Source organism: Ctenopharyngodon idella, chromosome 17 (genome assembly GCF_019924925.1).
Source record: "Ctenopharyngodon idella isolate HZGC_01 chromosome 17, HZGC01, whole genome shotgun sequence".
NCBI lineage: Eukaryota > Metazoa > Chordata > Actinopteri > Cypriniformes > Xenocyprididae > Ctenopharyngodon > Ctenopharyngodon idella.
Genome location: NC_067236.1, coordinates 7903206 through 8191563, shown reverse-complemented (window position 1 = coordinate 8191563; position 288358 = coordinate 7903206). Strand labels below are relative to the sequence as shown.

Below are 288358 nucleotides of genomic sequence, written 5' to 3'. Positions count from 1 at the left end.
AAGTCCTGTAGTTTTTCTCTCTTTTGAGCTATAAAGAGCATTCCATTGTGGAAGTTCTTGAACTCAGCAAAAACAAATTTGACAAAATTTTGTGGGCAAAAAATGCCCATTGTCAATCTATTAACAATGTTAATATTAATGTTAATGTTATATATTGTCAATAGTGGAGCAATGTATGAAGCACAGCTCACACAGAAATCAAACCAAGCATCTTTCTGTTGGTCAACGCGCTGAATTTGCATGAACAACTGAACCCAATGCTAAATCTGCATTAGGGTTGGGCGATGTCTACCAAATTGCCATCAGACGATGTCTACAGTGAAACATCGTGATGAATGTTGACATCGGGGTGGGGTGTTCACGTTCGCGTTTGAGCGTTAAGCTCAACTTCCACTGGAGTGAATTAAAACACTCACTCTGCTCCACGCCAGGGGACACGCACCATTAATGTGGCGCGCGTCTGGACAAAGAGAATGCGCACAGAGCTAAAAGGGCTTGAATGAAGCGCGTTTGGCTTTAGATAAAACTACTAGAGGATATAGTGCTGGAATATCATTACTACAAAGAATCTTGAGTGCTTGTGGTGTGATCAGCACTGCTGTTGTGATGCGCTGCTCACTTCAACTAGAAGCAGTAAAATGGTGCTGCCGTTCTGTCTTGTGGTCCGGATGGAAACATGCCAGGGTCTGGATGCGGAATCTCAGTGGTTTAGTTTGTGCAAAAAATCTAGTAGCCTATAATTAGTTTGCCATTTTTTGCAAAATAAAATCTTCACCGTTTACGTTGTGTTCATTGAACTGTTTTGAATGTAATTTGTATTGTGATCGGGTGCTGGCTCAACATTGTGATGTCTGTCAGCCATCGGCGATGGATGATGGCATCGTCTAACGGCCCAACCCTAATCTGCATGGGGAAATTTTTTTGCCAGGTCGCATGGATTGCTATTGAAATGACTGGATTTCACCCTCAAAAATTCACAGAATAATGATAAATTAGACAGCACCTTTATTCAACAGTTTTTTTTTTTGTTGTTTTTTGTTTTTGCAAAATTCGGAGTATACAGAAAAATTAATTTTGCAACTTGGACGGAAACAGCTACTGACACAATGTGCTTTTGCTTACTGGTTAACAGCCCTAATCACACTCTCACATCCACATCTGGTTTCTCACAACACCGATTTGTACTCTCTTCCATCACTGCAAGGCCATTTCAAGGTCAATTTCCTTCATCCTGCAGAATGGAGTGTGTTCTCCATTAGGTCTACAACAGCAGCTCAAACTCTCTGACCATTAACTCTCCCAGCTGTTTCAAGAGAATGTCTGATAAATCACATGACTCAAGACCGCAAGCTTTACCTCCCTTTACCCAGACCACACCACTAGAGAGACAACTATAATCCTTTTAGCTTAATAACCATGCAATGCAAATCTGCTTAATGAAAGCATATCAGGATACTGTACTTGTTAAAAAGAGTGAGAGAGAGAGAGAGAGAGAGAGAGAAAGAGGAGGGGGACTGAGGCAGCTCTTTTCTCCAGGCAGCTAATTATCTGATGGTTGTTCTTTTTATTCATTGTAAGCGAGAGCAGTTCATGGCCAGTAACCTGGTCACTCGACAATGATAGGAGAGGCTCTAGGGCCCTGAGTGGATCTCACCAACCATTCTGTCTCTAGAGCTCGCTCTAATTAAACAAGGTTCTATCTATATTCGTCCTTTAATCAAGCATGCTGTTTACACAGAGCTCACGGTGCTGAACGCCACAAGAGGCCTGAGCTTTGTCCTCACGTGCACGTGGCCTATGTGAAAATCAGGTGATTAATACTCACTCCTTAGTGTACTCATGATGACCTCCTTAAATTATTCCCAGGGCATTCATAAACATTTAACACAGAGCATTCAGATGAAAATATTCACAGCGATGTAAGCCGAGACAATCTCAGAGACAGTAATATGATTGTAGGACAATTACATTGTTTTCATTTAATATTACATTGCATATGCATGCATTTGTACTGTACTGTTGCACTGCTGTTAGCTGTAACTGTGTAGTCTGAGACTGGTGACCACTAGAGGTCTGCAAGGGGATGCTTCAAAATTAGGTGAACCAAAAAAAAAAAAAAAAAAGCCCTGTTGTTTAGGGCTGTCAAAGTTAACTACAGGATATTTGTTAAATAAATTAAACAAAATGTTAAATTGCTATTACTGTCTCATTCTGTTTCCATATTCATTTTGGGAATATCAAACGGGCAATCTTTGGTCTTATTAATCTATTACTTGTTCCAGAGCAAATCGAATTGGCTAAGGGCAAAGTTAAGTTTCATAACTTAACTAGAGTGCTGCTTTTGTACTTTTGACTGAACTGTTTGCTTGTATTTATGTCCTATTGTACAAACCTCTTATAGTTTTATAATAGCTAATATTGTTTATTTAAATATTATTTTTCAATAAATTATATTTTACATAAATAACATGCTGTATTTGGTATTGAGAATGGTGAATGTCCAGTAGCACATACTGTAAGCTGCTTTCGATAAAAATATGCAAAATAAAAGGGTAGACCATTGAAGGTGGGTTGTTAACATCAGCTCTAAACAGAAGACTTGGGTGGCACTTGTGGAATCACAAGGTCACTACACTAAGAACAGGATAGACTTCATGTCATAGCATTTCCCTTCTGAGACTACAAACATTTAAGATCTGATACAAATGAGATGTCCAGTGATTTGAGGCTCAGACTACATTAAAAAAGAAACTGAGTTCCTGACAGTAGCCATTTTGGATCTCATTAATATGAGACACTGGCCGTAGCTGCACTGGGGACACGGAGTAGACAAGCTGCCATTTTGAAAGGGCACGTCAGAATGTGAATTGCCAACCAAGACCACCTCCTGACTCAGCTTTAGATAAGACGCAGTGAAAGCGCAAGAGTGTAAGAGAGAGAACTGGGATCCATGAACCGTTCTTGTACAGCCAACTGGGAAACTTATCTCTAATAGTTCAGGAACCAAGGAATCGAATGTGTCATTTGAATTTAACTGTGTGAATATGAAAGAAATAATGTGCGTGTGAGGACAGGTTTTTATGAAAGTCCGTTTACATCTAATTTCTTGAAATTGTGACTTTACTGTATATCTAACAATTCTTTATTCCACACACATTTACATTTACAATTGCACATTTACATCTAGAAATTGTGACTTTACTGCATATCTAGCAATTGTGACTATTTTTTTAAAGTCCCCCTGTGGTGAAAATCAATTTTTAATGTTGTTTATATGTATATGTGGTGTTTTTAATTTGCTTTAAAGGATTTGTTCACTTTCAAATTAATTGCCTGATAATTTACTCACCCTCATGTCATCCAAGATGTCCATGTCCTTCTTTCTTCAGTCAAAAAGAAATTAAGGTTTTTGATGAAAACATTTCAGGATTTTTCTCTATATAGTGGACTTTAATTGACTCCAAATGGTTGAAGGTCAAATTTACAGTTTCATTGCTGCCTCAAAGGGCTTTAAACGATACCGGACGAGGAATAAGGGTCTTATCTAGCTAAATGATTGGTCATTTTCAAATTACAGAACGAACGCGGAGCCAGTTTCGTTTTTTCCATAAGTTGAATAGGGAAGGTGTAGGACATACAGCGTAAGCTTTTTGAAGAATACGAAAGGCGGTCTGGTGGAAGTACTGGTGGCGATCATTTTGCATATACAAAGCATATACATTTTTTTTTTTGGGGGGAAAATGACCGATCGTTTCGCTAGATAAGACCCTTATTCCTCATCTGGTATGGTTTAAAGCCCTTTGAAGCTGCACTGAAACTGTAATTTTGACCTTCAATCGTTTGGGGTCTACTGAAGTCCACTATATAGAGAAAAATCCTGAAATGTTTTCATCAAAAACCTTAATTTCTTTTCGACTGAAGAAAGAAGGACATGGACATCTTGGACAACAAGGGGGTAAGTATATTATCAGGAAATTTTAATTTGAAATTGAACTAATCCTTTAAGACAAACCATGTGCAAATTCATAAGTCAGCACCATTGGTGAGCATTTTCTATTTAAAACTTCAGTGATCTAAAGACAGTTTCAAAAAATTGTTTAAATCGCTGGTGTTTGTGATGTCACAAACTACCTTGTAACCAATCATGTCAATGTGTGGTGGGCTTTAGCATATCATTAACCATGAGTGCTCTGAAGCAGAAGAGTCTCAAGAAGCCAGGTGTTCCTGGTATGTTTTTCTGTTGATATAAAAAAAATCAGGTAGATTTAGCAATATAGCGGGTGTATGATGTATATTACGATGTTATGATGAACTATATGCCTTTCTCCACTGACATTTTAAGGTGTTCAAAGCGTTTCTAAGGATAGGCCTACTGATTTTTAGAAGATAGCTGTCTGACTCGTGAAAAGGAACAGGGTTTGTGTAACATTAGCAACACATTATTAGCAGCTGTTTGGTAATGTAGTCAAGCAAAAGGCTAATCAAATGAATTACCGTCATGTGTCCGACGTTGTAAAAAGCGATACCATTGTGCAGGCGTTTACCTCAGTAATGTCTGAGCTCATGCTCAATGAAGGGAAAAAATGTTTAAATGTGTCTTTTTGGTGATCAAAGATGAGTTTTAAGGGATACAATTATTGACTACAGGGGGACTTTAACTTAATTCGCCACAATTTTATTTTTCAAAACTGTGACTATTTTTTAAAATTCTGAATTGTTTTCTCACAAATTCCACTTTATAACTTAAAAGAACAACTTCATAGCTCACATCTCATAATTTTGACAATATATCTTAATGTGTTTTTTTTTTATTATTATTATTATTATTTATTTAAAACTTTTTTAAATTAATTTTTTTTTTACACTCTATGATGGAAACAGTCCTCCATAGATTTTGCTTTTCACAAAATGTAATGGTTAGGTACAATCATACACATTTTCCCAGCTAGTCATTCATATAAAAAATAAAAGCAACTGTCATAACCGGAGACTGCACTAAAAGCCCACCTTGGTGAATGCTGCGTTTTACTAGAATGAGGCAATGTGACCAAATCTGGCCTGTGACATTTAGCCAACATGTATCAATTGTTACATTACTTACCCTCACACTCCCAATATGATATAACCATCATCAACCTATAATTAAGATGTTTATGGGAGTGTATATTTTTCGGACCTGTTCAATTTATAAGACCTCTCCATAAATAACTGATGTTTTAAAATAACAGGGTTGATAAGCAGCCTAAGAACCAGCCTAACAACCTGTCCAAAGGATGAAAAGAGACCTTATTGACTTACTTCTGAAAAAGGAAAGCAACACAGACAAGATGAAAGAGGTGGAGACAGAGCAAAGAATTAAGGAGAAATCTGTGATCTTTACAAGAAGGGTGTGTCAGAAAGATCTGACAGCATCCAAGATGACCATTTCTATTTCCTGTGGCCTAGAAGCCACAACTAGTTCAAATCAGGGCTTTAGAAAGGCTTAACAGGAGAGGAAGAAAGCAGAAGGGGTGAGAAATTGAAAGGGATGGGATAAAGAGAAGAGAGGAAATAAAAAGAGCTGTTCAGAGGACTCTCAATGTGACACTAAAAACTGTTTTCACACAAGACGTGACATTTCCCAAGTGATTTCCCCTTCAGGTGACTCTATTTCTCCAAGTCAGCACTTTCCCCCCAAAAAGCACAGCAGGACACAACAAGGCCATTTGCCTCTTGAATATTAGCTTGACTCGTATAACAGGAATTTGCTATCTTGCATTATTGTCTCTCACCAAAAACAAATAAATAAACTGGTTCATTGTTATGCAGTAGCACAGGAGTCTCTCTCACGCAGACACACCGGGGAAAAAAAACAATTCATCCTCAACAACACACTCACACATAATGTACCTCTGCACCCACACACACTGACCTACTGTGTGAGATGTCTGTGTGGGTGAATGATGTAGTCACACAGCTGTAATGAATTTATGAATGAATGAATAATTAGATGTAATGCCCATGGCGGCACAAATGCAGGTGAGATAAACACACAGCTGGGTCCCCACAATACACACTCTCACCTGAGCCATGAGCTCAAGCTGTGTGTCATCTCTCCACATACAGGATCTTAAGTCATTTTATTGACTGGTGGGTAAAAGGCTGGAACTATGTTATGCCAAAAGTGTATGTGTGTTGCTGATAGAGGAGATTAAGTGGCTGTATGTGACTGTGGGTGTGCACTTGTGTATATTTGACAGGTGAGTTTCTTCTCAGTAGGGTGAATGTGATCTAAAGAGCAAAGTGAAAGGTCATCACCACTCAACTGTCAATCAAAACCAGGGAGGCTAATCAATCCCAGAGCCCCTGGAAACCAGACAGAAGTGCAATACTCAGCGTCCTCAGGATGGGCAATCATTCCCACTGTCATCCCTAAACACTCTGGAGCCGGATACAACAAACATTCTTAAAGGGTTAGTTCACCCAAAAATTCTGCCGTTAATTATTCATCCTCATGTCGTTCCATTTCGTTCATCTTCAGAATACAAATGAAGATCTTTTTGATGGAATCTGAGAGCTTTCTGTCCCTCCATAGACAGCTATGCGACTACCACTTTGACGATTCAAAAAGTTCATAAAGAGATCGTAAAACTAATCCATAGGAATTGAGCGATTTAGTCCAAATTTTCTGAAGAGACACGATTGCACTATATGACCAAGAGTTTGACTTTAGGCTTTTATTCACATATAAACATTCACCAGCTCACACATCAGTTGTGGTAAATGGAAGCTCAAGCATGTTTGCTTGATGCGTGCGAGAACCAATGAGGTTTATTCTCGTGTGTTACGCAGCACGTTTGAGCTTCCGGAAGAGGTTTGCTCTCGCGCGTGAGGCAGGTTCGGTTGAGCTTTTGTTTATGTTCACTGATCAACGTTTATATGTGAGTAAAAGCATAAATTAAATCTGTTCATCATATAAAGCAATCAAGTCTCTTCAGAAAATTTGGACTAAACCACTCAATTCATATGGATTAGTTTTACGATCTCTTTATGAACCTTTTGAAGCATCAAAGTGTCAGTTGCGTAGCTGTCTATGGAGGAACAGAAAACTCTCAGAATTCATCAAAAAGATCTCAAAAAGAAGTCTTATGGGTTTGGGACGACGTGAGGGTGAATAATTAATGACAGACATTTCATTTTTGGATGAACTAACCCTTTAAGAACAGAATTCTGCTATTTTTTTCTTATTTTCTAACTTAAGTGTCCCAACTATGCTTTTTCTTATATCATTTTTTATGATGTATGTTATATAGCTGTTTGTAAATGTAAAATGTCTGCAAATTTCAAAAGATTAAAGTGCACGATAAATGGAGTTATTGTCTCCCAAAAGAAAGAATCGAACTACCTGAAACGAGTTGTCAGTAATTCCAGTCTAACTTCCTGCACAAGCCTACATAGGTTTGTAACACATTTGCATAATGCCAGCCTATGGACTTCACTGGCTGCCCGCGAGCAATGTCTACTTGACCTGCGCTCAAACACTGTAGTTGTAGCTGAGACCTAGAAGAGTTTGGTTTGTGTAGTCGACGTGTCAAGAAGATGCTGTTTTCTGCACTGCGAAAGAGAATACACTTTGCATGCACTTCCAAAAGATGAGGACTCAGGCTTTAATTCATAAAGTATAACTAACACCATCATTACTGTTCATATCACTGTGAATACAAGTGCTGAGGAAGCCTCCAGAGCTAAAATTCAGATATAGAAGTGGGAGTTTCGTTTCCAACACTTGCTGTAAGCGGTAGACTAATCACAACAGACTGGGTCATCTGACCAATCAGAGCAGTGTAGGCTCTTCGAAAGTGGTTTAACGTAGGGCTGGGCGATACAGCTAAAAAAATTATCACGATATAATGTTTCATATTGATCTGTATCGATAACTATTGAAAAAATTTTAGTAGAAAAATTTTTTTTGAATTTAACCAATGCATTTTTAATTAAGGCAAACAACAAATAATTTTTAAAAACAAAGCAAAATAAAATGTAAACAAATCTTTCTTATATTTTATATGAAGATTAAATAAATAAGTTTTAAAGAAACTTAAAGCTGCACAATTCTGGATAAATTGAGAAACTTTTTTCTTTGTTTCAAACCGAGATCACAATTCTGAATGACAACTAAAAGAAATAACATGTAATTTAGAGGTTCTGACAAAATATTAAGTGCTGCAGTCTATTTTAAAATTGTAAATATATTTGAATTAATTATTTTTTAAAAAATCTTCAATGACACGCTCATAAATACTCTTGTTTCATTACTGGATGAATCAGTGTATTTGAAAAAATCTGTTAAATGAAGATTGGGACAAGAGCCAAATGAATTATCCAATTACACTATTACAAACTATCCAATTATCCATTACAAAGATGGTTTCTGTCATTTTAGGTAGTGGTCTTCTTTTGACGATTAACTCAAAATTTTCATTAAAAGTTAATTTTGAAAACACCATGGATAATAAGTGTGCAACGATGTCCTTCTCACTAATGTTACTTGCGTTTTCCATAGTGAACAGCGCTAGCTATTTTATTAGCTTTTTTTTTTTGTTTTTCGATTGTGTTCCCCACAGCAGCCGGAACTTGTCATAAAGTTAGTGATATCAAACCCCACCCATTTAGAGGAACGATATGATTGGTCAATTTTACTGTCATTTGAAATTAGTCTCTCATTGACTTGCTTTTGTTTGGCCCTCTGACATTTCATAGCTGAACTACCAATTACAGAGCTGAAAGCGTTAGGCGGAAAAATTCTTATAGGGAGAAAACGGGTCTTTCATTTAACCCAAGTTTTTAAACTATTATTTAAAAGTTTTTAAATATTATTTTTACAATAGTTTAGGCCCTCTCTGAGGGTCCTGACAGTTGCCCTAGGAGGAGACCTTCAAAACAAAACTAGGAACCTTTAAAATAGCATAATAAAGGCACTTTAAAAATATTTCATATTCCTTAAAACATTTAAGAATCTTTGATTTTAACATGGTTCTAAAGACAAAACTGAGACAAATTTGAATTCCTGAAACGAATGTTCTTAAAAATCACTGTAAATAACTTCTTAAAGTTATTTAATGTTGTTAAGTTTAATGAACTGATTGGGTCGTTTCAAATATAAAGCATTACAACATAACAGCTACATATAAATGTCTTCAAGTACTCTTAAGTGACAATGCAAACAATGATCGTCATGATTATGCATGACATGACTTGCTGAATTTCAAATTCAAAAACGACTCAAATAGCAACCTCATTTTAAATTTTACAATTACGACATAATTTACCTTAATCTCATAGAAGTGACACACACACACACACACACACAGATACCGGACACATTCACTCTAGAGTAAGAACAAGAAAAATAGAGAGCAATTGAAAGCCAAAGATCGCTCTCTTTTAAGGCTCTTTAAAAGAAGTTTTTAAAATACATGTCACATTAAAAAATGCAATGTCAAGTGCTGAACTCCCACCAAGCCAGCTGCACCAAAAGTAGTGTGCGTAATTCTAATGATTATAACATAATTTTTGACGTTTTTTTCATTAAGTTCAACAGCGATTCTTCAAGAACTGCCATACAATCAAATAACACCAAAGCCTGTGATTTTCTTCTTCAGAAAATAAACTATGTTCTTAAAAAAAAAAATAATTGAGAACTATTCCAAGAACTGCAGAAACATTCTTACAAATCCATTTCATAAGAAATTTCTCAACTTCTCAATAAGATTTTCATGAAACCGGCCCCTGGACCCTTTCTGTAATATGAGAATATGTTAGTTGTGATAATAACTGTTTTTAAAATTAATCCAGGTAGCCATGATTAAACTGAGGATTTGCTTATATGAGGAAGGCAATGAAAATGTCTGAACTGGACAGATGATGACAGTTGGCCTTCATGCTTGATAACATAAATCAAGTCCTGCTACATTCATACATCACTGTCTGCTGATCCAGCTTGCCTGTGTGACACAAACACCCTCAGCATGTTACCACATATGTCCTCAGCACATTTCCACTGGATTCTGATTCCAAGAGGTGCTTATTTAGTTTGTTTGAAAGGTGAAGAACAAGATTTAAATAGAAATAAAGACAGAGAGGAGGAAATCAACACTTGAAAGCCCTGGAGACACATAAAAAGAATTGGAAATCCCACACTTGCAGCTATTCTACTGGTTGACGTCAGAGTCTCACGAGAAGGTCCATTGCTCAAGCAAACGGATTGGACAGAAAGATAAAGTAGAAGAGTGTGGTTAATCGATTACTGAGAGATCCCAGTCATTCACTCACCTTCCTGTACTGCCTGGAAGGGGTTGTTGGGCTCGATAAGTTTGATGGAATGGGTAATCCTCTCGCTCTGGAGGATGTCGTCATTCAAACTCAGGTCTGAAATGGCAAGCTGAAAAACCTCGTCGTCCCGTATGGCGTTCTGTTCAAAAATAGCTCCTGTTGAATGAAACAGAATGTATGTTATTATTAATATACCATTCACACTGAAAGCCATTTCATAGTTTCATACCAAACTTCCATATCAATCTTGTGGGCAAAGATAAAGGGAGCGCAAATTCATAATGTGGGTCAAGCTGTTGAAACTATATAGAGAACGCACCATATAACCATCAGACACGATTTACAGCAACTTCTTCACCTGTCAATAGCCAACGGCACTCTAGGAGCGAGTTCAGCACCATGGAGAGCGCAATCACTGGAAATGCTGTAAATATTCTATATGCATCCTTAATTTGTCAAGGGCATTTTGCAGTCTGTGGAAACACAGTGGGTTGTAAGCCTACGGAAAGATCTTTTATGTCAAGGAGATCTTATACGTGACCAGGTGCATCCGTGGTGAATTTGAGCTGTTTTTATATGTTGTTAGAGTTTGCAGAGTCCTTGAAAAGTCAAACAATTCAGAAAGTGGACAGGCCAAGCAAAAAAATGAAATGGAAAAATGAATAAAGTAAGGGAGTATGCTCTTATTGCACAGCTACTTACAAAATAAATTTAAAAAAAGGATATGAAGGATTGATTTGAGAAAAAATTTAATATCTTGCTGGTAGATTAGCTTAAAGCTTCCACAAATGAAAACAATCAGCCTAGCAACAAGACAAACACTGATGCAATATTAATTTAGATACCATTAATTTGCAATCTAAATGTTTTAAATTGCAAGATTCTGCCAAGTGGTGTGTTTATATGAAAAGAAAGAGACTGGAAATTATATAATAATAAACGTGGTTTAAGCACTAGTCTGTTGCCATGGCCAATGAAAATTGCCATAAAATATCCTGTTAGAGGTCATAAATATTCTGTTCAATGCCACGATTGACCTATCAGATTCAAGTATTTCAGAGGGCCATGTACTAAATAGGGGAATTTTGTATTCACCTGCTTTCGGATTAATCCTAGACATAATATTGCACAGAGCAATTTAAACATTGACTTCACACGACCGAGTAACCCATAAAGTTCTGTTTCACTAACAAGTCCATGACACTTGGAAATACAGCCCAGTATTAAATCAGAATGTGTCTGGATGCAATCAATAAGGCTGATTTGTGCAGGACTATAAACAGTGACCCATCGATGATATGACACATTGAGATCAAGGCGACAGTGATAAAATGCACAGAGCAGCCGGCATGAAGTGCCAAAGGTGTAGGAGAAGCAAATAGGGCTTTATTTATTTACATGCACGGTTAGCCATCAACAAACAGCCGCTGAGGCCTCATGCCGTGCAATGAGGCAACAAAAGCACGCTCATTTTAATCACTTCGCCAACACATGCAGGTCAAAGGCAAATAAGAATGTTTAAGATTATAAAGAGGAAAAACCTTTTAACTTGTTCTATTTGACATGAACAAAATGTCTTTTCAAAATCTCAAAATACTGAGGGTCTAAAGGGACCTCTCTATTTTGGTTTTCTTGTCACATGACCACAAAATTGCTTCCTGCATGTCAGCTACGCCAAAATAACTTTGGCAGACAAATATTAATTATATTTTAAATGAAAATATATTCACTTCTTAATTTTAAGGATAATGGATTAGGCCAAATTATGCCAATATTTCTTTTTTTTTATGTCTTTTAAATTTATTGTCTTTTTGAATAAGGGTTGAATTAGGGTTATCTCATTTGCCTGTACAGTACACAACTAGAAAATAATTATCCTATACCCAGGATAAAGTTATAATCTATACCAAGGATAAACAGGTATTCAAATCATTTAGACCAAATTAGATAAAAACCTGAGAAGACTACCAAGTGCTCAACTACCAAGTAGACTACCAAGTCATATCATGAGATAATTGCATTTTATGATGTTCAATAAATGTCAATAAATAAAAGTCAGTTAAATTGTCAGTATATCTTGTGACAGTGTCTATGCTTCAACATATGGGACTTAAAATCCACCCTTTTTTAAAACTAAGCTTCAAATCCAATTTTAAGTGATCTTGGTGGTGAGGAGAAGAGTCAAGCACACCGGATAGTGGAGAACATCCACTGCATACAAAGAAGAGCTTCCCTACCAAGAGCACCAGAAGCAACAGATAAAACATAAAACAGAATACAGCAAGAACCAGTTTTATGTATCCTAATACGCGCACATTTCTTCAAGTAACATATTTACGGGTGTTTTGAGCCAATATATTCAAGTCAGCAAGCAAACCAATTACGTTCCCAGCGTAAGATATCGTAGAGGACTGAATGCAGCATCTGACACAAGGCTGCTAAGCTTGCTAATACAAACGACCGATAAAACAAAAGCGTCTGAGAAAAAGGTTATACGTTCTACAATAAGTAGACAGCAGCACAAGCTGAAGTTCAGTTAAGAAACGCCGAACGAGCACGTGAAGAGACTTGTCGCGCGCTCAGTATCTTACTGAACATAATTAAAATTGCCGTCACGTTCAACACAAAGTTCAGGCTTCAGGCTGGGGAGGGGTGGACTGGAGTTAACCCTGAAAAAGACCGATAATAGACGTTTCGATTTGATTATACGTTTATCTAAAATCATTCATGGACCCTACGCGTTCGCCACCACCTGAAATGCACTTTGTGGACCTGTTTGCTAATGTTTCCTGTCAAGTTAAAGCCATTTATCTAATGCCAAACTGTTCAGGGGAGCGAATGTGTCTTCTATCAAGTAAAATCTGCACGCTTTAGACTTTAAAAAGCGATGTACTGAAAAAAGTCGTACGTGTATCAGCTCGTCTGTCCAAGAACGTGCTTACCGATGTGAATAATGGAGTCCGCGCGAGCTGAGCGGCACTGCAGGATCCATAAGGAGAGGCTGATCACGAGCAACTCCATCTCCAGTTCTCGCCCCGGTGTATCATCCACGCCTCCACGTCGTTTCAAAAAATCCAGTTCCAGAGAGAAAAAGAGCTTGCGCGAGAACGACCACTATGGAAGAGATCAAGGATGCGTCACTTCTATCTTTCTCCGAGATCTATTAAAATTGAAAGTGAGAAAGGATATTCGCGAGGAAAAAATAAGCTCTCAAGGGAAGGAAAGCAGAAAAGGAGGGGTAGGAGAGCAAGGGAAACGACGGGGGTACCACGGTCAGAGGCAAAGAAACGGGTCCGCGCGCTCCAGCTCTCACTGTGGATACTGCTAACTGCAGCGCAGAGAGAGACCCTCTCTCTCTTTCTCTCTCTCTCTCTTTCTCCCTCTCTCACCCTCTCTCTCTCTCTCTGAAAGCTCGGAGTTTTTTGCGTTTCTCTGCTCCACGTGACCAAAGAATCGAAAGATCGGAACGGTACGGTAAAAACCAAGGAGAAATGAAATCTGCGCGCGCCAGAGAGAGTCGCCACAGCGGAGTGGGCGGCGGGAGGTCCAGCACAGCCCTGAGCGCGTGAAGTTCAACCGACCACCAGGAAGAAGAATTTCCTCAAATATTTAATTCTAAACATTTTTTCTTCTCAGTGACACAAGCTCTCACTGATTTTGAATCAGGGCTTAAAGAAAAGTTGATAATACGGACGCTTAAAATTCTCTACAGAAGTTCGCCGCACTAACAGCGAGTCCAGAAGTGGGAGAGAAGAAAAAGGCGACCTCCGGCGCTCCGTTTATCGGTGGATATTTTGCCTGGTACTTTATATAGACCCCGCTAGTACACTGAAAAAGAAAAGAAACGGAGTCTGTAGCAACCACGGAACGAAGGAAAACAAGGGTGAATGAGACTGAAATGAATTGTGAACTGTGAATTGTGAATGGCTGACTAACGTCGAATCTATACTATGGCGTGTAAGCATTTTTACAAAAAAAAAACATTTCACAATTAAGGTGAGTCGTTTAAACGAGTCTGGCAGCTCATGGAACTAATTCTCCAACATATAAAAGCCACGAAAATGCGACTCAAGTCACGTTTCTTGCAGAAATTTGCTAGCATACTTTTCTGACATTTTCCTTTTTATCGGATGAAGAATGATAACCTTCACTTTACAATTAAAGGATATTTCTTGAGACGACACTAACAGAAATATCTCTTAATTGTTTGGTGAAGGCTATCAGGTCGTCAGCTTGGATCACTCGGACCTGGACAGCGCCACAGCGCCCCTATGGTGACTCGGATGAACTGCTGTCGCGAGGCTCTCTGAGAACCCTACAGATTAGAAATTAGTTGAAACGGCAAAATTCAAACTTTTTTATGCAGTGAATGTATTAAAAGGTCATTTACATGATTTTCAGGTAAATGTTTATATAGTTTTTCTTTTCAGCTTCGTTTCCTAAGGTAAATCTTAACTATCTTTTCATAAAATTAATTTTGAAATACTATAATACCATATGAAATACCATATTGGCTAAATGACAGAAAATGAATGATGATTAACAAAACAAATCTTAATATAGTAGATCTAGTTCTAGTAGAATATTTTTATCCCCACAGATTTATTCTTCAATGTGCTGAATCCATCATATAAAAATCCAAATATGTTGAATTACAGAAATGGGAATTAAACTGATAGCATAATACATTTCAATTCATCCCTCTTTTAAGGAACTTACAAGTAAACGAGGCAAATGCATGCCATACATGTTAAAATGAAACTAGTGTGAATAAAATCAATTAATTACCATATCCAATCTCTCAGCTTTATTGTCATGACAACGTAATGCCGGTAACTGTTTTTACGATGTTCTCACAGGCATACCAAGAAAGGAGGTGATGTAACTTATTTGCATGGAGCTGAGCAGGTAGTCTGTCAGACCGTTGTCTTGAATCAGTGAAGGACATCAACCTGTCTCCTTTTTGTTGTCTGCACATATTTGAAATATCTGATGACAAAAACAAGACATGCTACATCTTTACCTGACGGACTCTGTTTATGTACTGGAAACACCCATGGGAATTACATTCAGTGATGAATTTCTAGATGTTCATCTGGATACAACAGTAGTCTGTCTCACTGCAAAAAAAAGGAAAAAAGAGAAAGTAAGTTTAGACTTTACATGCGAAAAGCATACACTACAGTTCAAAGTTTGGGGTCAGTAAGTTTTTTTTTTTCTTTTAGAAATTAATACTTTAATTCAGCAAGGAGGCATTAAATTAATCAAAAGTGACAGTATAGACATAATCGGCACCTGATACTTTTGCAGATGGATATGTGGTTGTAATCTGTACTAACGATAATGAAAAGCTTCCCTGTGTTCGCTGAAGCATGTGGTGAGCACTGAATCTGATTCAGCACTGCTGATGGTTAATGTGACCCTCCATCCTTAAGCCTCAAGGTTGGATTAGTGTACTAATCTGTGTTTTGGCTCCACTGGCTACACACTCCAGTTAGACTCTGGGTGTTAACCTAACAAGATAGAACAGCGTGTGTCACAACTTATTTGATGAATACTAGACTCGTGCTACTGCAGGCACTTTGTAGAGGGGATGGAGAAAAGGGCAAAGAGCAGCCAGAGACCAGTCAACAATACACCAAAAATAGAATTTGTATTTGTCTAATTTAGAAGCACCTAATGTTCTAAAGGATTATGATCATTGTAACTGCTGAGAGAAAGAAGAGCTTAAGATTTCCTGTTGTTCAGTGAATTTTCGCATACAAACTCCAGTTATTTCAGTAGGAATCACGCAACTGGAATTTCGCTTGAGGAAGCTTTTGCAATAGTTTCAGGTTGGTCACGAAGCATTGACCAACAGAAAGCTGCTGAAATTAAAAGTGACTTTTGTTGGAGCTGTGCTTCATACATCACTACACTATTGACAACAGACAATGGCCCTTTTTTGTTGAAATTCTGAAAAATGCTGAAAAATGTAACCACACATATAGACTGAATATTTCTAGATTTATAACAAGGGAACACATAACTGGTGCGCATGTGTGGTAAAAAGAAAAAAAAAATATATATATATATATATGATGTGCACCAGAAAACGTGGAGTGAAGCGTTTTTGAGTAACAAAATTTTGGGGGACAGGGACACGTTTACTTACTGGAGTAGGATTTTTCTCCATCTCTGGCAGAAGTGGCTCCGGGCTATAAATTTAGGTAGGGCAGATTCTGGGTCTTAGTGCTAGTTTAAGATAACCATTTTTTAAGTTTTATATTCTAATCGCTGAACACATCAGACACTTTTTGCAGAATTCTAATGTCGTTATTCAGCCTAAGGGTGGCGCTCTAATGATGATTGACCATAGGTGATTGACAGTACACATGACAAATGCATATAAAATGCCATCTTAGAATTGCTTCGAAAAGTTGTTTTAGAATAAAGTTAGGTTGGAATTCCAGTGAGGAAAAAAGTCATGTCTATTCTCAGGACAAACATAAAACAAATACAAAAGAACTACTGTATATAAAAGCTATTCACGTGAGAACGTTTAAATAAAGGGTTTATACTCTCATTCATTTGATACGCTACTCCACACAGTAAAAACATGCCAACTAGTTACTGACCTGATGCAGACACATATCCGAAGCGGACTGATATCGTCTTGGTCTGGAGCGAGGTTTACGTAAAGCCGCGGTCACACTAGATTTTAAACTTGCGAAATTTCATCAGATGCTGCAACGGTCGTGATATGACGTCACGGTCTACAGCGTCTTTTTTATAAACGTGAATTCAACATCTGTAACACATATAGTAATACATTCAAAATTTAAAAATATACAACCTACTCGGCTTTACTGCAAAAATATAATTCTTTTAATTCATCCAAGAGGTCATGCCGTGACGAATCGATCTTCTGGTCGCACCAGAGCCAGCTCTGGGTCGCACGTTTTCCTGTGATGCGATTTCGCAGGTCAGAGTTCACCAAACTCGAACTCTGGAACGCACCGAAATGCCAAACTTTTCCCACGAGCTTGCGTTTCCGGTCTGACGCATTCGTATGCGTATGAACGGAAGTCAATGGGACGAAAAGTGCAGTGTGACCGCAGCTGTGTTTACCTAACGTGAAAACAGGCGGGACAGCGCGCTGCAGTTCCATTTTTCACCACTGATTTACATTGGAAAATTTGTGGGGCGCTGTAGAGCTAGGGAGGGCTCCGAGACTGGCTGCCCCACTTAGTATCATGAATACATGCCTGCCGAATCCATGCGCTACATTTTAATATATCCTGCTGACTTTACGACTTAAAATAGTCTAGAAAATCCGAATAATATTTTTTTGCAGAATGCTGAACACATCTATAATTTATTAATAATTCATTGTATATAGAGGTCTATGTTTGGATGAATATTTTGGTGGGGCTCTGTCCCACCTGCCCATACAGTCGAGCCGCGGCTGATCTCTGGTAAGATAGCATTAGCAATCATATTGATAAATGTGTTCATTAATTATTAGGGGTGCAACGGATCGCAGTTGATCCGTGATCCCTACGGAGCAGGTCCCACGGTTCGGCACGCATGTGATTCTTGGATTAAAGGGTTAGTTCACCCAAAAATAAAAATTATGTCAGTAATTACTCGCCCTCATGTCGTTCCACAACCGGAAAACAAATTAAGATATTTTTGATAAAATCCGATGGCTCAGTGAGGCCTGCATCGCCAGCAAAAACATTCCCTTTTTCAATGCCCAGAAAGCTACTAAAAACATATTTAAAACAGTTCATGTGACTACAGTGGTTCAACTTTAATATTATAAAGCGACGAGAATACTTCTTGTGTGCCAAAAATAATAGAATAGCAACTTTATTCCACAATATTTAGTGATGGGCGATTTCAAAACACTGCTTCATAAAGCTTCAAAGCTTTACGAATCATTTGTTTCGAATCCCATGATTTCAGTAAACGAGGCTTTTATAGTTCACATGACTCTGGCAGTGTGATACGTGCTCCAAACCACTGATTCGAAACAAATGATTCATTAAGCTTCGAAGCTTCATGAAGCAGTGTTTTGAAATCGCCCTTCACTAGATATTATTGAATAAAGTCGCTGTTTTGTTATCTTTGGCACACAAAAAGTATTCTAGTTGCTTTATAATATTAAGGTTAAACCACTGTAGTCACATGAACTGTTTTAAATATGTTTTTAGCTTTGTGGGCATTGAAAAAGGGAGTGTTATTGCTGGCGATGCAGGCCTCACTGAGCCATCGGATTTTATCAAAAATATCTTAATTTGTGTTCCAAAGATGAACAAAGGTCTTACGGGTGTGGACCGACATGAGGGTGAGTAATTAATGACATAATTTTCATTTTTGGGTGAACTAACCCTTTAACTGCTAAGTTTAACCATCATAGAAAGTTTATCATTTGGATGTGTTTTGTCTTGCCAATTTACACATTCAAATGATTTTAAATGCAGAAGAAGAGGCGAAAAATCAGGAATCTCTCACCCAAAGCGCGTGCAAGCAGAGAAAGAGAAGGGTGCATTTCAGACAGCGTTCGAACACCGAATTAATTCCTCTTTAGCGTTTACTTGCACTTGCACGGACACATACACACAAAATTATGACAAAATTCCCGTCAGCATGATATTCTCTCGGTTATGTCATAATTGAACAGTTAAGAAAGAAACCGGATGTGTGTCAGTATATTTGGTCTTAAAGTGACAGCAGTCTAATATTCCTGCTGTTGTCTATCATTAATGTTAATAAAATAAAAACATCATCATCATCTAGCATGTTCGAGAGAAAAGAAGACAGTGAGGAGAGCAGTCAGGAGGAAAGTGATGACAGCAACTTGGAGGATAAGTGTGCTGCATAAAGTGTGAGTACCAAGCAGCATCTTCGGTGCTCCCTTGAGAACCAGACCAAAAAGAGTTATGTGCACCCCTGTTTATAAATCACAAAACCACTATCTCAAACCACTCATAACCCACATCTGTTTCTATGTCAAACCAGACTTACTCGCTTTCATGCCATTCTAAATCATGTAAAAATCATTAAGATGATCAAACCATGACAATAAGAGAGCATCAAAAAGACAACAAGAGCATGAAAACAACAAGACTGGCTTTAGAGGATAAGATCAACACTTCAGATTCAAACCCAATAAAAGGGACGTGAGAAAACAAGCCATGAAGATGAAAGAAACAGAGAATATGGTAGAGATGAGGTGTGTGAAGCTGCTGTCTGACCACTAGTCAGAGATCTCACAAGCCGTGACATGTACATAATTAAAGCTGATCAAAGGGAAGCAGACATGTTTAGTGCCCCCCAGCTCCCCTCCATCTGTAGCCTCATTAGTACACTATACCATAATGAGCGAATGAAAAAATTAGTGCATATTATTACCATTACACAAATACACAAGAATCTCAAACAACATATTAAACAGTCACAAAATAGCTGGCTAATATTGAATTCAGGCCAGGCAGTGGCTAAATTTTTACATTTATTGTCTTATTTGGGGCGAGAACGTTACATGCAGTATGAGGGAACAAAAGATCACAACAGCGCAAATCACTGCAAATTACAAAGGAACACAACAACAAAAACAGTAGCATTGCTTAATATAACTTTCAGTAACAATGAGGACATACAAAACTCACCCCAATGAATTCACTGTCTGAACCACTGATTATGTGAATTATGTGCTTCATGACATTTGTTCAAATAATCCTATTATTTTTATATCTCATCATGCCATCTGTAAAATAACGGCACATTTTGTTTATCACACCATGGTTTCAGATAGGTAAAAATACGTCTTTAAGTAGAGAAACACGGTTTATGTCACGCTTCAACCCAATGCCTACTGTAAGCTCAGCTGAGATGCTAATTCACAGATAAGATGGCCATTATTTGATTTTAGTTAGACTGGGAAAGTGGGAATGGGAATGAACAGTAAGCTTAAGAATACTACAAGTCACACTGGATAAAAGCAACTGACAAATTAGTAATTAGTAACCAAACACACTTAAGTTCTCTGGAGTCTGTTTAACAGGAAGCTTGTCAGCTCTTGTTAGGGTACTAACCGCACCAGCACAGCAGTTCATCCAAGACGAGCCGATGGAATGCGTGAGCAGAGCGGAGATTGTTGTCACATGTGCTCCAGTCAACGACCATGCAGCACTCAAGCAGCTGTTTGAGAAAGAACGCAATAGTTCCTCTCCACCTCTTCTTCAGACAACAGTGTGAAGTCGTGATTTAGATGAAGAGAGACTCATTTCAAGCTCTCAAGATTTCCTGGAAAGAGCAAATAAGACCTGGCATTTGAATAGATCAAGCATTGCATGAACGCCCGCTGCCAGGTACCAGAGCCATTTTTCCAAATGATATGTCAAGAATTTATTTATTCCAGCAAATGCCTTGCGCATCCCAAAGTCTCGAAGCAAGAAGGCTGCAAACAACCATTAATTATCATAAAGGTGAACTTTTTAGAAACAATGGCAGATTCTTTTTTCATTCTTTGAACATCTGTCTGAAACTACCTTTCTCTCTCTATCTCATTCGAATATTATATATCATCTGTGTCTTGTTCTTGGCCTTTGAAATACATAGTGTAGGTGTAAATCAGAACTAGTAGCAATATTACCATCAAACCTAGTCTCGCGTAGCCAGACCTTCAGAATGACGGCAGAATGTCTGGACCCCATATCAGCTTTCATAGGCCAAGGACCACCCAGAGGCCATCTGACTGATATGTAAAGCAACCAATCACAGTTTGTTTTGTTCCGCTTCATGTTTAGGGGTGTGAAAACGTAACATCGATGTCCCTACAATAACAGACCGGTGTGTAAAACTCTTGGATGTATTTTAAAGAGTCTATGCCACAAACTTTACATACTTCACATACTTTTGAAAATCCAGCATTTAGTTGATCCTGATAAGCATTCATTGTCACAGTTGTAACGGCGTTCTTCTTCCATGAGGGGGTTTGGCTTCACGCCATTTTTGTTTTCAGGCAGACCATTAAAGAACGGGACACACAGACATCCTGTAGAATTCAACCAATCAGATAATGACTTCCTGAAATCCTGAAGTGTTTCCAGTTAAGGGCAAATTCCAAATGCCGTTTTTGCACCCTTGAAGGGCACTTTGGGAAGAGGACGCCATTTGTAAGGGCGTTCCAAACGAAAGTGAACAACTGAATCCCTTCACGAAGGGCCCTTCCACAAGTATGCAAAGGGAACATGCGATGGTCACTTCAAGGAAGTAATTTAAGCGCTTATGGTCATGTGACCCACGGTGACAAGTCCTCGCGATTCATTTTAAATCTAGATATGGCGGGAGAGTGTGAGTTAACATATACACAGAATCATTCAAGTTGATTTGTTTTGTTTTGATATATTACACACATAAGTTTAAAAGAGTTTCATAGGTAAAAAAAATATGTGTTTAATGCTTTATGTTTAATGCTTAACTTATAAAGTTAAGAGCAGATAGGGAACACATATGAAGCATATTTTAAAAACTTCATTATTAATGTACATTTATTTGTATATATCATATTAACAGCAATAATAAGATATTCCTATTGTCACTTCCTAGTGTTGTTGTGGTAACATTCCATGTGAACCTAATGAGGAAATTATGTGGTTTTTCATTGCTCCCTTTACCAAGTGTGTTCCAAACGGCTTCATTATGACACACAAGTGCATTTCTCTCTCCAAAGTCCCCACTTCAAGGGCTTTGCCCTTCGGAGTGAGTAGGGCATAGGGATGCTCACTTCACTAAGTGTGCCATTTGCATCAGACGTTCAGCCAGGGGTCTGTGGGTGTGACGTCTGAGGCTGAGAATACATCAACCCTAATTCTCAATTACTACTACTACGATGACAAAGAAAAAGAATGGATGCAAATGCACAACTTGGGTTTTTTAATTAATAAAAATGAACAAAATGGATTGTTTGCAAAATGGAACAAAATGTTCCGGTTGTTCAAAGCTGATTTGAGACACAACAAAAATGATTAAAGTGAACTGATTAAACAAGTTCTCAGAACAGAAACCACTTACTATTGTAACTCTTAAAAGCACAGCATATGTCTATACTTCAGACATTTGTGAGAGGTTCTTGAGAAAACGATGGAGTCTTGAATGAATGCCGTGAATTAAATGAATGCTGTGAAAGCACACAGACACACACAAATCAATGGCAAGCTCATTCTTTTGTATTTGTGGTGCAGTGATTTTGGTCCTCAATACCCTGTTTCCCTTAAACACTCATTATTACAAATAGGTTTGCAAAACAAAAGTCATAAATAAACAAACAGATGCGAGACAAATATCTTTCTTTCACTCTTTTTTTTTTTTTTTTGTCCATGCACTCGTGTTTTAACCCTTAGTTTGATTTCACTGCGGATACAAGTTCTTGTGACATTCCGAACACATCATTTGGAAGTAGCAGCAGCCAACCTTAAAATCCTCCTTGTCAGAAATGAAGTGTGTCCAGAGCACACACAGGCAGCTCACCTGTGCTGTCAGGTCCATAACAGAATCTGACAGAGATCAGATTCACGCACAGCCCAGCAGGGAAAGATTGACGCCCATTTGTCCTTATGAAACTAAAATACATACTCATAGCCAGTCATTTTTCTTCCTTAAAGGCACATATATAGTCTTCACAGACAGAGGAGGATGATCATTGGGCTAATTATCGTTTATTTTCCGCCAAAACAACATCTAATGAAATAAAATGAGCTCCTCTAATAGCTCAGTAAGGCTTAGAGAGTTTCTTTGACTAATTTCTTATGTCTAATGTAAGAGACTAATTAGTCATCTCAGTCTGGGAAGAAGCCAGGCCTGCAGCTAAACACAAGCACATCAGCAGGTCAAACCGAAATGGACCAGTGCTCTGACAGTAAGAGTTTTAAGCAGTATTAATTAATTTTTTTGGTCCTTAACTTTGCTTATTTGATTATTTTTCTTATTCTTATTTATTTAGTATTTGGTTAGCCAACTTAAAACAAATTACATAAAATATATATCAAGAACAGCTTGCACAACCATACGGTCAGTAAGATTGTTTTTTTAAATGTTTTTTAAAAGGGGTCTCTTATGCTCACAAGGCTGTATTTAAAATACACTAAAATAAGTATTATTGTGAAATATTATTACAAATTAAAATAACTGTTTTCTATTTTAATATACTTTAAGATGTCATTTATTCCTGTGATAGCAAATCTGCAGCAGTCCTTTTCAGCATCATTACTCCAGTCTTCAGTGTCACATGATCCTTCAGAAATCATTCTAATATTCTGATTTGCTGCTCAAGAAACATTTCTTATTATTATCAATGTTGAAAACAGTTGTGCTGCTTAATGTTTTTGTGGAAACTGGTACATTTATTACAGTGTTATTTGATGAATAAATTAGAAAATAGATTTTTACACGTATTACACACTGAAATGTATTAATGTAATTTTATACTGTACATTACTGTTTAAGTAAAATTTATTTTAAAATATATTTCATTTCATTTAACAAAACAACATGTATTTGTAAAATAAAATATTGCTAAAAGTGTTTTAATATTTTTTTTTAAAATTAATTTAAATTTAATTTATTTTTAAATAAGCAATAATTCCAACACATATGACATTCCCATTGAATAGCTCCCTTTTAACTCAGCTTACTTCCATTATCTGTCCTCCATCCCAATTCCCTCCTGTTTTCTTAATAGTTTATGTCCACATTGGCCCCATCAGGCGATGACTCATGTCCCCCCATTGTGGACAAGCCACACCTGTCAATCTTTTCCTCATTCTTCTTCAACATTAACACGGACGTGAGATGTTGCTATGAGATAAACCTTTCAGGCTCACACTCAAGGAATGATTTACAATCTGAGATGCCGAGGCACATCTGGTGGGAGATCTCAAAGGGAACCGTGACCTTGGTGTGGATGTCAGAGACTGCATGTTTGATGTGAAGTCATCTTTAGCGTTTCTCAGCAGCCCCTACTCCCCCTTTTTCCCTCTTGATGCCACTAAAACTCATCTCCTGCTGATCGCTCATATTTTGCCCACTAATTTCATTTCATGTTTATCTTTAAACACGCTTCCTTCTCTCCCTGTCCCTCTTTCTCTCTTTATGCAAACAGAACCCCGACAGCGAGAGGAAGAATGACAGTATTTCATCTGTATTGTTGCTCAGGCTCCCAGCATGCATCTAAATAAAATAACAGTAGAAGACACACACAAGAGGAGGGTTATGGCTACAGTTTTGCAGGCAGCGTGAGATGAGCTCCACCTGACGCTAATAGCACCTTGTCACTGGTGCTGCTGCTGTTCTATATTCAGTAAAAACAGGATACATTCCAATGAATTTCTACATTTCTACATTCAGTGAATGTCTAAGTGTGGCACCACAGCCAAGTGAACATGGCAGACAGAGTTTATGACATGCTCCAGGTTATGATTGTTTATGAGCTAATTTAGACTTTATGGCATGTCATTTCACACATATTGTAAGTAAACCGCTGCCTAAAGCAAGGCACACTCGACTTTAGCGGTAAGCCAGAATGAAGCCCCATTACCGAGCACTTCATTAATTCTCCATGGAAACTCGGGCAAGAAGAGAGAAAAGTGAAGAAAAAGAAGCCGAGTCTTTGTTTACAATGGCAAACTGCTGTTTTATCTCTGTTAAAACTGTTCTGAACTGAACACCGAGGCAAGACTCTTCTACATTATTAATGAGGTTTTTGCTATTTCCAAAGGAAGCACATGAAAAATAAGATCTGAACACCAGTTTCAGTGATCCCAAATTCACTTTAAAATTTCTGGGGATAAAATGTTCTCACAGTTTCTAAGCAAAATACACTTTGGATTCTGATGTTTAGGATTTAGTAAAATCATAAATTAAGCTTCTCGCTTCATGAGAGCTGAAGTCTACAGAGAGTACCTGTGCTACCTTCACAACCCGCTCATTTTCTCTGCTCATCTGAGGCCATGTCTCACTTCTCAAACAGGGGCTGCTGTTGCCAAAGAGTGCTAGACATGTTAATTGGATAAGGAGTTACCTTGAAATAATGAAAAAATATATTTCAAGGGTAATACGTGTAAATATACTGTACATTGCTGTAGAAAATTAGGCAAGTATTTCCACTTGCCTAATATTGTGTACTGTATGTCCCTCTCATTCTGCCAAAACAGCTCTGTTGTGTCGAGACACAGGAGACTTCACGAGACCTCTGAATGTGTCCTGTGGTATCTGGCACAGAAACATTAACAGCAGTCCTGCAAGTGCAAGGTGGGGCCTCCATGGATCAGATTTATTGTATCAGAACATCCCACGGATGCTCAAGCTGATTGAGATCTGGGGTATTTGGAGGCCAAGGAAACACTTTGAACTCTTTGGGCCCTATTTTAACGATATAAGCGCATTGGTCTAAAGCGCATGGCGCAAGTGCACTAAGGGTGTGTTTGATTCCACTTTTGCTAGTTTAATGACGGGAAAAATGGTCAGCGCGCCCGGCGCATGGTCCAAAAGGGTTGTCCCTATTCTCTTAATGAGTAATGGGTGTGTTTTGTTGAATAAAGTCGTTATTTTTGTTTTGTTTTTGTGCACATTTTGAAGCCTAAATAAAGTCGTCAGATATAAAAAGCTAACAGTAGGCTATAAACGGACTACAGCACACCATGGTCGCAGATCAACGTCACCACCACCAAGCTTCTTCAAACTTAATTTAGAAAACAGCTTTATTTAAAAACATGCTCGCTGATTATGATCTGTGCTGTGTATGTACTTATCCACTTTTTCATGAGAAATGCTGTCCAAATGTCCTGTTTGTCATGATGACGTCTAAAGTCCCCACCAAAGGAAGTAGTCCCTTTTAGCAATTTGTTAGCAACCGCCGTTTTTAAGACACAATAAAGGTTTTAAAAAAATCACAAGCAGGTTATAACTGGTGTGTTTTATGTCATAGATCAAAACGTGAAAATATTTAGAGGCGTTGTTAACCACAGACCTTATTTCAGGCAATTTAGCAAAAACCCATTAAAAAAACCCATTGACTTCGGGGCGATGGAACCGGAAGTCCTAAAAGGCTAACTCGCTTCCGGGTTTTGCCTACAAAAACACGTCATCCCTGAGGTACTCTATGGCGCAGTCTACTTCAGTTGCCTCAAAATAGTAACGCTCCAACAATGCACCTGAACACGCCTCGTTTTCAGACCAGCATGTCCATGGGCACACAAATGGGCGCAAATGCATTTGCTATTTAAACAACGTAGCGCAGGACGTGAAAATGATAACTGCGTCGAGCTGAAACTAGCAAAAAACACTTGCGTCGTGCCTGCCGCCACATTGTGCCGAGTGTATGATAGGGCCCCTAGTCATGTTCCTCAAACCATTGCTGAAAAATTTTTGCAGTGTGGCAGGGAGCATCATCCTGCTAAAAGAGGCCACTGCCATCAGGGAACACCATTGTCATGAAGGAGAACGTGGTCTGCAACAATCTTTAGGTAGGTGGTAAGTATCAAAGAAACATCCACATGAATGCAAGGATGCATGTTTTCCAAGCAGAACATTGCCCAGAGCATAACTCTGTCTCCACCAGCATGCCTTTTTCCTGTAGTGCATCTTGCTGCCATCTCTTCCCAGGTAAACGGCACACACACACCCGGCCACCCACCTGATCTAAAAGAAAATGTAATTCATCAGACCAGGCAACCTTCTTCCATTGCTCCATTGTCCAGTTCTGACGCTCACATGCCCATTATAGGCACTATCGGTGATGGACAGAGTCTACACAGCCCCATACGCAGCAAACTGTGATGCACTGTGTTTTCTGACATTTTTCTATCATGGGCAGAATTAAGTTTTTTTTTTTTTTTTTTTTTTTAGCAATTTGAGCTACAGTGTCTTATTCACTATATTAAGATTTTCACAGGTTGTGACTCTTATTAGCTACAGCATAACAGACTGCACGATATGAAGCCCTTATAATAACTATCATTACTACTTCCAGCTCAGTCAAATCTGTTGCATAGGAAAAAGTGTCAAAAATTCTCCTGTGGAGTGTGAAATTTTGTTGGATTTTCTTGATTCTATCATTTATTTGATAAAGATCATATTCAATATTCATTGGCTTAATTTTTGTCAGAAATCAAAGAGATCCTCGATTTAAAACTGAAGTTGAATCCTTTAGACAAATCAACACTGAGTACCTGGGGTTTATATAGTGAAAAATATTTAAAAAAATGTTTTTACTGTATATTACAATAAAAAAATTAAGATAAAAAGTATGAACTACTTTAATTTATGGTAAAAATAATATAATTATATTTAATTATATTTAACACATGTACACTACTAAAGTCTGGGGTTAGCTAGACACTTTTTTTTAAAGAAATTAATACTTTTGTTCAAAAAATATGTTAAATATCCTCACGTGCATCAATGAGCCTTGGGCATGGGTACACTAGTTGTCCTTCCTTGCACCACTTTAGGTACTAACCACTGCATACCAGGGACAAAAATTAAGATATTTTTGATGAAATCCAAGAGGTTTTTTTTTTAATCCCCCATAGAAATCAACGTAATTACCACAATCAAGGTCCAGAAAAGTAGTAAAGGCATTGTTAAAATAGTCAAAGTGACTACAATGGTTCATCTTTGTGCACAAAAACAAAACAAAAATAACGACTTTATTCAACAATTTAATCTCTTCCCTGCCATTCTCCTATGCTGTTTACATTGTATAGACAGTGCAGACTTCCAGGTTCTACATCAGAAAAAATCGGAGCCTTTGTAATGTCATAATCGCACTAAGCCAAATCGCGATTTCGATTCTGTTTCAATTAATCACACAGCCGTAGCGAGTATTCACGTAAACACAGTCAGTTATGTTTTAAGTGAACACAGTTAAGTGAACAGAGAAAGAAAACACATGTGCAACAGTATAATGGATCCACGCGTCAGGTCTTAAAGGGACAGCAGCCTAACATACCTGCTGCCAAATTATGAGAGTATATTAAAAAATATCTATATGGCAGTTTTTCCCCTGGTATTGATGTCAAAATTGTGGCCAGTGAAAATGCTGTGTGGCTAGTAAATTGGGAAAACCACTATAGCCACAGTAGCTGGTGAGCAAGAAAGTTAATGTTAAGTCCATCATACTTAGTTAGGTTAGTATATTAACATTTTATCAGTCATTGAAATATACACAGGAGTACACCAAAATGCCACCCTGTAATGCCTGCAACATTGTCACCATATTTTTATAGTGAATTTCTGGCAACCACAGTTACCCATTTATTTTTACAGCAAATTTCACAAGGTTTTTTACAGGGTTTATTCATGCTTTCCTTTGCTCTCTTGTCATATTTGACCCTCTCCCTATAAATGTGAGGCTGATGTTTGGACATTTCTTCTGCTCCGCTCTAATGAGTGTGAAATGAAAATTACACTCAGTGTGATTGATGTATGCGTGACATCAACACTGTGCTTAAAACTGTGAGGAAAGGAAATGTGCAATCAGATCACGCAGTGACAAAAATGAGAGAAATGTTTTTCTATAATGAATCATAACATTGACCTACATAAACTAAATAAATTTGTCAGAAACACACATACTCCGAGATGTATGTTGATATACAAGGCTATATATTAAATATATTAACCATATATGGTGTAGACCCCCGTGGTGTAACCAAGTAAAACATGTTCCTGGATAAACATCTTTGTTGATCCTGGAACAATATTCCAATCACCCAATTAGATCAAGTTAACAGTTAATGTCAAGTTTGTTAATGTCACACACTCACACACTCACACACACACACACACACACACACACACACACACAAAGGCACATGCTTGTACCATATGGCCATATTGCCTCCTAAACGTTTTAAAAAATGTATGACATTGAAGACTGCATGTGTTGTAAGATACTAAACACACACGAGCAGATTATAGGACATTTAATCTGCTTCTGTAGTTACACAATAAAGTAAATGCACTGAAATATACTGTATATTACTTTAAAAATAATAAAAGTTGATAAAAAAATGAACTACCTTATAATTTATGGTATAAATATATAATTATTTTTATCAATGTACACTACCATTCAAAAGTTTGGGGTTAGTAAGACATTTTTATGTAAGAAATGAATACTTTTGTTCAACAAGGATATGTTAAATTGATCAAAAGTTACACTAAAGACATTTATAATGTTACAGAAGATTCAAATAAATGTGTGTGAACTTTCTATTAATCAAAGAATCCGGGGAAAAAAATATCATGGTTTCCACAAAATTAAGCAGCACAACTGTTTCTAACATTGATAAGAAGAAATGAAATGTTTATTGAGCACCAAATGTAGCATATTTCTGTAAACAGTTATTTTAAATTGTAATAATATTTCATAATATTTTAGTGGTTTTGATCAAATAAATGCCTTTTTGAGCTGCCTTGCCAAATTTCTTTCAAAATCATAAAAAAAAATATATTTTTTATTATTCTATTTATTTTAATCCAATAATGAAAAATCCACATAATCAACAGCCAAGAAGCAAGTTCTTCATGAAATGCAGTATATACAAATAAATTTGTATGCTGCTGTGCTGCTAAATCTGACAACCAGGAAGTATCCAAATACCTTATCTCACCTTTGTACATTACATCTGATGTTTTATCACTTAAAATCCACACCATTGAAATGTTTCAAAGTGCTTTAAAAGTGTCTTTCTTTCCAATAAATGCCGCTTGCTTTGGTATTTTGTTTTTTAATGCATTGACATTCACACATTTTAAGTGTGATTGAAGTGTTCAAACTCTTTTTGGGACAACTGTGTCTGAATTTCACAGCTCAAAGGTGGGAAAAGATGACAGAAAATGGATTTCTACAGGCTTAGAAAATATCAACCCATCATTCACAACTTTCGCAGCAGATGAAAGCAGCCATCACAGGGTCTCTAATGTTGTTTTTAGGTTAGATTGTTTCCTTTCAGAGTCCAGCTGAGATAAATGCTATGTCTGTGCCCAGCATGCGACTGAATTCAGAGCCAAATTTTTTTATAATGAATGCATTAATATTAGGCTCTCATTTCAGACACAGGAAGCTGTTTGTCTATTTCTTTATAAAGAGATATAGCTGAAAGTGGCATGCTGTTAATGCTATTGAATTGCAAATACTTTCAACAGTCCTGGATTATAAAGTGATTATAAATCTTGAAAGTTTGAACAGATCTGCAATAGTTTATTCTTAACATTCTGTTGAACCCCAATCTGCACTTCCAAAAGTAACCACAGAATAACAAATGTACCTTTGAAGCTTTACTGTATTATGCATGTGAAAGCATTTTTTGTACACACACATGCAGGTTCCTGTCTCTGTAATGTTTTACCTGAGGGTTTCATTTTATTTATAGAACTGTGTTAAATCAGGTGATTTTGTATCTACATCACTGCTACCTCTTGTCTTTATTGTGTCTTCATATCTTTCTCTCTCATTCATTTGACCTTGGTGAAGTTGCCTCACTGAGCTGTTTGGCCTAAAGTCCCAATAAAAGCTTTTAAATGCTGATTATACCTCTCCTCCTCCCCTCAAGTTCTCTCAATCTCTCTGCCAGTATACACTCAGGACCTCTGTCATTAATTTCCTCTGATGGAATTCCTGAATCAGCTAAATGAGCAGAAATATTCCAATCACCATCTCCACGCTGTTATTTACATAATAGCAATTTGGTTTGTGCATAATGGCAAAATAGCTGTTTTGCATAAGTACAAAAGGAATAATCTTAATGATTTTGCCGTCAAACAATTTTAGGCTTAATAGTTTGGTGATATCCAAAAATTTCAGTGAAAAAAAAAAAACTGCTTGCAGGGAATATAAATGTCCTTTCCACATGAATGGTAATAGAAGCCCGGGCAATCACACTCACATACATATACACACACATAAACACACACACACACACACACACATATATATATATATATATATATTGTAGCAAATTAGCTCAAAGGGAAATATGAATAATTAATCATAATTCGTTATAATTAATTATAAATATTTGGATCAGAATTAACTTAATGTAGCTGAATTAATATTACAATCAACTGATCTGTTCAGGCCAGCAAACACTCAGTATTGATCGTCTATCAACTCTTCAGAAATTATATTTTCCATGGCCACAGTAAAATACCGCTTTCTTAGCATGTAGCTGTGATCATAATCGTTAAATTGACATTTGTTGATGAACAGATCAGAATCAACTTGCGAGAATGTGCACAAAAGTTTTATTTAACAAAATCACGAACACAACTAATCTAACACACACACATACAAATCACGCATACACGGGAAATGAGAAAGTGGAAGTGAATTAAACCGTAAACTAACGGGAACGGAGCTATGAAAAGAGTCATTTAACGAGCTGGAAGAACCATCCGTTTATCACCATAAATCACCTTTGTTATCAAACATACCTGCAAACTCCAAAGTGGTGAAAAAGGTGACATGTTTACAAGGTAAGTAGTAGTAGGAGTTCTGGGGGCATCCTCCTCCATGAGAACATTTTCATGATTTTAACATATAAACTAAGCATTCTGGTGCACTCCCACAAGAAAATAAATGGAAAAAATAACATTTGCTTCAAGTAAAAAAAATAATAATAATAATAATAATAAAAAAAAAAACATTTATAGACACTAGGGCCAGGCATTGACACAAATTTCACAATTGGATTCGATTTTGATTCAGAAGCTTGCGATTTGATTTGATTTTGATTTGATTGCCTTCAATTCAATATTGATTAATTTGGGGCCTATCAGGTACAGTACTTGGCAAATTTCCTCAAAGAAAAAAATCTCTCAACTAATGCTGTAAACTATACAGGGAACCACAGCTGGTAAATCATTATAATATTAAAGTTTAAAATTAATTGATTTGTAAGCTACTTACATATAAATTACACATAAAGAAGTTTTTATAATAACGTTATAATAAATTTTAATGACATAATTGTGTTTCTACTCGTTTTTAATATCGGCCTTAACATTTAAATGGTGGCCGTCATAAAACGGTTTTATACATTCAGTATTGAAGCACATGTTCATGAATATGCAATGGCCTATAGTCACAGTGGATATGTATCAAAATACTCCTCTCCAAGTTCATTTTTGTAGCTGACTAACAAGTTTTTTGACATTGAACGGCTTTTCTGCGGTAAATGTTACGGTAAATGTGACATTTTTACAAGCTATTTTATTGGCGCTTTTCCGCGGTTGAAATAATGATTGATTGATTAACGTTACATATGACATAATACGGATTTCAGTAAGTTGTTCTGGACCTTTCAACGTTCGGTATCCATTAATCCTTCATCCATTCATGTTTATTTCATGCTGTTAAGCGGAAGAGATGATCGGTTCACGTGCGCTCTGCATCTGTTTGAACTGAAGCGCTACAGCGATGTGTCAGTCACACCACAGAGCGCCAAAAAAGATCACGACAGCTCGAGAGACGTTTATGGTCTCACTCCAGTCTATGGGAAAGTAGCCCATTTTCGATTTATTGTGCCTGCAAACTCACCCTGACACCCCCCGCCCGCGAAAAAAAAAAAAAAAAAACTCTTTGGATCTACACGATTCACATAAATTACATATTTTGATTCAAAACGGCAAATTTCGCCGAAAAGCGACTAGTTTGCAGGTATGATCAAAGGGGTTCACAACTTAATATTAAATTGCCGTTTAGTGTTCAAATGTACGATACTTGCAAATGCCTTAGCTGTTAAAAGTGTCCGGATATGCAGTATCTGGAGAAATTCTTGATGGTTCGGTCCGATGGTGCTTAAGTTTTAATCAATATCTTCTGCGTTGAATGAAGAAATGATGACAAACTTGCATTGTTAATTTGACTCAGTGGCTGTGCTGGCTTGGGGGCTGGGTGAGGTCTCACACGAACAGCAATCAGTAGAAGCGGTAAGAGCTAGGAGGAAACTTTGTGTTGGCTTTTAAGTTCCACAGAGATCACACCTTTGTGTTTTGGCTTGACCAATGAGAAAGGTGCAATTCTCAAGCGGGAAAATTCATCTTTGTCATCACAGGAAGAAATGACATTTTACTTTTATATATATATATATATATATATATATATATATATATATATGGGGGATTAATACTGTTATTTAGCAAGAATGCATTAAATTGATCAAAAATGGAAGTAAAGACATTTGTAATATTACAAAAGATTTCTATTTCAGATAAATGCTGTTCTTTTAATCAACTTTAGCTTATTCATAAGATAAGGCCCAAAAGAGATGGAATCATCGATTAAAAATCCCAAATATTTATTTTTGAGAAACTATTCCAAATCGCCAAAACTTGAAGTCCCGGTTTCACAGACAGGGTTTAGACTAAGCCAGGATTAGGCCTTATTAGGACATTTAAGTAGCTTTTATATATGTATACTAGAAAAAAATCATTACTGGTCTGCATGTTAAGACAAAACAATGCCACTGACATATTTTAAGATGTGTCAGTACAGGTTTCTTTCAGTTGAAACAGCTCAAACATGCATTTTAGTCTAGGACTAGCTTAAGCCTTGTCTGTGAAACCGGGGGAATGAGTAGTAATTGAGTGTGAGTTTGAGAGTGCAGACTTTCTATTTGAAAACATAAGTTTAGATTTCTCCACACTCAAAACAAGTTTTAAATATCTCAGTGTACGCAGAACTGCATTAAAATCAATAACCTGATCCAGTGTTGACGCAGAGGAGTAAATCATCATATCAGCATATAAATGAAAATATGAATGTGTGATATTATTCCCAATATTATTAATAAATAAAAAATTATAGTGGCCCAAGGACCGATCCCTGTGGCACACTGTTAGTCACATTCAAAGTACTAGAAGTGATCCTCCCGATATTTATACATTGAGTTCTACCTGATAAATAATTAACAAACCATCCAACAGCGTTCACTGATAAACCTAAAGAAGCCGCTGTTTCAGAATTTCATGATCTACAGCAGGGGTGCCCAACCCTGTTGCTGGAGATCTACCTTCCTGCAGAGTTCAGCTCCAGCCCTGCTCAACACACCTGTCTGTAATTATCAAGTGCTCCTGAAGATCTTAATTAGCTGATTCAGGTGTGTTTTATCAGGGTTGGAGCTAAACATTGCAGGTAGGTAGATCTCCAGGAACAGGGTTGGTCACCCCTGATCTACAGTATCAAAAGCATTAGCCTAGATAAACTGATAAAAAGAGCAACACTATGTTTCTTATTATCTAATGAAACCATTAGATCATTTAGTACTTTTAAACTCGCTGTGGTTGTATTATATATTTTTTATATATATAGTTATTTAGTACAGTTGGATCACCCCCTTTAAATAATGGCAGAACTTAAGCATTTTTCCAAATAGAAGGAATTTCATTTAGATAAAAAAATAAATAAGTTAGTGGCGGCACAATGAAATCAGCTGCCAACTTTAAAAAATATGAATCCAACTTACCCAGACCAGCCAATGTATTACTATAATTGTATTAAAAGGGCAGCTATAAAAAAGCCAGTGTTGAGCAGCAAACAGGTATTTGAAGCTCTGGTGTCTCTGGAGTCTCAAGAAGCTCTCCATGCAGGCTGGCAGTTGTGCGTAAAGATGCATTTCAGCCATCACTAACCAAACCTCACAAAGAGAAACATTTACAGTGGGTGTAGAAATATATGAAGACTCATTTTTAAATAGTTTTATTCACTGACGAATGCCGTACTACAATGGATGGTCTAAATGGATGGATTTCTGGATAGTTGGTGAGTGGCCACCATGTTCCAACAAGACTGCGACGTCAGCAGAGAGCTGTTGGGTGATGATTTGGGATGGAATATTGGGAAGTGAGATGGAAGGTCCCTTTAGGGTCTCTGAGGGTGTCGAAATGACTTCTGCAAGATATGTGGAGCTCATAACTGGCCATTTTCAGCTTAAAAGAAGGATAGTGCCTTCTGAAATACAATGCACTATGCACTATCCCATGCTGCAAAAAAACACCACAGCAATAAAACTGTTTGAAAATGTATTTCTACACCCACTGTAAATGTTTATCTTTGTGAGGTTTGGTTAGTGGTGGCTAAAATGCAATTTTACACATAACTGCCAACCTGCATGGAGAGGTTCTCGAGACACCAACAGCTTCAAATACCTGTTTGTTGCTCAACACTGGCTTTTTTTTTATAGCTGCCCTTTTAATACAATTAACTTGTTTGTCAGAAACTTTCCTTAATAAGCCTTTATCTGACCGAGTTCTGCTGTGCTCTAAATCACTTACAAATCTTATGATAGTTCAATAATCTGCATTCAGTTTTCACACAATATTAGTTGTTTTCATGCCTTTTTCACAACATTGCACCATTTCATGCTTTTCATCTTCAGAAAGATCTTTCTTCCTCCCCATATTGCATGAGAACTATGACTTGCTTAATAATGTGTAACAACATCTTTAAGTAGGGTTTCCATTTACCTAAGTAGACCTGGCAAATTATTTTGTATGAGATTGATACCAGTCATCTAAAAAGACATGGATAAATAAACAAACAAACACTTTCTTAGAAAAACTAAAATCTGAATATTTATTGTACTGAAATCCTACTGATATGTCACTTGCATGATAATTTGGAACACAACATGAAATTGTTGTCCCCTATCGTATTTTGTATATAATTTGCCATAAATGCAACAAAAACTAAACCAAAACAAAAAACAAAACAAAACAAAAAAACATGCAGTGGAAGGTGGGTATTGTCCAGCAGCAGACCAAAGGTTTTGATGCATTGGCTTCTCAATGAGGTGTTGAAAACACAATATACCAACAACAGGAACAATCCGTGAAAAGCAAAATCAATTGCTTCAGAAGATTCATTGTGTTCTGGTGAGTCATGAACAAAATTTCAACCTTAACTTCTTTTCCAAATGTCAAATGAGCCTTTATTTAGAAATGAACAATTCAAGCTTTCACCTTGAATTGTTGGTTTTAAAGTTGAGTGTATTCACCCCACAAAAAATCTTTGTGAAAGTGCAGCATGCAGTGTCAAAAAATGGATTATCCTGGAACCTGAATGCCCAGGAAGCTGACAGCAGAGTTTGTGAGCGCATCCCCTGATAAATGTGACCTGATCTTAGAAATGCCATGGCTTTTTTCCCCCACAGCTTACAAATATCCCTCAAATAAACGTCACCGCTTCAGCTCATCCTCACAACCTCCACATTTTCATCTAATTGTCACATATTTTATTATCATATTCCTCTGAGTTCCTCTAGATGAATTGTGAAGTAATTGCAAGCTTGACATTTACCTTAATTAAAAAATCATTCTCTAAATGGACGGGTCACCATCTGCTGTCAGCTAGAGCCTGGACAGTATTCTTCCGAGGTGAACCCTGTCATCTAGAAGTGTTGGGGTTTTATGTTTGCAGTGTCTCCAGTCCTGCTCTTGCTCTTGGTCAGTATGCAGATCAATACAGGAAGGCTCAAGAGAGCCATTTAATGTCCGTGTGTCGATTATGTTTGGCTGTACTCCAGTGGCTGAAAGTTGTTTGTCACGATAATGAAATACATAATGCATGACAGGAAGGGGGAAATAAAGAAGCTACATCTGGTCCCTTACGAGAGAGGAAAGAGCTGGAAGGAGAGTGAAAGGATGATAGAGAATGGCATACTTTTAATCAGATGTTAATAACGTCTTGCGCGAGATGAGAAATGCCAACACGGACCAACCTGGTCTTAGCCATTTGTAAGGAACACAAAATAAAAATCGATACAGAAATTAATTTACTTAACACGTCACCTTACCTCCATCTGTTTGCATCTAATATTCTCGCGTTGTACATTAAAAACGAGCAAAATAATGCAAAACCTCATAACACATTGAGCTTCCTGTGCTTTAAAATGATTAAATATTCTTTTATTCTCCTTGGAAGACATCCGCCGAATCACTCTGTCCTCGAGTGACCTCATTTAGCCTCAGGGCTCTGAATCCTGTATGATTTGTTTGCTGTGCAAGGGATTTAATGTGTTATAAATTAGGCAAATGCTAATAAATATGAAGTTAAAGTGTGACAGATTGTGTTTTTACTGCATCTAAAAAAAATTGAAAGATCATAGATGCATCAGTTTCTGATTCCTTTGGTATTTAATGCTCTCTTCGGGCAGTTCTATTTATTCAATTGTATTGTTTGTTTATCTATTTATGTATTCAGGGTTGTTTCTCTTGTGAACAATAAGGGAATTAACTAATATGCTGTTTTACATGTCTGAGGTAAATGCAACTATATAAAACAAACCAGCACAAACACACAGACACATTATAAACTGGCTCAAGAGAGAGGGAAAGTGAGAGGAAACTAGAAGAGAGGATGAAAGAGAGAATTTAGATTCCCCCCTTTTGAAATCCCTATCAAAGCGTATTGGTTTAAGTGAAGCAGCTCTAAACTGCATGGCCTGAGCTGATCCCCCAAACTTCTACCAGGCCATGGAGAACAGGAGAGATGAGGGGATTTAATTGACACTGAAGGGTTAGGGTTTCCTTGTGGCACTGGTTCCCAATTTTTTTATGGTGATGACCCCTCTTTGAAAGAAGAAATATTTTTGTGGCCAACCCCCAGAATTTTAAATCTTTAAATTTTAAACACATCATTGACATTTAGTAATTCGGATATACTTCCCAAAAAAACAACAACAACGATCTTATGCCGATCATCACACTGCACGGTTTTAGGCACGATTTTCACTCACCGACAGAAATTGCAGGCAAATCGGAACCTTGCGTTATTTCCTTATCACTTCTCACATGTGTTTGGTTGTGAAACATAGTTTGCAGACCAGGCAGAGTTGTAGGTGATTCTTCCTATTGTAAAGTCATGCAATGTGTAACCCCCTTATTGCCGATCCATCGTTAAATGTGCACACAGCAGCGACTAAATGCTACCCCAGATAAGAACAGTGATCCGATGACTTCGTGTGTGAACTCGACTTAAGAAGCCTAAAATAGTAGCAGATAAGTTCTTATTGAAAAATCTGTGGGGGAAAAATACGTCAGCATGAAACGGTAGTTGCAATAGTCTTCGCTTCGCTTCCCTATTGCACAGTATATCCGTATAAACAGTATATCAGTACACAGTATATCAGTTGCACAGTATATCAGTATAAACAGCTTTTCAGGGAAAAAAATATAGGGCGGGACTTGATTTTGTCCAGTGGAAATTGATTGGATCATTGGATGGTTGTGGTCAAAGCCATGTAGAGAGAGAGTTGCGACAACTCCATTCACTCCAATGGAATGGTTTTTACAGCAATGGCGGCTCGTGGAGCCTCTCAGTAGTTCCCGGAAGTAACAGTCGTGCCGTAGAGTTACAGCAGAACAGACTGTTTGTGATGCACTTTTAAAAGATAAGATGTTTACAGAATGTGTACAGTACATCTGAATCAAATTAACTTGTGTATGCTAGTTGATATTGCTCACTAAATAAATAGTTTTAGGGGATGTTTTCAGATAATAGATTAGGCTACAATAGGTTATTGGATAAAGCTAGTACACATAACAAACCACAAACAGCCTATTAATTGTAAAAACCCGTTCTATTAATGCAGTTTTATCCATCGTTGTGTAATTAGAGAAAAAGGCTTCTAAACAGGGTTAAATAACATTGGGGCATGTGATAGCCTAGTGGTGGGTGGAAGTGGTAAAATCAGAATATCTTTTTTTACTCCTTATTAAATGTGCAGTAAAGAATAAAATTCTTATTTTAGAATATTTGAGTAAGCTAATATTATTCTTATTTTAGAATATTTGAGTAAGCTAATATAATTTCTCCCATTTTTGTCTCCTTTATCTTGCGTTCAACACAAGAAGCAGAGAGGGGATTCAGTGGATCCTGAAGACTCCCTGCTATGATGCTGTACCCTCAGTCTCTGCTCCTTGGATTTTGCAAGCCTTTCCATGCTCCTTATTTTCATTAAACCTTTAATAAACATTAAACGTCCCGGTGTTGGTCTTTGTGAAAAAAGGGCACGCTGTAAATGATTTCTGTTGTTTTCACAGTAGGCCTATTATACTGTGTTCTCAACAGTTCCCTACAGTACAGCATGTTACAGTAGATTTTGTCTTTTTCTCAGCAATATTACTGTATTCTTAACCGTTTCCAACTGTATAAGCTGTGTACAGTGTGTTACTGTAGATTTTCAATGTATTCTGGGAAAATATCAGCCTTCTGTTTATCTAAATACAGTAGTAAATGACCGCGAAAAACAACCACGCACCTCCTCACGCATGACAGTCATCATGAAGATGAAAGCTCACAAGAGTATGGTAGGTTAACTTCTCTTTTTTTTTACTTTATATGTTTTATTCTGATGTTATTTGCAAGATATAAAGATACGTTTTAGTTAATACGTTTCCATAAAAATATCGAAGCCGCTGTTAGTTGCCGCTAACTAGCAAGCATTCATTTTCTAGCCTTTTCCTCCTGCAGCGTCATGAAGATGAAAGTCCTAGGACGGAGTATACGTTAAATTGATGGGTGGGTATACTTTAAAACACATGTAGTCGCCTTATTTGTTTTATACAAATTTATTTGTAAGGTATAAAATAAATGAATAAAAACAAAAAATGATACTGCTTTGCAAACCAAGATTTGAAGTAGGGAAGTCTTCCACACTTTGAGGACCACTGCCCTAAGGGTTTCATATATACACTCCAAAATATTCCATCAATGTTACACTACAGATTTTATTGCCTTTTATTGTCAAGAAAGTTCAACATTTATCGTCCCGCTTGAAATATTTGAATACGGTACATAAAATAACATTAGGGGACAAATGCAATTTTCTGTTCATTTATTTTTAATGCCCACCTTTAACATTGCTCCTGCAACCAGATTAAAAGATTTTTGAATTTAAATTTTATGTTTTTCTAATGAAACACTGTGTCTGGGTGACATATTTTTATGGATAATGGAAGGATAATGTCACTCACTTATGTAGCATTTCTCATGTTCCATTAAGGGCCAAGTTCTAAAATTACATCCAGATGTTCCTGGGAATTAATGATCTCATTCAGTTTAATGTTCAAAAGACCTTTGTTTCTTAAGGACAGGTATAAATGATAAAGTAAGATCGATTAAGCTGTAAAGTGTGTGTGAGTAAACGAGTGTGTGTACTTATGTGAACTTTTAATGGTAAAATAGTAGAGTGTAAGATATTATCTTTTCATAAAAGAAAGAAAATAGATGGGGTGGGAGGAGAATAAATAAATGGATAGTTCCTGTTGAGAGGAAAATAAATTGTTGAGAATTTAAAGAGAATTAAAAAGACAGACTAAAAGCAAGTGGCAGAATATTACAGCTTGAGCTTTATGGCTAAAATACAATACATCATAGACAGCCCGTGATGAATGCACATACTCACATACAACGTGCCTGCAGATTACTTCCTTCCATTAGCTTGCTTTATTGTTATCCTGTGTGTGTATATATATAAATATATATATAGCAATAAGGTACTCGAGACTAGTGCTGTATCGGGAATAAGTCACGGCTGAAGGGCATTTTGTTTTGTTTTTGCGCATAAAAAGTATTCTCGTCGCTTCATAACATTAAGGTTGAACCACTGTAGTCATGTTGTTTATTTTAACCATGTTTTTTCTACTTTTCTGGACCTCAAAAGGTGCAATGACGTTGCCGCCTATGTGTGGTTCAGATACCCTCGGATTTCATCAAAAATATCTTAATTTGTGTTCCAAAGATGAACAAAGGTCTTATGGGTATGGAACGACATGAGGGTGAGTACTTAATGACAGAATTTTCATTTTTGGGTGAACTAACCCTTTAAATGAGATACATATTTTGAGATATGGTAGAAATTACATTTGCTAATTCAAAAAAATCCTGTAATGCACATGTGCTTATTGTTATATTGTTAAATTGTTAGTGGACATAGTGATATTGTAAAAAGTGTGGTTTATTTTCCAAGAGTTCACACGGCCAGAAGTGCCCATTGTTGAAGAAATAGCTGCACATGTGCAGTGCCAATCAAATCTGACACCTCCTCCTGCTTGTGCACCTGTTCAGTGTCAGTCAAGTTGTTACAATAGAGAATATTTTCTGCCACTGACACCTCACACATTCACATAGGCCTCCCTCTCTTCAGACAGTCTGTACTAATTTCTCATTCACACTTAAGTGAACACCAAATAGCTTGTGTGCAAAATATAAAGAGCATAATTAAAATTGCATAAATACACAATGCATTTTTATTGCATCTAAACCAAACCTCAACACAGCTGCTGGAAAAATAAGGTCATACTCTCTTCTTAAGCTGTTTTTGTAACATGCAAGCTGGTTTGTTGCTAGTCCAATATAGTCTACAAAGTCGACATCCGCTACACCATTTTGTAATCCAGCTTGGACCAACTAAAAACCATAAATGATCAGCTAGAAATATATAAAACCATCAGGTTAGTTAAAAAGTTATGCTAGCTAACAAATTTGAATGCAAGCAACATGAAAAATGACTAGGAAAAATAAGCAAATTCTCTTGCATTCTACCAAACACGTTGTTAGCTACAGAAAACAATGGGAGAACAAAATGGTATGAACTATAAAATGATCCCATCATTCACGTGTCAACAAGTCAATCACAGAAAGAGGATGCTAATCAAATGAATGTAGGTACTGACCAAGAGTGAGAAGGCAAAGTGTTGCGTTTGAATTACATCATGTCTTCAGACCTTCTCCCAAATGTCATTATCTACCTCTGAATCATGCTTTTATAGAAGAAAGGTGGATTTGAAAGCAGTTTACGGATGCAAATGGTTTATCCCCCTATATAATCTGCAAGTGAAAGTTGTCATGTTGTCATTATCACAGAAAGCTCTGCCTTCTCTTCCCACAGAACTAGAAGCATCTGCATTTGCTTGGAATAAACAGACTGGACAGATGAAAGTGATGTTTTAATCAGGACACCTGCAGCTGTCACATATGTGTGATTTAAAGAGCTGATATAAGGAGCTGGACGGAGAGGAAGGGACAGCTGAGGTAGATGTGTGTGTGGATGCCACTTCTGAAGACAACATCTCAGTGTTCATCTGAGGACTTCAGAGATAACTTCTTCCTCAGGTCATGTATTCACCCTCATGTCGTTCCAAACCTGTATGACTTTCATCTGCAGAACACAGAAAAAAGAAAAAAAAGTATATTCTGAAGCACTGTTTTTGTTCATAAAATGAAAGTCAATAGGGTCCAAATCAGCACAACCCCCCCACCCCCTTCACAGAGACATTTTCCAAAATATCTTCTTTTGTGTTCCACAGACGAAAGAAAGTCATATGGATTTGGAACAACTTGAGCAAGTGATTTCTAAATCTATAAAGAGCAGAAGCTGAAATCATGTCAATGAATGCTCTGCTGGTTCTGTCCTTTGTATTTTAAGTCTTTCCATTGTTCTTGAAAATCTCAACAGTATAATTTGTGCAACCTTGCACCCACAAAATTATAGCGTTCTGCCAAACTCCTGTGGTAAACATTTAACGAACACTGTCACACATATTCACATGCAAATGAGCTTTTATAGAAAACTTTTTGGCAGAAGTGGCAAACTGCCCATTCTTGCCAAAGGTTTGCAGCAGGTTCACTGCTAATGCTTCCTGAATGCTTCTGGCAATCAAATATAGTGGTGCAGGTATGACGTCAGAACTCGGGAGACTAATTCACCGCTGGTTCCTTCGAGATTTTCCTATGGGGTTTTATAATAGTTTTTTTCGATTTATGTGTAAAATAAAGCCTGTGGTGAACATAACTTGACTATACGTTGACATTTTGTTCTACAACGTAAATCACACACACTCATAACGAAAACATGAATTTTAAGTTATGTTCATTTTTGATAACTAGATAAAACAGTTTGGGGTATGAGTGTGTGCACTGTACATTGTAGAACAAACTGTCAAAATATCGTCAAGTTATGTTTACCACAGGATTTATTTTACTCAAAAAAACAAAAAACATTATAAAACCCTGTAGAAAAATCTCGAAGAAACCAGTGGCAAATAACATTTCCGGTTCTGATGTCACACCTGCACCACTCTATTTACCAGATATTCTCTACAAGTTTGTCTTTACCAGCTTTTATTTTCTGAAAAACCATGTTATTTGAATTATTGGTCAGATACACAGAACATGAGTTTGATTAACATGCTGTTTCTCTGTAGTCTAATCTAATCTAATGCATGTGTGAGAGAACCGTGCTTGGCTCAATTTCATGGTGAGCTAAAATAGCACACTGTTCACTAGAAAACCGCTGGAGGTTTGAATGCCTCTCTAATGAATTTATTATCTTCTTCCTGCTCCCTCACTTTTCATCCTTCTCTTTTTGGACTTGTTTTCAATAAAGCTGTCCAAACATCAATAAAACAAAATAAATTTACTTGAAAAGTAAATTTGCATTTTACAAACCTGTTTTCAGAGAATATATTTTCAATTCTGAATCTCCAACCCCACTGGCAAATTGTTTTTTTTATTATCATTAAGCATAATCCTTACTAAATTTTGTTCGATTTATGCCAAAACACAGGCTGTTTAGATATTTTTTACTGGTAAACAAGTTATTAAGAAAATGATTATTACCTTTTCCTTTTTTTTTTTTTCAGAATGTTCTTCTGGTTCTTTCAGTGCCGTTGTGTTCTCCTCTCATTTTCTAGATTGCATCATAAGCCTTATTTTAATTTATTTAATGGTTTGGTAACTTGCCATTTTGTGGGCCTGTTCAAGGTCTGCTAACATTTGAGTTTGTTGGAGGTAAGGGGAAGGTCTAATTCATTTTTCAATATTACATCATCATAGTTTATTAAGTTTTCATTAAATTTGTTTAATTACAATTTTTAGGTTGCGTGTGAGGTCAGCCTGATTGATTACATCATTAATTAAAACCTAAGACCACAAGAGACGTGACTCTTTTCTGAATTCTCATATTAAGATCCAGTTCTGTCCTGCAGACTTGCAGAATTTCTCCATGCGCTTAAATTTGTCAATTTGCAGTTAATGAGTTTTTATCTGTTCATCTTTAACCCCAATTTTGACCATGTGAATCTGACATTAGATTCCTTATTACTCATTTTTGAGTACTTTAATGACTGAATTAAATAACTGAAATCTATATTTGAATTGCGATTTTATAGCAAGGCTATAAAATTAAGCGCCCAGATGCTTATGGCCAGCTCAGTGCTATAGTACCTCTTAGAAAAACCTTTCCACATGGTCTCCGAATCATTGCCTCCCTTCGCTTTTCTCTCTCCAAACAGCCACCCCGATCCCTGCTGTTTGCTGTGTCTGAGTGCGGTCTTACTCCACAGCTCTGTGTGCGTGTGATACGCGAGGCCCCACCGGGCATGACTGCAGTGGAGGGTGCTGCTGCCTGTGGGAGGTCAGAGGCTGGAATCTGGTGTCATGGCATCAGAAGCTATTAAAACACGGAGTCCTGCGGCGAGAGAGTCAATGAGCCTGACACTCCACTGTCAGCCTCTGCACATCAGCCTGCATGGGAGGGACAGAGATACTGTTGGGATTAACACAAACACACCTGCAGCAGAATGTTTAACTCCTAAGCACACACACCTGTAACAAACCATTTAACACTTACACATACCTGCAGAACACCATTTAACACACGCACACATCACACAATTAATGTTTACTGAGGTATAGACTATTATTTTTATAAGAAATAATTACTACATTTTTTGTAGATTTGGCCTAAACTCCTAATCTGTCTTGTACAGCTTTGGGCTGTGAATCTAAGAATTACCCATGAGCCTTTATACATTTAAATGTACCAGCCATTCAGGACAATCTAACTATTTAATTACCCAGACCAAGCAAACAAACACAGAAACTATTTAGCCTTCATTAATCCATGCGATATACACACTAGAGCTGCACGATTAATCGTAAAAAGATCGCGATCTCGATTCAAGCACCCACACGATCCTACTTTATTAATGACAACGATTCTCCCGCGTCTATTAAACCTTTGACAAAATAATACCAGAACGTTCAAATCTGTGTTCGTGCTGCCAAAGCCAAGAGAGAGCCGTTAAAACAGCCGAGTGCCTGGAGGCGTGTCGTTGTGAGCGGAGATAAGAGTGACCAGTTTTCACAAGCACGCGCAGCTTTTGTGTAGATCTCGGCTACAAGCTATCAATGGTCTGCTAAACAAATATATTTAAACACACGCAATACACCATCGCGTTATCCATGGATAACTTTTGAATCACTATAATGAATACAGCGTATAGTGAATGATGAATAATGAATTTATAAATTCACTACGTTCGTATTGTCTACATTATATGCACTTAGGCACCTATTGCCAACAAAACAGACATTTGAAGCAGTTTTACTCACCACCTGCGGATCATTATTGCTGTGACCGCACCATCTTTCAGTTTCAAACGATCTGTAAATCCAACGTAGAACTGGGCTTTGTTTATGAAACCATAAGCGCCGATCCCGAGGGTTCGAACAGCCACGGAAAAACACGAGATATTCTCCATTCATTTTAACCAATAAAAACGCGATTGCAACTATCAGTTTCTATAGTTATTTTAATGACAAACATCGAGAGTACATCAATGTAATGTGTGAGAACAAAACTCTCAGCTCTACTTAACGCTGGGTTCTTTGGGAAGCAAGGTTATCTTTCCCTCACAACCGAAAAAACACACTTCTTTGGTGACATTGTTGATTTTGTGAAGTCCTGTGACCTGTGTAGCGCTTGCCGACAACTTCCGTAAAGCCGAACGAAGCGTGGCTGATGGGAGTGGTCTTGCTCTCTCTCTCTGGTCGACGTGTGCGCGCGCGCCCTTCCGGGACAAGTGCCCGTACAAGGAATTCCGCCCCCGTTTACGTCACTCAGGCCCATACTCGGAAAAAAACCCCCGAAGTTCGTGAGGATTTGGAAGACTATTTTTGGCACAGAAATACTCTGTCATACGTCCAACTCGTTGTTTGAAACTTTGGCCATGTTTAGCATGATAATCCAACTCTTTAACAGTGTAAATAAGTCACAATGCATGAAATAGCATTATACCCCCCCTTTAAGTTAGTATTTAAACACCGATGTATACGATAGCGATTAAAATAGAGCAAACTACCATTTGAAACGAACTTGGCACGTCAAAATAACGGTTGTATCAATTACATCTAATTCCACTAGGTGGCGACAACTGACTGTTAAAAAATTGATTTATCATTGAATCGTTCATTCAAAAGATTCGTTCAAAAACACTGATTCATCCAGCAAAGAAACAAGTATCTATTAATGAGTCATTGAATTCATTCAAAACCATTTTTTAAATAATTCATTCAAACATTTTCCAGCAATTAGAGTCAGCAAATTATATTTTGTCAGAACCTCTAGTAAATTACATGTTATTTTGTTTGGTTGTATATTCAGAATGGTGGGAGAATCGTGATCTCTATTTGAAACCAAAAAATTATGATTCTCATTTTATCCAGAATCGTGCAGCTCTAATACACACTATAACAGCACATTTACGTCAATCTACTTGCTTTTTCTCTGTGTAAACAACATGTGTGAGTAGCTAAAAGGATTTCATGTGTGAACCCTGTTGCACACAGCCAGGACATAGAGACGTGAAGATGAGAGCAGCAGAAGGATCTCAGAGCCCCAGAGGAGCATTTAAAAGATACCAGACTGAGTAAGACTTCAAGTAACTGCACTCATGCAGAAGAGGCTCATCCAAAGACAGACAGAGAAAGATCCTCAGCTGGGTGAAATGTGAGGCTCTAAGGAATGGAGAAAAGCAGGGAACATGCACAGCATAATTATGTAAATCATGAAACGTTTTGGAGTGTCATAAATCTTAAAAGGACATTATTGTAAGAACCTGCTGAGTCATACACTCCAAAAATGTTCTGCTTGATTAAAATGAGCTAATTCAACACAAACATTGAGGTAGTGGTGGGCAGTATACCAGTTCATTTCGGAATCCCAGTATCCTGTTACAAAAGGAACTTACTGTATAAAGTGTAATGTCACAGAATTTTTGCATGAATAAATCAAAATTAGGACTGTACAATAATTCAAATATAGACTAGTGTCCGTGCAGTCTGCATGTTCTGTGCGTTTGTGAACACAGTTTAAAGCAAGCTTGTGGTGTTTTCATCGTCTGCAGTCTCACTATGTGGATATGAACACACACAGAAACTTCATCTGCAGAGCTACTCTGAGAGAACACATCATAAACATTTTACCACTTCGTTCAAGAAAAACTGAATCTGAATACCTCCATTTTTAAAAGTAAATTTGTATTTGACTTTACAATGCTTTAATATTCTATGTACACCTGACAGTAAAATAAGCCACTATAAACTTACATAAAGGTCCAGTCATGAAAAGAAAAGAAAAGAAAAAAAAAAATACTGTGATATATCGTGAACCCACCAGAATCTTAAATACTGTGATACAGATTTTGGTCATACCACCCAGCAGGACTACATTGAACATTTTGTCACAACTTAATTTCACTGTGTACAATCCATTTTTTTACTTCATCAGTTTGTGTTAGGACTACATGAATAATTGTTGTTGGCCCTCACTGAAACTGAGCAGGGGACTTCTAGTTCACAGCATGTTTTGCAAGAAGCTGAATGAGGACAGTAAATGTTGAAAGTGTTTTTCTTGTTAGCGTTTAATGTTCTGTTATGTTGGGAATTACAAGAGTTTCTGTTGATTTATGCCTCTAATGCAGCAGTTGCCTGTTTGGTCATGTGGGACTGGAATTCAAGTCAACACGAAATCGAAATTGACAATTTGTATTTTTTATGGAACATCGCACTGTTTATTATAAATTATTTATCCATGCACATCTTTTTTTTTTTTTTTTTTAATTCAAGTGCCCTCATAATCTTTAATCAAAAACATTAACTTTCCCTTCCCTGTCAGCCACAATAGCCTCGTGGGCAGAATTCATATAGCACAACTGCGCTTCTGGCGACCTGAGTTCAATTCAAGGTTCAAGGTCCTTTGTCGATCTCATTCCCCTCTCTCTACCCCTTGCTTTCCTGTCTCCCCTGTATACTATCCTATTCGTCCAAGGCATGAAAAAGAAAAAGCTTTCCCTCCCCCTTGCAATGGCATCTGTTTTCTAGTGATGTGTGCAGGAGTAACTTCCATTAAGCTGTAAACAGTCAGTGAAAGGCTCGCTCTATGAACGCAATAATACGTTTTATTTTTAAACTGGGCACAATGAGATGACATTATTCTACTCACCCTTCAACCAACGAACATTAAAAGGACATTTAAAAGTGTAAAAGCATCAACAAGGTACTTTCAACAGGCCATGAAAAAGCATGATTCTTTCCAAAGCAATAACGGACGGGTTAAATATAAATGATGTTTTATTAACAAAAAGGTATAAATTCAGCAGACTGTTTATCAGCATCCCTCCTCCACCCCATCTCCTCACTAATAGTTCTATCTACTTTTACCACACCGGGGGGGAGTACTCTGGGTTCGGGCCAAAATTCCAAGCTCTGAGCCCTCTCCCCGGACAGCACGCCAAACACGCATAACTTTACTCTATTTAATTATATGGATATGTGAACTATAGTGATGTATCTGTATTATGTAATATACGTTGCCTTAATAAAAAATGTTTATGAACTTCAGCATTGCGTGATACTATTTCAAAGTGATTTCCATCATTTTTACAGATAATAAATTGTATTTACCTGTGAAAACAAACCTGGAAAGAGACGTGAGGCTTTGAGGAGAAAAACGAGAGATTCTTCGTGCATTCCAGTGAATTATTAATCGGATATATCGAAAATTATATTGGGAGAACAGACCACAAATGTGCAGTATATGTTGTCCTTTTTCATACTATTACAGCGGTATGCAAAGGGACAAAAGAAAATAATCACAAGGATAGAAAGCAGCGACTGAAAAGAGCTCTTGCCATAGATATTCTTGTTATAACATGTTTTGTTAAAATACCAAGCATTACGTTATTCTCATGATGTCTGAAAATAAAACATGAAAGAAAAATTGACAGCTCATTCAGTCAAACTGACGGATAAGCTTTATTTGTAGGGCAACCTTATGATTTGAAACGATTCGTTTCAGTCTTTTTAAATGGAAGTTCCCCAAACCGGAAGTGGAACCCATAATTCGAAACGCAGCAGGCTGGTCAGGAATAAGGTGGATAAGTTTCATGATTTCAATTAATTAGACATCATTACTAAAATGTAATTTAACCAGTAAAATTGAGTAAAAAAAAAAAAGAAAAAAAAAAGAAAAATCCAAAAAAATTAAACCGGAAAAAAACGGAATTTGGGAAAAAATAAAACAGAATTTGGGAAAAAATAAAACGGATTTCATAGGGCCCTAAAAGCTGTTCCAGGTGAGCTGTTAAGCAAGTTTACAAAATCAAAAAAGCCATGCTGGTTATGTGATGCAAACGTCAAAACGTATTACTTTACAGTAAGTTGTTAAGTGTTTTACAGTCATATAGTATTTTGCATGGAAACAAACAAAAATAAGTCTTTATTAATTGTTAAGCTGCCCCTTTAGTATTAAATTGTGTGAAAAGGAATAAAAGTTGTTAGGGTCCCTCTAGAGCTAATTTCAGCTGGAAACTGCAGTGAATTGTATGTATAGGTGTGTTTTTTGCAAAAATGTATGTAAATTATTCCACGTTATTCCAATTAGCCTAGGATTAAAATGCTTGGACAAGGTACAACTCATGCCTATATAGCCTACATGGGGATTGACCCATAATCCAGCCCAGATAAAATCTACCACCACCCCTAATGTCAAGTTTAGCTTATTATAAACGACCGTCATGTGAGTCTCAATCATCACACACCTCTACATTTGCATGGGAAACTGTCTGGAAAATTCACATGCGTGAGAATTAGTACACTGAACTTCCACTGAAACCTATTGTCGTAATCGTAAAGCCTGCAGGTGATGTTAAACTAGGACAGGAACTCTGCATGAACTTCCCAGCTTTTTATAAATTAGCTGATTCATTGCACAAGAAACAATTTCCAAAACTGTAATGAAAGTGCAGCCACCTGTCACAGCCCGAGTTGTGACAGCAGAATATCCAACATGAAAGCAAGCAATGAACCTATGCAGTTTATGAAATTGCATGACATTATTTGCATTTGTGTGTGGTGTTTGTTTAAGGGCATGTGGCAAATCTTTTTATTTGGGCAGTTCTGCTGAGACAGAGAGAAAGAAGCTGCAGTAAGATGGAGCACCTTTCTACCAGATTTATATTAATTCTTCTTGAATCATACACCTTAATATAAATATGAGACCCTTCAGTCCCCAACCACCGCTCTGTAGAAACCCCTCTATTAACATCACTCATGTCTTATTCACTCGCATTTATCATCATCATGCTCATGTTCACACACTCTCTCTCTCTTCCGCTCTACCCTCCTTTTTCGACCTGCAGTATGAGAGACAGGAGCCACTGCAGAACACTACAATTCTTCAGTAACATTTATTCAGAATTTATACCATTTTAAAGAATATTTTAAACAATCTATGGTATTTTGGTGGGTATTTTGATACATTTTAAAATAACTTTTTAAATAACAATTGTTTAATTACAGCTGTTTGCATGACATATTAAAACAAAAACAGCACATTTTCAAGAATAATATTCATAGTTAGAATTTTGACTTATCTTCAAAATACTATGCATGGGTATTATTATATTACTTTAAAATATGATGTTATGACTTTATTCTTGAAACTTTGTGATATAGCTTATGATAGTGTTTTCAAAACATCATTGCTTAATTCTCAAAAATCCTACATTTTTATGTTAATGTGGCACTAAGGCAGCATAATTTTATTATTAAACAACTGACAGGTATTCTGGAATCATGAACTGGTCAATATATTGTATGACAGTATACTTTATATAAAGACTAAACTAATAAACTGATCAAATTATAGCTGTCACTATTCCTTGATTAAATTCGATTACACAATTTTAAAAAATCCTCAATTGCAATTTACCCGTGACCGGTTTGTCGCGATTTCAAAATTCAAACCCTTGCTCTGAGTTTGTAGTTTTGATGTCCACATATTCTTGTTCAAGAAACTACAGTGGCTGTAGCAATTCTAACGTAAAGACGTGGCCAAATATTAAAGATTAAGTGAACATTTGAATTAAATGTCATTTGGCCAATATTGAACAAGGATCTGCTGTAAAGTGTAACAACACCTCTGCAGGCATTTGTTATAATAAATAAATGTACATAAGATGACTGTTTATATTATGTATATGTATTGTTCTATAAAACCATATGATTACTTGCTTTTGATACTTTATTTGATCCAAATAATATTGCCTCATTGTTATTATATATGTATTTTAAATAATTTTAAAGGCTTAGGTCTTTGCTTAGGTCTATTTTTATTATCACAAAAAAAATACCAGATTACTCAATTAATCGTCAAAATAATCGACCAATTACTCAATTACCAAAATAAACGTTAGTGACAGCCCTAAATCAAATAATCATGCGCCTACCAATTAGGATGTTTACACGACAACAATGTACGAAAAACAGAAGAGTTTTTCCTTTGCTTTTTTTCACATACAGACAGCAACACTGTCAAAACGATCCCCGTTCACAAGGATCCGCGAAAACAACTAAAAAAGCTGTATTATTCATGCCAGGCTAGTAGTTGGCAATGTCACTTTGTGAAGAAATTTACATGCCTATAGACTGAACATAAAGCTGAGAACACATTACAGACTGTCAGGCCGATTATGAATGTAATTTGGTTATGTAACAGTCAAAGACTAAAACAGTCGATGGAAGCAGTTTTTAAAGTGTGTTGAGTTTCAGCTAGTCGTTAAATGTGTCCCCAGCCTAATACATATGCGCATGATGTCACCGTTTTCAAATTTGATTTTGGTTTTTTTACAGAGGCGATAATGCTATCGTTTTCAAAAACCTGATTTCAAAAGCTTGCGTTTTACACAAGTTTAGTTTTTAGTTGAAAATGATGTAGTGCAAATGGCCCTTAAAGACTCAATGTAAGAGGAAGTAGTGACATATTTTTTCTTCCATGTTGTGATGCACATCTGAATGAAATGGATTATCAAGGGGAAAAAAAGTAGATTTAGCCCATATATGTATAAAACTGCTAACATTAGCGCCACATGAAGGAAAAAATAACTACAATAAAATTAAATATTAAAGTAGTAATAATATTCCTTTGAGGTGTATTCTTATCTGAGGTATAGTGAGATTATGCTACAATTGCCTCAAACCACCTAAACAAACTTATTAAATACTGTTTATTCATGGTACTATTACTTCTAGCACATGTTAAACCAAAAGATGCTATGTAGTCTGCCCGGCCTCCCCTACATAGTACACTTTGAGGATTATTTTCCTTATGAATGCTATATAACACAGCTGAAGGCTAGGCTTCAAACACCCCTCTACTTCAAAGACCCTCTAATACTGCCCCCTCACACACACACTCACACACACACACCTGACCACTCTCTCAGAGATCACACACTCTTTAGGAACTGAGGAGGAGATTCATCTCTTCCTATCCCCCCGCTGGTCTCTTCATTACTGCCTCTCCAGGGCCCTTGTTCTACAGTGTTCATTTTTTGTGCACTTGTCTACTGTGTTGCTCTCCTCCAGTGATAGCACTCTTTAAGTTGTGCACACAAAAACCCTGTTGTTCCTTCTGTCATATAGCTTGCTTTTTACTTCCTGTCCTCGCTCTCTTTTTTTCTATGCTCCAGGGTTGCCAGTAGTCTCCATCGGGAACGGGTGACTCACAGATGAAGAGGGGCTCATGGGTACAGGAAGTAATGAGGGAGCTGGCAAGGGCAGCTGATCAAATTAATAAAAGAAAGGAATGAGACTAAAAGCTGTGTGATGGAATGACTGCAAATGTACAAGCACAGGGGAGACCGGGGCTAGTTGTCACAAGGGCTATAACTCAGTCAGTAACAAGACTAGAGTACACTGAGGCAAAGTATAAATTGCTAAATATTTTGTGAAAATAGATTTTAACTGAAAGGTTGTTCTAAGCACACTTTTTTTTTCAAAATATATATTTCATATTATCATTTATATTTCATTAAATTATTATTATTTATGCTCTTTATTTTATTATTTATAAATAAATTATTAAATATTATAAATTGGAGCATGATGTCACTAAAGTCTACACAACCACTCAAAAGTTTGGGGTCAGTAAGATTTTTAAAAATGAGATCAAAAATACATCATAACTAATATTGTAAAAATTATTACAATTTAAAAGAACTGTTTTCTATTTGAGTATATTTTAAAATGTAATTTATTCCTGTGATGGCAAAGCTGCATTTTCAGCATCATTACGCCAGTCTTCAGTGTCACATGATCCTTCAGAAATCATTTTAATATGCTGATTTGCTGCTTAAGAAACATTTCTTATTATTATCAATGTTGAATAGATCTTGTGCTGCTTAATATTTTTGTGGAAGCTTTGATTTTTTTCAGTATTTTTAAATCAGTAAAATCTTTCTGATTGCTTCTGAAAGATAGCGTTTGAATGTTCAACAAACTGTTTTTTTTTTTCTTTGAAAAAGTGGAGGAAATATTAAATAACTTTTGTGTAGCAGCCTATATAACTTTCAAAAATAAACTCTGAGAAGTAAAAATTGTGAGCTATAGTATAGAAGAGATACAAAGAATAAGAGATAGTAACCACAGTTTGACTAGTGACTACCATATGAAAGAAAAAAAGTAAAAGTGTAAGATAATAAATATTCTTTTTCCAATTGAGTTTCCATCAATAACACAAACACTAAAGCAAGCCTGTCCCCAAGTTGCAAAGATCAATACAACCTATTATTCCCTCCCTCTCTGTCTGTCTTTCTTTCTTTCTTCTGGCACCCCCTTTATTTAAAGATAAAGACCCAAAGAATTTCATTTCTGCTATTTCTGGGGACCAAATGTTCCCACAAGGACAACGAAACCTGATATTACCATTGTGGGGAGCAGCCAACGGTGCCCACAAGGAAAGCAGCTTAATAAATGTAGTAAATAATGTCTTAATGAAAATCTAAAAATGCTGAAAGGTTTGTGTGAGGGTTAGGCAATAGAAAATATAATTAGCTTGATATTAAAACACCAGAAGTAAATGGAAAGTCCCCACCAATTTGTGCATTTGTGCGCATCCCTGTTCTGTTATGGTTTACTTCAATAGATCCCAGAGGATCTTCTGCTGCCAAGCAACAAAAGCTGAACAGAGGGTCATAATAAGGTTGAGTTATCAGTCACGTCTAACGCTATTAAATACCTGCATGCACTGAAACACATGCACATATCCATACAAACTTAGTTATTCACAAAGACACACACAATGGCTTTCAGTTCATGTAGAGCCATACACACACACACACACACACACACACACGGAATGAAAGGTATCGTGATGGACATCTCTGATAGAGAGCGGGATATTACAAGCAAAGCAAGTCTCTCCTTTATGATTAAGCCTGTGAGACATTGATATAAAGATATTTATCTGTTTCAGAGCTTCAAATGAAGCAGGTTTCTGTGAGGAAGCTGTGATTTCTGGATAGACAATACAAGCCATAGCATATCTGACTGGACAAGCTTATTTTTGACAACCTCTGCTTCATTCCACTCATCTACATTAATATTTCACTATATGATTATGTACTGAAACCTTAGATGTCTGTGATTTAAAATTCGGTAGCTTGAATGTAGTATTCCAGAAGTAAACTGTCAGACAAATAGTCATGCAGTGAGCCCTGTGGCCTAAAATGAATATTATATTATTAAAGGTATCTCTGTTTGAAACCTTAATGAGCTGCCTACCTAGACGGCATTTTAACGCCCAGCCCAGACACGAAGGTTGTGCCAATACATATGCATCAAAATTGCATGTATCCTTTAATAAAACATCAATCCAAGAAAGTTCTAACAAGCTGAGTGAAAATTATCCCACATATGGCAGACGGAGCAAAAATAATAAAACGTGGCCGATAAAAAAATGTTATCAATAATTCATTCCGTCAAATGTACCAATAAAATATAACCTTGACAATCAATAAAAATACGAACCCAAAATAATCCAACTAAAATCGGATCCACATGTGTTTATGCTGTGTATTTCTATACATACAACGAGCTGAATTCAACCAAGGGGTGGTTGGATGTAGACCTACTTATATTTTTACATGGTACACAAAAAACAAAAACAAAAAAAACAACGGGTAATGCCGCATACATTTTGGTGATTTCGTGTACTCTTAGTGTTTAGATGATATGTGATGAAAAATGTTGTTTACCTGCAATATTGAGTCGTTCACATGCTTCACGCGCAGGTTCATCTTTATAAAGATCTTCATCGCAGACAAATGATACGATGTTGTTGTTGTTGTTGTTGTTGTTTTTTAGGTTTGATTTCAGTTCGTTGTAAGTAAATATCCTTAATCCATCATTCGTCTTGTACTGTTGTTTTACTGACAGCGTTTACTGAGCTCTAAACGATTCAGTTTGTGAACGAGTTATGTGAATGATTGAGCGCGAGCGACAATTCATTGAAAAGAAACGACTCAAGGGTGATTCATTCGCGAATCGGGCATCGCTAGTTCTGATTCCAAACAGTTGACAGAAAATGCGGACACACGACATTTAATATTGTCAGGGAAAATGTTTCTCGGCTGTGTCCCTCGCCAGACATTTATTTGTGAGTAAAACCACAATAGGGCACAATTTGAAAGATATACTGAAATTGGATTAATAATTTTTCCTGATAATATTTCAACAGTCATATGATGCCTGTCTTCCACGAATCATTTATTCGGTCAAATGGGGTGCGTAGTCAGGGCACCGATCACGGAGTCGGCCGTTTTAAAGGGTTAGTTCACCCAAAAATGAAAATAATGTCATTACTCACCCTCATGCCGTTCCACACCCGTAAGACCTTCATTCATCTTCGGAACGCAAATTAAGATATTTTTGTTGAAATCCGATGGCTCAGTGAGGCCTGCATAGCCAGCAATGACATTTCCTCTCTCAAGATCCATTAATGTACTAAAAACATATTTAAATCAGTTCATGTGAGTACAGTGGTTCAATATTAATATTATAAAGCGACGAGAATATTTTGGTGCTCCAAAAAAACAAAATAACGACATATAGTGATGGCCGATTTCAAAACACTGCATCAGGAAGCTTCGGAGCGTTATGAATCAGCGTGTCGAATCATGATTCGGATCGCATGTCAAACCGCCAAACTGCTGAAATCACGTGACTTTGGTACTCCGAACCGCTGATTCATAACGCTCCGAAGCTTCAGGAAGCAGTGTTTTGAAATCGGCCATCACTATATAAGTCGTTATTTTGTGTTTTTTTGGCGCACCAAAAATATTCTCTTCGCTTTATAATATTAATATTGAACCACTGTACTCACATTAACTGATTTAAATATGTTTTTAGTACATTAATGGATCTTGAGAGAGGAAATGTCATTGCTGGCTATGCAGGCCTCACTGAGCCATCGGATTTCAACAAAAATATCTTAATTTGCGTTCCGAAGATTAACGAAGGTCTTACGGGTGTGGAACGGCATGAGGGTGAGTAATAAATGACATTATTTTCATTTTTGGGTGAACTAACCCTTTAAGGGCCGTCTCAATTGCAAAATCCTTCCAGTGCACTGAGAATGTTCGCTCCCTAAAAAGTCCCACAATGCATCATGAAAACCAGGGAGCATTGATGCTCACTAATGGAAGTTCTGAAGCACAAAACATAAATCACATGAGCCAACTCACTACACACAATGACACGTGATAGATGTTTTTTAAAATACAAACCATTATTTAATTATATTTCAGCATAAACATACATCGCTATACAGGTAATGAACATAACCTTGCTAACATTTATAGGCTCTTTAATGGCTGAAATGAAAACAAGCAAAGTATTTGTCATAATGTAGCTATTTTAAATAGCATAAACAAATACTGTCAGAAATTGCTGCTGTTGTTTATTAATACCAGCAATGATGTTGTACAATGAGGATGCCAGGGTGCTTATCGTCCTCACCAGTACTGAATTTGTATACACAATACGGATTCATGACCTAGGAAGCTAGGGAGCTGATTGAGACACACCCAGGGCTATCCTTTGGGCTGTGCAACTGGTGCAAGCGCACCGGCCCTGCGCACAATTTTTGATGGGGAGCCTGTGCCTGAGTAGGCCTACTTAGAAACGCTCCTGAAGTATCCATATACTCTGACAAAATAACAACATATAAATAAAAAAATAAAACAAATATTTCATTATATTATAGCAGATGTTTACCAATGACCTGTTTCTGGAGGGCTCTTAACTGCAATGAATAGCCTGGAAACCAGCTGCTGTTTCAAAACATGTTCCAGCCAGAATTTGAGCTGAATTTTCCAGTAGGGCAATATACTGAAACAAAGCATCTAGTTTTTGAGTAGGATTAGTCTCATATTTTAACATCTTTTACTCATGTCCAAAGAAAGACAGTAAAAAAGATGGTCAAAAGGACTGATTAAATCAGACTGAAAGAAAGATGGCTATGATAAGGCTGGACTGAGTGAGTCTGTTTCTGTTTCTTCATTAAAGTTTCATCGCCAGGCTGCTCTGATTTATTCCCTCCTTCAGGACAAACAGCAGACAGCTCCATCTCTCTCACACACACAAACACGCAAGCTTTACCTGTTAAGCAGCTGCAGTCATGTTTCATTCCCTCTGCCGTCCTTGGGGATGGTCTGTATAGTCTTCATTAGACACGCACAGAAAAGATGGACAATTAATATGACTGTGTGTTCCTGTTGCTAATACAAGATCTGCTTTCCTCATCTCAGTGCTCTAATAATTACACAAGAAATATCAGACCTGCCCACAGATCATGTTGCAATTTGCTTATTTCATTAGTTTACCTAGAAATTATGCAGATTCTTAAAAATATTTTTAACAGTATATCATAACGTTACAAAGTGTTCAAGAATTTTGTGTATATTCAGGTTTAGAATCAAGAAGAGTTCAGTATCTCAAACTCTGTAATTAATGAAAGTCCCATAGTGTTCCAAGAATGAACAACAAGGCACAACAAACTCACTAAATGAGAGATAAAATGTCTGACAGAAGACCTGTAGCCATACTGTGATTGACAACTGTTTAACAACTTGTGTCTCAATTGATCTGTCTGGAGTCTCCACTCACATAACGCTGTTACTTCTCATTTATTTCTAATTATCTCACATGTTCTTTATCAGATCCGCTCTGAAAACATCTGTGTGATTGATTCCCTTTTCTCTATGGAGATAAACACCTGTTTTACCAACTAAATCCTAAGAAGAAAATCTTTCACAAATATTTGTAGTTCATTAATGAATTACTGAAAACCTATAATCAATTTCTGTGAAGTGAGCTAGCTGTAAATTCTGCCTGGGACTGTATTTATTGAGAGAGACCAAATTCCCCTCATCGTGCCACCCGGACAATAATTTCAAAACTGTGACATTTTAGTCTGTGTTTATCTCTTAAGGATTTTAGAATCCGTAAATGTTACGTCAGATCAAACCAAGCCCAGTGAAGCTAAGATATGTTGATATTAATGTATTGATAAGATATTTAAGTTTCAGAAAATAAATCTCAAATATAAACATATTAAAAAACTGACTACATCAAATAGTTTTTTATCTGTTTATGCTGTTTATAGCAGCAGTGCCACTCTTCCAGTCATCACTGTTGTCGAATCCCTGAGAAAAACTTTTAAAAAATATTATATTATTCATTTAAATTGACAATTATTCATGTTATAATGTTTGTTACATGGTTTCCAGACTATATGCGACGGCCATTATTCAGAAACATTTCTCTGAGAGGTGAAACAATGATACATCATTTTAGGTTTCAGAAGGCCGCTCGTGAGCACCCCCTTTGCGGTCGATATTCGCTCTCAATGCGCACTTTTGCCGAGCCCGCACTGAGGCCCTTTCCCAAATGGCACCCTAAACACTCGTGGTCTTGCTACGTGTCCGCACTTTCGTGACGTAACGCCGCTTTGATTGTCAGGAAGAAGTCTGCGGAGCTCGCTTCAGTGTGCATCGGGGGCGCACATCGACCAAAAAAGAAACCTAAAATTGACAAATGGGATACTCTACGGTCTCGTGGACTTATCAGACATACGCACGCGGCAGCCATTGTAAGTCCGCAAGATCGAAAGTGCAATTGAAAACCATATAGTTTCTCATATACTGAAACAAATTAGGTTAAATATTTCAAGAGGGTGGTTCCCATTGGGTATGTTTAGGGTTTGGGGTTGGTTAGGACAATTTCATATCAATTAAATCTATACAATTAAACAACTAAATAATTCCTAAAAAATAATAAAAGGTCAGATAACAGGTCAGAGAACAGATTAAAGTCAGCATGAAAATAAAGTTATGATAGTCTGTTCTTCCCTATTGTAAATTAAAATGAATTAAAAAATAAAATTAATGATGTGAATGGATAAATCATTTATAATAAATACTGCAATATTCCATAAAAATAACAAGTGTCAGTTTTAATTTCATGGTGACTTTACTGCAATATTTTTGTGGTGTTCACCTTGTTGCAGTTTTTGTTTGTTATTTTCTAGTGTACATACTGTTTTTCTTTTTGGAATATAAAATACTATATAGGTATAATTTTATAGCACTTATAACTTCAAATCAATATCATGTCTACATGTTTATTTATTTATTTGGCAAGTAGTTCCACGTTAATGTGCTGATCACCCTGTTAGGGGTTATTTTGCGATAATGACTGGCTGACTGTACAAGAAATTAAAAAACTTAAACTGTTGAATGTCCAGTATAGGCCTATTTAAACAGTAAGCAGTGATTGAATATTGAATTGAATTTAAAAATGACAAAATTAAAATTTATCTGACCCCGTTTTACCTGACATCACTCTACATAAAACGATTTCACACAATAATATATTTCACAAGAATATACGCTTGACAAAGCTCTAAAAACCCATACACGTAATCGCTATGAAAACACTGCCCAGCCGCTACTCCCCGAAGACTTGTTTAAATTCACTGAGAGAACAAACAGCGCCTGGGAGAATTTCTACTGTTGAACCCGGGAGTAGGTGACCCTCCAGTGAGAACCAGGGCAGAACAAGCCTCTGGCCCTGCAGCACAATATCTGATCCAAACCAGTTCTGCTGCTGAGTGTCACACTGTAACCTCAACCTCTCCGTTCTGCACAGTGATGTGGAAGGTATTCCTGAAGGCAGGGGAAAGTCTCATCAGGACTATATATGCTTTCAGAAAATTAACATCAGTGTCCTCGCCAACAGCCCTGGACTCCACAGCACTGCCAGGTAGAGACAGCTCCTGATTTGTAAGATCGACAAATGTCTCAAATTGGATGGTGGGGTCTAAGCAAACTACTTTTATGGAGTTTGTTAATCGTAAAACTCATCTTAAAAGGAGGAATAGCATAAATCATCAGCACTATGTTGTCAGCAGGACAGACAGCATGGCACATTTCAGGACATGAACCTGAGCCGCAGTGCCCTCTTCTGGAAACCAGCTGTGGCAACTGTCTAAAACATAACTTAACAAACTGACAATGTCACAAGGTGAAACAGATTGTTTGTTAAACATGCATCATGACAGAATCAGCAGAAATCTATTTCTCGCAGATGTGCTTTAGGACATTTTTCAAGGCTGTCAATACAATTCTAACTATATATATATATATATATATATATATATATATATATAGACTATCTGTCTATCTATCTATCTATACATATAGACAGATAGATAGATACAACAGTAAATAAGTGTCTTTATAAAAACTGTATTATATATATTATCTTGATAAAAGATTAATAAAATTGTCTCTTCATTTTCAGTATATTAAGTCATGTCTGGCAACTTAAAAAAAAAAAAAAATGTTTTATTGGGGTCTATAAAAGTTAAATAAACATTTAATGATCCATAAGCATTTCACAGATTTCTATGTACACTAATTATATAAAAATGTACTGTTAGTATACAAATAAACTAGATCTTTTCATTTATTTCCATTCTAAGGTATGGAAACTGATGTAAAAGATTAGGCTTAAAAGATTTCTTATCCTTATCCCTCTAGTGGACAATACTAATATCACAGCCTTCATCTTTCAGCTGAAATTAATTAAATGTATATTGATTCTTTTTAAACCTACTTAAGTTTTTTCAGTCAGTTAAGAGCAGTGAGTAATTCTCTCTTACTCTCTCTCCCTCTTTTTTTGTTGTTGTTGTTGTTTGATTAACATTAAGGAGAACACAAACAGCAGCAGGTATATTAAGCTTCTGTAAGCTTCTTAAAAAAGTCTTCTTTCTCTTCTTAAAAAAAAGAGGAAGAAGAGATTCTGGAAGTGGCCCGCTCTCCACTTTTCTAGAACTGCAAAATATGACCTGGTTCAGGCTGAGAAAGACTGCCAGAATGAGGCGGGATTATACTATAAACTTTCCAATGGTAAAATCACATGATAGTATAATGGCTGATTGATGACTGAGAAATCATGTCAAAAGTGCCCCTAAATGAGAAACAACCCTAATTTGAGAATGCATTTTTTAAGTTCATATTATTTATTTGATTTTACACATAGCTCCAACCTCTGAAGTCCCCCCTGCCTGCTGGGGAACTGCTAAAGCAGGATCTTTTAATAGACCACATTTGCAGCCGTTATAAAGTTGGCCACAGGCTGGGCGAAGGAGGATTTGGCTCTGTGTATGCAGGGACTTGATGCAAGGATGGACTTGAGGTTTCAATTTTTTTTTTTTTTGCTAACAAAACTTATTATATCTGTTCATGACTGGTATGATATGACCTCTGTGCACATGCTTATTGTTAATACTCTGTTTTGTTGATCAGGTGGCTGTGAAGTTTCCACTGAAGACACCAGACATGCATATATCAAAGTGGTGTGTAACCTGCTTCGTCTATGTTAGTGCTTCTCAGTCAGTGTTTTCAATTTATACTGTAATGTCTTATATTCATGTTAATCACAGACTACTAATAATTTTTCAATTGTATGATTTGTGGACTAAGTCCTTATTTGGGAAACCACCTTTATCTAACTTTGGCCCTGTCCCAAATGGCACCCTAAACCCTCACGGTCTTCCTCTGAGTCCGCACTTTCACGACGTAATACCGCTTTGACTGCCGGGTAAAGACCTCTGTGTAGCTCACAGTCTTGCGCGCTCAGCAGAAGTGCGCATCGAGGGCGCCTCTCCGTTCAATGCTCAATGCTTCTAAAAATGTAATTTCTGTTTCTTCTGAACCCACTATGGCCCCAGAGCTCCCTGTCTTGAACTCGGGTCAAACATCTACTATCATCTGCTGTCTCACACACTTCAAAATAAATACAATTAATGAACAGAGCGGAGATATTTAAAAACTATATACAAGGCACTGTTAACGTGTTCACCTTGAGATCAACGCCCTGAAACTTGGCATGTTTTCTCAGACTGTTCTGTTGTTCATGTGTACTAAGTTTCGTGAAGTCTGGACATTGCATTCACAATATAGACCAATTAATAATTATGGACCACACCCAAAAATATATTGGCCTACATATCCACAACCATTAACCCTCTGGTATTTTTCAATAATATTTTTTTTTTTTTTTTTTTTTGCATTTTGAGAGAATTTTATGTTACTAATTAATATTTATGCAATAATTATGAATATAAATATACAATTTTTAATATTATTTTTCAATTAAAGCTGTATTTCATGTTAAAATAGAGACAAGCACTTAGTGTCAGCGGTGGGAGTAAAAACAGAAAAACATCTGTAATACCATTGTGTTATCACTAGATTCTTATATAGCTCTATATAAAGAGGCTTGTAAATTCTATAGTAGTTTTAAGACAAAAAAAAACTACTTTTGTCAGGTTGTGGATTTGGATATATATTTAGACATTCTCAAAGACTACTTTTTTTTGTCACGGTTTAGTTTTCTTTCTTTTTTTATGTTGATTTGAAGTGTCATTAATTTTACTACAGTCAAACCTGAACACAGAGAAAGACATTTTGTTTCATATTTATTCATTTCCTATGGCGGTCATTATTAGCTGCCACAAAAGTCACAGAGTTTTGTACCATTCCGATGAAGTATCGATTTTTAAAAATTCAAAAAAAAAAATTTCCAGTCTAAATTGACTGAACAACACCAGAGGGTTAAACCTTACGATTACATTTCAGTGAGTCTTTAAACGTTGTTGTATTTTCACACTAACATCTTTCAACCATGGGATCACACAGAGGATGTTATAAAACAGTCAACAAGTACTGAAAGTAGCAAGTATTTATTCAAGGTAAAATTATTTACATTGTAACCAAAGACAACATCCTGGAAAATGGTACAAATTGTTTTTTCCTTTAATATATATATTTATATATAATATTTATATACTTCTTGTAATTGTACTTTTACCTTTTATCTAAAATAATGCAATAGAGGGGAGGGGTATAAAATAAAGAAAATTCAGGTTTGGTGATTTGAAAGTATTCTAGCAGTCTAACATCAAATATGTACAGAAATATTTACAATTAAAAGAAAAAAACAAAACTTCAGATCTGAAATTAACTTATCGTAAAACTTGTTTCAGTTTTACAAAATAGAACAAGCTTTACTCCATATGGCTCTGCTTCAGTAAAGATCTGAAAGGAATAGAGGACACTTTTGCTTAGTTCAGTCTGAAAAAGAATTTTTTTTTTTTTTTTTGTCTAAGACCTTTCAGCAGCATCCAGACATTCTGCAGACACACGGGATGAAATAACAATTTAAAGAAACACTTTCCTGAATAACATCAAAAGGTAAAGAAAAACAATAATTATAAAACAATAAATCTCAATTGTTCTATTATATTAAAATCAGAGTATAATTAAATTAACAGAGGATGAGTCATTCATGAACCCACTAAAATATTAAAACAATTTTCAAGTGCTGTCTTTTGTTTTCATTTTTAACATTAAAATGGGGCTCACACCGCACAGACTACAAAACTAATCAAAACAGATTAAAAATGGAAGAAAAAAAAATATTTTTTTAATCATGGGTAATGTCAGCTGATGATTCTTCACAGAGAAAAACTAAAAATACAGAAGTCAGTGGATGATCAAAGAAGCCATGAAAAAAAAAAAAAAAAAAACCTCTGCAATCCTCCCCATCAAATCATCAACTTCTTGCTTACGGTTATCACTGTGTAGCTTTAAAAGAAATCTAGCATAATAGATTGTTTCAGTATACAGTCATGTGGAGAGGGAAAAAAAAAAAAAAAAAAAAAAAAAAAAAGTACACCCTTTAAAATTTTATGGTTTATATCAGGACATAATAATAATAAAAAAAAATCATCTGGTCCTTGGCAGGTCTTAAAATTAGTTAAATACAACCCAGATGAACAACACCACATGACATATCACACGGTGTCATTATTTATTTAACAAAAACTAGGCCAAAATGGGGAAAACGTGTGACAAGCTAAGTACACCCTTACTGCTTCCATAGGAATTAAGAGGATAAGTAGCAGTCAGGCGCTGCTAATCAAATGCCTTTGATTAATTAATCATCAGCAAGTGTGACCAACTCTATAAAAGCAGAAGTTTTGGCAGTTTGCTGATCTAGAGCCTTCAGGTGTGTGTTAACACAATGTCAAGGAGGAAAGACATCAGCAATGATCTTAGAGAAGCGATTGTTACTGCCCATCAATCTAGGAAAAGTTACAAGGCCATTTCCAAACAATTTAACGTCCATCATTCTACAGCGAGGAAGAACATTTACAAGTGGAAAACATTTAAGACAGTTGCCAAACGCCATTCTTCCCAGTAGTGGACATTCCAGCAAATTCACCCCAAGGTCAGACCGTGCACTGCTCAGAGAAACTGCAAAAAACCAAGAGCTACATCTCAGACTCTACAGGCCTCAGTTAACATGTTAAATGATAAAGTTCATGACAGTACAATTAGAAAAAGACTGTAGTATGGCATGTTTGGAAGGACTGGCAGGAGGAAGCCTCTTCTCTCTAAAAAGAACATGGCAACACGGTTTAGGTTTGCAAAGTTGCATCTGAACAAACCACAAGACTTCTGAAACAAAGTCCTTTGGACAGACAAGACCAAAGTGGAGATGTTTGGAGAAAAGCAAACCCAGCATATCAGCACAAACACCAACTGTCCATCACACTGGTGGAGGGGTGATGACTTGGGCTTGTTTTGCAGCCACATGACCTGGGCACCTTGCAGTCATTGAGTCGACCATAAACACCTCTGCATACAAAAGCATTCTAGAGTCAAATGTGAGGCCATCTGTCCGACAGCTAAAGCTTGGCCGAAATTGGGTCATGCAACAGGACAATGATCCCAAGCACACTAAAATGGCTGGAAAAGAAAAGAATCAAGTTGTTGCACTGGCCCATTCAAAATCCAGACCTTAACCCGATTAAAATTCTGTGGCGGGACCTGCATATAAACAGATGCCCACAAACCTCAATGAACTGAAGCAACGTTGTAAAGAAGTTGTAAATTCCTCCACAACGATGTGAGAGACTGATAAAGTCATAAAAAAAATGATTACTTCAAGTTATTGCTGCTAAAGGTGGTTCTACAAGCAATTAAATCATTACTTTGTCACACATGGCTTCTCCATTTTGGCTTTATTTTTGGTAAATAAATAATGACAGTGTAATATGTCATGTGTTGTTGTTCATCTGAGGTTGTATTTACCTAATTTTAAGACTTGCTAAAGACTAGATGATTTTTTATTACGTCCTGAAACAATAAAACAGAGAATTCAAAAGGGTGTACTTTCTTTTTCACATGACTGTATGTGAAAGAAACGATGACAGTGTCATAAAACAACATTCTAAGCAGGACAGGAAAATTCAACTTGATTTGATTAATGCATGCTTGTTTTCATGTTTGCAAGGTGTTTGTCTTTGGTTCATCAGGCATCTTGGGCTTTATTCAGATTTTTTTTTTTTCTCTTCCCGAGTTTGTAAGATTTTCCCCCAAAACAAATTAAAACTTTCATTCCTCAAGGATGCATTAAATTGATCAAAAATGTCAGTAAAGACATTTACAATTTTAAACAGATTTCTATTTTGAATAAATGTTCTTCAATGCTGATCAAAGAATCCAGAAAAAAAATAAAGCATAACAGTTTCCACAACAATATTAAGCAGCACAACGGTTTTCAACATTGATAATAATAAGAAATGTTTCTTGAGCACCAAATCAGCATATTAGAATGATTTCGGAAGGATCACGTCACAAAACATATATGATATTTTTCACATTAGTACTGTTTTACTGTATTTTTGATCAAATAAATGCAGCCTTGGTGAGCTTAACAGACCAGTTTTGGGCGCAGTATATTCGTGAATGCTTAAAATGCCTCTACTATAGACTATGTGAGATGTCATGAGTAGAGGCAAAGTTTCCAGTTTCTACAGCTATCAGTTATTACATGAGAAAGTCTTTTGGGATTGTGCTGATGCTTACATCATTACTGATGTAAATACAGCGGATACTGACCGCACTGTCTGAACAAACATCGTGCAAACACTCAATCCTAAAACTGAACAAAGCCTCAGATCTCAGTGTTTGAAATATCAATAAGTTACTAGGTTTAGTGTAAATCTTTACACTACAAACAAGGACAACTAGCTTATAATCATTCGTTTCAAAACACAGCTTAGTTTTTGTTTTACATGGGGATCAGTGCTTCAAAGACCAAATATTATGCAAACACACAGCTGAGTGAGTGTGTGTGAGAGAGAGAGAGCATGAGAGAGAAAGACAGCATTTGAAAAAGACAATGTAAAAAAAAAAAAAAGTAAAAAGAAAGAAGAAAAAAACCCACAAAAGTCTCTGCAGTGAGTCACTCAGGCGACGTGACCGTAGTGACGCTTAACCATCTTTACCACCGGAACTGCTGTCTCTTGTCCTGAAGGGCCTAAGGCACGTTGCCAGGTCCAGATTATCCCACGGAAGAGGGGGAACTGCGACACCTCTGCTAACAGTGCTCCAAATAATCAATCACCCGTGAGATAGATTTCTGTCCTGTGGTTCCAACAGAACACTGATAATAGGGAAGAAAAGTGAAGAGTAAAGTACTGATCTAAATTTCACTGGACAGATAGAGCACAGCAACACATTTTCTGTCATTAATGGCCCCCTACACCTGGCATTACATTGACCAGATTACAACTGGATAGCACATTACAAGCCAGGTGCAAATACAGACAAGACGCACTGTGATTGGACCACTGAAACCACATTTGGACGCTTTTTCATTATAGTTGCACTACAATTAATCATCTTTTACTTAATTTTTGTCATGCTGTCATTTTCATAAGTCAGTAAAATATTTTAACACTTGCGATTGTTAAATGTGGAATGCAAGGTGCAAAATTTTTGATATTGTTGCACTTACCGTCAGGTTCATGAAATTAAGGAATTTCCTCAGCATTTCAGTCATGATAGAGAAATCTCCCTTAGGAAGATTTTCCCGTACGGTTTTTACATTCATCTAAGAAAGAGACAGAAAATATAAAATATTTAAATGTAAATAAAAATGTAACAAAATAGTAAGTTGATTAGTAATACTTTTTAAAGTATTCATCAATTACTATTCGTTGCATTTTCATTCTTCATGTCATTATCATACACTACAATTTAAAAGTTCGAGGTTGGAACGTTTAAAAAAAAAAAAAAATGTTTTTGTTCACCAAGGATGCATTTATTTGTTTAAAAATACAGTAAAACATTAATAATGTGAAATATTACTACAATTTATATTTAAAATGTATTTAATCCTGTGATGGCAAAGCTGAATTTTCAGCATCATTACTCCAGTCTTCAGTGTCACATGATCCTTCACAAATCATTAATATGCTGATTTGGTGCTCAAGAAACATTTCTTATTATCAATACTGAAAACAGTTGTGCTACTTTATATTTTTGTGGATACTGTGATAATTTCAGGATTTGATGAATAGAAAAATGATTTTTTTTTTTTGTAACAATAAATGTCTTTACTGTTACTTTTGATCAATTAAACGCATTCTTGATGAATAAAACTATTAATTTAAATAAAAAAACCTTTACCCCAAACGGTAGTGTAGATTTATCACACTTTGGTCATCTTCCGTCTTTGGATTTTGTATTTTACAACACTGATTTTACTGACTTAATTTTGCTTTTTTTGTCACTGATCAACAGAAAAATACAATAATGTCAAACATATAAATAGCCTAAATTATCAGTGGTATGGTCATGTGTGTGTAAATCACATGGCTTCAACTGATTATAGTACAAATAAACCTCTATCTGCAAGGTCCAGCTTCTGGTGAGTCATTATTGTGGAAAATAGACCATGAAGATATAAAGAACACTCCAAGCATCTCCACGAAAAAGTAATTGAAAAGCACAAGGCAGGGGATAAATACCAGAAGATTTCGAAATCACTGAATATCCCTGGGAGTACTGTTAGATCAGGTAAGAAACGGATAGAGTATTGACACAGCTGTAAATCCACCCATGACGACCCTGAGGGAGCTACAAGCTTCAGTGAAAGAAATGAGAGAGTCTGTGCAGAACTGTTACCCAGGTGCTTCACCACTCACAGCTTTCAGGGAAAAAACGTCATATGACATCTTGGCTAGAGCTTTCCAGAAAGCATGTAGGAGACTCTGAATCCAGCTGGAGATAGTTCTGTAAACTGATGAGATCAAAACCAAGTTTTTGGCCATCAGAGTAAACATAATGTTGTGGGTAAGCTTCACACTGAGCATCATCAGAAACACACTGTGGATCATTGGTGGTGACAGCATTATGCTGAGACGCTTCTCTGCATCATGCCCATGAAGGCTTACCATGGTCAGATGAATACAGAGAGAGAGAGGAAAAAAAGCGGGAAATTCTGAAGGAAAACTTGCAAGACACCAGCAACCTAAGAGAAGATTTGTGTTCCAGCAAGACAGTGAAATCAAACAAAGCCAAAGCTAGTGGAATGGCTTAACAACAACTCAAATACTTGTAAACTTGTGTTAAATAACTGCAATAAATTGACCAATTTGTAGAAATTTGGTTTATTTTAAATATATATTTTTTGTTGATCAGTGTCAAAAAAAAGAAAGAAAAAGAAATCCTTTTTGGTTTAAAACCAACCAACTGTTCTCTAGAGCACCTAAAGAGTGACAGGAAGTGATGCTCACCGGACTCTCCTGACATAGGCACCCAAGTAGAAGAGCTGAGTATGACGCCACAATGCTGTCCTCCATGTGTTTCCCAGCATGCTGCAGGGCTGAAAAAGAAAGACAGGAAAATAACATAAAAGCTTGCCCTTTAAACTGGCTCTCAGCTGGTTTAGCCATGGGACCCACATTTTCCCCACTGTCATTAATCTGCAATTTAAGAGAATTTATATATAAAAAAATAAAATAAATAAAAATAAAAAAAAAAGGTTGATACAGCCACACACACAAGTACCGTCCCACTTTACATAACATACGTATAAATTATAAGAATATCACTAACTATGTTTCCATCCACCTATGTTTTGCGCAATGTGGGATATCGAATAAAAACTGCTGGACGGAAACAGCAAAATGCCCACAAACTCTAAAAATGCACATTATAAAAACCTATGCACTCGTTTGAGTCAAATCAATTTTTATCCAATAAGAAAATGTGTTTCTATGATGGAAACACATTGACAGTGACTTAAATCATGTGACTTTGCATGATGGGGCAGTATAACTGGACTAACCAGCAGACCAATCTTTTTGCACAGCATCCGAAATGCTGTTTTGGTTATTCTGAAATAACCGTCAAAGTGGTTCGGTATAATTACCTCCCAGAACAGTCTTACACAACTGCGCTCCCAAACAGCAGGCATCTGCCTCCGAAAGCAAGATAACGTGTTTATTACGTCTCGTCTGCGCACTCTGAGGCACAAATAATTTATTATATACAAAAATTATTATATACAATGGCTTTTCCTACTTTTCTTAGTGATATTTAGCACCAGTTTATCAGAAAGAAGCAGTGCTTTATTCGCAAATGTTTTATGCGATATTCCAAGTTAAATTTGCAACTTTGGATGGAAACACATCTTCTAACACTGATGAATAAACAGTATAAGCTAAGGCTATTAAATAGCAGTCACAAACTAGTTTTAGTTAATACAATCAAGTTAGTAAGCTGGCATGAGCCACCATAGTCATCAAAAATATAGAAAATAGCACAAAGTGAAAATAAAGTGGTATTTTGGGTTAAGACTATAGAAACTAGAGATACCATAGTAAATACACAATACCAACAAACTGTTAATATAGACACTGATCCTGATGAATAGAATGAACATCATACCTGCAAGCAAATTCTTACCAGACGTACCACGTAATTTATTGGTACTTTTTGGTAATTTTATGACTTACTAATTGACAATGTAACTACGACATTGCGTGCTCATAATTTAATTTGCTCTTTATAAACAGTATAGTGATATACAGCATACATACATAGCATAACATCTGGCAGGGCTGGAAAGTTCGTTTTTCTGAGGCAAGAGACATTTATTTTGTAACAAGCTAAGAAAATGTTAGAATAATGACACTGACATATAGCCTGACAACATCTCATCTGACAGCAGAGAATGAATCAGGACAACACTTGACTTAATGCTCAAGCACGCTTTACTTAAAACTGCGTTTGACAGAAGTAAACAGCTTTCACGCACGTCTTTCAAAATAAAAGTCTTGCATTCGAAAAACATTTAGAGTTACGTTTTTTGCAGTTGTTGTGATTGTTGTTTCTTTGACTACACACTCCGTCTCCCACTCAAAACGACCCACTTTTGGGTCGTGACCCACCAGTTGAGAAACACTGCATTAGAACACACAGCAGCGTACAACACACAAATTACAAAAGAATAGGAAAAAAGTATTGTTTATGGAGACTATGTTAATAGCATAATTTAATTGTCAGTTAAAGCTCAGTCACATTAGAGATGTTTCACTGAAATTATGGCATCAAAAAAGGCCGACTGTCAGTGATTGTGAAGAACCACTTATACAGAAATCACTTTCAAAACAAGCAGAATTCACACAACACACTTGAACCCATACGCAAAATTCTATATAACATGGAATTCTATTGAAATAACTAGATTTTGTCTGCAAAATTTCACCAAGCATCTGTAAATGTGACCATACCAAGTTGAATCCAAACAAGTGTTTGTTTTATATTATCAATACATCAGTGAATAATTGCTACCTTTATTGAGGTCAAGCTCCTCTTCCTCCTCCTCTTTCTTGTCATTTGTGTCATCGTCGTTGTTTTCTGAGGCGACCCACTGGATCTCTCCGGATGTTTCCTTCCACTCTCCGCTCTGGTCTGCCTGAGATTTGGGCGCCTCACTTATGAGATCATCAGTCTGCGCCTCAGCTACCACAGCTGCTTGCTCCCTTTCAAGGAAGAGCTGCACACACAGAAACACTTGCATTAAGTGTCTATTATCTATCAGATTTAAGGATAAACACCTGAAGTGCCATATGAAACCATCTCGTGGGTCAAACGTAGAGACTCCTGCTACAGTCACCTGAACCAGAGCAGCCAGGGCATTTGATGACTTTAGTGTCGTTGGTCCCTTCTCGCCCTCTGTTTTAGCATCCTCTGTCTTACTGTCCTCCACTCCTTCTGTCTTCATGTCGTTCTCCGTCTTCACGTGTATCTCCGTCTCCATCATGTAGCTCAAGTCCAGCTCCATTTCCACCAGATAGTGTCTGTTTCTGGCACTGTACTCCACCAGATTTATCAGCAGACCCAGACCCTGCGCACAGATAAAACACCGTCACAACCACTCACAAAGTCTCGGCACACGTCCTGACAACGGCACTTCAGTATTAAGCAGACACTACACTAACACCGTGTCTACACCGGACGCGAGCGGCGCGACGCAATGCGTCAAAAGACAATAGAACCCATTATAATCAGTGATATTGTGTACACTGGATGCGGCGTGGCGTGGTGCAATGCGATGCGACGTGACAATTTCCCGACAGTAAATGGATTCCCCGTTCTATTTCTGGTGTAGTCCAAGTGCTTTGCAACGGTCGGTTTGTCGCGTTCAGTGTAGACAGCTTTTAGCTGTTGTGCGATGCGAAAAAGTCACATCTGGTGTAGACACGGTGTAAATAACAATACCAGTCAGTAGTACAGAGTACAAACTCTGACAGTTGTCTTAAGCAGTGTTGAGGGTAACGCATTACAAGTAACTTGAGTTATGTAATCAGATTATGTTTTCAATTTACATCAAAATATCTAAGTTAGTTTTTCAAATAAGTAACGCAAGTTACTTTTTCACATTTATTGACTGACAGCTCTCTTGTCCCCCCCCAAAAAAAAAAAAAAAAAAAATCTCACTTGCACAAAAACATTTAGTATTCCTCAATTAATAAAAACAGTGAAATGCAATCTCAGAATTTTACGTAAACTTGTAATAATTAACTAAATTAAATGACACAAATATACAATATGGATTTAATCTCACTTTATTAACCAATGTCTTTGCTGCTGACCTTCAATGATCTAATTCAACCATACTAATAAGCAAAAATTACTTTAGATTATATTTAGAAATAAGAATGTTGAACTTCCTTCTCCTGTATCCTATTCTTCGTCAATCCAGAATTGCAGCACAGCTGAAAGGTTTGTTTGAGCTGCGCCCTCTACTGCACAGGCGTAAATATGCAGTTCCTTTAGCCTGAGGCTTATTCATTTCACTTTTGGTGTGAAAGGGCCTTAACATTTGCCAAAAATAGAACTTTTTTGTTGTTATTAAAAAACAAACAAGTAATCCCAGCCCAGGCGAGAAAAAGTAACGCAAAAGTAATGTAATGGATTACTTTTCATAAAAAGTAAATAACACAATTAGTTACTTTTTTCAGGGAGTAACGCAATATTGTAATGCATCACTTTTAAAAGTAACTTTCCCCAACACTAGTCTTAAGTTAACATAAATGATACATGAAGATATGAAGACATGTCAACTGAACAAAAGCTACATTAACAGATTTTTTTTTTCTTCCAATGTCTAGATGTTTCCTTAAAGGGGACCTATTATGCAAAATTCACTTTTGCATGGTGTTTACACAACCACCCTATAATGATAAAAATCCAACCACTCCTTTTTTTTTTTTATCCCCATAAATCACAAGCAGTGTCTCAGAACAAGCCGTTTCCATATCCCTGGCAATGTGACGTCACATTAGCCACAAGCCCCGCCCAGGAACGTTGACAGACACTGCTGTTTTAACATAGAACCGCCCTGAGCGAGCTCACAGCAAGTTGTACACAGTCTGCTATTGCTGCACTGACGAGAATGTCTCCCAAGCGTTTTAGGTGTTCTGTAGCTGGATAGATTAATCCACATAGCTCTCTCCATTTACTCCCTAAATCTGAGCCGCTGAAGACGAGGTGGATTCATTTTGTTTTCAAAGAAAATGCTCCCTCAACTTTACCGAAATTCGTTTATGCCTGCGCGAATCATTTCACACCAGACTGCTGTGTGAACGAACGTCAATACAAAAGGGACAATACAAAACTAAAAAATTGGTGCTAAAAATGTGTTACTCAACGATAGATCGGTACAAACTGTTCGTGATCCAGCTTACAGCCTCCAGAGTGATACTGGATATGGCAGTAATGAAGGTGAGAGCACTTTATTACAGCTCATCGGAGTTGATTTACAGATATAAAGTTTACCAGTTTATTAAGCACCACCCGAAATGACATAAGGTCTTTATAGATTTGTTTACTGTTAGTTGTAACAAGTGTTTCGGTGTAATTCGCTGTGTATGTTGATGATAATGCAAGGGAGAGAGAGTTTATGGATAATATTTTAATGCACACTTGCACTGTATTTTATTAAGTTCTTACAGAGATTTTCTAGAGTGAAAACGGACGCTTCATCTTTTGTGTGAAGTACAATAAACATCATAAAACTCATCTTTAAAGTTTTGGCCATCATTCGGACGGGGTCCGGTACAACTGGCTTGTACTAATATAGTGGAAGAAGACAATATAAGTTATAACCGTAATTGAACTAAACTATACCTGTTCTATCTCCATGCAGCATATATTCGCAGTTTATAGCATTATAGCATTATAGTTTATAGTTTATAGCATTATAGCATGTCCTGACAGACTCCTTGCACCGGAGCATGAGCTCTTGAAGCTCCGCCCTCTTAGGCTGAGCACAGCAGCTCATTTGCATTTAAAGGGCACACACTGAAACGGCACGTTTTTGCTCACCCCCAAAAAGTGGCAATTTTAACATGCTATAAAAATTATCTGTGGGGTATTTTGAGCTAAAACTTCACATACACACTCTGGGGATATCAGAGACTTATTTTACATCTTGTAAAATGGGGCATAATAGGTCTACTTTAACTTCATACTGCTGTTAGACATCTGAAAAACCTCAAGCACTGTTGAATTCATTTGCAATTTTGTTGTACTGTTTTTATTCATTGCTTGTCATTTGTTTTCCTTTTTATTAGATTTTAAATTTATGTACATTTTTATATATAAAGCCTACATGTTTAGTTTCAATATTTAAATGAATTGTGAACTTTTGAACTTTTTTTGAAACAATGACATTTCTGTGATTAATATTTGCGGTTTTAACGCATTAAAATAATTAATGCAGCATCCATTTTTATGTGACGCAAGAGCGGCAGACGAAGGATGGTCCGCATGTACCCAGCCATTAATAAATTAAACAAATACTTAATATTGATTAAAAACAGTATTTTAAATAATTTGATATTTTACATATTTGTATTGTTTCCACATTAATTAGGAGATTCAATATATTTATGATTACAAATTTTAAATGTCAGGTGTGATTAATTACAGAAATGTTCTATCTAACAGACCAACAGCTTTAACTTATTTGAATCTTTTTTTTAGAAAAAGAAAAGTGCCATCTCACCAGGACACGGATGTCGAATCTCTGCTCCTGAGGCAAATAACGTGGGACCTTAAGAACGCAGTCTAGAGCCGTCAGTATAAGGCCATCCTGCTCACCTGTTTTAGTGCTGCCCCACTCTGAAGGGGGTCACAGAGGGAGAGAAAAAGATTGTGAGGGTTAACCTACATTCTTTTTATTACATTTATTCAATTTCAGTAATTTTATATTGCTTCATTCTGTATTTATAAATGCAGTATGTGTTACGCATCTAACGGTGTCTCACCATTATCATGTGTGAGGTTGAGCAGAACTCCGATAACGGCTCTCATACAATCCTCCACAGCCTTGCCCACGTTGCTATGACTACTCTGCGGGAGGGCGGAGCTTGATGAAGAGACCTCTCGGCTGTAACGCTGTATCATCTGCTCACAATGATGCAGTGCCCTACACACACAAAGCAAAACCTCAGAATGCCTTTGCAAGCAAAGCAACACTGTGACTACACTTTTCATCCTATCACACACACCTTGCTGAGGACACTATGAGCTGGGACTCCTTGTAGGCAATCAGATACGCCTGATTTTCAGGGTTGTGGACAGTAACCTGGATGTGAAAAAGAAATGAGTTTTAAATAAATTACACACAGAAATATCACACATTTTCCTCAAGGGCTGTCAAAGGTAATTTGCAGTAAACATTTTTAAAGCTGTTAATTAGCTTATTTCTGCATTTATTAATTTTTATATAATTTAGACCTGTTTGGCGTGATTTCTAAAATCTGATCAGATGCACAGTTGTATCTCATTAACACCAGAAGACGACCGTAGGGCCTGCGACATCATTACACATAAAATTATGTCAATAAAGTCTATGCTATAATTTAATTACTGCAGGTCTTTCTTTTTTTTTTTTTTTTTTTTAAAGGAAATCAATTCAAATTATTATTTTATCATTAATCTGGTGTCCACTCACACTCTCCAGAACTCGTAAGCAGCGCTCTGCTCCCCAGAGTGATGCCACCAGACTCTCTTTATCTTCTTCTTTACTCAAGTTCTCCACACACTCTTTCACTGAAGGCAATAAAAACATATTTCTAGGCATTTCCTTCAACAAACGTACAAATCAAATACAGATATACTCAAGTAAGGTACCTTTATCTACGATGTGGTCCAGTCCCCCAAGTAAGCGCAGCTCCTCCTTAAACCAGTCTCCGGCTCGCTTCGACGTCAGAGACAGTAGCGTTTCCATCGCTAAGTGACCTGTCTGGGATGCAGAATTTTTTTTTGGAAAACTGCATTCAAGCAGATGTGCATGCAAAGTAAAAAGGCCAAAAAAGATCACGGGTATTTTTCTTTGAAATTAAAGTCTTTTCAAAAAGTTTCAATTCAGTTTTAAACTGAAGCACTTATGACATAAATAGAAACTTCTTTCTGAAAGGCCTGGAATAAACCCCCGTTTTTAAAAATTACACAATAAAATCATTTATAATTTTACAGAAGATTTCTATTTCAAATAAAAGGTGTATTTTCTGTTATTGTACATTTTTATATTACACAACAATATTACTGACTTTATTGTATTTTTCATCAAATAAATGTAGCCTTGGTGAGCACAAGAGACTTCTTTCAAAAACATAAAAAAAAAAAAAAATTGTTACAGACCAATGTTGTGTCTGTAAAATAGGCAATGTTTATAAAGGAAAAACTTGTCCGAAATAAAAAAAAAAGTTCCAAAGAATGCATTTGATTTCCTATGCTTTCTTTGCTGTTCAGACTACAAACAACTAAACACAAAAACTGATTTTTGCTGCCTCTGTGAACAAAGCCAAGGAGACTCGAAGTACATTTCTTCTAAAACATTCATGGGTTTTCTGGTTTGGTTCTGACACGTAAGGTGCAAGAAACAGTAGTCACTCACTGTGATGTTCTCCAGGTCCAGATGCTTGTTGTGGACTGTTTCGCAGAGTTTGCGGATCTTCTCTTTAACTCGGCTCATCTCTTTAGCTGTTAACTGGTCCGCTACAGAGTCGTCCTGCTCTAGTTCCAGCAGCCTGATCATCAGCTCCAGACAGGAACGATCCAGATCCATATTCAGCCGGTCTCGGCTCAGTATGTACATCAGAGACGCTGTGCAGAGAGCAAGATTCTACCAGATCCAGAGGAACGGGGAGAGAGAGAAGGAAGAACATCTTACAGTAACTTTTAGGAGTATGCCAGTATACAGATGGCTTCAAAACAGAAATGAACTAAAAGCCAGAAAACCTCAAAAATCAACTCGCTTTGCATTATAAAAAACATCCCTTAACTGTAAGGCAAGGCCTCTCGTGACTTATTGCTTTATTCTAAACATCTGTCTTAACTCATTAAGTAGATTTAGTTTATTTTTTTACTGACATCCTTCAATACACAAATAAATTCAAGTCAAGCCGAAAGAGTCAAAGGAAACATTCACGCACCATCTGTGTAAACTGAACTAACGAGATTTACAGAGTAACGGCTCAGCGTCTGTTTGCATTTCTCCCTTGTCTGCCGGCAGAGATGATTACATCTCCAATTAATGTATACTAATGAAGTAAACAAACTGTTTTTCCACACAGCATTGTAGCTGTGTTCATAATGATAGAGCTGTGATTGTTTAGAATGATGTTATACAGATTAGCTAGTTTTTTGGTAAATTAACGACAGTTTGAGTAATTGGATTGGGTTGATGTTTAGGTGATTGGTTTGTTGGCTAGTTACTAGATGTGAAACTCACCGGGTGCTGTTGAGCATCACTGAGCATCTTAAAGACCTGGGCCACCTTCCCTCTGGCTCTCAGGTGCATGCGGAAACTTGGCATGGCACAGCGCGTGGCCAGACTGATTATGCTGCAGTCAAAAATGGAGGGAAAAAAGAAAGATTAGTGGTTTTGTGTTATAAACGTGTTTTTGTGTGTGAAAATGCTTTTTAAATATATGGTGGTGCCAGCGTTCATCAGTGTTGTTATTGTTAACAATCTATTCAAAATCATTTTCATTAACTAAAACAAAGCTGAAATAAAATAATAAAATAAGTATTAGATGAAATTCAATAAAAATTGAAACAAGTTGAAGTAATAAAATTATTGAAACTGAAATAGGAAAAAAAAATAAAATGAATATAAAAACAAAAGCTAATTAATGAGATCAAAAATTACTAAAATAGTATATAAATTTTAGGGGTGTAATTATACATCGTTATATCGAGATATCGTAATATAAAAATTTGACTATATGTATCTGTGATGCAAACAATATGATTCGCGATATAGAGTTAGTTTTATCCAAGACTCAGCTTAATTTTTTAATAAATTATAATTCATCCAATGCAAATTCTGTCATCAAGTCTCTTTATGAACTTTTTGAAGCGTCAATGTGGAGGGACAAAAATCTCTCAGATTACATTAAAATATCTTCATTTGTGTTTCGAAGATTAGCAAAAGTCTTATAGGTACGGAACGATATGAGGGTGAGTAAATGATGACAATTTTCAGTTTTGGGTGAACTAACCCTTTAACAGCAAATCACAGCTGTGGCACATATAAATGAGGTTGTGAAATGCAAATGTCCCAGAATACTCATTCCAGCGTTTGTCTCACCTAAGGCAGCGTGTGTTGAGGGGTTGTGTGCTCTTCAGGCCTGTCTCCAGATACTCAAAGTCATCTGTGAACTCCTGATTCTCTCCAAACTCCACCACATCATTAAAGTGCTTCACATGTTGGACCACCGTGTACAACTACACACACAAGACAAGAAAGAATCAGTTACATTAAAATATAAGTATGTCCTTTGTTCAAGTCAGTGTTGTTATTGTTAACTAAAAATGATTTTGTTAATTGAAATAAAGCTAAAATAAAATACAAATTAGATGGAAAAACTTAAATGAAAATTAGAAATGCTTCTTTTGAAAACTGAAAATATAAAAATAAAAGCTAATTCAAAATAATAAATTCTATAATTGTATATTAGAGCTGCACAATTAATCATTATAAGAATGTAATCTCGACCGAAGCATGAATTAAAGCCTAAATTCAAATTGTTCATTATATAAAGTGATCGTGTCACTTCAGAAAACCCAAACTAAACCACTCAATTCATATGGATTAGTTTTACAATCTCTTTATGAACTTTTTAAGGGGTCAAAGTGTTGCGTAGCTGTCTCAGATTCCATCAAAAAGATCTTCATTTGTGTTCCAAAGATGAATGAAAGTCTTACGATTTTAGAACAACATGAGGGTGAGTAATTAATGACAGAATTTTCATTTTGGGGTGAACTATCCCTTTAAATCATTCATTCAAACCGATTTTTTTTAAAATAATTAATTCAAATTAATTAAATACTTTAAATTGTTTTGTTTAGTCGACTATTCAGAACTGTGAGAGAATCGTGGACTATTTTAAACAAAAATTTGTGATTTTTAATTTATCCAGAATTGTGCAGCTCTATAGTATACTGGTTTAAGTGGACACATATCAGAAGGAATAATTTATATTATTTCATATTCATTCTAGTGCTCACCTCTTTGTGCTCCTTCCTGCATTTTAGTGCAGTGACAATGTCTTGGTATGGCTCAGTGGGAATAGTGACAGATTTAATGACTTTAGGAGGAGGGGGCGGAGCTTTAAACACTCCATCATCTTTATGAGAATTTGTGTCTTTGCTGCTGCTGCTGCTGCTGCTGGACACACTGGCCTTCTGTAGAAATAAATAAATACAAACTACAACATTCTGGTGCACATAGGCAGAGGAAATTTCAGGGTACAAAGTTCAGAGGTCATGAATGGAGTACTTTACTTACAGGTACAGCCACAGTATGAGAGGAAGCAGGAGCAGGCACTTCCTCCGGCTCAGGTTGATTCCAGTGACGAGCATTATATACGGCTTTAGCAGGAGACTGCATTAAACACACATAGAAAACAAATAAAAAACAAATGTATCAAATTAAAACAGTAGCTTTTTGATAAAATAGCTTCTTCATAAAGTTAATCTGTTTCTGTTAAAGCTTTTTTAGCCATACTTTTTTTGGCCCGCTGAAGATCTTGCGTCCGATCTCCTTTGACTTGTCGGTTTGCTTTCCATGCCGTTCCTTCTGTGAGCCTGAAGATCCCGTCTCATCCAGCGACTCCTGAGAATCTGACAATAGGTAGAGAAAAACCCCCAGCATGAATCCAGAGATTGCTCTACAAATAATCGTTATCCATAATTGCCCTTTAAATTTCCCATCTCACTCTTGTGTGATAATGATTTTGTGCTTTTATGAGGAAGCGTGTTTGTGAATACCTGTACTTAGGCTGCTTTGACTCTGTTGACTCTCCTGCGAGTCGTTGATCTGAAGACTGCCCGCGCCGGTTGCCAAAGCTTCCGCCGCTGCTTTCTTATTCTTCTTCCTCTCTTTAGCTGCTGAGTCGTCCTCATCCTCGCTGTCACTCTCACTCAGCTCGTCAAAACCAAAGTATTTGATCTTGTAGCTGGTGCTGCCGGATGCAGTGGCGTCTCCATCTGTGCCCTGAGCCTCAAAGCCAAAAAACTCCAGTTTTGTCTCCTTTTTACTTTTACTCTGAGTGGGTCTGAACCTAAAAAAAATTATGAGAAGAGGATGAAAAAGAGAAATACAGATGACAGAATAAACAAGTTTTTTTTATGTTCTACAGTTTTCTGCACCATAAATCATATGAATCAATTTCTAATTGAGCTCAAAGTTATAAGCAGAATTGCGATATAAGACCATGCATCGCAAAATAACAGACAGCCTTTTTAAGGGTGTCAATGGAGTTAAATGAAAATAAATTTTAGCTATATTACAATTTTGATATTGTAACATTTAGTAATATTACAATCCAATAAATTATGTTTGAAAGTCAAAAGATTCTGACATCATTATATGGTAGGATTTTCAAATTGAAATTAAGCGAAAATGTTTAATGTACTTGCAGCTTTGTGATTTTTTTTCTCATTTAAAAGACAAAGATACATATTTGCAAGTATAGAACTATAAATCTTGAGTAAATTATAAATATATTATAAATTAGTATTATGTAAAAAGAAATTATCATATAAAACAATAGTGTTTAAATATAGCCTACACTATTGCACTATAAAATTATATTAAATAAACCAGTATTGTTTAAAGCTGCAGTCCATAACTTTTGGCGCTCTAGCGGTTAAACAAAACTGCATGCGTCTTGTGGAAGAACATTGTAGCCGGAGCTACTTCTCTCTATTTATGTATAATATGATGAGTCACACAGTGGTGGCGACCCGAACGGTCTAAAATAGTCCAAATATAAACACTTTTTAAAAGTGTACTGTAGTGACTTAAGATAAGAGAAAAATGGAAAAATGGATTCATCATGTACTCGCTCATTATATAAATTAAAAAATTTTGAACAAGAAAAGTTACGGACTGCAGCTTTAAATATATAATTATATTATAAAAAAAATATAACATTATATAAAATAGCACTGTTAAAGGGTCAATGACGTTTTTTTGTCCAAAGGCCTTAATAATAAAAAGATATGACATCCAAAGTACATAAGGTAGTACAACTAGATCTATTTTATTGAATCCAAAAGGTTTTAACTATATTTTGCTACATATAAAGGTATTTTAAAGATTTTGAAGTGTCAAAGGGTCATTCGGTTTAACTGTCCAAAGACCAATACAGCCACTTCATTTGTGAATAAAATATCTTAAAATGTAACAAATGTATTTATTTTTTTATTCTGGCATGATTTTATAACATCATATATCAACAAAGTGCAACATGGTATTAAAACTATGTGTAGAAGTCGTTGCTTTGTTATGAGAAACAATGTTCGGAAAAATGAATTTCATTGATGTCATTCGGAGTAACCAATATAAAGGGACCATTTTGTATTAAGTCATGCGGTCAGCATCATGTGACAGGATGTGCCATCATTCAGACACCTGCAAAGGACCATATGGTCATGAAGCAAATTAACTAACTCTCTTTTAACTATTTGAAAAAAATGTTTTCACTTGCTCATACACATGTCCCGAAACATCAGGTCATTCAGTACAACCGCTATAAAAAATGGAAAATGTTGTAATATTTTAAAAACTTGTACTGAATATAAAATATTTGACTGTCCTTTTGCTAGCTAGCTAGCAAGCAAGATAACTAGGTAGATATCAACATGTTAGCATTTTTTGAAAATATCATCATTCGGTATAACCAAAAGGGTCATTTGGTAAAACCGAAATTTTGGTTAAACTGAATTACTTTTTTGGTGACAAATTTTGTCCATCTTGTAAAACATGACAAAAGCAGAGTTAATTGATAATAAAAACCACATATTCTCATTGTTAACACTTAATAAAACCTTATTCGTCAATGACATTTAAATAAATAACCACTAATACTACCTGCTTCCAATACCAGCCTAATCAAACAATTAAAAACACAAAAAAAAAAGAAAATGCTCATTAAAAGGCTTGATTTGGTGAGAGTATGTTTGTACTGTACCTGCTAGGCTTGGCAGGTTGTGTGTCTGTTTTCCTCCTGAAGGTTCCCGCCTCTCCCATGTCAGCTTGCACTGGGGCGACAAAATCATCCACACTCCTTTCAATAGAGTCCTGTATGGTCACATTACACACAGACACACAGGACGGGTGAAGAACCGTGTAGTCCCTCACCCGGCCCCGACCGGCAGGCTTGACCTCAGAACTCCCAGCAACCCCTGCACTGGTGGTCTTCACCGGTGCAGCGGCTGGTGTTGAACTCACAGCAGGAACCGGCGCATCACCGGCTCCAGAACTATCCGTCCCTTTATTCCGTGGTCGTCGGTAGACTCTGTCGCTGGATGGTTTAAGAAGCGGAAGCTGTTCAAAGTCAACAGGTTCCACTGGAGGTTCAGGTTCAGCGGTGCACTGCTCTGAGCTCTTAAACCCATCAGAAGAGTTCCCAGCTTGGGTAGAACTCCCCTCGCCAGCCCCAGGAGGAGAGTCCTCCTCGAAAGAGTCCCAGGCATCGGAAATGTTTCTACTGTGGATTTTCAAGCTGGAGATCTGGGAGACTGGTTTGCTTGCTGTGACGTTGGATCTGCTCCAGGCTCCTACAGTGCCAGCAACATGTGGTGAGGCTGGATATGTTTGAGCTGAAATGGAGTTGAAAAGAGGTGGGTTATTGGTGAAACATCAAAACACAGCAACCAATATTATATATAACAGTACTGTTTAAAATCATACTATAGCATTATAAAAAATGTGCAATATTATATAAAAAAAAAGTTGTTTAAATATAAACTACAGCAATATATAAAATATTGAATATTAAATAAAACAGTATTGTTTATATGTACACACACACACACACACAACAGAAATATAAAAAATGTATATCTTATAAAATAGTACTGTTTAAATACATACACTATAAAAATATATAATATTGGCCCCAGTTTCACAGACAGGGCTTAGATTAAGCCAGGATTAGGCCTTAGTTCATTAGGGCATTAAAGTAACTTTTATAAACGTGCCTTAGGGAAAAAGAAAAAAAAAAAAACATTACTGCTGTGCATCTTGAGACAAAACAATGGCACTAACATATTTTAAGATCATTCCGCGGTTTTGTGAACTGAAAGACACAGGACTTAAGCCCAGAACACACCAAGCCGACGCCGACGAACTAGTGGCGACGAAAGCAGATTGGGTTGGCTCACGTCAGCAGCGTCTGGGTCCAAAGTTGCCCTGACACACCAAACCGACGCTCGTCATATGGACCATATTATGATTATATGTTGATTTTACATATATACATTGGGTACGGAAAGTATTCAGACCCCCTTAAATTTTTCACTCTTTGTTATATTGCAGCCATTTGCTAAAATCATTTAAGTTCATTTTTTTTCCTCATTAATGTACACACAGCACCCCATATTGACAGAAAAACACAGAATTGTTGACATTTTTGCAGATTTATTAAAAAAGAAAAACTGAAATATCATATGGTCCTAAGTATTCAGACCCTTTGCTGTGACACTCATATATTTAACTCAGGTGCTGTCCATTTCTTCTGATCATCCTTGAGATGGTTCTACACCTTCATTTGAGTCCAGCTGTGTTTGATTATACTGATTGGACTTGATTAGGAAAGCCACACACCTGTCTATATAAGACCTTACAGCTCACAGTGCATGTCAGAGCAAATGAGAATCATGAGGTCAAAGGAACTGCCCGAAGAGCTCAGAGACAGAATTGTGGCAAGGCACAGATCTGGCCAAGGTTACAAAAAAATTTCTGCTGCACTTAAGGTTCCTAAGAGCACAGTGGCCTCCATAATCCTTAAATGGAAGATGTTTGGGACGACCAGAACCCTTCCTAGAGCTGGCCGTCCGGCCAAACTGAGCTATCGGGGGAGAAGAGCCTTGGTGAGCGAGGTAAAGAAGAACCCAAAGATCACTGTGGCTGAGCTCCAGAGATGCAGTCGGGAGATGGGAGAAAGTTGTAGAAAGTCAACCATCATTGCAGCCCTCCACCAGTCGGGGCTTTATGGCAGAGTGGCCCGACGGAAGCCTCTCCTCAGTGCAAGACACATGAAAGCCCGCATGGAGTTTGCTAAAGATGTGAGAAATAAGATTCTGTGGTCTGATGAGACCAAGATAGAACTTTTTGGCCTTAATTCTAAGCTGTATGTGTGGAGAAAACCAGGCACTGCTCATCACCTGTCCAATACAGTCCCAACAGTGAAGCATGGTGGTGGCAGCATCATGCTGTGGGGGTGTTTTTCAGCTGCAGGGACAGGACGACTGGTTGCAATCGAGGGAAAGATGAATGCGGCCAAGTACAGGGATATCCTGGACGAAAACCTTCTCCAGAGTGCTCAGGACCTCAGACTGGGCCGAAGGTTTACCTACCAACAAGACAATGACCCTAAGCACACAGCTAAAATAATGAAGGAGTGGCTTCACAACAACTCCGTGACTGTTCTTGAATGGCCCAGCCAGAGCCCTGACTTAAACCTAATTGAGCATCTCTGGAGAGACCTAAAAATGGCTGTCCACCAACGTTTACCATCCAACCTGACAGAACTGGAGAGGATCTGCAAGGAGGAATGGCAGAGGATCCCCAAATCCAGGTGTGAAAAACTTGTTGCATCTTTCCCAAAAAGACTCATGGCTGTATTAGATCAAAAGGGTGCTTCTACTAAATACTGAGCAAAGGGTCTGAATACTTAGGACCATGTGATATTTCAGTTTTTCTTTTTTAATAAATCTGCAAAAATGTCAACAATTCTGTGTTTTTCTGTCAATATGGGGTGCTGTGTGTACATTAATGAGGAAAAAAAAATGAACAAATGATTTTAGCAAATGGCTGCAATATAACAAAGAGTGAAAAATGTAAGGGGGTCTGAATACTTTCCGTACCCACTGTATATATGTATATGTATATATGAATATAAAATTTAGAAGCTTGAAAACTTCAATTCCCATTCATTGCAACCAGCACAGTCTTCACTACATGTTTTTCACAGAAGAAATAATGTCAGGGCGAGTAAATTTATTTCAAACCCCATAATAAATGTTTCTACAGTCAGATGTAGATATAATTATTATTACCATTAGAAGTTTTATTATCCTTAGAGGGTCATCACAACCTGAGTCCTTGTTTCACTATCCTCTAATGGCCATAATTAGCCTTGCTAACGAGCCAAGGGAAAGTGTGGAACTGCATAGGGCTGAAAATATCCTGCTGAGCCCCAGAGTCCATGCCAGTGTGCTTACACGAGCACCTCGACTACAGACCGAAGACTTCAGCAGAGCTACTGCTATTCTCAGCACCGAATAAAACCAGTACAACCTGCTGCAGAGAGACAGTGACTTCATCACCCTACATAACACAATGGTGTGAGGTCATGGTAATGACTCAGACATCATAATATGGGTCTGGCTCAAGCCATATAGAAGGTCGTTTTCAGTAAACTGTAATAAGACCAACAAAGCATCCTAAATTACTCTAAAGCCAAGTGCTTGGACTCATTACAACAACTGCAGAAGCACAATAATGACAATTTCTTGTGTGATAATGACTGTCCGTGAGCTAAAAGAAACTGAAGCCATAATGTATTTACCCATGATATTATTACAGACACAATCAATGGCACCTATTTACTAGGGCTGGAATGACGCATTGACGTAATCGATTATGTCGATTACGTAAATTAGTCGATTTCCGTGGAATGCGTTGATTCGTTACGCTGTTTATCGTTAGCCGTTATTACAAAAATATCGAGCCCAATCTAAAGTGTGAACATTTTTTAAACAGAGATCGAATAAAATGGTGCTTTGCAAGCTCTGAAAAACTGAAATAACACACCTATTTCAGTTTTAACACAACAGCACAACTTTTATGAAGGAGCATCTGAAAAGAAAACATTCTGGGCTCTCCTGCCTCTGAATGATAAGACAGCAGCATAAGTATTTGGACTATTACTGTGAATTTTACACAGCACTAGAACACAGTTGTCAGTCCCATATTTTGTGGTTAATACGGATGTGTTCATACAGCATTCTGTTTTATACGAGCTGCCGTGGGTGCGAGGCTCTGAGACACGCGGCTCAAACCTACTCTCTTCAGCCAGTTTCAAAGCATTCAACACTGTTGTTGGTTATTTAAAATATCTAATGGATGAACTCGTGCCTCTATTGGATTCATTTATTTATTTATGCACTGTAAATTGTGGTAAAACTTCATGGTTTTATGGACACCGCCATGTTTGATACTGTCGCTATGGTTTACACTATGTTTACCACTATGGTTAGTTAGAATCAGAGCTGTTCAATGGCTCTGGTTAGAATGCGGTTGTGACTTCAGCTGTTTGATCATACAGCTGAATTAACATTCTAGCAGCTACTTTAATCTCCTGAATTAACTAAACATTTCAGGATTTACACTTGTAAGAAATAGCTGCTGTAAATCCAAAAAAGTGACTGTGAATGCAGCAACAGTAAATGCCTTTCCTAATTAGATCTACACTGCATAAACCTTATTTTTGTGATGAATAATATCATTAGGTAAAAGTTCATACATATATTAGTTACGGTTAGTATTTGTTGGTCAGTTATTGGTTATTATTTATTGGTAAATTAACCAAAGGATTAACCAACTATTCAGAAAATAAAAACAAAACAAGTATATTAATAAGATATTTAATATCCTCTTATTTTTGCCCAGCAATCACGTCTCTTCAGAAGACTTGGATTAAACTTTAAAACTTTGAACTTTATTCTCTGAATGAACTTAATTTTGGTTGCGTGGACTTTCAATTGATGGGCAAAAACCTTAATTTGTGTTTCGAAGATGAACAAAAGTGTTAAAGACAGTCATTTTTTGACTGATTCATTAGAGAAGTAGTCATGCCTGATGAATAAGTTGATCCAGTTCACAAAACTGCAGAATGAATTGTTCACAATCCAGTTCTCACTATGTTCAACAGAAGAAAAAGTCAGGTTTGGACCAACATGAGGGTGAATAAATGAGAGAATTTTCATTTTTGAGTGAATTATCCCTTTAAGAGCCATCTCCAGTAATGCACTCATAAGTATTTCTGCATGAGTTACAAACTTTAAGTGTTTAATTTCTTACCTGGGCTATTCATACCAACCACCCCGCTGCTGATGTTCAAGGTGCTCCCCAACGAGGAAGTACCCATTCCGGTCTCCGCTGTGCCCCCACTGGGGTTTTCTGTCTGAGTCTTTAACAGCTCATTCCCAGATTCCGCTGCATCTGAGCCTGTCTCAGATTGAGGAGTACCTCTGAAAGTGACTGTTTTGGACTCATCATCGCTGTCAAAGCCAAATGGGTCCTCTGAGCTGTCATCATCGTCAAAGCGGGGTCGTTTAGTCAGCTCAGAAACCTCTGGCTTGAACGAGGGCCGTTTGACCCCCAACTGTGCCTTATAGGTGGTCTCTCCCCATTTGGTGCTAAGCGTAGCCTTCCTGTTAGAAAACACCTCATCAAACTTCGAGCTGGCCTCTCCTCCCTTCCGGGTATATGTTTTACTAAATCTGGACGTCATGTTGACGTTTGTTACATATTATCTATAGAGAAACAGAAAACATGGAGAAGTTAAATGTCACATCAATATCTCAGCATGTAGGAAGAAATATAAGATCTGTGTATTGATACTTGTTTTAAATGCTACAATGGAACTAAAGCAGATAAATATGCAATAAAATGTTTATTTTAACCCTATAAACCTACTGAATCAATTGATACATGTTTTTATAAGACCAACATGATGAAACCTTTGCTGAAAAACCCTGTTGTACACAATCTTCTACATGCATTCTACCCTCCAACTGATAGTTCATACTAATTTTAGTAAGTTAAGTATAATTTAAATATTTCCACCACTGGGTTGTGGTACATGTGTATTTGTGCTGTGAAGTCTATAATGATTTTTAGTTACATTTCAAGATAACAATTTACTCCACTGAAGCAATGTTTACTTGATTATTCTATACTTTTTTTTTTTTTTTTTGAAAAATCTGGTTAAAATTTAAGGATCAAATTTGATACAACATGATTTTAAAGAAAGTTCATCTCTCAATCATCATTGAATTATACATTTTGCTCCCCACAATTAAAACAAAGCTTTGATCATAAAACTAAGGATTTAAATGTCATATTACTAAGACATATTATTGAGCTATGTAGAGTAGGCAGCTGATATTTGCATTTTTTGAATATTTTAATACACTGCTATAAAAAGTCTCAGTGATTTACATTACAAGCTATCAGAATTTCATCTTAAATTCTGGCCAAATAAATAACATCTGCACCAAATTGCACATTTTCACTCAGTTTGGACCTCTGAAAAAAACTGAGGTGTTTTTTTTCCTTTTCGAGTGTAAGCTCCATATTTCTATTTTTCATTATATCATACCATATATGGGCCATAAAAGTCTGATGTATCAGATATAAAATATAAAACACAAATGCACATTTTTTAAAATATTTTGTCTAAACATTCAATAAACTCTTCCCATTTATTTCTGACTAAGATTCCATATATTAGGCTTTACATGGCTAGCATATTAAAAAGACTTAAGATGGTTTAAAAGGTAAAAGAAAACAAAACCAACAGAGGGCATATTTCTAGCACACAACTTCTTCATTTCAGGAACGTTTTATGATGAGGCACCTTCCTTAAATGAAACGAATAGTTCACCTAATATTAAGATAATTTACTCACCTTTATGTTATTTCAAACCCGTTTGACTTTTTTCTTCATAGCAACACAAAAGAAGATGTCAGGAGGAATGTCAGTCGCAGTCACCATTCACTTTCAATACCTAACATTCTGCCTAACATCATCTTTTGTGTTCTGCGAAAGAAATTAAATCATGCAGGTTTGGAGCAACACAGGTGTGAGTAAATGATGACAATTATTTTATTTTTGGGTGAAGTATCCCTTTAATGAGTTACGTTTCGAGCAGAAACATTGTTCATTTAACAGATGGCTACATGTTTGCACACTCACCGATCCTCCGTCTTTCCTCTGGGCCTCTTGTGCTCCAAGCAGCCGCTAAAAAAAAGCCCAGCCGATCTGCTCAATGAGCAAAAGTGCAAAGCGCGCCTGCAGCGCGGTGGAACTGGAAAAAGTAGATATTAGGCCAGATAGTGAAGAACTGCTGTTGTTTATTTGTGGAGAGCTGGATCGGTCGGACTGCGATGCGCCATTAAAGTCGCCCCTCCCTCTACGCCCCCAACAACGTCGGCGTAAAGCCCAGCGTCACACCAGAACGCCGCTCGACCAATCAGATGTGTGCGCACTGAGCGTATGTGCAGCAAACGTAGTTCCGATTGGATGAAATGAAAAAGAAGGCGCGTTCTAATTGGAGATCAACGGAGACTGGTGGGAGGGGCTTCGTGGTGAGGTCGGACAGGTCTTGAATGTTAGAAATATTTTTTTTATATATACATTACAGCAGCAGGCTTCATAACTATGTTATTAAAATTCAACAAACGTACATATTCAATGATAATAATAGTTAAACTAAACAAATTAAGAACCGTTGCATTCTTTGTATTCTATTCTTATTGTTTTCAACTTGTCTTATGATTTCTGCCTGTGCTCACAAGAGCTTTTAGATCACTGTGGTGACTGGTGAGTTTAATGTATTGTGGGTAAACAGACGATGTCAAGGCCTGTTTGCCTCACAAACCTCCACAGACCTTGAAAAAAGTGACAATCTATGGCATGTTATTCTATGCTTTCTTTTATATATATATATAGAGAGAGAGAGAGAGAGAGAGAGAGTTTTAGACCCCTTTCAGAGGGGCAGACTGAAATTAAACAATTTCACTTCTCAAAAACTCTTTTGTAGAGGAATTACACATAAAGAGACCAATGTGCTCAATGAAGACCAGGAGTCCAAGCTGAAGTTCAGTCATTTGACAGAGAGTTTACTGAAGACAAAATTCTCCACACTACCATAGGCTGTAGAAAAAGAGTGCGAGGATCCAGCCATGAACTAACTCAGAATATAGAAACACTAGTACTTATAGTCAAATGGGTAATCAGTTTACATCATGCCTACAGTTTCTGATTAACAGTACAGAATAAGAACATTCTAGCAACGTAAGAAACTTTGGTAAGTGTCACAGGTGAGTCATACATTCAGGAAGAACTCTTCTTACTGTTGAATTCTCCTGGAGACTGTTCCTTTGGCATGGTCACATGCGTCTCACAATAACAATAATAAACAACCCCTGCCAGCACAATTAGATAAAACTTAGAAGATATCTTTCCCCTTCAAGGCTGAGTTTTTGTCAGTAATTCACTGGAACAGAATAAGAATAAAGTTCAAACTGACAATTCTCTTTCTACAAAATATAACTCTTGATTAAATTGGTTGTATGAGCAAATTAATTAATTACAAAACAAGTATATATTAAATTACCTGAAAGCAGGGCTAAATGAGTAAACACTGTTACTGCATTCTTGACATGGGTCAGACCCACAGATATTGCCTGTAAGTTACATAAATACCAGAATAGATACACTGGTTTTAAGAAAACTATGATTTTCAATCGATTAAATAATACAAGAAGAGAGACTGTAAATCTACCACCTTTAAGTAAATTTGGTTCACAAATGTTTTACATTCTGCCACCTGTATGTTGTCTTCTCTCTTTAACAAACATCACGTGTCTATTTTGACACCTGACCTGATGTTTGTGACTTATGTTTCATTATTTGGTCTCATATTTTACAGGAAGGACAACAAACAAACTGACTTAACTTTACACCTGCACTACCAATTACCTATGTACCAAGATTATGTCATTCTTTTAAGATTAAGTCTTCTTTTGTCGGTAGAAATAGGAATTCTCTAATTTCTGATATTTTCTGCAGAACTAATGTACTAATATACATTAGTACTAATGTATTTATGTAATAAATTTGATTTTTGCTCACTTCGCATTTAACTGATTTATTTGCAACGAGACACTCTGTACATTTCCTATCTCACCGGGAGATGGCGCTATTGTGAAGTCGCCGTTCTTGATCTGTGTGTGTGAATGTTTATTGACCAAGATTGTATATTCAATTGCGGGGGAAGTGCTATCAGAATGTAATCCGGTTAGTATTGAAGACATGGCAAAGCCGCTTTAAGGCAAGCGACTAAGGTTAGCAAGAAATAGCCTAACGCTGCGGTACGTAGGGAAGGAGACCAAAGGCCGTTTTTTAATGGATGTCAATGGAGTAGAGCAGTAAACGCTTCTCTACACTGAATGAACAGCTTTTGGTTTATTCAGCATGGTGTACCCTCCCTCGTATCTCCAATAATAAGACCATCCTATGTCTTGGCAAAAGTAGCAAAGTCAGATTTTTTCATCATAATCATCAAAATCATCATAATAAAATGTTACCGGATAACCTTAAACAGAAGCTTTAAGTAGTTGTCCGAGTCAAATGACTGGAAACATATTTTGCTGTCTGTGAGACAAGTGTAGGCCTACTTCAAGAAGGATTACTAGGGTTTACTATTTTATTTGATCTGTAAAAAGTCAAGAGTGAAGTTCTCCTCGAAGTGTCTTTAGATGTGCTTTTGCAAAGAGTTTTCATGTTGTTGTTATATTAGTGATTATTAGAGATGCACCGATATTAAATTTCTCCACCAATATGATAGTCGATTATTCAGAGTGATATCTGCCGATAACAATAGTTTGGGGGTTCTGCCTTTTATACCTTCTTTTAAATTAAAGATAATTTCATTATAATTAATAATTAATCATATTTTTAATTATTATATTTTGAAAGAAATGCAAATAAAAACTTTATTCTCTCGATTTCATCAACTTGTTTCAGAGTAACTGGTATCAGTTATAAACAAACACATTACTCAAATTAACATTAACACATTAACTAAATTCTGAAGATTAAATTAACATTTTTAAACTTTCTGAATGTTATTGATTCATATAATTACTATTAATATTGAACATCAAACTGGTTTCTTAGCATTTTCTTTATACAAAGCACAAATTAAGTGCATTTTCCTGCCCTCTTTTGACTGACAGGATATATTGGCCCTGACTATCGGCTGTTTTTAAACTATCGGCCGATAGCCGAGTGTGAAAATTTGCTTTTATCGGCTGATACCAATTATTGGCCGATATATTGGTGCATCTCTAGTGATTTTATATATATATATATATATATATATATATATATATATATAAAGTGCTTTATATTAGAAATGAATGAATAACACAGTCACAATATTTTTAAACATTTTTAATGTTCACAATAAAGATTTTTTATTCTAAGAAAATACACAGAATTAAATGGAAACATTTAGGCTTCCACTTATATGTAGAGCATGTATCATATAATGGCATTTTAGTGATACTGACTGAAAATTAATCAGTCATATCATGTTTATTTTGTCATAAACATTAGGAAATTAAGGCATAAAACCTCCAAAGTGGCTTATATGAGAGAGGTGAGATTTACCTGAGGACAAACTGATTGAGGACCTTAAAAATAAAATCATCTCTCAAGAACTAAATACTGATGTTCCACAGCAAATCTCAGGGAGGAAGAACACTGCAAAACGTCTCAGGACTAATGTTTAAAAAGATGTTTGTTCAAGTTAAACAAACCTTAACTGACATCTAGCAGTCTTACAGAGGGAATACCATCCAGTTTAGGTGGGATTCATGTGCATGTTTCACTACATATGAAAGCATTTAACCTGCAATTTATGCATTCTGTGTTGCTAACATTGTTGCTACTCTCACATTTACATGTGAATTACTTTCACAGATTCCTTGTCATCACAGTATCATATTCATAGTTCCTCAAACTAAATGTGGCAACATCCCAACAGTCTTTTTCTACTTTTTAGTTGCATCACTTTTGTGTTTTTGGGCCTCAATGATCTCTGAAACGACAGAGGGGTCATCCAGTGTGGAGACGTCTCCCAGACTGCTAGTGTCGTGCATGGCGACCTTTCGCAAGATTCTCCTCATGATTTTTCCAGAGCGTGTTTTAGGAAGACGCTTCACAACCTTAAAGAAGAGAGCAGAGATGCTTTCACAGCTGGCAAAACAAATAAATCTTCAAACCATTCATTTTGGTTGATTCTATGATCACTCATAATCTTTCTTTGTAAATGCTCCTTATATAAATGTTCTTAAATACATAAATACAGATCAACAATTAACACTGTACAATAAGGTTCAATAAAAAATATTAATGATTATACCAGGAAATGATCAGGGACGGCATATTTAGCTATTTTAGTAGCCACTAGAAGTCTCAGTTCTTCCACAACAGCCTGCTGGTTCTCAGTAGCAGTTTCTTTTAAAACTACAAATGCAAATGGAACTGGTGAAAGAGAAAGACAGGAAGAGAAAGTGAGAGAAATGTAAACAGGCAAGGTAAAATCTGATTTACTTTAAGCACTGAATATTTTGTGACAGTTAATTATGTCTCTATTATTTTGTTGTTTTCACAATGACCAAAGGTGTTGTAAAGCGCACAATGAATTGGGTCTAAAGGTCTCTGCTTGTCGGGAAGGGGAGGGCTGGCGTTCCAGATGGCTCATTAATGAAAATAGGAGGGATCGTTGGGGGCCTCACCTTCTCCTTTGATCTCATGAGGAATTCCGATCACTGCAGTCTCAGGAACATCTGGATGTTCATCCTGATGCCAGAGAAACACACAGTCATCCAAAACTTTGATTCTGCTCAACCATTCAAAAGTTTGGGGTTGGGGTATTTAAAATGTTTTTGAAAGAAGTATTTTATGCTCACCAAAACTACATTTATTTAATCAAAACCAATATTGTGAAATATTATATTAAAAGAACGGTTTTCTAATCGAATATATTTTAAAATGTAATTTATTCCTGTGATGGCAAAGCTCCATTATCATGAGCCATTACTTCAGTCTTCAGTGTCATATGATCCTTCAAAAATCATTCATTTATGCTGATTTGGTGCTCAAGAAACAATTCTTTCTATTATTATTATAAATATTGAAAACCCTTGTGCTGCATAATATCTTTATGGAAACAGTGATACATTTTTTCAGGATTTTTTCTGAATAGAAAGTTGAAAAAGTTTAAATAGAAAGTAGAAAAAAATAGAAAGTTTTTAAAATGTTTTGTATTAGGCCTGATAAATTTAACCAATTATTGTAGTGGTGTTTATGTACTGATTTATGCTTGTGATAAAGGACCGTCGGGTCTCACCAGTGCATCTTCTATCTCAGCGGTGCCCAGCCGATGCCCACTGATATTGATGACGTCATCCATTCGTCCTGTGATCTGGTAGTAACCGTCTTTGGTGCGGTACGCCCCATCACCCGTAAAATAATGACCTATGGCATGGCATCAATTAACACCTTAAGATCAACTTATTTCTCTGATCACTATGAGTTTGACCTTTTATGGAGTAAAAACCTAATTGGAGTTATTGTGAGCGCAATCCACAACAATAGCAAGCACATTTGAAAATCCAAAAAGATTATTTTGACATTTTCACAGCCAGGACTTGCTAACATTCCTGTCATAGTCTCACTTTGAAGTCAAAGTCAGAAAGAACATTTGAATAAGTATCCAAACTTTTCTTTTTCATAACTTTTATAACAAGAAGGAGCTTCAAGAGCCCCAGGGGTCTCACTCACCTTGGTACGGTTTAAAATATGCATCCACGAATCTCTGGTGGTCTCCATATATGGTTCTGGCCATTCCAGGCCATGGCTTGCTGATGCACAGAGCTCCACTGACATCATTTCCTGTTATTATCTGTCCCTGTTGAAGAACCAAAAGGTTGGTTATTATTTCACTTGACTAAAAGCATGTACACTGAGAGGTCTTGTCTCTCAGTTGATCTTCATGGGAGGGGGTAACAATCTCTGTGAACAGCCCCAGAGTGTAACAAAGGAGTGCCTCAGAGGAAGTTGGACCTGCTCCAGCTCGCATTATTGCTGTTTTTTTTTCTTTCCAGCTGCAGAAGAGAATTTGACATCCATCAAGGTCTGTAACACAATGCTTTCCTTAATAAGAGTGGGGGAAGCTGAGTGCATTGGATCCAGGCAGAACCAGGCAATATTACCCTTGTATAGGTCTGAATAGGTCAGTCTGCTAACAATTATCTACAACAACTACTCTAGAAAACACCTAAAAACATTGGGCTTGCCAGGAAGTAAAGAGCTAATAAAAACCCATTTTTATTTCAGATTATGAATATATCTTACATTTGAAGCTTTATATCTCACAATTATGACTTTTTATTTGACAAACAATATATTTTTTTTAAATTTCAGATTATATATATCTTACTTTTGGGGCTTTATATCTAGCAATTATTACTTTATTTCACAATTGTAATTTTTTTTTTAGAATATGACTATATCTTACAATTGGGGCTTTATATCACACAATCGCAACTTTATTGCTAGCTATTTACACTTTATATCTCACAATGTCAATTCATACTTTTTTATTGTGACTTACAATTACATTTTCTTTTTTTCCTTTGAGGTTGACATGCTTTTATAGCATTGTGTCGTTGAAGAATTGAACCTGCTATAAATGCACACTATGTTCCTAAACAACAAGTGACCAAGCAGTGAGTCAGGACACAAATAAACAAGTATAGATCACCTTCTCCCCAAGCAGTGCCAGCTGGATGCCAAAAAAGGGTCTCATAGCCATGGCAGGCCGGATCTCTGCTCCCGGCTCAGCTGGGAGAGGGGCGATACACACACCGCCAGTTTCTGAAGAGAGAGAGAGAGAAACCCTGGTGAACTATTTATTTCTGAATAACGTCACGCATGATAAATCATTTAATCAGTGCTGCCAAACTGAAGATCAAGTGTTTGATATACAGACGAGAACAGATGCAGCGATTCCATTTTACCTGTTTGCCACCATGTGTCCACCAGAGGGCATCGTCCATCCCCGACCACATTATGGAACCATTCCCACGCCTCGTGATTAATGGGCTCTCCAACTGCCAACAGATCACACATTCACATGGTCATTTACATAGACAAATTAATTGCCCAAAAATGCTGCACTTAAAAACATGCTCCCTATGTTGATATGATAGAATGACTTTGCAATTCAAGGAAATCTTAGCCCTGTTTTCTCAAGTGGAACTGACAGGCACTGAAGGGGCCAACAAAACCCAGATCAGCTGCGCACACAATCTAGTGTCCTTGATGTTTGGCGCAAAGTCAGATTTTCCATTGTTGAACTCAAAGGGTGTGTGACTAGACTCATTAAAAATAATCCAGAGTAAGCAGGCTAAACTTTAACTGTGGCTGAATGCTCTCCCACAAGGAGCCAACTATACCAGCATAGTGGAAATGCAATATCTAGGCTCGAAAGAATAGCCCATATATTGTACTTCTTCGGTTCAATTTCTGAAAATGGTGACCTTTGACCTGGAGAGCTGATGAGTTCCTCATCCCCATTGTGCTGGTGCAATGCACTTATTCTTCTTACTACAGGAGTAATCAACCTGAAGTAACCCAGGGTTAAGTCGTAATACGCTGCTAAAAAGTGTGTTAAATGACAAACAACACACTGACTTTCACACTGCTAAGACATCTTAAGTCTCAAGATGTATTTACAAAATTTTCAAAGCGATACGATTGAATTTTTTTAATTTTTTAATTATTTAATTAAAAATTAATTAAAATAATTTTCATTGAAATTTGAAATTGAATTTGTTTGAATGTGAAAATTAAGAATTAATACAATTCACATTGAAACAATAATTTTTTTGTTTTTTTCTCTAATGCTTACCAAGGCTGCATTCATTTGATCAAAATAAAGATATATTGTGAAATATTATTACATTTTAAAATAAACTGTTTTCTTTTTTATATTTTCTAAAATGCTATTTATTCCAGTGATGGCAAAGCTGTATTTTCAGCATCATTACTCCAGTCTTCAGTGTCACATGATACTTCAGAAATCATTCTAATATGCTGGTTTGCTGCTCAAGATATATTTCTTATTATTTTTCAGGATTTTTTAATGAATAGAACGTTCAAAAGAACAGCATTTATTTAAAATAGGTTTTTTTGCAACATAATAAATGTATTTACTATCACTTTTGATCAATTTAATGCATTCTTGCTGAAAAATCTTACTGACCCCAAACATTTGAATGGTAGTGTACTCTTCCAAACAAATATTATATATTTATAGCTCCAATAAAAATATATATATTTGCTATTAAACTTTTGATGTCTCACCAGATGCAAGTGTCTTCAGTGATGACCTGTCATAATTCTTCACCCAGTTTTCTTCATATTTCAGGAGTAATCTGATGGCAGTTGGAGCTCCATAAAACTGGTTTATTTGTAACCTCTGAACTGTCTCCCAGTAACGACCTAAAACAGTCACAAAACACATTCTAACAGTCAGGACAAAGACAATGAAGTGTCTGATTTACAACCAGACAGCATTTCAACAAAACACATAAGTTATGAACTTACAAAAAACAAATATGAACATCAGTAGTAATGATGACTAATTAAAACCCGATATTACACAAACACATTGCCTTATTGATACCAGCACAGAAACAGGTTTTGAAAAGCAGGTTTTTTTAGAAGTACATCAACGGAAATGTTTCCTGTAGAGGTCACATTGTAAAGAGCACACTGCTTTACGCCACTTATGAAGGCTCATTTCCATTAAAATACACTCATAAAGGCAGATAAGACACATTATACAGGTTAATGTGTCACAAGATTTTATCTGAGAACAGAACAAAAAGAAGTTCCTTCATTCTGAAGGGCTGGGAGAGACAGTGACACTATCTGACATGATCTAGAGGGGTCACCACCTCTATCAGAATGGGAACAGGAACACGACTGACACAATTACTAAACTTAAGGACTGAATAGATGTGTCTCCCACTTTCCATCTTGTTTAATTCTCTCTGTAGTGATGCATTTGAAAATTTAACTTTACTTATTGTCTGCAGATAAATGCAAATGCTTTGGCAATACAAATGCACATTATTTATCATGCCTATAAACCACATTAACTAAAACAGAAATTTAAACTAAAAAAGAAACAGACTGTATGTGCATTATATATACTGCATCACTGTCATGGCTCATAATTAGTATATACAATTTCTCCTGATATTTCACCTGGATTGGGGTACACGGGTGTACTCTCAAACAGAACAGAAGTGGCTCCGTTACACAGAGGTCCGTACACCACATAACTGTGACCCGTAATCCAACCGATGTCAGCAACACAGCCAAAAACATCTCCAGGTGTGTAGTCAAACACATACTACAACAACAGACAGGTACACAAGAGGTACACAAATGGACAAAAATGACATCATCTAAAGCTATTCAGAAAATTGACTGCTGAATGTATATTCATTGTGCATGCTTTTGTAAATGTGGTTATAATATAAAACATTAGATGACACACTTAAACTACAATGGAGTGTAAGGAAATAATTGTTAGAATATATTTCATTATTATAATACAACATATTACATTTGGTTAAAGTCACTTATTACACATACAATGGTATTTTTTCTGTTACCACCACCATCATTATTCTGTTCAGATATACAACAAAGAGCCAAAAGATGTTGTTGGTCCTCCACATGCTGCCAATATACAGTGCTCAGCGTAAATAAGTACACCCCCTTTGAAAAGTAACATTTTAAACAATATCTCAGTAAACACAAAAACAATTTCCAAACTGTTGACAAGACTAAGTTTTATATAACATCTTTTTAACTTATAACATGAAAGTAAGGTTAATAATATGACTTAGAGAACAAAATTTTCAGTTTTACTCAAAATAAGGGTGATGCAAAAATGAGTACACCCCACTGAAAGTCTCTGGAGCAAAGCGAAATTTTAGACTACAAATGTCTAATTTAACAAGAATTCAACCACAGGTGAGTCTAATTATTGATTACACAGGTGTCCAGCAGACAGCTGACTATAAAATGGTGTTAAAACCCCTTCCCATTTCATGCTGTCAGCAATGGCACCACATGGAAGAGAAATGTCAGAAGACCTGAGAAAGAAAATAATTTCTTTACAACAGAAAGGTGAAGGCTACAAGAAGATCAGCAAAGCTTTACTTATCAGTCAGAATACTGTAGCAAAAGTGGTACAAAAATTTAAAAAGATGGAACTGCAACCATCTCACAGAGACGTCCAGGTCGTCCACGAAAGTTAACACCTTGACAGGAGCGTCTTTTGATGAGAAGGGTTGAAGAAAATCGGCATGCAAGTTCACTGCAGTTATCTAAAGAAGTAGAAAGCCAAACTGGGGTGACTATTTCCTGTGACACAATACCACGTACACTGCAGAGGAATGGCATGCATGGGTGCCGTCCACAAAAGAAGCCTTTCCTAAAGCCCAGGCACAAAAAAGCCCGCCTTTGCCAGGGCCCATGCTGACAAAGATGAAGACTACTGGGACTCTATACTCTGGAGTGATGAGACCAAGATAAATGTTTTTGGAACTGATGGCTTCAAAACTGTATGGTGTCGCAAAGGTGAGGAACACAAAGAAAAATGCATGGTGCCTACAGTTAAACATGGTGGTGGCAGTGTCCTTATGTGGTCCTCATGAGTGCTGCTGGTGTCGGGGAGCTGCATTTCATTGATGGCATCATGAATTCACAGATGTACTGCTCTATACTGAAAGAGAAGATGCTACCATCACTCCATGCCCTTGGTCGTCGTGCACTTTTCCAACATGACAGTGATCCTAAATACACATCTAAGGCCACTGTTGGATTTCTGAAGAAGAACAGGGTGAAAGTGATTCAGTGGCTCCTGATCTGAACCCAATCGAACACCTATGGGGAATTCTGAAGAGACAAGTTGAGCATCACTCTCCGTCCAGCATCCAGTCTCTAAAAGAGGTCATTCTTGAAGAATGGAAAAATATAGATGTTGCAAAATGTTGCCAACTTGTTCATTCCGTGCCTAGAAGACTTGGTGATGTCATTAAAAATCATGGAGGCCATACAAAGTGCTAGATGTAGTCATTTTTGTTGTGGGGTGTACTCATTTTTGCATCACCCTATTTTGAGTAAAATGTGTAATCTAAGTTATAATATTAAACTTATAACATGAAAGTAAGGTTAAGTACAGATGTTACATTAAACTTAGTCTTGTCAACATTTTGGAAATTGTTTTTGTGTTCATTGAGATATTGTTTAAAATGTTACTTTTCAAAGGGGGTGTACTCATTTACACTGAGCACTGTGTGTGTATATATATAATATATATATATAATATAGTGTATATATGGTTTTTATATATAGTAGTCAACATTTGAAGTGGATCACAAAAGTTCATCAAAGTTGTCCTAAGAACTAAGCTGTCCTAAGAAGAAGGTTTTAGGACAACTTTGATGAAAGGTTTTGATCCACTTCAATTGTTGACTACTGTATATTAAACTTTTCTCAGTGTTATGATCTTTAGCCAGTGTGACAGCATCAGTGAGATCAGAGAAGCACATACCTGATGTGTAAGGGAAGTGTAGAGCAGGTAACCAGCCTGTGTGTGCACAATGCCCTTGGGTTTACCCGTACTGCCTGAGGTATACAGCATGAACAGCATCTCCTCGCTATCCATGGGCTCTGGAGCACAGACCGAAGACTGTCCTGCCATCACCTGACGCAGACAGGAAAAAGTACATTCATTTTATTTACATTATTAGACCATTTGACAAAATTTACTGCATATTTTATAATCAAATCTTTTTCTAATCTTGACAAAACACATATCGCTGGAAAGGTCTGAGATTCACTGTTTGATGAATGTTGTATATTTAGTGAATATTTGGTGAATGTTGTATGATAGAAGTGATATTCTGACAGAAATTAATTAATTTATAAAAGGAGAACACATCACACTAGGGTGTCTATTTTTGGTATAGCACCTAAACAGAAAATCTCATAGAAACCTCAATTTTTGTGATGTCAACATCAAATTTGGAACACAACTTGGTGAGACATATAGCTTTGATTTTATAGCAATTTTAGAGTCCATGTAGTTGCATGACATTAATTATCAGGTATTAATTGGTAACTGAATGGTTTATTATTAAATTAATCTGTATGCTGTTGTAACATTTCATTTAAAATAAAATCATAACATGTTAATCCTGTATAAATCCTTGTAAAGCTCAATAGGAGGAGGAGGAGGAGGTGTGAAGTTCTTCATTATCAAGGTGAGCTGTGACAATAGGATATCTTTGATATGGAAGTTACACACAGTAGGAAGGACAACTTTCCACACCTTCACATGCAGCTGTGAGCTTCAGGAAGTGTCTCTGGTGTTCTTCAGAACTGAATTAATAATCACTCAAATGCAAGTTAAATTTTAACAATCACCTAAATAACTTAACTGCATTTTCATGCAGTCATAAAAGTGTTAACTTTCAGTTATGTGCTTCGTTGTTATTGCCTTTTATCTGTTGTGTAATAAAATAATAATCTTTGTATAGTCTAAATGGATTTTCCGTTTGTTTTGCCACCATTAATGTTGAAAGCTAAAGCGTTTCCTGCAAATAATGAGATTACATGAGATATTCACCCTGCAACCAAAACATTGTTCTTAAAACGTAACTCTAAAGCCAATTTAAACTGCATGTGGAGAGTTTAGAGAGGCCCAGATCAGCCTTTCTTGTGTAATTCAGTATTTCCGTGAACTGTCCGTAAATATAAAATACTGGCAGAGCATGTGCCCACTATGTGACAAATTTTCCTGGTCTAGAATTGGTGCCCTTGTACAGAGTGGGGAAACATCACTATAGAGACAGACAGACAGACATATCTGGCAAGACAAAACAAGACAGACAGACATCCCCCAACTACTCAAATGAAGTAGAAACTTCAATATTTAGAAAGTCTTCTGTCCTAATTAGGTACACATTCCTTCCTCGCTTCACAAACCATTAAAAAGTTGTGCAAAGCCCAGTGGCTTGTAAATAGCAGAAAGTGACCTATACACTGCACAGATATTAAATAATTGGAAATCGATAGATTAATGAATTTGATGTTTTGGCAAATGTAAACCATTTTAATATCCTGCTTAAAGGATTAGTTCACTTTGAAATGAAAATTAGCCCAAGCTTTACTCACCCTCAAGCCATCCTAGGTGTATATGACTTTCTTCTTTCTGATGAACATAATCGCAGAAATATTAATAAATATCCTGACGTGTCCGAGCTTTATAATGGCAGTGATAGGGTTCAATGAGTATGAGCTGAAGAAAGTGCTTCCATCCATCATAAATATGTGCTCCACACAGCTCCGGGGGGTTAATAAAGGCCTTCTGAAGCGAAGCGATGCGTTTGTGTAAAAGAAATATCCACATTTAACAAGTTATGAAGTAGAATTTCTAGCTTCCGCACGAGCCGCCTTCCATATTCAACGTACGCAGAAAGTGTAAATCTCTTGCAGTTCACAAAGCTTACGCTACGCCCTACACCTTCCCTATTCAACTTACGTAAAAAGTGTAACTGACATGATGCCAGTTTACACTTTCTTCGTAACTTCAATACGGAAGGTGGTCTGGCGGAAGCTACATATTTTACTTCATAACTTGTTAAATATGGATATTTTTTTACACAAATGCATCGCTTCGCTTCAGAAGGCCTTTATTAACCCCCTGGAGCTGTGTGGAGCACATATTTATGATGGATAGAAGCACTTTCTTCAGCTCATACTCGTGGGTCCCGTTCACTTCCATTATAAAGCTTGGATGCGTCAGGATATTTATCAATATTTCTGCGATTATGTTCATCAAGGCATATACACCTAGGATGGCTTGAGGTTGAGTAAAGCTTGGGCTAATTTTCATTTCAAATTGAACTAATCCTTTAAGTTAAACAACTTCTCCCTTGTTGCAGTCATGTTACTTTTATTTTTTTTATGGCTGAACAAAGTATCTTTCAACGGCACATTTGTTTGTCTGGCAAATTGGTAAAAACAGCAGACAAGGCTCAAAACAAGTAAAGATTCATTTTCCTTGCATGATTGAGCCCATGGTTAAGATTTGACTTGGTTTGCCAACATTTTTACTCGCCCCAAAACAAATTTTTTTTTATTAATTTAAATTTATATTTTTATATTTATCTTTTTAAATTTCTGGTTTTAAGTGTGTATTTTTTTGTACATCGAATAATATTTATTATTTTTTAATGTTTAATATCATGTGTTGTATTTATTGTTGTTTAAAAAAATAGGATTTATTTTAATATATTTTCCACACATATAAATGTATATTTTTTTTAGTTAAGTTAAGGTATAGTGCTGGCCCAATTTTTTCAGTCAACTGCAGACCATCCTTATTGTTTAGCTCTGGCAAAGATGTAAAAAACAAAATGCAACAATTAAGAAAATAATGACAAAATGTTTCTAATTTGGCTTTCTAATCTCTGTACTCTGCAGGAGGTCATTGTTGTGTGGTTTACCTCATCTAATGAAATGTCTAGTTTTCCCATTGGCATGCTATTGTTAGTTCTCTTAGCCACAAACACACGCCGGACAGACGGACAGCTCTTCACTGCTTTGTCCACTGTGGACTTCAGATCGAAGACACGGCCGCCCCTAACGCCTTGGTTGCATGTGATGACAAACTTGCACTGGGCTGTGTGTATTGGAGAGAAAAGAAAAAATGAAAAAGACATCGGAACATGCACTATTTTGACAGCGTACAATTGCTGATACAGCAACTGAGCTGATGTGCTTGTTACCATTAAGTGGGAGCTAAATTTAGATATGATGGCACTGCATGTGTAAACATACTTCATTTTAGGTCATTTTTAAGAAAGCAATTTATACGTTTGCAATATTTTAAGAAACCTGTCTTAACTGCAGTGCTGTTGTTGGATTCATATTACATCAAATAAGATCAGAGAGAAACATCTGCTCAGTGTCTGTTTTATTAAATAAGATAAAGACAGGCCTGTCTGACAACAAACGCCCTCTGAAATTTATCTCTGTCCAGACCATCACGTACACATACATATCCCAAGATGCTCTACGTAGGGTTTACATTTTTACAATGCTCTAACGTAGCATGTATAAAACATTCAAAACATGGAAACACAACTGATTTTTCAGTATTTCCTGAAAAGCATGCAGGGCTTTTACTAGAATAACTAGGAGAGAACATTAATCCATGTTATGTTCAATTTCAAAAGCCAACAAGAAACTAAAATTGACTGTTTTCTTTTTTTAAAAACATGTTCTTGGTCTTATTGTGCACAATTCATCAGTGAATGCAAGGAAAAAAAAATCTTTGTAATCTTTCATCAAAATATAATAACTTGCTCTGCCTCTGAAGCAACTTGACTGACATCACAAAGCCAATTTTCTATTTATTTTATATTTCTATAGACCTACGCTGCCATTCAAAAGTTTGGGGTCGGTAAGATTTTTTTAAATGTTTTTAAAAGAAGTCTCTTATGCTCACCAAGGCTGCATTCATTTGATCAAAAATTATTACAATTTCAAAGAACCGTTTTCTATTTTAATATATTTTAAAATGTAATTTATTAATGTGATGGCAAAGCTGAATTTTCAGCAACCATTACTCCTGTTTCATATGATCCTTTAGAAATCTTTATATGTTGAATAAATGCCATTTCATGCTTTATTTATAGGTGCAGTAAGCAATTTCTGAGAAACATTGTTGAACACTGTTGATATTTGAAATCAACCCAGACACATCCCTCCCTTCATTACTCTGCTCACAAAATGCCCCAAAATTTACGAAAAATAAAATGAAGATGACGGACGAATGGAAGAACAAAAAAATGAGCATACAGTACACAAAAGTATATACAAGCAAGAGTTCATTGTTAGTTGCCAGCAGCACACCAGCTACAGACAAACAATGACAATCAAAACTCTCCTGTTAGCTAACATTACAACAACAGCATATATTGGTTTTGTGAAACACAGCAAAACCAATGATACTCACTCACGTATGGAGCAGAAACAACGCAACCTCTGCTTCCATTTTTCAGGCCTTCTCGCTTAGGTCTCTCCAGCGCTGGAAATCTTTTCTAATATTAAAATGGGTCCTAAAGATCTTGCCAGATCATAGCCCTTCTTTTTCCAGTGATATTCCTCTGGCATTTTCTCTTTTGTAATGTCTTTCAGCCATCTCTCTTTCTACAGTCTTTCTTCAAATCTCCCTCTTGCCCACTCTCTCTCCTCCCCCATCATGAATATAAATGCTTCACACTGCTGACTGGCTACAAGTGTGTTGTGGTGCTCGGTCCGATCCACTTTCAACAGTGTTTCTCAGAAATTGCTTACTGCACCTTTAAATAGGTCACAAATGTAAGCAACTGACCCTTTGCAAAAAACCCACCCTACGTTACGGAGCACCTCAGCACTGATGGTGTATCATTTTCTCAGACAAGCTTTTGCATCTCTCTAATATCTGTGTGTCCAAATAGTTTCAAACACAATTTCATAAAAATTATCCAAATATACAAAAACTTGATCTTGCCAGATCACTTTTAATTGTGACACATGGTACACAGAGAGGATATAAGCAGTATAATTGACCTTAAGTTAAAATAACATTAAATTTTTTTGGGTGCAAATGATGATAAAATTATAGTGTGGGGTATAAAAATACCCCAAATTATTTTACTCACCATCCTGAATTCTGCCAGCCAGAGCCTCTGAGCTGAACCCTGCAAACACCACAGTGTGTACAGCACCGATACGGGCACAGGCCAACATGGCTGCTACTGCCATGGGAGACACAGGCATGTAGATGGCCACCCTCTCTCCCCTCTGGACCCCATGACTTTTCAATGCATTGGCAAGGCGACAGGTCATCTCCAGAAGCTCCCTGAGATTTGATATAAACATACAGCTGAGTAACAGGAAATCATGCAGGTGGGAAAGTATTTAAGCAAATCTGTGATGGTTGAATTTCAAATGGTTCAAGTGCTGAACTGAAGAATGACCATATCATGGTCATTATTATGCACATTTGATATCAAACAGGCATTTATGGGTGTAGTTTAATGATGTATTTATACTGTACTATAATAAAGTACTGGCAAGCTTTTGTTGGCCTGCTGAACATATTATTATGCCAGATTGCCTCTGAGGAAACTTTGATTCAACAGATCATAAATGAGAAATAGACACGTGTGTGCTTAAGCAGAGAACTGTACATTACAGCCTGTCTACTGTACATACGTCAGGCCTCAAGCATTTCTTGATCTCCTCCATATGGTTGTGAGATCAGATACAAAAACACTTTCACTTTCATACTAATGCATATCAATGTCTTCTAACTTCCTGCTTACCCACGGACGCAGGAAAGTGACATGCGCTGTGCTAACGGTGTCATAATTTACACACATGACAGATTGTGAAATCTGACTGCTGCTTCACAAAAGACCCCGAAATGGTTCCTATCTGACCTAGAACAAGAGATACTGGAAAACTAATCTTCAAATCTCTGTAATAAAAGATAAGAAATAGTTACATTTCAAGGTTCAGTGAGCAGGCTGGATCAGAGGAAACTGCCTGCTGACCATCATGTTTTGGTAACAGTGAAGACAGTAGATTCTGTAAATATTTAGCCTACTGTTAACAGCAGTGATCAGAACCACAGCCAGGAACATTCAACCTTTATTTCAGGCACTAGAGAGCGGGGCAACTGACATTCCATCACAGGACCCTCAAAACATGCCTTTGTTCTCCATCATAAAGTGCATGTGAAGGAATTCCCCCCAAACTTTTCAGTAGTGTGCTCTTATACCACATTAACTATGTCTATCTCAGTACGGCCAGGATTTATAATCTGTCACAAAATTATAAAGAACAGTATGAAAAACGTATATTCATTTTGAGATTTGCTAGATTACATTTAACTGTTTTATTAAATTATTAGGCCTGGTTTCACAGACAGGGTTTAGCCTAAGCCAGGATTAGGCCTTAGTTCAATTAGGATATTTAAGTAGCTTTTATAAACGTACACTAGGAAAAAAACATCACTGGTGTGCATCTTGAGACAAAACAATGGCACTGACATGTCAGTACAAGATGCTTTCAGTTAAAACAGCTCAAACATGCATTTTAGTCTAGGACTAGCTTAAGCCTGTGAGACTAGGGGGTTAGTGTTTTAAAAATAACTTCAAGTGAGCATTAAATGATAGCAAAGGTAATCTAAAGGAAAAACTAGGGGAAATGAGCATACTACTTACAGTCCTAGTCTTACGTGAACAGAATTCAGTAACAAAATTCGTCATTTGTTTTAAATTCCAATGGAATAGTAATTTAAGTGTTCTCAGTAACTTGCATCCTTTTCAATTATCGAAATAAAGCTGGAATAAAATATAAATATTAGATGAAAAATTTTAACTAAATTAAAATAAGTTGAACTAAACTTACTAAAACTTAACTTAAAAATACATCGAAGCAAAATATATATATAAAACTAATAAAAATGACAAAAGAACATAATACAATTACTAAAACCTTAAAATTAAGATGAAAGCTTTTATTTTTATATTTTCAGTTAATTAAAAATTAATAATATTAATATTAATATTAATAAAAGCCAGAATAGTATATAAATAATATTAAATGAACACTGCAACTTATCACTACTGGGATATAGTAACTAAAAGCAAAGCAACCAGCATGTTATGAATAAGCAGTTACTAACCGACTAAATGCTAGTTACTACTTGAATATATACTATCCTAACAATTAAAAAAATAAGTAACAGCAACATAAAAGTATACACTGGTTAGTTAAAAAAAACAGACACACGTTAAAACTTCTTGCTGTAACCCCTGTGGGTAGAAAATGTAAAACTGTGGGTGGGGGTTGAGGTTGGGGGTGGGTGATGATAAGGCCACACGTGAATTTCTCAGGACCTTCATGTACCTGTATGTGATCCTTTCCTCTGTGCCAGGTTCATCTTTCTCCCAAATCAAGGCCACTCTGTTTGGATCCTTTGCCACGTGTACATCCAAACAATTCTCTGTCAATCATTGTAAGAGGAAATTACTACTTTTTACTGTTGACAAGAAAGTTGTTCTTTGTGCAGTTATAAAGCATGGGAAAATGTAAGTATTACCATCTCAGTTAAGATCAAATACACTCATAACTTTTATGTTCTGATAGACAGAAATGACGTTTGAGTCATATTGGGAAGTGGAGTAAAGAAAAGATGCAACACTCACCCGAGACATTAAGTTGCCCTCCAAGAAACCAGTTGATTTTCCCGCTGGAGAGATCACAGTGCGTCACTTGATCGAAAGGTTTGGTCCATGCCAGCCTTTCCTTGGCAATGGATCCCCAGAAAGTTTCTGGGTCTTTGATTGACATTTCATATAATTCTGCGTAGGTCTTTCCAGCGAGATGCGAGCTGAGGTCCGGTTGAGCCGCGCTGATGCTGCTGGTGGACTGAGAGTGAGACCTCGCATGACACCGTGAGATGAACGCAACACTTCTGCGCAAACATTTCTTGTTCCTAAAGACAACGTTTCCCCTGGCCAAAGAATTCAGCAAACTTGTGCCCACGCGTCCAGCCATTATTCCTCCCAGTCCGTGCTGGAGTGAAGTTTGCTCAAGTTTCCACAGCCCGTGACTGTTCCTCCGAAAAGAGGGAGGAGGAAACTTGTTGACAAAGTCTGAAGAATATCTCACTTCAAACCGCCCCCTAAATCAGCTTCACAATGAACCAAAACCTGCCATGAATCACTAGTGCTGTGCCTTTTACCATCGATTACAGCACTGCAATTTCCTTTAATGACTGGGAGTTTTGAATGTTACATAATATTGGGTTGTACGGTCGTTGTCGTAAACATATTTCGTTTACAGATTCTGAAATTGAATAGTTTCAAAGCAGCCACATATTTGCATAATATCACATAAAACGACTTTAAGTGACATAGTAAAGGGTTATATTTATAATGACGTCCGCTTGCGTTTCACTTTTCGGTTTCTAAAACGGTACCAAGTATGAGACACGTTATACTCAAATACCCCAAAGTCTTGCTGCCCCCTAGTGGAGTATTTACAGAGGGGCAGTTCAGACAGACAGGAAGGATGGATGAATGGATGGATGGATGGAGATAGTCTGGTTCTCGCTTTTCCTGCAGATAGAGCACAGTCCATGAATTGAGAATTGGTGTGTCTACTTTCTCTTTCTGTGTGGCAATAAGCTGCATTGCACCATTTACTTTAGTTACCCCACACACCTTCAGAGAGTCTCTATCCTTTTGAGCCTCTCAGCAAGCATAATGTGGTGCCCTGAGGTAGAGTATAGAGAGAGAGAGAGAGAGAGAGAGAGAGAGAGAGAGAGAAATAATTAAATAATTGTGGTATACGACCTTCCAGTGTAATAAGAAGTGAGGATATTTGTGATTAATTATAAAGTTACATCTTACCGTAATCTGCATTAAAATGACCTGGCCAAAATTAATTAAGGCACTCATGGGGTTAAAGCAAAGCCGCTTCCCTGTTTGAAGTACCGAGATATTACGTAGTAGTTAGATTAGCCAATCAGGATTCAGGAACGTGACAGATCTCGGAAGCATAGGGCGGGGCTTCACGGCAGCGTTTAGCAGGCACTGGAGAGTTTTTCTGTTGTTTATGTGAGTAACTGAAACATTTATGCAAATATTATAGTGCGGGAGTTGTTGCGAAACTTGTGATAAGATAATGTAGTGAGCTAGCATGTGTAAAGAAACCATTTTATCAGTTTAAAGTCGTGAATGACTGTTTGTGCAAATAAATCTTGATGCACTTAACATCCTATTTGAACTATTGAAAATGATTTTCATTGTAGCCGACCACAAACTGCTCTTATTTCAGAGTTCCTTGATATATAGTCGATGGTTTTGTATAATTCATTGTGTTATAGAGATAAAGTAGTTCATAAAATGCATTTCTTTTTTAAATTTTTTAGGGTGAATGACATCTTTTTATATTAATAATCCCTAAATTTGTCCATCCGGGCTTATATGAAACGCCTTATGTCATATATCCTTATAAAATACAGTTTAAGATCATTTTTAATACAGTTTGATTCACTTATGCTGCTTTATTTTGAAAATCATGATTGCAGGAAAAAAAAAAAAAAAAAAAAAAAACCTCCCAGTGTAGTGACAACTGTCCCATTGCAGGCTTGTTGACTTACCAATCACAGTGTATCTTCCTAACCTGTAGGTTCAATTTTCATGACACCAAAATGGGAGCTGGTATCTCTACCTCGATGGGAGATGATGGCCTACTGGATTCTCTCCTTTGCCTCTCATCTCTATTCTTTCTACCAGCTGCACAGGTTTTCTAAAGGTGAGCTGCCTTTCTGTCCCAGAACAAAACACAAACCTCCAGGTTACAAGAGAGGATCTCAGTAACACAAGGATTAATGTTCATTGGTACAATTTTAATTAACAAGTGAACACAGATTCAAATCCCAAACCTAACACACACACACACACACATATATATATATATATATATATATATCTCCATCCAAGAAAAATTGCAGCTAAACAAGATGCATATTACATGACCATTAGACAACCACCACTCCACGACTTTGTCAGACATAAACAAAACATGAATTATTACATGAGTATCATATGCCTGTTGAATTTATTTGGATGACATTATCAAGAATTAATATAAAATACATTTTTGTTGCATTTTTAGTGCACACATGGACTTTATTTTATGTTGTGTCAGTTTGAAAAGTGCTACTGTGGTGTGTGTGCGTGCGTGCGTGTGGAGAAGTGCTCGATCCTGTCGTGTTAACTGCTGACTCTAAGGGCTCTGAAAAGGTTGTGCTGTCATTTTGAGGGACGATGGGATCTCAGGTCAGCAAAAGGCATCCATTTGATCTCTTTCAACCAAAACATGCCAGTCAAAAAAGTGCAAAAATAAAGCTTTAAAATAGGGCCTCTCCTTATGCACAGCAAACCACTGCATAAATCACTGCATAAATAATAACAACAGGTGAATCTGATGATACATTTAAAGATAAGTGATTTAGCGATCAGAACACAAAGCACACCATCTAGATGACTTTAGGTTCAGTTCCATATAGTCTTCATAGTTGTAATAGTAATCATTTTAACTAAGGCTGAACTGAATATTTGAGAAAACATTCACTTTATAAAGGAAATTTGTTAGTCAGTGTTAAGTATTATTCACAGGCTTTACATCTCAAATATTGCATTTTGTGTCTTATTGCTTGGCCAGGTCTAATTTCTTCATCTTAAAGACCCTTTAGGCACTATTAATCACATTGTTTTTGATGTGGGTTTCTATACAAAATATAACTCCAGGTCAGTGTCATTTAAGATCTGTTTCAGAGCAAACATGCCCTTGAGACTCCTTTTTGCAGTCTTTGTGTCTCAACACAGTGCAACCACCAGATGGCACTGTGGTCTCATTTCTGTTTTCATGTACACTTTCTTTTCTGCAAAAAAAGTGTGTGTTTATGACAGTGTGGATAGATCCTTGCCTGCCAGTGCACCCTGCAGGAAAACCGTCTGTCGAGGTGACGAGAGGTCCATCCTGAGAAACTGGATGAAGAAAGAAATGTTGGGAGAGAGGGATGGAAAGAGAGGGGCGGGGTGGAGAAAACAATACCAAACTGACACTGCATTGCAGGGGAGAAAGACGAGAGTTAATGCATGTGTGCAGAGAATTTTCAAGAGATCTTAGCCTTCATCGAAACTTATCCATAGAGCTCCGTGAAATGAAAGTGGATATGCTTTTAAAGTTTACTTTCATTGTAGTAGTGAAAGTTCTGCTAAACTTTCAGAAAAAATGAAAACCATACAGGTTTAGAATGACATGAGGGTGAGTAAATGATGAGAGGATATTAATTTTTGGGTGAACAATCTAATTGACACAGAAGTTATGCATTTAAAAAGAAACCTAGACTTGGAAAAGTCAAGTTAATAAAAATGAATAAAATCAAATAACTGATTTTAAAAATGAACATATTTTTTTCTAGTTATACCAAGCTAAACTAATTAATGGAGTAGAAACTGTGAGTAAAGATTGTATTCCTTCACAATAATGTGTGAGAAATGTGTTTTCCTATGCTTGATTGACAGAGCATGAGGTCAGTCTGGACAGAGAGGTGCAGCTGGAGAGAGGATTCTTTATTTGGGGATTCAAGAAGGTGAGAGAACACATGGTGATTATATTAGTGACTTTAATCAGGATGGCACATTTGGCTGATGCACCCCACCAAGGTCAATTTCCTGTTTCCTGCTCAATCATCAAATTCCTTTTATACAGATGTACAAAACACACTCTCACTCTCTTTTTCTATCTGTGTGTGTTTTAGGACCCTACTGATTTTGAATGGAGTTTTTGGAATGAGTGGGCGTGGCGGTCTCTTCTGTGGTCTCTGATTGGACATGCTGTGGTGTCCAGACTGGCAGCCTATTATCTGCCTCAGGTAATTTTGATCCATAGAAGATAAATTTGAGCAAGTCATCAGATGTTTGCATGCTTCATCATCTTTCCTTGTGCACTTGTGTTACAGTTCCGACTGGCAGTCTTTGCAGTGTATGGCTTGCTCTCCGCTGGATGGCTTCTCGGCGTGTGGGGCGTGACTCTTTTGATGCTACATCTAAGCATCTCATTGGTGGTTGCTCAGCTACGTAGCCCCGCCCTATCATGGTTTTGCTCCCTCCTGCTGCTCTCCACACTCAATGTCAGTGCCCTCCAGGATTTACAGGTGTGTGATGTCTGTGCGCCTGTAATTGCTGTAATCCATGAATGTAAAACACCAAAGTTTCCTCTCCTCTGAGGAGAAGCTGCATAAAAGTGTCCAATTTAAAGGGTTGTTCACCCAAAAATGAAAATCTGTCCTCATTTACTCAATTTCATGTTGTTCCAAGTCCATATGGCTTTCTTTTTTCCCCCTCTTGGAACACAAAAGGAGTAATGTGAATGATGTTCTGGTTGCTTTTTCCATGCAATTACCATGAACGATAGCTAGATCTTTCAAGCTTCAAAAGGGATGCAAAACCACCATAAAAGTATCAAAAATGTATTATAAAAGTGTAAAATCATAAAATTGTTCTCCATACTCCACATTCATGAGGAAAGTAGCAATTCCCGACTTGAACAAATTGTTCTTTTCAAGTCAGATCTTTTTAGTTGGTTGATTCCAGTGTTATTTTAGTATTGTTTTTATATTGTTATAGAATTTATTAATATTTTGAATTAGTTTAGGTTTTAGTAGTTTTTTAAAAATGTGTTTTTGTCATTTATATTCTTTTTTTTCTTTTTTTTTCTTCAGTATTTCTAATTAGATTTAATTTTATTTTTATTTCAGGTTTAGTTTTTTTAGTATTTCTTAAACATATTTCAGTAAGTTTCAAAGCAACATTTAATTTTGTTGAATTTTTTCAAATGTAAGTTTTTCATCTAATATTTATATTTTATTTAATTTCAGCTTTATTTCAAATAACAAAATCAAAAAATAATTTTAATAGTTTTCATTTTAGTTAACAATAACAACATTAAAACCAATCTGGGGTGCATTTCCCAAAGCGAACTATGGTCGCAAGTTCTGTCTTTATCAATAGAGTTCAATGGGACTTACAACCGTAGTTGACTAACGATGCTTTCGGGAAACGCACCCCTGAATAGTTCGTGCACAAATCGAACTGATCTATTCAACTCACTTCTTAAAGGGCACCTATTATGCCCCTTTTCACAAGATGTAATATAAGTCTCTGGTGTCCCCAGAATGTCTGTTCAACTCAAAATACCCCACAGATATTTTATTATAGCTTGTCAAATTTTCCCCTATTTGGGTGTGAGCAAAAACATGACGTTTTTGTGTGTGTCCCTTTAAATGCAAATGAGCTGCTGCTCTTTTCTGAAGAGGGCGGTGCTTTAACAGCTCGCGCTTCAGTTGCTCAACAACAACAAAGCTGGAGAATCTCACGCAGCCAAAATGACGATTGTCAGTAACGGTGTTCAGCCTTACATTGTTCAAACCGGAGTCGGACACTGATGGAGAGACTCAGGAAGAAGTTACAACTCATAGAATGCATCTGGACATTTCTGAACGGTTAGTGGATAAATTTATGTAGTTGCTGTGGAGTTGATTCAACTCATCGACTAGCATGTGCCGTCATGTTAATCTTTTGCGCAAAGCCAGCTTTGAATTGACCCTCGTTTGTGAAGCAGTCTGGCGTAAAATGACGGCATGGCAACAACACTCTACTACAACAACTCTTCCTCTTCTCTAAAGCAGCCCAACATGGCCTCACTCCCTTTGTCGCGTGTTCCCGGGAGCAGGGTTTATGTAAATTTTGGTGTTTGTGATGTCACCAAACCAGGAAGAGGCTTGTTGTAGTCCCTACCAGCCGTTTGTTGTAGTCCTTAAAAAGCAATTTCTGTAAAAGAAAATATCTCCCTTTGCTTTGAACTTTGAGCATCGTAAATTTGCAGATGTTGTTTATTCTCAATCAGCAACATTACACACTAACCAAAGTTAAAAAAGTAAAATCATAATCAAGGACCCCTTCAAGTTAAAAGCTCCCAAGAGGTGAAGATTATCATTGAATAACTTAAATTTTGGTCGGTTTCACATGCAAATCTATCGCATGACTATCGCAGAAGACTTGGAATGTAGAGCAGTCATATGGAGTGCTTTTATGGTGCTTTTATGTCTGAACATTGAAAAAGTCCCCATTCATTGTAATTGAATGGAAAGGTGTGACCAGCACAGTCTTCAAAATTTCTCCTTTTCTGTTCCCTGATGATGATGACAGAATTATTAATTTTGGTTGAACTACCTGTATCCCTTTTAAAGCTTTCTGTATTGATGAGGTGGAAGTGCGATGGACAGAGTAAGGGATTTGTCCGGTTCAGGATCAGGTCCTGCAGAGTCTGTGCTGTCTCCTGGGCTCTCAGAGCACATCTGCAGAGCTCCGCAGAGAGAATGGAGATGAGACTGAAACAAGCCCGCATTAAATGTCACCATTCTCTTCACACAAACACAGTGATGCATACACTTTCAAACAGTCTTTCAAGCAAACATTCAAAGTCAAACATTTACATGCACAACAGTGCTTATGTATTTCCTTTTTTCCCTCACACAATAGATGTTACAACAGTACAACAAAAAGAGTCAGCTGGCTTCCAGAAGGTCTTGTTTTTGTTTTCTTTATCTGCTTAGTCACTTGACACAGTGAATGATTGATTGACAGCTGTCATTAGATAACTGACAGAATAGGAAAGCAACAAGATCAACAAGCTCGTGCAGATAGAGGGGAGAAAAGAGACGGAGTGAATATTGATCTGAGTGTCAAACGAGTTCCCTACTTTCCTTGAGTTTCTCCTTGATTAATTGTGATGCGAGCCCAAAGCTTCCCATCTTAATTAAACCTTCAACTAATTATTATTTATTACTCAGCAGCAGCCATTAACACTACACACCCATCCGAAGAACAAACAACTGTAATTTAATCTATTGTGATCTTCATTCTCTTTTGATGATCTTTTTGTTCAGTATATCTCTGTTTACCTCAGTTACTTATGAGCTGTGAAAACCCCTCAGGAAGACAGCAATACCCATGCAGCTACCACAGAGACTGCCATAATGACTTACAAAGAAAAGCAGCATCAGCCAGTGACTAATTCCAGAACGCCGCCCTGTCATTTACTGTAATTTAGAGGTGGTTATAGCTTTATTTTTGAGTGGCGATAATGAGTTTTTGAAAGTGGCTGCTGCTGTGTCTGTTGGCTGGATGCCAGCTGTCATCATCTGAGCATGCCCAGTAGATCATATTAGTTTAGTTTCACCACAGAGCTCAGTGGATGCTGGCCTGAGGTGGAGTAATCTAGAAAGATGGAGTTGTGGTTTACAGCGGTTTTTCATCACTTACAAAGAAACCTGCTTAAAGTATAGTCCATCCAAGAATGAAAATTCTATATTACAGCAACTGAGTATAGTGTTAAACTGATAGTCTGCCCAAAAATGAAAACTCTGTCATCATTTACTCACCCTCATGTCATTCCAAACTGACTTGACTTACTTACTTCTGTGGAACACAAAAGAAGATATATTGAAGAATGTTGGTAACAGCTTTGGTTTATTGGACAAACAATACAACTGGGAACCAAAACTGTTTGGTTACCAGCGTTCTTCAAAATATCTTCTTTTATTTTCCACAGAAAAAAAGTCATACAGATTTAGAAGACATGAGGGTGAGTAAATGATGCCAGAACTTTCATTTTTGGGTGGACTAACCCTTTAAATCATCTATGTACTACTGTAACATTGTTATAGAGCTGTATTTGCCCTCTTTATGACATACAAAACATTTTAGACAGGTTTGGACACTTAAGTAGCGCTTAAAAATGTCTGAATGACATTGCATTGGATACAACATATCAAACTAAGTTGTTACTGGTCCTAAGGTGATTTTATGTAAATCTTTGAAGTCAGTTATATCAGATCAACCATAGTTCATCACATTAACTTGGACGTGTTCCTCTAACATTGGATAACCAGAAAGAGTCTAACTAGACTACTTTTTGTCTTTATTTTGACAAATATATCTATCTTTTTATAATTTCAAACCTAACAAACTGTGTGCCTGTGCTATATTTCTTCAAAATAATAAATGCAGCAGTTTTACAAGTGAAGTGTGTCCTTTCTGACTCACCGGTGGAACTAAACAGAATTGGAAAAATAATAACTGTTTTCAAACATGCAGAAGCCCACAGAGGCCATAAAATAAGTTGTGATTCTGAATAAACTAGATTTTATTTTTATTTTGGGGGCTTTGGCAGAGTTAGTAGAGGGTGACTGGAAGTTATTGGGCAAATGGGATCTTTCTTTTTTCAGTTAGCCATGCTTTCTGTCTGCCATTTTATTTTGCTATGAATTTTGTATATTGTGGTCCTGCTTCACTAGTTCTGACAAGACTGTTGTGTCATCCTTGTGTAGTATAAATTAAATCCGGACATGCTACATCCCCCGTGTTGGCTTTGTCATGTGACCTACGGCGTCAGTTGTGTTGCTTCACTGTCATTCAGAACTCCTTTTCCCGTGGCTTAGTGGAATAGTAAAGTATCCATTGAATTTGCAATTCAGAATCTCTCTGGGTACTTTTCATGTACTTTTTATGAATACTATGAATTTGGACATACTACTTATTTCACAAACAGTTTTTCACTTGCTATGTAGAAGGGAAGGAGGCATATTTGGATGCAGGGATAGTCGTCCTACTGCTACCACAGAGCCACTTGCATCTAATAGCACCAACTTACTAATAATACTCTTGTTTCAGGGCCTGTTCACTGTCTTGTGTTGCAAATTTCATTCATTGTTCTTTATCCACTGATTTTAGCTTCATGTTGTTTAGTTCGGTTAATTCAAAATGTTTTTTCCCCCTCTAGCGTGGCTGGTGTACTTCTGAGGACCAGTACTACCTCTTGCTCTTCAGTACTGCTGTTTGTAGTTTGCGCTGCATTAGCTTTAGTCTGGAGCTGTGCTGGCACCCCCTGCAGGCCGGAGGACCAAACCACTGCTCCTCTCTGCAGGTTAAAAGACTAAAGACTCTAATTTCTCAGTTCTACAAGCTCACTGCTTACTGCTTCTATCATCCTCTGTTCTACAACGGACCAATCATGACCTACAGAGACTTCAGCGAACAGGTAGAAGAAAATGAGGTTCATAAAAGGGTGCAGGGTCTGTGCTTTTTCCAAATGTACTATAAATGTCTTTCTCTTTCTGTGCAGATGGAGAGACCGGTGTGTAAAGTGTCTGTGGTGTATGTGTTAAGTGGGATACTGCGCGTGTTTGTCTGGTGGTGTTTAGCCGAATTCATGATCCACTTCATGTACATGCACGCCATCCAGAGCAACGAAACGTACCTGGAGATGCTGCCGCACTGGGCGTTAGGTAAGTCTGTGGCTGCATATGAATTCTTGTACTTTCAAAGTATATACTGAATTCGATGATGAATGTCTTAAAAGTCTTTAGGGATGCAAGTGTGTCGTGTAATACACACTTCACTTCACAGATATGCTTCATCCGCAATATTGCCATTGTCCTTTTTGAAGTTTTTTGACCTGATGTGCAAACGGCAAACATAAACAGTCTTCTGTTAAAAAAGTACACTTCCATTCAAAAGTTTGGGGTTGGTAAGATCTTTTAATATTTTTTTAAGTCTTACCAATTTAGGTTCTATGTATTTGATCAAAAATACAGTAAAAACACTGTTTTTGTAAAATATTATTACAATTTAAAGTAACTGATTGTATTTTAGTATATTTTGAAATGTTATTTTTTACAATGATGGCAAAGCTGAATTTTTATCAGCTTTTACTCCAGTCCTAAGTGTCACATGATTCTAACACAAAATGTTTAAATGGTTGTGTATGCCTGAGGAACAAGTTTCTTGGTACCTGCAGCTCTTAAACTTGAAAATGGCAAACCTTTTTCAAATTTGATGGCTCTTTGACACCTATTGTCTTATAGCAGGGTGTCCAAACCTGCTCCTGGAGGGCCACTGTCCTGCAAAGTTTTTGACATACTGCTGTTTGCATAGTGTGTAGGGAAATATGCATATTTGAGTTTCTAAGCAAATTCTACAGTTTTTATCAAAATGATGTATTTTAGAATGGATGTAGTCTGTCATGGTGTAACTGGTGTTAATTTGGGTGTTAAAGTGTTTATTATATTATTATCGTGCACAGATGTTCACAATGAAACGCACACAGTTTCAGCCTTGTGCATGTGCTCTCCTGTGCAGTATCTTGATTCTGCACTTGCTGTCTATTGATCTATGGAAGTTGCTGATTTGTGCTGCCTGAACTTTGATTCAAAAACACAGACTCTGCAAGAGAGAGCGGCGCATAGGTCTGTGCAGCAGCACACTGGAACATCGAGTCATTATCGCCACTTTGTACCTGTGTTTTGTACAGAAAGTGTTTGCAGAAATTCTGTCCTATCTTTTTTTTTTTTTTTTTTTTTTTTACATCTCAAGATTTTAGCTCTGTACCAGTGGGAAATGGGAAGAGACAGATGCTGTTCTCCGTTTCCACTGACACACAAAGAGAGAGAAAAGCGAATAGGGAGAGATGACTAGAGAGGATGAGGATGATAGAACTAAATTATGAAACAGTTCAGAATAAAGCTGAAATCTGTGGTTCTTCTCAGCCAGAATGGGATGAAGGGCCGAAATTAGCTTCATGGCCAAAAGTATGTAGACCCCTGATTTGACTGAACAGCCCTGTGATTTCAGATGTTTAAAGGGCAAATGTCTGTGTGAGATCAAGCACATGGCCGCTTTACTGTTTCGTGTCATGTACCTGCTCTCTTTTTCACCTGCAGGTGGTTTGGCTCTGGCGTTAGTGCAGTTTTTTTACGTAAAGTATCTGGTCTTGTTTGGAGCGGTGTCTCTGCTTGTCAAGTTGGACGGACTGGAGCCGCCCACGTTACCACGGTGTGTCAGCATCATGTACAGCTTCACTGGGATGTGGAGGTAAATATACACATTTCTGTGTCCTGTAAAACTTCAAAAGCTCTAACCTTTGACTTCTAAGGCCCTGTGTCTTATAGCTGGAAAGATTTTGAGGTGGTTCAACTGTCACCTACAGTACATCTGTGAAACAGCAGGGGGCAGAGCTACGCTGCAGTTGCTTTAATTGATTTAAGCACTGACACAATTGGAAGAGGTTTAAGACTCACTTACACCATCTACAAGCACATTAGGAGAGTAACAAGGTTCATGCTTTCTGTTTAATGTCACAATCATCTTAACTCAAACGTATGGGATTGAGTGTTCGGCATCTCTGATGGAGTTGAGCTCTCTGACGTCTCGTGAGAGGATGTTGAACAGGCTCATACATGCAGGCTCCCTCCCAGACAATTGTATTTTACTCTAAAAGCTTGAATTCTTGATGAAGGTACACAGCATTTCAACTTGAATAGTCTGGAATAGTCTCCTAGGCAACACCAGTCTGGAAACGGCTGTCTTTTGTCTGACAGTCCGGTTTTTTATTCTTTAAACTTGGTAGAATGTGTGTATTACTGCTAATTTGTTGCCTTCTATTTGTTACTTTCATAAATCCATAGTACAAAAAGGACTATGGATGTACCATGGCCTTGTGGACATTGTACAATGAAAATAATATGTTTTAGACATAAGCATGATGGTAATACCATGGTATTCTTAGATGTACCTCAGAGTTCCATGTAAATACAATGGTATATGAATATAGTAATTACATAGTATATCAATATAATAGGATACCATGGTACTTAGTGATAATCATTAAAGGATCGTTCATATCTTACACAACAAAATAAATAAAATGATTGAATGATTATTATAAAATTATTATTGTATTTTTTTCTACAATAACTATTTGATAAAAAAATAAAGTAAACAATATTGTGAAATATTATTACAATTTAAATTAACTTTTTTATTTTAATATATTTTAAAATGTAATTTATTCCTGTGATGGCAAAGCTGAATTTTTAGCATCATTGTCTTCAGTGTCACGTGATCCTTCAGAAATCATTTTAACATGCTGATTTGAAACATTTCTCAATATTATTAGTGTGCTGCTTAATGTGATTATGATAATAATAATTATTATTAATAATAATAATAATAATAATGTTTTTACTGTTACTTTTGATCAATTGACCCTTCGTCGGGAGTTTGATTGACAGGCGATCTAACCAATCATAACACCGAATCCGCCATTTTGTCCGACAAAGCAGTCAGGGGAGATAGTAGATTTACTTCGGTGGACTTGAATTTGAAAAATGATGTGTACTGTCGTCTTTCCGCGGTTGAAACAACATTACTTCTTATGTTCATTCATGTTTATTTGATGCTATAAATGAATTAGTAGGAATAGATGATCGGTTCACGAGCCGCTTGAACTGAGGCGCTACAGCGATCTGTCACGACACATTAACGGTATTTATTGTTAAAATTTCTTTAAAAATGACAAAATTTGAAATTTGAGACTTTGTTTCATATAAAAAGTAACCTGTTCTGTCTTGTCTGTCGACGCGTTGTCAGTGTCCTCTTTGCTCCGCGATGTATTTTTCACTACGTGAGAACAGCCTGCCTTGTCGGACGTAGCAACTGTAACTAAAGGGGGCGGGTCTTTGCGAACGGCCCATGTTGAATAAAAGTATTAAATTCTTTACAAAACTTTTACTGACTTCAATCCTTTGAACAGTAGTGTATAAATAATATATGTAATGATAAAATGATAATGATAATAAATATATTAAACATCATGATAGTAAGGTTCTGAAAGCTTTATCATTACTTTACAGTAGTAAAAATAACTAACTAATAACTTTACAAACTATATCCACCATGGTATTTTTTTTTTTTGTATTTATCTGCTTCGCTTCATAATACACACAGGTTTACGTTATTTTTCTTAACGCAGCAGATCATTGTCACTCATCGCCACGTGGATTGAGTGACGCTGTCCTCTGTATCTTGTGTAATCGTGCATGTTTTTAGTGTATCAGCAGATCTGAAATGCAGACAGCTGCTGAAGCTCTGAGAGCCGGAAAGGTTAAGCACTAGTGTGTGTCTCAGAGTGGTGTTGAAGGTGATGGAGTTTAGAGTGTGATAAATGAGAGCTGTAAGGAAACAGATGTATGCTGGAGACTTTAGCAGGACCTGCTGTAAGACCCCTGTCTGGCTTCAATCCCACACGGAACTAAGAGCACAGCTCCTCTGAACCTGATAGAGCGCACACACACACACGCACGCTTTTTCTAACAGCTCAGCATAGCCTCAACACACTCACACACACTGATATACTTCAAAATCCTGCTCACATGCTCATCTCTGTTTAATGGCTCCGAACCGCCGGATGCAACATACTGTACCACATGGAGACAGCACCCCATACTGCAGGACAGCAAAGTCTCTGATTACAGTGCAAATGTCCTACAGGGAGTGAATGAGATTGAGAACAACAGAAAGCGAGAGAGAGAGAGAGAGAGAGAGAGAGAGCCTGAGATGTTGCTCTTGGCTGCAGTTAAATCTGGAGATTTTCTTAGTGTGTGTGCATGTATGTCTGCATACACGTGCATGGATGTGCGAGTATTGCTGTTTGTGCATGTGTGTGATTTAGTACAGTCGGTCCCTATCATGGGCTGGGTTTACGGCGGTTGAAAGCATCAACACACACACTTTACCATTTTGCTGACTCCTGCTGATAGCTATCTGATCACAATCAAATTGATCTATTGTTTTTATGAGTCAATGACACAAGGCTCTTTATTCTAGATCTATTGATTTATTTAAAATTGATGCTATTTGTTTTCTTAATGCATATTACTGGTCTTATTTCGAACAATTCATCCATGCATTTTTTTTTTCTCTTAAAAAATTTGTAAGGTTCTGTTAACCCTAAACAAAGATAAACAGTATATATACACTGCCCGACCCCCCCCCAAAAAAAGTCGCTGTTTGGATTTTAATAGGCAAATACTTAAGAATCTATGAATGGATCCTTATTACAGTGATTATTATGTTTCTAGCATGTTATATGTTTGGCAACGGTTCTTTTAACCCTTAAAGATGGAGGGTGTAGCTTTTCATTTCTTAAACAACCATCATGGCCATATTCCAGGATGACAATGTCAAGATTCACCAGGGTTAAAATTGTGAAAGAATGATTCAGAGAGCATGAAGAATAATTTTCACACATGAATTGGCACCTCTGAGTCCAGACCTTAAAGTGCTTACCTCTTGCATTGTCAATACAAGATTTTGACCAAAAATGTATGCACCTCTTGATGGAAATAACATCACAACATTTATTTCCATCGAGAGGTGCATCATTTTTTGGTCAAGAACTTGACAATGCAGGAGGTAAGAACTCTGTAAAGTCTACTCCAGCACATCCCAAAAACTTACACTGAGGTTAAGGTCAGTGCCAATTCATGTGTGAAAATGATTCTTCATGCTTCCTCCCAATAATTCTTTCACAATTTGAGCCTGATGAATCTTGACATTGTCATCCTGGAATATGGCTATGATACATCTTAATACATGGTTGTTTAAGAAATGAAAAGCTACACACTCCATCTTTTATGGTTAAAAGAACCGTTGCCAAACATATAACATGTGAACATTTTTTTTGGCCGGGCAGTGTATATATGAAGTCAATTGAAATGCAGCTACAGATCTGCCTTACTTTTTTTTCATGTTCGATAGCCGTTTCTTTAGAAAAATATCACAATATGGTAGTAAAGTTGGTTTCAGTTTCATGCTGACTTTAAAATGCAGTTTATACGTATAATGATGTTATGATGAGCATGTTTATAATTTATAAGGGGGGTAGGGGCGTGGATATATAACTTAAAACATGTCAATTATACAAATGTCCTGATAACATAATAAAGAAAAAAAAGCCTCATTAAAAGATAAAAAATAAAACATTCAGTTTGGAAAGGTAAATAAGCCTCTTAAATATATAAATAATTCATGGTCTGTGTAAAAATACAAACATATTCAAAACATTAATTAATATAATATAATATGAGCATACTTGCACGTGTGTGTGTGTGTGTGTGTATATAATATATAAAAGCAACATGTTTCTTGAAAATCATTTTTCAAAACGATTATGAATACTAAGATTTTTTTTTTTCTTCTTTATTGTGACCATTTTTTGTCATTAACCCCAATACTAAACTGATATTTTCTGCCCTTTCCTGTCTCTAAACAACCCTCACTCATGTTTATATTTTCATTGGGACATTATTTACTATGTTTAAGACATTTTCCTCAGGGGGCCTTTAGCTGGTGTTTTATTACCCTTTTTATGACCTTAGGTCTCCACAATGTAGGCACAACCTGGCTCTCTCTTTCTCACACGCACACGCACACACACACACACGCAGTGAGAACAACAAGGCCGGGTTTTATCTTGATCATCAGCTCACCTGTAGTTTAGTGTGGTCACAATGAAAACTCTGTGTCTGAGCTGTGGGAAGTGTTTATACACTGTTCCGTCAGGCCTGCTTTGTCAGATGATTTTTGAACTACAGAAGCCCAATCTGAAGGAAACTGCAGGATACTGAGTGAATCTGTTCCAATGTGTATCTCACTTTCAGCATCATGAATCACCATCTGACTCACAGAGCTCATGAATGACACCAGACATGAGATGCCAGATCAGTTTGTTCTCTGCATCTGTTTATATAGCTTCTTGTTTATGTGCCACACGCATCTAGTGGAGTCAAATTGGCATTTCAGAGGGATTGCTTTCTTGCAGAAGCTTTACTACTGTGGTGTTTTAGGCCTGAAATATATAAACAGACTATAGTGTAGTGATTCCTAAGCAAGGAATTTAGATTTCTAGCATTATTAAACCTATAAAAAAGAAAAAAAAACAATAGGTTAAACATAACCAATTGTCTTTTTTTAGTTCTTTTTTAAGAAAAAATGTGTGTATTTGTGTTGACTTGTAGCAGAAATTTTTCTACTTGTAGTTTTTATGCAATTTTAATAACGATTTAATGATGATAACAAAGGACATCATTCAGTTTAATATTTCTGGTTTAGTATTGGTAAAGGGCTTCTTGAGCCTTATCGATAGTAAGAAAATTATGATTAAAGTGTTATTGTTTTGGATGAATTATCCTTTTAAGTATGTACAACAGGACAACAAATGCATTGGCCAAGCATGTCTCCACATAATGGTTTATTCATATTGAGTGAAATTACTTCTGCTTTATCTGTTCTCCTGGCCTTCCCGGATGACTTTATTTCCTCAGAGCTGAAGCAGATTTCATCAATAGTTGCTAATGAATGCTGGGAAGTGCTGGAATGAATCAAATGGTCCTGGACAATCTGATTTAGGAGTCATTATGTATCGTAGACCCCAGACCCAATCCATTTACCTCCAGACACCCTCTCGCTTTTGTTTTGTCTCTTTCTCTCCAGATGGATGTTTTTTGTCACACTGAAGATTTTGATAGTTTCTGTAGGCTCATGAAAACAGTGCTTTCTGACATGTTAGCAACCATCTGCTTGCACGTGATGTTTCTCCTCATACAGGCCTGTTTTTAGAAGCAAACAGCGCCAACTCTTTACTGCTGTCTCTGGGGTCTGGGTGTATTTGGACTCAATAAGCGACAGACTGAACTACATATGAAAGCCTTATGGCCAGAAAACCGTCTGTTGGTGTCAGGTTCAGATCGTGTGTTTGCTCTAATTGGATGAGATGGTGGTTTCTCTAGAGATTTCCATATCATTGTCCACTTCCTCATCCATTTAAACCATAATCTTTTTTTTTTTTTTTTTTTTTTTTTTTTTTTTAACTGTGAATTTTAAAATGAAAAATGTGACCAGTCCATTCGTTCACCCGTCCTTACCAGTTGATCTATAGCATTATGTCAGTATGAGGGAAAGGGGTATGAAATGTGGATAGATGGATGACTAGAAGTAAAGTAAGTATAACAATAAGAGAATCTGTGGCTATAGTGATGACCTGAGGACGTCTGTTCACACCTGCTCAGAGGAACAGGAGGAAGAGAAAGCCCTGCAGAGAAACAAATTGAGAGTTACAAAGGGCCAAATCGATATTTTTGCTGTCATGATGGTTTGACACAAACTACATGTCAAAGAGCAAAAGAGAAACTCTGTGTGATCCATGAAACAAGAAAGACCTCAATGTGGATTTATGTTGTTTGTTAGAAACATACAGTATTAGATAAAGTCGAGATCCAATCCTGTTAGATGTGTAGTTTCTAAAAAACATGCTATTGTGAACTATATTTATTTAAAATAATTTCAGTCAACTTAAACATGATTTATTTATTTATTTATCTTTTATTCATGTAATTATATTTATTAATTTATATAATGATAATTTAAATTATGTATTCTAATTTATTTTTATTTTTATTTTATAATTTTTTTATTTATTTTGATATTAAATATTTAGAAGGACATTATTTAGTTTTACTACCCTTGTGAAATAAATGTATTTATATATATATATTTTTTATCATATATATATATATATAATATGTGTGTGTGTTTTTATATAATTTTGATATTAAATATTTAGAAAGACATTATTTAGTATGTTTATTAAAACATTTTCCTCATGGGGATTATTAGCTGGTGTTTTACTACCCTTTTTACTACGCTCGTAAAGTAAATGTGTGAATATATATATATATATTTTTTTTAACAATTATTTATATATATATATATATATATATATATATATATATATATATATATATATATATATATATATATAAAAATTGTTAAAAAATATAATTATATATATATATATATATATATATATATATATATATATATATATATAATTTTTTTAACAATTTTTTTTTTTATATGTATATATATATATATATTTTTTTTTTAAATTATTTATTTTTGGTATTTATTAATTTTTTAATATTTTAATTTATTTTTAAAGCTGCAGTCCGTAAGTTTTGCCTCTTTGTCGCCATCTCTGTTTGAAACCTGCAATTGCAGTTATTTGCGAAATTATCATCTTTACATGGGTTGTGTATCGGCACGGCTCCTCAGCGCAGATGAATCTAATGTTTGCTGTCAGTCACCACATCAATGTGGATACTGTGCTTTGGAATCACAGATTCTACGTCTTGGAAGTATGACCAAAATAAAAATGTTCGGAAAATGTCATCTGAACAAGTAGCTAAGTAACATGTCTGCCACTTTTGTTCTGACCAACAGAAAAAAAGCATTACAATAAATCACGCAGCTGCCAATGGTGATTAAATATAACGATCGCTTAGCTCGGATCATGTCAAACCATGCATATTATTATTATTATTGTTATACTTTGTTCTCAAATTGTTAATGTTAACAACATCAGCATTGCGTGACTATGTGTATTTAGTGTGTATTAGCGTTACCTGTAGATTTCAATTTCTGTAGCCACTCTGACCACAGTCCGAAGTCTTTTACTTTTGACTATGGGTGAATCCAGTTGTCACTGATTGTCATTTGGCCCTTTCTGGATTACAATCCACCATCAAAATGATAAGTTTAATTATTACAGCTGCTGTGAGAAAATGCTATACATGATCTGCCACCTGTAGCATCCTCAAATGCCATATACATGCCTACTAGCTGGGACTCCTTCTCTATGGAAACAGACGTGACGTAATGACGTAATGACGCAAAGACGAGGGGCTGCATGCTCGAATTTCGCGCGGAAACCCACCAGTACCAACCGAATTAGGAAACATTATTACAAGCTTACCGATGTGAATCGGGCTAAAGTAAGGAGATAGTTTTGAATACTGGCTGGTTATGTACTTACTCAAAAATTGATTTTGGATGATTTTTAACTAAAAAAAAAAAAATACGGACTGCAGCTTTAATTGAAAAGCCCATAAAATATCATACAGACTTGTGTCAGGCTACAGCTCAACTAGACAAACAGCAAAACTGTTCTGGGATCAGCCGCTTTGAGAACATGTCTCCCGGTAATATGACTGTTTCACCAAATGCCAGCATTTGCCCCTAGAGATTCATTAAAATGGTTTCCTCAAGCATCTCATTTATACAGATTCTTATCTCTTTTTGTCTGTTCTAGATGTTGACTGATTAAACAGATGTGTCATGTTCTACAGAAGTGTGTGTGTTACCTCAAACCATCTGTGTTTAACCCCTGAGCTCACTCATTACTGTCTTTTGCTTTTCAGACACTTTGACGTGGGGCTTTACAAATGGCTCATCAGGTACGTTTCCTCTTATTTATGTGGGTGTGCGAGAGAGAGGGTGATATTTTGTACTGCTATGGACACAGTTTTCTTTTGTTGCAGAATGAAATCACATGAATAATAATCATAATCAAAAAACAATCACAAAAACAATTACACATTTCTGATACATTACTGTGGCATAATAAACTGGCAGTCTTGCATCTTTTTCTTTTTGTTCTTGCTAGATTCATGTTTTTTCAGCTCTCACATTCTCATTTTAGTTTTTAGGAAATTTACTGATACAGAATACACAAATGAGACCTTTTATGAGGTTCATATTTAGCAGCAACATCACTTTTTTTAAACAGCAAAACCATTACATTAGCATACTTACTAGTTGAAGATAAATGCAAAAATCAGGCAATTATCCATCAAAAGAATTGTTGCTGTTGCTTTGAGCCATTAAGGTACAGTTCCTAATGCACTTATGATGATCTGCAGATTTGTCGCAGTGGGAAAGACTCACACATAAATATAATAGCCCTGTAAAGAATATAATTTCACCAAATTACTCATTTACATTTAAATATACATGCAAATAAGTATATATTTTGGCTCAAAATTATCCAATTTTATGCAGATGAGCTTCATAATAGGGTGTGTTCCACACACTCAAGCCATCGCTGTTACTGCAAACTGGCAGTCTGTAATGAACAGTTTTCATTTCAGCAAGACACAATGGATAAATTTGGCACTGGTCATGATTGGTCACCCAAGAATCCAGAAACACGGCTCAGCTCAGGCGCTCTCCGCTGAGAATGTTCTGCTGTTTGATTGCAGTTTTTTTAAAAGTAGTTCTCTTTTTATGCCAAAGACCATTTTTTGTTTTCTGTGATTTGGTTTACACTCTGATAGGTAGAATGTGATGAATATTATCATTTTGATGGTGCCTTTTTAATGCCTTGCAAAAAAGTTTTTAGAGATATTTGAATTGCAGTTGCTGAATGCTTCCAGAAATACCTGATTTCTCAGAATATCAAAGTCTCTGATAATTCATTAATGTTACATACATTCCATATAGCTAATAGTCTGGTACAGTAGAATGGTGTTTGACTTTACGTTATGGGCTGTTAGCGTGTTGGTGATGAAGCATAATATTTTATGTGTTTGTGTATCATTCTCCAGAGCAGCTAGACAGATGTTTTCAAACCACTGCTTTTGCTTTAATTATAATAATAATTTTACTTTGTGTATAAATACTCTCAGGGACTGGAATAGGTTAATTCAGTATGGAAAAAAAAAAAAAAAACCTCTTCAGGTCCTGGCATAACCTTGTATGCTCAGCTGTTGCATTTCCTGACACAGTTATTCATATTCTAATGTCCTCCAGCTGTATGGAGAGATCATTGTAGAGGTTTTGGAGAGAGAGCCCTGGTTGTGTTTTTTTTTTTGTGCTGGGTTTGGTATTGTCAGTCTTTGGCAGGGCTGCGATCTCCACAGACAAAAGATGTTTGATCAGGGTTGTATTAGCATGTATTTAGCATGAAGAGCATCTTATTCTATCCCATGCTGGAAATTCGCCAGTCTGTGTGAATATGTACATTGGAAATGAATATTACATGTGCTGCTGCTTGACACAGACCCAAAAGTCCATAAATTATTTCCTATTTTATTTGGGAACATCAGGGCAAGTGATAAGACACTAAGACTAATTGTCTTAACCACAAATTATTGGAAATTAGCCAAATGTAAGCGAAAGCACTACTTTAAAAGCTATTGCTGTCTCAGAAAATCATTAAAGACAGAACAAAGTTTTTATATGGGAAGTTGTGTGAGGAGTGATGAATGAGTGAAACATGAGTTGCATGGTGATGCTCCAGAGCGGTGTCTTTGAAAATCTGCTGAGAAATATAATAATGAATGAATCTTTACCACAGTGAAACAAGAGGTGTCTTTGTGTGGGAGCCTTTTTAGCTGCTGGTATTGCTGAGCTACTTCACAGTGAAAAGTCATTTAATGCTTTGGAGTGCTGGAGAATATTGCAGAATGGCTTGCTTCCCACAAATAAAAAGTTGTTATCTAAAGAGGAATGATCATATGTTATTTTTGAACAAGACAATGCTCCTGCCCAACTTGCAAAGACAACCAAGAAGTGGCTTGAGAAGTTGAGAACAAGTCCATCAGTTTTATGTTTTGGCCTGGTCAGAGTCCAGATTTGAACTCTATAGTGAATATTTGGTCTTACATTAAATTAAAACGAACTGGGAGACATTTTTCAAGTACTCATGAACTGTTTGAAGCGAAAACATTGAGTGGAACAGCACTGACTTCTTCCTGTAAACAGCTGTTCTCAAATTGGCGAAGGCTGTTCCGTGCTAAATTACTTTATCCTACAGTATTTGTGCAGTTCTTGCTAATTTCATTGATTTATGATTAAAGTGGTTTAGACCATTAAAAGACCAATTAGTATTTTGCTAGCTTTGGCTTAGCCTATTTTTTTTTTTTTTTTTTAATTTTTTGCTCAAGATCCTTTTAATTTTTTTTAAATTATTATTATTGGTTGCCATTGGTTATATTTAATTGTGGCTCATTTCCTCTATTTTACTTGTAAATTACATTTTCCATCATCTAACATTCACTTAAAGTTAATGTTTAATAAACGCAATGATAATTTAATAACACTGTTAATAGTAATCTTTAGCAAATCTCAAAATGAATATAAATTTTTCATGCTGTACATTGTTGTGATGCCCAAATTCACTTTTTAATTTATTTATTTAGACAAAATAGTATCAAATTTTAATATCTGCTAATTTTCAGTTATCAGCCATACCATTAAATAATTATTACCTTATATGTATCAATCAGAATTTTGGCAGTTTGATACACGCTCCGAACCACTGATTCGAAACAAATGATTTGTTAAGCTTCGAAGCTTCATGAAGCAGGGTTTTAAAAATCACCCATCACTAGATATTGTTGAATAAAGTTGTTTTGTTTTTTTGACGCACAGAAAGTATTCTCGTCACTTCATAACATTAAGGTTGAACCGCTGTAGTCACATGAACTGTTTTAAATACATCTTTAGTAGCTTTCTGGGCGTTTGAAAGTGTAAATTAACTTGCTGTCAATGCAGGCCTCACTGAGCCATCAGATTTTATCAAAAATATCTTAATTTGTGTTTCGAAGATGAACGAAGGTCTTAAGGGTGTGGAACGACATGAGGGTGAGTAATAAATGACAGAATTTTCATTTTTGGGTGAACTAACCCTTTAAATATGACATCCATCCACTTTGCCTTGTAACAGTTTAAGTTTATTTTCCTCAGCCTCCCAAATGGGAAGTGTCCCATTGCTCCCTGAATCCCACCTATCAGAAAGCTGAGTTTGAATTTGAGTATGTTTAGTATTTGAGTATGATTAATAACCCCTTCTTTGCAAAAACCAAAAACATCTCTGTCTCTCTGAGCGTATCTTCTCCATCTCTCTCTCTCTCTCTCTCTCTCTCTCTCTCTCTCTGTTAAAATGTGTAGTGATTGCATTGTGGCAGAGAGAGCTGATCTGCATAATTGGAGTGTGAATGTGGGCTGTGTGTGTATGTGTGTGTGAGCGAGTGTTGCAAAGTGCATTTGGAGAGATCTTAATGTGCTTTTAAATGTGCAGTAATTGTGAAGAGCTGAGTTTTGGAGTGTGGAGATGTGGGAGAGGATCTTGTGACTCACCGCTGATCTTAAAGCATCCACAGACACATGCCGCGCACCCCTCCTGTCGCGCTATTGTCTGCTTGAACGCCTCGCTTTCAGCCTGTTGAGTGTCATCTCCTGTCTATTGAAATGTGCTCACAACAATCAAATCACAGACGCAGTTCATATGAGCTTATGTAAGGGCGAGAGAGGGCTGAGATTATACTGCGGTGGCCAAAGAGGCAGAATGAGACCTTATTGTTTCGGTTCATAATGAAAATGCACCCATAAACACTTTTCTCAGCAGGGCAACGTCTACGCTTGGGCTTTACACAGCATCTTATCAAAAGAAATGGAAACAGAATGCAAGAACCACTAGGGTTGTGTGGTATACCTGGTCCTGTACTAAAAAAAGTACCATGATACCAAAAATTTACCATGTTACTATAGCATCATTTTGCAGATTTCATTACTTTACCTGGACAATAATGTGTTCAGTTCAGGAAGCGTGACATGAATTAAAAGGTAACGTGATTCATTAAGTGGGTGTTTTAAGTGCATTTTGACATTTTATAACTATTTCATTTTTATAATTTATTTGTAAATCAAGTCCAAATAGGATACTTAACAAAAGAAAGATTATTTTACACACTCTTTTTGTGGCAGAACATAATTATCATCAAAGCTCTGGAAGTATAAAAACTTATATTAATGTAGAACTATTAATGGGAAGCCTGTCAGACAACAATGGCAAAGCATGTTTGTTGCATATGTAAGTAAAGTTTGAGGAAAGTTGTTATATATTATTTATTATTATTACTAATATTTGGTGTAATTTCCAGTGTGAAACAGAATATCTATAAACAGTATATATTATGTATATATTATGTGTATATATAATCCAATTTTCATCAGTCACTCGAGGATGTTTAGGTGTTTTCCAAGGTATCTATTTAGTCAAGATACCGAGGACCAGAAGCTGTTTTTGGTATCAGTCCAACCCTACTGACCAGTCTAATCAGTTGTTAAGATGTCAAAACTTTCTTTCGAATATTATATTATTGTTATATAAATAACTGACAATTGAAGATTCTTAGCTTTAGACATGTCTCTTGAGAGTTTGAGCTTTTAGATAAAGAGAGTGATGGTATTCTCTGTGTAATCCTGTTCTGAGAGCAGAAGATTAGTGGAACTGTGGGAATTTCACAGTCAGATAAACAGAAGTTGAAAATGAAGTTGGGTGGTTGCATCTCATTGACTACCGCAATGCAGTTACTTCACTAAGTTGGTAAATTAAAAATGAAAGAAAGGGTAAATGAAAGCTGGCCTATACAGATAAGGCTACTTGAATATTTTTTGAGATATGTGCAAACTCAGAGAGGTGTTGTTTGCCTTCACACTCTAGTTTTTGGTTTTGTCAGTGAATATAAACACGAAAGTCTCAGTGGAGGTGAGTGCAGAGATTTCTCTCATATCTGTCACAACTAATATAATTTTTTCTCTTCGTGCCTAATTAATATTTCTAAGTGTGAAATAATTACCTTTAAGCTTCATGGTAGTCATATTAACACAGTGGAAAAATGACCCATGTTAGACTAACCTTAATTTTTCATTTAGCTGTTCTGAATAGGCTGTTTTTTTAATGTAAAATCTCTAAACATCTTCAAAACAAAAGATACATTTACTTAAAATATACATTTTAAGACTTTTAGTCCTAAATAGTTTGTTTTTCTTTGGCAAAAACTCATTTGCATATATCTTTCCGTTTATTTTTTTTTTTTTTTTTTTAATTGCTACATATTTACTACTTGTTTTAAGCATAAACCTCACTAAATGTCATTATGTACACTACTGTTCAAAAGTTTTGGGTTGGTAAGAATGTTTTTTTTTGAAAGAAACCACTTATGTTCACCACTACTGCATTTTTTTTATTAAAAAAACAAAACAAAAAAACAGGAATATTGTGAAATATATTACATTTTTTTTTTACACATTTCTATTTTAAAGGGACCTATTATGCCCCTTTTTACAAGATGTAATATAAGTGACAGGTGTCCCAAGAATGTGTTTGTGAAGTTTCAGCTCAAAATACACCACAGATAATTTATTATACCATGTTGTAAATGGCCATTTTTGAGTGGAAGCAAAAACATGCTGTTTTCATGTATATATCTTTAAAGTGATAGTTCACCCAAAAAGGAAAATTCTGTCATTAATTACTCACCCTCATTGTCATTCCAAACCCATAAGACATTCGTTCATCTTCGGAACACAAATGAAGACCTTTTTTGATGAAATCCGAGCGCTTTATTTCAGTTCATATGGATTAGTTTTACAATCTCTTTATGAACTTTTTGAAGTGTCACAGTGTCAGTTGCGTAGCTGCTGTCTGTGGAGGGACAGAAAGCTCTCAGATTTCATCAAAAAGATATACATTTCTGTTCAGAAGAGGAACAAAAGTCTTATGGGTTTGGATCGACATAAAGGTAAGTAATTAATGACAGAAATTTCATTTTTGGGTGAACTATCCCTTTAAATGCAGATGAGCTGCTGCTCCCCGCCCCCCTATCCAAAATAGTACTGTGCCTTTACAGCTCGTGCCTCGGATACTCTGCCAAAAAACGAACAAAACATCTGTTTGGTTTTGATTATCATCTCTATCATAGTAACGCACACATGACATTACAGTTCTTCGCCATCGTGAAAGTTTATTATTTGCATGCGTTTTAAAGCCATATCAGTTTAAGCTTCTGAGATATATGGTTTTCTGAGTGCACACATCCGAAGCATACGCAGAGAAAGCTGGCTGTCAGATGGTGCGCTGCCTCAGTATTAAACTAAGTTCTAACCCTTATTGTGCTTAAACTGTCAAATACACACAAGGCTATGTCAAGTTCTCATAAACACATTCGGTTATGTCGCAAACAGAAGGGAAAGAAATCACATGTGTATATTAGATCTGTATATTAAAGTGACATCAGCATAATATGCTATACTTACTGTTGTGTATATATATGTTAATATGAATCAAATAACAAAAGAAAAAACAGAAAATCACTCAATGTTCCTCACTGAATAACTTTAGTAGTGTTAATAAGAATACATTTCTTACTTGAATGCTGCTAGTAAATGGTCTGGCGGGGAGATAAACATGGTGGACTGTGTTCAGCTCACTTAGGGGATAAGCTAAGCTAATAGGGCGGATTCTGTCGCCAGTTGTGGGCGGGGCCTGTTACATTGTGACATCACATTGGATTACATTCTTGAATGGCTCATTTTGAGATTTCAGATTTATAGGGAAAATAACAAACGGAGTGAATGGATTTTTACCACAATAGGGTCATTGTTTACACACACTGCGGACACAATTATGTTCAAAACAATACAAAGTGAATTTTGCATAACAGGTCCCCTTTAAGTAAGGAATAATTGACGACGGACCTTTGAATTCTTAGAAAATAATGCACACCCGAGGTGGTAACGCGGCCACAACATGTATCTTAAGTTGCTAAACTATTTTACGGATTAATTCGTCAGAGCAGCGCTGACCAAACGTTTCTGTGCGAGTGTGTGTCCGTACGATACAGTACGTGTGTACATTTGAATGAGAGAGAGAGCGAGAGAGTCTGCACGAAAGAGTCTGCGCTTTCAGGACACAATAAAAAGTATTTTGTGGCAAAAACCATTAAAATAATTTGTCATTTTCATCCTATTGTTTACTATATTTATTTGCTTGGTCGGTGTCGTTGTGGGTTTTGGTTCTTTTGCATTTGTAGGCTGTAAGGACCTATTGAGATAACTGAAATCATTTCACGATTGGGAGTGATTTGGAGTGATATGGTACTGCAATGCAGTCAAGACCTGCTAGAACTACTTTAGCCGTGCGTTTCCCTGAAAATAATTGCACACCTTAGAACGTTGGTCAACCAATCAGATTTGTGCATTCAGCAGCCCCGTAGTATAATATATTTTATTTATTTTTTTATGTAAATTATTCCTGTGATGACAAAGCTGAATTTTCAGTAGCCATTACTCCAGTCTTCAGTGTCACATGATCCTTCAGAAATCATTCTAATATGCTGATTTGCTGCTCAAGAAACATTTCTTCTTATTATCAATGTTGAAAACAGTTGTGCTGCTTAATGTTTTTGTGGAAATTTTACATTTTTTCAGGTTTCTTTGATAAATAGGAAGCTCATGTAAATATCTTTACTGTAACCTTTGATCAACTTAATGTATCTTTGCTGAATAAAAGTATTAATTTTGTTAAAAAAATATTTATGGGAATATTTAAGCGAATATGCTTAAAAAAAAAACAATGATTTGCCAAAAGGAAAATAAAAATAAAAGAAATTCTCTGACAACACAATATTTTTTCAAGCATGCCAAGTCTTGTTTTTAAGGATGTTTAAATAATTTTACTGGAAAACCAGACTGATTCAGAGCATAATTTTGCTTCTCTTTGACTGTATTATTTGACTTTGGCAACAAGCCTTATCAGTAAACCATCAGTCCAGTCAACGTATCAGTGAATCCACAAAAACCCATCTGTCCTATTGGGGGTCCTATAGAGGAGAGACAGACACATGAATGTTGAAGAATAAAAATAGAGGAGCAGAGATTTTTTTTAAGTGAGATAAAATAAAGCACAGTTGATCTTCTTTCCTTGATCTCTACACACGCTGTCAGCTGGAGCCATGGTCAAGGGCTAATCTTATCCTTTTCACTATCTCTCTCTCACTTACACACGCACACACATGCACACACACACACACACACACACACACAGAGATGAGTCAAGTCCTCCACTATCCCAACAGCCTCATTAGAACAGATTGGTGCTCTCTCAGCCTTGAAATGGAAACTCTACTATACTGCTGTAGTCGAGAGATCGGGTTTAGTTCAGAATTCTCTGCTGCTGCTGCTGCTGTCATTACTATTAGGGGAGCGGTAGCAGTTTTACAGATAGTATATCATCTTTTTCTCTTTTTTTCACCCCATGATTAAAATGGCTTAATAAACATTAAATAATGTCTTAATGCAAAAGTTTTTTTGGAGGATTAAGGGGTTAAGAGATAGAAAACATCATTAACTCAATATTAAACTACTTAATTGTTAATTGTCAAAGTATGCTTAAAAGAAAACAATTTTTTTAGTAGTTCATATATGTGGTTTTGCTAAGCATATGTGTTTTTATGTGTTTTTAGATACATATATGTGCCGTTGGGCGGCTCACATCATGGTGTGTTCTGGAAGATTGTCTCCACGGCGCTGGCGTTTGGGTTTGTGTGTTTCTGGCATGGTTGCCATGACTATCTGCTGTACTGGGCCCTGCTGAACTGGATCGGGATCTTGGTGGAGAACGTTCTCGCACTCCTCTTCTCTTCTCATCCTCTTCATCACGCTATTGTGAGTTCACACAAACCCAATCTTAAGTATCAGCTTTAAATAAAGTTCAGTGTTTTAATGAAATAAGTTGTTATAAGGTTACTCAATAAATGCCATATGGCACAGCATTAATAATAACAAGCAATTATGGTCTCATCCTAGGTGTGCTATCTGTCACCTCGGATGCAGAGGCGTGGCCTAGCTCTAATCTCCGCCTTCTCCACTGCTCTTCTGATTCTGTCCAATCTGTTTTTTCTGGGCGGGATCCATGTGGGTAGAATCTTCTGGAAGAGGGTGTTTGTCCAAGGTGGGTAATTTATGCACTCTCTTACATACCATTTTGAAAAAGAAGTACACTTTAGCATACTTTTAATAAGATTACTACAGAATTAATATACTTTTAAAAAAATGTACTTAAGTGTGTACAGAATGTAATGTTTGGAACACCATGGCGACAGCTTTCTTACCTGTACGTGACGACGTTTTTCTTCAGGCTGAACTGAGGGAAAGGCATTTTCTTTCAGTTTTTCCCCCTCCGTTTGGCCTAAAACAGTGTCTTCATTGTCATCCAGTTTGAAATGTTGACTACAATTATGGAGGATTTTCAGATTTTCCCTTGCGGTGTTCTCTCCGTGTTTACGATTCTTTGCAGACTTTAGCCACTGCCTACAGTGTGCTGGATCCTTCACTAGAAACCGAAAGTAACTTACTCCTACTAAACATTTACTCTTTCGAATTCTTGCACCCAGGAACAATACAAGTCAACACCATTATAACTAAAAATTTGCTAAGAAGTACAGTATTTCCCACTAAATCAAGGTGATATTTGACTCTGGTAAGCGTATCCATAGCAGACTATGGCCTTGGACAGCAACATGCCCAGTGTGTTATGGATGTTGAAGTTTTCTCTAGTCAGGTAGCATCAATTTTTAAAAGAATTGACCTGTCTACTGCATAGCCAGCCAAGTTTTTTTATTGAAAGCCCATTTTACCAATGGTAAAGTACCCCTTTAAGTACGATTTAAGTACATTATATGTAATTTCATAATGACTTGATTGTCTAAAATATGTTATTGTCTTAAAAATATAAAATTTAAATGTAATATCAAATAACACCCTACAGTGTTATCATTAAATAATCAAAACATAATCATTATTAAAAAATTTGTGTTTTATTAAACACTTTTTTAAGTGTTTTAAGAAACTGTCATGAAGGTGTACACTCTTTAAGTACACTCAAGTGGCTTTTTATTTCATTAATTTTATATTATCTGCAAAGTGCAAGTAAAGTACACATTTAATACAATTTATAAAACGGTTAGTTCCTGTCCTTGATTCTGATTGGTCAATAGCTGTGTTTTATTCACGATAAAACATGGCTATGACCGCTTCACCCAACGGTTCTGTGTATCACTACACAACGCCATTAGCAGCCACTCTTAGCAACGAAAACTATGTTCTCAATTGATATTGTTCATTGAAGCTTACTGTATTATGTAGAAGAGTATTGTGAGAAAGAGATCGAGTGAGCTAGTTTATTACCTGCATTCAGATGCATTTAGCATTTTCCTTCAGGTCAGTCCTATGTTCATAATAAAAAATCTGTTTAAATGTCTGATGTATTATCTTGTCCTTTTAACAGTTAAGGGGTTTTCCCGTGACTGACAGCACTAGTCAAAGCATTTGTCAATTGCGTCTTGTTCCGTGTTCACAACAATTCAGTCTTTTCAATGTAAAAGTCTTCGCTACTGACTGACACACTCATAAAGACAGTCTTTGCCGCTGTCTAATGGCGTAATAATGTGACTTCTGTTGCTGTTCACGGTCAGGGGCTATTTTTTTTTTTCCGGGCGGAAGGAAGGCTTTTAGTGAAAGTTTACTTCATGAAAGTTGCATTGATACATATTTTTGGCTTTAATATTTGTATTGTGTGATAACCGTTTTATAAAAGCAATAAGGTACTCAAGGCTGGTGCTGTATCGTGAATAAGTCACAGCTGAAGGGGTTGCAGGCACTCCGCTTCGCGTTGTGCTTAACACTTCTTTTTTTTTTTTTTTTTTTTTTACAAGGGTAGAAAGACATTCACACACATTGTTGGGATTTCTTTCAGCCCCATCTGTAACAGCTGATAAGTCAACTAAGTTTTTTTTAAACTCTCTGAGAATGTGAAAGTTTTCAACCTTTTAATGTTTTGTGGGTCATGTCAAGTCAGTAATTCAGAAGAAAACCTGTGTGGGACTGCCTGTCATTTCATCCAAGATCAGACCCAAAAGAGAGGAAATGAATTCATGTGTCACTGTTTTGTTGTCGTGCATATGAGATGTTACAAATGATTTTATAAGATTGTTTCTAGGATCGGAGTGGTTTGTTATGAAATATTATTATTATTATTATTATTATTATTATTATTGCTTTTAATATTCAGTAGGGTATTAAAGTCTGACCACACTGAAAAATGTGTGATTCAAAATCAAATTTAATCCTCTAAATCAGGGGTTCTCAACTTTGGTCCTCGAGGTCCACTTTCCTGTTTTGCTCCTTCCCAAATCAAACACACCTGAACAAGCTAATCAAGCTCTTCAGGATTACTAGAAAGCTATACAGGCAGGTAATTTTGGTCCAGGTTAGAGCTAATCATCAGGTTTCAAGCTAGCTGTGAAGTTTATGCAGCTCCAATGCTGCTGCCGTTTATAATAAATTGTCTGAAATCAGCTAAATGTGGTCTCAAACTTTTGAACCCCAAAGTAAATCCATTTGAAAAAGTCAAGATCTTGCTGGTAGCTACTTGGGAGCATTTATTGGCAGTGGAAGCACCGGTGGGCATCTGGACATTTATCTTTAAAGAGTTATAAAAAGAGAGAGGTGTGAAAGTCTTTTAGAAAGAGAAAGGCAGGTGAATGTCTGTCTGGAAGTTTCTAGAAACTGCTATTCATCCATTTGCCACCGGGTACCATAAACACTACAGAGCCTTAACAACGGTCGCCATGGTATCATTCATTCTTGACATCTCTGAAAGGTAGCCATTGCGATACCACCCACCCCCTACAGCAACTGTCAGTCAGACTCTGATGGAAAGGTTTTGTGCCGCTCAGTTAGAGGCAGAAGGAGCTGCGGGGTACAGTAAAGCTCACAGAGAGACCTGCTGGGCACAGACACTCACAGAACCCTGAAGTTATTCATTACTTTATTCAGTTCAATTTGCCATTTATTATAAGAACCATATCCTGCTACATTAGTTACATTTAATTTGTTATATTAGTTAAACTCATTGCAACTTTTTTTGTTTGTTTTACATGACCATTTGAAGTAGTTCAGGTCTTGGATACAGTCCTGGTCAGAATTATTGGCACCCTTGGTAAATATGAACAAAGAAGTCTGTGAAAATAAATCTGAATTGTTAATCCTTTCAACCTTTTATTAAAAAAAAAATCACAAAAATATAACTTTTCATTGAAGTAAAACAATTGAAAATCTCATTATGAAACAAACGTTTTTCTCTAATACACGTTGGTCACAATTAATGACACTCTATTATTATTGCAACCTCCTTTTGCCAAATAACAGCTCTGAGTCTTCTCCTATAATGTTTGGAAAACTCCTGACAAGAGATCAGAGACCATTCCTCCATACAGAGTCTCTCCAGATCTTTCAGATTCCCAAGTCCATGTTGAAACACTCTTTACTTCAGTTTCCTATGGGTTTCAGGTCAGAGGATTGGAATGGCCATGGCAGAACCTTAATTTTGTGCTCAGTGACCCATTTTGATGTTTGTTTTGGATCATTGTCCTGATGGAAAATCCAACCACGGTCCATTATAAGGTTTCTAGCAAAGGCTGTCAAGTTTTAAGTTTTTGACTTTTTGTATTTGATAGATTCCATGATGCCATGTATTTGAACAAGATGTCCAGGACCTCCAGCAGAAAAATAGGCCCACAACATTAAAGATCCGGCAGTATATTTAATCGTACACATGGGGTACTTTTTATCCCTGTGTGCATCAAACCCTTCTCGGTGGTTTGCTGCCAAAAAGCTCTCTTTTTAGTTTCATCTGACCATAGAACCCTGTCCATTTTGAAGTTCCAGTAGTGTCTGACAACTGAATATGTTGGAGTTTGTTTTTGGATGAGAGCAGAGGATTTTATTTGAAACCCTCCCAAACAACATGTGGTGATGTAGGTGCTGTTTGAAATTTTTTTTTTTTTTTTTTTTGAGGCTTTCTGACCCCAAGACTGAGCTATTTTCTGCAATTCTCCAACTGTAATCCTTGTAGAGTCTTTGGCCACTCGAACTATCCTCCTCGCTGTGCATTAAGACAATATAGACACAAGTCCTCTTCCAGGCAGATTCGTAAAATTTCTTGTTTATTGTAACTTGTTAATTATTGCCCTGACTGTGGAATGGGAGTTTTCAATGCTTTAGCTATTTTCTTACAGCCACTTTTTGTGAATCTCAACAATCTCATGCTGCACATCAGAACTATTTTCTTTGCTTTTACTAATTGTGATGGATGATTAAGGGAATATGGCCTTTGTGTTTCCTCATATTTATACTCCTGTGAAATAGGAAGTCATGGCTGGAAAATTTAATGTTGCTGAATTGGAAATATGAAGGGAAAAATACTTCAGAGATATTTTACTCACACGAATTTCTAGGGGTAACAATAATTGGGGCCAAGGTGTATTGGAGAAAAACATTAAATTCATAATATAATGTTCTCCTACATTCATTAGTTCTACTTTTTTTTTTTTTTTTTTTTTAATGAAAGATCAAAAGGATTAACAATGCAGATTTATTTTCATAGCCTTCTTTGATCATATTTACCAAGGGTGCCAATAATTCTGACCACAACTGTAACTCAGGAAAATATTAAAGCATATCAAAGTATGCTTCATGAACTTGCAAAATAAAGATTTTTTGTTGCCTGTATGTTTGTTTTGTTTTTTTGTTTTTTTTCTCATTTACAGTAGGTCAGGTTAATGTTTATTTGATTTTTTTTTTTTTTTTTAAGCAAGTGTTTTTATAAGTATCCTATATAATACAACAATAACCTGTTCTTTTTCTTTCCTCTGTGAGTGTGTGTGTGTTGACATGTCTGTTCCTTATATACTTGGTGTGACGCAAGTCGAGTCATGTTGAGAGGATTTGTGTGTAGCTGGATGAGGACAAAGTTGAGAAAAAACACTTGCACAAATCTGTATTTTTACACAGACAAAATGAGACATAACACACACTGCCTCTGAGCTCCTTAATTTTCTATCCAACTTTTTGTAGCTCTTCTGCTACATTGTAGTGTTTTGTGTTTGTAGTTGTCATGACAAAATGCATTAAGTGGCCAAGCTGTGACTCCAGCACCTGAAGGACAATGTGGTGTAACTAAATGTAATCAACATCCCCCTTCTTTCATTTACTCTCATTTACTTTTTGTTCCATCCTTCTTTTCTCGTCCCTGATGCAACAAGGCAGGTCCTTTTAATGAACCCACCAGAGACAAACGCACACACCTGTCTGGTGTGTTTTAACTGCTTGGGGCTCTAGTGGACATGTTGAGGAGGAACCATGATTATAAGCATCTCCTCATATATATATATATATATATATATATATATATATATATATATATATATATAACATACTGTATGTAGGTTACTTGCACATTGTAGTCGGTTACTGATTCCAAATTACATGACAAAAATTGCAGTTAATAATGTAATGTAGATTACTCATTTTAGGTAATGTATTTTGACTACTTTTTGATTACTTTTAGATTACTTTTGACCTAGCTTGTTTTTCAGATTGACTTGAATAGGATAATCTTGTTCCGTATTGATATAAATTTCAGTGATCAAGTGCTGTGTGGGTCTCAGTTTTCAGTGATAGTCACATGACTAGTGACTGGTCTGTGTGTGCAATTCCACAAACCACAAACTCGTAAGAGCTTCTGAATGTATAAGCAGTAGGCTTTTTATTTAGGAAAATTTAAAATATAACAAAGAATTAGAATAAGTGAGAAATTTACTGCCATTGTGAGAATAACATGTAATCAATAGAAAAAAGTTTTTAAGTAACTAGTCTGATTATGAGTATTTTAACATGTAATATAATGTAATTACAAGTACTTAATTTTTGGTTAATTCAATTAATTTCTGATTACATGTAATTTCTGATTACATGTAATCAGTTACTACCCAGCACTGTGTGTATACATGTCTGTCACTGATAATAATTTGTAAATAAATATATATAATAAAATACATAACTACTACTGAACGAAAATTTATAATAATTTAAAGATTATTTAACATTTATTCATCTTGCAATACATTTATGCATCTGACTTTTTTTTACAGAGCGACAAATGAGAGTAACACAAGCAATTAATCCAAGGGAAGGAAAAAGTAATAAAAAGAACTACTACCATAACACATATCCAAAAGTACTTGAGAGGAGCAGACATATAAGTGCATTAAGTGAAGTGCTCCCGGAGAAGGTGTGTCTTCAGCCATTTTTGAAGATTATAATGGATTCTGTTGTTCAGGCGAAGGTTGGAAGGTTATTTCACCAGCAGGGGATAGTGAGTGTAAAGGTTTTAGAAAGTGACCCTGTGCCATGTTGTGATGGCACCACTAGACAGTTGTTCATTTACTGACTGCAGGGGGCAACAGAGAATGTAAATGGAAAAATGAGTGAATACACCCCTGTGGTCTAGTAAGATTTCACATTTTATACCTAATGTGTGTGAGGTTAAAAGCGGAGCTCAAATGATCCCTGTATACTGCAGTAACTGCTACATAAGCAATTCTGTACTAAGAAAGCACCAGACTTTTATGTTTTGTGTGTGTGAAAGCCTTCATGTAAACACTTCATTCGATCCAACTGAGCTCATTCCAAAATTGGAAGGGGTGGATCTGAAATAATCTGATAAATTAAACAGTTGAAATACCTTGCACATACACTATATTGCCAAAAGTATTGGGAAACCCCTCCAAATCATTGAATTCAGGTGTTCCAATCACTTCCATGGCCACAGGTGTATAAAATCAAGCACCTAGGCATGCAGACTGCTTCTACAAACATTTGTGAAAGAACGGGTCGCTCTCAGGAGCTCAGTGAATTCAAGCGTGGTACCGTGATAGGTTGCCACCTGTGCAATAAGTCCATTTGTGAAATTTCCTCACTACTAAATATTCCACGGTCAGCTGTTAGTGGTATCATAGCAAAGTGGAAGCAATTGGGAAGAACAGCAACTCAGCCACGATATGGTAGGCCACGTAAAATCACAGAGCGGGGTCAGCGCATGCTGAGGTCACAGTTTGCAGTTTGCAGAAGTCGCCAACTTTCTGCAGAGTCAATAGCTACAGACCTCCAAACTTCGTGTGTCCTTCAGATTAGCTCAAGAACAGTGTGTAGAGAGCTTCATGGAATGGGTTTCCATGGCCGAGCAGCTGCATCCAAGCCGCCACTGGACTCTAGAGCAGTGGAGACGTATTCTCTGGAGTGACGAATCACGCTTCTCTGTCTGGGAATCCAATGGACGAGTCTGGGTTTGGCGGTTGCCAGGAGAACGGTACTTGCCTGACTGCACTGTGCCAAGTGTAAAGTTTGGTGGAGGGGGGATTATGGTGTGGAGTTGTTTTTCAGGGGTTGGGCTTGGCCCCTTAGTTCCAGTGAAAGGAACTCTTAATGCTTCAGCATACCAGGACATTTTGGACAATTTCATGCTCCCAACTTTGTGGGAACAGTTTGGGGATGGCCCCTTCCTGTTCCAACATGACTGCGCATCAGTGCACAAAGCAAGGTCCATAAAGACATAGAGGAGCGAGTTTGGTGTGGAGGAACTTGACTGGCCTGCACAGAGTCCTGACCTCAACACCTTTGGGATGAATTAGAGCGGAGACTGTGAGCCAGGCCTTCTTGCCAACATCACTGCCTGACCTCACAAACGCGCTTCTAGAAGAATGGTCAAAAATTCCCATTAACACACTCCTAAACCTTGTGGAAAGCCTTCCCAGAAGAGTTGAAAAAGGGTTACAAAAGGGTGGGCCAACTCCATATTAAACCTTACGAATTAAGAATGGGATTAAAGTTCATGTGCACGTAAAGGCAGGCAATATAGTGTATGTGCAGTAACATGATGTACATGTTTAGGCCTACATACATTTTACCTCTTGCGAACTACTTGCGTCTTATGAACTGGTCAGCGCAGGAGATTTAATGTTTACTAAATATTTGACTAAAAAAAAAGCTCTTCAGACATATGTCTGCTTTCTTTTTATGTCATGAAGGCAAAAATGACAATTATGCTTGTATGCTCTGGCAACATTATAGCGGCGTCTGATTCTGAACATAGCGAATGGGTACTGCGTAGTTTTGTTCGAAATACATGTAATGCACATGTAAACAAATATGTGATTTGGATTGTAATGTTTAGGGTTAATATAAACAGATCCGAATCTGAAATCATATTGGATTAATTTTGGATTGACAAAAATTAGTGCATGTAAACATGCCAAGTTTCCTGCACAGAACAAAGAATGCAGCGTGATCCGTAATGTCAGATTTGTAAACAAATTACTCTTAACAGGTATAACAGTCGATTTTGTGACCTATCAAATTCTGTGACCGTAGTAGATGCTGTAGTGATGATAGGGTTAAAGGTGCTGGATGTTTTTTTTTTTTTTTTTTTTTTTTGTACTGTACTAAAGCATAAAAATGCCATATGTTTGCAGAGATTTAGGAAACATGCCAACAGCCTGTTATTCTACTTTGAAATGTGCGTTCCAGGTCGAAATGTCTGTTTGTTTTTTGTTTTGGTCTGTGTGATCCCGCCCACTGCCAATTTACCCAATAGTATTTCAACACCCTGGGTTGCTCAGTAACGGCATTCCAAATTCAAAATATTGGAGAGAATTGTTTTTCCCCACCCCTCCTCCTTGAGCCGTTGATTTATCCATGTTTTAATATGCCTCAGGTAATAGAGCTGGCGATAAAGCTTAGACAAAAAACACAGCGTATTGCAGACATGAAAGCCAGCAAACGAACTGGGTCAGAGATCGCAGAATCCACCCAACCTAAAAAAACTTTTAGGCATCCATCTAAAAAGCTCTATGACCAGAGGCATATAAAAATACAGATAAATCAACAGATCAAGGAGGAGGGGTAGGGGAAACAACGGTCTCCAGTATTTTGAATTTGGACTGCTCTTTGGACTGCTCTAGTACTCATTTCAACTGCTAGCTGTCAATATTACATACTGGAAAAAAGTAAATAAAGTTGAGGTTAGTGTAAGAGTGAGAACAGAACCTACAATGGTCACAGAATTCAGTAAGTCACAGAATTTGGTATAACACCATTTCTTTTTATTTAATAAGTCAAACGGTGTGGAATTTGCAAGTTAATTAGCCCTTGGAACAGTATTGCCAAGTCTGCGGTTTTCCCGCGGAATTGGGCTACTTAGTTTTGAGTAGCAATTGGGCGGGTTTTGTTGTGAAAACCTGGCAACCCTGCCTTGGAATCAGACTCGCACAATAAAATGAATCGTTCAGAGCCGTTTCGGAGTTTAACTTTACAGCAAACTCCCTTACAGAGTCATGAGTCATTTTCTAGGTATGTCCAACAGGGGCTGTGACATTAGGTTTGTGAAACTTACATTTGTCTACTTGCTAGCAGGTTGCATATATGACAACGCATAATTAAAGATATATATTCACAACATAGATTTGTTGTATAAATTAATAACAGTGTTCTATAATAAATTGATAATAGTATTCTAATTTTTGAGCTTAAAATATTATTGGATTTTGTTTAACACATTCCTAAATGTTTGATTCTTCTTTTTTCCTGGAGCCCTGTATCTGTCCAAGTACAGTTCAGGTACCCTCAGGGAATTGACAAATCCAGATACAGCCTTGCTTCCAGTTTGGTGTCTGCTTATTACCTTGTTTATAGGCTTTAAAATTCAAACTACAATATTCAGTCTGCTTACCTTTGTTTTGTACCATTCAAACTCTCTTTCTCCTCTATTTCTTCCACAGGCTGGTCTTCCGTGGCTGTTCCAATGGTTGCTTTTCTATATTGCTTTGCTCAAGTTGGTATTGAGTGGGACATGAGATGACAACACTGCTCAGGGTGGAATCATGGGAAGGCAGAAAATACAATGGTATTTAAAGTTTTATAAAAGTTTCGACCAGTCACAATGTGGACAACTCTAGCATTCCTTTCAACTCCTGCAATATCATGTGATTATGTTTGTATATAATACTGTAGCTATGCTGTATTTGAAGAGTGTGTGTGTGAAAATGAAATGGTGTGAATGCTCCAGGTGTGTGTTTGATGGTTAATCCTGGTTTATTTATGAGTTTGCCTGAACACTGATGGTGACACATGCCTCTGATCAGCGGCCAGGATACAGCCAGACCATTGCTCTCGCTCTCTCTTTTTCTGTCCCTCCATCTGTGTATATTTCCATCCTCAGGTTCATTTTGTCCCTCTGATCTTTCTTGTCCTGATCTATCTGTCTTATGTTTTTATCCATCATTCTCTCTTTCTCCTTGTGTATCTACTTCTATCTTCTTACTAACAGCTCAAGCTGCTCTGTGTGGTTAATTAGATCAGTGATCTGCTAGCCTGGAGTTTCTCCTTTATTAGAGAGAGGTAAGACGTGTGTGTGTGTTTCAGTGTTAGGAGGGATTACACTTTAAAGAGCTTTATCTCTGCAGCGTACCTTTATCAGCATCAGATTAATCTTTCATAATCCTTTCACAAAATCTCTCTCTCAGGTTCAATTTTAGTTTGCTTTATTAGCAGGATAAAACTGTATATTTGTATTACCATATGCTTATAAATGGCCATATTGCCATTGCAGCATAGAAGCAATGAAAAATTTTGCAATATAAAATAATACTGCAAGTTAACAAATAAGCAAAATATGATTTAATAAAAAAAAAAAAGTAAATATAAATTTAATTTAATTCAATTCAATTATTATTATAGTATGTATTATTAAAAGTAATTACAAGTGCACTGGCACGATTTTGCCATTATCGCAATCCCTGTCTCTTTCTCTGCGATATGATGTTATTTTAGATGTAGATGGTATGGCAGAGGTCATGTGACCTGCCCTTTTTGTGAGTCATGCTGAAATTGCTTACTGACATCACACGTTACACAGGTCCTTGATGTGCATATGTGTGTGTGTGTGTGTGTGTGTGTGTGTGTGTGTGTGTGTGTGTTTCTCAGCATAGTTCACTCTGCTATGCTAGCTATGCTAATGAATGTTGATTAATTATGTAAAATTACACACAAAAAAACAAAAAACAAACAAACTCTGTATTTCCTTCTGCTGAAGTCAGCATGAATTGCTGTTTACAAACCATTTTTTATAATATAAACAATATTTAATGAGATAAATGCAGTGCGGGATTTTTTTTTATTCATTGGGAGTAGGATTGGATGATGAAAAGTGGGCGTTACATACCTTTTAGTTCACCCAAAAATGAAAATAATGTCATTAATTACTCACCCTCATGTCGTTCCACACCCGTAAGACCTTCATTCATCTTCGGAACACAAATTAAGATATTTTTTCACGAATTGAATCAGTGACTCGGAGCGCCAAAGTCACGTGATTTCACCAGTTTAGCCATTTGATAGGAGATCCGAATCACTGATTCGATTCGTAAAGCTCCGAAGCAGTGTTTTGAAATCGGCCCATCACTATATTGTTGAAAAGTCGTTATTTTGTTTTCTTGTCGCTTTATAATATTAAGGTAGAACCACTTAACTCACATGAACTGTTTTAAATATGTTTTTATTACCTTTATGGATCTTGAGAGAGGAAATGTCATTGCTTTGAATGCAGGCCTCACTGAGCCATCGGATTTAATCAAAATATCTTAATTTGTGTCCCGAAGATGAATGAAGGCCTTACGGGTGTAGAATGACATGAGGTTGAGTAATAAATGACATTATTTTCATTTTTGGGTGATCTAACCCTTTAATGGAGCTAGACCTGAAAGCAGTTTCGTTAAAACAATGGCTAAATAGCTATTTGGTTATTGGTGAACATTATCAAATAACCTGTTTCAAATAGATATTATGGACAATTTTATTTCTTTTGAATAAGTAAATCATTCACATTGATTTCATGCTGACTTTAAAGCTGAAAGTAGCTTTCATGTTCTAAAAGAAAGAGAAATGCATCATTTGACTGCAATCAAGTAAAGAGAGTATGGGCGAAAATACATATATAAAATATTTTATTGTCATAAATAATATTTTACAGCAATTTTACAAATTTTGTCTTTGTGCTTTACAGTAGTAGTAATTTTCATGTGAAGAAATGATTTCAGTGAGGATGTTTCAGTCAGTGAATAATGACCATGCTGTCTGCTGAATACATCTGAAATAAGTTCTTAATTAGGGCTGTTTTTAAAAGAACGACCCTTAGAAGGACCTATGTGAGCGGACAGACATGTTTGTTCTTACAAACCCTGCAGTTTGATAGAACAGCACAGCTCCAGCTTCAGTGTTAAAAAATACTCATTGTTCCCCAAAATATTGTACCGTACATGTCAAGTTTCTGTTCAAACATATTTATGTACATGCAGCAACACACAAACTAATATACTGTGTGTACAATAGCATGTTTGGTTGATTCTCACAAAATCGGTCAAGAATGGTAAATGTTCAGTTCATATTTAACCCCAAATTCAAAAGGAAAAAATAAGAAATTATATTTTGCATGAATAAATACATGTTAAGATTTTAATTTTTATGTTTTTATAGTTTTACATTAATCATTTCATGTTCAATTCTCAATACTGTAATGCAAGAAAAATATTTTATGTAAATGATAAATTACTTATGGTAGTATTCTTTGTACTAAATTAATTACATTTAATATTAATATTTTAAATTAATTGTAAGATTTTATATTTAATCAATTATAGTTATTTTTAATTTAATATCATGATAAAATGGTCCTAAAAATTTACTTTATACAAAATATAATTTTTTTTTTTGATTTTGGGATAAAAATGACATTTACTCATTTAGGCTTCTGTGAAAGAAACCTGACCATAGAAAAAGTTTCTTTATCATGGACTGGTCTCTAAAGATGTAGTGGCCTGTTTTGTCGAGACAAGATATTTGGTTCCAGGGTATTCAAACTGCCTAATGCGAGATTCATTTCTTCTTACTAAATGCAAATTTGGACTCACTTGCCAAGAGTCAGACAGGTCTGCTACAAAGACTGAATCCATTAGCTCTATGGGGTAAGAGGCAAGAGATTAAATACTCCTGCAGTAGAGTTTTCCTTTGTATTTACCATGCATGTCTTAGCCTAATTTTAGGTGCAAATCAAGCCATGCTGTTGTTGTATTTGATCAAATCAGTCACGATCAGATGGTAACGAATCTCTGTAAGTAAAGTAAACCATGCATCTAAAGGCTGCGTGTCTCTGCCTAAACGAAATAACTCTGTACAATCCTCAATCTCATTCTCTTACAATGGAAAAAGTGCATTCTCTGAATATTAAAACTCTTATTGCTGTGCTACACAGGCATGCAGTGACATCAGGGCTGCAATTTGTTTCTTATATTACGTTGGTTACATCATGTGGTTCAGGTTAAATGTTATATCTGGGCTGGAGAAGCGTGACAGGAGTAATCTGTGTGAAATACAGCAGCAATGATTATTGCTTCAGAATCAGCTCAGGCTGATGTTTTACATTCCAGTTTACATGGATTTGCATGTCAGTATTGTTATTAATATTACTGTAACATTCATATGTCTTATTTAAAATCAGTTCTGGGCTGCCGGATACAAACGCTAAACCTTATCCAATTTCTACTCAGTATTTGGTGTCTAAGCAAATGACCCATAATATTAAAGCTAATTAAGATATCATTATTGTAAAACAAGCTCTGAAGCATAAAATAACCTTAATGGGAATTTTGCCATTTAATATTGTTCCTCTGGTGTCCTGCTGATAGAATGAGATAATCGTCTCTTAAGGGCAAAATATATATATATATATATATATATATATATATTTAAAGAAACTAGGATTTTTTGCCATACAACATTTTCAGACTGTACAAAATGTACCTTTTTTGTAACATAAATAAATCTTCATGTAGGATAAACATGACGTTTGAAGCTTCTTGTCTTTCTTTCTCCAACAAAATCTTTTTTTAATTTCTGATGTAATGTTTGATATGACCTTGGTAGCTTTTTGGTTTTGTGTCATTCTTCCGAGTCACATTTCTCTCTCTCTCTGCTCTCAGGTAGTGTAGAAGCAGGTGATACTGACCTCAGTACATCTCCCGTGGACCTGATAATGACCTCTCTAACCTGAGAACATCTCACAGCATGCTAACATGTCCCTTAACCGCTCATCTGACGCACACAGTATGTTCATTACCACGATTCTCAACACACACAACATGTTTATCAGAGTTTGTATGGTCAGGCACTCTCTTTCTGAGATACAAATGAGAAAACCTGAATGGTTAAGCATCATCTCAGAATAAATACAAGTTCATATGTTCTATGACAGATCAGGTTTGGTGGTGGTGTTCAGAAAAGAGGGGTAATGCATGAGACTCGATCTCTGTGTTCCCCCTGGACCTCATTATGGAAATCAAGGTAGCGTTGATATGAGGGGAGGGACGCTGAAACAGAGCGCAAAATAAACAGCTATTTATACCTTAGCCATGTGATTAATGGATTAACTCTTAATTTGCACTAGTAGCTTTATTTAATATAATAATAGGGGAGACTGGGACTAGCTGTCACAACTCCAGTGAATATTTCTCAAGGTTGTTTCATTTAATTTATTTTTTTTACAAGGCATTTTCTCTATAGACACATACCTTAAAGTCTTGGCTACAAAAAAACATTTGGACAGTTTCACCAATATTGTCTAGGAAAAAAAAAAAAAAGAAGATTCAGTTCATTGACCATGCTGTTCAGTTCTCACAGTGGGAACCTGCTATTAAAAAGCCTATTTTAGGCTTTTGACAAGCAGCCCCAGTCACCCCTGCTGACCAATGAAAAGTTAAACATTTGTTTAAAGAACATCAGACATAATAACAAGGCTGGTGAGAAGATAATGCCACATTTGCGGTAATGAGTATGTAAAAACATCCAGGAAGGGGGTCAGAATGAGCTCTCAGACCATCACCCCCCTTCGTTCCTGAGATTCTTTGTGTTTTAATGTTTGCTGTAATGCTGCAAGTTTCTCATAACTGTGTTATGATATACTGTGGTGTTGTGACTGAAATATTGTGTATTGATTACATCCATCATTTCATTTTGGAAAACAAAGCTACAGTGCACAACAGATCGGAATAATAATAGTGTGCTCGTGGTTTAATATGTTTGTGTGCTTTCTGGAAGACCCAATCATTGATAAAGAAACCACATACATTCTTTTGTTTCACTAGTTCTTTCAGTGTTATTTTATAAAACTTGGCCACTGCAATCCAGCAAGTCAATAATGAACCTATTGATATAATGCCTATTGTAGACCAGAGGACGTGAAGATCCTTTCACATGACTTCCATCAACATCTACAACTGCATTGAACATCATGCTACAGCATTACCTCTGACCGACACACTGTGCAGGCCACATAAAACACTCAAAGTTAAAATATTTCACTCACCGTCAAAGAAATATCCATTGACCGTATAAGGGGAAGGACAAGGACCACTTGTGGAATAAACCATTTATAAGCTGATAATTGTTCACCCTCATGTCGCTCCAAACCAGTAAGACTTTCGTTCATCTTCTGAACACAAATGAAGATCTTTTTAATGAAATCTGAGAGCTTTATGTCCTTTTATTGACAGCCTGCACAACCACTTTCAAGCCCCAAAAAGGTAAAGACATCATTAAAGTAATCCATGTGACTCCAGTGGTTTAACCATGATTTTATGAAGCAGTGCTAGTGCTTTGTGCAAAAAAAAACATAATTTTACCATTTTATTTACAAAATATTAACCTCCGATGTGCATTCACGCAACAACATCTGCTCTCGCATCAACAACACACATGCTCGTGCTCTCATGAACACGCGTTGGAGATTAATATTTTGTAAATAAAGTGATAAGTTATGTTTTTTTTTTTTTTTGCGCAAACAAAGCATTTGTATCGCTTAATAAAATTAAGGTTAAACCACTGGAGTCACATGGATTACTTTTATGATGTCTTTACTAAATTCCTGGGGCTTGAAAGTGGTAGTTGCGTAGCTGTCAATGGAGAAACAGAAATCTTTCTGATTTCGTTAAAAACATTTTCATTGGTCTTCCGAAGATGAATGAAAGTCTTCCAGGTTTGGAACGACAAGAGGGTGAGTAATTAATGACAGAATTTTCATTTTTGGGTGAACTAACCCTTTAATATTTATGTTATGAATGATAACTAAAAATGGCCGATATTACATTTCTATAGTTTTTTTTGTATACATTAAAAATAAAACATTAAAATCTAAAATAACTTTAATGCTAAAAGTGAATTTAGGCATCACAACATTATAATGTACACTATGAAATTGGATATTCATTTAAAAAATTTGCTACAGATTAAAATTAACAGTCTTGTTAAATTAAGTTAGTTAAAGACTAAATTCAAGTGAGCGTTAGATGATGGCAAATGTAATGCAAACAAAATATGGGAAGTGTATACAGTATGTACTGTACAATTTAAATATCCAATATTGCCTGATATTTAACAAATAAAGCTGTAAAAAAAAAAAAATCTGTAATATTAACCAGTGACCAATATGGTACCGATATATTGTGCATCCCTAAACATTATACCATTATACCACAGATTTATTTGATATTTTGTTGAGATGTGCATTGACGCAAGTCATGGAAAGGGCCTCAACAGCTGTTACACTTCAAAACCCCTGAAGAGCTCATTAGTTTCTCCAGTAACATATACAACTCATGGGATAGTAGTTGATTTGTCATTGTACAAACACATTTGGCTGGGGTTTCCATGGTTCCTGGGATGCTCTCTGCTTCTTCAATCTTTCGGCTAGCAGCTCATATCCACACCACCACATATTTGGGCAAGACGCTTAGTTCTGTGATTCCTGATAATGGCATGTGTTCGGTAGTGAGATAACCAACGGGATGATGCAGAATGCATCTCTATACCAGAAAGACTGCAGAGCATGAACAGCGGTGTGTATGTGAGAGCGTGAAAGAGAGAGGGGAAGACAGGCTACATGAGTCGTATCTTGAAGGGCCCGCACTTGCAGTTGGGGACTGTGCATTACCATGACAACCATCAGTCGGAGTGGGCCCTGCGGCAAGAGCTCTCGCTGTCTGTCAGCCTCACAAGACTAAAACAGGGAGCAGTTCGACACAAAGAGTGTCTGTGTGACAAATAACACACCATCGCTTTGGTATCGCAGATGCTCTGCCTTGGGATAGGACATCCTCTTCTCCTTTCCAGTGTCTCATTTCATCCTTTCCCTCACTCATTCTCTCTCTCTCACACACACACTCACTCTCAGAGTGTCTGTCATGCTTTTTGCTGGCACAGATGTCAGAAGTAGTTCCTTTTTTTAAATTCTTTTCTCAGAGAAAATCTCTGAATCATTTCCCTTTCAAGAAGTAAGATGCTTACCTCTCTCATTTTCCTCAAGGAAATATGTCCTCTTTGTCCATGTCTGGCGATGTCGGTCGTGAGATCTGGAAGAGTGACATGGGAGAGGTCGGAGACTTTCTGCTCCTTAGCAACCTTAACACCTCAGCGACCTGTGTCTCCAAGGCAACCATTCTGTTACCTAGCACCGACAGCTCCTCTTTAAGTTCAGTGCGGAGTTCCAGGAGTGAGGCGTGCAGCGTGTGTTCGGGAATAGGTGGGATAGGTGGGATTGGGGGAGTTTTTCCGTCGGGCTGGATTGGGCTTCGGTCTACAGGGGTGCGGGCGCCACCCTCGTCCAGCCGTAGGTCGCTTTTGGTGATGCCGCTGTCGCAGGAGTCGGTCTTCTTCAGTCCACTGGGCTCGGAAGTCTTTCCGGAACTGCTCCGCTCTGGGAGAGTCTCCATTGATTCTGCTTTAGGAACGTTTCCCCAGCTCTCTGGCTTCGCCATGCTCTCCCTAAACCTGGCCCACCCTCGTGCGCGTGGCTCTGATGTCCGAGGGATGTTTGGGGTAGGGGCGCTGAGCTTGGCCTGGTCGAATGGACCTAGGGTGCGGGTTTTGTTCGGGTGGGATGGGATAGGCGTGGCTGGGCTCTCCGTTACTGTGACGATGCTTGTGGTGGCGACCACATCTTGGCTGATGACTTCATTGTGGATTTGGCCCTTCTCGAGATCAGAGTCATCGGAATTGGGCCGCACAGCGGCAAGACGTGCTTCCTTCTGCTGGCGGAAACGCTGGAACAGACGGCGGACAGGATGATCGGGGGGAAGATTCAGTGGGGCCTCGTTCTTCCTCCTCTGCCTCTCCTCTTCCTCGCGTTTCACATCACTGATCTTTCTGAACACAAGCTGAAAAGACACAGTTAGTTAAAAATACACATAGGCAACCATTAAACAAGCACATCAAAACTCAAACATTATTATACTATAATATACTACAAAGCAGAGGTGTAAAGAGCACCTGAAAGCCATATTTGAGTAAAAGTACAGGTACCTTGCAGCAAAAATGACTCCATTACAAGTTACAAGTCACCAATTCCAATATGACTTGAGTAAAAGTTTTAGAGTATCTGATTTTAAGAGTACTTAAGTATTTTACTCATACTGAATGTAGACTCAAAGATGCACTAGTCCTCAACACCTGAGAGACATATCAGTGAAAAAAAGAAACAGTTGATTTGTGAGGAGAGCAATCACATATTCATTTTCTAAAATCAAAATAAAACTGATCACCTCAAAACTGCAATAAATCAAAGTCGACACAACAGCCTCTTAAACGTCTACAAACACTCAAGTCTCAGTTAAGCTCAAGTGCTCAAAAAGGCCATAAGTAAACCAATTTCCTTCAAAAAGGTATTGTCAATATAGCTAGGGTAACCGGACGTTCTGTTTTTCAGCTCCATTTTTATTGTCCCGACTTATTAAGAAAAAAATCATGTTTTGTCCCGCATTTCATCTTTCCTAAAATTTCTTTATTAAATTTCTCATAATCAGAGAACGAGTAGTAGACGTGTTCTGTCACGTGAGAACAGCCCAATCAATTTGTTGAAGAACAAAAGTACCATCCAATCACAATTCGTTATTGATTAACTTGCCGTTAGTGAAGGCGGGATAGGCGGAATCGCGCTGAATGACACACACCAGAAGCGCTCTCTCTCTCTTTCCTTGCGCGCAATCCCCAGTTCTCTCAGACAGCGCGCGATCAGTTCTCCTTGCGCCTGAATATGGACATACAGTTTTTCAAAATGTCCATCGTGTGGAGTATCTCATGTAAATACAGTTGGTTGTGGCTTAAGTGGACGTAAACAGGTGGGTGAAAATCAGATATGTGTCAGTACATCCATGAATTCGGTCTGAAAGGGACAGTAGTCTAATTAAATAATTGTCTGTCATTAATGTTAATCAAACAACAAAAGATGTTAAATAAATGTATACATGGTCATATTGTTTGTAAATTTCTGCTCACCCGTCCTGTATTCCACCATGAGAAATCTGGTCACCTTAAATATAGCGGATAAATAAAATAATGTTAAGTAAAATTAAATAGACAAAGTCTACTTGCACTGGATGTGCTGGTTTCAGCCTCCTCACCGGCTGCAGTCATGACCACATCTCCTAAATCAAAACCCCTGCGTTTGGAAGAGTAAATGCAAAACGCACAAGATATAGTAACTTCAATGCCCTTAGATGGCAATATTGCTTCCTTATAGCAGAAACAAACTGCTGCAGAAAAAGTTAGGCGCCTTGCAAAATGTAATGTGTCATTGCATTACTCATCACAACTGTATTGGAGTAAAAAATACATTTTAAAAGTACACAAGTAGAGAGTAAAAGTTGCTAATATCTTTGATACTCAGTAAAACTACAAAGCAGCCAAAAAGATACTTAAGGTCAGTAACTAATTACATTGATTTACTCAAATACTTTACACCACTGCTACAAAGCGATTTACCTTGCATTCAAGGTATACATTTTTCAGTTTGTGCATTCCCTTGGAATCAAACCCATGATCTTGGCATTACTAGTGCCATATTTTACTGTTTGAGCTTTAGGAATGCTTTAGCATAATATAGTTCTAAAATATTTTTAAAAAAATATGTAATATAATAGAATATGAATAAATTTTTCTATCAAACTGACCCCTTTTTCAACTGTTTTTGTCCATAAAAAAAGTAAAGGTGGACTATCCCTTTACTGTCACATTAAAACAAAATAAACTGTGGTCAGTCACTTTACATCAAGTGCAGATAGACTCTTTGAAATTTTGAAATAGGAAGTTCTTGGCCAGGATACGCTGCAACGTGAACTAGTCTTTGCGCTGATAGTCTTAAGTCTAGCACTGCAAGATTATGCAATATATAGACTTCAGCAGGAGAATTACAACCATTCTAGGTTTCTCCTATATAATGAGATTACACCCACTGTCTTGGAGACCCTGCGTTCAGTGTCGTGAATTTTGCAAGATGTTCTAAGTTCTAACTTATTTATTGGAGCTCATGTATATTTCAGAGTTGAAGGCTTTTATTGAGCAGATTCCCAAAGTCAAGCTTCTGCTATGTGAGTGTCTGTGGGTCTGGAGGAGCACTTTTATACTGCTCTTTTGGTCAAAGATTTTCAAGGCCTGTATTCAGTCTCTATTATGTATTATGGCCTAATGGTTAGAGAGTCCAGACTGGTAACCCGAAGGTTGCAGGTTCGATTCTCAATACCGGCAGGAAATTACTGAGGGTCCCTTGATCAAGCCTCCTAACCCCCAATCGCTCCCTGGGCGCCACAGTGAAATGGCTGCCCATTGCTCCGGCTGTGTGTGTCGACAGTATATTGTGTGTGTGTGTTCACAACTCACTGCTCCTAATGTGTACACTAACTTGGATGGGTTAAATGCAGAAGACAAATTCCGAGTATGGGTACCATACTTGGCCGTCTCTCTCTCTCTCTCTCTCTCTCTCATACATACACATATATACTGGCATTCAGTTTTGATTGGCCCGGACAGTTGGTGGGAGGTTTAATAATTATGATGGTGAAAAAGCTTGTTAAAAGAATTGTAAGTGTGTGTGTGTGTGTGTGTATACACCTCTGCATACTGAAACAGTTTGTTCCTGTCACTATTGCAAGCTGGACGATGCATTTGTATGACTCCATCTTCAATATGTTAATATTCATAATGATGTCCTGAATATTCATTAAGAGGGACAGAGCGCCCAAGCATCTGTACCGCCAATCTGTCTGTGAAATTACTGGGAACAGAACTACACACACATGCTCTCCTCTCGTGTAGTAGGCGAGGATGTGTTGTGGACACTTGCTTGTGGAGTGACAATTTCTCAATTTCTTTTCATTTGATTAACCATGTGTTTACAGTTGTTTCATTTTAATTCAGCTGATACATTTCAGCTAAAAAAAAAGAAGACTAGAATCTCACTGCAGAGCTACTGTGAAAATTTTGCAAAGGCCGTGTAAATGTTGTGTGTGAACAGGCCATCAAAAGGTGTTTGTGAAAAGTTCAGATGTAGCTTTGGGGGTTTGAAAGTCATCCTCTCCTGAGACAAGAGACAGACTCTTGCTTTCCAAACATATCAAACAAGCACACTCTTTCAAGAAATGACACAAAGGACCTGGTATCAACATGTGTCTAGGTGAGACACATGGCCGTTTACACCTGGTAAAAACGTGTCTTCTGTGATTTCCAACTTTGTATCTGCCAAAATTGATTTTTTTATCTCAGAATTTTGACTTTATATCCCATAGTTTTCACTTATTTCTTACTATTTGACTTCATGTCTCTCAATTTAACTTTATATATCAGTTTTGAATTTATATCTTCCAGTTTGACTTTATTTATCCAAATTCTGTCTTTATATATCACAATGACTTTATACAAATGATATCTTACAATTCAGTCTTTTATTTTAACCTTTATTTCACAATTACATCTATTGTATTGAACTCTGCAGTGAAAACAGGCTTTTGATTTCAGAATTTTGACTTTATATCTCATAGTGTGGCTTTATATAAATATGATATCTTAAAATTCAACCTTTCTTTTTTTAACCTTTATCTCAGTTACATTTATTTTAGTTTAATTTATTGAACTGAAGTGGAAACAGGCTTCCATATGATTCTAACCCTCCCTAATATAACTTACTGTACATACAGCTACAAATACAGCTGTACTGTACATCAGTGGATGTATAGCAGGTGTGGCAGCACATTTGTTTAATTTTGATTTGTGATTTCATAGCAAGACGGTGAGCGAGTGGTTGAGCGCATGTCTGAGAGCTGTGTGTGGGAGGGAACATTGCTGCTGTCACTTTCCAAAACGATAACTCAGTCAAACATTAAAAATGACAAATTCCAGCATCAGAAAACAGCAATTGGAGAGCGTTCCCCTTTATTAGATACTGTACATCTAGCCGCAAGCAATTTCATAAAGTGTTAGGAACAAAATCGACCATGGCGAAAAATGCTGGCTATGCACACAATCACAAAATCACATTCTTTCCCATTCTTGAGTTTAGACACCACAAAAATGATCCCTAAGCGATGTGTATTAGTGGGAGAAACAGAGCGTATTAGGCATTTCCCCATGATGCCTCACATAAAATTGTTTCATTTGGGCTTTAATGTGCTCAGATTTGTCATATTGCCACTTTTCAGCTGAATGTAATGTTTCTTTGTAATTGAACTCTAAATAACTCATTGTGTTTGGCAGCAGGTGGAGAAATTTACCGCTGCCGCTCCCTCTGAGAATCCAAGCTGAACGAGAGAACTGAAAAAAAAAAATCAGAAAGACAGACAGCCTCAGTAGATTGCGCTTCTGAATGACGTCAAGGGTCTTGCTTCTCTTTGCGTTACAGAGATGATGGACAGTAATGACCAGACTGCTGCCCTTCCATTCAGCCGTTTCCATCCTGGACACAGACACACACAGGCCATTCCACTATCCGGAAATAAATCCACCCTTATAGCCATCATCTATATTTCTGAGCCACAGTATTGGTATATACGTATGTGGACAGCTTTAGCACAGATATTCACAGCATATCGGTCACACTAGAAAGTGTTTTTTTATTTTGTCCATGCAATGAAAGTCAATGGAGTCCAGGTGCCAAGCTGTATAAACATAGTCACTATGTTAAGACTGTGTCTTAAAGGGTTAGTTCACCCAAAAATGAAAATAATGTCGTTTATTACTCACCCTCATGTCGACTTTCATAACGACTTTTCAACAATATCTAGTGATGGCCGATTTCAAAACACTGCTTAGAATCTTTTGTTTTGAATCATTGATTCGGAGCACCAAAGTCACGTGATTTCAGCAGTTGGGCACGTGATCCGAAACGCTGATTCGAAACAAAAGATTCGAAGCAGTGTTTTGAAATCGGACAATATCACTAGATATTGTTGAAAAGTCGTTATTTTGTTTTTTTGGTGCACAAAAAGTATTCTCGTCGCTTTATAATATTAAGGTTGAACCACTGTAGTCACATGAACTGTTTTAAATATGTTTTAAGTAACTTTCTGGGCACTGAAAGTGTAAAATAACTTGCTGGCTATAGAGGCCTCACTGAGCCATCGGATTTTATCCAAAATATCTTAATTTGTGTTCCGAAGATGAACGAAGGTCTTACGGGTGTGGAACGACATGAGGGTGAGTAATTAATTACATTATTTTCATTTTTGAGTGAACTAACCCTTTAAGAACTAGCCAACTAGCAGTTAGTCAAGAGGAAATCAGTCTAACTTTTCTAGTCTACATTTTTATGTAACTGACAATGTTATGTTAAAAAAATGTTATGACCAGTGTTAAAGAAAAAAAAAAATGGACCAACTTGTGTTGATTTGAATCACATTGACTTTCATTGTATAGACAAAAATAGTTCTTCAAAGTATTTTCTGTTTAGAAACAAAAAAAGTAATATGGCTCAAATAAACATAAAAATATACAAGTCTGCATATGTAGCAAACTCATCCTCACAAATTACATCAGTACACATAATTAGTCATATCTATCCACTTAGAAAATTGTCAATATGATGATTTAGACAAATAGTTTTGACCGAATTATTCATATTTATGCTTTAACATACAACTAATGTTCTAGACTTCCATTGTAAATGCATCCCTGGAAACACGATTTTTTCACTTATTTTTATAAACTGAAGGAAGAGTCCAAACGATTTTCTGAGATAATATTCCTTTAAATCATAAAATACTCCACCAAATTCTACACGAGTGGAGTCTTGAACCTGTCAGCATTCTGGCTGACAGATGTCATCGTTTCTGGTGTTTTGTAAACCCCTCGCCCTTGAAGGATATACGAGGCAGAGAAAGGACAGACATGCAGAGAGGGATTACATAACAGAAGCTCAAGCATTACACAAAGATGCGTGTGTCTGCGTGTACGAGGAGGATGGTATTATGTGCTCACACAGAGATTCCTAATGGTGTATTGTTAGAATCCTTCTGTTGCCATGCGTCCCTCGCACTCCCGCACCCGCACGGCCCTCTTGTGTATTCTGCGTTTGCTTTTCTCCTCCTAAATATATCATCATCAAACAGGGAAACTCATTCTGCAGCTCTAAAAGAGTTCAAAATGTGTGTGTGATGTTGGAGGTGTTAGTCTGGGGATAGAACGGCAAAAAAGAAGGAGGGGACAAAGAGAGACAGTAGGCGAGAGGGAGCACTCACATCTCCACTGTTTCATAATTCAAACTAAAAGCTGACTGTGTGCACATCAAAGCTGAAAAAAATTCCCATAACACACTAAAACTCTGAAATAAAAGTATACGTACACCCGATCTTACTTTCTCTACCTCAACTGCACACTATCCTTGTGTACTTTTAACTATCACTAAACCTCCGTTAGAACCGTCTATAGTAAAAGTTACAATTTAAATATGCACCTAAATTAAATATGCACTAAAGTCTGAGTCAGAGGAATTAACCAGAAAATCCGTACACATTTAAACAGAGTGACTTAAGAAGCACCGTGCTGAATAGATTATAACTAATATTAACCTCAAATGGATGTTTATTTTTATCAGCATGTTGGTGTACTTGGAAGATATTTCAGTTTACTGATATTTATATGCTTGTGTGTTTTGAAATTATGTTTGGAAAGGAGAAATTATTTTATTTGGAAAACAGAATAAAAAAACTGATGCTTATTTATGATATGGTTACTTAGTGAATAAACTGAATGTTTTTTGTGTAGAAATACTTCTGTTAAACAAGATAGTTCACCCAAAAATGAACATTTTGTCATCATTTCCTCACCCTCAAGTTGTTCTAAACCTGTATGAATTTCTTTGTTCTGCTGTACACAAAGGAAGATATTTGAAAGAATGTCAGTAACCAAACAGATCTCGCCCCCCATTGACTACCATAGTATTTTTTTTTTCCTACTACGGTAGTCAATGGGGGCCGAGATCTGCTTGGTTACAAACATTCTTCCAAATATCTTCCTTTGTGTTCAGCAAAACAAAAAAAATGTATACAGGTTTGGAACAACTTGAGGGTGAGTAAATGACAAAATTTTCATTTTTGGGTGAACTATCCCTTTAAATTCATCCCTTTGTATCTTGTGCTTTGACTGTGTGCTGACTGACTGGTTTTATGTCACTGATCTGATCAGATTTACCACACTCATCACGACCTCACAGAATCTGATCCCTCAGCGTCGGACCTGATTCACTCACGCCTGCCAAATACACACACACGGATCGCAGGGTCATGAAGGGACATATTGAGTAAATGGCAGTGTCAAACCAGTGATGGACATCTGACCTTATACCACTTGTGACTTTTGACAGCAGTTCAGTTGAAGCAGCAGCAAACACATATGTTAATGCTTGTTGAAGGTGTGAATGCCTTTTGTACAGTTGTGTGTGCATGAATGTGACCTTAATCAAAGCTAAAATAACTCTTGACACAGCAGCATTGAGATGAAGAAGAGGATTTTATGGTGTTACCTTGGCAACCACAAACATGCAGAATTAGAAACAAATTTGATGGACCATTTGAGCACTTGTTTATGCAGCTGTAACAGAAGACAGATGTACTGTATGTACTGTCTCAGCATCATGGGGAGTGTGTTTGCTCTGATTTTACATCGAAAGATGCCAAAAATTTGCTGCTATGTACCTGTTGTGTACAAACTCAGTTTCCAAAAATGTCTTTTCAGTTTACCCTTAGATAAAACCAGCAGATGTTCCTGATTTTAATTCAGTTTTAGTGATGATACTGATTTCTAATTTATATGTTTGTCAAAGTAAAAATTCAAAGGAATGTTCCGGATCAATACAAGTTAAGGTTAACTGCATTTGTGCATAATGTCAACAGTGGTGGATGGTAACTTTATTAAAGGGTTAGTTCACCCAAAAATAAAAATTCTGTCATTAATGACTCCCCTTCATGTTGTTCCACAACCGTAAGACCTTCTGAACACAAATTAAGATATTTTTTTTATGAAATCCGAGAAGTATGACTCGTCCATAGACAGCAAATTAACCAAAACTTTTAAGGTCCAGAAATATACTAAAGACATCGTTAAAGCAGTCGACTTGTCTGCAGTGGTTCAACCCTAATTTTATGAAGAGACGAGAGAACTTTTAGTGCGAAAAAACAAAACAAAAATAACGATTCTATTCATCTATATCTTCTCTTCTGTGTCATTCTCATACATTGTTTACATCCAGCGCTTCCAGGTTCTACGTCAGAACACAGACTCATTATTTTTGTTTTGTTTTTGCGCACAAAAAGTATTCTCATTGTTGAACCACTGCAGTCGCGTCGACAGTTTTAACGATGTCTTTAGTACCTTTCTGGACCTTGATAGTGTTGATTTTATTGCTGTCTATGGACGAGTCATATACCTCTCGGATTTCGTCAAAATGATCTTAATTGGTGTTCTGAAGATGAACGAAGGTCTTACAGGTGTGGAACGACATGAGGGTGAGTAATTAATGACAGAATTTTCAGTTTTGGGTGAACTAACCCTTTAAAGTACAATTTTCAAGAATTTGTACTCTGTAGAGTATTGTTATTTTAGGAAATAATTTAATATCTTACTTATTACTCTAGTACATTTCATAAAAATATATATTCATTCTGTTATTTTGAACTAAAGTAATGATTGTCAGGTTTGTGAACAAATACAAAGGTCTGTCATGAAACTCTAAATGCGCAGGCTAACAGGTCCGTAACTCAACTGCTCGTAATCACATCATTATCTACTGGACACAGATGATTGGTTCCTGCTGTATTAGTAGCCAATGAGCTTGCATGCTCTTCAAATACATGAGTAGCATTTGCCTTAGCAGTGCAGCGCGTTTTCAGTAACCCTCCATCTTCCCCAGCTCCACCTGTATAGATCTGCTACGGGTAATTCATGTACGCTATATTGTACAGCAGCAGCGTCTTACTTGCTCACAGCAGCGTGTTGTGTATGTATTGGCAGTAACAAGTCCTGTACTTGCTCTGCAGCAGATCTATTCCGGCAAGACCAAACATATCAACATTGTCATACCCATTACCATGCCAAACACTCCAAGAGTTGTCATGACAGAAATGATTCTTTTGAGTTGATTCTTTTTTAACGAACCTGTTCAATCGGTTTACAATTCGCACTGAATGATTCATTGCGGAATTTGGCAGATCTGATTGCAGCTGTTTATGTAAGTAGGTTATACTGTATATGACTGCACAAAAAATAATAAACAATGGTCTATTGATAAGTACTTTTACTTTTGATACTTATAATACTATTTTTAGTGTACCAGAACTTGTACTTTTACAATTTAAAAGGAATACTTTAGTTTTCCTGGAATAGTATTTAATTAGAACAGAATATAATCCATTGTGACAGAAACATTTTGATTTATTCCTTAGTTAAAACATAGCCTTCTGTGTTTGTACTGTTTTTTGACAGTTAGAAAAACAATGTTCATGTGGTAATCGACCTCAAACAAATGTTGTTGATAGAGCTTATTTTGAGTTTAAATTATCCTAAATATTTCTGTAGGGCTGTGAAAGAAGTGACTCGTCTGAACACTCTCGACACTGCATTTGGGAGTTGTTTACTTAGGAATGAGGACTTGTGCATACATTAAAAGTAAGAAAACAGTCCCATAATCACAAATAGACTGCAATGTGTATTGTGTGTTCACTGCTGCTGTTGTATCTAGGCCAAAACGACCTATTTGTCCACTGTATAAGTCTATTGGTGAATATGGAATTTGTCCAGAAATATAACATATGTAGTCTTCCTGTGACACATTTTTTTCCATGTATAACAAGTTTTTTTCTATCTGGGTCACAATCAAACAGTAAACATCATGACTAATTCATGGAGATATGAGCTAATTAAAGGCTCCCATTTGGCAATGGTGTCAGAGAGGCATTAATATAACCACATTTTGTGTTTTCATATTTCAGTGTATTGTTTAAGAGAACAAATAGTGTTAAAAAGCTAACAAAACCATAGTGTTGAGGTAAAGATCCAGCTATTTTTCGAACAAGTGACGCAAACATGACAAAAGTCCATTACAAACCAGTGTAGGCGTGAAGAGCTCGACAGAGAGACCATTCACTGAAGCTCTTACCTGTTTAAAAGATGCTTAACAGTATATATTTATGCAGCAGATGGATTATGTAAATGGATTTGGTTCTCCAGCTCCAGTATGAAAGTGTTTGCTGAAGTATATGATAGTTATATTTAACCTATATAGATAAATATAACTATATGGCATAAGCTGTTCCAATAAAAAGGTGGATGCTCACTGAGTTATTATTAGCCACCTCCTCAGACCCAGTTCCACTGAGAAACAGAATTCAGGCAGTGCTGAGATCCAAAATTTAGACACACTGAGGGCTATTTTATCATACTGTCTTTATTTTGAACTAGGGAAGGAATTTATGGGTAGGATAAATGCTACACTTCAAGAGTTTATGGAGTGTTACACTTATTTTAAACGTGATTTGGTGTGATAAAATGATAACGCAGTTCAATGTTTTTCTCCAAACAGTCAAAACAGTGGGAACATTCGGGGATGTGGCCAGGCATATCCACAATATTACTGTTTTTACTGTATTTTTCATCAAATAAATTCAGCCTTTGTGAGCATAAGAGACTTATTTCAAAAACATTTTAAAAAGTCATTACACTCACAACAGACTATTAATAACATACTTATATTCTTGCCTCACATCCGATTATTAATCACTGCCTAAATTAACTATGCACTAAAGTCTGAGTCAGAGGAATAAACCGGAACAATCTGCAGGCGACCCCCCAACTTGGGTAATTTCCCGGGTTACATACATATGCATACTGCTTAAATCAACTGGATTTACTCTGGTTTACTAAATAGAAAGTGTTTGTAGTATGTGATTATCTAGATAGCTTAAGAGAGCAGTATTTATATTTTCCCATGAGTTCAGCATGTTACAATCTACTTCCAGCTTTGCTCATGCTGTGCAGAGAAGTTTAAATGCAGTAACCTTTAATGTTGGTGCTGAAAAATTGTGCTTACATATGCAGGTCTGACATGGACCCGCGGAAACTGAAAGAGTGGTGATAGGGAAAGAGAGTGGCAGACAGCATTCACTCACCCGTTTGCGCAGGTTGTACGTAAGCAGGAGGTTTCGTGAGAAGTGGTTGGAAAAGGCGGTGTAGAACTCTAGGACTTTCTGAAGCGCATCCCGTTTGATCACGTGCAGGTCACAGTATGTTAGCGCTCTCACATTAGCGCACGCCTGAGCTAGCGTCACCTCCTTCCAGAACACGTCCCCAAACACATCACCTTTACCTGCGAAGATACACAGAGACTTTATTATACACACAAACAGACCTAAGCTGCATTTCTCAAAAGCATCGTGAGCTAAGTTGATCGTAGAGACCATTGGGAGATCAGTGGTTCAATGATCTACTGAGGCTTACAAAAATTCTGTTCCTTTGAACTGATGTATCAGTTCCACAAAAATATTAAGCAACTGTCAACATCGATAATAATAAGAAATGTTGCTTGAGCAACAAATCAGCATATTAGAATGATTTCTGAAGGTTCATGTGACACTGAAGACTGGATTAATGGTGCTGAATATATTTAGTTTTGCCATCACAGAAATAAAATACATGTTAAAATATATTAAAACAGAAAACAGTTATTTTAAATCGTAATAATATTTCACAACATTACTGTATTTTAATAAATGCAGCCTAAATGTTGCATAAGAAACTTCTTTCAAAAGCATTAAAAAAATCAAACACAAACTTTTGAACGGTAGTGTATTATGACTTGTTTTCAATAAATATCTTGAATATAAGTGTATGATGTCTTCCAATGGCAGATTTTTCGGGTGTTTCAATAAAAAATCCTGTTAAATTCATTTTTTTTTCCTCTATTTTGTCCTCCTCAGTTCAGATTACAGTAGACAGATGTGTATACTGATTTTATTGGTGTGAAATTCTGCTTATTTAAAACACCACTAACACATCAGATTTTCCAAAGTTACTAGCCACTCAGCATTTTCACTGTCCACAATTTTGACATCAATACCATGGGGAAAAACTGGCATATAGATATTTTTAATATCATCTCATAATTTGGCAGCAGGTATATTAGGCTGCTGTCGCTTTAAGACCTGACACACAGATCCATTACACAAGCGTTTTCTTTCTCAGCTGTTTACAATAACTTAAAACATAATTGACTGTGTTTACGTGAATACTCTGCAAGGCCAGCATTTTGACATTATTTTATGTGTATTTGACTGTTTAAGCACAAGAAAAAAAAGCAGTGAAAAAGAACTTAATTTAGTACTGAGAGGCGACTTTATGTCCGCGCACTTTGGGCATGAGCACAAAATCTGCATGGATGAGTAAAATTATGCACAATCCCATGCTGAAATTCAAGCCCTGTAACACCAACAGTATTCATCCAGAGCAAATGAAACAAGTGAGTGAGGGGAGGCGGGTTTGTGTGTCTACTCTCTGTCAGAGAGATGAGAGAGCGAGAAAGCGCAGCTGTATTTATTCTGAGGAAATTGGAAGTGTTTCATATATATTTTAGTATCGATATTTATCAAAAAATCAATATTTTTGACAACATTACATTTTTTTTTTATTCATTTGGCAGACGCTTTTATCCAAAGCGACTTACAAGTGAGGAATACCACAAGTGAGGTTTAAGATGAGGTTAAGTGCTCATGAAAGAGGTGAGTTTTCAGCTGTCTTTTGAACATTGCACTTAGTTTATTATTTCTTTTAAAAGACTGCAACTGAAAAATTTATATTATATAAAATTCAGCCCCCCAAAGTGGCTAGTAGGCGTGACTGCGTTACACGCCAGTGCTGAAATCAACCGCATTTGGCGGGTTGACGGGTGTTAATGTCAAGTCCTGTTCACAACAATTTCCTGGCAAGGCAACAATCTTTCGCACACACAAACACACTTTTATTATGATTGGTCCACCCACTTAGGGAATATTGCTACATATCATGAGCGTGTCTGACAGAGGAGAAATGATGATGACACATATTCCCTCATTCCAATACTGAAATGAACAAATGCACAAAATTCTTGTCTGTCCATCTCTGTCTGCTCACATCTAGGATAAGTTGGAGTTACAGAGCCAAAATGTCCACTCAGATAAATTATTTACGGTTGTCTCAGTAAATGTTCTAGAATACAGATTCCTTCCTACAGGCAGGGCGAGAGAGAGATATAGAGTGTCACATTTGGTTACGAGACATCAAGAATCGATCATGTTTGACATCGATGCAGATTGATGCACTAAATTTATATATTAAATATTCACTAATAAATGCTGTTCTTCTGAACTTTATATTTATCGAAGGTTCTAAAAAAGAAAAAATGTACCACGGTTAAAAATTATTAGGCAGCACAACTGTTTTCAACATTGATAATAAAAAGAAAGAAAAGGCTGGAGTAATGGCTGCTGAAAATTCTGCCTTGCTATCACAGGAATACATCACATTTTAAAATCTATTATAATAGAAAATGATTCTTTTTTATAATAATTGTAATAATATTTCCAAATACTAGTTTTCTGTAGTTTTGATCAAAAAAATTAAGCCTTGGTGAGCAAGAGACTTCTTTAAAAAACATTTTAAAAAATCTGACCCTAAACTTTTGAATGATAGTAGGAAGAGTTTGTGTATAATGACTTAAATTTTGCATGAACATTCTGCCAGACATCATCTTTTGTGCTCCACAGAATAAAGAAATACAGAAATACAGATTTGGAATGACATAAGGGTAAGTAAATAAATAAATAAGGCATGACAGAATTAAAATTTTTGGGTGAAATGTCACTTTAATATATTTATCTGTATGACATCAGGAAATTAATGACGTTTGATTAAAGAATCAAAGCATGGTGTTGCAGCATAGTTTTAATGAATGATTGTTTTGGACTTAAAAGGAAGTTTTGAGCTCACTGTGTTTTGTAGCTGCTTAAAGTGATGTTTAAGGAAGAATAAACACCCGCAATAAGGGTGCTGTCACTGCGCTCTCTTTCTTTGTACTTTTAAGTGAGAGTGGAAAGAGAGAGTTTCTAATGTGTAATAGAGCAGCAGTGTCATTACAGCTCCACGGGTCACACCATAACACACACCACCCTAATGAGCATGCAGACACACGGATACTGACCTCTGACTCACAGTTTCGCTCAATTTGCCCACTTGAGAGATACAAGTGGTCAGATCGATAATCCTTTTTATTTTGTCTTCATAGTCTGAGATGTGTGTGTGTGTGTGCGCAAATTTTAGAAGCAAAAGAGAACATTTGTGGCCTTTCAGACTGATCCTAAATCAGTTTAACAGCCGCGGCAGAGAGCCAAATTTAGCAAAGCATCGTTAGTTTGTCAACAGAGAAATATACAGCCATTAGATGCTCAGCTCTGTGGCTTCATGAGGCGAAGTAGCCTAATTTTGTGTTGTGAGATGGCAGACGTTGTTGGACGCAAATGTTGGAAATGGCAGACGTTACATCAGGACATCTAGGACACCATACATCTATGGGTCACATGTCTGGGGTCGATACTAAACTAAAGAAAATAATGAAATGATACCAGTATTTCTGTATCGGCCAGCATGATCAAAAAAAGTCTTCATTTGTATCAGAATTATCAAATCTATGCATTAGGCCTCACAGTATCAACACATTTTATCAGATGTATTAATTAATTAAACAATAATATTGACAAGGAAAAGAGAAAACCACTCACTACACTCAGTTTCTTTATTACTGACTGTTTACTTCACTAATTACTGGAATAATTACTTAGGAAAAATTGAGAAGTAATGGAATAATGAAACTGAAACACTGGCCAATATATAGTTGAAGGTTTCACGCCTATATATGCGCATCACTATAATTTTACATTCCATCAGTTAGCAGAACAATAGCACAGCTGTTCATTAAAATATTGCAATCCACTCAACATAATGGGGAGACGACAGCAAGTCTTTGTGGTGTATTGAGAGCTATAGTGTCTGGGGTAATGTCAGCATACCACCATGTAGGACGAACCACATCCAACAGGAGTAACTGTCGACGCAAGAGGAAGCTATCTAAAAAGGATGTCCAGGTACTAACCTGGATTGTAACCAAAAAAAAACATTAAACCACAGCTGCCCAACTCACTGCAGATTGAATGTGCACCTCGACTCTCCTGTTTCCACCAGAACTGTTCGTCAGGAGCTCCACAGAATCAATATTCATGGTCGGGCTGCTATAGCCAAACCTTTGGTCACTCATGCCAGTGCCAAATGTCAGTTTCATTGGGGCCAACAGTGCAAATCATGGGCTGTGGACAATGTATTGTTCTCTGATAAGTCTTTCCCATATCCATGGGAGTTACGGTGCGGAGAAGCCCCAAAGAGGCTTAACAACCGGACTGTTGCTGCCCAGAGTGAAGCACAGGTGGATCAGTGATGGTTTAGGCTGCAATATCATGGCATTCCCTACTGTGCTTGATGGGCGTCGCTGCCAAGTACTACTGAACCATTCAGGAGGACCATGTGTACCTAATGGTTCAAACATTGTACCCTGAAGGGGGTTCCGTCAGCATGATAATGCACCAATTCACACAGCAAGACTTGTGAATGTTTTGATGAACATAAAAAAGTGAAGTTGAATATCTCCCATGGCCTGTACAGTCACCAGATCTAAATATTTTTGAGCCACTTTGGGATATTTTGGAGGAGCAAGTCAGGATAAAATAGTTTGTTCATTAGCGCATTTACTATTTTTACTCTGATATCAAAGTTGGTATATTTTGGTATCATGACTACTCAATTTCTATTTGTTTTTTGTCATTTGATTGAGTGAATAAAATATTACAGAGCCAACATGAGAGAATGTTAGTGTTTATAGCATTATGACATTATCTGTTTCGCTAAGTATTTATTTAAAAACACAGGTGTTTATGATGCTATAAATCTTACAGTTCATTGTGCTGCAGAGAAAATGTTTTTGAACAAAAGACAAAAAAGTCTACAGCAAGCAAGCTGGAACACTTCCAACTCAATTATTGCCAGAAAAGGATGAACTGATACTTAGAGATGATCTTAAAAACATGCTTTTGAACTTGCTTTTAAAAAATTGTTTTATTGTTATTTTTTATCATCAGCTTAGGCCATATTTTGCATTATTTAACATGCATTATGCTCACAATTTCACAACTTTTTCCTGTTCATTTTTTTTATGTTCCCTGAATGTGGAAGAGAAGGAGATGAACACCTTGATCAAAGAGGATACGGGTTCATGATGTGGAAAGAAACAAAAGGGAGAAGGATAGCACAGTGTGGAGGAGTGGGTGTGACAGTCTGTGTCATATATATGATCACATAAAAGCTCTGTGGATGCAAATAATCCTTCCATAGGGAACTAAACCTAAGACAGATGGATTCTGTCTTCATCTCCATGAGTCTGTAGAAGAAATTAGTTTTGAACACTCTAACAGCATAATTCAGCCTTGCGAATGGTCGAAATTGAGTAGTCAAAAGTCATGATGTGCAAACTGCTAAAGATAATTATTGCACCTGTGCTAAAAATATATCAAAGAAAATTATATCCAAAATAAGTCCATATCCATACCTAGTACCTAATATTCTCTTACCCAGAATGGCGACAACCTCGTCGTCTTGGATGACCTCCAGTGACCCTGACACCACAAAACATAGGCTGTCCACACTCTCGCCCGCATGGTAGATTAGATCACCTGGAGCACAGTGGATGGTCTGGAACTCCATGGCCAGGGCCCGCAAACAGCCGTCACTGGCCAAACGGAAAGCAGGATGTTCCTTAAAAACCTTCCTGTTCAGGTGCACGCATATATCCGCACGCATGTCTTTGGGACAGATCTGCAAAACCTGCAATGAGATAGAGAGAGAAATGTCAGATTTAAGTGGTTATTCTGCTGCAACATCACTTGATTTACAGGGGCCATGTCATACTTTCATGCAGTACATACAAATGGCAACAAGCAAGAGACTAGATTATAAACACTAATCATTTGCGCCTCTCTTTATATCATCAATATCTTTGATGATATATATTCAACAAAAAGCTTTGTCCTTGTTGCATACATAAAAATAAATGAAATCTGTTAGAATGTCAAAATGAAATATCTAGTTCAGTCATGAAACTCTAGAAGGCGCAGGCTGAGGAGTCTTTCGGCAGTCACATAATTTACATGGCACATGCTGATTCTGTCGATTCTGCAGTCAACTAGATTGCTTGCTCAACAATGAAAAAGTCTGGTCCTCCCCCAGCTACACCTGTTTCAATCTGCTACGGAATTCAAGTATGCCTATTCATGCAGCAGCATATCTTACATGCTCACATCTTTAGGGCTTTTCACACTTGAAATAGGCTAGTTAAGGCCTTTGCACACTGAGTCCGAAAATTTCGTATGCGTTTTTTCGTATTCATGATCCTAAAAATTCGTCACGCACAGAGACCTCGCACATTGAGTCCGATGCCTATTAATGAATCTGTTGCGAAAAATTCGCAAAACAATACAAAATGGAGTCTTCAAGCAGTGAGCATGATTTAGTTGTCCTCTCTTCTTAAAAAGAGGAAATATTGGGTACATCCAATCCCGAGATTGTGTAGAGAGAGAGAGAGGAAGAAGAGTTCCACCTCATCAAGGAGCTGAGTGATTATAGATGAGTAAGATGTGCAATTATTTTCAGGGAAACGCACGGCTAAAGTAGTTCTAGCAGGTCTCGACTGCATTGCAGTTCCATATCACTTCGCCAAATGATTTCAGTTATCTCAATAGGTCCTTACAGCCGACAACTGCAAAAGAACCAAAACCCACAACGACACAGACCAAGCAAATAAATATAGTAAACAATAGGATGAAAATGACAAATTATTGTCATGGTTTTTGCCACAAAATACGTTTTATTGTGTCCTGAAAGCTCTCGCGCACTCTCTCTCTCTCTCTTTCAAACGTACACACGTACTGTATCGTACAGACACTCGCACTCAAATTAATCAGAGGAAAATAGTTTAGCAACTTAAGACACATGACTCACCAGCGAGGTAATAACTGCGGTTCTTGAGATAAACTTTAATAGTTTCGCTATTAGTAGAGACACTGCTGCTGTTAGAGACGCACAGATCAGGTAGGCTAATTCACATATGCTGCTTATTCTCTTTCTCTCTCTCTCTAACCGCATTAATAACTGTATCAACAGCATTATTCTGCTATCAAGGCTCAAGCCTTCGTTACTAGTTTTGAAATGACGTTTTGGAATTAGCAACGGAGGCTTGGGATGAGATGCGTAAGAAATTAGTCCCACACACAAGAGTGTTTTAAGGACAAAAACCTGACAAATGTCTTGAAATACAACATTGGAACAGTGTCTTGAGGTGTGGTAACCGTACTATAAGTGGAATAATTGACTCCAGGCCGTTGAATTCTTAGAAAATAATGCACATCCGCTTTGCGTCGTGGCCGCATTACCACCTCCGGTGTGCATTATTTTCTAAGAATTCATCGTCAATTATTCCTTATGTATTCATAAGCTGACGTTTCACATTGTACATTCCTAAACCCTGGGTTAACGCTCTTATTTGCATATTTGTGGTGTCACTGTGATTGATTGGATGAATGCAGCACGCAACCTGTTTACACAGCTCTACTGAATGGACAGACTATAAAGGTAAGAATGAAACGGTCTCTTTTTCATTCAGATTGTCGTGTTTTCTGTCAGCATTTGACATTTTTCGTGTCAAACACTGAATTTACTGTTTATATACAACGTGCAGTGTTTCTGCGACTGTCTAAAGCACGCAAATATGAGTACCCGATTGGTTGTCTGGTGCTAAGCCTTTGGCTGTAATGTAACACCACATTGTTTCACACAGTTTGGCACCACAATGCAGGGTTAACGCCTGGGTTTCATAACCCTAGGTAAAAAGTGGTGCTAACCCTGCTTCTGAATTACAAGTGTGAAATGTTCCTTTACCCGGGGTTAAAGGCGGTGTTTAGAATGACTATAACCAGGGATTAAGCACAGTGTGAATGGCCCTTATGTGTATCTAATGACAGTAGGAATTCCATACTTGCTCTGCAGCAGCAGAGTGTGTAGCAGATGTAGTCCGCCAAGACCAAGTACATTAGCATAGTCATATCCATTTACATGCTATTATGAGAGCTGTTGATTGGAATGGATATATCCCAAAATCTGATAACATGCAAATAGGCCAAAAAAACTAACAATTATTGTTATAATTTTTCTATTTTTTTATGAGCTGAGTTGTCAAGTAAAAAGTAGTTCAACTTCCAGCTGTTTTTGAATGCACTGCTTTCACTAGCCAGGGGCATGATTAAATGCATTAATTTTTTATTGCTTTTTATATAAAAATTATATTAATTGTACTAAATTAACACATTAAATTGACAGCCCTAATTATTTTTATAACCACAGTCTCATGGCCAACCAAATTTATGTTTACTGTCATGCCAATGAAGCATACTGGGAGGCTGACACAGAGAGACAGAGGTACAGGACACGTGTGCCGGTGTGTATGTGTGCATCTGAGCGCATTAGTGTGTGATATGTCCCTGAGCTGCCATTCTCAGCAGCCCCTCACTTTTCCAGAGCATCTCCCTTTCTGCATGTGGTTGTCACAGAGACATGGAGGCTGGCTCTGGGGAGGACCGTGTGAGTCTATGTGTGATGAGACGGCTAAATCACAAGAGAGAGAGAGAAGGAGACAGCTGGAGCATTCTGACAATGTCCGCCCAACGGGAACATCATATCCACAGAGTCATGCTGTTTCCCTCCTGTGGTTTGAGTATAAACGACAGGACGAGTCTAAACACACAGCGTGAGAAAGCATCTTGCTAAAGAATCACACTAATGTTTAAAAATACTTAGCCAGACACTCACACAAGACCGAGCAGAAGCGAATAACACACACACACGCACACACGATAGACAGGAGGGTGGCTGCTGCGAGGTGTGCAGAGTTGCATGCTGGCCAACTGAAGTTAGTCATACAGTGTGTTCACCTTTTCAGTGTCAATACCGTGGGACATGGACCAGGTGGAGGCGATGTAATCCATAACCCTCTCGCTCAGGCCTTTGGGAACCTGGTACAGCTTGAGGAAGTCCCGCACACTGTTAAGCATCTCGTGATAGCGGTTAGTGTTGGCATACATCTGCTGGAAGATAGTCGTCACATTACCGAAGATGGTGGCATAGAGGAGAGCTATAAGAAAGAGAGAGAAAGGGAGAAATAAACTTTTTGGATTAAGTGACAACATAGGAGGCACAGAATAATTGAAATAAATCCCAAATAAAATGTTAATTATATACATACTGTGGTCTTCAAAAGTCAAAGATAAGTATTAAAAATATTTAAAGTAATTTTTTAAATAATTTATAATAATTTATTAACGCAAATAAAAAAATAGATTGCAAGAAAGAAAATGAAAGAAGCCTCAAATAACATTTTTTTAAACAGATATAGATATACTAGCATTCAAACGTTTGGGTTTGTAAGATTTATTTATTTATTTTTAAAGTTAATATTTTTATTCAGCAAGGACACATTAAATTGATCAAATGTGACAGAGGCTGTTAAATAAGATTTCTGTTTCAAATGCTTTTTTTTTTTTTTTTTTTTAACTTTCAAACTTTCATCAAAGAATATTTTAAAAAATGTATAACAGTTTCCACAAAAATATTAAAGGGTTAGTTCACCCAAAAATGAAAATTCTGTCATTACTCACCCTCATGTTGTTCCACACCCATAAGACCTTCGTTCATCTTCAGAACACAAATTAAGATATTTTTGATAAAATCCGATGGCTCAGTGAGGCCTGCATCGCCAGCAATAACACTCCCTTTTTCAATGCCGATAAACAAAGCGTCGAGAATACTTTTTGTGCGCCAAAATAACAAAATAGCGACTTTATTCCACAATATCTAGTGATGGGCGATTTCAAAACACTTCGAAGCTTTACGAATCATTTGTTTCGAATCAGTGGTTCAGAGCGCCAAAATGATTTAAGTAAATGAGGCTTCGTTACGTCGTAAGTGTTTTGAAACTTCAATAGTTCACGTGACTCTGGCAGTTTGATACACGCTCCGAACCACTGATTTGAAACAAATGATTCGTTAAGCTTCGAAGCTTCATGAAGCAGTGTTTTGAAATCGCCCATCACTAGATATTGTTGAATAAAGTCGCTATTTTGTTATTTCTGGCGCACAAAAAGTATTCTCGTCGCTTTATAATATTAAGGTTGAACCACTGTAGTCGCATGAACTATTTTAAATATGTTTTTAGTAGCTTTCTGGGCATTGAAAAAGGGAGTGTTATTGCTGGCGATGCAGACCTCACTGAGCCATCGGATTTTATCAAAAATATCTTAATTTGCGTCTCAAAGATGATCGAAGGTCTTACGGGTGTGAAACAACATGAGGGTGAGTAATTAATGACAGAATTTTCATCTTTGGGTGAACTAACCCTTTAAGCAGCACAACTGTTTTCACTATTTAAAACAATAATAAATGTTTTGGAAACACCAAATCAGCATATTCGAAGGATATTGTGACACCAGAGACTGGAGTAATGGCTGCTGAAAATACAGCTTTAAAATATATTAAAACAGTTATTATAAATTGCAATTATATTTCACAATATTACTGTATTTTTGATCAAAGAAATGCAATCTTGGTGAGCATAGGAGACTCCTGACAATCATTAAAAAATCTTAATGACCCCAAACTTTTGAAAGGTTGTGTGTGTGTGTGTGTGTTCTGCATCTGACACACATTGTGTAGTTAGCAATTACAAAAGCTACGTAGAAAAAAATATTCCAGAAGTTACCAGCTTCAGAAGAGAGAGAGACAGTGATGATGATGATAAATGACAGAGTGAATTGTGAATGAGTGAAAGCACAGGACAGAAAGAAGAAAATTCAATAAAGGCGAGTGATTGTCTCTTTTAAACTGAATTAGTTGGCCTGTAATGGCTCTGCACACAGAAGGAAATCTAATTACGCATGTACGGACTCTAAGTGTATGTGTATGTGTGTGTGAATCTCCTCCTAAATACCTTCAGATAAGAATTATGAGCTGCCATTACTCTACACTCATGTCTGTCTCATAACCTCAGGAAACACTGCCATGATTTATTAAAGGTATAGTTCATATACAAATAAAGGTTCTGTCATCATTTACTCACCCTCATGTCATTCCAAACCTGTCTGCTGTTATTTATTTTTGTGGAACACAGAGAGAATATTTGCACAGCTCTTTCTGTACAATGACAGTTTGTAGTGATTCATGCTCTACTATTATTCCAAATCTCTTCTTAAAGTTTTGTGTGAGAAACAGAAAGAAATTGAAGTCATTATTTTTAGTCATAATCTTCCCCTCCAGTGAGCTATTAACTCAAAAGCCGAAGTCAGACTGATTTGTGAACTGGATCAACTGGCTCAAAAGAACTATTCATTCACATATCGGACCAATCTGGTTCTCGTGTTCAGCTCAATGATCCACATATACTGACCCCTTTTATAGCGTGTTTTTGTTGTTGTTGTTGTTGTTGTTGTTTATGACAGATGGTCACTATGTAATAAAAAGATCTTTGTGAAGATTCTTCAAAATACTTTTGTAGAGTGACCAGACGTCCTGTTTTCCCCGGGGCAGTCCCGTAATTTCAGCTCTATTTTAGTGTCCCGATTTATTAAAAAAAAAAAAAAAAAAAAAAAAAAATCATGTTTTGTCCCGTATTTTAACTTTCCTAAATTTCGTGAACGAGTAGTGGTAGCAAAGCCACTGGAAAGCAAGCCTGCAACCTTTAGCCAAAAAACCGTAACGGCTAATGCTAACTGGCGTAAGCATTGGCGGTACATAAGGAGGAGTTTTGAACGGCGACACGATAGGCTGAGAGGTGCCGCACGTGATTAAGTTAGCCGTTACGCTTTCTCCAATGGTAAGAGATACAGACCCTATTATCTCTCTATAATAATACGATCTCTGGTAGTAGCCTAGTAGTGTTCTGTCACGCGAGAACAACCCAATCAATTCGTCTAGAGCAAAATTACCATCCAATCATAAGGTTATCGATTAACTTGCCGTTAGTGAAGGCGGGATAGGCGGAATCGCGCTGACACACACCAGAAGCGCTCTCTCTCTTTCCTTACGCAATCCCAGTTCTCTCAGACAGCGCGCGATCAGTTCTCCTTTAGCCTGAATGGTCAAATGCATACATAGTTGTCAAAATGTCCATCCTGTGGAGTATCTCACGTAAATACAGTAGGATATGGCTTAAGTAGACGTAAACAGGTGGGTGAAAACTGGATGTGTGTCAGAATATTACGTCCATAAATTAAAGGGACAGTAGCCTAATTAAATATTTGTCTGTCATTAATGTTAATCAAACAACAAAAGATGTTAAATAAATGTATACATGGTAAATAAACCTACTGTATCTGAAAAACAAGTTTATTTCATTTGTATCTCTATCATATTTGTTGTATTGTTTGTAATTTGTAAAGTTCTTTTTTATATAACAATAATTATATATATATATATATATATATATATAGTGAAATAACATTTCTCATATCATGGTCATATTTCCCACCCCTTGCTCACCCGTCCCATATTCCACCATGAGAATTCTGGTCACCCTATTCTTTTGTGTTCCACAGAAGAAGAAATAAATAACAGGTTTTGAATGACATGACGGTGAGTAAATGATGAGGTGAACTTCTTTGAATTAAAAAAGCTAAAATTTGAGCAATCATTTCTGCTATTTATCTCTTTAAAGTCGGCACAAAATGGAAATTGCAATAGTCTTTTCTTCCCTATTATGGCGTATATATTAGTAAAACAGCTTCTTGAAACATTTTGTCAATCAGGAATTGATTGGATCATTGTCATTTGTTATTGATGTCAGGTCGTGACAGGTTGTCCCGTCCTTGCGCTGATAAACATGTCATCAGAGAAGAGATTTTGTTGCACAAGGGAGGGGAAGTTATTTTGATTAAAGATTATGAGGGCACATTAATAATAATAAAAAAGTGCACGGATAATTCATTTATAATAAACACTGCAATTTTAAACACTGTGACTTTAACTAGTCATTTATAATAATACTGTCATTTAAAGTTTGCACACTTCCAAACTACTGCAGATGTTGAAAAAAGTTCAAGGCTTTTTATTACTTGTCTACGGAAGCCCTAAACGGCCATGGATTATTATTTTTTTCTATCTTGTTTTGTCGTGATCACGACTTAATTTTCTCGTGATCTCGACATAAAAGTTCTTTTTACAGTGATTGATTCTGAAACACACTGTACCCGGATTCTACTGTTGCTATAGTAACGAACACAACTTTCACGCGCATCTGATCGACGGATAAATCATGCTCTCTTATATCTTGTGGATATTTCAGCAAAATGTTTACTTCACTTAATAATAAAGTTTACAATAAATAAATACATATAGGCTAATCAATCACTGTTCAATAAATGTACGCTAAACATTTTATTTGTGTAATTAACATTAATGATCAACAGAGCATTCAACATCTCAAGCGCAGCCAGAGTACCTTCAGAAAGATGCCAGATTATTCTATAAATTATTAGATTAAACCCACTTTATTTTCCTCTTTCGTTTGAAATAAAATTATATTACATAATGTGTTTGTTATTTTTATTCGTCATGTAGGATAGGCTGTGATATCATTAAACTGTCTTACTCCAGTTTCCATTAAAAAGAGGTGCACTACTCCAGATTTCCAAAAAACAAAACTTTAAACAATCTTGGGATGCTGTTTGAGAAGAGTGTTTATGTGTGTTGTTTCCACAATGTAGAAAATAGGTTACACACTATCACTGAATTAAATGACATAGGCTATAAATCATATTTCTTATCAATATACATTGAGTGAGTGAAACGAACACTGAAACTGCGATGATTAAAATGGCGTCTTAAAGATACACAATAAGGTGCAAACAGAATACTATAGTGAAATCAAAATTAGTTTTAATAAGCAATAAGTTTAGTATCACACCGAACTATTGCGGTCGTGAAACTGTGGTAAGTCATGCACTAGTCAGAACGATAACAGATACACTTTCAAGCAAAATAATCATATTCAAGCATTTAACAGTTAAGTTAATTACTTAACGCACACAATACTGCACAAAATAAAGCGATCACGAAGACTCTCTCTGTCCGAAACTCGTACAATCTGGGCCAATATGAACTAATACAGTAAAGTGGAAATTTACCGCTCATCATCAGTTATATTTGGTAATATACTGACAACTGTTGGCACATTTGTGTAATTTTTGTGTAAAGATTAAGTCGTGATCACGAGAAAACAACTTTTGTTATCTCGAGATCACGAGAAAATTAAGTCGTGATCACGACAAAACAACTTTTGTTATCTCAAGATCACGAGAAAATTAAGTCGTGATCACGACAAAACAAGATAGAAAAAAATAATAATCCATGGCCGTTTAGGGCTTCCGTACTTGTCAACTACCCAGCTGCCATTTTTCTGGGACCCCAGCCATTATTATTAGAGTGTACGAGTCTTGTATGTGTATGTGTGTGAAATCGGTGATGTACAGATATGCAGTGTGACAGTCTTTGCTGATCTGGGGACAGATTTGGCTTCAGGGTGACAAGAACGTGGAATGGAGCTGACAGCGACTTTCCTACTGAAAACTTGAGCACACACACAGACACACACTCTAGATGGTCTGACACGATACATAGGACACAGACACGTCCAGATGTATCAGTGTGTGAGGTCACAGGGTGGGTGTTTGTTCACCCTGCAATCTCAAAGTTCAACTTTAACTGATTTCACGGTTCAACATGAACTGTCCTGTCGAATCAAACGCACACACTCACTCACAACGGTTTTTCATTGCAGAGATAGATGAATATTCATTAACAAATGAACAAATAAGCCAGGCAGCTCATCACACACCCTCGCTTTACATTAACATAGCTGATGTACGCTCTTTAATGGTGTGATTGTGACTGAGAAAGTGTTGGTATTTCTTGAGTGTTTTGATCTTTGAAATTGCATGGATTGTCTAGGCAGCTCTTGACTGAATGATGTGATGGTTATATTTCATATCACATGTTTAAATTATTCTGACATTTTCAAATGTACTGTCAAGTTGATATTTATTAAATATTCAATTAACTTTATGGGCCCTATTACACACCCGGCGCAATGCGACGCCAAGCGTGACGCAAGTGTTTTTTGCTAGTTTCAGCCAGATTAAGTTATCATTTTCACATCCAGCTCCACGTTGTTCAATAGCGCCCATCTGTTCGCACATGGGCATGCTATTCTGAAAACGAGGTGTGTTAAGGTGCATTGTTAGCACATTGCTATTTTGAGGCAACTGAAATTGACTGCGCCATTGACCAACAAAAACCTGATCTAATGGCAATAGCACAGTATTTATTTATTTATTTGTTATTTTAAGGGCACGTTAGTAATATGAGACTCTGATTGGTTTATTGCACATTACGCCCAAAACACACCCATGACTCATTAAGGGCGTTTTCACACCTATGGACTGTTTGTTTTGTTCCGAAACAGGGACTAAATTTGTTACAATGTTGCATTTTCTTGTTGGTTCGGTTCGCTTTCACAAGGCAACATTTCAAATCATCATACCAAAATGTGTTTATGCAAGTCACATGTGAGTACAACTGTCGTCTTATTGGTTAGAGTTTTCTCAGCATCATCCATCAAAATGATTGACAAGTTAGCTTCATTAACTAATTGTGGCTTTATTAACTGTTGAGACACATGCAAACACTATCCAAATATATCCATCTTTCCCGCTGTTAAATTATATACTATCTATTATATACTATTAATACATTCGTATTAATACTGCAACAAATTCAAACGCACTCTCTCTGGATCTCCCAGCACTGTATAGAGTCGAGACACACGCAAACACTAGCCTATATGAATGCTATATTGCAAGAAGAGCTGGAAACAAGGCTTCGTCGGGACAGCATTCTTGCACGGAGAAGCGCAATTACACAACATTTTAGGATGAAGAGGCGCTCTTTGGTTTTCAAATACAGTAACTAATGTGCTCACTCACAGAATCAGACACTACAGCTTTTTATATAACACATTTCCCGTTGTGAATATTGATATCATTTGGTTTGTTTGTTAATTTCACATCTCAAGCGAACCGCTCCAGAGTTCGTTTGCAATTGGAGCGATTGTTTTGGTGTGGATCCGAGCGTGATTGCTGTGTTCACATATGCCTAAATGAACCGAACCAAGGGAGAAAATGCACCAGGTTCTGAAACAAACGCTCAGGTGTGAAAGCACTATAGGTAAAACCCTTTTGAACCATGCGCCTGGCACGCCGACCATTTTTCCATCGTTAAACTAGCAAAAGTGGATTCGGACACGCCCTAAGTGCACCTGCGCCATGCGCTTCAGACCATGCACTGAGATTATTAAAATAGGGCCCTATTTGTTAACTCTATCGTTAACAGAGAAATTTCACATCACTGAGATCAGTCTGAGTCAATGAGTTGAACTCAAGAACCAAATCAGTCCAATTCATCAATGTCTGAATCATTCAAACTTTTTTTTTTTTCTTCTGTAATAAACTCTCATCAATATGGAAATCAGATCTGCAGTGGATTTTTTTAGTGAACAATTAACTAAAATTTGGTAATTTCGTCAAAGACTTGCACAGATGTCATGTGGAGTTCTGTTTTGATGTTTCATTGTCATTTTAAAGCTTGATAGCCCCAGTCTTTATTCACATTCATTGTTTTAAGGTGCTCTATGTAAGTTTTTGACTGTACTAAAGCATAAAAATACCATAATATGCTTGCAGATATTTATTAAACATGCTGAGTTCACATATTCGTTTCTCTAAAAACCATTGCTACGGCCAGTTATTTTACTTTGAAATTTGCGTTCCGTGTCAGAGTTTCTCTTTTTGTTTTGGTCTGTGCAAGACCGCACGTTGCCATTGTACCCAATAGTATTTCTCCACCCCGGGTTGCCAGTTGGCGGAAAACACATGCAGCGAATTTGTAGCCATGGAAGCCAGCAAACAAACTGGGTCAGAGATCGCAGATTCTACCCGACATAAAAAGCCTCAGCTAAAAATCTCTATGAACAGGAGCATATTAAAACATGATATCAACTCCTCATAAATCAATAAATCAACTAATTATCTTACAGTGTGTAAGTCTCCTCGCCTTACAATGTCAATTGATCTCGCTCCTGTTGCGTGTCTTCAAACTGGAAACCCACGAGAGCGTCGAGTCTGAGGAGGAGGGGGTGGGGCAAACAATATTTTGAATTTGGACTGCAGTACCCATTTCAACCACTAGCTGTCATTCTTACATAGAGCACCTTTAACAAAAAGAATGTCCAGGATATTTTTCGCAAATTCACCTTTTGTGTTCCATTGGTTTGGAACAACAGGAGGTGTGAATAAATGATGACAGAATTTTCATTTTTGGGTGTACTGTCCCTTTAAGGTTTTCAGTGCAGAGAGAGAGAAAAAAAGAAATCTGTCTTTTTACTGTCTATTATCTTGTGCAGCTCTCATGACTGTAAGGTCATTTTTTAACATTACTCTTAAAAGTAGACATTTTCCATAATCTTTCACTATGACAGATCAAAATGTGATTGAATAGGTCACTGGTTTCCAACCCTGGTCCTGGAGTACCCCCAACAGTACACATTTTATATGTCTCTCTAATCTGACACAACCATTTCAGGTCTTGAAGCCTCTATTAACAAGCTGATGAGTTGAATCAGGTGTGTTTGATTAGGGAGACATGCAAAATGTGCAGAGTTGGACCACTAGAATAAGATACTGGTCACTAAAACTATATGACTGACACATTAAAATCCCTCAATCCACTTTCTGCCTCTTCTCTCCTTCACACTCTCATTTGCTGTTCCCCTTAGCACAGCTAAAGCTGAGGTTTCATGAATTTAACATCTTTTCTAAAAATAGTCACATTCGGGTTATTCTGTTCCTTCTGATGTACACAACAACTCAAACCAGGAAACAGCATAAAGAGCATGTGATTTAGAGTGGAAACAATGGCACAGAACCACATTAATCTTACTTGCCTTCATAAAGCAGTCTTAAATCCATCAAACAATCTGTGTTTGTACTCGTGGGCTTTCTGTGTGCTCTGTTTAAAACATGCAAGCACACAAGTGCAAGTCATTAGAAAAAGAGCAAAAATCAGCACTAAACCCCAGGGGGACTGTCCTGTGACTGTACTGTAAAGCAGGACTCGTTAGCAGAAACGTATATATTTTTCACAAAGTTTTGCAGCCCTGATGTTTTTCCACCTGCTCCGGTCATTAGAAAAGTGATGCGGCAATTGTCTTGGCATGACATATTCGTAACACTGTTTCGGTAAAAGACGAAACATCTTGCCGTCTGCTTAAGCTGGGCTGCTGCCAGAGATGGAGAGAGAGGGGGGTAGTGGTAGAGCGAAGAAAAACATGGGGTGGAGGAGATAAGCCTGTGTTAGTGTAATTTGATTAGAGCAGATGATTAATTGTACTGCCAGCATTATACTTATGCTCTTCCCTCCATCTCTCCCCCTCTATTTCTCTTTATCACTCATTTGCTTTGACTACACAATATACAGTATAGCTTTGTTTCAAATCAATTCAAATAGTGAATACTTAATACTCACTACTCACAGTAACAAACAATATCATGTATATTCAAGAAATCATATTCAAAATCTAAAATTTATGATCTCTCAAATAACTAGATGTGCATTTTCTGAAGAAAATACTAGTGCTTGAATCGCAGCAATAGAGTAGTGTTAAAGCTTTGGGTAAATTGAAGTTTTAGGCTTTTTCTGTAGAAAATTAATTGCTGTCAAAAGTACCGGTACGTTGGTGGCAAGTCGGCACCTGCATATTAAAAATGTTATGCCTTTCTGCAGTGCCGATAGTACCAAATACCAGGTCAATCCGGTGTCCTCTGATAGGCGGCTACTTTCATACTGGTGTGAGCGCTCTGGAAGAGTGTCAAATGCTTCTATTCATAACGTGTTTTTGCAGCGTTGAGCATTGTAGCCAATCACAGAAATGTTTGTTGAGTGCGTGAACGCAATGGCCAATCAGAGCCGTTTAAGTGAGTCAGAATCTTTCACTTTCAAATGAAATTTTCAAATGATTAGTTCACTTTCAAATGAAAATATCCCAAGCCTTACTCACCCTCAAGCCATCCTAGGTGTATATGACTTTCTTCTTTCTGATGAACACAATCGGAGAAATATTACTAAATATCCTGACACATCCGTGCTTTATAATGGCAGTGAACAGGGGTCACGAGTATGAGTTGAAGAAAGTGCTTCCATCCACATCCATCCATCATAAACATACTCCACAAGGCTCCGGGGGGTTAATAAAGGCCTTCTGAAGCGAAGCGATGCATTTGTGTACAAAAAAAATATCCATATTTAACAAGTTATGAAGTAAAATATTTAGCTTCCACCAGACCGCTTTCCATATTCAACGTACAAAGAAAGTTTAAACTGCCATTGCGTCAGTTACACTTTTTCCATAAGTTGAATGGGGAAGGCGTAGGACGTAGGAATTTTCACTCAGTTAGTGAGCTTGTGCCGTGGCTGACCTTAAATGATATCAGCTTCATTGATGATAAAGTTTTTATTGTCAAATATTAAAAACTATTAAATGAAAATAGTTACAATACTTTTTGCTATGGTACCGAAATTGGTACAAAGAACCAATTTTACTGGTATTGGTACCAACTTTTGGTACTGTGACAACACTAGATTAGGGCTGCATAAACTATTAGATAAAATCGATAATAATGAAAATCATCGACAACGATTCTCATTAACGATTAGTCGGGTCTGCCCACCGTGCATGGAAGACTTCCGCCAGTCGCGTCAAATTACAGCACTGAGTAATGCATTTCTATGGACAAAAATGCATCTAAAAATAGTGGAGGAAACAGAGTGAGCTGCTGCAGGAAAGGTACGTGATCCAAGCTGCCCAAAACATTAGAATTCTTTGTTTTAAGCTTCAAGCTAATGCATTAGCATAATGGCTTGCCCTGTCAGGCCGCTTTGACAGATGCATGTGCGTCCTCAGCGTAAAAAGTTCTACAGCTACAGTATATCCTTATCTGTAAACATTAAAAATTCACACGAGCATTTACATTTCACATAAATGTTCGTCCTGACAGTCTGCGTTAAACTTCAAACTTTACTGATTGAGCGCCGGCGCGTGCACCCGTGTCAGACAGACGAACTCGGTAGAGGGAGACAATTAATATTCAGCCCAAAAATATTCATTTAGCTGAAATATCTGTTGTTTAAAGTTAAATTTAGATTTAAAAGTCAACATGTCATTCAAATATTTTATGAGAGTAGTAACTGTACAGGGATAACAACATCTAATTGAATATAAATGCAAGACGTTTCTTATAGCATATTTACAGGATAAAGAAAGGTAATTGTGTCCAGAGTGAATGTGTGTGTTCCTGCAGAACATTTATCTTGCCTGTTGGTTAACAGTGAGTTTTTGTTTTTCTTTATTATCTTTATTACTACTTTATTTTTTAATGTAGAGATTTACACTATATTCACTATACAGTGCTTAACAAATGTATTAGACCTCTGCCACAAAATGTAAGGTTTCTGCCACAGCTCCCCTAAACTATCAGTATTGGTGATTACTAAAATCATTTTTCATGTTTCTGTAATGGTTAATCCACCAGTGTAAGTAAGCTATTTAGTCACACTAGTATTTCTAATGCTAAAATATAATTATTGTTGTTATCCATGAATTTTCCATTTTACTGTTTTACAAGAAAGGCACGAAAAAAGTAAAGGACTTTATAGTTGTTGTTTTTTTCAGATGCCCAATTACAGTCAATAACAACAGAGACTTTAAGGTTTTTTTGATATTATGTCTGAATAATGACTATTTAGTTGTTTTTGATATGCCTAATAAAAATATTTGTGTTCTCTCTTTATTATGACATGTAGTCTAATAAATTAAGCACTGTATGTTTTTATAGCATTCAGTTGGCACATTTGTTTGAGGTACATTGGGCAGGATGTGCAATAGTGTGTTTTTTTGTCAATAAAAAAATAAAATAAAATTAGGATTTTTATCCGATTAATCGAAAAAATAATCGTTAGTTCAAAATAATAGTTAGTTGCAATTCTGTATGCAAATGTTATGATCAAACACGTTCAGGTACATTTTGAGCGCTGAACATTCTGCAAGTCAAAGGGAGATTTTCAAACGTAGATCTAAAATTTATATAAAGTGAAAAATGCAAAAATAATGTAAAAATTATCCACAAAGGAAAGTTTGAACAGAGGCTGTATAAATTATTATTGGAAAACTGCAATTTATGTTACAAAACTATATTAAATCTCTAAAATTCGGATTTAATATTCATCTATTCCTCACTGATTCAAACATATTTATCATTCATCACTAATTCAATAGAAATCATCTCACAAATGAAACACAACAATTTAGCCCTAATACTGACCCCTAAAAAATTCAAATCTCTCTCGTATTCTAATCAGCCATAACTAATGCATCCATGCCATGACTGATAGCATCATTTAATCTGTTTGTTCAGAAGCACCAATTATCCTCATTAGGTACTGCACTCATTAATAAGAGTCTGTGTCTTTAATGGATTGCCTTGTGTCTTTAATGGATTGTTTAGGGTTATTTATATGTACACTGTCTTTGTTGTCAACATTATTGAGGTTTCTGTGTTAAGTATTAAGGATCTATAGGGCACACTTTTCACACTAGCAACCATGGGTCATTGTAAACCCCCAGAATCTTGCTTCACGTTTCACATTGCTCATAATTTACCCGGGGTCAACAATTAATCCTGGGTATTCATACACCATTTTTTCATACTGTACATTCCTAAACCCTGGGTTAACGTCCTTATTTGCATTTTGTGGTGTCAGTGTCACCGACTGGACGAACGCCGTACATGATATGTTTACATAACAGCTCCATTACTGACTATACTTTCAAGTTTTTTTTTTATCTGAATGGACTTTTTGAACTATAAAGGTAAGAAAGAAAATCTCTTCTTCCCTCCAATTGTCGCATTTTCAGTCACTATTTGACATTTTTCATTTTACATTCACACAGTACAAGTTTGGCACCACAATGTGGGGTTGACGAGTTCGCACTTACATATAATTAAGTAGAGTAAAGGTTATGCGTACTTGGCGTGCTGTCCGAGGGGAAGGCTCCAAGCTCGGAATTTGGCCAGTTTGGGATAGGAATAATTATATATATATATATATATATTATAATAGTGAGGAGATGGGGTGGTGGAGGGATGCTGGAAAACTGTCATAGTACGGAGGTAAGTCTGCTGTATATATACCTCCTGATGCTAATTGAGTTGATTAACTGAATAAGCTCCTCACGTGTAATTAGGTTAATTATCTGAACATGCTCCTCCTGACCTTTGTTAATAAACATCATTTAACACCGCAAAAGGGGTGCTAACCCTGCTCTAGGGTTTCGTAACACCGGGTAAAAAGCAGTGCTAACTCCACTTCTAAATTACAAGTGTGAAATGTTCCTTTACCCGGGGTTAAAAGCGGTGTTTGAAAGCTCAGCGTGAAAAGTCCTTACGTGTGTCTATTTGTTGTGTTTGTTCTTTGATTATGTCTGGGAATGAGCGAGGTGTAACAGAAAGAGAGAAAGAAAGAGGGGAAGAGGAAAAGAAAGTGTATTTGATCAGATGAAACGAGTCCTTGTCAAAAGATTCCCTGTGGTTGTGACTCCATTACAGGAACATGTGACAGAATATTTAATATCTTGACATCTCCGCTTTCCAATTGAACTTGCATCATTGCCTACAAAGGGCCATGTGACGGCAGGGTGAGTGAGAGCTCTTTCCATTTCACGTTTGCAAACACTGTAAATCCGTATTACTGTCAGTTGAAAGGTTAGGATTCCGGGGAATTTGGCCAAGTTAAATTGATTAAGCACCAAATCTACTGGAAAACAGGCTCACATTCACTTAGGCAATAAAGAACAGAACAGCCGTTCAGGTACATTTTAGCTTCCTATTTCTGGCTGACACGTTCTGTTCACTCTGATACTGATGGTGTCAGAGGATCAGGATCATCAAATATTCTTGCCAGTTTTATCAGCTCATAAATTTCAAAGTCACTGTTCTGGCTGAAGTTTGAAGGTTTTTTATTTCCATTTTGCTTTTTGTACTTTATTTGTTTTAGTTTTTTTTAAAGTGACTTGACTTTTTTAGTCTTTATTTCAGGATATAATTTTCATCCCTTAAAACATAACACCACAAATTGTTTCATCTGCCTGTGATGACACACATGCTGTACCATTGTTAAAATAACATCATCAAACTTTAAGTGAAAAGCTTTAATTGTCAAATTCATGACAATACAGCTGCAGTACTTTGTGTAAATGAAATACATTGCTTCTACATTTAATAGTAAATTGTAACTTTCATCATTCTTGTCACAGTCACCCTCATGTTCTGTTTGTTTCGGTTTTCTCTTGTCACATGTGCTCCCTTGTTCTAAGTTCCCGCCACTCATCAGTTACCATGGACACTAACCACCATCACAGCTGCACATCATTAGTTAATCTCCCTTGGTGTATATAAGTTCCTGTTTGTGTTCAGTTCTTTGTCCGTTCACCGTCTTACTACGTTGTATCTGCCCTTTGCATGTTTGGATTAAACTTGGATTACCTTGTATTTTAACCTGTTCTTCTTTGTCTTCCTTTGAGAACATAGCCTGACAGATGAACGGACCGCCCGAAATAGACGAGAGGGCAATAATGCTCGTCCGGGCTGAGGAGAACCCAGACCTTTTTTCTTTCGTTAAAGATTTTATTTGTTTGGCCGTCACCAGTTCCCTGGACGACGAGACCCTCAAGACCTTGTTCCGGATTGGGGCTATTTTCCACCAACGCCTCGACCTCCCAGACACCACCGGACTGAACTGGAGAGAAACTGTCATTCGGTGTCTGGAGAGCGTCGCGCCCCGATCTGGAGCACAGCCAGACCCAGAGCCCGTAGCAACACCCTTGACTGCGGAAAACTTGCGTGTGCCCCCCGCAGACGGTGAGCCAGCACCCGCCACGACGCGTCAGCCAGAACCCGAGGAAGAGAGGACAGAGCTGACCCTCGCCCTGGATGTGCAGCCCTACCGCAAGTCTGACCAGGGGTGTGGGCCAGCGACATCAGCAGACAAGGGAGTCACGACAACGGAGGATGAGGACTGGGTGATCGACTTCAGGGAGGAAGTTCCATCTCCCACCCTTTCCCACCCAGCATCATCTTCATCATTGTTTCTGAACGATACTAATGACTGTAAGGACTGTATATTACTCACCGTTACGCTGTCGATATCCTCACCTCCTCCATCACCCCAGAGCTCAGCCACTCCTCCAACCATGCAGCTGCCGGAGGTCCACAGCCCTGCGCCGTCTCCGTGGGAGCCCCGCTCTGACGTCGAGCCACAGGTCGTGTGTCCACCTGCAGCGCCAACACCTGAGGATCCTGTGGCTCCGCCTCTGGCCTCTGAGATCCTCGTTCCATCTCGGCTTGTCGACCTGTCGGCTCTGTCGGGGCTCCTCCCACCTACGGCTTCACCGGAGACCATCGGACTTCCGGTTCCTCCAGGTTCCCTCGTCCTGCCGGCTCCCCCTTGGTCCGTCGTCGCTCCTCTTCCGTCACGGACTTGCAGTCCGTCCGCTGCACTCCGTCCCTCCACCCCTACGACGTCAGCGGGCTCCTCCTTCCCCTCGGTGTCGCCTCTGTCCTCGGTCACACCGGATCCACCTCAGCCCTCGGGTACTCTGGCTACGCCTTCGACGGTCGTCGCCACGACATCGCCTGGGTCTCCAGTACCAGCGACTCCATCACCTCTCCGTCTGTGCCGGCGGATCCATTGGCCACGCCTCTGTCGGTCGCCCCCCAGCTGCTGTCAGCCACGTCACCACCTAGACTCCTCCCTCCCTCGTCTCCGCTGCGGGTTGTCGGTACTGGGGAGCTCTGGGTCTGTGCCATCGGCGGTCTACCACCAACGCCACCAGGGGATCATCGTCGTCCCTTCACCACTCCTCCTTCACCATCACTTTGCCCGCCTCCAGAACCCCCTCCGGCCCTCCCCGTGGATGTTCCTTTACGGCGCAAGGACGCGTCTCGCCGGAGGGGGATGTAATGTCACAGTCACCCTCATGTTCTGTTTGTTTTGGTTTTCTCTTGTCACATGTGCTCCCTTGTTCTAAGTTCCCGCCACTCATCAGTTACTATGGACACTAACCACCATCACAGCTGCACATCATTAGTTAATCTCCCTTGGTGTATATAAGTTCCTGTTTGTGTTCAGTTCTTTATCCGTTCACCGTCTTGCTACGTTGTGTTGTATCTGCCCTTTGCCTGTTTGGATTAAATTTGGATTACATTTTGTATTTGAACCTGTTCTTCTTCGTCTTCCTCTGAGAACACAGCCTGACAATTCTCGCACGTTTGCAGTATTTATGATTGGAGTATTTATGATGGCTTTGCATCAGCGAACAACTATTCACTGTATTTGCCAGCGTTTAGAACAGAATGTTTGAAATACAGTCAAACCAAAAATTATTCAGACATTTTTGATATATTTTTACTAGTGGGTGCAGGACACTATAGTTCATTTATGTAAGTGAGGATAGCAAAATAAAGTAAACTGTGACATGTTATACCCAAAAATTCTTCATACAGTGGGCTACCATTAAAATTGATAAAAATTTGGAACCAAAAATTATTCAGACACTTTGACCTGACCATGTTTTGCTTAAGTGTTATCTGACATAATTAAGATTTTTTTTTTTTTTTCTGACACAGTTTAACTCTGAGATCTTGTCATATTTTATTACCATTTTTTTAAACTACAGTGAATAAACTGTATTAATGAATGAAATGTTCAAGGTGTCTGAATAAATTTTGTTTTGACTGTATATTCTCAAGTTTTGTTTGAGGCTGTCTGTATCAACTAAATGAGATTTTAATTTCATTTCAGTTGTCTTTACAAAGTTTCATGGAGAACAGCTTTGGCAGTATTTGTCAGATGCTGGTTTATTGTTAGTGTGTCGCCTTTTTCAAATTGACCTGCTCCCAAATGTTGCATAAAAGCAAATTGAGGTTGGTTGTTTGGTTGTTTATGTTGTTAATTGGTCAGCTTTGAGAGAATACACTCATAGAAATCTTGTACAGCTTGTGAAATTGATTGAAAATACAAAGAAAAATTATTCATATTGTAGTGCACATTTATAGTGTGTGAATTTGACTCAACAACTCAACAATAATGATAGCTCCATTAGATCACTGTGCAGTGAGAACATAGGATCTCAGTGTGCTAGAAAATTATAGCTTATCGTATTTTTATGACTTTTGGTCATAATGTTTTAATTTACATTTCACTTTTGACTTGGAAATTATCAAACAATCTGAAAAAGACCTGATACTGTACATCACACAGACTATTTATCAAAACATTAAAACATCATGTTTGCACATAATCTAATCAATATTCATAAGCCTTCGCCCTTTTGTGACATCACAACCTGTGCACATGCAGTCTGAGAACACGTGAGGAACATTAATGCCTGGTGCGCTTGCGCAAATGAAATTGAAAACAAAGAGAGGAAGTTAAGCAATCAATCAAACACAGCAAAACACGAATACTTCACGGTGTTGAGATGAATTTGCGTATGCGTGCCTCGTGAATGCATATCTAATATGTATGAAGTCATTAGCTGACAAAAACTCCTGCAGGAGAAAGATGAAAGCTGCTTCATGGTTTTCACCGTCTCAAAGACCTCTGCACGTGTACATCAGCACATGCACAGGCGATCTTCAAAACGCTATATGTGAAGAAAACAAGCCAGGCATGTATGTCTCTACCTGTTAGTCTGCCTCAGTCAGATTTACATTTTCAATCGGTCGTTAAACTAGTGCCCCAAGCCAGCGGTTGCCATGGCAACAGACCAGGCATTCCAGCACCTGCTGCCAGCCCTGTTCCCCGAGCAACCAATGAAATCAGCATCTCCACTTCTGTTTTTGTTTCAAAAGAAGAGACTAATTTCTCTCACAACTTCTCTAGACTGTGGAATAAAGTCCTTGAGAATGATGCAAACGGTGCTCCAATCAAGTGTTTACACTCGCTGCTGATTTAAACTGTCACTATAAACATGATGAAACATCAGCAAGCTTCAGAAGTCTGAAATGCATTGTGAAACAAAAGCCTGTAATTTTACATCACCTTGAAGCTTTTGAGAACAGACTGCAATGTGATGGCAGATGAACATTTTCATTAACTGTTGTTAAATGAGCATAAAACATGATGTATAGGCTATTATGTAATGCAACGTGAGCTGCAAAAAGCACTTAAACTGATACCTAACAGCTCAAAAGAAATGCCTACAAGCTTTATTCCTTTATATATTTACATTCATATTATATATTTAGTTTTTATTTCCTTTGTGTGCAATTATGTGATATGAATTCATTTCGCATTATTGTACAGAAATGTCCAGTGTCCAATCTAAGTCATTAACATTTTACAATTATTTTCCCATGTTCCATGGAGGCACTGATACAGACATTTTGGCCAATACAAATGATTAAAATTACATACTTTTTTGCCTAAATAAATTAAAAAAATAAAACACTGAAAACTGAAATCAATTGTTTTAAATGCTAAAAGTCAACATATAAAATTATGTACAGTATGAAAAATGGTATTAATTTTTTTTATTTTTAGATTAACTAATTTTTATAAAATGGTTAGTTGCTGTCCTTGATTCTGATTGGTCAATATATGTGTATCACTACACAACACCCTTAGCAACCACTCTTAGCAACGTAAACTGTATGTTCTCAATTGATATTGTTCATTGAAGCTCACTGTATTATGTAGAAGAGTGTTGTGAGAAAGAGATCGAGTAAGCGAGTTTATTACCTGCATACAGATTTAGCATTTTCCTTCAGGTCAGTCCTATGTTCATACTAACAAGTCTGTTTAAATGTCTGATGTATTATCTTGTCCTTTTAACAGTTAAGGTGTTTTCCCGTGACTGACAGCGCTAGTCAAAGCATTTGTCAGTTGCGTATTGTTCCGTGTTCACAACAGTTCAGTCTTTTCAATGTAGGGCTACATCCACACAAAGCCAGAGCTTTCCCTATCCAATCTTTTTTTCCCCTCGTCTCAAGAAATATCTGCGTACACACAAAACCACTGAAACCGACTCAAAATGATGTAGTATACATGCCAGATCAGTATGTGGCACTGTAATTCTGCCACAGGGATACACTAAAAATGGAGAATAAGACTTGGAGCATAAACCTTGTGTGCTGTATACTATACAAACTTTAGTAAAGCTTAGAAATAAAGCTTTATTTTAGTAAAGCTAATATGCTCGGTAGCTTCTGCAGCACAAACGCAAGCATGTAGTCCGCTATTGTTGTTGCTGTTTTGTGCTGTTAGCGGTGTCTGACTAGGGTCGACACGTGGGGTGATGACATCATCGTTTCACAAAATATACAGATTAGCTGTACACACGAAAACGCAAGGGCGTCGTTTTCCCACTCTGGGACCCGGTTTAAAAAAATAGCAGTTTCACCTTCTGAAAATGCCGGATCCGTCTGGATGAAATGCCTATTCGATACAAAATTTTTACATATACAGCTAAACTCATCTCCATGTGGACGGGCCCTAAAAGTCTTTGCTTCTGACTGAAACAGTCATAAAGACAGTATTTGCCGCCATCTAAGGGCATAATAATGTAACTTCTGTTGCTGTTCACAGTCAGGGACTATTTTTTCCGGTGGAAAGAAGGCTTTTAGTAAGAGTTTAATTAATGAAAGTTGCATTGATACATATTTTTGGCTTTAATATTTGTATTGTGTGATAACCGTTTTATAAAAGCAATAAGGTATCGCTTACTTAGATTAGCTAAAGAATACATAGATATAGACTAAGTCTAAGTAAAAAAAAACAACTTTTTCTCAGATTTTTTTCCTTTCTTGTGACAAAACGACCTTGTTTTGTTTCGTTTATTGGTGTTGACTACTTAAATTTATAAACACATTCTAGATCCCACCTCCTTCCAATTAGTTACTGAACCTAGTTATGTTCTGTATGATTGTTTGCTCAGAAAGCAGCGATGTATGTTTACTCTGATAATCTCTCCTGAGGGAGTTTCACCATATAAATAACAGCGTACTGGCAGCTGGTCATGTTTAATAGCACATATAATGGAACTGACTCATTTATCTCTGAGTGGTGAATCACAGCTCAATGGCAGGATAATCTAAGAGAGCCCCACTGTGGATGACCCTGCAGGCATCGTCTCTCGATTCAATGCTCCATTATTTCTGTTATCTGTTGTTGTAACAAATCACTGTTCGCTAACAGAACCAAATAAAAGGTAGCTGTCTCAGTCAGCAAAAACGGTCACAAATGAATCAAAACAGATTTGAATTGGTAATGTGATCAGAAACGAATCTGTTCACATTGGAAAATATCATGGCAACGCGATTTTTGACCCACGTAACTAGTTAAAATAACATAAAGTAGCTAAAATATAAAACCAAAAATAGTGAAATCAATATGATGCATTGTTTAATTGTCCTACAAAGCTACTGTAACTTGCAAGTCTTTTTGTTTCAATAAAAAGGAAGTCTTGAAATAAAATTATGCTTAAAGACCATCACAGACCATCAACACTTAATATATAAACCTCAATAACTGAACATCACAACACGACAAATAACTACCAGTGATGGCAAAACAACAATGCCAGTGAAATAAAACCAGCCCAACAGTAAAACAAAAACCAGTAAATAAATAGTAAATAGCCCCAAAGTGTTTGTCCAGCTGACTCTCCATTAGGCTTGTATTCTAAGGGAATATTGTTGGTCTAATGCGTATTTATATGTACTTTTCACACACTTTTTACATTTTTCACAGTGACACAAAGAGTCACTCACGTTTCCTAATATATTTTCAAGAAATATGGATGTCTGTGCATGGTAGCCAAATATTTCTAAATGGTCTTAACATAGAAAGGTAGATTTAAGTATTTTTTACTATAATTGTTAGCTTAAACAGTTAAACATCAAGGCTAAACAGTATTAGGTTTTTTCTGCTGGCCCTGTAAACGTTTTTATTGTCCAATTTTTTTGTGAATTACAAATACATTTATTATTTATATTCAACAAAACTTCATCTATCCCTGACAGCAACATAGTGTCGGCCCAGATCCGGCCCACATCTGGTCCCTGTGTAATCCACATGTACCAGATGTGGGCCGGATCTTGGCCACACTATTTTGCTGTCTGGGATGTTAGCTAGCTAGATAATTTTACCCACAGTAGCTGACAAGAAAAAGTTTTTAAAAAGTTGACAAGAAGAATTTCCACCCAAATGTCACTGAAAACTAAACCACATTTGCAAGGCATATACATGCATGCAAATTATCAAAAAAATGTATGATATAACTAACATCCTTATTGCTGAGCCCTGAACTTGATGGTTGAACTAGAAGTTGTACATTTTAGTACCTTATTGCATGATATTGTTTTGAACTAAATCCAAAATACTTTCAATCACATCAATTACTTGTTCTCATATCATACTATGAATAGACTTATATGAACACTGTATTTTTCACTCAGGTGTTTATGGGGAGTATATAAAGCTTTTCAACTCACATCCAATCATCATCATGGCCACGGCAAAGATCTTCTCCCCATCTGTGGTTGGAGCGATATTTCCAAAGCCAATACTGGTCAGGCTGGTCATGGTGAAGTACAGAGATGTGATGTAGACAGAATCTTTTGTAGGTCCACCTTCCCATCTTCCTGTCCCACTGGCGTTGAAGCGGTAGGGTGTCCCAATGGTCTCACCCAGCATATAAAGCCAACTGTCCGTACGTACTGTGTTACGATCCTCGTCAATGACCTCATAGTCTCCAATGCTGTACCAGATGCAGGCCAGCCAATGGGCCGCCAACCCAAACACGCAAACCAGCAGAACCAAAACAGCAGCTCCATACTCAATGTAGTGATCTAGTTTACGAGCCACCCGGCCCAGACGCAACAGTCGAACCACCTTCAGAGAGCTAAACAAACTACTTATACCCTGAAGGAGAGAAAGAGAGATAGAGACAATTAAACGTACAGTATAATCGTTTAAATGTGTTTTGATGTGTTTTCACCCATCAATCCATCCATTTCTACAGATACTTTTTCTTTTCTTGAGTCTAAATAAAGTTCATTGCCTTTCTTAGCACAAATTCTCTGTATTTATAAATATGTACGGGCGTCTGCCAAGCCAGCCTTCTGAAATCAACAATAGAGAAAGCTGAAACAGCACCTGAGGAGACAGAACAAAGAGCTCCTCAGATCTGAACAAGCAAGCTGGAATATATTCAAAAATAACCGAAGTGTACAATTTTTTTTTTTTAAGTAATTTCTGTGCTGTCAAAGCATGTTTTTTTCCCCTCTTATTTCTATTTTTTCTGCAATCATTATTCTGAGGAACAGAATAGGATATGAACCACTAGTTGTAGTGATTACTACATTTTAATATTTGGGTGAACTATTCCTTTATACATTATATATTCCTTAACTGGGTGAACTATGAATGTGTGTTCATGAATAAAACAGCTTTCTTGAGAGCACTGCACGTCAATCAAATGAACTACTATATACATAAAGACATCACATACACACTATAGCTGAACAGTAGAGACATGCTGTGGGGGAATGGCCACAACTAATAAATATGCATAATGTCTGTCTTAAATATTCAATCCAAAATCACCCTGTAACCCTGGACTTTGTATATGTGTGTATTTTATCAAAGACTCTTTTAGATCAGGAATAAAATCTTTTTATCCAGGGATTTAGTTGATTAGATATTACAAATACAAATTACATCTCTTAAAATGATTTCATCAGTTCTCTTCGAAAAGACACTGAAAAAGAAATGAGGCACTTTCTTTTTTTAGCCAGTAAAAGTAAAATAAAAGTGACATTTTGGATAGAATTTGGACTGCTGCTTTGTGATACTACAGTAATTCAGGACAGTGTGTGTGAATTCTTTATTAAAGTGATAGTTCACCCAAAAATGAAAATTCTGTCATTATTTATTTACACTCATGTCATTCCAAACCTGTATGCTGTCATTTTCTTAGAAGATTTTGTGCAGTTTTTATGCTTACAGCAACAGTTCACAGTGATCAAAGAACCTGTATGTTAAGCTCAGAGAATTTTCCAAAAAATCACCATAAAAAGGCATTTTGTCCATATAATAGCTTTGCTTTAATTACAGACAGAAATGTAACATTTTATTCACGGATAATATTTCCTTCAGTGAATCTTTAACTTGAGAACCACTGCAAACTAATAACTGAATCAGTTAGTTGAACTCAAGAAACAGATCAGTGAATAAATGATTCTTTTGAGCCAAGATGTTTTGAACCATTCAGAATGATTCATTCATGAGTTCAATGATCCAGTTTAAATAACTACTTATAATTTGGTGTGTTCTTCACACCAATTTTTTTGTACAACTTTCGATGACTCGAAATATAGTGCATAAGAAGCATGGACTACTTCTATAGTGCTTTTTTGGGGCTTAACAGATGTGGTCACTATAAAGTATTGTGTGAAAAAGAGCGGTACAAATATGTTTATAAAATGTATAAAAATTCTACATTTGTGTTCCAGTGCAAATTATAACAGCAAATGGGTTTTGAACAATAATAATATCATTATTTTTATTTCTGGGTGAATTACTCCTTTAAATACCCTTACATACCGATCAACAGTTACAATCACTGACACATGCACACAGATAATACAGTTTAATACACATCAAACAAATGTTTAAATGACAAAAAATCATATGACAAATAAGATTCTCTTGACTGATTTGATTAGAATCATAAAATAATAATAGAGTAACTTCAGATACTGTTTTTGGTTTACATCAATGTCTGATTGATGCCCTGAGGCACAGCATATCAATCTAATGCTGAGTTTTGAGATGAAAGGCCTACTTGAGTGACAGCTCGATGATTCCAGTTCTTCATTCGCCCACAACAAACACAGGCAGTGCAAGGGACATGCAAAAAGAAAGAGGGATGAGGAGGGAATAAAAACAATAACAAAAGAGAGTGACAATGGTCAACAGAAGAATACAAGAACAGTCATTGCAAACAAAAGCATGGCGCTTTGAATCAAGAGTGAAAAAGCTGAGCCTTGACTGTTAGCAAAATCACAAGAAATTGACATTATTAATCAAGCTTCCACTGCTAAGGCAATGTGAAACAATGATAGATGTCTCTGTGAAATCAGATGAGGGTTATGCAACATAAGATAATTATGCAAACAAAAGTTTTGAAATGAAACACCTGAGGAGGATTTAGATTATGAAAAACCACACAGCTCTCCCTGTAGGCCATAACATTATGCACCTGTACCAGATGATGGAACAGAGAGATGTGTGTGCATGTATGCTTGGTCCTTGTGTTTGTCCTTGGAGAAAAAGAAATACTGTTTGCATTCCAATTTGCATTCTTTTATTCACTTAAAATATGTACTTTGTCATTTGCTGATGGGATTGTGCACAGTTTTGTGTATGTATAGTAAAACAATATGCCATAGAGTGTGTTAGTTTGTGGTAATGTTAACTAAAAAACATGAGTGCACACATCCCATCCAAGCAATTTCAGCATATGATGAAGCACTAATGCTGCCTTTAGGTTATGTCAGAATAATGATGTATTTATGAGATGAACGCTCATAAATGACACCACAATGTCATAATTACCAATAAGAAGCTGTGGATTTTCTTCAAGCGTTGACTTTCCAAGTTTGGGGGCATGTTAATTAAAGAATTATGGTGGAAAGCTCATTGACATTGTTCATAATAATGAAGAATAGTGATAAAGCTTGGAAGACAATGCGGCTCATTGAGGCATTTTAAGAGGTGACAGCCAGGCTTGTGTGACAAAACTAAGTATCCAATCATTCCCTGTAGCAGCACAAGAACACTAAAAAACACACATTACTGTTGCATTCCATCTGTACTCGGACGTTGGAAATTCTGAGTTCCCAGTTGGAACTTTTAACTGGAATGCACCTCAAGTCGGAGTTCCAACTCGGAGGAACCGCAACAACACACAATAGAATCCAAAATGGCTGCTCAGCATGTCAACAGTAGTGAAACAGTAGTAATATATTGTTTATTAGCACTTCTGTTTGTCTGTGTCTCAATAAAATAGGCATTATCTGTTCTAAATAACATTTGTATTCCAAAAGAGCAAGCACAACAAAGATTTGCCTGGACACGTCCATCATGGTTTTCCAGACTTTTGTCTTGGAACGTGGTCAACTCGGATGTGACGTCATTCCCAACACCGACATCTGACTTCCGAAGCAAATAGAACACAGCATAACATTCAAAAGTTTAGAGTTTTCTTTTTTGAAAGAAAGAAATTAATTATTTTATTCAGCAGGATGCATTATATCAGTGGCGTAACTTTGTTTTAAAAAGTGGGTGGGACAGGAATGTGTGTGGTGAGGGGGGGTGTATTGTAATTTTATTATTACAATAATAAATGCACAAAATTTATTGACATAGACCTCATGTTTAATATGATAGTTTTCGTCCTTACATCTACTATAATACAATATATTATTAGTCTTGAGAGTATTTACATTAAACAATAAATATATAAATTCGCACTTGATATTAGATTGTCCTGATGGACTAGGGGTAGAATTTTTGTTCAGCGTGCCAGAGGTTCTGGGTTCTAATCCGCCCTCGTGTAATGTATTGTATTTTTCTCTCATTAAAACCAAAGATGTTTATCAGTGATTGTATATCAAGAGCAGGGACCCGTTTATGTGCATTTTGTTTTGTGATTTTACCTGAACGAATAGAGTCTCCAGCCGCAATTTGATAAATTGAAGCGCTCATCCATGTAAAGACTGAGCAGTGTGCACAAGCGCCAAGAGAACACTGTTGCGCCACTGATAACAGCGACAATGAGCACTCAACATGATTTCAAAAACAACACATCCCAGCGCCAGATGCCACAAGATGTTTCAAAAAGTGGTGAGGACATTATCGACCCTGGCAAAAAGTGTTGGGGACATGTCCTATCCGTTCCACCCACAAATTACGCCTATGCATTATATTGATCTGCGGTGAAAGTAAAGAGTTATATTGTAACAAAAAAAATCTGTTTAATAAATTCTGTTCTTTTGAGCTTTCAGTTGATCAAAGAATTCTGAAAACTCAATTTTTCTTATCTTTGTCAAGTAATGAAAACTATTAAAAAACTGCAACTAAAAAAAAACTGTCCAATGTGCCTATTTTATCCTAATCCAAATCATTTGAACGCACATCATGTCATAATTACAATTTCTGAACTCATAAGTAGGAACTTCAGGAGGATGTGCATAACCCTAGCCTTGCACTGTAATATGGATAGTACAAATTGAAATCTAGCCATTTCTTCTCTTTGAACACTCTTTGCAAACAGCTTTCCACTAAAGAAAATATATTCAAAAGCTGTATTGGTCGTTTCTTCGAATGCTTTCTAAATGTAAATTAACTAAAGTGTCTGTTATGGTTCACCTCAGTGTGAACTTCAGTTTACCAGCTGTTTCCTACGCTGTTTCAATACAAATCAGTCAGAAAGCAAATACCAGACAGCGTGCATTATTTTCCATCAGAAAGTCGTCACCTTGGGATCTAATTCGCCTTGTGTTGCATAACTCTCTAAGGATGCCGTTATTTATGGTTGTGCTCTGTTCTTTGGGCTGGTTCTGCTGAGCTCAAAGCCCGGCAGCATGCGTAGACAGATCTGATGAGCTTGATGTAGCTGATCACGGTAAACTGGTGCTGACAGCCCCTCTGAAAAGCCATATGCCCAGGGGCAAGATGAAAGCTCGGATCCTGCGTATGTGTGTGTGTGTGCAACACAGTGGAAGTGGGAGGGAAGAGCGTCTGAGTGGGTGAATGTGCTGGTATCATATTCATTTGTAACTTGAGTTAGATTGTGTGTGTATGTGAGTTTTGTGTGTGTGTTCCTAGAGAATCACAGCAAATACATATGTATTTTACATTTTTTTTTTAAGTGATTGTTCACCCAAAAATGAAAATTCTCTTATCATTTATGTACCCTCATGTCATTCCAAACCTGAAATAATTTCTTTTCAAACTATTTTAACTGTTTTATCCTTAAAATTAAAGTCAGTGTGCTCCAAAGCAACACTGAAACACCACTGACTTTCACTGTTTTTTTTTTTTTTTCAAAATATCTTCTTTGTTCCAGAGTTGTTTGAAGATATACAAGTTTGGAACAAACTAAAGCCGAAATGACCGTTTGCAAAGACCCGCACCCTTTAGTTACTGTTGCTACGTCGCGGAGCAAAGAGGACACTGACAACGTGTCACAGAGAAGACAGAGCAGGTTACTTTTGATATGAAACAAAGTCTCACATTTCAAATTTTGTCATTTTTAAATAAATTTAAACAATAAATACCATTTTGTGGCTCTTTAATGTGTCGTGACAGATCGCTGTAGCGCCTCAGTTCAAGCGGCTCGTGAACCGATCATCTATTCCTACTAATTCATTTATAGCATCAAATGAACATCAGAAGTAATGTTGTTTCAACCGCGGAAACATGTCAGTACACACCATTTTTCAAGTTCAAGTCCACCGACGTAAATCTACTAACTCCCCTGACTGCTTTGTCGGACAAAATGGCAGATTCGGCGTTATGATTGGTTGTCAATCAAACTCCCGGGGAAGGGTGAATTGAATAGTGACGGATCTTCTGTATTGGATCTTCTGTATTGTGCCGTATATCCAAGTGTAACAGATGTTGGGCGGGGACTTAGTTCTGAGCATCAATTTTTGATTTGATATTGATATTTTAGATATGGACGTTGCTCTCAATTGCTCAGAATTAGATCTATAACATGCATTTAGAAAATAGATGGGGAGTTTTCATTTCATGCCGACTTACACAATTTTCAATTTGAACTATCCCTTTAAGTACAAATAATTGTTGAATGCTGTGGAATGCAGGTGTGGGGTGTGACGACAGTTAACATGATTCAGGCAGAGAGATTGCACTCATCCTCTTTGCAGTACCGGAAATTGATTGTGAGTTCAATTAAATGCAGTCAGACAGCTCTAAATCATTATACGGCCAGAGATTGATCCAGAGCAAAAGCTTCATCCCAGTACACCAACTCCAACCTCACCAGCACAGCGAATCACGAACCATCGATTCAGTCCTCAACTTTACCATACTATTACCCATATTCAGCAAGCGAGAGAATTAAAGTGAGAGAGGCACACCAATAAAGATCCACCTTCTACTCAAAAGCACTCAAATGTTTTTAAAAAAATTCAAACTGTAAATATGATAGCAGGAAAAAGAAATCTTAGTGCGAGATCAATGAAAGGGTTTGTGTGCTCCGCTCTCACGCGTCCCAATCAATATTAATTAGCACCAAAGATTTGCTCCATTACAAGCTCAAATACTATCCCTCACACAAAGTACTCAGACAAAATGATTAGTTTAATGTTGCAGGGCTGTTATACCACCAGTTGGCAAGATATACACAGGTTTAGTAGCTATTCTGAGCAGGTGTTTTGAGGTAAATATAGAAAAAAGCATGTTGCGAGTCTCATCTCAAAAGAGTACTTTTGGATAATGGATATACTGTAGTTTTGTTAATTTGTTTCCGTCATTCCCTTTTAATGCATTTCAAATAAAATCTAAACAAGGGGACTTATTAGCAACTTATTAAGATCTCCCCTAGATTATTGAGTTGTAACATCAATGCTGGCTATTTTCTCTGTAATAAGAGACTGCAAGATAGCCCAATGCTTTTCTTCAGTTTTTCCTGTCTTAGGGGCATTATTCATGCCTATTACCAGGCCCACACGGGACAATGTTCTCCATTTACTCGAAAAAGCATCAACACTGGCGCTATCAATGAATTGCTGTTTGTTTGTGTTCGAGCGTCCTGACCAGCCCAACACACCAATAGTGTGTCTGCACGAATGAGTCCTAAAACCCAGAAATTAGTTAGCATTTTTGCACTTCTGGTTCCACTGTCCTAAAGTCATTGGGTTTTGTGAAGTGGCTTTTGGTTAAATGCCTGAAATAAAGTCTGGTTAATACAAGCTAAGGATATTTTCACATTTTACTCTAATTAAAAGTTGCTAACAAGTGGCTAAATGAGACTACAGAGGTACAGAGGAAAACTCATTCAACTTGTAGATTTTAAATAAATATTGAAAGAGTTCTCAGGCGCTTAGTGATGGTAACATTTAACTCATGCGACCGTGTTGTAATTCTTCGCTTTTTACCTCTGGCTATTGTATTTAGGTTTCATAATTAATAAATGTTTTGTTCATTTGTGAAGATTACCTTCATGAACAAAATGATCATAAAGTTTTGTTGGTCACAGAGCTTATTTTCTGCAACATCCATTTTCCTTTTTGTTCAGGGAACCAGGGTAATGCTAACTTCCAGGTTGGCCTACAAAAAAAATAAGTCACCCTTGAAGTACTCTATAATCATTAGTTCTGTTTGTCTGACCAATGGCAGAAAGGGGGCAAAACCTGTTTGCAGACAGTCATTATTTTTTAAATTGCACTGTGATGCTGGGACACTAAGTGGCACTAACAGAGCAAAATTGATGCATTTCACCTTAACTATTTTTTTAATATTCAAAAACTATTTTACTTGCAAACTCCTTGACCTGACATATCTTACATAAAGTACATGTTTCTTCCTGTAAAATTATGTTGCTTTATTTAACCATTTCCTATATATATATATATATATCTTCTTGCTTTAAACATTGTGAGAAACAAGTACTTCAGCATACTGGAGAACCAGAGCAAAAACAATGCCATAACTCATCACACAGACATCAATCCAATCACCGATTAATCCTTTTCCACGTTTGTGTGTGTATATGTAAATAAATTTGTAGTACTGACCTCATCCACGTTCTCAAAGGCATTGATGACATCATAAGGCAGGCAGGACAACAAGTCAATCACAAACCAGGTTTTCAAGTAATTCATGCGAATTAGTTTTGGGTCTGATATCACTTCCCCGGCTGGGCCCACGAACGTTGTGTGGAAATTTAGTACAATATCCACCAGAAAGATCACATCCACAATGCTGTCCACAACTAGCCAGGTGACGTTGTTCTGCTTGGTTTTGAATGAGACATTGTAGGGGACCATGATTGCGGTGTAGAAGGTGAGAATGAGGATGACCCAGTCCCAGGTGGTCTTAAAGGCACAGTAGTGCAGGATGATGTGAGGGGGGGTCTTGGGCGTCTCTTGTTTGTACTGCGGGAGGATATCTGAGCCCAGCTGGAGAACCTGCATGAGAGAGAGAGAGGCAGTGGATGGTCATTTATCTGAGCAGAGAGGAAGCGAAATGACTCGTCTCGGCTGTAATGCCCCGTACAGGGGACTCACCTCTAAGAAAAATCACATCCTGTAAATCATCTCATCAGTTTAACAGAAGCCTTGTCACTGACTAAAATGGATTTTTAATGGAAATTTTGTATAAACCTTGTTAGAATAAATGTATGTTTACATAGAAATGGAAACATACATTATAAAAAATTGATACCTTAAAGGGTTAGTTCACCCAAAAATGAAAATAATGTCATTTATTACTCACCCTCATGTCATTCTACACCTGTAAGACCTTCCTTCATCTTCGGAACACAAATTAAGATATTTTTGATGAAATCCGATGGCTCAGTGAGCCCTCTATTGCCAGCAAATTAATTTACACTTTCAGTGCCCAGAAAGGTACTAAAAACATATTTAAAACAGTTCATGTGAGTTCAGTGGTTCTACCTTAATATTATAAAGTGACGAAAATACTTTTTGTGCGCCAAAAAAACAAAATAACGACTTTTCAACAATATCTAGTGATGGCCGATTTCAAAACACTGCTTCGAATCTTTTGTTTCGAATTAGCGGTTCGGATCGCGTGCCAAACTGCCAAACTGCTGAAATCACGTGACTTTGGTGCTCCGAATCACTGAAGATTCGAAGCAGTATTTTGAAATCGGCCATCACTAGATATTGTTGAAAAGTCGTTATTTTGTTTTTTTGGCACACAAAAGTATTCTCGTCGCTTTATAATATTAAGGTTGAACCACTGAATTAACTATTTTAAATATGTTTTAAGTACCTTTCTGGGCACTGAAAGTGTAAATTAACTTGCTGGCAATAGAAGCCTCACTGAGCCATCAGATTTAATCAAAAATATCTTAATTTGTATTCAGAAGATGAACGAAGGTCTTACGGGTGTGGAACGACATGAGGGTGAATAATTGATGACAGAATTTTCATTTTTGATTGAACTAGCCCTTTAAGGATTTATTTTTACTTCTCTAACCCTAAAATGACTTTCATTCAAAATGAACAATCATTTACATTTCTGCTATAATTTATTAGTACATGGCTCTCTGGAATACTTGATTCTGATTGGTCAATCATGGCATTCAGCTGTGAAATATTCCTGAATAATGACTGTTGTCAAAGGCAACACTATATTACTGACCAGTAACAGGAAACCAATATTATGTTACGTAGCTCATTTTCAGTCTCTCTGCAATCTCTACAGTTAACATAATAAAATAATTTACTTAAAATCAAATCAATATTTTTCATTCATATCCATTCATATTCATATTTCATTCATACATTTATTAATTCAAGCTGCCAATACACTAGACTGTTCTCCTTTTACTAGTTTACTGAAAATAATTGGCTGTAGCAGATTATATAGTCATTTTAAATTGCTCATTATATTGTTTATTTATTGTCTACTGTCACCATGGATTGCATAACTAAAACAGAACTAATCTGGCAGCTCCATTGCATGACAGCTTTTATGTGATACTGGTATAATAAGCTAAGCCTAGAATAGAATTAGGTCTAGAATTGAAACTTTTGGGTTTTTCATCACATTTGGTGGCATTTTGGCCGCAAGGTACTGTTAATTCCTGACCCTGGTTTGTAAACTATTCAAAAACACCCCACATATCTTATTAATCTCCCTGCAGGAGGAATTTGTGTACTGGAAACACACACTGTGAGAGGATAGCCATTCTAGTGTTAGTTTGATCTTTGACACGGATGGATGCAAACACATGCTGACACACACCAGAATCACTCACAGGCGTAAAATGAAATATATCGGTCTGGTGTGCACACAGATGTACCTCTGCAAGGCGCGAGTGCTTATGTACATTCTCTCCTTTATGTACGGTGGGCTGCAGTTGCTGCAGGACGCCCCTACTGCTGGTCAGAGCCCTGGTCAGACGAGCAAACTTCCCCCAGCCTGAACACAGATATTACACATAGTTAACATTCACTCGCAAATGCACTGATAAACACACAAAATACATATGAACAACACGTACCTTTCGAGGAGTCATCTTCGATTGGCTGTTTGAATGCTGTGATGTCACTAAACGTACACAGGAAGAGCACAACCTTCTCCTGTTCGTTTCGTATAGGTGCTATTTTCACAAAAAACCATACCGGCGTTCCTGGAAAAACACACCCATGTACATTTAAACATGCCGTAATTGTGTGACAGATAACATATCAGAAAAAAAAGTTATTTTTCTATTGAAGTAAAAACCGTCTTGGCTCTGTTTAACACCTTTATGCATATTCATGAAGATATTAGCATAACAAATTTATGCACCAGGATTGCTGTGTTCCTGCTCCCAGTTCTCACAGCTCAGTTGTGTGTGCATATGTTTGTGTGTGTATGAATCTGTATGTGCGCAATGCTCACGGTTTTTCTTGTACATCAAGATCTCAAATGAGTTCATCTCATAGTTCTCGAAAGTCAGCCGAACTTTTTCAGACGTGTCCTTATCTGTGAGCTCTCCATACATGAAGCTGAGAGAGAAAACAAATGTAAATCACAATCAAGAGTTTTCATACAGTTTTTGAGAATGCTGTGTGACTATTGTAAAAGTTCACCTAAAAATTAAAATACTGTAATCATTTACTCATGTCATTCCAAATCCATTTTTCTTTGTTTCTTTTGTGGAACACAAAAGGAGAACCAGGGGTCGTCAAACTTTTGAGTATTTTGAGTACTATTTGAGTATAGTAAACTCAAAAGTGACAAAAACGAGAGAATCATTGACAACATATGGTCAGATGGACTAAATTTCTCATTTTGTTGTCCACAGAAGAAAGAAAGTCACATGGGTTTGGAACAACCTGAGAGTAAATGGTCAAACATTCATTTTTACCTTCTTTTTAATTTTCAAATGGGTGGGTCTGTTCTGTTGCTTAAAGGGATAGTTCACCCAAAAACAAAAATTCTGTCATTTATTACTCACCCTCATGTCGTTCCACATCCATAAGACCTTCGTTCATCTTCGGAACATAAATTAAGATCTTTTTGATGAAGTCTGAGAGGTTTCTGTCCCTCTATAGAGATCCAACACAAATACCATTCCAAGGTCCATAAATGAAAGACATCATTAAAGTACTCCATGTGACTCCAGTGGCTTAAACTCAATTTTATGAAGCAACGTGAGTGCTTTGTTTGTACAAAAAAAAAACATAATTTACCACTTTATTTACAAAATAATATTATCCAAAGCGTGTTCACGCAACAATGTCGGCTCTCTCGTGAACACAAAAACGCATGCGTTGTGATGATCTCGTGAACGCGTGTTGCAGATCAATATTTTGTAAGTAAAGTGGTTAGTTATTTTTTTGCGCAAAAAAAAAAAGCAACCGCGTTGCTTCATAAAATTGAGGTTAAACCACTGGAGTCACATGGAGAACTTTAATGATGTCATTCCTATCTTTCTGGACCTTGAAAGTGGTAGTTGCGTTGGATCTCTATAGAGGGACAGAAAGCTCTCAGACTTCATCAAAAAGATCTTCATTTGTGTTTCGAAGATGAACCAAGGTCTTACGGATATGGAACAACACAAGCATGAGTATTAAATGACAGAATTTTCATTTTTGAGTGAACTAACCTTTTAATTGATCTGTTGGGTCATGATGGGCAGATAAAATCAAAAGTTTACTGAAAACAAGTTCAGCTTTGCTTTACTGTGATGGGAAAGGCAGAGAGAGAGAGGAATATATTCAAGATACTCTAGAAATGTATTTCTCTTTGAGGCATCTGGAACTGTGACTCTAATGAGCTTGTCTTGTGTTTGGCATATCAGGGAAAAGTCAGAGTTCAAAGCTTGCTGGCTCAATAACTAAACTACAACCCTCCAGAAGACAGCCAATTTCACAGATACAATTCTATTTCTGACATTTAGCACCTGCAACATAGCAAACTTGGTAAAATTGTATATGGCTTATGTAACAGAATACATACTTACAAGTTCATTTATATATTATTAGGCTGTCTTTTTCGGAGTCAGTAAGATTTTGTAATGTTTATGATAGTCTCTGATGCTCACCAAGCCACGGTTGCTTTTATTTGAGCAAAAAATAGAGTAAAAACAGTAATATTGTGAAATATTAGTACTGTTTTGTATTTGAATATATTTTAAAATGTAATGATGGCAAAGCTGAATTTTCAGCATCATTACTCCAGTCTTCAGTGTCACATGATCCTTCAGAAATCATTCTAATATGCTGGAAATCATTTGGTGCTCAAGAAATATTTCTTATTATTATCAGTTTTATTATTATGATTTTTGATTCTTGGTGGAAACTGTGATGTTTTTTCTGGATTGTTTCAAAAGAACAGCATTCATTTGAAATAGAAATCTTTTGTAACATTATAAATGTCTTTCCTATCACTTTTGATCAATTTAATGCATTCTTGCTGAAAAAAAGTATTAATTTCTTTCTTTTCTGCTGAAAAATATTTATTATTATTTAATTATTTTGTACTCTTACATCCCCATTTTCCACACAGGGTGTAGTGTTGTACTCTATACTGTACTGTATTGTATTGCATATTGTAATACAATATTGTACTGTACGTATACTGGTTGTATTGTAAGCATACTTCATTACAAACAGTATTCTACTATCTTGTACATTGTGTTATCCAATACTACTATAAATGGTAAATTGTATGTATACTGTAAATCTTCAAATTCAAGTGCAATCCCACAAGAACTGTCTCTACCTTCCTCTCTTTTATAGAGAAAATATAATCAATATGATGTAATATAAAAACTAGTACATAAAAACCAACATTAACCTCTACATGAAGTCTAATACCTGCAAGTGCTGCTTTTCTGCATGACCTCAGCACGGTGGTAGCCGGACAGCTTACAAAAGCCATCATTACTGTAAACGATGGGCCAGTCTACTATCTGGGCATTCCCCAGCACAAAGTTTGTGTCTGTGGAAAGAGCACAGGAGGATATGGGGAGAAAGCAGGTGAGAGGAACCAGGCACAAGGTCAACGGTAAGAAAGCAAGAGGTCAGTCGCTATGGTAATGTCACATGAGGCAGGATGGGTGGACACTGTCACGGCAGCCGAAAGCCACTGATCTGACATGTTTATGACAACACAGCATTTCAGCTTATTTTTTATTGGTCTATGCCTTATAAACAGCAGTGTTGCTTTAACACATAAACCACTGCCTCATAATACTAGTTCACATACAGTTCCCTGCCTTATAGGTTTTTTGCTTGTTAAGCTGAACAGAAAGCAACATATATGGTAGTCTCAGCCTCAAACAGCCCACAAACCACCAATAGACTTTTGTGATCAATAGTGCATAGAAAATTTCAAAGATCTGCCTAAAAACATTGTGTTTAAATATGATTGACTGACTTCCCTGTAATTTATGGAAGTCAAAGTGCATAGGCAGGTCAAGAAGTATCTAACTGCTGAATTTGTCAAAGTTTGCGGGGTTATAGCATCAAAACTTTTGTATGAGACACTTATAAGCAAGTACATGAGATGTATATTCCACCTAAACTTCCATTGTTACATCAGTTTTTAAACACTTGTCCTATATATCTCATCAAAATAAATAGATATGTTTTATCATACACAGTGCCCCCGTCCTGGGTGTCTTTTGGCCAGTACAGTTATGAACTAGCTTATGTTTTACACTATTGTTCAAAAGTTTTAGTAAGATTTTTTTTTTATTAAAGTGACAGCAAACATGTTACAAAATGTTACAAAAGTTTTCTATTTCAGATAAATGCTGTTTTTTAACTTTCTTTTCATCAAAGAATCCAGAAAAAGTATCATGGTTTGCACATTTTTAACATTGATAATAATAAGAAATGTTTCTTGAGCACTAAATCAGAATATTAGAATGATTTCTGAAGGATCATGTGACACTGAAGACTGAAAATTCAGCTTTGCCCATCATAGGAATAAATTTTAAAATATATTAAAATAGAAAACAATTATTTTATATTGTAATAATATTTACTGTATTTTGGATCAAATAAATGCAAGCTTGTTGAGTACTTCTTTTAAAGACATTTTTAAAATCTTACCCCAAACTTTTGAACGGTAGTGTAAATAGCACCAAAATTCTGTCTGAACAAACCTAAATTCTCTGATACCCATAACACTGTGAGAAAGTGGCTTAAAACACACAGTCTGATACCCTCTGTATCTTTACAAAACTTTCAAACACTCTGCTATGTCTCTTTTATGTCTTTTCATTGTCCAAATGCACAACGGGAGCCTTTGCAGAGCCAGTTTCTGCTAATCAGGGCTATTGCCGCCGTCATTCCCAATTAAACGCCAACTTTTAATTCTGAGTGTAGTTTCCAAAAGTCTGTGTAGAAAACTTTCTGTGCCAGGGTCCTCTGTAGTGGGCTCCATCTCTGTAACCTTGCTTTAACCTTTCCTGATGTCTGTCAATGGTAGTGTGTTAGTAGCTAGCGTGTTAAGCAGGCTATCAAGCTGATTAGCTGACAGTAGTGATTTAGCGGCTGCTGAGTAAGCCAGTAGCACTTTTAACAAATGTATCTCAAAGCTTGAGCAAGCTCACGGTAACACTATACAACTTGTAATCCGATATAAGGGAATTAAAAACATCTAGTCAGTCACAAATAAGAGCCAGTGAAGACCTTTACAGTATTTAAAAGCAAGAAATTGACTGTAAGCGTTGCCCTTCGTAATATGAAGACTATAAACAGTATCATGACTTTCATCAGTCTAGCAGACTTTATCGACATATTTACTTACAGTAGGGTTCAAAAAATGAAGGATTTTATGTGATCATTGTCACAAATTTGCTTGTTTGATTACCTACACTTTAAAATCTTTTTTGATTTTAGTAACCCAAACTTAATTTACTGTGTTTATCTAACTGATTTGTCTAATGTAAATTATAAAAGTTGCAAAAAAAAAAGTTTAGATGTTTTTACAGTATAGAAATAGTTCAGACTTTTAAATATTTCATATTAATTTTACCTCACAGCATTTATATTTTGTTCAAATGAGAAAAACAATCATAAAACTTTGTTTATTTTATGGTTTAAATTTGATTTTGAATTTCAGATTTTGACCCCCACTGTATATCAACACTAAAATGAACTCAGATATTTTGTGAAATAAAATAAAGTAAAACATGAAATCAGCTCTTTTTTTAATTATAAAATACGTCCTTCACCTCATTCAGACATAACATGATGGCAACATTTTTCACTTTGACTGCACACATTACAGAAACACAGACAAACATTTCATCTTTCTATGGCTAATGCTTGTGGAGGGTAAATGTGAGATGAGTAAAATGCCCTTACAAACAGAAAATGAAAGGGCAAGCATCGGAATTTGAAGTGAAGGATAAATCAGATCTATGATATCAATTCACTTAAGAGCATGGTGGTGGATTTGCCACAGAGCACAGTTCTTCTCTACTGAGCATAAACACGGGGAGTGCACTCCACACTGAAACAAACACGCACACGTGGACTCACACGCACCACTATGGAGAAAAAACACGTTCCATGCCAACATTTGTTATTTTACAGCAAGTGCTGTCAGCGCTGAATGAGGACCAGGGAGCAACATCTGCATGGTTATTTTCACCATAACTAAGCAGCTTTTAAATATCAACAGCACTGTTTACCACTTTAACAACAAAAGAGTTTAATCAAGCTTATCATTATATAATTCAGACTATCAGTTTGTAAATTAACAGAAATTGGTATAGAACAATATTTAATGTCGAATGGGAACTAGAAGGGGAGAGAGAGAGAGAGAGGGAGGGAGGGAAAAACAGAAAGCAAAAGAGAGAGGGAGAGAGATAATGTAGGGATGGAAGAGGTTAAAGCACAAGTATTCTGCTCAGCGAGGTTTATACCTGTGTGTCTATGTGATAATGTCCAAACTGGAAGTTAAAGAAAACAGAAAAAGAGTTAAAATAACACAAACACACCATAGAGGTAAAGGAATTTTTCCTCCTGTTCTTCTCCAAGACGACCATATAACCCCTATATGACCAAGCAGGTCATATACAGACATCAGTGTTTTTAGAAGTCCTATTTTAATGAGAAGTACATATTTTCAATCTTTTGAAAGCCGAATACAAGCTCAGAGATCTCTGGACTAAGGGTTAAGTGCTCAAGTGGATGGGGCAGAGAAGGTGTCTGCTGGGCATTTGTGGACAGCTGAGGTTCAGTCAGTTTTAAATGGACATGCATGTTTTTGCATATACTGAAACTTCATAAATAAGAAAAGCAGTCCTGATGGATAAACATCAATAAATAAGATTTTTGATTCTATTTTAAGGACCTTACAGTAGGGTGCAAAAACGTGATAGTGCTGGTGAAGATCCTCAGCCAGTTTTCAACCTTTCAGCACTCTTAAATATTAATTTCTATTAAATATTAATTTAACCTAAAGTTGTTTTTCCATCACAAAAAGCTTGCTGATGGAAGGATGCATGAAAAAACTCAAATGGGAAAAGGGCAGCACATGCTGTTACGCAGAGAATACAGAATAATATCTTCCTGCAGCCCATTAATTAGTCTTTTTAAATATTTTTATAATTGTTATAATAGCCTACAAATAAATTATGCATTATATATAAGTGAGATCTTTATATTTCTATAGCCTATATAAGATTTTTTTTTAAAAATAAATAGGACTCAAATAACTATTTGGTTGACGTTTGTTCGTAAATTTACAAAATAAACGAATAAATTATCTATTTAACGTTATTGTAAAACGTATTCGCTACATAATTAACCTGCATTATGTTTTTTTCCCCCGCGTGAACAGACACGTTTAACTTTTTAGTGTGTATTTATGAAAGTACATAGTCAAAAGTACATTGTCTTTATGTAAAGGTCTCTTCTAAGTCTCTTGTTTTTTGCCCAAAAGTTTTTGCTTGCTTTCTTTTATCTGCGACACTACCGCTGATTCTTTCGTGTATGTGCGCTGCTTTGGATGTGGTGGTGCGTCTTACCGTTAGACCGTCGGACAATATTTTCCAGAAAAGTGTTTTGTGGGGCCACTAGTCCTCTGCGTCCCCCGGCCATCACGGCGGGTCATGCGCTCCAGTGAGTGCCCGGACCGGTCAACATGAAGTACCCGCACACGTCTCCGGTGTGTCTGTCGTCCACATGCCGCTGCCGCATCCAGTTATGTGTGGACCCGGGGCTCTCCTAACGCTCTCCTCTCTCCTCCACCCCATTGATTCTCCACCATGGACTTGGGCTGGCGAAACAGCGCCATCTATTGATTTACATGTGAAGTAGCAGATGTTCTAATGTGAATCAATAGATGGCGCTGATTCGTTGAGTGAGTTTGCAATGCGTAATAACATTACTAATTCTAATCTCTTAACGCCATCTGGTGGTGGATAGGTTTGCAAACACATTTTTACTTCTTTCATCACTAACCTTTTTTTAGTCTTTATTTTTTGTAAATTAGGCAGAGTTAAACGAACGAAAAGTCGAGAAAGAGAGGAGAATGATTCGTTCTCTTAACCAATCTAACTACATTTAAGGTAGAGTGGGGGGAAACGCCCCCCTACTGTTATTCCCAAAATAACCACTAAATGAACAAATCAAGATATTTTGTTGCAACTATGGATTACATTGACAAAAGTGAGGTATTTACAGTGAAGCTTACACTGGTGACGTACCTAAAAGAAAACGGATTTCACTGTAAATTATCTAATTATCAGCAGTAAGAAAAAAAGTGTTTTAAAGCTTCTTGTTTTGTAGAACATCACAGTTATAGGCTATATTATATGAGAATAGTAAGGCCTGTAGATAAGGAGTATGCGTTATTTAAGGAAAATATAATTCTATTTTCAGAGTGACAAAAAATCCCCAGCCACGTGGGGTAAACACCCCTTTCCCACTATCATAATTACTGTAGTTACTCTGTTCTGAACATCAAATCCTTTGTTTTTCAATCAAATGTAATCTAACTAGGTGGTTGAATAAAAATATTTGGACTTTATATTTAAAAATTACCTCAAGTTAGCATCAGGTAGCTAGTTAGCTAGCCAGTTAGCATCAGCTAACAATATTTTTCAAATAAGATATTATAATTTTGTAAATCATAATTATTGATAATATTCTTTTTTAATTTTAAGCTAAAATTGCCTGTTCTCTGATTTTACTGTAAATGTATAAAGAAAGCTTTTTCAGACTGGGGGCATTTTACCCCACCCATGGGGGCATTTTACCCTACCTGTGGGGTAATTTAATTTAATTTTTGTTAAAAATCTAATAACATGAAAACTCTGGGCATTTTTCATACTTGGTTTATAATTTATGTCATTGTCACTAAAACTATGGTAGCTAGTCTGGACACATTTAACTTGTTTCACAGAAAAAAATGACAGTCCTTAAGGGGGGCGTTTTCTCCCACCCCACCCCATGTGTAAATGCAATTCATTTGAATTTAGGGATTTGTCAAAAAAATAAATAAAAAATAGGCTTATAGGCTCACAACATCATCATCATTATCATCATCCATCAATTAAGATTACAGTGAATGTGTATCAAAAACACACAGATCTCCACAGAGTTGACTCTGCAGTCATTTGCTGTTTGCAGATGTTAGTGTTGTCACCAACAACAGCAGCGTCTTGGCTTCCTGCACTACATGGGTTTGGTCATTAACCTCAAAAAGATAAATATAATGATATTCCAAAAACGACCTAGCCACCAAGACCACAAATATAGCTTCAAGCTAGATAACAAGTCCCTAGAACATACTCAAAACTACCTGTGTATAAATATCAGCAAAACAACAGAACATCAACAAGTCAACTGTAGATGTCTTCAGAGACACGGCATGGAGGGCGTTCTGTATCAAAACTGAGATACCAATCAGAATCTGGCTAAAAATAGTCTTCCTCATAGATCTCATTGTGCTCTATAGATGTGAAGTCTAGGGGCCTTCTCTCACCAACCAAAAATCCACCAAATGGGACAAACACCAGGTAGAAACTCTGCAGGCAGAATTCTGCTTTTATGGTTGTATCTTGATAGCAAGATGTGACAGCAAGAGTGTAGTTTATTGGTGGCTTAGCTGTGAAAGTTATGGTGAATGACCTCTAAGCCAAATTTCCTGAGAGTTTGTTATTGAAGACTGTCTTCTTGACTGATTCTTTGTTGTGCAATTATTTATAGCACCCACATGTGACAATTGGTTACTTCTGATCCATTTAATTTTAGTAAGCTTAAATCCCATGTTGAATGTATGTATTAAACATATACATAATAAAAACTGAGAAATATATGTCATTAAAAGCCATAAAATAAGTAAATTAGCCAATTTTGTTTAAATTAAGGATTGCAGAAATGAGTACACCCTAGATTTAATTCAACAAATGTATAATATTCTAGCACTTAGTATGCCCTTCATAATTTTGAATAATTCAATAACAAATAATTCAATAATTCAATAACAAATTCTGACCGTTCTTGGCACAGAGTGTACAAGTTCATGACAAATTGTCACATCTGTCCTGTTTAACTCCTGGATGATGAGCTCCAAATGCCCTGATCTTTAATGAGGAGTGTTGCTCAACTCGTCTCTACAGAATCCCCCACAGGCGCTCAAGAGTGTTAAGATTGAGTGCAATACATGTCCACAGAAGGTTTTTCACCTTGGGAGAATGCATATCCTCAATGTCATGTTGAAAAAATGCCCAACAATGCAGGGAATGAGGAAAGGGTAACATCTTCTGTTTCAAGTTTGTGTATTAAATTGCACAGTGGTGTGGGAACTCATGACAGCATTGATAAAGCACAACTCCCTCACACCTTCAGCACTTATACATCCCTATATAAGAGCTTTACTACCACTGGACTTTACTGTGGGAACCAGGCACTTCTCACTGTACTCCTCCTCTAGCAACACCATAACATTTTGGATGCTGTTAGATCCAAAATGATTGATTTGGTCTCATGAGACCAGAGTATTGATTCCCAGAATCTATATTTTGTAAATATGGGCTTTGGAAATGGCTAACTGACTTTATTGTGCTTTGGCTACAGTAGGTAGTTCCAGTGAGAACAACAACCATGCATGTCATTTCTGCAAGCTGCATCTTACTCTGTGAGATAAACAGTCACTCTTTTCATTGCTTTTTGCTGGCTCTGAGACACTCGTATTTCTCCTGCTCTTTGTCTAGCAAAAAAATCCCTTGTCACTAAATGAAAGCTTAAAAATGAAGGCCTGATCGTTTCAGGGGCCTTGTCACAAGTCCATTGTTTTTGAATTTCTGTGTTACTTTTGCTATATTTTCACACTTAAAACAATGATTTGGTAATCCTCTTGTACCACTGCCCTCTTTTGTGCTAAGAAATAAGTCTTCTGACAGTTCTCTCCCAAGTGGTTCCATTGTTGTCAGCATTAAGTCTGAGAATGATTCAGTGGGCTATATAACACTTTTAATTGTCAAGAAATTACTTCTCTTTAAATGTTCTGGTTCAACATTACCTGTTGATCAAACATTGCCTTAAACTTAGACCAGAAAATTTTTATTTTGTTTTATTTATTAACTTTTAGGAGGGTGTACTCATTTTTGCTTCACAACATTTTATCACTTTGATAAGAAAATCTTATTTTCCTGAATAATTTTGACATGCTTCTTTGGTAATTGATTAAGCAGACTTGCTGGAACATTATATCTCTAAAGAACCCTAACATGTCTTCTAAGTAATTGAGTAATTGCTGACTTTCAGAAGTTTCAGAGGGGGTGTACTCATTTATGCTGTGCACTGTATATATATATATATATATATACACTGATATATATAGCTATATATATAATTTTTTATTTATTTTTTTATCCAAAATCAAATCCACTCAGTCACTCGAGTATTTTTGCAGCCAGAAAGCCGGACTGTAGTTTTATATAATTTCATTTAAACATGGAAATACCTAAACCCTAGCAAGGTTCTAGGTACTTGATTAACCTCTCAGCTGTCAATCAGATGTCAGTCATTCCCTTTCAGTCGGTCACATTCGACGTATGTCAGTAGTGACCGACGAATTGGGATATCGCCAGAGAGCCCTATCAGCTTTGAGTGAAACTAAACAAGCCAATGGAATTGGTGTGCGATATTTGCATAATGCGCACCGCCCCCTCCAGGTGGGTATAAATATGGAAGCGGATGCAATCGCACTCTGTCTTTCGCTTCGGAGCCAACCTGTGTGTTCCTGCTATTAGACTGAGAGTGACTTCTCAAGCCTTTGAAGAGCCGTTGTTTGCAGTGCTGGTGTTAAGGCACCCTACAGCGAAGCCGCGAGCCTTCAGAGTGAGCCTCGAGCTATTATACAGCTCTCAACTGCTGTTTTCACAGCATTGTTTGCCCCGTTTGGTTTGCCGGTTTCTCTGTGTGTGTGACTCAGGGAGTGGTGTACCTGCAGTCACATCGCGGCTGTTCCCTGTGTGCTTTAGCACAAAGAACAAGAGCTGAATTTTCCCCCTTCTAAAAGAGCTTCAAAGACGAACCCTGTGTCTTTTTCAAGATGTCATTTCGTCTGTGCGTTACTGGATGCGGTCGTTCCCTGGTCCCCGCTGATGGTCACAATCGCTGTGTCACATGCCTGGGCATTCAGCATGCTGAGGCAGCTTTTATGGATAGCTCATGTTCTCACTGCGGGGACATGACTATCTCAGTGTTGAGGTCTATACCCTCGTTCCTTGGTTCTCAGGGAGCGGGAGTCCCCTTCCCTATGCCCTGTTCGGCTGTTTTCTCTGGCTCTGGTCAGGGGAGCGGCGCGTCGGCGTGTAGGAAGGGTGACTTGAGGATCACGGTTAGGGCTTCCCCGCCGAGCCCCTTTCCCCTCAACAACACTGCAGCCTGTAGTGTTGCCGGAGGAGCGTGCTGGTCCCTCCACGGAGCGACCTTCCGTTTCCTTCGGTGCACCTGTGGACGAACAGATGTCGATCGAAGCATCGGAAGGTGAGCTGGAGTCCTCAGGAGATGAAGTCTCGGCTGCGCTGCCTCCCTCCGGGACCGTAGCATTGCCTGAGCCTGATTCCGAGTTGACGGCTATGCTTTCCCAGGCCACCGAGAAGGTTGGGCTCGTCTGGAATCCTCCACCGCGTCCTGAACCTTCTCGGCTGGATGATTGGTTTCTCGGGGCGGGCCGCTCTGGTACCTTTCTTTCCGGAAGTGCATGAGGAGATGATCAAGTCGTGGAGAACGCCCTATAGCGTTCGTGCCAGGCCTGGTCCCTCTTCCACCTTCACCACTCTGGATGGTGGGGAGGCTAATGGGTGCGCTGGGATCCCCCCAGTCGAGGCCACCTCTGCCCTGCATGCCATGGCCCTGCTACAGGTCTACCAGGCCAAAGCGCTCATGGACATGCCCCAGGGTGGTCTTGACCAACACCTGCTGGGGGAGCTGCGTGCCGCCACCAACCTCACCCTCCGGGTGACTAAGGTGATGGCTCGCTCTGTTGGTTAGGCGATGGCTACACTTGTAGTCCGGCAGTGCCACCTGTGGCTGACCTTGGCGGACATGAGGGAGACCGATAAGTATCAGTTCCTGGACTCCCCGTGTCTCAGGTCGGCCTATTCGGCGACGCAGTCGAGAGCTTCGCCCAGCAGTTCTATGCCGCACAGAAGCAGACTGAGGCCATTAAGCACATCTTGCCCCAGTGGTCCGCTGCTGCCTCCACCCCACCGCCAGCTGCGCAACCTCAGTGTACTCATCACCGAGGGCACCCGCCTGCATTGTCCTCTGCCCCTGCCAAGTCTGCAAAGCAGCAGCCTCCACCCGCCAGACAGCAGGGAGCCGCTCGCGGACGCGGCGCCCAGCCCGCACAGACCCCAGCAAAGCCAGGTGGCAAAAGAACAAGGAAGCGGTCCTGAGATGGGCAACCTGGAGGAGAGGATGTCAGCTCTTCCGGAGGAGGGCCGGGGGGAATTTGTGTGTCCTATTCCCAATGTCCTGCCGCTGGCTCTCCGGAGTCTAGCGGTACCCACCTTTTTACAAAAAGAGCTGTTTCCCAATCCTCCAGGTCCCAAGAGTGCGCGGCTGGCAGTGTGCGGTGCTCCGCCTCGCCACTCTCAGCCCCCTCTCACCTCACCAGCAGGTCCCAGTGTGTATGTCGAGGCCGCCTCCCTTGCACCGTCTCCCATACACACTGTCACCTCACAGAGTCAGACCCCACTTCAGGCCGCTATGCTGTCCGAGTCGGGTCCCAGTACTCTGCCTCTCTGCCCCACGTCGGGTACGTCTGTGGTGCCTTTGGTCCCGCTGACTCGGAGTCTGGGAGCATGGTTAGCGCTTCCCAGCCCGTCCCGCTGGCTCATTTGTACCATCAGACTCGGCTATGCGATTCAGTTCGCCCGGCGTCCCCCGGTGTTCAGGGGTGTCCACTACACTCGCATGTCCCAGGACAATGCACCTGTTCTCCGGGCGGAGATTGCTGTCCTCCTGGCGAAGGATGCAATCGAGCCGGTCCCTCCAGCCGATATGAAGTCAGGGTTTTACAGCCCCTACTTCATTGTACCCAAGAAAGGCGGTGGGTTACGGCCAATCCTGGATCTGCGTGTCCTGAATCGGTCCCTTCACAGGCTGCCGTTCAAGATGCTTACACAGAAACGCATTTTCGAATGCATCCGTCCCCAGGATTGGTTCGCAGTGATTGACCTGAAGGACGCGTACTTTCATGTCTCGATTCTGCCACGACACAGACATTTCCTACAGTTTGCGTTCAAGGGTCAGGCATATCAGTACAAAGTCCTACCCTTCAGTGGTCGGACCCTTCGTTCCTGCGGGCAGGAGTTCGAACAAGTGTCCAGGCATGCTGTGGTCTCCACAGATGCCTCTGCCACCGGGTGGGGAGCCACGTACAACGGGCATGCAGTCTTGGATCTGTGGACGTCGCTTCGTGCCATTCACGTCCCAGGCGTGCTCAACCATGCAGCCGACGAGCCCTCTGGCACCCGACCTCTGGAAACTCCATGTCTGGTCCCTGGACGGGACGCGGAGGTTCTAAGTGATCTCCCCCAGTCAGTTGTAGACACTATCACTTCCGCTAGAGCTCCTTCTACTTCTACGCTCTATGCGTTGAAGTGGAACCTGTTCGTCGAATGGTGTTCCTCTCACCGAGAGGACCCCCGATCATGTTCGGTCAGGTCTGTGCTTTCCTTCCTGGAAGAAGGCTTGGAGCGAAGGATGTCTCCCTCCACCCTCAAGGTGTATGTTACCGCTATTGCCGCACATCACGATTCAGTCGATGGTAAGTCTTTGGGGAAGCACGACCTGATTGTCAGGTTCCTGAGGGGGGCAAGGAGACGGAATCCGCCTCGCCCTTTCTCTATACCCTCTTGGGATTTCTCCCTGGTACTTACATCTCTCCGGGGTCATCCCTTCGAGCCTTTGCAGTCAGTAGAGTTAAAAGTACTGTCCCTTAAGACCGTCCTCCTGGTTGCATTGGCCTCTGTGAAGAGGGTAGGGGACCTGCACGCATTTTCGGTCAACGAATCGTGCCTGGAATTCGGGCCCAGTGACTCTCACATTATCCTGAGACCTCGGCCTGGATATGTGCCCAAGGTTCCTACCACTGCCTTCAGAGATCAGGTAGTGAACCTGCAAGCGCTGCCTTCAGAGGAGGCAGACCCAGCCCTGGCTTTGCTCTGTCCCGTCCGTGCTCTGCACCTGTACGTGGATAGAACGCAAAGCTTTAGGACCTCAGATCAGTTCTTTGTCTGTTACGGAGGCCAGCAGAAGGGAAAGGCTGTTTCCAAGCAGAATATGGCCCACTGGATAGTGGACGCCATCGCCTTGGCTTATCAGTCCCAATGCGTGCCTTGCCCGCTCGGGTTAAGAGCCCACTCCACTAGAGGAGTTGCCTCTTTCTGGGCGCTGGTGCACGGCGCCTCGCTGACAGATATCTGTAGAGCTGTGGGCTGGATGACACCCAACACGTTTGCTAGATTCTATAGCCTTCGTGTGGAACCGGTATCTTCCCGTGTACTCGCTTCCAGTAGCCGGTAACGCGAAGAACCCATTCTATTGTCGGCTTGCTATGTCACTCCCGCCCCCTGGGCCGGATAAGCGCATCCATTGCTCCAGTGAGTTCCCCGCATGGTGAACCCTGTCGAGCTCCTCCGCCTCCCCTTGCGGCTCGGACATTGCGGAGTGTCTGATGCCAGGCCAAACGTCCGTTCCCGACGTTGATGTTTGGCTGGTGCCATATGTTGTGACCCCTCCACGTGAGTGGTCCCATATGTGTATTTTCCACAGTCAACTCCCCACGGTGAGCCTGTGTCTTTCCCTTAGCAGAGCCAGCTCTGCTGTCACCTGTCAGATGAGTCTCCCCCTATCTCTAGGCTGGAGCCATCCCAGGGACTCCATATGTGTACTGCCCATGGCCAGTCCTTATGTGTATTCCCACATAATTCCTCCCCTGCAGGCTAGGTTGTGTTCTCCGCAGCGTCCCCTACGGGTTTGCTTCCCCAGTGTTGTCTAAGTCTTACTGTAATGGGTCTTGCGGAACAGCAGTAGACTCTTTCAGTGTAAGCTCGCCCCCTTCTCCGCCCCCCAGGTTCGCCGGGTGGCTGGAGCTTCCGCTGGGCGCTGGAAGGGGTCAGTAACTGTGGCGCTTTATTTGGGATCCCAATTCGTCGGTCACTACTGACGTGTGTCGAATGTGACCGACTGAAAGGGAAAGTTCCCCCTGAAGGAGGGAACGGAGACGTACATCCTGTTGCCACAGTTCCTGTGCCTTCGCTGTAGTGCAGATTCAAGGTTGTCTCCTCAGCGAAAAACGGAGTGCGGTTGCATCCGCTTCCCTATTTATACCCACCTGGAGGGGGCGGTGCGCATTATGCAAATATCGCACGCCAATTCCATTGGCTTGTTTAGTTTCACTTGAAGCTGATAGGGCTCTCTGGCGATATCCCAATTCGTCTGTCACTACTGACGTACGTCTCTGTTCCCCCCTTCAGGGAACGAGGGTTACATACGTAACCGAGACATTTTGAGCTGTAGATTCATGTGCAACGTTTCATAAATTAATAAAATTTTTATCTTATCTGCCAATGTAAGCTCAGAATGGAATGTTTATCTTATCAATGAGAGAAGCTATAAATCTTCAGAAATCTTAATGGCTTACATCTTTCTTAGCATCTCTAATCATATCTAATCAGATTCAAGATCTGCACTCCTGATCCTCAAGCACGCATGGTGACAAACCCTGGTTAAATATTGGTTGCCTATAACTGTAGAAATGGGATAACTGCTGTTTTTTTGTCATTATTGTTAGTTAATAGTTGTGTTGTGACGTTAAGAGCTAATCCTTTTACATTTGTTGATTGTCACTGTTCTTGAGGTTTTTGTGTCAAGTGTTTAAAAATGTTTGCACCTTCAGACACAAAGATATAGCATAGTTCACTTAACATATCAAGTGTCCTATTAAGCTATATCATGTTAATAATTGAAAAATTGTTGAACAAGAAATCTGTAGTTGCCTTTTATGTATTTATATTGCCAAAACAAAGTATTGTAACTTAGAACAATTTGTAAGACAATAGTTAAGGGAACCTAAGAATTTAAATGCATCAAGTTGTGTTGAATTTAATTTCTTTTTACAGTGTATTCTAAAACAGATTTAGGAACAAAGAGTAGTACCTTTTAAAACCACTTTGCAAAGCCTTTTCAACATCCGCCTTTCAGACAGTCCTCTAAAGGACCAGCAGTTTTATGAACACCTTTCTTCTTTTCAGTGAAATTTCCTCTTAGTCCAAAACTTGTTATATCATCCTAAGACATAAAACCAGGACTATAGACTTAGCCAATGTTTTATCAATAAACACCTTGATAAGTGACAGGACAGATAAGTGACAGGACATTACTATAATAATAAATCCCATGCCATCTACCTTGAAACATGCAAACTAACAGGAGGCGTGTCTGAGAGATTGAGGAAAATCACAGTCATATATCAGAGCAGGTGCCTCTAAACGTTTGAACAGTTTAGTTTCAGAACTGCCCTTTACTCCAGACGGCTCCAAACAGGTGAACGAAGCAGAGAAGCGCATGATTCTTTCCATCATGGGAATAAAAGATAGAACTTTCTCTCTCTGTGCAGAGATTATGATCCTGGCCCTTCTAGGTTCAACAGGTATTTAATAACTCTTGATATTCTGCCACTCTGCTTCCAATTTAATGCATAAAGCTTCCTTAGATTATTTTTCTAAGACACTTCTATTGACTGGTTTGATGAGTGATTTCACTTTTTAGCTATTTGAAAGGTTAATAATTACTCTGTCATGGAGCAGATGTAAGACGGTTATACACTTTCTATCTATTTCTAGGTTGTTTAATTCCATATCATCCAATGCAATTCAGGAAATGCATTTAGATAAATGTATTTGTCACTCCAAAACTGTACTTCCATGTGAATGCAATAAGTCAAGTTTGTTCATGTGTGTCAGTGTTTTTTATGGGTTTGCTTTGTTTCTGCAGTTGAGTCTGGTGCCCTGTATTGTGCTAATTCATCCCCCTCTCCCAGCACTCCAGTTTCTGGTAAAGAATCTTGTATATAAGACAGAGAGAAAAGAAATAAACATCTAAGCTTGATTGCAGTGTATAAATTGTCTTATAATCCTTCTCACAGTCCATTCTCTGAGGCCAGCTGATGTGTCTGTGGTATCTGCGCTGGTTTTGTCTGATGTGGAGAGGTATGTCCATATTTATCACAAGTGCATTAAAATATCAGTTAAGCTTCATTGGAATTGAGGCAGATTTGTAAGCTTGAAAACAGACTAACGTAGATCAGCACTTTAGTTTAACTAAAGTTGACCCATTTAATACCTAAATTCAGGTCATTCTCTGAATTTAATAGAAAGTTAGCTGAAAATTAAGCACACTAACTATTGTTAGACTGTCTAGTGTTTTGTTATTTCATATTTAAAACTACACTCTTAGAAAAAAAGGTTCAGTGGGTTTTCTGGGGTTCTTAACTTTATTTTAAAGAACTTTTTATGCCCAAAAAGGTTCTATATAAATAGAATTTTTTTAATTACTGTTGTCTTAAATTAATCATATTTAACTTATTTAATTCTTTTTAGTGATAAAGTATGTTTACAGGCTGTTTAATTTCATGAAATTTAATCAAAATAAAAAATGGGGAACCTTTTGTTTATAAAACCTTTTTTTCTAAAAACATTTTATACAATAAACAGCATATTAGCGTTGCATAGAGAAAATTGACATTTTATACGAATTATTAGATTTCTTTAATTCATTTATTCATTCATTTCTTAAATGTAAGTGCTATTATAATGCCTCTTAAAATGATTCAGTTGGGTGATTTTTTTTTTATTGCAGATCTGATGAAATCAGAGCCATGAACATGCTATCTGGTAAGATTCTATAGAAATAAACAAATACATAATATCTGTACCGAACCTGCATTAAGTAATGTACTCAAATTGCATTAGAATGTCATTATTGAATTTGGTTACACTTTATTTCAGTGGTCCACTTTACACATTCTACTAACTATAAGTAACTTTACTTCTATATGTCAACTAACTCTAGTAGTAGACTAGATTAGTAGACTGTGAGGTTAGGGTTTGGGTTAGTAAAAGTTGATATGTAGTTGCAAAGTTACTTATAGTCATTAGAATGTCTGTTGGAGGAGCATCAAAATAGTAAAAAACAGTATACTAATACTCTATTAAGAATTAGTTGACATTGTAGTTGACATAGTAGAATGTCTAAAGTGGACTATCAAAATAAAGTGTTATCTTGAATTGTCTCTCTCCTCATCTGCACTGCTTTCGTTCATTTTAGCCTTTTTTTTTGTTGTCGTTACTGGGTAACGTATTGACTGAGCTCGCTTAGACTCATCAAACATTTATTTGTGATTGTCAGGCTTGATGAATCCAGGTCTTTGTATAAAGGTTTTGGACAGATTTAGCCTGAGTCCTTGAAATGAAAGTTAAAGCCAGGGGAGACATACACAACCATGTATCTGAACAATTACACTACTGATTTTCAGATGTAAGTTTTCTGAGATATGATAAATTATATATATTGTAAAAGGATCACTTTTAGCAGAGTATTTTTCTAAAAGTAAAACAAACAAACAAAAAATCTTTTAATCTTTTATTACAAGGAACCTAACAGGATGTCCTTCAAACATGTCCCTAATCTCAATCAAATGTGATAATATTGTCTTATCTTAGCATGCTCTTAAGTACTTTGTTTTGGGTTGATTCAGTTAGCCCGATACTATTGGTCTGTTCACTACTGTTTGTGATAGGGTTATCAACATATCTATGATGATGTCCTCTGAATGACCTCAGAAGATCTTTATTTCACCTCTTATAAGTGCTATATCCTTTAGTGTTTCTGTAAATTCTGGTAAAGTTTAGCTTGAGGAGATAATAAGGTTTAATTGTATAATTTGTCTAATAATTTTAATAATTTCTCAATGTTTGTCATGAAAATGGCTAACTGATCAAAGGTAGAATGAAAGAACGGGAAACAGAAACTGCACAGATAACTGATAGTCAAGTCGATAAAGTATGCACTGACCCATGCTAGGCACAGATGCGTGTATGTGAGGTGATGGTGATATAATCATAGGCTACTTTGCCGGTATCTCAGAGACAGAAGGCCTCAATAATTAACTTTCAAGACACAAAATAACATCTTTTCATTTTTTTTCTTAGAAATATTGTTCACCTTTAACCCTGATGTATCAACTGTTCTACCTGACCAAAGGTAATGGACTGTATGAAGGAGTTAATAGCCACTATTTAATTGCAGACACTAAAATTTAATGTATGTTTGCAATTGCTGTCTTTGCGTGACAGGAGTTTAATGGATAAAGCAGAGGACATTATGGAGTCTCTCAGCCCCACTCAGGTAAACATCCTCTACTAAACACACATCAGACCTTTACAATAGTTAGTTCCGGTCCTCCAATTCGATCAGCCGCTGATGTGTGTTACGTATTTCTATGTGTGGTTCTGTAACTTACGAGTTGCATGTTATCTGAAGGTTTTATTCCACAGGAGTTGTTCTGCACTTGGGTATAAGTAGCGTCAAATGTGATAAGACTTTCCAGTGATACGGACGTTGCCATCATTGATATTTACTTTAGTCACTGTCACGATAGTTATGTCATGGTGATGGCAGCAAGGATGAGTAGATGCAGGGTCTAGTTGCAGCAGCAAAACTTTAATAAACAATGAATTAAAATGACAAACACCCAGGCACACAAGAACAGAACAACCAAATATAGACGTAAGAATGGACAAGAGACTAAACTAAACAGGGACTAGCCTATATACAGTGAATTAACAAGGGGCAGGTGGACACAATAGGTTGCTAAGGTAGCAAATAACTAAGTCAACTAAGGAAGACAGGAAATAAATACTGGGAACACATTAAACTAAACCAAAACAAAACATAAACCAGAGAGGTTAAAGATATTCACAAAAATGTGGACTGACAGACATTGGTTATTTTGTTCATACAAAGAGAAGGCACACAGTGCCACAATGGTAACACAAGTGACACTAAAATAATGCAATAAATATTATTTAAACAACATAAAATGTAACCTAAAACCCTAACGTAATTAATAACAAAAACAGAAACAATTATTTAAACAAAATACCATTAAATGTAAAGTGTCCAGACAGAAGTGTCCAAAAAGTGTCCAGGAATGTCAGTTTCGCTACTGTTTTTCACTATTATGAGATTATTTACAAAATCTGTACATTTAAAAGCACTTGACAAATTATGTAAAAAAATGTTCTGTTAGATCTATTACAGCTTTTCATTGTAAAGGGTCTCGTCACTGGCTGCAGACATGCCCTCATCTAAATAAGAAATGCCTCATTCAGCAACTACCTGCTAATTCACTCGCATTCGCGTAAAGTAGACCTAATCCAAATAAATAGTTGACAAGTTTGGGTGAGTAAGGGCAAAATGCACAAGATATAGTACATTCAATCCTCTTTAGATGGCAATATCTCTTCTTTTGTTGCAGAAAAAGTTAGGTACAATTCAAAATGTAACAAGTAATTGCATTTCTCATCACAAATGTAATGGAGTAAAGAGTACATATAGGCCTACTTATTCAAAAATGTAGTGAAGTAGAGAGTAAAAGTTGCTAATATCTTTGATACCTGTTAAAACTACAAAGTAGCCAAAAAGATATTTAACTAATCATCAACTGTGCTGTCATTCTCTTTCAGTGGAAGTTGCTCCTTCTCTTTATACCAGTTGATGAGATCTCTGTGTGTACAGCCCAGGTCAGACATTTCACCACAAAACCTATCAACCTCTAACATATCATGTTGAACTTAGTAAACAATCAAACTCCAGCTAAAATTCTGTATTGTTTTGTATTTATCCTTAGGACTTTAGTGCAGCCATTGATGCAACAGTGAATAGAGTGGAGCAGACACTGGACTCTCTACATAAGAAGGTGAAGATAGTCAATATCATTCAAACAAAAGTTTGAATCAGTTTATAATTAATAGAGTTTGTTTACAACAACAGCTTTCTCTCTTCTTTAGTTGAAACATACACTGGTTCATGTTGTTGTTTGGAGTGGACTGTTAAGTGAATCACATGACCGGTCAGTATTAGAACACATTATACAAAACCCAATTCTGATGATATTCTGTGTTGAACAGTTTTATTTTATGAGGTGTTTATGTTTTTAGAGTGTGTAATTTCCACTGTGAGGAAGGATATGATGAAAACAGACGCAGGCTGGATACAATAGTCCTTATGGCTTCATTGCAGGTATGCATAACGTGTATACAAAAAAAAAAAAAACATGCACACACACTCATACATGTGTGACTTTTGCATATCTATACAAAAATAGTATGACATGATCAAATATTATATGTGTTCATTGAACAGGAATCTGTCAGTGCTCTTCTAGAGAGAAGAGGCTGGTTCAGCGATCGGGAGGATTTCAGCGTAATGCTTCAATCCAGTCCAGGGTACTTCGATCTGTCAGACCTAGTGAGTCCGTACCACTCAGAGATCATTTTGAACAGGCCACTAGATAGATAGATAGATAGATAGATAGATAGATAGATAGATAGCACATGTATTGCATCAAGAACATTTGTAAAGGTCAGAACCAGCAATAATTCAATTTATTAATTAATTTAAAGTGCACTTGATATGTTTTTTAGTTGCACTTGAGGAAACTGAATGACCAAAAATGACTAAATATAAATCTAACCTTTCTGGTGATTCACTGAGTCAGACTTGTATGGAGACTTGAAAGTATGCTATTTGTATTTGATTCGATTTGCCCTTTTAAAAACCACAGATATGACTCATGCAGGGCTAGAAACAATCTCACTGTAGCAGTTTTGTATGGATAATTTGGCCCATTATTAAGCATAGTTGTTCTTTTTTGTTGTACTTTCAGAAGAAAGCCTCTACGTCTGACTCCTCACATTACATAAGCATGTTGGTTTTACAACTCTGGACTAATTTGGTAAGTTAATATTAATGCAAGCAATCCATGTTTTCACTGTTCCTATAGTATGAGGTGAAATCCTGCATTTACTTTTAAGTTCTAAATGTTCAAAATGTTCATCCTGATGTGACTTATAACAAACTGATAATCAGCTCTCGATGATAAGATTTAATCTGAGACTTATTCAACCAAGAAGCCCATCTCGAGCCGCTTATCTAATCTTGCCTTTATATGAGGAGGAACTGGAGCCCTCTTTCTAACCAATCCTAATTATTCTCTTTCCAGCTGCAGCCAATGACAGACAAGACTGAGATAGATGGGCAGGGCATAGTCACCATTCCGTGCCCTACTGAGGTGAAAGAGATATTTGATTGATGATTTATGACCTCCGAGTCGGTTCATAAATGTGACTTTATCTGACAAAAATGTTCTCTGTACTTTCCGAAGTTTATGTTTTACGCAAGTTTTTGTCCTTCACCTGTGAAAAGATTAGTACACAACTGTGTATTTCAGTTCCATTTCATTTATTTATCACTTGTAGCACTGATATTGTCCTATATGTGTGTGTGAGTAAGTGAAGTTTGTATGTTTCAAGTCTGAATGTTTTTCTAAACAGCCAGAAACATGCACATATGCTTTACTAAACCTGTTGTTCTGTCCCAGGAAAAGCCGTTTTTGCGAACACAGCAAAACTCAAACTCGGCAGAGCACAGTATCTCACAAACAGCGGATACCTCCCCACTTCTCGACCCGGTGAGTACATTCTCACCATAAGCTGACCCTGTTGCTTTGACATGCGTCTCACTTGTGCTGCATCTGACCTTTCAGGTGATGGGGAGTGAGCTCATCTGTGAGGACAGGTCTCCATCTCCCAGCATCCCTACCTCAGGTAAACAGGCATCTAACACTTGTAGTACATTTGGCTGGGAATTATGGTAGTTTTTTTAACTCTTTTCTGTTGGTCTCTTCTGTAGTCCATGCCCTACGGCCAGCAGACATCAAAGTAGTGGCAGCGATTGGTGATTCTTTGACGGTGATTATACATATATACTCAAATATACACTGTAAAAGTTTGGGGGTTGGTAAGATTTATTAATCTTTTGGAAAAAAAGAGTCTACTATTCTCACAAAGGCTGCATTTATTTGTTTAAAAATGCAGTGAAAACAGTAATATTGTGAAATATTATTACATATAAAAAGAACTGTTTTCTATTTTTTAAATGTATTTTATTTCTGTGATGCCAAAGCTGAATTTTTAGCATTATTACACCAGTATGTATTGCCACACGATTCTTCAGAAATCATTCTAATATGCTGATTTGCTACTCAAGAAACATTTCTTATTATTGCCAATAGTGAAAACAGTTTTAGGATTATGTTTTGTTCTTTGTGTTTGTTTCTGTTCCTGTCTTGCCAACTTACCTAGCCTGCATCTCAATGTGCATACTATCCATCCTAAATAGTTTGTGACATTAGTAATATTCAATACTATTTAGGGCGGATAGGGTGGATAGTATGCACATTGGAATGCAGGGCTAGTTTTCAAGCCTGTGTCAGTTTGATTCAGTTCACCTGCTGTTCATTAATTAACTCATTAGTTCTTTCATTTAGTTGTGTATGTATACTCCCTGTTTTGTTCAGTTCTTTGTCTGGTCTCAACTGTGGTAATGTCAGTCAGTGTTTAACGTTTATGGAAAGTGGTTGTGGTTGTGTTTGCGTTCTCCTGTGTTTCTCCTGCGTTTCTTCTGTGTGGGTTTAATAAAAACTGTTTGTGTTTGGATACTCCTTCATTGTGCGCTTTTATCATAGCTACTCGTGACACATTTGTGCTGTTTAATATTTTTATGGAAAGCTGGAAACTTTAAGATGTTTTTAGGATTCTTTGACGAATAGAAAGGTCAAAATTAAAGCTTTTATTTGACATAGAAATCTTTTGTAACATGATAAGTGTCACTTAAACGCATCGTTGCTAAATAAAAGTATTAAAGTTATAGCATGAAAAGGAAGTTGTGATCATCTTTTCTTCCCTATAATGAGATATATATATTCGAGTTGAACAGCTTCTAGAATGGGAAAAAATGTAATGCTCGGCTTGATTTTGTCCATCAGGAATTCATTGGATCAGGAGGAAGTTATACTAATTAAAGATTATGAGGGCACATAAATTAAAAAAATATGTGCACAGATAAATAATATATAATAAATACTGCAATATTCCATAAAAAAGAATCCATTTTGATTTCATGGTGACTTCAATAAAAAAATCTTACTGACCCCAAACTTTTGAACAGTAGTGTATATGCTACTTTTGTACAATGTTTTGTGATATCCATTCATTTGCCCAAAAAACAGGCAGGTAATGGGGTGGGTGCTGCACAAAACAACCTCCTGGGTGTGCTCACCGAGTATCGTGGCCTGTCATGGTGGTGAGTGTCTATTCTGATCATAATGTAAGCCATCAGTTTGGTGCAGACAAATGATGCTGGTTTAGTTTTATTCATATGATTAACTGGGGGGTGGGGGATCAGAATGATCGCATGAAACAGAAGACAGTCATGTTTCATTTTGTTTCCCTTTCTTTTTTTCTCAGTGTCGGTGGAGATGAGAACTTAACAACTATAACCACCTTACCAAGTATGTGCAAGCTCTCATATTACTGTTGATTTATGATTAATCATTGATTTGGAAAGAAATCAACTTAGAAATGATTGTAGTCATGACATTTTTTGATTACTTGATAGCTGATCATGCAAGAGTTTATAAATAGCTGCTTTTTAATCTCTGCCTTATACTAAATAACTTGAAGTAGTCCAGGGGTGAAGGTAAAGCTTGTGTTGAGTGTCACGCTTGAGTCCCTCCTTAACAAACAGCAAGCCAAATCTGTTTACCCTTAGAATTCGCTTTACCTAGATAAACAGTTGAATCAGATTTTGAGTGATTATGTATGTATAAGATAATGTGTGTTTGTTATTTAGATATATTGAGAGAGTTTAACCCTTTACTGACTGGCTATGCCACGGGAAAAGGAGATGAAAATTCTGCACAGAGTTTTCTGAACCAAGCAGTACCAGGAGCCAAAGCTGAGTGAGTAGCTTCTCCTTTGGTAAACCAGTTACTGAATAAATGAATGAGTATGAAGCATTATTATACACACACACATATATATATATATATATATGTGTGTATAATAATGACCCCAAACATTTGAATGATGATGTGCATAAAGAAATGTAATAAAATCCAATTTTGTCATTTTGCAGTGATATGGTCAGTCAAGCTCGTGCTGTCATTAACAGAATGAAAGAAGACTCGGTTAGTCTCAAACATACACACACATTTGCTTTTCTATTGTGGTTGGAAACATTGTCATAATGAGCTAATGATATTTTGGACCCTCCAGTTTTCATTAAGGTATTATTTAGTTTGTTTGTATGTTCTTTGAACTATTTTCTTTCCTTAAAGGGATAGTTCAACCAAAAATGAAAATTCTGTCATCAATCATTTACTCACCCTCAAGTAGTTCCAAACCTGTATGAATTTCTTTCTTCTGCTGAACACAAAAGAAGATATTTGTGTTCTTCTCGCTCCCATTTACTAGCATAGTAGGAAAAATAAATACTATGGTAGTTAATGGGGGGCGAGATCTGTTTGGTTACTGACATTCTTCCAAATATCTTCCTTTGTGTTCAGCAGAACAAAGAAATTTAAACAGGTTTGGAACTACTTGAGGGTGACTAAATGATGACAGAATTTATATTTTTGGGTGAACTATAACTTTAAGAGATCAGGTTTTACTATTCTTGTGATGGATATTTAGTCCCCACAAAGTAGGCAAAACCTGACCTGTACACAAGCATGGTGCTAAATCTGTGCTAAATCATTCAGACTATCTGAATATTTCTGTCTCTTTTCAGCGAATTGATTTCCAGAATGATTGGAAGATTATCACGGTCTTCATTGGAGGAAATGACTTATGTGCCCACTGCTCTGATAGTGTACGCTGATATTAATAGAGCCGGTTTTATTTATTATAAGAGTTTTATTAATAGATCTACAATTAGTGTCTCTACCTCTCTTTATCATTCTCTTTCTCTATCTCTCCTCAGCAATACCATTCTCCTGATAACATTGTGAAGTATATTCGTGAGGCTCTGGACATATTACATAATGAGGTGAGATACATTTGGCTCTGATGCTCTATAGCAGGGGTCTCCAAACTCGGTCCTGGAGGGCCACTGTCCTGCAGAGTTTAGCTCAAACCAGCTGCCTATATGAGTTGTCATGTCTTCTCCAGGTCCCTCGTGCCCTGGTGAATCTAGTGGAGCTCCTGGATATAGTTCCACTGCGCCGCCTCCATCAGGTCACCAGTTTAGGCTGCCCTACCTGGCTGGTCAAGTGAGTTTTGCCCTATAAACAACTCGTTCTTCTGATTTCTGCTAGACTCAGTTAAAAGATGATTTCTGAAAGTTTTGGTACTGTACATGTTTGTCTTACATTATTTTGCTTTGTGTTGCATTTTTTAGTATGATGTGCAGCTGTGTTCTGAAACCTAAAGATGAATCTTATGAATTCCGCATGCTGCAGGAGTTTAACCAAGCCTATCAGGTACACAACTTATGAAAATGAATTTATTTTGTGTAAATGTCTGTATATTTATTATGAATGTGACGTTTTGATTATTTATAATATAAAGCAATTATACAGCTATAAATAATAGTCATATTATTTATGTTATTGTAACTGTGTTGAATTGCCTTTTAATATTGAATATATGCTGTGTTGTGTTTTATTCTCAGCGTGGCATGAGGGAGCTGGTGGAGTCTGGACGATATGACACACATGATAACTTCACCGTTGTCCTACAGCCATTCTTCAGAAATGTGTTTCTCCCCTTGCTGGAGGTGCTGAACAATCCAAAAATCTAACTAATCATTTACTACACTGGCTATCCTTTCTTGATCCACTTGTTCTCATTCTCCTTCTGTCATTATTTCAATGCTCTTTTAGGATGGGACACCTGACCGTTCCTATTTCTCTCCAGACTGTTTTCATCTCAGTCAGAAAGCTCACACGCTCATGGCTCGGGCTCTCTGGAACAACATGGTGAGTATATGAGATAAAAGGATTAGGCGCACAGAATAGTGTATTAACTTAATTATAATTTATTAATATCTTGCATGCACTTAGATAATATGCATAGATAATAAATATTTATTATTTTATTTATTGCATTTAGTGTAAATGACTGAATGCTATAGTACTTCAACAATAAAATAGCTTTTATACTTCTTTTTTATACTTCTTTGAATTGTGATTTAAGTAAGCAATAAGGTACGAGAGGCTGTGCTGTATGAATAAGTCACGGCTGGAGGGCGTTGCTAGGCACGACGCGAAGCTTTTATAAAACGGTTACCACACAATACAGATATTAAAGCCAAAAACATGTATCAATGCAACTTTGATGAAGTAAACTTTCACAAAAAGCCTTCCTTCCGCCGGAAAAAATAGTCCCTGACCGTGAACAGCAACAGAAGTTACATTATTACGCCATTAGATGGCAGCAAAGACTGTCTTTATGAGTGTGTCAGTGAGTAGCGAAGACTTTTACATTAAAAAGACTGAATTGTTGTGAACACGGAACAAGACGCAACTGACAAATGCTTTGACTAGCGCTGTCAGTCACGGGAAAACCCCTTAACTGTTAAAAGGACAAGATAATACATCGGACATTTAAACAGATTTTTTATTATGAACATAGGACTGTCCTGAAGGAAAATGCTAAATCTGAATGCAGGTAATAAACTCGCTCAATCGATCTCTTTCTCACAATACTCTTCTACATTATACAGTAAGCTTCAATGAACAATATCAATTGAGAACATACAGTTTATATTGCTAAGAGGGGTTGATAAGGGTGTTGTGTAGTGATAAACAGAACCGTTGGGTGAAGCGGTCATAGCCGTGTTTTATTGTGAATAAAACACAGCTATTGACCAATCAGAATCAAGGACAGGAACTAACCGTTTTATAAAATTCGATACAATTTAACAATAGAAAAAATCCAAAAAAAATTGCAAATTTATAGTCATTTTACAGCATGTTAATTCTCAAAATTAATTTCCTGTTTCATTCCCTCCCTCTTTGCCTATCTTTCTCAGATGGAGCCTTTAGGTAATAAGACAGATAAAGAAGATTTTACTGCAGGTGTCCCTCTTAAATGCCCAGAAAAGGTAAGTTTACTTCTATATAATATATAAGATTACAACATATAATAAACTATATAATTGTGTCAAATGGTAACACTGTTTCATATTCTTCTTTAGTCCTCTCCCTATTTGAAGACCTATCATAACAGCAATTACACATACGAAACCCCTCTTCCTACTCCTTCACCCACAACAGTAAGTCACACAAATGTATTACATATGATGTTAATAAAATATAATACAGCCTTAAAGTGATTAACATTTATTATGAAATGATTTCTCCCTATCACTTTAGAATTGGGGAAGTGATTTCTCATGTGTAGATACAACACCCTCTGACACTGCACCAACATCTGGTAAGAAAGAGAGAGTAAAAAAGAGAGAAACATTCATTTGCAGGATTTTTTTTTTTAACCATCGAATAACTAACTAAATAAGGGCAAAGTAGATTAAATGAATATTGTGAGAGATCTTCCACTGATGATGTATTTCTGTCAGTGTGTTGTCTATTGGTTTTTAATCTAAACTTAAATGTACGTATATGTAAGATGTTGTCTATAGAGATTAAACTGAAATATTTTGTTAATGAAAAGTAGCTTGAATTTACAAAATATCATGCTGTAATCTCAAAAAAAAAAAAAAAGTATTAAGGAGGATAAAATTAAAATTAGTTAGATTACATACAAGTAAAAGCAGAAACATTAATTATGCACATAGGTTTATGGATAGAGACAAGGAGGCAAGACAGGCTTTCAGTGTGTACAGATACACTTGATGTATTATCTTTTTAGCTGTTTTGTTTTGGTATCCAGGATAGTCACCTTATCAGATTTCTTTCTCAGTTCACAGACTGCGTCCAGGTGACATTAAAGTGGTGGCGTCTCTGGGAGATTCAATCACTGTAAGTGTGGGTGTATATTTGTATATGTTGTTGTGTTTTGTCATGCTGTAATTGCCTCTATCTCTCTTTGCATCTGTCAGGCTGGCTTTGGTGCAAAAGCTGAAAACATTCTGCAGTTGGCAGATGAGGAGCGAGGGGTTTCCTGGAGGTGAGTTTGTGTCAACCTATGCTTATGGAATAGTTTTGTTATATTCTCTGCATGTTTTCTAAGTGTCTGTGTTTAATTCTATTGACAGCATTGGTGGGGATGATACTTTGGAAACTGTCACCACATTGCCAAGTGAGTATTTTCTTATGTAACACTTTATGTAATTTTTATTGGTTGTTATTAGCAGTATTGGTTAGGAAAGAGACTCTATTTGCTCTAAACATTGTTATCAGATTCTTGTTTATTAACATAACGATCACCAGCACCCTGTGTCATTTATTTGTTATCAGACATACTTAAGAAGTTCAATCCAAGTGTCTTCGGCTTCTCAAAGGGAAAAAGTAAAAGGCCAAATGGCTTCAATATGGCAGTGAGCGGTGCCAAAGCCAGGTGAGGAACATACATACACATATACACACAAACACAATTTACAGTAGTGTCTTATCTAATGGATTCTTTCTCTCCATTCAGTGATATACCAGCACAAGTGAGGGATCTGATCACAGCTTTAAAGGATAGTACGGTCAGTATGCTTATTTAATCTATTAAGTTGTTTGAACCATTTTGTGGTGAATAAATAAAAAAAAATACATACAAATGACAATGTTTGTTGTCTTCTGTCATATATAAATATATTTTGTATGTGGCATCTACTTGCTGCACAAAGCAAATTCCACCAATCGTTGTGTGACAATAATCAAATAAATGTTTTTATGCCACACTACTCTCTTTTTTCAGGAAGTGGACTTTGAGAAGGATTGGAAGCTGGTGACACTGTTTATTGGGGGAAATGACCTTTGCCAGTACTGTCATGACCGGGTGAGTGGATGATTCTTAATAAAGGCTTTCATCTCGCCATCATAAATGGTTTCTTCTTGCATCAGAGAACCTCAGCAGTGACCTTTAAGCAGTTAAAATACATTCTGATACTAGCTAACAGAGATGTGCCATTGCGTCGTTGTAAATGTTGTTTTTTTAAGACCAGCAAACAACAATTCAATTTTGCTTTGTGTGCTGTGTTTTTTTCTACTCAGGCTTCTCTATCCTCTTCTATGTACATTGGTCACATCAGAGACAGTCTGGACATACTGTACAATGAGGTGAGAGAGATGCACATACCTGATCGCATTCATACAATGAGTGAATAATATGAAAACATGTCTAGCCACTATAGAAGCTTGTTTCCACCACGGAAAAAAAAAAATGTAAAAGGTAATTGTGGCTTTTTATCTCGCAATTCGGATTTTATACTCAATTACGTTTTTATCTCACAACTCTGACTTTTGTCTTGCAATTGCGAGTTTATATCTCACAATTTTGAGTTTATATCTAAACTAAGAATTGCAAGGGAAAAAAGTTATAATAGTGAGAAAAAAGTTGCATTCTTATTGAAAATATTTTTGCCTAAAGAAATACAAAGGCTTTTTTTTTTTTTTTTTTTTTTTTTTACAAATGCAGTGACATTATTTTCACACACATGTTCAATTACAGTTACAAAGTTTGTGTGTGTGTGTGTGTGTGTGTGTGTGTGTGTGTGTGTGTTTAGGTTCCCAGAGTGCTGGTAAATTTTGTGGAAATCTTAGAGCTCAACGATCTGCGTTTAATAAAGCGGGACACACTGGGCTGCAGCCTCCTGCAAAAGTAAATGAATTAATAAATTAATAAACAATTTCATTTTCATTCCATGTTCTTATGTACACCAACAGCATTTTCATGACTGTGTGTGTGACAGGAACTTGTGTCCATGTTTTCTGAATCCCCGTGAGTACTCTCCAGAAATGAATGAAATGAAGAAGGTCAACAGAGATCTGCAGGTCTGTAGCCAATCAAGTTGTCAGTTAATTTATAACTGATTACCTGAGTGGGCTTTGGATTATCTTGACCTTCAATGATAAAAGTGTTGTTTTCTGTGTCAGATGGAGACTGAAAGATTGGTATATGGGGGACGGTATGACGGAAGACAGGACTTTGCGGTGGTGCTACAGCCCTTCTTCAAGAACTCTGTTGTTCCAATGATCGAGGTTAGCTTCCTTAAAACATCTCTAACAGAGCTCAGGTTTCAATCACACATTAACACATTTAGAAATGTTTAAATATGTTAATAGCTATCAAACCTTGAGTCTCATTATCAGGGCTAACGTTAACAAATGAAATGTCTCTTTCTGCTTTAGGATGGCACACCCGACCTGACTTTCTTCTCTGTGGACTGTTTTCATTTCTCTGACCGTGGACATGCAGAGATGGCTATTGCGCTCTGGAACAACATGGTAAATACACTTACACACCCTTTATGACAATCTCACAGAAGCTTTCCTGCATTTAACAGCACTTCTCCTGTATTGTGGTTTTAAGCTGGAGCCTGTGGGGAATAAACAAAACTACAATAATTTCACATATGACCGCAGTAAGATTAACTGTCCCACAAAGGTGAGTAAATAATCAATGGAAACCACTGTTTTGAAGAGAACAATAACCCAGATATGATATTCAATTAATGCTTTCCCTTCCTATCTTCTTCAGGAACATCCCTTCATTTTTACACGAATAAACAGTGGCTCTGACGTCCCTACAACTTCCGTACCCACCACAGTTGCACCGGGCACCCCTCTCCCTGCAGATTGCCCCAACGATTCTGTGCCAGCCTGGGCAGCTGCTCTTCTGGCTGTAGGAGGCTTGATAATTGGTTGGGTTGTAACCTGGATGATCTTCTACTACAGAGAACGAAGGAACAGAAAGAGAAAAGAACATAGCAAGGAAATGAGCGGAACGAAGTTCTAATAACATTTTTTTTTAATTACATATATAAAGTTAATTAGTTTACTACAGGCTAAACCCACCCCTAAGCATTCCCCTAAAAGATTTTTTAAATTAAAAGCATTTATATTTCATAATTACATTGTTCTGGCATGAAACTCTAGATGGCGAAGGCTGATAGGTCTAACTCATTTTGGTAGCAATCACGTCATTATCTACATGGCACAGCTGATTGATTGTGTTGCATCAGCGGCCAAAGAGCTGCGGCTCAACATTCAAACAAATACCAGAGGTGTTTGCTGTTAGCAGTCTGTAGCGTGCTTTCAGAAACTCTCTACCTTCCCCAGCTCCACCTGTATAGATCTGCTATGGGCGTTGATTCATGTATGTTAAATGTGCAACAGCAGCATGTCTTACATGCTCACAGCAACGTCTGTGAATGTATTGGCAGTAGCAAGTCTCGGTACTTGCTCTAAAGCAGCGTAGCAGATCTATTCTGCCAAGACCAAATACATTAACATTGTCATATCCATGCCAATCCCTATTACCATACCAATTTCCCAAGAGTGGTCATGACAGAAATATATTTTATTTATGAAGTTTTTCCAATTGAGAACATTTTTTTTTTTTTTTTACCTCAAACACTCACAAATTCACATACGTTTGTTTTTTGAAACTGTTCAATAAATTAATTTATTGCTGTAAATTATTTATACAACAAACAATTATAATACTTAAATAGACAAAAGTACATACATTATATTTGTATTTTAATAAATGATGTATAATAAAAATGTGTTTAATATTATTTTATTATTTGATTGTTGTTTGATTGTGTTATATTATACATTGTTAACAGGATTTTGTTTTTGACCCTGCTTAAGTGTGCCTATGAGCAATAAATAAAAAACAAGCCCGTAACTGACTTGTTTAACAGTATATTTGTAATTCTGTTATTTTTTGCCAGTATTTGTTACAGAATAAGAGAATTGCAACTTCGAGTATATATATATATATATATATATATATATATATATATATATATATTATTACTGTTATTATTATTATTATTATTATGGTGTTTTGGTAAAAATGTATAATGCTTATGTTCTGTTAAATTCTTATTTTCTTCTCTGTTCAAGCTCATCCAGTATCATGACCAAATATAATATCAGAACTGAGTCAGTTCTCAATGTTAAGTTACGGATGTCTTTCAGTTTTTCACAAATAGATGGCAGCTTTGCCAGTAGTGCAACGGAGCCTCTTTCCATACTAAAGTAGCCTATAATTTAGCCTACAACCTACACTAACAGATATGATAAATATGGCTTAAATATAATAAAGCAAACAAAATTGATTAGGCTACATATAAAATATAAGTAAAATAATAAATGCCAAGTGTAACCCTACTCTGATTAAAAAATCCACATGGAAGGAAAACCAAACACACAAATAGCAAGACGTTAAACAATAGAAAATACCATTAACAATTAAGTTGCTTTCAACAGGTCAAAAGTTTGCCTTCAAAACAATTAAATATTCATGAAAAGGTCATTAATATTGACGTAACTGCTTGTAACTAAGTGAATGACGTCATTGTGACCGCCACCTAGCGGCCGTTGCTGGAAGCTCCGCATGCAGAACTCGGCTCTGAAGATGGCGGAGGGGGAATTAAACGTTGACAGTCTCATTTCTCGTCTTCTTGAAGGTAAGCCTTTTGAAAGTGAATACATTTTAACGTTTAAACAAACATACCTGGTAATTAGGTATTTGTCGTGATCTGTTTTTTCTGTTGGTGAATGGAAAATTGTGCTCGTAAAGAGGAGCTAAGCTTCGCCTCTCTGCGCCCTGTTTACAAACACGGCTGCCTGTGGCCCCGGGGTTTGGACAGCCTTCATACCAGCGCTAGGAGTTTCAGATTAGGTCTAACCTTGCATTTATCTAGCGAAGCAGGAACGAGACGTGAGGGCCTGCAGTTTATACATCAGTTGTTCAAAGAAACCGAGTAAATGAGAGAGAGGGCAGGACGATGCAGTGTCCGCTGCGTCGTTGACTTCAGGCGATTGTAACCGACGTAATTCTGATTCTCCATTCGACACTATATTTAGCATACAACGTTACCGTGTACTTCTCCTAAGCTTACTCTTAATTAATGTTACAAGTGTGTTTTCTAAATCCTCTTATTAACGTTACACTGTTTTATAGTAATATTGCATGGAATCGTATTTATAATGGTACAATGCATGCACTGTGTAACGTACATCGTCACGCTATTCTTTTAGCACTGTTTTTTCTCTTAATAACGTTAAATTGTATTCAGATCTTATATGTATATTGTATAGAGCACTACAATGAATCCTCTTCATAATCAAACAATAAATATTCTGATCCAAACGTTATACTATTCTTTTAGTAATGTTACACTGTATTCCCATTATGACTTTACTTTGTATTCTCCATAGTAACGTTACAGTGTTACAAGGAGAATACAATGCAGTGTGACGTTACTAAAAGAATACAGTGTAATGTTATGAAGAGAATATTTATTGTTTGATTATGAAAATGATTCATTGTAGTCCTCTGAGGAACATACTGAATCATCTTCATAATGAAACACTATATTCTTTTCATATGGTTACACATTATATTCTGTTAGTAATGTTACACTTCATTCCAGCCATGGTTCATCTGAATTGGCAGATGGGGCAGTGCCCCACCAAAATATATTGAATCAATAATAAATCATAAATGTGTTCAGTATTATGCAACAAATAGCCTATTTTTCAGATTTGCTAGACTATTTTAAGTCATAAAGTGAGCAGGATATATTAAAATTTAATGCATGGCTTTAGCAGACAGGTATCATGTATGATACTAAGCAGGGCAGAGAGTGCCCTGAGCCAGTGTTGCCAGATTGGAAATATCCAAGTATCGTACCAGAAGCTCAAAATTTTCGTATTTGGAAGAAAATTATTGTACATGAGTCAAACGTACAAAATACAGCTATTTATCTAGACCAACAACTTTTTGACACGACCTTCGCCTCTCCCCTGTCTTCACCTTCCTTTTCAGCACTCATTTTCTATACTTTATTGCTAAACTATCACCCTCAGCTTGGAAACAACTGACCTAAGCGCCGCGGCAGGAATGTTAACTTGTGCTTGTGAGAGAGAGTCATTCTCCACGATGATTGGCTAAGACATAACATGAGATAAGATTGAAGATATGCGTAACACCACATTGACATTCTCTACACAATCATGAAGGTAGATGTAGGATCCACAGCTAGATGAATGAGTATAGAAGCCCTATGATTACAACGTCCATCATTTGACGTGTCACACATTTCTGAAAATATCGTACATTATGGGATTTTTTTCATTATTGATCATACAGCGTATAGAGGTCAAAATTATCGTACAAATACGATAATTATCGTATGTCTGGCAACACTACCCTGAGCCCTGCCCTGCAGTGCCACAGTTTTCAAATGTAAATCTTTGGTGAAAAATGGAACTGGGCCATTCGGGCAGATTTGAGACTTCCCCTCTTATTTTCGCGTTACCTTACGTAAACCTCGCTCCAGACCAAGACAATATCAATCCGCTTCAGCTATGTGTATATTATGGCGCTTTTCCACTGCATGGTACGGTTCGGTGCGGCTCGGTACAGCTCACTTTTTGGTGCTTTTCCACTGCATGGGACGGCTTGGTACAGAACGGTACGGCTCGCTTAAATAGTACCACTTCGGTTGAGGTTCCAAGCATGCCGTACCAATACTAAATGTGACGTGTAAACACTGCAGATCACTGATTGGTCAGAGAGAATCGTCACTACCAGCGTCATTGCATTTGAAACATGAGACACCAAACCCGCTAGATTTAAATAGTCAGTAACAGCCACTGTAGTATCATTTGTTCGCAAAACGATTTGCTTTAAACGGCCGTCGCATGCAACTTGAAAAAAGCAATGGCTGTATCGTGGTCAGTAGACGAGGAGTGGATCCACAGCAGTAGAGGTGGCGCAACTGCACGATCAGTCTATAATCCCACCCACTTTGAAGCGCTACTAAACTGCAGTGGAAAAGCAAACTGAAAGTAATGCGAGCCGTGCCGTGCCGAGCCGAGTAGTACCACACAGTGGAAAAGCGGCATTAGTCTGCATCAGGTCAGTAATTAGTTGGCATATCTGTTCTTCCTTAACAAGGCATATGTGGAGTAGCTTATCAAATGAATAAAAGTATAAATCTATGTGTGTTGTGTGTACTTAGAGCCTGTCAATCAACATTAGAGCGCCATCCTCAGGCTGAATTACACAAGGACACTTAGCCTTTGCCAAAAGTGTCTGCATGTGTTCAGTGATTAGAATATAAAGCTTACAAACCGTTTATCCTAAACTAGCGCTAAGACCCAGAATCTGCCCTACCTAAATTTACAGTCAGGACAGGACTGCATTCTATTTATGACATTACTTTGTATTCTCCTTAGTTACAATGAATCCTCATCATAATGGTAATGAAATCTATATATTTTCTCCATAACATTACACTGTATTCTCTTACGAACGTTACACTGTATTTTCCCGTACTTTACTGTGTGACTTTTCTAAGGTTTAACTTGAATATAACTTTTTTCTCAGTATGAAGTGAATAAGTTATAAATTGAATGCTAATGAATTGTTCTCTGTTAAATTTTATCGTCTTCCCAAGATTAAAATACATTCATTTCATAGTGTTACACTGTATTATTTTCAGAACATTACATTGAACTTATCATTCATAATCTGAAATCTGGTTTATGGCTCCTTTGCTCAGTAATGGTTCCTCGTCTGTAGACTGGATTGTTGGCTTTAGTATGTGCCATGGCTTTTACTTTTCTGCCTTTATAGATGCTGGAACCATTTACTATCCTGTATGGCAGATATTTGTGAGTAGTAGTAGAAAGACCAATATTTCTGTCTCAGGAGACTTCCGTTAGGATAAACCATGGGTTATTTCTGTCCATCTCAGTGACTTTTGTTGCTACACAAACTTCTGCTGTTCACTTAAGTTTGATAAAGGAAAGCGCCATGGATTATTGCACCACCCTGATAACCGATATGGCCTCGTGCCTGTCCATCTGTCCCAACACCCTCCTGCTGACCCTCACTCAGCAATGCCATCTGTGACCCTAACGTCCCACTTCTCAGTTCCTCACACTTCGATTTTCATGGTCTCACAAACACATCTCTGTATGTTTCTCTCATGTTCCATCTGTGTGTCTCGATCACACTCCTCTATCTGTGAAGATCAAGCAGCCTGCTGTCGTACCCACGGTGGTCGGGGAGGGCCGTCTAATGGCTGCCTGTCAGGACTTGGATAATCTTGTGAATTGCTGTAAAATGCTGTAGTGGGAATCAGTTTAGCTTGTCTGTGTCATTTCGTTCTTATATATTATGTAATATGACGCTAACATGATGAACAAGGAATCAGAGCGAGGAATTAGTTTTAAAATTGTAGTCGATTGCTACTTTGAACAAGTTGTTTCTGGCCAGCTCATAATCTAGTTTAGACTGGTCTGGACTGTGGCTTGTCGAACACACACACACACACACACACACACATACACACATACAAAATCAAATTTTTCTTATGTTTAGTCATGCTGCAATAACAGGGATATTTCATCAGCTCATAGACTTATACACACTTCAATCTGTACAAATGGCACCATGCTTGCAATCTCATAAAGTGCTCTGCACTTTATATACACAGTAGTTGGGGTTACAGCATTCTTTTCAAAGTGTCTCCAACATTTCTGGTGTGTGTGGGTTATTGTGAGGGTGGACGGCCTGAAGACTAAAATGGTTAGTGCTATTATATAACCATAATCATGGCTGTAAGGAAAGAGCACAACTTTTCCTTCCCTGTGACATATATACTGTCTCTCAGCTATTCTACCTTTTCTCCCCACACACACAATTTTCTAATCTGTCATTGTCCCCATCTCAGAGTGAATTATAGCTACAGGTTTTCACTTATAGTTTCTCTCCATTGAATGAAGTTCTTAGACAAACTGCTCTGCAAAATGGTTGTTTAACAGTAAGACAGTCTCGACTGTCAAGGCGGGAACATTCCTGCAGAATTCCAGACACTCTCAAGATTCCCACTCACATAAACGGCAACATTCACTGACAGTACTATGTGAGCAGGATGTGACATATGAAAATTTTTATTTATTATGATATGTTTCGTACACTAGATTTGGCAAGATTTTTAAAATGTTTTTGAAAGTCTCTTTTGCTCACCAAGGCTGCATTTATTTAATCAAAAATACAGTAAAACAGTAATATAGCGAAACATAACTACAATTTTAAAATAACTGTTTTCTATTTTAATATATTTTAAAATGTAATTTATTCCTGTGATGGCAGCTTTTCAGCATCAGTCTTCTCCAGTGTCACATGATCCTTCAGAAATCATTCTATTTTTTATTATTATCAGTTTTTTAAAAAAAGAACAGCATTTATATGAAAAAGATTTTTTTGTAAAAATGTAAAAGTACTTTATATCAATTTAATGCATTCTTGCTGAATAAAATTATTCATTTCTTAATGACCCCAAACTTTTGTTTAAATCATAGTAGTGTAAATCATAAGTATTTTTAAAAATAAAACTATCAATTAAAGATTAGTTAAATCAATGGGTTTTTTTTGTTTGTTTGTTTTGTTTTTTATGTATTTGCCACCATTAAGCCCTTTTCACACGGCCAGCGATTTTGTCGCTGTATGTCGCTAGTCTCTTCTGTGAAGAAGCTTTTGGGCATTTCCAATGCTGTCACTCTAATGTTTTTGGTAGTCTGCACGTCTGGCCATATCTTTAGAAAATGCAATCACAAATGATATATAAAACCAAGATATTTTAATTTGACTAGGAATTAGACTTAAAAGAATTAAAAGTAGCATTCTGCTGTTGCAGAATGTTGTGATATAAACTACAGCAGTGCTCAGTGCATTAAATCATTAACCAGTTTAGCGATCAATAAATCAATGAATTAAACTCTCATACTGTCAAATTCTAAAGCGTCATTCAAATTTGATAAGTAATCAATTTTCTTGTCCCTAACAATCAACAATGCAGTGGAAACTGTAATATGAACTGCAGCAGTGCTAAACTGCTCACTGCATCATATAATTAACACGAACTATCAATGCATGAATCAAACTCACTAAGACTGCCAATAGTTTCTTTTCCAGGCATTGTTTTATTAAATCCATGTATGTGGTTACTGTCGAATCATATAAAACAGTGAAATTGCTCTGGAACTCTGTCTTGCCTGCAATCGAGACAGTAACGTGAGCTCCCCTGCACTCCAATTGTTTGTCGCTCACGAAATCCACTGCTCATTTGCATAAAGTTAAACATTTCTGAACCTTTGTCATGTGACTCGCATTGCTTGACACGTCTACATTCTGTTCGCCAACGCTCACTGTCGCCGGAAGTCACCAGCCCTCCATTGAAAATGAATGGGATCATGTCTCGTTGTCGCTGCATGTCGCTGGTGGTGTGAACGGGGCTTTAGACCTTGATTGGATAAAGGCGTCAGGTGTCATTGTCAGCCTGACATCTTGAACAGCAAGACTTTTGACTGTTGACAAAGTCCACTTTGCAGCCTGTTCTGGCCCACTTAGACAGGAAGAGACCTGTCTGGCCAACATATGAAGTTACCAACCATGGTTTTAAATGTTTATAGTGCTTATCTGAAATCCTACCGTAAACCGGTGTGAAAAAAGAAACTTATTTAATATAAATAAAATATATAAGGAAATATATAAAATAATAAGGACCGATTTTATCCCCCCCCAGTCATAACTCAGAAAACAAACCAAAAATATAGTTCTTCTCATAGATATCTAGTTACATCCCCTGTGCAAAACTCTGAATACCTTCCAAAGATTTGATGTTGCAATCCAAACTTTGCCAAATCCAGTTGCTAGTTCTTCCTCCGAAGCGCTCATGCAGCACCTTATAAACATGCCTTTGTTTCCAAGGAGTAAAAATTCAATAAATCAGATCAGAGCAAATAAGGTTAGTCTGTTTGCCAAATTCAGAGTGTCTATTTTTGTGTGCAATATGCTGTAGTGAATGACTGTATGGTATGTGTGCCAATTTGTGAATTGAGTGATTAAAAAATCACACATTTGTCCTAGTTATTGAGGCTGCAGTAAAGTTGTTACACTTATGGATTAGAAATCAGTGTTAACCAGATGTTAACTGATTTTGATGTCTACTGTTTCAGTGCGAGGATGTCGTCCAGGGAAGATCGTTCAGATGACGGAAGCAGAAGTTCGAGGACTCTGCATTAAATCTCGAGAGATCTTCCTCAGCCAGCCCATCCTGCTGGAGTTGGAGGCTCCACTTAAAATCTGTGGTAGGTTAGATACTCTCTTTCTCCAGAGCGGACAACATTTCTACCATTTTAATTACATTCCTTCCCCTCTATCTCTCAAGGTTTTGGAAATCTGAGTGTAAGTAGAGCAGGATATAAATATGAATGTAATGAGGATAGGTTTGAGGTCATTTCTCTTCTCTCTGTGGCACACCTGAGACCCCTGTGTGTGTGTGCCAGAGTCATTAACCTGAATTTTGGGTGTTAAGATCTTTTGGCCATTCTTTTCTTTTCTTTCTTTTCTTTTCTTTTCTTTTCTTGACTTGAAGCCTAATTTAACTAAATCCATGTAACTTTATTGATTTATGATGTCAATCATATAAACTCTCTCTCTCTCTGTCTCTAGGTGACATCCATGGGCAGTACACAGATCTGTTGAGGTTGTTTGAATATGGCGGTTTTCCACCAGAGGCAAACTATCTCTTTCTGGGTGATTATGTGGACCGAGGGAAACAGTCTTTGGAGACCATCTGCCTCCTACTGGCCTATAAGATTAAATACCCTGAGAATTTCTTCCTCCTGAGGGGAAATCACGAGTGCGCCTCCATCAACCGTATCTACGGCTTCTACGATGAGTGTGAGCATCTGAGCACAATATACATGCATATATAAATACATCAAATATTAACACACACCCACACCAGACAATCTGAAATCTATTGATTGATTTTCTCACCCACTGAACAAACTTTCAGGTCATGCATGATGCTGTATTGTTATGAATATGTCCATTTGTCTGACACAGGCAAGCGCAGGTTCAACATAAAACTCTGGAAGACATTCACAGACTGCTTCAACTGCCTCCCAATCGCTGCCATCATAGATGAGAAGATTTTCTGTTGCCATGGAGGTGAGAACGAGTGAACAAATGATGGATAGTTTTAAAGAAGTGACTCTTGGCCTGATAAAATAGGGCAGCTGAGTCTAAAAATATTAATGCATGCTCTTTGTGACACTTTTTCTGTCTGATATTTCTTGTCTTTTCTGTCCATCTTCTAGGTCTCTCTCCTGATCTGCAGTCAATGGAACAGATACGTCGGATTATGCGACCAACTGACGTCCCAGATACAGGTGTGTGTGTGTGTGTGTGTGTGTGTGTGTGTGTGTGTGCATGTGACAAAAAAATATAGTCTCAGTTCCATGTAAAATCTGACAGCCTTGACAATGAATAATCCTCATTTTTATAATTAAAAATATTCATATATATTTATTAAAAACATTTTAATTAATTTTTAGTAAATTTAGTGCAGCATTTCCTACAAATAAATTGTATTTTTTTTATATATATATATATATATATATATATATAAAATATTGAATTAGCTTTTATTTTTATATTTTCAAATTTAATTTGTTTAATTTTTAGTAATTTTATATGCTTTTGTCATTTTTTTTATATGGTAATTTGTTTAATTTATTTTTATTTTGGTTTTAGTTTTAATTCAGTTTTAGATTTAAAAAAAATCCAGTTTGTAATTTTAATGGTTCAACTTAAACTTATTTCAGTTAGGTGCCAAGGCAAGATTTTGTTTAGTTTAGGTTTTTCATGTAGTATTTACATTTTATTTTAATTGATATTTATTTTAATTAACAAAAATATTTTTAATAAAAGTTTTAGTTAATGATAATAACCCTGATCTACCATCAGCCACCCTGCTCTAGATGATGGTACTTGTATTCACCATTAAAAAACATTTTATTACATTGATATTTAATATTGGTTGAGCACTAATAAAAACATAATTTAAACAACCAACATACCTTTATTATAAACTCAAGATGATGGGATAAAATATGATCACAGACACATGTTCTCTGTCTCTTTGTCTTACAGGGTTGCTGTGTGATTTGTTGTGGTCGGACCCAGATAAGGACGTTCAGGGATGGGGGGAGAACGATCGTGGTGTTTCATTCACTTTTGGTGCCGATGTAGTCAGCAAATTCCTGAACCGCCACGATCTGGACCTAATCTGCAGGGCACATCAGGTACCAATTCATTTGAACCAATCAGTATCCACTATCCATGTGGTAACTTTGAATAATTGTTGTTGAGGTGGGTTATGACTTCTATATGTAGGTTGTGTTTTAGTTTGTGCAGTGAGTGTTGTCGTGTTTTACAGGTTGTTGAAGATGGTTATGAGTTCTTTGCAAAGCGTCAGCTGGTCACTCTGTTCTCAGCGCCAAATTACTGCGGGGAGTTTGACAATGCCGGTGGAATGATGAGTGTGGATGAGTCACTCATGTGCTCTTTTCAGGTGTGTCATCATCCACACACACATTCACACACACATTTAAAAAAAAAACAGTTTAGTATGTTTTTAAGCCATTTGGTTTACAAGAACACAGGAAGGATCCTCATAAACCATATATATATATATATATATATATATATATATATATACAAACACACACACATTGTACATTCACAATGCACTCACATACTCTCTTTTCTTTCTCAGATACTGAAGCCATCAGAAAAGAAGGCAAAGTATCAGTACGGTGGGGTCAACTCAGGGCGACCTGTGACCCCGCCCCGTACGGCCCAAGCCCCCAAGAAGAGGTGAGCAGCTTGCCACCAAGAACCACACCCTCCATCCCCCAACCTTCGGAAACTACCCCATCTGGGGCAAATTTACTTTCCCAATTCCCCTCTAAAATCTCTCCACTCACCCTGCCAAACCTCTTTCTCTTTTCTTAATATTTGTGTACAGAAATTTTGCTGTGACCAGTCGAATTCTCTTTTCTTTTGCTCTGCTTGTTTGTTTATTGGTATTTTATTAACATGAGTAATAATAATAATAATACCGCTTTGGGAAACAACTGTTCTATAAAGAACCCAGAGCAAAACACACTCGTTCTCTTACACAAAGATCTCAGTAGTGTCCTGATATATAAGCATTTTATTAAACCTTAATTCAGTACTCTTTGATTATTGAACATTAATGTTGATTCATAAAGAAAGAGTGACGATTGTAAGTATTGAAGTTTGTTGTGTATTTCGCTACACTCTGAAGTTTCAAGACCAGAGGCTTTCACACACACACTTAACTCTGTCAGGGTGCTTGATCACAGGTCAGCAGACACTTAACATGAACACGGACACAATCCATTGTCGATAAACTAGGTCAGCGTGAACAAAGCTGGAAAAGGGATTTTAACTCGGATACCGTGACACGCACACATTTGCACAGCTGCATTTACAAACGGCATTGCATGTTCTGTTTTCATAATACCTCTGGGATATACAGCAAAACTCTATAGACCTTTGTTTAACGTGCTGTTATTATGTCTTATGATAGTAATAATTCAGGAGAAAAGTGTCACGGCATAACACTTCTTTGCATGACCCATGTACACATCAGTAATAACCTGTCTGAAGCAATTTAATCCACCAGTCATTTTCTCATTGGATAACAAAACAACTGACACACATAGAGCCTCCAAGTAGAAGATGTTGATACAATATTAAAGAATTGCACTTGTTTGAAGTTTCCCAACATCATTTAGAAGGTTAAAAGTGATTCTATTGGATTTGTTTAACAGCTTACCTAAAATTGTAGCACATGTGAATAAACAATGCCTTTCTGTGAGGTTTGCATTTTCTCATGTTGATATTCACCTGTCATAATTCATTATTTTTAATGTTTTTGTTTTAGTGTGTTGCTGTTTACTTCTTCTCCTTAATTTATTTCCAAATGTTGGGAAAGCTATCAAAGTGTTCTAAAAGCAGTTCATGAGTTTTGTATAAGTGGGCTTCAAACTTAATAAATGGAAGAAAACTCTCTTTGCCTCCTCTGTGTTTGTGTCCCTTAGCAACCGTACAAATACCAGGCTAATTAAAGTGGTGCAGACCATAGTTCTGGATGCTATTCAACCGAATTTTTCCAAGTGTTACATTAAAATAAGCAGCTCTGTAACTTGCCAATGATGGAAAATGTGGATGAGGAGGACAATCCGTGGTCTGTTGTCATGGCTACTCCAGCCCTGCTGGGTCAGGATCTATTTCAGTGCAACCAAAAGCAGACAATGAGCTGAAATTGTTTTCAGTTGATTGAAGTACCATATGAAATTTCACATGATTGATTTGTTTAATGACCTGAATAAATGTGTTTAATCAATCAAATTGCAGTCCTGCCTCTGCTGCTGTTTTTGTGCATATAAAACTGAAGTAAACTGGACTTTATATATATATATATATATATAATATAATGTGTATATATATATATATTGTATGTATATATATGTATATTTTACATATATGGTTTCTGAGTAGGACATGTTCAATCAGTTAAACAATAAGATTTTAGGAATATTCAATTCAAACTTTGAATTGAAGATGCAGATGTGCAGTTCAGATTTGAATGTAAGGATTAAGGAAGTAAAATTAAAATGAAAATCATGTAACTACATTTTTTAACTTTGACAAAAACTTTGAATTTTTAAGGTTTATAGACCTTAAGGTTTGGTTACATTTACCATTGCTGCAATTTCACCTCATGGATTTCCTTTGGCAAAGAAATTTCCCGTAATATTGTGATTCTAACTATATCTTTCCTATGTGCCGTTATCATTATAGTCGTGGTGTGGACTTCCCTATTCTCATATAATTAAAATGATTATTAAAACTTTATTAGTTACCATCAGTGTTGGGGGTAACGCATTACAAGTAACTTGAGTTACATAATCATATTACTTTTTCAAGTAACTAGTAAAGGAAACAAATCTGTAATAACTATATTAAATTACACAAATATACTTTATGTATTTAATCTCACTTTATTAACCAATGTTTTTGCTGCTGACCTTCAATGATCTAGTTCAACCATACCAATAAGCAAAAATTACTTTAGATTAGATTTAGAAATAAGAGTGCTGAACAGCTTCTCCTGTATCCTGTTCTTCTTTAATCCAGAATGTCAGCACACCTGAAAGGTTTGTTTGAGCTGCGCCCTCTACTGTACAGGCGTAAATATGCTTTTCCTTCAGCCTTAGGCTAAATCATTTCACTTTTGGTGTGAAAGGGCCTTAACATTTGCCAAAAATAGAACTTTTTTTGTTGTTATTAAAAAACAAACAAGCAAGCCCAGCCCAGGGGAGAAAAAGTAACACAAAAGTAATGTAACACATTACTTTTCATAAAAAGTAACACAATTAGTTACCTTTTTTTTAGGGAGTAACGCAATATTGTAATGTATTACTTTTAAAAGTAACTTTCCCCAACACTGGTTACCATTACAGTTATCATCCTTGTTTTGAACGGGCCTTAACACTACACTCAATATTATAAAATCATCCATGAAAAAAAGGCTTTTTGGAAAGCCATCCTTTTTGTTTGAGGTTAGTTCATCATCATTACTTCCGTATTATTCATTGTATTTTTGTCACATCTGATCTTTCTTTCAGCTGTGAAATTTCCCCAAGCAACGGTAAATGTGACTACACCTTTACAGACAGAGTTTACCTTGCTAGTAAAATTCCTGTTTGATTTCCTCCGTGGAATTCAAATTTCATCTCATCAATTGAAACTGAGTCAATTCTTCAGTGTTAAATTTTGCTCAACTCTGGATTAGTTGAATTTTAGTTTAGTTCATTATTAGTGTTTGATCACAATGTTATGATCTTGTTTCAGGACCAATAAAAGGTCAGCTGGTCAAGGAACATGCATGTCTTACCTGGCAATTTCAATGACCAGCAAGACTAAAGTCAATGCTAAAATTAATTCTGAACTAAATTTAAAGGGGACCTATAATGCCCCTTTTACAAGATGTAATATAAGTCTCTGGTGCCCCTGGGAATGTGTCTGTGAAGTTTCATTTATTATAGCTTGTCAAATTTGCCCCTATTTGGGTGTGAGCAAAAACACGTCTTTTTTGTGTGTGTCCCTTTAAATGCAAAGAGCTGCTGCTCTCGGCCGCTTTCCAAAAGTGGGTGGAGCTTTAACAGCTTGCACTTCGGTTGATCAACAACAACAAAGCTGGAAAATCCCACACAGCCAAAATGACGATCGTCAGTAACGGAGCTCAGCCTTACATTGTTCAAACCAGTTGCTGTGGATTCAACTTATCGACTAGCATGTGCCGTCATGTTAATCTTTTGTGCAAATCCAGCGTTGAATTGACCCTCGTTTGTGAAGCAGTCCGGCGTAAAATGGTAGCATGGCAACAACACTCTACTACAACAACGCTTCCTCTTCTCTAAAGCAGCCCAACATGGCCTCGTCCCCTTTGTTGAGTGTTCTTGGGGGCAGGGTTTATATAAATTTTGGGGTTAGTGATGTCACTAACCCAGGAAGAAGCACGTTGTAGTCCCTACCAGCCGTTTGTTGTAGTCCTTAAACAGAGAATTTTTTAAAAGAAAATATCTCCCTTTGCTTTGAACTTTGAGCATTGTAACTTTGCAGATGGTGTTTATGCTCTAACAGCAACATTACACACTAACTAAAGTTAAAAAAGTGAAATCATAATTAACCACCACTTTAAACAAAAGCCTTCTTCATTTTCCATACAAAAACATGGAAGTCTCAGTGAGGTTTGCAGTTAAAGGTAAGGTTTTGTCTATCAGAATGCTTTTTCAGTGCGTCCATCAGTGTGGGGCACCTTCTCCACCACATTATCCCCTACAGGAACTGTTATCCAGGCCCAGATTGTGTTCACTGCCTTCCTGAGTGGCACATTAAAGAGGCAGCCACACAGAAGGAGGCAGGGCAGGACCACATGCAGTTCCGCCATGAGCCAGACAAACAGCAGGAAGAGGCCGGCTGTCAGCAGCTGGAGTGCGACTCTGCCTGCACAGATCTCACTCAGCCAACAGCCCAACTGGCTGTTTCTCAGCAACTGAACCAGCCTGCAGTCCCTGACCCTGCTCTGTGAGGTGAAGGAGATTGATCAGTGACAGGCGCAGTCCGCACATGCAGTAACAGCTCCTAATACATGTTTCTTTATTACCTTTTGGTCTTGAGATGAAAGCTGAGATCTGTTAGATGTCTTCATGGAGACCTCATTGGCTTCTGGTGAAATTCTTCTCTTAGCACAATCTGTTCTTATTTGAACTCTCTTCTCCATGATCAGGTTTCCTGTGTAGAACATCTTTGTTCTTATAATGTTAAACACTTATACACATGAAGGCTGCTGGTACTATAAATCTTATTTTTGCTATAACTGTTGGATAAGCAAGTGAAAAATGAAATCACACTGGCAAACATTCAGACAACAATAAACAATATAATGTAGGTAAGTTATATTTTAACATAAAGGATTTTATGTTCCCAGGATCAAATTTATATATATATATATATATGTGTGTGTGTGTGTGTGTGTGTGTGTGTGTGTGTGTGTGTTTTGTTTAATAATTGTTATACTCTTTAAATGTTAATGAAAAGCCTACCGGTATGTATTGATAAATAAAAATAAATAAAATAAAAATAAAGTGTGACAACTAACCCATGGTCTCCCTGCATTTCATTTCATATAATATAATAATAGTAATATATAATATATATATACAAATAACCAGCATACCGGAATGAAAGGATCTATTATCTTCACCTCTGAGGAAAGAAACTGTTTTAAGAGTTTAAATAAAAACAGTTCTCTGCTCTTACACTCTTCGTTATTATATTATATTATATTATATTACATTATACTTATATTATATTATATTATATTATATTACATTATACTTTATATTATATTATATTATATTATATTATATTATATTATATTATATTATATTATATTATATTATATTATATTATATTATATTATATCATCGTGCGTGTCCTCCAGGTCAGCAGGGGGCAGCAGCGCGATTAGCGTGTCTATAGCGGATGTGGATGTGTCATCCCAAACTCACATCAAAACAACACACTGACACCTCAGCTGGATTTTCTGACCCGCTCGGGTCCAAAAAACAATCAACACCCTCACAAACTTCACTGACAGGCTCATAAACACACTAAGAGGCGGTAGGTGTATCGGACAGTGGGTTTATGTCGTAGAATCCGCAGGTTTTGGGTCCGGTTCGTTCCGCCCTAATCATGTCCTGCTGTCTGCTGGAGTTCGGTCGGGTCCAGGAGCTCAGACAGGTGCGAGAGTTTCTGTTCCCTAAGCACAACAAAGCCGGCCCGGAGGAAGAGAAAGCACAAGCAGGTACTGCTGGGGTCAGTCTGTATGTGTATGTGAAGTCCAGTTTAATGATGGTTCTCCTGCACTGCGGTTGTTTAATGATTTATGGGTGTCAGTTCGGGTGTGTTGGTACAGTTGAAAAGTGGATTTTGCGAGATAAATGCAGAACAACACAGTCATGACAGACTGTTTGTGTTGGGTTACGTTTTACCTGCATAATGGGAACCACAGTGTCCCCACGACGATTAAAGCATATTAGCATAATTAACATAAATAATGTCTTTAGTAAAATATATAAATGCAGAAAGACTTATGTGAGAGTTAGGTTTAGATTTAGCGGGATATAAAATATACTGATTTTATAGTGATCTAATGATAAGACAATGGAAAGTGTGTTGGTGAATTTTGAAATAGAAAAAAAATGTTAAAAGTAAAATGCCTGGCTGTGATGCAGAATAACTTATTCACTCCCTGCAGAGAGAAAGAGAGAGATGAAGGGAGGTGTGTTTGCCCTTGGTGAATGAGTCATCCTGCAGAAAGATCCTGAAACATGTTGACTGCGTTAGAGACAGTGAATGAACGAAAGATCCATGAAGAGAAAGACAAGGAGAAAAGAAGATGGAAGGGACCTTGCATTCGAGATTTATGACGTGGTTTTGTGACGTGGGTTTGTGACGTAGAGAGGGAGAAATGAGTATGCAGGGAATGAAAGATAGAGAGAAAAAGGTTAAGACTGTGTATATGTAAGCTCTCACAGAGGTTGAATAACCAGATTGAGCCGACTGTTAAATGTGAATATATACATCATTATTTACCGCACATAATTTTCTCTCTCTAGAGAATGAGTTAACGTGGGATGACTCGGATTGGGGCTCCTGGGAGAACCCTGACGGTAAAGAGGATGGAGCTCAGGTTTGTACTAAAAAATGAAAATGATGTGATTATTTACTTGACAAAATGCTACAAAATTGCTATTGTGTGTTTTTCGACTTAGACTGAGGAGGAGGAGCAGCAGCAGCAAAGCACCCCCTGGCTGCAGGACTGTGTGCTGTCTCTCTCACCCTGCTCAGATCTGCTGGTCATTGCTCGGGAGCATAAAGCCGCATTTCTCTCTGGTACGCACAGAGCACATACACACAGTAATTGATTAATCTCTTCTTTATTGCTGTTTGGTTATTGATTGGTATAACTCATATGTGAATTGATTGATTGATTGATTGATTGGCAGCTAAGTGGCGGACAACTGAAAGTGGGCAGGAGGAAATGACCCTTACTGTGACCTGGAGCGGAACGCTGAGCGTTGAAGAGGGGTGAGAGATGGAAAAGGAGAGGGGAGGGTTAGGATTGGATGGTTTTATGGGAAATAACATAAAGGAATCTAATCCCACAAAAAAGAATGGATGAGTACAAGACAAAAACAAAGGATTGGGCAATATTATGATATGAGTAGAGGAGTTCTAAACATTTAATAAAAATATATGATTGTAATAAGAGGAATTGTAACAAATAGAATGCTAAGAGGCAGAAGAAAAAAAAGAAAAAAAGATAATGTTTTTATTTTTGTTCTCAATTTTCTGTCTTTTCTTTTGACAGAGAGTGTATCAGTAGTGTTATCTGTATTCCGTTGGCCAGCCAGAAGAGGTAAGAACATCACAGTTACACGCACACTCCTGTATAAACAGATCAGTTGTTTTAAATTGTAATAATATTTCACAATATTACTATTTTTACTGTATTTTTGATCAAATAAATGCAATCAAAAACATTAAAAAATCTTTCCAACCAACTTTTGAATGGTAATGCATGTGCTCATTATCTGTTTATGTGTTTAGAAGTTCTACCGGCCGACCTGATTGGACCTGTATTGTGGTTGGATTCAGCTCAGGTTATGTCCGTTTCTACACAGAGGTACTGTTACACTTTCTGACCTATAAACTCACCAACTGAATTGGGCTCTTTAATGCATTAATTTTAAACATTAATATGTAATATTTAATCAAAACCAGACCAGTATTAGCAGAGCAGACAATCCACTGGTCTTATCCATCATTTATATGTTTGTGTGTAGAGTGGCGTTCTTCTGTTGGCCCAGTTGTTGCATGAAGATCCTGTGCTGCGACTCAAATGTCGCACCTATGAGATTCCACGTCACCCTGGAGTAACGGAACAGGTACCGATACTTCTTACACTGACTGATGTATTCAGTTCTGGACAAAGCACTTATTATGCAATTCTTAGCATGGTTAGACATGTCACCTTAGCTTAAACAGTGGATCAATCTAGTCTGATGATGTTCTGATTTTATGTTGAAATGTCTGTCTCTATATCAGCATGAGGAGCTCAGTATTTTGTACCCAGCAGCCCTAGTCACCATCGATGGCTTTAGTCTCTTCCAGTCTTTACGTGCCTGTCGAAACCAGGTTGCCAGAGGTAAGAGAGAGAGTGCTGGTGTATCAATGTGTATCAGGCTTTGACCAGATTATAGTGTGACTAGTAGTGCCTTACATATTTTTATTTTGTCTTTAGCAATATTTTTTTTAAACCCTTTTATTCCCTGTATCTGTCCCCTTGCCTTTTAGCGGCAGCAGCAGGAAGTGATGTCATCCAGCCTCCGCCGCTGGCCTATAAGAAGTGGGGCCTGCAAGATATGGAAACAATTGCAGACCATTCCAGCATCGGTAAGAGAGATTTCTTTTATTTAATTTCTCTAACAGTTTCTTCTTTATCCTTTTTGAACAGAAAGCCACAGCACAGTAGAAAAACTGTTAGTATACACTATTGTTCAAAATTTTGGGGTATGCTGATTCTAATATGCTGATTTGGTGCTCAAGAAACATTTCTTCTTCTTGAATGGAAATCTCAAAGAGAAACTGCATATATTTGAAATATTAACTTATTTGTAATATTAGAAATCTTGTTACTGTCACTTTTGATCAATTTAATGCATTCTCGCTGAATAAAACTATTAATGTCTTTAAAAAAAATCTTACTGATCCCAAACTTTTGAACGGTATTTGGTAGTAAGGTAATGTCTGTCTCTTTCAGGTATTACTACTCTCAGTGTGTTCGATCAGATGAAAAACGCCTCTATTCTGGGAGGATATCATGCTTCGGTTAAAGGAAGCCCTCCTGCTATGAGTCAGTATATCGCAGTGGGAGGAGGACCCTATACTGGGTTTTACTACGCTATAGAGGTATAAACACACATGCTGAATTCAGAACGGCATACTAGTATACTACTCGTACTACCTTTTATCATATCTTTTTATGACAGAAATAGTAAGAGTAGTATGCAGCTCCGAACTCAGCAACATACACATCTTTTCCTTGGTCTGTTTTTGGTGCTTGTGGCTCTTCCTGTTGATTATGGTCATTTTTCGTTTCTCATATCTCAGGGCAGTTCTCAGCCTCTTCTCTCCCATGTGGCTCTGGCTGTGGCCAGCAAACTCACATCAGCTCTGTTCAGTGCTGCCAGGTCTGTGTGTCTGGGTTATTTTAACTCTTGGCTCTCATTAGCGCTGGCCTGTCATGTTCAAGCTCAAGCCATGTTTACTTATTCTTGGTCTCTGTCTCTCTTTTCTTCCTCCATAGTGGTTGGTTGGGATGGAAGAGTAAAAATGAAGAGGAGTCAGTGCAGAAACAGAAGCCAAAGGTGGAGCCGGCCACAGCCCTTCCAGTTAGGTAAATCTGTATGCAGTCACACTTCCTCCCAACGTCGCTTTTTAACTTCTTTTAATCATATACGTACGAGTGTTGGGTGTAATGCATTACTGTAATTACAGTAATTTACTTACATTTCCTTTGAAAAAGTAAAGGATTACTCTTAATTTTTCTGTAATTAAATTAGTTACTTCTGATGTAATAGACTGTATAAAACAATTCTATATAAAACAAAAGTGGATTTAACATCAAAATTTAACATCTAATGTTGAAATGTATATTTTAATCTAAACTTCTCCCTTTAGAAGTCTTTTTTAGAGTAACTTACCGAACACTGATACACACCACATTTAACTCATTTAAGTGCACAATTTCATCTTTCTGCTTTCATCAGGTTTGGTCTTCCAGATTCTCGTCGACATGGCGAGTCTATCTGTCTCTCTCCATGTAACACTATGGCTGGAGTCACAGATGACTTTGGCAGAGTCACGCTGCTGGACGTGGCACGAGGCATCACTATCAGGATGTGGAAGGGTAGCGCAACTAATGTAGTCTGATTTGCAAACAAGCATCTTATGAACCTTTTCCTATTAAATTGCACAAGTATCTTGTGACACACAAGATTTGAATCAGTGTGGCGAATGCTTTAGTGAACGAATGCACTCAAAAACATTACAGCAAATCAGTATCATTATGCACTGTCCATATGACGCGTAGTTAAAGGTTAATTTTTTCTAATAAATGATATTTTAGTTTTGAAAAAACTGAAAGCATTCAACTATGAATTTAATCTTTAAAACATTAAAAAAATAATTATGAAGGTTATTGTAAAATAATATTGGTTTAAAAATAGAATTATTAAATATATACTTCAATTGTATAATTATTTAAATAAATAAAACTAAATAAAACAATAAATGGAATATAGTATTTTTATATTTATAATACTAGTATTTATAAATTATAATATGCAATAATATAAATTATATATAATTACATACACTCTACTGTTCAAATGTTTTTGAGGTCAGTTTTTTTTTTAAAGAAATTAATATTTTTATTCATTGAAAAGAAGTAAAGATAATCATGATTTTACATAAGATTTCTGTGTCAAATAAATGCTGTTCTTTTGAACTTGTTATTCTTCAAAGAATCCTGAACAAAAAAGTATCAGTTTTATTTTAAGCAGCACAATTTCTTAATAAAATGTTTCTTGGTCACTAAATAATTTCTGAAAGATCATGTGAAAATGAAAACTGGAGAAATGGCTTCTGAAAATTCAGCTATGCCGTAAGAGGAATAAATTACAATTTAAAATGTATAAAAAAAAATGAAAAAAAACAGTAAACAGTTATTTTAAATTGTAATAATATATAATAATAATATAATAATAAACTGTAGTGTATATAAACAATAATCTTTTTCTTAATGTCTGTATTATGTGTGTAGGCTATCGTGACGCTCAGCTGGGGTGGGTGCAGGTGTCAGAGGCTCCTGGGGAGAGGGATGTAGCCACATCTCCCTCCATGCCCCGCCGGCACGCCCAGTTTCTGGTGATTTATGCCCCACGTAGGGGCATTTTAGAGGTGTGGGGAACTCAGCATGGACCACGAGTAGGGGCTTTTACTGTAGGCAAAAATTGCAGGTACACAATCGGAGAAAAAAAACTAAAAAACATTGCCACAATTAGAAAATGCATATTCATTCATGACTCTCTCTCTCTCTCTCTCTCTCTCTCTCTCTCTCTCTCTCTCTCTCTCAGGCTGCTGTACGCAGGTCACAGGTTAATGGGTGTGAATAGTGTAACCAGTCAAGGCTGGCAAATACACACACAGCAGGTGTGTCTGTTTGACCAGGTTAATGGAGCCCTGAGAGCCATCACCATACCATTCCACCTGGCACTCAGGTACACACTCATACATAAATATTCATGAACACATGTACATTAATAACAAAAAATCCCACATAATGCAGGTGAGCACAGATGTCTCTGTTCTCTGTGTTGGTCAGTGATAAGAAGAGTGAGCGTGCTAAAGACATGCACCTGCTGAGGAGACTCACCACTCTACTGAGGGCCAGGGAAGTGGAGCCAGGTCAGATATACCTCATTATTATTCATGAGAGACCATACATATACATCAGAACATTTTCAAGCTGTCTTTTTTTTTAAGAACTATTACCCAATGTTGTGTTTTAGTTCTATTGCACTGTGTTCACATGTTTGAGTTTACCTTTGACCTTTGATTGACAGCTCTGCTTGAGAGTGAAGCACAAAGTGTGTTACTGGACATTAAACATCCAGCTATTAAGAAACAGGTTAGTAAAACACACACACTAACATACACACTTTAAATATTCTTTAATAAAATATCTTATTGATTGACAGGCCCTGGAGTCACTGCTGTCCAATAAGAATGCACCAGTGTCCTGTTTGACCCACGTTACTCGTGCATTATTGGCTAGCCTGAAAGAACAAGGTAACTTCCTCAACCTTTGCTGGGCGTTGTGTATTTTTCATTTTTAAACACTTTTTTTCATGTGTCTTCGTATTAGATCCTGAAGCAGTGGATGAGTCGCTGCTGCAGTTTTGTTCATCCCAGCTCAAACTTCTCCAGCTCTATACAGACGTTCAATTACTGCACACACCAGATACATCACCCACTGAGCCAGAACATGTGAGTAACACATGCACACAGACACTAGAGTTGTCAAAAGTACCGACTTCGGTACCAATCGGTACTGAAATTTTAAAAATGTGACGCTTTGAGCGCTGTTGAGCAGATTCGTAAACACCTCTGATTGGCCATTGTGTTGACGCGCTCATCGGATATGTCTGTGATTGGCTATAGTGATCAACGCACGGGAGTGCTTGAAAGCACACGGAAGTGTTTGACTTTGAAAGCGTTTTGAAAGCGGGAGTGGGAGCGTTTGCGGGAGTGGGACTGGTCCGTGATAGATGCCTGCTTTCAATCGCTCCCGTGTGTATCTGTGTAAGCGCTCGGTAAAAGCGTCATTGATGACTATTTACAACGTTTTTGAAGCGTTGATCATTGAAGCCAATCACAGACATATCCGATGAGCGCATCGGGCCAATCGAAGGTGTTTAGGATCCGCTCAACAGCGCTCAAAGCGTCACATTTTTAAAATTTTAGTACCGACTAGGTACCGAAATCGGTACTTTTGACAACTCTAACAGACACTATACAGTTAACCTAAACTAATGTATCATTGTCACACCAAGATTTGAACTAAAGGCTTCTGCTCTCTGTACAGCCATCGTTTTCTGGCATTGAGGAGGATCTTGCTCGTGTTGCCCCAGTTCTGCAACGATACACAGAGATGAACTCTCGGCCCTGCGTCTCATTTGCTGAAGACTCTAGTTTGCCGCTGCCAGTCCGAACATTTCTGTCTCAGTTGGAATGGGTGAATGGAGAGCTCAGAGTGATTAAACAACCTGATACCGACTGGACCCAACTGGGTAAAATGCTCCCTGCTATGCATTTATTTTTGTGCATTATTTTAATGTTTTAAATCAAGTTTTAGTGTTGTTTATGTCTATGTGGTGCTTTTAACATGGTTTAAGACAAACCATGTACAAATTCATCAGTCAACACCGTGTTGAAGACAGTTCCTACCGACAATTCCTACCATCACAAACATGTGACGTATCCCGTCAGCATGCAGGGGCAGGGCTTTTCTCCACTGACTTTCTATGATGTTCAGATCATCTAAGGCACACTTCATATGCTTTTTCGGTCTTGTAGACCTACAGTGGCTGCCGTGTGTGCGTGTCCATTAAGTCCATGAGACCGTAGGGTGTCCCATTTGTCATTTAACATTTCAAAAGGTTGCTCACGAGCGCCCTCTTTGCCATCGATATGTGCCCTTGATGCACACTTTTGCCAAGCCCATACTGAAGCATGCTCTGCAGCAGACTTCTTCCTGACAGTCAAGCGGCGTTACATCACGAAAGTGCGGACTCGTAAAAAAAACTGCGAGTGTTTAGGGTGCCATTTGGGACAGGGCCTAAGATTGCTGATTTTAGAAGGCAGCTCTCTGACTCTGAGATGGTGAATGGGAACATGTTTTGTGTAACATTGGCAACACATTATTACCTGTTTGATAACGTAGTCAAGCCAAATGCTAATCATATAATTTATTGTCAGGTGTCCAAAATTGTAGAGAGCCTTACATAAAACGTAAGCCTGTATAATTATATATATATATATATATATATATATATATATATATATGGCTGAATTAAACCAATATTTCCACTTGCCACTGTGTAGCGTTTACCACAGTTGACTGACTGGATGAGGTACTCCGAGTTGGTGTGATGGAGTGGAGGCGGGGTCTAATTTGCATATTCATGGTTACACATATATTAAATGAAACAAGGGAGTAACATTCAAGCAATTTTTTAGGGATGAAGAAATTATTTTCACAGGAAAAGAAAAAACTCTACCAAAATATGTAATTTTAAGGGAATAAGGGATAAAATTGTTGACTGCAGGGGGACTTTAAGTGTCATAAATGTTTATTGTTTTACATTTTGTGTAAGTATTAATTTAGGGGTACACAATGTATAGGTGCGATATCAGTTATATGGTCTGATATTAGAGATTTTTTCATATATTGATTGATAATGGAAATCTAATTGTTTAAAACTCATTTACCCTAATATTTACTTAAAGTTAATCTTTAAGTGAACACAACAATAACCAAATGTTTTCTTTGGCAAATCTTAAAATGAATATCCATTTTTGTACTGCCTAAATTCCCTTGTAGTATTTTAAATTATTGGTTTGAGTTTTTATTATTATTATTATTATTATTATTATTTTTAATGTATTTAGACAAAATAGTATACAGTATAATATTAAAAATGGCCATTTAAAGGTTCTCAGCCATAACATACAAATAATTATCTGTATCTTCAGAATTTTAATATTGGTGCATCACTCATTCATTATATAAGTGATTAATTGATGTGTGACTTTGTATGCCTTCAGGTAGTTTCCTTTTCTGGGGTTGTCTGTCTGGACAGAGTCCTTTACAGAGAGTGTGTGAGACTCTACAGGAAAGTGGCATCAGCCCTCAGCAGCTATTGGTAAGATAAAGTGATGTAAAAAGGAAAAAAAAAATATTGGAGAATGGAATAATTAGAAAAGAACATGAATTTGCTGAGATTTTTGCTTTTTATGAAAATCTCTCCTTTTGATTTCACATTGTGTTTCTATCTGGCAGTCTTTGCTCTTGTCAGTTTGGCTGAACAAAGAGAAAGAAGTACTGAAGTGCCCAGACGCCGTTTCACACCTGCACACGTTGCTGTCTACTCTCAGCTCCATGAAAGGTTTTTAACATCATCTGTAAGAGAGACTGACCTTGTGTTCTCTATATTTTATCATGTATATTAATATTTCAAATGTGTGTGCATCAGGAGCAGTAGATGAGTCATGGGATGGCCAGTGTGTCTCACCCTGGTGGCAGCAGGTCCGCACAGCATGTGTTCAGTCTGAAAGCGCGGCCTCCGCACTACTGGCTGCTCTAGTCGCTCATCGTGTAGCCAAGAATGCCATCACCAGGCTGGCAGAGAGCAAGGTGCCTCTGTGTGTGTCTTTTTTCTCTGTCTGTAGAATTGGTGCAGTGTGTGTGTAACTCTCTCTCTCTCTGCAGTTTCAGGAGGGGTGGGAGTGTGTTTCTCTGGAGTTGGAGCAGTGGGTGGTGTGTATAAAGCAGCTGGAGGATGTTCTTGCTCTGCAGACGCTTCTCTGTCTGCCGTCTCCTCAGGGCTCTACAGGGGGCGCTGTTACACGCTGCTCAGTCAAAACACTATTAGAGAGTGGCAGAGGTGCATAAAACACACATACACTACCATTGCAAAGTTTGGGGTCAGTAAGATTTTTTAAGTAATTAATACTTTTATTCAGCAAGGATGTTTTAAATTAATAAAAAGTGACAGTAAAGATATAATGTTACAAAAGATTTCTATTTTAAATTAATGCTGTTCTTTTGAACTTTATCGAAGAATTGTGTAAAAAATCACGTTTTCCACAAAAATGTTAAGCAGCACAACTGTGACCCTGGAGTAAAATGGTTTCATACCAGATAAAAGGCAAACAAGTAATTTATAGTGTTTTAATATTTTTGTTTTTTGTCTTCTAGGTGGTGTAGCAGACTGTGTTTCAAAATATATCTTCAGACAGGGTGTGTCTCCAGATCTCTTGAGGAAGATTCTTCAACGGAGGGGAGAGAATGAGCCCACGGAACAGCCCTTTCAGCAAGGCACCGAAGAGAAACTGGAGGGTAACCGTGGAGATTCTTGATCATGTGACTTAGATGTTAGATCAGTTAAAATGGTTCTATGGTGGTTTCTATTTATAAGAGTTTCTTTTAGCCATCTGTGTGTGTGTTCTGTGTTTGACTAAAGCATGTGTGTGTGTTGTCTCAGAGCTGCTGGAGTGTGTGTGTCAGCGGTTCCCAAACTCTCTGTCTCCTGATGTTCTGTTTGCTCACTGTAGCTGGGAAAATGTGGTTCAGTGGAACAAAGACCCAGAGGTAAAGATTTTAAAGCTTTCTTATAATAGGGTTGGGAACCAATAACCAGGTCTTATTTAGAACTTAAAAATAAATACTGGAACCAAATGACTTTTGTTTTTCATTAATTGACATTAATTTAGTGAAAGAATTGCCTTTATTAGTTTCCAAAAACTTCTAAAACTACAAAAAATTGTTAATGGAGCAGTGAACTAACTGTAATTCCTTGCAATTGGCTGTTTAGTAATACTGGAGAAATATCAGCCAATCACAGAGGACACTTCATCTCTCTCTTTCTGTTCAGGTGGGACAGTACTTAGAGTGGTCAGTGGAGTTTTTGAAGATGATCTCCAGTCCTCACATTCAGTTAGGTAAGAGTCAATAATAAAAATGACATATATGACTAAGTGAAAGCTGGCTTCTGTTGGCTGAGCAATGAATAGGAAGTTGCCACAACAGAAGAATAACTCTCTCTCCCTCAACTATGCTCTTCCCTCAGGTGTCTCTGCTATGATGTGGCAGACCTTCATAGTCAAGCGGTTTTCAGCTGCTGCCTTCCTAATGGAGAAGGTTTGTGTGTCTGTGTACTCTGGCTCTTTCTCTTTGTGTGCTGTGATTAAGATTAAATAATTGACTTTGCATGTGTTGATATAGGTGGGAAAGGCACCTAAAGACCGGCTGTGCAGACGGGTAAGAGAAGACACAAAGAATGAATTCAATCTAGATGTGTTTCATTTGAATTAACGTGTATGTGTGTGTTTAGGATGTCGGAATGGGAGATGCTGCCGTGAGGAGTTTCCTGGGGTCCTGTGTGCAGTTACTGCAGGCTCTGATGGAGGTCTCATCTTCCTCTTTTCTTCCTTCCTTTCCTTTTTTCTCCAGAGTAAGGACTGATCAAACAGTGGATGCATGCGTGGAAGCATGCCTTAAGATACTGTGGCTTTTTCAATAATGGTTAGCAATTTATGAGTTGAAATAAAAGTGTGAAATATATTCTAAACTTCTTTTCTCTCTCAGGCGGATTCAGGGGTGGAGGAAGTGTCTGCTCCAGATGTGTGCGTGGAGGAAGTGTGGGGCGGCGCTGAGGGTCCAGTGTCTATTGTGGAGTTAGCTCTGGATCAGAGATCCGTCCACTATCCTCTCGTTCAGCATCACTGTGTGTTAGCGTCACTGCTACATGCTGCATTGACCTTCTCTCTGCGCCTGAAACCGCTCAGTCTGTTCGACAGCAAGGTAAAAAAAAAGGACAACAAAACCACTATTATATTATGCATTTATACATGCACACCTTATTAAAACTTCAGTCATGATGAAGTGTTTGTCATGGTGAAGTGATGTGGGTGACACAGGTTTGACTCCTAAAACTTGCAACATGCACCAATTTCCTGTCACACTCAACTATGTATCTGTCTTTTTCTTTCTTTCTTTCTTTTTTTTTTTTTTTTTGAATGTGGCAGTTTTTTTCTGAATTATTTATCCGTGCACATCATTATAACTTCCCACATCTGTTCTCTGATGACATGCTCACCAAAGCAAGGACTGAACAATAATTCGTCGCCTCCAGCAGTCTGTCACTCGCATGAAATTAGCAAAATCTTGAAAAGCAAATTAGGAAAAGTCTTACCCTACGTTTTTTTTCTCGTTCGATATGCCATTTCACTCAGATATCACTCCAAGAAAGAAAAGATTATTGCAATTTCCTTTTCATGCAAAATATATGTTCTTTTGCTTTTAATTCATGTTGTCTTCTTCTGTGGTCTACAGGGCAAGAATGCATTTTTTAGAGATTTGTCGTCCATTCAGTTGCTGCCCAGTGGAGATATGGACCCCAACCTGGTGGCTATGAGACAAGAAGTGAGTCTGAACTGCTCTCAACAAGAATGCCTCCAACCAAAATAAATATTAAAAGTTTTATTTTGTAGTCTGTCTAACATGCATCTTGTACAGTGATAGTGAAATGTTGACCACATATTAACTTAAAAAGATTTACAGATGACAGGTCGTAAGATGTTTATAGCTCACCTCTGAAACCAAAGTTGATGTACTGTATTACTGTGTGTGCAGTTTCTGATGAACGTGTTAACAGGCTGGGTGAAGGTTCTAGCTGAAGCTGAGGAGAACGGTGTGAAACACAGCGGCGCTGAAGACATGTGGCCGTCCGTGTGTATGGAGCTCTCATCTCTACTGCAAGTCAATTCTGACATACTACGCAGACACCTCGTTTGTGAGCTCTACAACCAGGGCCTGGACCTGCGGGCAGAGGAGGTAACACACACACACACACACACACACACACTTGTTAAACCTATTGAGCATCCATACAGGAGTGAAATATATATAAAAAATATATATGCTAATGATCTTTTTTTTTTCTTTCTTTTGTTTTTCTGTTTGTAATTATTTATTAATTTTTCTTTATTTTCTCCTTTTTTGTAATTTTCTTTCTTTCTTTCATTTGTTTTTTTTTTTATCATTTTTCTTTATTTATCCTCTTTTTTCTGTGTATCTTTTTATTTTTGTCATTTTTCTTCTTTCTTTCTTGTCATTTTTTTTTTTCAACTTTTTCTTTCTATCATAATCTCTCAGGTGATGATGGAGGTGCAGGACAAGGATGTTTTGGGCTCTCAGCTTCTGGTGTTGACTGGTCAGAGACTCTCTTTCTCCCTACTCCACTCCCAGTCACAGACCAAACCCAACATGGAGCTGCTGGCCCGTCTGCCACCCACCCTCTGCACCTGGTTAAAGGCTATGGTAAGAATACACGGGCTGCACAGTTCGCCAATCTCTTACCATCTTACACTCACCTGTATCATGGTTTGTGTGTTTTTAGGACCCCAGTGAGCTGCGCTGTCCTTCAGTACCTCTTTCTCAGAGCGGTCGACTGATCAACAAAGTCATCGAGATGCTCCCCGAAAACCACGCCCAGTATAGCCTTGCCCTCCACCTGTTGGAGGCTGTGGACTCTTTACATGAAGAGCCCTGATATAGAGAAATGCATAGGAGGAGAGATAATGAGAATCATCATGTTTTTTTTTTGGTTTTTTAAATATGCCATGCTCAAAAGCTTCCAGAAGCCCCAAGACCTGGAAACCATCCAGTCAGCAGCCTAAATAAATGCATCATCATCATCGTCAGTAATCTGCTTAACTCAGCAGGCTTTGATTTCTTTTCCCAACTGTCACTAAAATAACATATCAAGAACACTAGCACCTCTAGAGGATGTGCTATCCTACAATGCCTGTGCACATTTAACGTGTCACAAATAAAGGGCCTGGTGTCTCTAGTGTCTAGAGTGTTATTAGGATAAAAACTATGTTATTCATGTACAGTAGTCCTGTAATTAAAGAAGGGCATTCTTTACAAGGAAGCCTTAAAATAATATTGTGCTATAATCAATATAACCAAAACATTACAGTATATTAACACCATGAGGGGTATATTTTCTATCTCAAATTCTAGATGTTCTCATTCATTTATTCTGCAAATTAAATGTCTGCAATGTCTCATCGATGCTGTTAATTAGTGGACAAGCACTAAGTTGTTTTCTGTTAATGTATGTTTATTTTAAATGTACATTAAGTGTGGTTGCAAGGTGAGACAAAAAGACTTCGCTGCTGTAGTGCTGACATTTTATGCAGTCTTGTACGAGCTGTGCCTGGCTGCTCATATGATACAACATTAACCATGATACCAAAAATAAAGACTATTTCAGAGAACTGTTGTGCATCTCATTGTCCTGAAAATGAAATGCGAGCATTAAATTATTGCACATTCCTAGTAGGAAAATTTGAAATTCCTAGTAGGAGAATGAGATTCCTAGTAGGAAATTACTGTAATTCATTGCCTTTACTCTGGAAATTGGATATGAACTCCCTCTCAAATTGTATTTCCTACAAAAAAACTCAGATTTCCTAGTAGGAAAATATTGTAATTTATTTATTGTAAAAAAAATTGGACATGAATTCCCTCTCCAATCGCATTTCCTACAAGGAAAATAAAAGTTTCCAACTAGGAAAATATATGAGATTCCAACTAGGAAAATACGAGTTTCCAACTAGGCAAATATAAGATTGCTAGTAGGAAATTGTTGTAATTTATTGCCTTTACAATGGAAATTAGGAAATATGATTTGAGTTTCCTAGTGGGAAATACGAATTGAGAGGGAGTTAATGTCCAACTTTCAGAATAAAGGCAATAAATTTCAACAATTTCCTACTAGCAATCTCATATTTTCCTAGTTGGAAACTCGTACTCTCCTACTTGAAATCTCGTATTTTCCTAGTTGGAAACTTGTATTTTCCTACTAGAAAACTCGTATTTTCCTAGTTGGAAACTTGTATTTTCCTACTAGGAATCTAGTATTTTCCTAGTAGGAATCTCGTATTTTCTTAGTGGGAATCTCATATTTTCCTACTAGGAAAGCTGAGTTCCAATTTCCAGAGTAAGGGCAATAAATTACAATAATTTCCTACTAGGAATGTTGTATTTCCCCACTTGGATTCTCGAATTTTCCTACTAGGAAATTGGACATGAACTCCCTCTCAAAGCATATATACTATTAAGAAACTCAGATTTCCTAGTAGGAAAATCTTGTGATTTCAAGTAGGACATTATTGTAATTATTGCTTTTTTTTTTTCTGGAAATTGGACAATCTTCCTCTCAAATCGTGAAAAATCAGATTTCCTACTAGGAAAATATGAGTTTCCTACTAGGACAATAGAAGATTCCTACTAGGAAATGATTATAATTTATTGCCTTTACTCTTGAAATTGGACATTTTTGTAAGTTCCTACTAGGAAAATACGAGTTCCCAACGAGGAAAATACGAGATTTCTAGTAGGAAGTTATTGTCATTTATTGCCTTTACTCTGGAAATTGGACATGAACTCCCTCTCAAATCTCAAAAACTCAGATTTCCTAGTAGGAAAATACGAGTTTCCAAATAGGAAAATATGAGATTCCTAGTAGGAAGTTATTGTCATTTATTGCCTTTATTCTGAAAGTTGGACATTAACTCCCTCTCAATTCGTATTTCCCACTAGGAAACTCAAATCATATTTCCTACTTTCCATTGTAAAGGAAATAAATTACAACAATTTCCTACTAGCAATCTCATATTTTGTCGTATTTTCCTAGTTGGAAACTCGTATTTTCCTACTTGGAAAGTCGTATTTTCCTAGTTGGAAACTCGTACTTTCCTACTTGGAATCTCGTATTTTCCTAGCTGGAAACTCGTATTTTCCTAGTTGCCAACTTGTACTTTCCTTCTTGGAATCTCGTACTTTCCTACTAGGAATCTCGTATTTTCTTAGTGGGAATCTCATATTTTTCTACTAGAAAATCTGAGTTCCAATTTCCAGAGTAAGGGCAATAAATTACAATAATTTCCTACTAGGAATGTTGTATTTCTTTACTTGGATTCTTGAATTTTCCTACTAGGAAATTGGACATGAACTCCCTCTCAAACCATATATATACACTATTAAGAAACTCAGATTTCCTAGTAGGAAATTTTTTAGTAGGTAAATACACATTAAAAGACTTTATTTTCCCCTGTATGTACTGTTTATTGGCTTAGCAATAAAACTCATGTCATAAAGCATCATTTACAGGTAAACCGAAAAAACTAAAATTGACAAACTCTCCTCTAACTGAGTCTGATTTATGAAAACAACAGAACAAATGTGTACATTCTGTAAACCTATTCTTAGATAAACTGCCATATTCAACCAGTCACAAATTAAGAATGGTTTCACAAATTACTTCTGCTTTGATTTCATGAATAAGTCACACTGCATGTTAAATACATCTTCAGTGCAAAGTGTCACAATAAAACATACCCCTTCATGACTTGAATATACAGAAAATAAAGTTAGATGTGTTCAACCAAACCTTCCACCCATCGCAAACATGCGCACAAATGGACATACACATGCACAAATGCTCTTTTCAGCGTAGACAATAAGGTGGCTTAAACCTGTAGCAGAGAACTGCGCTGTTAAAATTTGTCAATTTTACACAGATGCCAGGTCAGTGCTTATATTGTAAGAATGATCTGAAACAGGTTTTTGTGTATCTTTTCTCAGTTGGGAATCTTCTGTTTGGTTTTTCCATCCAAATTCTTGCTTTATTTATTTATAACAGTTTGTCTCCAGTCCGACCCCCTGAGTAACATGATCCCCCTCTCCCACAGCTTCAGACAACTTTCTGTCTGTTACAATAGCAGTTTCATACTGGTCCATGGTAGCCCTTGCAAGCCTTTTTCATCATCAGAGGAGGAGGGCCAGTGGGTGGGCAGAAGTCATGGCAACAGTCAGGGTGATTACTTTGTATTTTCCAGCACGTTTTGGCATCGTGGGCAGAGGCAGTCTGGCTCATCTGCTGTGTATCGCCAACATCTCGGACAGCGTGAGAGAGAGGTGGGCATCGCGGCTACACTATATGAACTCTCCTCACGGATCACTCCCCCTACAGAACACACAGATAAGCAGACAAATACCCAATTACTTACTATTCCATAATATTTTTAAGAATTTTCTTAATTGTGTTTATCTGCTTCCAGAGTAAAGGCAAGTTTAGCTTGACTGTATCTAAATTAAAACGCATGTTACCAATTCTGGTCTAAACTAACTGCTACACAAAGAGTAATGTGTACCTGGTGTTAGTTTTTGTGAAAGAAACACTGGGTAATAATTTATATCAGAAGAAAAGCATCTCACCTTCCAGGTTGATGAGGAAGTTTCCTGTGCTCGTGACAGCATCCGATGGCAAATCCCGTGGGAGAGAGCTTGTCAGAGTTGTGCGCGAGGCCATCATGAGCTCTGTCAGCTGGGAGCAGGTGGAAGTGGGCTCCTCTTGAAGAGACTGTCAGAAAAGGGTGGGGAAAAAAAACAACTTACAAATGTAGTCGCAAGCAAATGAAGCACAATTTTGTATCTATTTAAAGGCCTGTTCACACCAATACAAATGTTTGCTATTAAGTGATTACCTCCATGATTTCAAAGAACAGGCCGGGTTCAATGGCAATGATAAGGTCATATTCAGCAGCGTTACGTCCCGGAATAGATGACAGGAAGGAATCTCTGATAGCACACGCGCCCTCTACTGCTTCCTCCAGTCCTGGCCTCCGCCACACATAACTGGTCTTAATCCAACCGCTACGAAACAAAGTGTCCCCCTCTATAGACAAAGAGAGAGGTGAGAAGCATTACAGTGAGGTAAGCCAGTCTGTAATCATACAGCATCAGTAGTACGAAAAATGGGAGTGTACCATCATGTCCAGGGGAGTGCAGGTACACCTCCTCAGCGAGGTGAGGGAGGACAGGAGCGATAGAGCGACTCACTCCATCCAGAATCTCTTCTAGAACTGTTTGACACGACCTCCGACCAATGGAGTCCTCAGGGTCACAATAAAGCCTGAGAGAGAGACAGTGAGTGCGAGATGTTTTGCTACAGAACATAAATAGCTTAATTTTCAAACAGAAAGTTACATAATTGAATGAGTGGTTACCTATCTTTAATGATGCTGAAATAGAAGTTGGATAATTCTCTAGTGATGAAGGATTGCAGCAGACGGATTACACGGCCATTGTCGAACTCATTGTAAGCATCGGTTACCTACAGCACACACAACACGTGTCACGTGACCGACAGCTAGTTTAAGCCCAGTCCCTAAAAAATACTGTAACCTGTTAACATTCAGACTCACCTTCATGCTGAATTCTCTGAGCAGATGCAGCATGTACTGATCTATGTAGTGCATTTGTTTAGGGTCCACAGCCTGGGAACGAGGATCAAAACCCTGAAGATTCCCCAAGAGAAACCTCAGTGTGTTCCTCAGCTGGGGACAGAGAAGAGCAGGTGAATGAAAGGTCATTAACTCATAAACACTTTGATCTATACTACTGTTCAAAAGTTTGTGGTCAGTAAGATTTTTTTAATGCTGATTTGGTGCTTAAGAAACATTTCTTATTATTAACAATGTTGAAAATAGTTCATATTGCTGCTTAATATTTTTGTGTAAACTTTGCCCATTTTTTTTCCAGGATTCTTTGATAAATAGAAAGATAAAAAGAACAATGTTTTGAAACAGAAATCTTTTGTAACATTATAAACTTCTTTACTATAACTTTTGATCAATTTAACGAGTCCTTTCAGAATAAAGGTATTAATTTCAAAAATAAATCTTACTGACCTTACTGAAACTTTTAAACAGTACTGTATTTGTGTAAGAATCTTTAAGTGAATTCAAAATTAGCATTGACAGGCAGCAATATACTGCATCAATTTATCTCCTCTGATATGTGCCAGACCTTGTTGATGCCGTCTTTAGCAGCGTTCAGTGTGTTTGGTCCGATCTGAACCTCAGAAAACACGTTCGACTCTGCAACCCACCATCTCAAAACATCCGCACCATATGGAGGACAGGCAGACAAGTCCTGAGAGAGAGAGAGAGAGAGAGAGAGAGAGAGAGAGAGAGAGAGAGAGAGAGAGAGAGAGAGAGAGAGAGAGATGGATGTTTGAACGCACTGACTGGATGACATAATTTGATTCTAGCATTAGTTAATCATATCTCACCTTCCCTCCATTAATAACAACATCTGGGTCAATCACATTGCCTATAGACTTAGACATTTTTTCTCCTCTCTCACTCACAGCAAATCCATGGACCACTAGAGCTCTGAAACACATGCATAAGGTGAATGATATGCATTTGTCACGTACACATACAAAGTTGTCATGAAACACTAGATGCCGTAGCCAGGCTGATAGGTCCTTAACTCAATCTGCTAGTAATCACATTGTTCTCTAAATGGGGCAGCTGATTGGTTTCTGCCAATGATCTTGCTGCTCAACATTCAAAAACTGGTCAGTGTTTGGTGTAGCAGCTTTCAAAAACCCTCCAACTTCCCCAGCTCCACCTGTATAGAGCTGCTACTGGTAATATCATGCTATTTGTGCTGAAACAGTATATCTTACATGCTAACAGCAGCGTGTCTGCGTATGTATTTGCAGTAGCAAGTCTCGGTACTTGCTCTGCGATAGCAGCAGCAGAAATAATCAACAGCAGCAGCAGCAATAATAAACAGCAGATCTATTCCTCTAAGACCAAGTACATTAACATTGTCATATCCATTGTGATGCTAAACTCAAGAGTTGTCATGATAGAAATGCATTTTTATTACTCACTTGTAAGGGGCTTTATTTCGTACAGCTACACTGGTGAGGAGAGACGACTGAAACCAACCACCGATTTGATCTTTCCCCTCCACATATGAGTCTGCACGTGGATCTGATTCTGAAAAAGAGAGAGAAAGAGAAAGAGAGAGAGAGAGAGAGACATTACACTACAACACAACAAAGCAACAAAGAACCCCAGACAAGCAATCAATAATATACTTGTTGATTGCTTGAATAACCAGAAATACGTGTATAGATAAGGACCACTTTGGTGACTCACCTTGTAGTACAGCGGCCCATGAGACACCACTGTCAAACCAGATATCCAGGACATCTTCACCCCGCACATAATCAGATACTGCACCTGCTTTACTCTGACAAAGACACAAACAATTTATAACATAAACTGAATTTTATTTTTCATTTTGCACTAAAGAGTCTTAAATTTGAGTATAAATATACACTACCTTTCAAAACTTGTCATAAAAAATAATAAATTCAGAAATTACACATTAAATTGATCAAAAGTGACAGTAAAGATATTTAAAATGTTACAAAAGAATTCTATTTTAAATAAATGCTCTTTTTTTTTAAGAATGCTGAAAAAAATGTATGTTTCCATCAAAAAAAAATCCTTCTGAAGGATCTTGTGACACTGAAGACTCGAGCAATGATGCTGAAAACTCAGCTTTGCCATCAGAGGAATTTTAAGATATATTCAAATAGAAAACAGAATAGTTATTTTAAATGTAATAAATTTTACATTATTCATGTTTTACTGTATTTTTGATCATATAAATGCAGACTTTTTGAGCATAAGAGAGGAACAATACTACCAACCCCAAACTTCTGAATAATAGTGTATGAACATGTACCTTCTGAAGAACCTCGGGAGTCAGAAATGTCTCCACTGGCTCCGCCCACCAGCTGTCACTTCCCTTCTCAGAGAAAACTTTAGCGATGTGCGTCACTGAATGTCTGAGAAAGAAAGAAGGAATTCTTAAACTTGTAGTTTATACATGTTTCTTGAGTGTGTCTAAAACAGTGTAAGTATATACTTGTTTAAGAGTGGCTCTCCGGTCTCTTTGTGATAGAACACTGGGATGGGGACGCCCCAGCTCCTCTGCCGAGATATACACCAGTACGTTCTTCTGTCCAACATCGCCAACAAACTGGACCTAGCCGATTCGGGTATCACACGCACCTTCTGCAGGGCATCCTACGCAAATACACTCACAGTTTACTAGGAAGTCCATTTTATTTCTAATACTTCTAACTAAAGTAACTAAAAAAAAGTAAAATAAATGCAGAAATATCCAGTTCAAGGGGGGGGGTATATGTGGGTATATATATATATATATACACATACACACACACACACACACACACACAGGTGCTGGTCATATAATTAGAATATCGTGAAAAAGTTAATTTTTTTATTGTAAATTATTTTAAAAAATGAAACTTTCATATATTCTAGATTCCCTACATGTAAAGTAAAACATTTCAAAAGTTTTTTTTTTTGTTGATTAGAGCGTACAGCTCATGAAAGTCCAAAATCCAGTATCTCAAAATATTAAAATATTTACATTTGAGTTTCATTAAATGACCATCCCTACAGTATAAATTCCGGGTATCTTTTGTTCTTTGAAACCACACTAATGGGGAAGACTGCTGACTTGGCAATGGTCCAGGAGACAATCATTGACACCCTCCACAAAGAGAGTAAGTCACAGAAGGTCATTACTGAATGGGGTGGCTGTTTACAGAGTGTATATCAAAGCATATTAAATGCAAAGTTGACTGGAAGGAAGAAATTGGGTAGGCAAAGGTGCACAAGCAACAGGGATGACCGCAAGCTTGAGAATACTGTCAAGTAAAGCCAATTCAAACACTTGGGAGAGCTTCACAATGAGTAGAATGAAGCCGGAGTCAGCGCATCAAGAGTCACCACACTCAGACATCTTCAGGAAAAGGACTACCAAGCCACTTCTGAACCAGAGACAACGTCAGAAGCATCTCACCTGGGCTAAGGAGAAAAAGAACTGGACAGTGAACAGTGGTCGAAAGTCCTCTTTTCAGATAAAAGTAAATTTTGCATTTCATGTTGAAATCATGGTCCCAGAGTATGAAGGAAGACTGGAGAGGCACAGAATCCAAGCTGCTTGAAGTCTAGTGTGAAGTTTCTGAAGTCAATAATGATTTGGGGGGGCCGTGACGTCTGCTGGTGTTGGTCCATTGTGTTTTATCAAGTGCAGAGTCAATGCAGCCATCTTCCAGGAGATTTTGGAGCATTTTATGCTTCCATCTGCTGACAAGCTTTATGGAGATGCTGATTTCCTTTTCCAGCAGGACTTTAGCACCTGCCCACAGTGCAAAAACCACTTCCAAGTGGTTTGCTGAGCATGATATTACTGAGCTTTATTGGCCAGCCAATATGCCTGACCTGAATCTATGTGATATTTTCAAGAGAAAGATGAGAAACAGTCGATCCAACAATATACAGATGATCTGAAGGCTCAATAGTGCCTCAGCAGTGCCACAGGCTGATCACTTCCATGCCACACTTCAGTGATGCTGTAATTTGTGCTAGGAGCAAGTCATTTGCTGTAATATGTCCTGCCGATCAAGTATTGAGTGCACAAAAGAACATACTTTAAAGAACTTGAACTTTTCTGTTTTGCAAATCCATTTTTTGATTGATCTTATGAAATATTCTAATATTTTGAAATACTGGATGAGCTGTACGCTCATCAAAATTTAAAAAAAAAACTTTTGAAATGTTTTACTTTACATGTAGGGAATCTAGAATATATGAAAGTTTCATTTTTTAAAATAATTTATAATAAAAAAAAGAACTTTTTGATGATATTCTAATTATATGACCAGCACCTGTATATATATATATATATATATATATATATACCCACATGACCCAGACATTTTTTGATGGATTTCATCCAGCTGAAGCTGCCGAGTCTATTGGCTTACCTTAGCTTTGTCTTTGAGGCTGGCTGTGTTAATAAACCACTGTTTACTGGCTCTGGTAACGACTGGCTGTTTGGTCCTCCAGTCATACGGGTAACTGTGGACACAGTCCTCCTCCTTCACAACTGCACCCGCTGCCTGCAACATTGAGATTACTGCCCACCCACACACGCACACACATTAGTTATATTTACTATCATGCATATTATTTTATCATACACATATATTCTCTCTTTCCTCCATCTATTCATCTTTCTCTCTCACCTGTGGCATTGCCTTCAGTCATTACAGATTTATTCTGCAGTTCAGCCCCAGCAAGTTCTGTAAACCTGCCCTCCTCATCTACAATGCACTCCTAGAGAGAGAGACAGCAAGTTTAAAGTCAACAACAACCCAAAATTCTTACTATTCCAGCATATACTGTACAGGTGTGGGTGACATACTACTGGCAGATTAAAGTGTGTTGCAACACTGTAGTCTTCCATGCCATGAGCAGGAGCTGTGTGGACCAAACCCGTTCCCTTAGTCATGGTCACATGATTAGCCGGCAACAAAGTCACTTCTTTTGAAGGAATTGTGGGATGCTGACAGACTCCACCTTCAAGATCTGACCCTGTAGATGAGTGAAAGAAAGGCAGATAAATGCTTAGGCCAGTTCAGATGGCATCATTTTAACCGGTTCTGGCCAGTGGATCTACCTGCGAATGTACCCAAAATCTCCAGATTTGTCCCGAGTTTAGAGGCGAGGCTGTTCATGCGATCTGTGGCCAATAGAAGTAGCTGCTCATTATCAGCTCGCTTCACTACAGAGTACCTGAGAAGAGGAAAAGCATGTGATCATGAACGTCTCCATGACATTATATCATGTCCATCCCACAGATTCATAGGTGTGTGACTTACTGTACTTTGGGCATGTAACACACCGCCTCATTGGCTGGAATAGTCCATGGCTGGGTCGTCCATATTAGAACAGACACACTACCCCAATTTTCTAAATCACAGATGAAGATACTGGCATCAGAAACAGCAAAGTAATTTTAACTTTGTGAATGTGACCTGTGTAAAGTGCATGGCACAGGGACAGACAGCATATACACACCTGCTTTCACAGCGAGTTTGGCTGGCAGGGTGAGCAGGGGGAAAGTGATGTACAGAGCACGACTCACGTGTTCTGGATTATACTCCAGCTCAGCTTCTGCAAGCGCCGTCCTTCACAGAGGCAGAGACAGCAGAAACATGTACCATATACTGACATTAAAATATAAAACCTCAAATTCAAAGCTTTATGTCTGTTAAGCTTTACAGAAGGTGTTTATGTGAGGCTGCAAACATTGAGCTTCTCCTACCTGGATGATGGTGACCAGAAAACAGGCTTATAGTCCTGATAAATTAAACCCTGTACACAAAGATAGGAAGAGAAGGGGAAAGTGAGAATCTTTTCAATGACATGAGGGTGAGTACACTACTAAGTTTGGGGTCAAAAAAATAAATAAAAATGATATATATATATATATATATATATATATATATATATATATTTCTTATTTGTAAAATGGTTAGTTCCTGTCCTTGATTCTGATTGGTCAATAGCTGTGTTTTATTCACGATAAAACACGGCTATGACCGCTTCACTCAACGGTTATGTGTATCACTACACAACACCCTTAGCAACCCCTCTTAGCAATGTAAACTGTATGTTCTCAACTGATATTGTTCATTGAAGCTTACTGTATAATGTAGAAGAGTGTTGTGAGAAAAAGATCGAGTGAGCGAGTTTATTACCTGCATTCAGATTTAGCATTTTCCTTCAGGTCAGTCCTATGTTCATAATAAAAAAATCTGGGTAACACTTCACAATAAGGTTCATTAGTTAGCATTAGTTAACTACATTAGTTAACGTGAAGTAATAAAGAACTTGCACTTATACAGCATTTATTAATCTTTGTTAATGTTATTTTCAACATTTACTAATACATTATTAAAATCTCGTTAACATTAATTAATGCACTTTGAAGTAATATGAACAAACAATGAACAACTGTATTTTCATTAACTAACATTAACGAAGATTAGTAAATACAGTAACAAATGTATTGCTCATGGTTAGTTCATGTTAATTAATACATTAACTAATGTTTAACTAATGAACCTTATTGTAAAGTGTTACCAAAATCTGTTTAAATGTCCGATGTATTATCCTGTCCTTTTAACAGTTAAGGGGTTTTCCCGTGACTCACAGCACTAGTCAAAGCATTTGTCAGTTGCGTCTTGTTCCATGTTCACAACAATTCAGTGTTTTCAATGTAAAAGTCTTCGCTATTGACTGACACACTCATAAAGACAGTCTTTGCTGCCATCTAATGGTGTAATAATGTAACTTCTGTTGCTGTTCATGGTCAGGGACTATTTGTTCCGGCGGAAGGAAGGCTTTTAGTAAAAGTTTACTTCATGAAAGTTGCATTGTTACATATTTTTGGCTTTAATATTTGTATTGTGAATTTCAGCCGTGACTTATACAAGATACAGCACAACCTTGAGTACCTTATTGCTTACATATATTTATTTTATTTTCCTTCAGCCAGCTAGAATGAACTTAATCATTTGACTTTTGATCATTAAAGCCAGAATGAACAAAAATTAATATTGTTACCAAGAAATAAAAATGCACCATTTTTTTTTAACATAGCAGTGTTTATTATAAAGGATTTATCTGTGCACATCCTTATTTTTTTAATTCATGTGCCCTTGTAATCTTTAATCGAAATAACTCTTGCGGTGACATCTTTTCTCTTCTCTGACGACGTGTTTACCGGTGCAACCTGTCACTCACATGAGATCGCAGCAATAGCAAACCACAACCATCCAGTGATGCAATCAATTCCCGATGGACAAAATCAAGTCCCACATTGTTTCTTGTACAAGAAGTCGTTACAGTAGGATGTATGTTACAATAAGAAAAGAAAAGACTACACCAACCCCCATTTCATGCCAACTTTAAAATAGAAAACTTCATAAATTAAGTTTTAAATTGTATAAATATTTCACAATATTATGTTTTTACTGTTTTATTGCCATTTGATAAAATAAATGCAGCCAGAATATTTTAAAAATCTTTCTCTTAACTCTTAATCTTAAATCTAACTCTAAACTTCTAAAACGGTAGTGTAAAAAATTGCAGAATATAAATTTTTTTGTTGAAATCCTCACATACAGAATGAAATCAAACATGTCAAGCTGTGTTGAAAGAGCTTTTCTCACCTTGTTGTGCATCTCCAGGAAGACTTTGATCTGGGCCGCTTCATATTTCCCATCAAAAGTGTAATAACAATTGTCCCAGTCAGCCATCACACCCCAGCGCTGGAATGCAGCACGCTGCCGAGATATGGCCCTCTCTGCAAATTCCCTTGCTGAACGGAGAGATAAAAAGGCAGTTTTGGATTCAGCAGAAGCAGCATATTTTAACAACACTACTTAGATCACAGGGTTTTTTTTTCTTTTTTCAAATAAGCACACAAGCTTTTAATACTAAAACAAATTTTAAATTACTTTTTCACCAGAACATTCATTATATGTGGCCTCCTGACCTTTCTGTCTGATCTGCAGAGGAGTCAGCTCACTGGTTTCCAGGTCTCCCAATGCTTTGAGCTCAATAGGCAGCCCATGGCAGTCCCAGCCGGGCACATAGTGCACCAGCCTGCCTCTCAGCACCTCAAAACGGTTCCGGATGTCTTTGAGGATCTGCAGGAGAGATCAAATGAAGATGCTGATGGCATATTAAGAAGCTTGTGTGAGCGTATCTCCATTCCTATAGGGAATTCCTATTTTTATGATGTCTTTGAAGGAACAATGAAGGATGTGAATTTAGGAACATCTGCTTGTGTTATTAAGAACTGTCAGGAGGTACCTTATTGAGAGCGTGCCCAACGTGCGGGTCCCCATTGGCATACGGTGGTCCATCATGAAGGCAATACTCCTTCTTAGATTTTTTCTGTCTCTGCCATGTGTACAGCTGGTCAAAACCACATTTCTGTAGAACAACACAACAAAGTTCAAACTCCAACACAAGAAAAACCAGTCAGCCGAGAGCTGAGGCTTTATGGAAATGCAACAGATGCTGTCATCTTAATCATTCAGGGTGATTTACAGTTTTAACAGCATTATGGCAGGTTGTGGACCTGACACTCTTACCTGCTGGATCTGGATCTCTCGCTCAAGGAGGTTTGGCCCGTTCACTTTCATGGGGAAGTCAGTGCGGGGCAGCAGCACAGTGTCCCGGTACCGGCCCGCTGCGTCTCCAGAGCACAGACAGCGCAGACCCCATCGAGCCACACCGCCGAGCCTGAAACCAACTGCTGAACGCCGAACAAGCAGCATGAGGGACTTTGACAGCTGAGTTTTCGACCAGGGTGAGAGTTTGTTATGGGATGTGACCTCCTCCGCATGGGCGGCACTCGATCTCTACCGGAACGATAGAAACGACGGACAACTACGGGAGCTGCGAAGAGACAAACATTTCACATAAACAAAAACGCTTTTTCATGTTGTGACTGCGGATTTGAAACGCAAGAGGGCGCTGTAGGGTCGCTAGTGAGGAGCTTGAGTTCGAAGGCAGCATTAGGTTTTGTGGCCCATATAGTATGATATAGTAAGAATATGGAGCTCACACTCGAGAGGAAAAACACCTTAGTTTTATTCAGAGGCATGTTTGCATTTTAACTATATATATATATATATATATATATATATATATGTATGTATATATAAATGATATATGGATAATTGAGTAAACTCATTCCTGTAGCTCAAGAGTAGAGCATGGTCCTAGGCAAAACCTAAGTCAATGTGATTTGCTTTGGATACAAGCATCTGCCAAATGCATGTACCTATACATAAAAACAAGTATATTCAGTCCAGTAAATCGGGCCGTGAGTACACAGGCATCCGGCCCGGCCCGATCTCAGGCAGGCGTGAATCTAACAGGAACCGGCCCGAGTGTATTTTGCTATCTGGGTATTTTGAGGTAGCTTATAACTAACAATAGAGAATGCTCTACATTTACTTCATAAAAGTCATTAAAGATCTGTAAGATGGACAATTTTTATAATTATACTAAAATGCCTTTCAATCAGGGCAGAATTAAGGCATTGATCAAGTTTTGATCATGTTAATAACTGAGGCATTAGGACAATAAATAAAACAGAACATAACAGATTTCTGACCTATTAAATTCATAATTTAATTCAATTAGATCTTTTATATATATATATATATATATATATATATATATATATATATATATATATATATAATTTATTTTACCGCGTGTTTATGTAGGCTATGTGTAAATTATTAGGCCATATGTCTTGCCGATATAAAGACTACTTTATGCCGATAAAAAGTACGGGCTTTCTTCATGTCTTTATCACTTTATAGAAATTATGTCAAACAAAACGACAAATATTATCGTATTATTTGATAAGAAACTCTTATTAATATCTTATTAATTCCGTAGTCCGTAGTTAGCAAGCTTAATGTCAGTTTTTGTAATATATTTTAAACAAAACGCTGCAGTTTTTGCTATTCACTTGTGCTGAGTGGACCTACTTATGTTTTGTCTATCTTAACGGAAAGCGCTCGAGAGTGTACTGTTGCTATGGTTACTCAGTCACTTAAAAACCACCGTTGAAATGTATATCTTTTAATATATTATTTATTTATTATTATTATAAAAAATATTATTAATGATGTTGTTTAGTTAGGGGGTAGGGTCCGCCCACTACCTGCCCACTTTTTGAGTTCTCCTCCTCCTTTTGGAGATCTCACCTGCAGCTAAAGAGACATCACCTGCCTCATCATGGGCGGAGTTTTTGCCGTCACTTTGAGAATAAAGGTTTCCGGCCTGCCCCCTCACTGAGCACAGACCCTTAGTCCAGCAGTAAACTTCTCTGGAAGAAGACAACACAGGCATAAAAAATGAATAAAATTTGGATATTGTGCTTTGTGGTGCTGATCATAACCATACCGTTTTCAACTCAGGTAGGCAATATGATTTTCTTTTTTTTCCCATTTAATGTCTTAGGTTTTTAGAGGAGGGTGGAAGGATTTGTTCACCAATTGTTTACTGTGTTCATGTTTTTCATCTATATAATTAATTACAATAATGATAGCAAAGTGGATCTACAAGCAACTCCAAAAACAGGTTATCACAGCACTTAAGAAATCACACTGTAATGAAAGCACTTTCTTTTGCCTTCATGTTTGGTGTAGGTGAGCCCTGATGAGAAGCGTACGGACCAAAGTGGCTCAGACACTGTTACTTCCACAAATTCCAGCGCTGTAGGATTGGGTCCAGTGCCAGCCACACTGTATCTGCTGATCCCAGCAGCCACCCTGTGCTTCATCCACACACAGTATATGCTAAACTGATGGGTGGAGAGTGTTTGCCATAGATGACCAAGAATGAGACAGTGGCGAAATGGACAGTCATTCACCCAAAGAGCAAACTTTTCCACAGTTCATGAAGATATAACCCTATATAACAACAGCTCGTTTTTTAATGGACTTTTAACTAATGAAAATGAATACAGACATCTGCTGCAACCCTATACAGAGGGTCCTCCAACTAAACCACACCCTTGGGCTCTTTGTAGTGTTTTGTCTCAAAGTCACTGTTTTAGGGCTCGCATTCTCAATGGCAACTACTCTCGGAAGTGTTTGTTTCTCATATATGCTCAGCATATTTGATTATGGTCAAGCAGGTTAAAGAAGTCAATTACTAAATCAGTAATCACTGCGCATTTAAAATAACAGCCCAATTTCCATTTCTATGATGATATTTATGTGTAAATTTTATTATATGAATGTGATCAATGTAATCACTCTCAGAATGTGTCTGTACTGTATGCACAATTAAAGTGGATGATTGTATATCTTGTATGTCATCTTTAATTCAACTTGGTATTAATGTGTGTTCTCTTAACAAAGTTTTAGTAATGCTTAGTATGTAGAGTGGAAAAGAGGAGTATAGACCGAAGTGTATTTGAAATTTTGAAAACAACTTCCTCAGAAGGCACTGTACAGAGGATGTGATCATCCTCCTAAACTGGTAGGCAGGTGTTTAAACACGTCACACTTCAATCACTGTATAAAACACCCCTCCTGTCTCGCCTCGCTGAACACAGACTCTCTACCCCACAGAAAAGTTCTCTGGAAGAAGGCGGCGGCGGCGGCATAAAAATGAATAAAATATTGATATTGTGCCTTGGGATACTGCTTATAACCATACCCTTTTCATCTCAGGTAGGCAATATGATTTTTTCATCTCTTGCCTTAGAAGATATGATTTTTTAAATAATTTTCCCATCTTTCTTATTTATCTTTGATTATTTTATTAATTAATTTTTAATAAACTTTGATATATTTGGTAATTATTTGTTGCATGTGCATGCAAAATGTAGATTGTACAAGAAAGGTGTCGCCAGTTCTCATTATACCATATAAATGCAGAAGCTTGGGTCTTTTGCCAGAGTGGATTTTTTCCTCATCTCTAATACTTATCATTATAGTGTTAATTCAACTTAGTGTCAGTAATATTGGTTAAGAATATACCAACAGTAATAATAATACCATACAAAGTGTATTTTCAAGCAGCTACTCAAAATAAACATTAAAATAACATACACTGTATTTTAAAAAACATGGGTGATGTGGTGACAAAGTCTTTTTTGAAAACAAAAATCTTGTTAAAAATAGCTAAATCAACCTGACTAAACTTTGTTATAGCAATAAACATTATTTATAAGTGTCATATCAGCCAGAAATTGTTCTTTAAGT

General features: G+C 37.3%; 9 protein-coding genes and 1 long non-coding RNA gene across 30 annotated transcripts in view; 5 read left to right on the top strand and 5 right to left on the bottom strand.

Annotated features, from left to right (window-relative positions):
- Positions 1-15066, bottom strand: part of grid1a (glutamate receptor, ionotropic, delta 1a) — a 307031-nt gene extending 291965 nt beyond the window's left edge. For 2 of the 4 annotated variants that reach the window (XM_051868935.1, XM_051868938.1), the window contains exons 1-2: positions 13254-15066; positions 10312-10467 (exon numbers count right to left, since the gene is read on the bottom strand). In XM_051868935.1, coding sequence (XP_051724895.1) covers positions 10312-10467; positions 13254-13332 — 235 coding nt within the window. In that variant the 5' untranslated portion in view covers positions 13333-15066. The remainder of the gene's footprint in view (positions 1-10311; positions 10468-13253) is intronic. The other 2 variants (XM_051868936.1, XM_051868937.1) reach the window with 2 other exon arrangements.
- A 48715-nt stretch (positions 15067-63781) lies between these two features.
- wapla (WAPL cohesin release factor a) lies at positions 63782-90233 on the bottom strand. Its single transcript, XM_051868923.1, has 20 exons — positions 89991-90233; positions 88091-88545; positions 82974-83604; positions 80767-81059; positions 80504-80619; positions 80285-80380; positions 80005-80181; positions 79085-79221; positions 78224-78335; positions 77387-77614; positions 76621-76732; positions 76442-76539; positions 75996-76072; positions 75753-75913; positions 75491-75606; positions 72095-72325; positions 71770-71974; positions 69708-69796; positions 67925-68020; positions 63782-67570 (listed from the first exon to the last, which is right to left on the bottom strand). Exons 2-20 carry the CDS (start codon positions 88521-88523, stop codon positions 67505-67507), a joined length of 3474 nt encoding a protein of 1157 aa, XP_051724883.1. The 5' UTR covers positions 88524-88545; positions 89991-90233; the 3' UTR covers positions 63782-67504.
- Positions 90234-93239: 3006 nt separating this feature from the next.
- Positions 93240-109780, bottom strand: acss1 (acyl-CoA synthetase short chain family member 1). Of its 3 annotated transcripts, XM_051868962.1 has the most exons (14): positions 109226-109773; positions 108927-109023; positions 106670-106869; positions 104468-104643; positions 101509-101661; positions 99147-99294; positions 98238-98375; positions 96890-96982; positions 96634-96746; positions 95652-95778; positions 95218-95345; positions 94604-94667; positions 94228-94349; positions 93240-94030 (listed from the first exon to the last, which is right to left on the bottom strand). In XM_051868962.1, the coding sequence occupies exons 1-14, from the start codon at positions 109575-109577 to the stop codon at positions 93857-93859; spliced, it is 2085 nt and encodes a 694-aa protein (XP_051724922.1). In that variant the 5' UTR covers positions 109578-109773; the 3' UTR covers positions 93240-93856. The 3 variants fall into 3 exon arrangements, with proteins under 3 accessions (XP_051724922.1, XP_051724923.1, XP_051724925.1); XM_051868963.1 differs by lacking the exon at positions 94228-94349 and having other exon boundaries at positions 109226-109780; XM_051868965.1 differs by lacking the exons at positions 104468-104643; positions 108927-109023; positions 109226-109773.
- A 720-nt stretch (positions 109781-110500) lies between these two features.
- hhat (hedgehog acyltransferase) lies at positions 110501-191471 on the top strand. Of its 7 annotated transcripts, XR_007926007.1 has the most exons (14): positions 110501-110641; positions 111216-111341; positions 113120-113187; positions 113356-113469; positions 113557-113751; positions 118440-118697; positions 118782-118944; positions 120379-120529; positions 128755-128790; positions 137644-137845; positions 137987-138131; positions 147856-147980; positions 148404-148474; positions 152110-153256. XR_007926007.1 is itself a non-coding variant. In XM_051868973.1 (13 exons), the coding sequence occupies exons 2-12, from the start codon at positions 111227-111229 to the stop codon at positions 147933-147935; spliced, it is 1527 nt and encodes a 508-aa protein (XP_051724933.1). In that variant the 5' UTR covers positions 110501-110641; positions 111216-111226; the 3' UTR covers positions 147936-147980; positions 191355-191471. The 7 variants fall into 7 exon arrangements, 5 of the variants coding, with proteins under 5 accessions (XP_051724933.1, XP_051724932.1, XP_051724931.1 ...); XR_007926006.1 differs by having other exon boundaries at positions 147856-148474; XM_051868973.1 differs by lacking the exons at positions 148404-148474; positions 152110-153256 and adding an exon at positions 191355-191471.
- On the bottom strand, positions 150062-216300 carry kcnh1a (potassium voltage-gated channel, subfamily H (eag-related), member 1a). Of its 9 annotated transcripts, XR_007926005.1 has the most exons (15): positions 216102-216280; positions 214995-215021; positions 211930-212053; positions 209507-209613; positions 209124-209252; positions 208923-209041; positions 206665-207057; positions 200682-200708; positions 198328-198757; positions 176551-176750; positions 173140-173392; positions 167605-167801; positions 155468-156336; positions 152698-152747; positions 150062-152496 (listed from the first exon to the last, which is right to left on the bottom strand). XR_007926005.1 is itself a non-coding variant. In XM_051868948.1 (14 exons), exons 1-13 carry the CDS (start codon positions 216172-216174, stop codon positions 155482-155484), a joined length of 2934 nt encoding a protein of 977 aa, XP_051724908.1. In that variant the 5' UTR covers positions 216175-216280; the 3' UTR covers positions 150062-152747; positions 155468-155481. The 9 variants fall into 9 exon arrangements, 7 of the variants coding, with proteins under 7 accessions (XP_051724908.1, XP_051724909.1, XP_051724907.1 ...); XR_007926004.1 differs by having other exon boundaries at positions 152698-156336; positions 216102-216279; XM_051868948.1 differs by having other exon boundaries at positions 150062-152747.
- Positions 216301-226086: 9786 nt separating this feature from the next.
- plb1 (phospholipase B1) lies at positions 226087-242546 on the top strand. The gene is made up of 42 exons (XM_051868933.1): positions 226087-226249; positions 226594-226653; positions 226745-226808; positions 227458-227492; positions 228810-228861; positions 228954-229005; positions 230346-230402; positions 230510-230578; positions 230670-230731; positions 230820-230901; positions 231025-231129; positions 231548-231616; positions 231884-231952; positions 232262-232351; positions 232427-232487; positions 232573-232631; positions 233951-234024; positions 234189-234232; positions 234574-234682; positions 234859-234910; positions 235513-235593; positions 235705-235770; positions 235893-235993; positions 236122-236203; positions 236395-236499; positions 236606-236701; positions 237757-237828; positions 237922-237999; positions 238100-238160; positions 238647-238705; positions 238786-238853; positions 238942-238985; positions 239144-239243; positions 239325-239376; positions 239592-239672; positions 239888-239953; positions 240400-240494; positions 240586-240667; positions 240770-240874; positions 241025-241120; positions 241206-241280; positions 241374-242546. Exons 1-42 carry the CDS (start codon positions 226165-226167, stop codon positions 241629-241631), a joined length of 3273 nt encoding a protein of 1090 aa, XP_051724893.1. The 5' UTR covers positions 226087-226164; the 3' UTR covers positions 241632-242546.
- Positions 242547-243179: 633 nt separating this feature from the next.
- Positions 243180-253815, top strand: ppp1cb (protein phosphatase 1, catalytic subunit, beta isozyme). Its single transcript, XM_051868979.1, has 8 exons — positions 243180-243315; positions 249884-250015; positions 250380-250610; positions 250779-250883; positions 251033-251104; positions 251868-252019; positions 252154-252288; positions 252493-253815. Exons 1-8 carry the CDS (start codon positions 243243-243245, stop codon positions 252595-252597), a joined length of 1005 nt encoding a protein of 334 aa, XP_051724939.1. The 5' UTR covers positions 243180-243242; the 3' UTR covers positions 252598-253815.
- A 4042-nt stretch (positions 253816-257857) lies between these two features.
- rab3gap2 (RAB3 GTPase activating protein subunit 2 (non-catalytic)) lies at positions 257858-272072 on the top strand. Of its 2 annotated transcripts, none has more exons than XM_051868922.1 (35): positions 257858-258180; positions 258995-259068; positions 259151-259271; positions 259385-259466; positions 259750-259797; positions 259989-260064; positions 260225-260326; positions 260487-260586; positions 260736-260834; positions 261202-261350; positions 261552-261631; positions 261748-261837; positions 262211-262350; positions 263266-263461; positions 263579-263722; positions 263827-263909; positions 264068-264132; positions 264203-264293; positions 264370-264491; positions 265090-265294; positions 266832-266929; positions 267067-267172; positions 267260-267420; positions 267496-267670; positions 267985-268125; positions 268271-268377; positions 268661-268727; positions 268856-268926; positions 269011-269046; positions 269120-269194; positions 269374-269589; positions 270121-270210; positions 270421-270621; positions 270943-271107; positions 271187-272072. In XM_051868922.1, the coding sequence occupies exons 1-35, from the start codon at positions 258069-258071 to the stop codon at positions 271337-271339; spliced, it is 4041 nt and encodes a 1346-aa protein (XP_051724882.1). In that variant the 5' UTR covers positions 257858-258068; the 3' UTR covers positions 271340-272072. The 2 variants fall into 2 exon arrangements, with proteins under 2 accessions (XP_051724882.1, XP_051724881.1); XM_051868921.1 differs by having other exon boundaries at positions 269120-269239.
- Positions 272073-273899: 1827 nt separating this feature from the next.
- On the bottom strand, positions 273900-285018 carry iars2 (isoleucyl-tRNA synthetase 2, mitochondrial). The gene is made up of 23 exons (XM_051868946.1): positions 284714-285018; positions 284430-284552; positions 284110-284263; positions 283784-283932; positions 281872-281921; positions 281625-281734; positions 281426-281516; positions 281224-281339; positions 280969-281138; positions 280790-280880; positions 280529-280680; positions 278596-278756; positions 278413-278515; positions 277818-277911; positions 277547-277655; positions 276935-277037; positions 276670-276795; positions 276066-276197; positions 275868-275974; positions 275628-275773; positions 275346-275536; positions 275077-275221; positions 273900-274825 (listed from the first exon to the last, which is right to left on the bottom strand). The coding sequence occupies exons 1-23, from the start codon at positions 284897-284899 to the stop codon at positions 274680-274682; spliced, it is 2955 nt and encodes a 984-aa protein (XP_051724906.1). The 5' UTR covers positions 284900-285018; the 3' UTR covers positions 273900-274679.
- A 1376-nt stretch (positions 285019-286394) lies between these two features.
- LOC127498939 (uncharacterized) overlaps positions 286395-288358 on the top strand; it is a 2570-nt gene continuing 606 nt past the window's right edge. Inside the window, exons 1-2 of the long non-coding RNA XR_007926003.1 lie at positions 286395-286561; positions 286793-287824. This is a non-coding gene — a long non-coding RNA (uncharacterized LOC127498939). The remainder of the gene's footprint in view (positions 286562-286792; positions 287825-288358) is intronic.

Excerpts from the sequence above, each read along its gene's own strand:
- rab3gap2 (XM_051868921.1), top strand. The coding sequence starts at position 258,069 with ATGTCCTGCTGTCTGCTGGAGTTCGGTCGGGTCCAGGAGCTCAGACAG. Across the intron at positions 261,838-262,210 it reads GCCACAGCCCTTCCAGTTAG|GTTTGGTCTTCCAGATTCTC; the intron begins GTAAATCTGTAT and ends TGCTTTCATCAG. Across the intron at positions 263,910-264,067 it reads GGCCAGGGAAGTGGAGCCAG|CTCTGCTTGAGAGTGAAGCA; the intron begins GTCAGATATACC and ends TTTGATTGACAG.
- plb1 (XM_051868933.1), top strand. The coding sequence starts at position 226,165 with ATGATTCTTTCCATCATGGGAATAAAAGATAGAACTTTCTCTCTCTGT. Across the intron at positions 227,493-228,809 it reads AGCCATGAACATGCTATCTG|AAATATTGTTCACCTTTAAC; the intron begins GTAAGATTCTAT and ends TTTTTTTCTTAG. Across the intron at positions 232,632-233,950 it reads CGATTGGTGATTCTTTGACG|GCAGGTAATGGGGTGGGTGC; the intron begins GTGATTATACAT and ends CCCAAAAAACAG.
- wapla (XM_051868923.1), bottom strand. The coding sequence starts at position 88,523 with ATGACGTCCAGATTTAGTAAAACATATACCCGGAAGGGAGGAGAGGCC. Across the intron at positions 78,336-79,084 it reads CTCAACACACGCTGCCTTAG|CATAATCAGTCTGGCCACGC; the intron begins GTGAGACAAACG and ends TTTTGACTGCAG. Across the intron at positions 76,733-77,386 it reads TGGACCTGGAGAACATCACA|ACAGGTCACTTAGCGATGGA; the intron begins GTGAGTGACTAC and ends TCTGCATCCCAG.
- acss1 (XM_051868962.1), bottom strand. The coding sequence starts at position 109,577 with ATGGCTGGACGCGTGGGCACAAGTTTGCTGAATTCTTTGGCCAGGGGA. Across the intron at positions 95,779-96,633 it reads TGGCACTGCTTGGGGAGAAG|GGACAGATAATAACAGGAAA; the intron begins GTGATCTATACT and ends GTTCTTCAACAG. Across the intron at positions 95,346-95,651 it reads ATATTTTAAACCGTACCAAG|GTCATTATTTTACGGGTGAT; the intron begins GTGAGTGAGACC and ends GCCATGCCATAG.
- hhat (XM_051868973.1), top strand. The coding sequence starts at position 111,227 with ATGACACCAAAATGGGAGCTGGTATCTCTACCTCGATGGGAGATGATG. Across the intron at positions 113,752-118,439 it reads GTGCCCTCCAGGATTTACAG|CGTGGCTGGTGTACTTCTGA; the intron begins GTGTGTGATGTC and ends TTCCCCCTCTAG. Across the intron at positions 138,132-147,855 it reads GAAGAGGGTGTTTGTCCAAG|GCTGGTCTTCCGTGGCTGTT; the intron begins GTGGGTAATTTA and ends TTTCTTCCACAG.
- kcnh1a (XM_051868948.1), bottom strand. The coding sequence starts at position 216,174 with ATGGCCGGGGGACGCAGAGGACTAGTGGCCCCACAAAACACTTTTCTG. Across the intron at positions 209,253-209,506 it reads CTTGATGTACAAGAAAAACC|GAACGCCGGTATGGTTTTTT; the intron begins GTGAGCATTGCG and ends GTGTTTTTCCAG. Across the intron at positions 156,337-167,604 it reads CGTACAACCTGCGCAAACGG|CTTGTGTTCAGAAAGATCAG; the intron begins GTGAGTGAATGC and ends GTGTCTTTTCAG.
- ppp1cb (XM_051868979.1), top strand. The coding sequence starts at position 243,243 with ATGCAGAACTCGGCTCTGAAGATGGCGGAGGGGGAATTAAACGTTGAC. Across the intron at positions 250,884-251,032 it reads GATTTTCTGTTGCCATGGAG|GTCTCTCTCCTGATCTGCAG; the intron begins GTGAGAACGAGT and ends TCCATCTTCTAG. Across the intron at positions 252,020-252,153 it reads TAATCTGCAGGGCACATCAG|GTTGTTGAAGATGGTTATGA; the intron begins GTACCAATTCAT and ends CGTGTTTTACAG.
- iars2 (XM_051868946.1), bottom strand. The coding sequence starts at position 284,899 with ATGCTGCTTGTTCGGCGTTCAGCAGTTGGTTTCAGGCTCGGCGGTGTG. Across the intron at positions 281,340-281,425 it reads TGTTACATGCCCAAAGTACA|GTACTCTGTAGTGAAGCGAG; the intron begins GTAAGTCACACA and ends TCCTCTTCTCAG. Across the intron at positions 275,774-275,867 it reads TTCAGCATCATTAAAGATAG|GCTTTATTGTGACCCTGAGG; the intron begins GTAACCACTCAT and ends TCTCTCTCTCAG.